General features: G+C 43.6%; 4 protein-coding genes across 21 annotated transcripts; 2 read left to right on the top strand and 2 right to left on the bottom strand.

Annotated features, from left to right (window-relative positions):
• The first annotated feature begins 41,828 nt into the window (after positions 1-41,828).
• On the top strand, positions 41,829-62,622 carry DRG1 (developmentally regulated GTP binding protein 1). The gene is made up of 9 exons (XM_044243878.1): positions 41,829-42,031; positions 42,876-42,999; positions 44,587-44,762; positions 51,328-51,397; positions 53,753-53,922; positions 56,054-56,184; positions 57,523-57,690; positions 57,958-58,080; positions 61,986-62,622. Exons 1-9 carry the CDS (start codon positions 41,990-41,992, stop codon positions 62,083-62,085), a joined length of 1,104 nt encoding a protein of 367 aa, XP_044099813.1. The 5' UTR covers positions 41,829-41,989; the 3' UTR covers positions 62,086-62,622.
• A 4,180-nt stretch (positions 62,623-66,802) lies between these two features.
• EIF4ENIF1 (eukaryotic translation initiation factor 4E nuclear import factor 1) lies at positions 66,803-110,581 on the bottom strand. Of its 5 annotated transcripts, none has more exons than XM_044243874.1 (19): positions 110,526-110,581; positions 109,467-109,589; positions 97,417-97,490; positions 94,064-94,191; positions 91,561-91,847; positions 91,091-91,292; positions 86,532-86,707; positions 80,951-81,086; positions 80,550-80,729; positions 79,760-79,992; positions 77,027-77,098; positions 76,385-76,568; positions 75,406-75,485; positions 74,738-74,880; positions 71,707-71,791; positions 70,289-70,421; positions 68,496-68,840; positions 68,058-68,222; positions 66,803-67,552 (listed from the first exon to the last, which is right to left on the bottom strand). In XM_044243874.1, the coding sequence occupies exons 2-19, from the start codon at positions 109,560-109,562 to the stop codon at positions 67,311-67,313; spliced, it is 2,961 nt and encodes a 986-aa protein (XP_044099809.1). In that variant the 5' UTR covers positions 109,563-109,589; positions 110,526-110,581; the 3' UTR covers positions 66,803-67,310. The 5 variants fall into 5 exon arrangements, with proteins under 5 accessions (XP_044099809.1, XP_044099808.1, XP_044099810.1 ...); XM_044243873.1 differs by lacking the exon at positions 110,526-110,581 and adding an exon at positions 110,229-110,301; XM_044243875.1 differs by lacking the exon at positions 110,526-110,581 and adding an exon at positions 110,229-110,301 and having other exon boundaries at positions 74,738-74,877.
• A 325-nt stretch (positions 110,582-110,906) lies between these two features.
• On the top strand, positions 110,907-216,384 carry SFI1 (SFI1 centrin binding protein). Of its 6 annotated transcripts, none has more exons than XM_044243859.1 (32): positions 110,907-110,929; positions 121,509-121,637; positions 134,272-134,445; positions 136,549-136,620; positions 144,723-144,833; positions 150,399-150,493; positions 163,823-163,940; positions 165,708-165,810; positions 174,756-174,912; positions 176,919-177,080; positions 179,044-179,114; positions 180,563-180,655; positions 183,623-183,720; positions 184,769-184,835; positions 189,023-189,153; positions 203,715-203,796; positions 204,115-204,293; positions 205,291-205,366; positions 205,829-205,924; positions 206,365-206,441; positions 207,455-207,557; positions 208,658-208,754; positions 211,118-211,278; positions 211,674-211,748; positions 212,347-212,421; positions 212,545-212,721; positions 212,792-213,054; positions 213,730-213,834; positions 213,932-214,163; positions 215,413-215,747; positions 215,984-216,095; positions 216,178-216,384. In XM_044243859.1, exons 2-32 carry the CDS (start codon positions 121,615-121,617, stop codon positions 216,280-216,282), a joined length of 3,825 nt encoding a protein of 1,274 aa, XP_044099794.1. In that variant the 5' UTR covers positions 110,907-110,929; positions 121,509-121,614; the 3' UTR covers positions 216,283-216,384. The 6 variants fall into 6 exon arrangements, with proteins under 6 accessions (XP_044099794.1, XP_044099792.1, XP_044099793.1 ...); XM_044243857.1 differs by lacking the exon at positions 110,907-110,929 and adding an exon at positions 111,024-111,256; XM_044243858.1 differs by lacking the exon at positions 110,907-110,929 and adding an exon at positions 115,989-116,109 and having other exon boundaries at positions 121,513-121,637.
• Positions 216,333-259,922, bottom strand: PISD (phosphatidylserine decarboxylase). 9 transcript variants are annotated; one of them, XM_044243866.1, is made up of 9 exons: positions 227,059-227,230; positions 225,500-225,562; positions 222,578-222,802; positions 220,874-221,039; positions 219,290-219,526; positions 218,960-219,098; positions 218,633-218,779; positions 218,243-218,403; positions 216,333-217,629 (listed from the first exon to the last, which is right to left on the bottom strand). In XM_044243866.1, the coding sequence occupies exons 3-9, from the start codon at positions 222,628-222,630 to the stop codon at positions 217,405-217,407; spliced, it is 1,128 nt and encodes a 375-aa protein (XP_044099801.1). In that variant the 5' UTR covers positions 222,631-222,802; positions 225,500-225,562; positions 227,059-227,230; the 3' UTR covers positions 216,333-217,404. The 9 variants fall into 9 exon arrangements, with proteins under 9 accessions (XP_044099801.1, XP_044099800.1, XP_044099802.1 ...); XM_044243865.1 differs by lacking the exons at positions 220,874-221,039; positions 222,578-222,802; positions 225,500-225,562; positions 227,059-227,230 and adding exons at positions 243,889-244,064; positions 247,845-247,924; positions 259,831-259,922; XM_044243867.1 differs by lacking the exon at positions 225,500-225,562.
• Between the last annotated feature and the right edge of the window lie 10,505 nt (positions 259,923-270,427).

Raw genomic sequence — 270,427 nt, 5'->3', positions numbered from 1 at the left:
CTCCCCCAGCTTCCTGCCCCCCCTCCCCATTCCCCAGCTCCGCCAATGCTGGCGCAGACTGAGCCCCCGTCCGGCCCCCGCCTCCCCACCCCGCCCGCGGGGCCGGGGGCTGCAGTCTCAGCCCCCCCGGACCAATGCAAACGAAGCACCAAGCCAGCAAACCAGCTCCCACTGTCCCTCCCTCCCCGCCGAGAGTGGCGGCGAGCGGACGGGAGGGAGGGGTGAGCGACCGAGGGGGGCAGACCTGAGCCCCCCAGCCTTTGCTGTGCGCCCGTAAGTCGAGCGGGCGTCGGTTGCCCTCCGGAGCCCCACTTTGATGCGCGAAATCCCCAGAAGTCGCCTGCGACCGCCTCCCTGCTCGCAACCCCAGCGAGGGCCCGGGGTCCTGGCTGGGGGCAGGCCGAACCGAAGGGGCTGCGTGCCTGGAAGAGCTGGGCAGATGAGGCCATCGTCCAGCCTTTCTCCCAAACCGCCACACGCTGAGCTTTGTGCCCCAGGGAGCGGGAAGTCACTAGCTCAGGGAGGCGACAACATAGAGGCAAGGGCGATGGACAGGAATACAGGGGTCTCCGCGCACCCCAGCAAGCCCCCGGGAACCGGGATATTGGCGGTTCTGGGGAGCGCCGTAAAACCTCCTGGGGCCGGGAGCATCCCTAGCGCCCGCAGCCCAGAGAGTCGCCGCGGAGCGCTCAAGCCACGGGCTCCGCCGGCAGGGCCAGGGTGCTTTGTCCCCGGCGGGCCTGGGGATGCTGCCGCGCGCGACTTGGATACGGAGGTTCGCTGGCTGGGGAAGCGCGGGCGGCAGCCAGCGGCCAGCCCGACTTGGAGCCCGGGGCTGCAGGCACCGCGTGTGCGGGAAGGAAGTTCCCACAGTTGCAAAGAGGGAGCAAAGTATGTGTTCCAAACTTTCCACGGTTCCAAACTGAGCGCTTCCATTAAGAGAAGCGGTGTGCGGGGAAAAGCATTCTGGGTATTAGCATGCAAATGAACGGGCCCGGCTTCCAACTCCGCTCGGGATTCCCACAGCTGCGCTCCGGGACTGCACGGAGCCACGCGCGCCGTGGGGTGCTTCCAGGCGAGGCGCGGTGGCGGGACCCGAGTTCGAATTCGAGACCTCGGCTTTCTGGTTGTGTGTTCTGGTGTCACTTGGCTGCTCTGAAGCTTCTGTTAAACAGAGTCAGTTTCCTAATATAAACACCGGGGACAGCAACACCTGTCTCATGAATTGATGAGGATTCGAAGGTCACGTCTACACAGCACTTAATTCTATGGTGGATCTCTCTCCTTATACTCCTCCGCCCTTTCTTTGGCGTAGCAGTTGCCAAACGCCTGTTGGAGAACTTAGAGGCTTGAGGAAAGTTTCCTTTATCTGGAGGCAGGAGATGTGTGTTCTAAGCCCAAATGAGTTGTGTGACCTTGGACGAGTTGCCTTATCCTCTTTGAGCTACAGCTCAGAGATTCTTGGGCGGATCGCAGGAGCTGGCAGTATTTGTGTTCAAGAGCCATAAAGAGGAGAGGGATCTGATTATTGAGAGCTAACGGTACACACACATCGTCTCTCTGAGGTGGCTGTAAGTACATTCTACTGCTGAAGAAACAGGGAGATGTGTGACTCGCCCAGGGCCCCACAAACCCAACCAGTTAACCCGCGTGTGCTCTTTCCACACGAGTACCTCATGAACCAGGAACTGGCTCTCATTGTACGGGGCTTCAGAGACTGTCCTGTGATTGCCTTCATCTCAGAGGGTTCGCCCAATGAAGATGGAATCAGAGTGCTCTCTGGACCCGCATGCACAGTGCAGTGAGGGTAACTGAAGATGCATCAGCCCTGTTCTGCAGGTAGGAAGCCTAAGACTCAGGGAGCTTGAGTCAGTGACCCAGGATCCCACCGTGGAAGAGTGAGATCCAGATCTCAGTCCTGGCCCCAGCTGCATGTCACCTTGGCAGTATAATTGGGATGGGGGCAAGGCTGCTGTGATGATCTCTCAAATTCATCTCTAACTCGTCCTTCAGTTTTGTTCATCTTTTAGGCTCCCAAGATTTCGTTCTGTAACCAGGCAACAGGGTGTGCTTACAGGGCAATTTTTTTTCCTTTTTTTTTTGTAGTTGAGGCAAAATTCATCTAACAAAAATAAATCACTTTAGAGTGTGTAATTCAGGAGCACATATTATATTCATAATGTTATACGGCAATACCTCTATCAACTTTCAAAAACATGTCATTACACCGAAAGAAAATTGTATATCCATTAGGCAGTCTCTCCCCACTTCCAGCCCCTGTCAATGACCAAGCTACGTTACATCTCTATGGATTTAATATTGTCAATATTTTATTTAATACACATGGGATCATACAACATCTGATCTTTTGAGTTGGGCTTCTTTCACTTAGCATGCTTTTGAGGTTCATCTACGCCAAACCAGTATGTCATAACTTTTAATGGCTGAATTCCATTGTATGGATATACCATCTTTATCCATTCATACACTAGTGGTCTTTTGGCTATTGTGAATAGCACTGCTTTGAATATTCATAGGCAAGTATTTGTTTTAATACCTGTTTTCGATTCTCTTGGGTATTTACCTACTGATAGGCGTGCTGGGTCATATGATAATCCTGTGTTTAACTTTTTGAGAAACCAAACTCTTTCACAGCTGTTGTACCATTTTACATTCTTACCGCACACATCTTTTTATAACTAATTCTAGAGTTGGTCAAACCTATTTTATAAATGAACATGAGGTTCAGAGAGGTTAAGTAAGGTGTCCAAGGTCACGCAGCAGGGTCCAGACTAGAACCAATCTTTCCTGAGTCCCAGCCTTCCACCCACTAAGAGTCTCCCAACCTGTTTCAAAGACCCAAACTACCCATTCATTGATATTTTTGACAGACCTATACAGTGAAGAACTGAGTTAACCATATTTATGAAGCTCCTTCCTTTCCCTCAACATTTGTTGAAAGAGCCCACTGCATGTTCCCAGTTTCCAGGCTGCACCTCTGAAAAGATGCAGAGCTCACAATTCTTGCATCTGCCTCCTGCTGCTGGCCAGCAGCCCCTCTTCTGTTGCCATGGAAACCACGCACCTCAGTTTTGGCAGTGCACCAGCTGGGCAGGGAACTGAGAGCACCCTTGTCTCCTAGGCTAAGTGGAGCTGTTAAAGTTACTCGCTCACCAGATCCGTATTTACTGAGCACCTACTAAGCACCAGGTTTGGGAGTTCTTTGTTTTAGATGCTAGAGATAGGGCAGTGAGCAAGCTAGACCATGGATGGTACCCCTGGGAGCCCACAGCCTAGGGAAGGAAACAGACAAAACACAAAGAAATAAAAAAAATTTTTTTTTCTGGCTCCCGTCCCCAGTTCTTTAAATTCTCCCATCTTTTCAAGGCCGGCTCAAATCCCACTTCCCCTGGGGCATCCTTGCAAGCTCAGATCCAAGTGATAGCTCCTCTCAGCTCTCACAAAGCATTTTTCTTTTTCTTGGATTGCAAATAATATGTGCATTGCAGAAAAATGTAGAGAAGACACGAGAGCACAAAGAAAAATAAAGATCTCCTGTAATTTTACCACCAAGAGTTAAGCACTGTCAACATTTCCTTCTGGCTTTTTCCCCTTTTGACATATATATAATATTTTGGGGTTTTTAAAAATACAATTGGGTCCGATTTTGTAATCTTTGTAATCTTGTCTCATAATAATATATTTTCTTCCCATCACATTTTGAAGTACCCTGAGGGCAGGGATAGGGTGTTGATAATAACAGAGAACATTCATTGTGCCATGGTTCTGAGTGCAATACTGAGTTGACCCTCTGTAATTCTCAAAACACCCTTATGAGGTGACTACTGTGGGATTCCCATTTTACAGATGGAGAACTGAGGACTGGACAGGTAAGGAAGGGAAAGTAATGGCCAAAAGCGCGCATAAGACAGAGTAGCCCCTGGACCTTGGTTTGCTTCTGGGGTCTTCCCCATGTGCCCCTGCTGCCAGGTATTGTTGAATGATTGGCCATGAGCCAGGGACCCTACAGCAGGAGATGATAGAGTCAAGCGCAGAAGAGAGGCACTGTCGTTTCTGCAGGATAACAAGAAACCACCCCACTCTCCTTTAGTTTTTTAAGGTTCTCAATTTTTTTAGTAATCTCTACACCCAAGGTGGGACTCGAACTCACAACCCTGACATCAAGGGTCCCATGCTCTTCCAACTGAGCCAGTTGGGCACTTCCCTAATTGCCTTTATTGGCCTTGCCTAGAAGGTATGCAAGGATAAGCCACCTCTATGCGCTCTTTTCATTGCGGACCTGTATCTGGTTCTCTCCGGTTTTGTTTTTGTTGTTGTTATTGTTTGTTTGTTTGTTTGCTTGCTTTTTAAGGGGGGAAGGAGGAGCAGAGAGAAAGAGACAAGCAGAATGCACGTGCGCTGAGGGCGGAGCCAAACACGGGGCTTGATCCCATGGCCCTGAGATCATGGCGGGTGGCAAAATCAAGTGTCAGACTTTAAACCAACTGAGCCACCCAGGTGCCACTGTGTCCGGCTCTCTAACAATAGCGAGATTATTCGTGGTATAATCACAGTACCTCGTGCAGGGGCAGAGCTCTGGGTTTGGAGCCAAACAGACGAGAGTTCAAGTTCCAGCTCTGCTTCTTGCCCACAGTGTAGCTCTGGGTGAATTGTGCCAGTGTCTCTGTCCTGCCAGCCTCCCTCTGAGGGTAAGATGACTGCCCCCCTTTTAGAGGTCACTGGGAAGTTAGGTGGTTCATCTAAGCCTGTAGCAGTGAGGGATGGGGGCCAAATTGAGTGCAGGCCTCCCTAACTCTAACAGCCAGGCTTTTCCCACTGAACCCTGGGCCTCTTTTCTTTCTCTCGACAGTTAGGGTTTCCTTTGTGACTGGAAGGAGTGTGCGAATCATCTGCCAGTTGTGTTCTTCCTGTTCTCTTTGAGCCTCACCACGGATCCTGCAAGACGTACAGGCTCAGAAGCTCCTGCCTCCTGCCCCCACCGGGGTTATCTAGGGCCCTCTGTGCTGTGGTCTTCGGGGGTGACAGTGCTCTTGTGGGCCATGGCTTATCATCCGCAGTATTTCCTGCCTCTGTGTCACCATCAGGACCTTAACTCTTTTTCAGTTAATCAGGAACAAGAAAGGGGGAAAAATCCTCCTATACAATTGTTCTAGATTTTCTTTCTTTTTTATTTAATTTATTTATTTGAGAGAGAGTGCAAGAGAGAGCAGGAACAGGGAGGAGAGGGAGAAGCAGGCTCCCCAGGGGCAGGGAACCCGAGGTGGGGCTCCATCCCAGGACCCTAAGATCATGACCTGAGCCGAAGGCCAACGCTTAACTGACTGAGCCACCCAAGCGCCCTGTTCTAGATTGTCTATACTCAAATTTATGAAGATTTTCCTTTTTGTCCCTAAAGGAGAGTTAAGGTGCTGTGGGTGACATGGAAAGAGTTAATATCCTAAATGTCAACAGAGCTATTAAAGATGGGTTAAAAAAAATAATCAGGCTATTTCTTTTACTGCTTTTTAGGCATTTTTCAAAATAAATTGTGAAAATTGTGAATGAACAATGAACTTAAATGTCACTGAATTGTTCAGTTTTTTTTTTTTTAAGATTTTATTTATTTATTTGACAGACAGAGATCACAAGTAGGCAGAGAGGCAGAGAGAGGGGGGAAGCAGGCCTCCTGCTGAGCAGAGAGCCCGATGCAGGGGCTCGATCCCAGGACCCTGAGATCATGACCTGAGCTGAAGGCAGAGGCTTTAACCCACTGAGCCACCCAGGTGCCCCAGTTTATTTTTTTTTTAAAGATTTAATTTATTCGTCGAAGAGTGTGCGTGTGCTCGCGCACACCAGTGGGGAGAGAGGAAGAGGGAGAGGGAGAAGCAGGTTCCATACTGAACAGGGAGCCTGATGCAGGGCTCAATTCCAGGACCCTATGTTCATGACCTGAGCTGAAGGCAGCCGCTTAACTACAGAGCCACCCAGGTGCCCTGCTATGCACACATTAAGATGGTTACAATGGTGACTTTTTTTTTTTTTTTTAAGATTTTATTTATTTATTTGACAGGCAGAGAGGCAGGCAGAGAGAGAGGAGGAAGCAGGCTCCCTGAGCAGAGAGCCCGATGCGGAACTCGATCCCAGGACCCTGAGATCATGACCTGAGCCGAAGGCAGTGGCTTAACCCACTGAGCCATCCAGGCACCCCAATGGTGACTTTTTATATGTGCATTTTACTTCAACTTAAAATTTCTTAAAAAAAAAAAAAAAAAAAAAGAATGCCCTAGGGGCGCCAGGGTGCTCAGTCAGTTAAGTGACTACCTTCAGATCAGGTCATGATCTCAGGGTCGTGGGATCAAACTGCACTTGGGGCTCCCTGTTAAGTGGAGTGTCGGCTTCTCCCTAGCCCTCTGCCCCTCCTCCCACTCATGCATGCTCTCTCTCTTTCTCAAATAAATAAAATCTTTTTTTTTTTTTTTAAAGATTTTATTTATTTATTTGAGAGAGAGAGACAGTGAGAGAGAGCACGAGCGAGGAGAAGGTCAGAGAGCGAAGCAGACTCCCCATGGAGCTGGGAGCCCGATGCGGGACTCGATCCCGGGACTCCAGGATCACGCCCTGAGCCGAAGGCAGTCGTCCAACCAACTGAGCCACCCAGGCGTCCCTAAATAAAATCTTTTTTAAAAAGTAAATAAAATCTGGGGCACCTGGGTGGCTCAGTGGGTTAAGCCACTGCCTTCGGCTCAGGTCATGATCTCAGGGTCCTGGGATCGAGTCCCGCATCGGGCTCTCTGCTCAGTGGGGAGCCTGCTTCCCTCTCTCTCTCTCTGCCTGCCTCTCCGTCTACTTGTGATTTCTCTCTGTCAAATAAATAAATAAAATCTTTAAAAAAAAAAAAGTAAATAAAATCTTAAAAAAAAAAAAAGGGATCCCTGGGTGGCTCAGTGGGTTAAGTGGCTGCCTTTGGCCCCGGTCCTGATCCCAGCATTCTGGGATCGAGCCCTGAGGGCTCCTTGCTCAGTGGGAAGCCTGCTTCTCTTTCCCTCTGCCTGCCACTCCCTGTGCAGTCTCTCAGTCAAATAAATAAATAAGATCCTTAAAAAAGAAAGAAAGAAAGCCCTAAAGGAAAAAAAAGTGTGCAAAGGACACCAGTAGACAACTCACAAAAGAGGAAATACAAATGGCCTACAAAAGCTAAATACTATTCCCAACGTACTAATTGGTCTCTGCTTAAATGCGGCTTCCTCAAAGAGGCTGCCCCAGACACACTCCTAGTTAAGTCCTACTGCATTTCCAGCAGGGCCCCGAGCTCCCCCAACACTGACACCACTACTCCTTATAATAATTATAATATATAACATATATTATAATATAAATATAATACATAATAAATAATAATATAATAATAAGCGGTAATAATGACCACTTAAGTTGTGTTCCCTCCCACTAGACTGAGTCTCCAAAGGCAAGGTCTCCTACTATCTTGACCCCATAGCATCTCCATTGCTTAGCACGGTGTGTGCCTCTCATCAGTATTTGTTGCATGAACACAAGAAAAATCATTTTTGGCTGTCAAGGTATCAAATATTTTGCGACCTGTCACTCTGGCTGGCGATGGCCTATTTTAGTATATGTACTGCCGAAGCGAGCACTGGCGATGGCCTAGAAGGAAGGACCCAGTGTTCTCATATCACGCTCCTCGTAGGGTACACTGGGGCAACTTTCTGGAAAGCGGTCTGGAGACGTTTTAGAAGTCTAAGAAATACACTTACCTTTTTTTTTTTTTTTTTTTTTAAGATTTTATTTATTTATTAGAGAGAGAGAGGGAGAGAGAGCAAGCACAGGCAGACAGAATGGCAGGCAAAGGCAGAGGGAGAAGCAGGCTCCCTGCCAAGCAAGGAGCCCGATGTGGGACTCGATCCCAGGACGCCGGGATCATGACCCGAGCTGAAGGCAGCTGCTTAACCAACTGAGCCACCCAGGCGTCCCTACACTTACCTTTTAACCCAGCAATTTCTCTTGTAGGAATCTGATGAAATAAGCACAGTTGTGCTTCACGACGTCGTAGGTTCAAGAGTGTTCACTGGAGCACTGTTTCTACTAATGAAAACTGGAAACCAGGGGTGCCTGGGTGGCTTAGTCATTAAGTGTCTGCCTTTGACTCAGGTCATGATCCCAGAGTCCTGGGATTGAGCCCCGTGTTGGGCTCCCTGCTCAGTGGGGAGTCTGCTTCTTCTCTTTCTTCTCTTTCCCTGCTTGTGCGCGCTCTCTGTCAAATAAATAAAATAAAATAAAATTTAAAAAACCAGAAACCGGGCGCCTGGGTGGCTCAGTGGGTTAAGCCGCTGCCTTCGGCTCAGGTCATGATCTCAGGGTCCTGGGATCGAGTTCCGCATCAGGCTCTCTGCTCAGCAGGGAGCCTGCTTCCTCCTCTCTCTCTCTGCCTGCCTCTCTGCCTACTTGTGATCTCTCTCTGTCAAATAGATAAATAAAAATCTTTAAAAAAATTAAATAAAATAAAAAATAAATAAATAAAAAAACAGAAACCATCTAAATGTCCAAAAGGGCGGGCCATTTGCATCAACAAAGGTGATGGTGCTTGGATTGAGTTAAGCTTTTAAAAAAGCCGAGGATTCAGGTGCTGTGTGATCCAACTAGTGGCTCCTTCTGAGCTCATTGTCTGAGCACAACCACACCATGAAAAGGCAGAATGGTCCCTGGCATAGACTATGGCTTAGGAGTTTGGGGTGTCAATCCAAACCAGTTAACAGTCACCCACCGCAATCCCACGCTGGGACAAGGATAGGTTGGGGATACAAGCAGAAGTTTGTGATTCGTGGTTCACATTTACAAAAATATTGCCAAGCTTTTTGAGGTTTCTTCCTGGGATGACTTCCCAGCCCTGATCTATACAAACCTGACATTTCAAGATTCGCGTGGGGAAACTAGAAAGCCAAGGTAATAGAGTAAACCCACATCCTCAGGATTTCAGGTCTCACTTGGTTCTGAAAATCCATTTCTAGTCACTGAGGGATCGAAAATAGGAAGAGCATCAGTTTCCTGTCAGACAGGAAGGTCTGAACCCACTTCCAGCTGGGGGATTTGGGGTAAATTTACTTTACTTCCCAGAACCTGGGGATTCATGGGGAATTAATGAGAATATTATTATGCACATTGTAACTGTGTAAGCAAATGGTAGCCATCTTGTTGTTACTGCTTGCAATTCAGTGTTAAGTCCTTTGATGAAGGAAACCAGGATTAAAACACGTCAGGTGTGAAAAAACCCAGTCTAGGGGAGCAGGGCAAGCTTCCTACAGGATGCCATTGACACATTCCGAATGGTAAAGGAGAAATCCCAGGATATTTCTTTTCTAAACCATTCTGAGTGAGACTGTAGCATATTCTAATGCCAGGTGATTCCCAAACCTGGGTGGGTTAGGGGTGAGGAGGTGGAGGGGTTGTGGTGGTGGGTTATAGAGGGAACTGTTGTTCCATCCTCTCTGAGGCCCGTGGCATATAGTAGGCTTTTGACCTTCACCTCAAGCCTGAGGAGTCCTGGTTTTCTGGTTCACAGCTTGTTCTCCTAAAGAAACACAGAACTGGGAATTGTACCTCGGAAACTAGCTATAGTCTCCAGTCTTTGTGACCCCAGCTGAATCCCTTCTTGTCTCTAGGATTCAGTTTCCTCATCTTGTAAAACATTGTGGGCAAACTCACATTCCTCCAGGCCCCAAGGGAACCTGGTGAAGTGTATGGGCCCACTGGGGACTCTAGGGCTTAGGAAGGTACCATAGAAAAGGGCAGCCAGAGTCTAGCCAATCATGGGAATGTAGGCCCACTATTGTCAAGTCTTCCTGTTTTTCATGAAAATCTAGAAATCTGAAAATCTCTCATTTTTAAATGTTTGGTAACTAGTCCAAACTTTTCAATAAGCATTGTGCTGGCCAAATGTAACAGGCCTCTTGGCCAAAGTGGGCCTCCAGCTCCCAATTTATCATCCCTGGGATGACTCTTCTCACAGTCCTCTCACTTAGTTTGCCATTTTATGTGCCTGGAAATTGCTCCCGGGATTCCCAGGTGGGCCTTTCTCTGCCAATAGTATGTAATATATGACCTTGGGCAGTGAGGTCAAGTGCCTTGAGCCTGCAGGCTGTACTCCCACCATATATGTGCTCTAAGATGGGGCTTGGGCCTTCAGATAAGTCCCCGGTAGCCTCACACAAACTCAGATCTTTCTTAGAAATTTCTAGAAGTTTCTGCAGAGTCCTTCAGCTTTGGAAGACTTATCTAATCCATTAGATCCAGGTGGCAGACAAACTGTAGGTCAGAACTTGGATTCACGGCTTGGACTGAGCTTGGACTGAGCCTTAGTCAGTCATCTAGTTCAGTGTCACCATTTTGCAGACACAGAGTGGTCTGTAAAGGGATAGTGGTTACTAGTGAGCACTCAGACAGGCCTGGGTTCAAATTCTGGCTTTGTCACTTGCCAACTCCTGATGTTAGCCCTTTTTCAAGATAAATAAATCTGTCCCCTGATCCACTTGTGTTTCTCACCTTTGCCTTGCTTGATTTCCTATAGGAACTCCACTTTCCCTCCATTTTTCTCTTCTTAAAAAAAAAAAAAAATCTTTTTTTTTTTCAATAGTTGGCTCAGATTTCAACTCCACTCCGAAAACATTCCTCCATCTATTCACTTGAATAGGCAAGATATTCACAAACACACTCAAAATTCAAATGCAGTGAAGTCCTTCTTGATCTCTATCTTCTATCCCAGTAGCTTTGACCTCTCCCACCATTAAGCTGCCTCAGTGTCCAGGATGGGGTCCTGCAATGAAAGGCCAATGGTTTTGAAAATAAGATTCAGCTGTGGGAGGAAATCCCGTGCAGCTGTTAAAGATGAAGTAGAAGAATTCTGGAAAATACTTAAAATTGTTGCTGAGCTGAAAGAGTAGGTTACCCTTTCCTTTTTTTTTTTTTTTTCTTAAGATTTTATTTATGTATTTGAGAGTACGAGCAGAGCAGACAGGGGCAGAGGAAGAAGCAGACTCCCCACTGAGCAGGGAGCCAGGTGCTGAAGCTCCAGCCCAGGACCTCTGATCATGATCTGAGCCAAAGGCAGTTGCTTAACAGACTGAGTCACCCAGGTGCCCTTAGGTTACCCCTTCCCACAAAACAGTAGGATTCTAATTTTGTCATGCAAAAAAAAAAAAAAAAAAAAAAAAGACCTAACTTAGGGCATTTAGTCAGGGGCAGAATTACAGGCAAAATTTCTTTTCTACTTCCCCCCCTTTTAAAAAAGATTTTATTTATTTATTGACAGAGGGAGAGAACACAAGCAGGGAGGAAGGGCAGAGGCAGAGGGAGAAGCAGACCCCTCCCTCAGTGAACAGGGAGTTCCACTTGGGCCTTGATCCCAGGACCCTGGGATCATGACTGAGCTGGAGGCAGATGCTTAACAGACTGAGCCACTCAGGTGCCCCTCTACTTCTCTTTTCATATAATTCTTTATTTTCAGAATTTTCTACATAATCATGTATTCATTTTTGGTCATTATAAAATAACTTCTTTATACCATCGAATCGTTAATACTCTGTTATCACCCAACAACTGCTGTGATCAGTAAAGTGAGGACTGTTACTCCCATTTTACAGATGCACAGACTAAGATTAGAAGGGGACCTAGGACTTGCCCAAAACCTAAAGCTAAGAAGAAAACCCAGATCCTCCCGAGTCCTGTTCTTTGCTTTCTTAAGGGAAACCTCTCAGTCACTTCCTGCATTCCCCTAGCCATGCACATGTGGCATTTAAAGATTGTGCAAGGTGCAGAGAGGCCAGTGGAAACAGACGTGAGGCGACATCTTGTAATAGGGCAGGGGGAGTTTTGTCCAAAATTGATTTCCACAAACATATGGGCATATGTCAATACCTACATTGATACAAATGTGCTGTTTTAGTCAAGCTCTTTTGGGAGCAAAGATCTATTTTTTTTTTTAAAAAAATTATTTATTTGTTTGAAAGAGAGAGAGGGATAAAGCAAGAGAGGGAACACAGGCAGGGGGAGTGGGAGAGGGAGAAGCAGGCTCCCCGCTGAGCAGAGAGCCCGATGCGGGTCTTGATCCCAGGACTCTGGGATCATGACCCGAGCCGTAGGCAGACACTTAATGACTGAGCCACCCAGGTGCCCCCAAAGATCTATTTTAAAAAGCTTAAGTGAACAGAATAGGAATTTACTGGAAGGGCACTGTCACGTCTTACCTAACCCAAAAGTAATGGGGCTTCAGAGGGCTGGAATGAGACAGAGGTAGAGCTCTTTTGGGTGCAGGTAACAAAGTCAACTCAAACTTGGTAAATAAAAAACTCTATTGGAAGACTCTATTTGGAAGACACTAGGCCGTTTCCTAGAACAAAATGGAATCTCAGAAAGTCCAGAAGGAAGGACAAGAGCACTCTGGGGACTGAGGTAGTCCTTTCACTCTGGCATTTATCTCCAACATGCTTTTCTCAGGCTGCAGACCAGTTACTCTGCTTTTCTGGTCTCTTTGGGGGAAGAGAGCATGTCTGCCCCCAGCTTCCCAGTGTCACACGTGTAGTTCTAGCACACAGAGAGATGGGACCTCTCACCAAATTCCTAGGGGAAAGACTAACTGGCCAGACTTGGATCTGCTGCCATGTGGGTCCAGTCAACTAAGGTCAAAGGCAGGATGGTACTAACAAAGCTGCCAGGAGCTGGTTCTCGTTTCTTCTTTCCCCTTGAGCATCCTTGCCCTCTAGAGATCGACTTCTCAAAAATTTCCTGGATTTTGCTATGTTCCCCATCCCAGCCACATTAGTAACTGACTAGAACTGCCAAGCCCAATGCTGAATGCCTTGGACAGAGAATTGGATGGGTCCAGCTTAGATCCGTCATGCAGCAGTGGCTAGGAGACATGCATGTGACTAGGAGACAGGAGAAGTATCATGTCCTATCACATATTTGCCCTGGCTCATACGTGGAGAGAGGGCAGTTCTCGGAAAATGTGGATTGTTATGAGCTGGTCAGATGCCTCACAAGATGATAGTTCTTCCTGATGCAATTATATCACGTTGGCACTGCTAAGCCTGAAAGCATCTTCATAAATGAGGTGCTCGCTTCATTATCTTCTCTTGAAGCCCCAGAAAAACCAGGGCGTCTTTTCATTTCAAGGACACCAGGATTAGAAACCTTTGCACACAGCGACTAATTCAATTTGGCCAACATATTGAACATCTACCTTGAGCGAGGCGCTGTGCCAGGGCCTGACCATCCAAAGACGATCAAAGATCATCTCTGCTCAGGAGATCCGCCCCCCTGCCCCCATTATGGTGTTTACATCCGTCAAGCTCATTTAGAAATCTGTTATTTCCGACACAGCTGCTTTGGAACTTCCATCTGACTGCATTAGGAGACTAAATTGCATGAATTCATCTGAGAGGCAAGATCACAGGAACTAATAATGTACTTGATCTCCTTACTCTGAATCATCATTTTTTAAAGCAAAAATCTTACGAAGGCCATTGACAGTGGTGAAATTAATATCCGGTTGGGATTTCCCAAGCAGCCATGGAGACCCGTCATTACGGAGAGGAATCTAGGCCAGACACACTCGTGATGCTCTCCGGGGTCTGTGTTAGCTTGTCGTGGAATTAATGGTTCGGCTGAAGGCATGAGGGGAGCACACACAATACGGGAGACAGACCTCTCTTGATGTAAGTCCTGACTCTTCCCTGTACCAGCTGGATCAGTGTGGACAGCTCACATCCTCTCTCTGAGCCTCAGTCACCCCCTCTCTGGAAAAGGGCCCAGAACCACAGGTTAGCCGCTGATTCTTCTGGGAGGAGTGGGAATTCTAGTGAGCAGCAAAGGGACATTTTCTCATATTCATCAGATATTATCTGAATTAACTACAGAGAGTGTGTGTTTCTGTTCAGATTTTCAAAACACATTTTAAAAACTCAGAGGAAAATAGACAAAGGCAGATTTTAAAAAGTTGCACATCAGCTTTTTTTTTGTTTTCTCATGAATCGGGCAGCATCCCACGTAGCAAGCAAAAAGGTGCTCCCTAACTCTCAGCTTTCATGTCTAGGCACAGGTTGCTGCTAATCTTGGCTTGTACTCAAGCCAGGTAAATGGTGCTGGTGTCTCAGCTCAGTTGTTTGTTTGCTCTGTGTGTGTGTGTTTACCTTGAGCGCCTCACTCAGAGACAGAGATCCTAGGATTTCTTGGATCTTGGCTGCCCCCAGGCCTGGCTATAGAATTTGTGGGATCCCATGCAAAATGAAAATGTGGGTTCCCTTGGACAAAAAGCAGAGAAAAGGATTGTTAAAAGTAGTAACAGGTACAGCTTTTTCCTTTCTTCTGCGGTCTCTCGCCCACTTCTCATTTCTTAGGTGTTTTTTATTTGTTAGTTATGGCCTCCTCAGAAAAGAAAAAATAAAATGTTGTCATTAGCATGAATTTAACCGTTGAAGTTTATCACATGCCTAGCCTGTTTCAAATGCAAAAGATATAAGAGAATTAAAAAAAAAAGATTTTATTTGTTTGTTTGAGAGAGAGCACAAGCAGGGGGATCAGCAGAGAGAGAGGGAGAAGCAGGATCCCTGCTGAGCAGGGAGCCTGACCTGGGGCTCCATCCCAGGACCCTGGGACCCTGGGATCAGGACCCGAGCCAAAGGCAGATGCTTAACCCACTAAGCCACGAAGGCACCCCAATATAAGAGAATTGAACTCATGTGTGGAATCACCAGATTTACACAGTTTGCATTTTGTAACAAGTAGGTGCGTTTGTGTTTTGTTCTTGCTGCTGCCGGGAAATGCTGCACAAATCAAATTCGACTGTTTTTATTTCACTTCTTGATACATGTCCATTTTACCAGTACTCCCAGCTCACCCGTGAGTGGGGACAGACTGAAAGGAAAAGCAGCCATCGGTTATCCTATCTTTCCCTTTTGTTCTGGCATTGGGGCATAAGTAGTTTATTGATGTGGAGAAGGCATGTGAGTAAGAAAGAATACAACAGGGTTCTTTGGTCATTTGTATTGGTCTATTTTTTTTCTTTTAAGATTTTATTTATCTGAGAGAGAGAGAGAGAGTGAGCACGTGAGTGCGAGGAGAGGGAGGGGCAGAGACAGAAGCAGACTCCCTGCCCAGTGGGGAGCCTGAAGTGGAACTCAACCCCAGGATCATGACCTGAGCCAAAGGCAGATGTTTAACCACTGAGCCACCCAGGCGTCCCAGTAATTCATGTTTCTCAGAACACTAGTGACTTCTTTCTGTGTTCTTACGATTCAAATGGAAGTCCTGTCCTCCAGAGCTGTGCCCCCACTTACTCAGTCTGTGAGTAAGCCATCTACCTTGTACTTGCTTTGAGTCTTGCTGAACTCCCATGCTGTGGGGGTGGGGGGCAGTTCACTGGAATTCTATGAATTGATCAATGCAATGACCATTCTTGATATGTAAGTATATATAGTTGTATGTAAGTGCACCCATATTGTACTTACCTCCTTCACTGCATTGTCCCATGCGACCTCACTTACAAAATGTCATTGCCAAGATAAAATTATTAAAAATTTCAAGATGGTGGGGCACCTGGGTAGCTTAGTGGTTAAGCCTCTGCCTTTGGCTCAGGTCATGATCCCAGGATCCTGGGATCGAACCCCACATTGGGCTCTCTGCTCAGCATGGAGCCTGCTTCCTCCTCTCTCTCTCTGCCTGCCTTTCTGCCTACTCTCTCTCTCTCTCTGTTGAATAAATAAAATCTTAAAAAAAAAAAAAGAATTTCAAGATGGTGACAGCAGGGCCTTACGTCTCAAGCTCAAGGCCCTTCTGGATGAGGAGCCCTGGGACTGCATGGGTGGCACACCCATGATGCCAGCCTTGGTTGTCCCTTCCTCAGCACAGCAGAGGCCACAGGCAGAGAGGTCAAAGGCAGAGAGCTTTGGGTGGGGAGTTAGGAGTTATGTTCTGGCTCCAGAGATGCTGCTGCTTTTGGCAGGAACTTGGATTAAATATCTTTACTTCATTGGCTTCCAGATATACCTAGAGAGTTATTCCCTTGCTAGCTCCAAAACCTACCCCTGCCTCCTCTTGGTTTCGGGTCTCAGCTTAAAATTCAAGTCCTTACAAAGCTTCCCTGGACTATCCAAACAAATCGTACCCTGACTATTGTTTTTATCACTGCACCCTCTTTATCTCCTTCAGAACATGTTCTCCAAATTGTGATCATACATTGATTTGTGTGTTTGGTTTTTTCTGTCTCCCCTACCAAAGTGTAAACTCTATTGGGCCAGGTAATATGTTGGGTGGTTTCTGATAATAGCACAGACTAAGTGCTCAGTTAGTAACTGCTTGAATGAGAGTTGAACTCCAGAAGTATTTCCCCACAGGGATTCTAATGAACCAAAATTGTTAATGGAGAGAAAAAGTGTTCATGATGTAATATTGAGTTCAAAGAAATTGGGGTACGAAATTGGTTTTGAAGAATGATTCCGTGGTGGTTGCCAGAGAGAAAGGGGTTAAGAGGTACAAACTTCCAGTTATAAAATAAGTAAGTCATGGTGAAGAAAACTACAGCATAGGGAATATAGTCAGTAATACTGTAATAACTTTGGCAATAGGCGATAATTACAATTCATAATGTATGGAATTGTTGAATTACTGTGTTGTATATCTGCAATGAATATAATATTGTATGTGAACTATATTTTAACTAAAAGTAAAAGTTCCAACCCCCCCCAAAACCCCCAATGATCTCCAATTTGGTGTAGAGAAAAATTAAATGCAGAAGAAAATGTTTGTAGGCTACATATGATCTTCATTTTCTTCTTTTTGTGTATCTGTTTTCTAAAGTTTCTGTAGTGAATATTTATTACTTTTGTAATAAGAAAAAAAATTAAATATAAACTAATACATGTGCATTGAAAGAAGACCCATAAGGAAACAGACAAAAATGATGATAGTGGATGGTGGGGTTGTGGGTGTTTTATGTTGTTTTCCTTATATTTTTTGTTTGTTCCAAACTGTCTACAAGGAGACATTTTTATTTTTTAGTTTAGTTTTGTTATCTTTTTTTTTAAGAGTTTATTTATTTATTTGACAGACAGAGATCAGAAGTAGGCAGAGAGGCAGGCAGAGAGAGAGGAGGAAGCAGGCTCCTTGCTGAGCAGACCCGATGCAGGACTCGATCCCAGGACCCTGGGATCTTGACCTGAGCCGAAGGCAGAGGCTTTAGTCCACTGAGCCACCCAGGCGCCCCTAGTTTTGTTATCTTTTACAATATTTTTTATTTTTAAGTAATCTCTACACCCAACATGGGCCCCGAAATCAAGAGTTGCACGTTCTACCAACTGAGCCAGCCAGACACCCCAAGATATTTTTAGTAATAGTACTGTAAGTATAATTCTAACACTTACAAATAAATACAATTTTTATTTATTTTATTTTAAAGATTTTATTTATTTATTTGACAGAGAGAGAGATCACAAGTAGGCAGAGCAGAGAGATTGGGGAGGGGAGAAGCAGGCTCCCTGCTGAGCAGAGAGACCGATGTAGGGCTCGATCCCAGGACCCTGAGATCATGACCTGAGCAGAGGCTTAACCCACTGAGCCACCCAGGGGCCCCCAAATAAATGCAATTTTTAAAAGCAGACAAAGAACTGAAGAGCCCCACCTTTATAAGGGATGCCTTTCTTTTCCTGACTCTAGGTTCAGTGAAATGTTCTTTTACCGAGATAAATTTCCAAAAGAGAATGGTGAGGTGACTATCATGTGATTTACACATGTGGCACAGAAGGGCAACATGGGAGTATCCATAGAGCCACTGAGACAAAATCCCTCGTTTTAATAGACTTCTTAAGGTGTATACATCATATATATATGATATATTACATGTATGTATGGTATTACTATTTTAAAATATGTATTTCTCAATTTCAGAAGCACTGTTGTACATACTTGTTTTAACAAGTGAAACAAATCTGGGGCAAGTGAGTGACTCAGTCGGTTAAGCGTCCGACTCTTGTTTTCTGCTCAGATCGTGATGTCAGTGTCCTGATATCAAGTCCAGCCTTAGGCTCCATGCTCAGGAGGGACTTTGTCAAAGCTTCTCTTTTCCCCCTCCCTTTGCCCCCTCCGCCGCACACATGCTCTCTCTCTCTCAAATAAATAAATAAATCTCAAAAAAAACCACAAACAAACCAAAAACCCACAAATGAAACGAATCTAAATAATCTCTTCCCACCTGCCTCCATTTCCACCCCCTTGATGTGACCAGGATCCACCTCTTTCTCAATACTCACACACATATCTATGGATAAATATAACTATATGTATACATAGAGGATTTTTGAAAAATAGACTTTAATTTTTAGGACCACTTACTTTTTTTTTTAAAAGTGAGTGCTACACCCCATGTTGGGGCCTGAACTCATGACCTTGAGATAGAGTCACATGTTCTACCAACTGAGCCAACCAGGTGCCCCTATTTATTTTTTTTTCTTTATATTGAAGTATAATTAACATACAGTGTTATGTTAGTTTCAGGTGTACAATATAATGATTGAAAAAGTCTATACATTACTCAAAGCTTATTAGGATAAGTGTACTCAATACTCTTTATCTTTATACTTCACCCCTCCCCCAACATCTCCCTCTCATATCCACAAATTTGTTCTCTGTATTTTAAAGTCTGTTTTCTTCTGTCTCTTTTTCTTTGTTTTGTTTCTTAAATTCCACATATGAGCAAAATTATATGGTATTTGTCTTTTTCTGATTGACTTATTTCCCTTAATATTATACCCTCTAGTTCCATCCATTTGTTACAAATGGCAAGATCTCATTTTTTTAATGGCTAGTATTCCATTACACACACACACATACCCCCCTATCATCTTTATCCATTCATCTATGAACAGAATGGACACTTGGATTGCTTCCATATCTTGGCTATTGTAAATAATTGTAAATAATGCTGCAGTAGGGACGCCTAGGTGGCTCGGTTGGTTAAGCCTCTGCCTCCAGCTCAAGTCATGATCCCAGGATCCTGGGATTGAGCCGCACACCGGGCTCTCTGCCTCAATAGGGAGCCTGCTTCTCCCTCTCCCTCTGCCTGCCACTCCCCCTGCTTGTGTGCTCTCTCCCTCTCTCCATCAAATACATAATTAAAATCTTTTTAAAAATGCTGTAATAAATGTAGGGGTGCACATATCTTTTCAAACTAGCATTTTAGTTTTCTTTGGGTAAATACCCAGTAGTGGAATTACTGAATCAAATGATAGTTCTATTTTTTTTAAATAACCATTTTATAAATTTATTTGACAGAGAGAGAAACAGCGAGAGCAGGAACACAAGCAGAGAGAGAGGCAGAGGGAGAACCAGGCTTCCCGCTGAGCAGGGATTCCCAATGCAGGGCTCGATCCCAGGACTCTGGGAACATGGCCTGAGCTGAAGGCAGACGCTTAGTGGCTGAGCCACCCAGGCACCCCAGTAATTCAAAAAATTTTAAAGGATTTATTTGTTTGTTTGAGAGAGAGAACGGACCCAAGAGTGGCGGGAGGTGGGGGCTTGGGATTGGGGGGAGAGGGCAGAGGAGCAAAGGGAGAGAATCTCAAGCAGACTCCCCACTGAGTATAGAGTCAAACACGGGGTTTGATCCCACGACCCTGAGACCATGACCTGAGCTGAACTCAAGTGTCCGATGCTCAATGGACTGAGCCACCCAGATGCCCCAGTAATTCTATTTTAATTTTTTGAGGAATCTCCATACTGTTTTCCACATTGGCTGCACCAGTTTGCATTTCCCACCAACAGTGCACGAGGGTTCCTTTTTCTCTACATCCTTGCCAATCACTTGTTGTTTCTTGTGTATTTGATTTTAGTCATTCTGACTGAGGTAAGGTGATAGCTCATTGTGGTTTTGATTTGCATTTCCCTGATGGTAAATGATACTGAGCATGTTTTCATGAGTGTATTGGCTGGGACTCATAGATTTACAGAAAATCCAAGGAGATAGTATAGAGAGCTCGCATATATTACACACCCAGTTTCCCCTATTATTAACATCTTACACAGGGAGGCTACATTTATTACAATTAATGAGCAATAGTGATACATTAGCAAAGGTCCATAACTTATTTAAGATTTTCTTGTTTTGTTTTGTTTTTTACCTAATATCCTAGATCCCATCCAGGATACCATGTTACATTTAATTGTCAGGTCTTTTTAGGCTCTTCTTGGCTGTGACAATTTCTCAGACTTCCCATGCTTTTGATAACCTTGACAGTTTTGGGGGTATACTTCTCAGGTGTTTTGTAGAATGTCTCTCTGTTGTGATCTGTCTGATGTTTCCCTCATAATCAGACTGGGGTTATTGGTTTAGGGGAGGAAGACTGCGGAGGTAAAATGTCATTTTCATCACATCCTATCAAGGGCACATATTATCTGCATGACTTACCGCTGATGATATTGACCTCAATCACCCGGCTAAGACAGTGTTTCTCAAGGTTCTCTGCCAAGGTACTCCCACCCACACCCACCCCCATACACACTGTACTCTTCGGAAGAGTCACCATGTAAAGCCCACACCTAAGTATTGGGGACTTATGTTCTTTTTCCTTGTTGATGGAGTGTGTCCTTATAAATCATCTGGAATTCTATGCAGATTTGGCTCTTCTCCCTCATGGATATATTTATTCAATCATTTATATCAGTAAGGACTTGTGGATACTTCTTACTTCTAATTCGGGTTATAATCCAATACTTCTATATTTATCTTGTTGCCCAATTGGTTTCAGCTTTGGCCATTGGGAACTTGTATAGGACTTTATGTGAGGTTTTTTGTTTTATTTTTACAAAAATTAGGTTAGCTGTACATATTACTCTATAAATTGGTTTTATATGCTGTATACCATGTATATAGCTCCTAGGAAAAATAACAAAGACCTTACCCATTCTTTTTTAGTAGCTATGTAACATACCCTATTGTTCATGTATGTAGTGGATTCTACTGTTCCTCTACTGATGGACACTGGATTGTTTCAGGTGTTTTCCTTTTCTTTTGTAACTACAAACAATACAGCCATAAATATTCTTGTGCTTATTCAGGAATTATAGGATAGATTCTCCAAAGTGGGAATGCTGGGTCAACGGGCATGTATGTTTTACATGTTAGTAAATATTACCATTTTTATTTCCTGAAATGATTGCTATCAATTCACCTTTCTAGTAGCAAGGAATGAGAGTGCCCTTTTTTATACATTCTTATTAACACTGGATGTCATTTTTTAAAAAAATGTTTTATTTATTTATTTGACAGAAATCACAAGCAGGTGGAGAGGCAGGCAGAGAGAGAGAGAGAGCAGGAAGCAGGCTCCCCACTGAGCAGAGAGCCCGATGTGGGGCTCGATCCCAGAACTCTGGGATCATGACCTGAGCCGAAGGCAGAGGCTTTAACCCGCTGAGCCACCCAGGCGCCCCTGGATGTCATTTTTTAAAAACATTTTTTAATTAAGTAATTAATTAGTTAATTAATTTATTTTTAAAATATTTTATTTATTTATTTGACAGAGAGAGACAGCAAGAGAGGGAGCACAAGCAGGGGGAGTGGGAAAGGAAGAAGCAGAATTCCTGCTGAGCAGGGAGCCTGATAATGAGCTCCATCCCAGGACCCTGGCATTATGACCTGAGCCGAAAGACAGACACTTAACGACTGAGCCACCCTGGTGCCCCCATAAGATTTTATTTTTTATTTTTATTTTTTTAAAATATTTTATTTATTTATTTGACAGAGAGAGAGAGATCACAAGTAGGCAGAGAGGCAGGCAGAGAGAAGAGGAAGCAGGCTCACTGCTGAGCAGAGAGCCCGATGCGGGGCTCGATCCCAGGAAGCTGGAATTATGACCTGAGCCGAAGGCAGAGGCTTAACCCACTGAGCCAACCAGGCACCCCAAGATTTTCTTTTTTAAAGTAATCTCTGCACCCAATGTGAGGCTCAAACTCATAACCCTGAGATCAAGAATTGCACGTTCCACCGACTGAGCCAGCCAGGTGCCCCTGGATGTCGTTTCTGTGTCTTCATCGATATGGTAGCAGCAGTATGCTCTCTCGTTTCCTTAACTGGAATTTCCCTGGTCAGTAGACAGGGTAAGCAGTTTTTCGTGTTTATTGACCATTTGAGTTTCTTCTTCTGGGAATTGCCTGTTCATATCCTTTGCTCACTTCTCCATTGGAATATTTTATCTTTTTTTGCAACAGTTTATAGAGGTTTTTTTTGAATAGTAGGAATTGTAAACTCTTGTCTTATATGTTGCAAAAAATTTTTTTAACCAATTGGTCATTTATTTTTTACTTTGTTTTGGTGTCTTCTGCAGTCCAAAAATACACATTTTTTTTAAGTTAAATTTGCCAGTCATTTCCTTAGTGACCTCTGGGTTTGCCTTATTTTAGAAAGTTTCTCTCACCCACAGTTTTTTATATGTTTTTGAATAGTTTCTTCTAGTACTTTAAATTGTGGTCATTTTTTAAAAGATTTAATATTGTACCATTTCATGTGAAATGTGAGACTGTTACAGCAATGTACAATTGACCCTCAAACAATGCAAGGGTTAGGGATGTTGACCCCATGAGTGGTCAAAAATCTATGTATAACTTCTGACTCCCTAAGAACTTAACTATTAGCCTATTCTTCATCCGAAGCATTACCAATAACAAGAACACCTGATTAACACATATTTTGTATGTTGTCTATGTATAATATACTGTATTCTTATAATAAAGTAAGCTAGAGAGAAGAAAATGTCATTAAGAAAATTGTAAGACACTATATTCTACACCTGAAACTAATATTAAATGGTATGCTAACTGGAATTTAAATAAAAACTTGGAAATAAAAGGAAAAAAGTGTAACAAAGAGAAAACACATTTACAGTATTATACTGTATTTATTGAAAAAATTCTGTGTATAAATGGACCTGTTCCATTCAAATCTATGTTGCTAAAGGGTCAACTGTAATTCCATTTACACCCCAGTATTATCTTTCATCCCATTAGTCTTATATTTCATGTGTATATACAAACCTTGCAATACAATAGTACTGTTTTTGCTTCAAACAGTTGTCTTTTAAAGAAAATAAGAAGACAGGGGTGCCTGACTGACTCAGTGGGTAAAGCAAACGACTCGGTCTTGGGGTTGTGAGTTCGAACTCCAAGCTGTGTGTAGAGATTACTATTAATAAAATAATAATAATAATAATAATAATAACAACAACAACAAAAACAAGAAATTGCCTGGTTGGCTCCCTTGGTAGAGCCTGCGACTCCTGATCTCTGGGTACTGAGTTCAAGCCCCACGCTGGATTCGGATCCTACTTAAAATAAAAAAGTAGAAAAGGAAACATAAATAACAAATTTTCCAGTTTCACTGAGATGTAATTAACCTATAATTGAGAAAATAATAATATTTAAAGATTTTGTTTATTTGAGGGGCACCTGGGTGGCTCAGTGGGTTAAGCCTCTCCCTTCAGTTCAGGTCATGATCTTAGGGTTTTGGGATTGAGCCCTGCATGGGGCTCTCTGCTGGGCAAGGAGCCTGCTTCCCCTCTCTCTGTGCCTGTCTCTCTGCCTACTTGTGCTCTCTCTCTGTTAAATAAATAAATAAATCTTTAAAAAAAAAAAGATTTTGTTTATTTGAGAGAAAGAGCACAAGCAGAGAGAGGGACAGAGGTCCAGGGAGAAGCAGGCTCCCCACCGAGCAGGGAGCCTGATGTGGGGGTTCAAACCCAGATCCCAGGACACTGGGATCATGACCTGAGCAGAAGGCCGATGCTTCGACTGAGCCACCCACGCACCCTGAGAAGATAATTTTTGAAATATTTATCTACATATTTCTCATTTCCAGTGCTCTTCATTCCTTACTGCAGATCTGAGTTTTATCTGGTACCATTTTCATTCAGCCCAGAGGATTTTTCAGTTCAGATATTGTATTTACCTGTTCTATAGGTCTCCTTTTTTACGTTCCCCATTTCTGTGCTGAGTGGTTCCCTCATTATGTTCATTATCTTTTTTAACCTTTAAATCATTAAAAATGTTTATTATAGTTGTGTTAAATCCTTTTCTAATTCCAACATCTAGGTCCTCTTGGGGTCTTTTTCCACTGACTTTCTCTAGACTATTGATCTCATTTTCCTTCATCTTGCATACGTAGTAACTTGATTGTATGGTAGACATGAATGACATATTCTAGGGAGCTGCATTTTACTAAATTCTTTTCAAGGGCTTTGGGTTTTGTTCTTTTTAAAAAATGTATTTTATTTGTTTATTTGAGAGAGAGTGAGAGTGAGAGCAATCTCAGAGGGGGAGGGAGAAGCAGGCTCCAAGTGGAGCGGAGAGCACAATGCGGGACTCAATCCCAGGACCCTGGGATCATGATCTGAGCTGAAGGCAGATGCTTAACCGACTGAGCCGTCCAGGTGCCCCAGTTTTGAGTTTTGTTCTGGTAAGTGGTTAAATTATTGGTGGAGTTTCTCATACCTATCAGGTTTGGTTTTAAGTTTAGTTTGGTACAGTCTCTTGGTTTTGTCTTTGGTTCTAGGGCATGGTCTTTAGGGTGTAGTCCTTACTTCTGTAGCATGGCCTTTTGGGGTCTCAACTGAATGCCCAAAATGTTCAGCATGTCTACTCTGGTTGGGCTTGAGCTCTAACATGTTCTAGCACTGAGCAAACTCTGGTATTTCTGGTCAGTTCTCAGCCCTGAGAGAGCAGTCATTCTCTGCTAAGCCTCACGAAGTCTCCCTCTGTACATGCACAGCCCACAGCCCAGGCTTCTTTGGCCAAAGACTCAAGTATTCCTGTGTGGACTTCTGCCTCCTCCCACCTCCTGTTGTGTTATTCTCTGCTTTTCTGTATACCCTGACCTGCAAATTCCTGCTGCTTCAGCAGCCCCAAATACTGATTTCTCCCTCTTAAATTCAGGAAGACCACTTTTTTGGGATTCACTGTAGTTAGGAAATTGTCCCCAGTAGAAAGCCAGGACAAACAGGGGACCCAGCTATATTGTTCTTTTCTCAAGAATTATAACGTATGTTGCCCATTTTCCAGTGCCTGAAAACAATCATCTCCAGTTTTATAGTCGTTTAGGATTAGAGGATTAGAGATTAGAGGATTACTGGAAGTGGAAATCCTACTGTCTCTGTCTTTTCATGAATATCTTTTTAGAGGTATCATTGGCATGCAATACATTGTACATATTTAAAGTGTACAATTGATGAGTTTTGATTTATGGGTATACCCATGGAACCATTACCACAATGAAGAAATGAAGATAATGAACATATCTATTACTCCCAAGTTTCCTCTTGTTCTTCAAAATTGAAGATATCTCAGTTGTAAAACCATCTGTACCTGGTGCCTTCTAAGATGATTGATACTTATCTTTTCAGTATCTTTTACAGTTAGTTTACTTAGGCCTTCTTTCTCCTCTTAGAGGAATTATAGGTTGTATTTTTGTTGTTGTTTGGGCTCTTTTTTTTTTTTTTTTGCCAGGAAGTCATTTCCGCAAGATTTTCTAATTATTTGGCAGAGAGTTACAAATAGTAACGTATTTTAATTGCTATTATTGGTGGTTATATTTCCTTTCTTATTCATGATTACTGTTTATTATTATGTTTTCTATACTTTACCCTTTATTAGGCTTGCCAAGATATTTTTCTCTTCTGTCTTATTCGTCCTTTCAAATCCTTTAAAATATTTTTTTAAAGATTTTATTTTTTTATTTGACAGAGAGAGAGCACATGTGAGCACAAGCAGGGGGAGAGGCAGAGTGAGAGGGAGAAGCAGGCTATCCGCTGAGCAGGGAGCCCAACATGAGGCTTGATCCCAGGACCCCGGGATCATCATCTGAGCCAAAGGCAGACACTTAACCAACTGTGTCACCCAGGTGCCCCTCCAATTCTTTGAAATATTTTTGACAAATAGTTATTTTATTTAATTTTAGATTTTAAATTTTTTGACTTTCCTTTTTCTTTTATTTTGGTTTATATGGCTCTTATACTATTTTAGATTTTGAATATTTAATTAATTCATTTTTTTTCAAATAATAAAACCTTTAAGCCTATACAATTTCCTCTGAGTACAGCTTTAGCAGTATTCCTATGTTAGGGATAAAGTGTTTTGCTGTTATTTCATTTTGTTTCATTTTTAAGATTTTATTTATTTATTTATTTATTTATTTATTTGAGAGAGAGAGAGGGAGAGCAAGCAGGGGAAGGAGAAGAGGGAGAGGGACAAACATACTCCATGTTGAGCCTGGAGCCCTATGCAGGGCTTGAGAACTCTGAGATCATGACCAAAGCTGAAACCAGGGGTCAGACTCTTAAGCTACCTGAGTAATTACATATTACCTATGTAATCTCTACTGTTTGGTGTATGTAATCTCTACTACTTGGACTATTTGAAAGATTTTTCAAAATATTCTTACCTTTTTTTTTAACCACGGTGGCTTTTAGTATATTCACAAGTTTATAGCAGCTATCATCACAATCAATTTTATAACACTGTCATCAAACCTTATATCCTTTAGCAGTCATTCCCCCAGCCCTCATTCACCAAAGTCCTAGGCAGCCACTGGTTTACTTCCTGTCACTATAGATTTGCCTATTCTGAACATTTCATACAAGTGGAATCATGTAATATGTGATCTTTTGGGGCACCTGGGTGGCTCAGTTGTTAAGCATCTGCCTTCGGCTTGGGTCGTGATCCAGGGTTCTGGGGTCGAGCCCCGCATAGGGCTTCCTGCTCAGCGGGAAGCCTGCTTCTCCCTCTCCCCCAACCCCTGCTTGTGTTTCCTCCCTTGCTGTGTCTGGCTCTGTCAAATAAATAAACAAAATCTCAAAAAAATTTTTTGTGGGCCTCTGGGTGACTCGGTGGGTTATGCCTTCGGCTCAGGTCATGATCTCAGGGTCCTGGGGTCGAGGCCCGCATTGGGCTCCCTGTTCCACAGGGAGCCTGCTTCCCCACCTCTCTCTGCCTGCCTCCCTTGTGATCTCTCTCTGTCAAATAAATAAATAAAATCTTTAAAAAATGTAATCTTTTGTGGTTGGCTTTTCTCATTCAAAATAATGTTTTTAAGGTTATGCATATTGTAGCATGTATCATACTTCATTCCTTTTTCATTGTTGAAAAATCCATTCATGGATATACTACAGTTTATCCATTCATCTGTTAATACCCATTTGACTTATTTCCACTTTTTACCTATTATGAATAGTGCTGTTTGCCTTTTGTTTGCATTTATTTGGCATATATTTGACCACATATACACCTATTTTCATTTATTCATTTTTTTTAAGATTTTATTTATTTATTTGAGAGACAGATCAGAAGTAGGCAGAGAAGCAGGCAGAGAGAGAGGAGGAAGCAGGCTCCCCGCTGAGCAGAGAGCCTGATGGCGGGGCTCGATCCCAGGACCCTGGGATCATGACCTGAGCCAAAGGCAGAGGCTTTAACCCACTGAGCCACCCAGGCGCCCCTCATTTATTCATTTTTTAAAATAATTTCTACACCCAACATGGGGCTTGAACTGAACAACCCTGAGATCAAGAATCACATGCTCTACTGACTGAACCAGTCAGGCACTCACATTTGTTTATTTTTAACCTTTCCTTGTCACATTGTTTAAATGGGTTTTTTTTTCCTCTCTCTGCATATATATATTTAAAATTTAGCTAGGGGTGCCTGGCTGGCTCAGTTGGTAGAGCATGTGACTCTTGATCTCAAGGTTGTAAGTTCAAGCTCCATGTTGGGTGCAGAGGTCACTTAAAAATAAAAGTCTTAAAAAAATGAAATAAAAAAATAAAATCCAGCTAGATATAAGAAATCCAATTTGCCAATATCTGTTTGAAAGGAGAACTCAGCATGTTTATTGTGTAACAGACGTACTGAATGTTATTCCTTTCATTCTATTTAATTCTATGTATTCTACTTTATTATTTCCCTTTTGTCTTTTTGCTTACTTTTTCTGCCTTAATCATATTTCCTTATGACCCTGTTATTTTAGGAATCTCTACACCCAAAATGGGGCTCAAACTCACGACTTTGAGATCAAGAATCTCATGCTCTTCCAACTGAGCCAGCCAGAAGCCCCCATTCTCCGTTCTTTTATTTTTATTATTTTTTAAATTAACATACAATGTATTATTTGGCCCAGGGGTACAGGTCGTGAATCATCAGACTTATACATTTCACAGCACTCACCATAGCACATACCTTCCCTATTATTTTAGAAGCTCTATTATGCTTTTCAATTCTAACATGGTTACCTTCCTGTTGCTAATCAATGTGTATTTCTTTAATAACATATCACAATTAAATAATCACTAAGACTTTAGGGGACATTTATTTCTCAATTTTTCTCCACTCTCAATGTCTCCATTTTGCTACACTAGATTAACATTTCTAGTCAAGGTTTTTTGTTTACTTTTCATAGTCCAGGGTTTTTTGCCCTTTTTTTTTTTTTTTAAAGATTTTTATTTATTTATTTGATAGACAGAGAGAAATCACAAGTAGGCAGAGAGACAGGGGGAAGCAGGCTCCCTGCTGAGCAGAGAGCCCAATGTGGGCCTCGATCCCAGGACCCTGAGATCATGACCTGAGCCGAAGGCAGAGGCTTAAACCACTGAGCCACCCAGGCGCCCCTTGCCTTTTTTTTTTTTAGGATTTTATTTATTTATTTGACAGAGAGACAGCGAGAGAGGGAACACAAGCGGGGGGGTGGGAGAGGGAGAAGCAGGGTTTCTGCCAAGCATCAGGCTTGATGCGGGGCTTGATCCTAGGACCCTTGGGATCACAACATGAGAGCCAAAGGTAGACACTTAACGACTGAGCCACCCAGGTACCCCAAGTCCAGGGTTTTTATCTTTAGTTCATTTCTTCTTTTTTGAGCATACTTAAGAGCAAATCATTTTTTTACGTTTTTACAACTTTCTCAGAAGGCGGCTATGGAAGGAAGTGAATTATTTTTTTGGCAAAGTAGTATTTTGCTTTTTCCAAAAAAAAAAAAGACTGCCTATGTGACTATATCGACAATCTTAGGTGAGCAAGATATGTGCTGATGTTCAAGAATAATTTTCTGGTGTGCCCAGGTGGCTTAGTCAGTTAATCAACTGGCTCTTGATTTCAGTTTAGGTCACGACCTTAGGGTTGTGAGATCGAGCCCCATGTTGGGCTCCACGCTGAGTGAGGAGTCTGCTTAAGATTCTCCCTCTCCCTCTCCCTCTGGATCCCTCCCCACACGCCACTCTCTGTCTAAAAAATAATAATAATGAAAATAATCTTCTGTTTCAGAAAATCAGCATATACACTCTGACTCAGCCTAGTGACATTTACAGAGAATGCAGATGTGTGCCATGGCTCCCTTGGCCCCACCCTAATTTGTCTACCTGAAATGTTTCCTTTCTACCACTTCCATTTCTATCTTCCAAGGCTAGCCCTTTTCTGACCCAAACCAGATGTGGGCGTTTCTTCCTCTGAACTCAAGATTTACCTTCCTTCCTCTCTCCCTCCTTCTTCTTTCCTTCATTTCCTTCTTTCTTTCCCCCTTCCTTCCTTCCTTCCTTTTCTTTTCTTTTGTTATTTATTTATCCAAGAGAGAGCAAGAGAGATCAAAAGGAGGGGGGAGGGGTAGAGGGAGAAGCAGACTCTGCTGAGCAGGGAGCCTAATGTGGAACTCCATCCCAGAACCTTGGGATCTTGACCCAAGGCAGACACTTAACGGATCGAACCACCCAGAAGTCTTCTTGTTTATATCTCTTCTGACACCTCCCTCACTGGGCCTTGTATTGGGTATCTACATACCTTCACCTTTCCCCTCCACTGTTTCAAGGAGGAAAAACAAAGTATCCTGTCTTTGTATCCCCACTGCCTACCACAGTCCCTGGCACATAATACATACTGAACTGAAATTACCATAACATATTATATGGGTCAAGGAATCACCCACCCACTTGGGGGAAAAAAAAGGAAAAACAAACAGACTTTGATTTAGTGAAGACTTTTTTTGTACTTTTGTTGTTTGCATCTAAGAAACAAAGTGTTTGTAGAGAAGAATTATCTTCATCATGCCCTAAATGACCACATTCTCCAGAAACCTCCTAATAAAAGCAAAACATTTATCACTTACTAATGATATGAATAGCTATCCTTCACCAAGGGCTTCCTACTCTCTACTGCTACAGTATCCTGGCAATTTTGATCTATTTAGAAGCTTGGCTTAAAAACGTGGTAGCATGGGGGCGCCTGGGTGGCTCAGTGGGTTAGGCCGCTGCCTTCGGCTCAGGTCGTGGTCCCGGGGTCCTGGGATCGAGTCCCACATGGGGCTCTCTGCTCAGCGGGGGCCCTCTGCTCAGCGGGGGCCCTGCTTCCCTCTCTCTCTCTCTGCCTGCCTCTCTGTCTACTTGTGATCTCTGTCTGTCAAATAAACAAAATCTTTAAAACGTGGTAGCATGGATTTTTCATGTGTCATCCTGTTACTTCTCACTCTATGAATGAGAACCAGGTGTTTAGCTCTTAATTACTATGGTGTCTGTAATAAGGTTATAAGTGTTCATTTAGGGGGAAAATCATTTAAATACCTCTTCTGCTTCTTAACATTTTTTTCCCTGTCTCTTTGTTTTTATTCCCATTCGTTTAATACATACGTTTCAAGAGCTAGGGAGAGCTGTCTACTGCTGGTGCTGGAGATATATATCGCTTCTCCCTCATGAGAACATGTGTTAGTGCAGAATCAGATAAAATCAAACAAGCAGAGTGATTGTGCTCTGATGGACTGAGCACCTGTGACTGGAGAACCTAGAGATGGACCAAGGATGTTTCTCAAGGACTACAAGTCTCAGAAGGCTGTAAGGTTGAGGATGAGTTAGCCAGACATGGGTGGTAGAAGAAAAAGGTGGGCAAGTAGGATACTGAGCAGAAAAAACAAGTGCCAGAGAACACCTGCATATTGGAAGAAGTGCAATTATTTCAGAATAGTTGGAGTGTCCTGGCAAGAGATGAAGCTTTTTTGTCTGTCTTGTATCATTTTTTTAATTATTATTTTTAAAGAAATACAGTGCCAAGGCACTGGTGGTTTAGCCATATGGCAAAACATTTGCAGTTAGTACAAAGCAGACCTGGGCTAACTATGGCTCTTAGGAGCTGAGCTTCAAGGTCTGGCCTTGGCCTCCTAACCTAGATACTTCCTAAGTGCAGAGACAGTGTCTGATTCACTCGGCTCTGTCCCCAGCCCTGGTACGGTGCCAGCCAGCAGTCAGAGCTCAGTAAATATTCTGACTGGAATGAATAAGATGGTCACCCAGAAAACAAAACAAAACAAACAAACAAAAGATGGTCACCCAGAGAACCCTGGGGGAGATATTACCCTTTGGTACAGCGTGGGGCCCCTGAGGTGGCTTCTGGGGTGTCCTCGAGCAATGAAGTTTTTAACTACAGGCGTCCTATGACAGATTTGCTAAGGAGAACCTACTCGTGGGGTAGTGATGCCCCTCATACTGTCAGCCAATTAATTCCTTAAGTACTTCAAATTAGGAAAGGCCTGCTGATTTGATTTTATCTGTCCTTAAGATTGATCTACCATCATATCCTATTCCAGCTGGACTTCCTCTCCTCTTCTTCCTCCTCCATTACTGATGATACAGGATCTAATTACCTCACCACCCCTTAATTTATTTATGAAAGGCTGAGGTTAAAGACAAGAATGAAACTCCTGGGTCCTATAGGGACCTTCTGTAAAAGCCTTCCTTTCCCCATTCCTTCCCTTATGCCTGATAAAACCACCTTTTCTGTTACTGGCAAGTTGGAATTGTTCCTACTTACAAATTTAAATAAATAAACTTCCCTCCCAGGGCTGAGTGGAGGCCAGCCACATGGGTTAAGCCTAGCCTGCAGACTCCCGGTGGATCAATCAATCTATCAACAAGAATTCATTGATCCCACAGGAAGCAGCTTTCAAAACCAGCACGTAGCTCCTGATGTCCTGGCTTCCTCCTCACAAGACACTTGGGGAAGAGGAGTCTTTTGAAATTTTCAATTTTATTATTACACAAGTAATACAGGGACAACATTCACCTTTTAAAAAATTCAAGACACAGATACCTAGAATAACAAGTGAAAAGTCTTTCTCCTTCTTTCCTTGCATCCCCCTGTTAAGAGATTGAGGGCATATGCTTTTATTCAGACTTTTAAACAATGCACTTTCATACAAGTACACCTATGTAAACAACTCATTTAAAAAATAAAATAAATGGGATCACAACATAGGTGCAGTTATTCTCTCTCTCTCTCTCTCTTTTTTAAAAGATTGGGTGGCTCAGTGGGTTAAGCCGCTGCCTTCAGCTCAGGTCATGATCTCAGGGTCCTGGGATCGAGTCCCACATCCGGCTCTCTGCTCAGCAGGGAGCCTGCTTCCTCCTCTCTCTCTGCCTGCCTCTCTGCCTACTTGTGATCTCTCTCTGTCAAATAAATAAATAAAATCTTAAAAAAAAGATTTTTTAAATTTAATTTTATTTTTTTAAGATTTTATTTATTTATTTGAGAGAGAGAGAGATCACAAGTAGGCTGAGAGTCAGGCAGAGAGAGGGGGAAGTCCCGCAGAGCAGAGAGCCCCATGTGGGGCTCGATCCCAGGACCCTGAAATCATGACCTGAGCCGAAGGCAGAGGCCTAACTCACTGAGCCACCCAGGTGCCCCCAGTTATTCTCTTTTAAACAATATGTCCCGGACATTCTTACAGTCAGACCACACAGATCGATGTGTTAATGGCTGCAACAGTATTTTACAGCATAGAGGTACCCTTATTTATCCATTTCCCTACTGATGGGCCTTAACATGCTTCAGATTTTTCAGTATTACAAGCTATGTTGAGAGCCCTGGTTCTCTGGCAATTATCCAATCAATCACCCATTTACTACAGGCTCACCATGTGCCACACTGTTCTGGGGTTGGGGATAAACAAAACATACACCTAAATATAGTTTTGAGTGATTGAAAGGGGGCATTTTCTTTTTTCAAGTGAGCCAGTGAGGCTGAAGATTAGTCTCTATTCAATCCAGAAGGCTGAGGAATCTGCCAGGGTGTGTCCCCGGCTGTGAAAAGGGGGCCTCAGTGTTGCACAAGTTCTGAGGTGACCGAGAAATTCAAGCAGCAGTGGAGAGCTGGGAGAATACAGCTTTATTTATTTATTTATTGTTTAAAAGATTTTACTTATTTATTTGACAGAGATCACAAGTAGGCAGAGAGGCAGGCAGAGAGAGAGAGGAAGGGAAGTGGGTTCTCCACCTAGCAGGGAGCCCGATGCGGGCTCGATCCCAGGATCCTGGGATCATGCCCTGAGCAGAAGGCAGAGGCTTTAACCCACTGAGCCACCCAGGAGCCCCAAGAACACAGGTTTATTAATGCCAGCAGGCTCAGCAGGATCATTCCCAAAGTCTGAGCACCTGGCTATGATTGGGGCAGATATTTATAGGTAAACTAGGGATTTTTCACTGGGTCTCATAGCTGATTGGCTTGGGGTCACCTGGCAGTTCTTAAAGCTCTGTGGAAGTGACTGGGTGGAGAAGTGCCAAGTCAAATCATCCGCGGGGGTTCCTTATCTCAGTGAGGCGGCCATTTTGGGCTTTTCCGCCTCATGTCTCCCCTCTTTTTATTTTTTTTAAAGATTTTATTTATTTATTTGACAGACAGAGATCACGAGTAGGCAGAGAGGCAGGCAGTGGGGGGGGGAGCAGGCCCCCCGCTGAGCAGACAGCCCGATGTGGGACAAAAATACAAGTATGCATCCAGAGCTGGTGTCATCTTTGTCACAGCACCTAAAGAGAAGATTGTCCTTGCAGGAGAGAAAGATGCTGGGGGGAACGCAGTAAGGAAGGGGAGCTGTATAGTTAAGGCAGCGGTATCTGGGGGTTGAGAAAGGCCTGGGGGTAGGAAGCAAGTAAGACTGGGTGCTGGGGCCAGGGGAATAGGATTGCTCAGAGGTCCGATGGTTACAGAAGAGTTGGTGACATTTGGCAGTGGCCTGCTGGGCAGAATGGGAATCATGGACACAGCTGACTGGGTGAGGGGGAGACAGACCCAACAGGCTTTGTTGATGGGATTCTGAGAAAAATCTAACCATAGTTGATAGCTGGTGTTGATGAGTTGTTTTGTGAGTCTCTAGGTGTCTGGAAGTTGAGTGAGTTGTTGAGTGAGGTCAGGTTGAATCCTCGGTAATGAGGCTGGGGTGCTGGGGTTCGGCTGGCTAGTTCCTTTAGTTGAGTCATACCCTGCTCTCAGAGGACAAGATCTTGGACACCGCCCCCATCCGAAGAACCAGCCTGGGCTAGATAGGTCCAACATACTGGACTTGATTGGATATATTGTACAGGGGCACCAAGAGGTCTGTGTCAAGGTTGCCATCCAGAAAGTCTGGCCGGGAGCATGGGAGGAGGTACAAGTAGTCGGAGTTCTCCCCCAATAACAGGCCTGAGGCATAGTGTGAAGGATTGAAAGTATCAAGACCTTCCAGAGCTTCTCATACAGTTATATTTGGTGTAGGCCCCTGGCAGGAAAAGGCAGGAGAAACTTAATAACCCTAGTATGAGGCCCCAGCTGGGTCAAGGAGGGAGAAGATGTATTTTAACGTTTAGGGGCCCTTCTTTAAAGTGACCTTCAGAGGGTTGGATAGTGACGGATGTGGGGTCCAGGTAGCTTGGTCTGGATTTGTCTTTTTCACTCTCGAGTGGTGGATCCATGGTGTGATGTCGGAGACTTTGAGGGTGGTAAGGGTCATAAGGATTACTGTATGTGAACTGGTCCAGGTCGGGTGCAGGGGTTCGTGTTTCCAATCTTTTACTCAGACTTCATCCCCAGGGTGGAAGGAATGGATGGGAGTTCCTAGAGATATGGGGGCTCTAACAGGTGTGCATGTAGCTTTGTGAGGACTTGTCCTAAGGATTTTAGTTGACTCTGGAAGTATACATCTCCTAGGACATTGAGATTGCCCGGGATGGGCATTAACGGCGGGTGGCGGGTGCTGGTCTTCCATAAAGCACTTCAAATGGAGAGAACCCATGTTTTTGTGGAGTACAGCGGGAGTAGAAGAGGGCTAAGAGGAATAACTCTGTCCACCCCAGAGTCATTTTGGTGTGTAATTTGGAGAGTGTTTCCTTTAGGGTATGGTTCATGTGCTCTACTTTTCCTGAACTGAGGTTGATAGGCCATACGGAGTTTCCAGAAGATGTTAAGGGGCTAAATTAGTCCTCGTAGGACTTCTGAGATAAAAGCAGGGCCGTTGTCACTGTGAATGGTGAGCGGGATCCCATATCAGGGAACAATTTCCCGGAGCAGTATCCTGGTGACCTCTTTGGTTCTCTCAGTTTGGGTGGGAAACACTTTGACCCATCCCGAGAAGGTGCAGATTAAGATCAAAAGATACTTGATACCTCGGTAAAGGTCATCTTGGTAAAGTCCATTTCTTTGTCTTCAAAGGGAATTGCCCCTATGCGTTGTATCCCTGGGGGTGGACCGGGTCCAGTTTTCGGGTTATGTTTTGCACAAGTGACACAACGCTCCCTGACGGACTTATATAGATTTGTGAGTTTGGCAATGTAGAAGTGTTTTGCCAGAAGTTTTTCAAGTCCTGTTTTTCCTAGGTGCGAGACTGAGTGTTGTTCCATGACCACATGAGGGGCGAGGGCCGCCAGAAGGAACAATCACTCGTCAGGTAGGATCCACCACCCTGCGGGTGCTGGGTTGCTCCTTCAGTCTTGGCCCAGCTATTCTCGGCAGCTGTGTACGTGGGATTTTGTAGGGAGGGAGTGACAGGTGCTATGATGGCTAGTTGCCCATTCTGTGCAGCTTCTCTGGCCGCCTGATCAGCCAGGCCATTTCCAGTAGCAGGCTCGTTATCCCCTTTCTGGCGTCCCCGACGGTGAATGATAACTAGGCTCCGGGGCGCCCATACCGCCTCTAGCAATTGGAGAATTCCCCTTTTATTTTTGATGGTCTTTCCATGTTAGGACGTTAGGAGCCCCCTTTCTTTGTAATTGCCCCATGTACATGTTAGGTGGTGAAGGCATACTTGAGTCTGTGTATATGTTGACCTTTTTGTTTCTTGATAACATAAGCGCCCGTACTAAGGTTCAGAGCTCAGCTCTTTTTTTTTTTTTTTAAAGATTTTTATCTATTTATTTGATAGACAGAGAGAGATCACAAGTAGGCAGAAGGCAGGCAGAGAGAGAGGGGGAAGCAGGCTCCCCGCTGAGCAGAGAGCACGATGTGGGGCTCAATCCCAGGACCCTGAGATCATGACCCGAGCTGAAGGCAGAGGCTTAATCCACTGAGCCGGGCGCCTGGGTGGCTCAGTGGGTTAAGCCGCTGCCTTCGGCTCAGGTCATGATCTCAGGGTCCTGGGATCAAGTCCCGCATCGGGCTCTCTGCTCAGCAGGGAGCCTGCTTCCTCCTCTCTCTCTCTGCCTGACTCTCTGCCTACTTGTGATCTCTCTCTGTCAAATAAATAAATAAAAAATCTTTAATCCACTGAGCCACCCAGGTGCCCCCAGAGCTCAGCTCTTTGAGCAGGGAGGGCTTTAGCTTCCAGGACCTCCGTGGCTGTAGTGACCACATAGCCCGCTTTTCTTTTCTTTTTTTTTTTTTTTTAAAGATTTTATTTATTTATTTGACAGAGAGAGCTCACAAGTAGACGGAGAGGCAGGCAGAGAGAGAGAGAGACAGAGAGGGAAGCAGGCCCCCCACTGAGCAGAGAGCCCGATGCGGGACTCGATCCCAGGATCCTGAGATCATGACCTGAGCTGAAGGCAGCGGCTCAACCCACTGAGCCACCCAGGCACCCCATAGCCCGCTTTTCTTGAACCATTACTCAGGAAGCTGCTGCCATCAGTGTATATAGGGTGAGGTTGGCATTTGAGGTCCATCCTTGAGGTCTGGACCCGGTGCATACACTTCAGTAATGATTTCCAGGCAGTTATGTTCTGGTTCTCCTTCTGCCGTCAGAAGGTATGTGGCTGGGTTGAGAACCTGTACAGTCTGCAAGGTAATGTGGGGCTTCTCCAGGAGTAGTCCTTGATATTGAGTGAGCTTGGTGTCTGATAACCATTTTTGACCTTGGCCATTCATTAGAGTTACTACTGAGTGGGGAATCTTTATGGTTAGCTGCTGTCCAAGGGTGAGCTTTTCAGCTTCTTTGATAAGGAGTATGGTGGCTGCCAGGGCTCTCAGGCAAGGGGGCCATCCAGAAGCGACAGGATCTAATTTCTTGGACAGGTACACTATGGGATTTCCCCAGGGGCCTAAAGGTTGAGTTAGAAGCCCTAAAGCTGTCTTATCCTCTTCGTGGACATATAGACAGAAAGGTTTTCTGGTGTCAGGTAGGCCCAGGGCTGGAGCCTTTCCAAGTAGGTCCTTAAGTTGGTTAAAGGCTTTTTCTTGTGTGTCTTTCCAGTGTAAAGATTGTGTCTCCTGTTCCACTAGTAGATCATGTAGGAGCCTGGCTATGACTGAGAACCCTGATATCCAGACCTGGCAGAATCCTGCAGCTCCCAGGAGCTCATGTAGGGCCCTTCTAGTAGTTGGCCATGTAAGGCTATTTATTATAGCCTTCTGTTCTATGCTGAGGGCTCATTTTAAGTTATTATGAACCCCAAATACTTGACTTCTTGTCTGCATAGCTGAGCTTTCTTCCAAGAGACTTGATATCCTCTTTTTGAAAAGTGTTGTAGGAGGTCAAGTGTTGCTCAGTGGCAGGTCTCTGCAGTTGAGCTGACGATGAGGAGGTCATCGATGTACTGGAGGACCATGCATTCAGTCTGGTCCTGGGGAAAGTTGGCTAGGTCAGAGGCTAGGGCTTCACTGAATATTGTGGTAAGTTTTTAAATCCTTGTGGGAGCCAGGTCCAAGTGAGTTGCATTTGGCGTCCTGAGTTGGTGTCTGTCCATTCAAAAGCAAAAAGGGGCTGCCCTACTGGGGCCAAGCAGATGCAGAAAAAGGCGTCCTTCAAGTAGAGGCAGGTGAACCAGGCAGCGCCCAGTGGGATCTGGCTTAAATAGGGGTTGGGCACCCTGGGTTTAGGGTTTCCATCAGGAACAAGGACTTTAAAAGACCCTTTGCCCCCCGGTTGATTCACAGCATGCAAGCCCTGGATGGGTCGGTAGTCACCACTGGGTTTTCTGACTGGGAGCAGCAGGGTGTTCGAGGAGGACTGGCACTCAATTTGGATGCCTGCCTCTTTCAGCCACCCCAGATGAGCCTGTATGCCCAACTGAGCTTCCTGTGAGATCAGATATTGTCTCTGCCACTGAGGTTGAGTTCCAATTTTTAGTTCTATAATTAACTGGGGCTCGCTGGATGTGAGCCTGGGTGGGTTATCTTCTGCCCATACATCGGGAACTGCGGTCTGGAAGGCTTCAGGGTTGGCTTCAGGATGGTCTTGTCCATCCTATAGTTTCCATTCCTCATCTCAGGGTGTGTTTAAGAACATGATAAACATAGGCTCGGTGGGGCTTAGATTCATGGTGGCCCGTCCCGACTGCTCAAAAGAAATCTGTGACCCTAATTTTGAAAGTAAGTCTCTTCCCAATAGCAGTAGTGGGCAGTCATATAGGAATTCATGGGAGACTACCTGTCCTCCCAGTTTATAGGTCTGAGATTGACAGAAGGGTTGACTTGTGGCCCAATCCCCTGTAGTCCCCATGATGATTATGGTGCATCCTGTTAGGGGTGCCACTGGTGTGGTCCCTACTGAGTGTTCTGTTCCGGTGTTGACCATGAAGGTGATCTTTTGGCCCCCAAAGTTCATATCAACTGTGGGCTCCTGGGGGCCTAACATCACAGCCCAGTCCCTGTCAGTCTGGATCTATATTGGCTAGCCCAGTGAAGTCAGGATCTTGGTTTGCCTGAGCCTTGGGTTGGGTGGAGGGCTTGTTTGATCTGGGCTTCCGATTCCAGCATTCATTTTTCCAGTGTCCCATTTCCTTGCAATATGCACATTGATCCTTTTTGAGGGTTCTGCACTGCTGAGGTCATGCCTCTGACCATCCTGTTGTTCCACGTAGTTGGGAGTCTTGTTGGAGGGCCGCAGCTAGCAGATTGACTTTCTGTTTCATTTTCTTTCAGCCTCTGGTTTGGATATGTTGTCTTGGTTGCAATAGACCTTGTTTGCTATTTCTAGTAGTTGGGTGATGTTCATCCTGGTGAAACCCTCAAGTTTTTGGAGTTTGCAGCGGATATCAGCGGCTGACTGAGCCATGAAGGCTGCATTCACCATCCATTGATTCTCTGGTGCCTCTGGATCAAATGGAGTGTATATGTGGAAAGCCTTGCAGAGCTGCTCATAATTACCAGGCATCTCTTCTCCGTCCTGAGTCACATCAGGCATTTTTGACATGTTAGTAGGCCTTTTGGCACCTTGGTGGAGGCCCCACAGGATAGCATCTTGGTAGCGGTTGATGGCATTCCAGCCTTCCTCTGTGTTGAAGTCCCAGCCAGGCCAGTTGTCCAGGGCAGACTCTTGGGACCATCCTTCAGGGTTTAAGGTGCTGACTGGTGCCACCTCTTCGAGCCATTTACGTGCCTCCTGGAGAATTCTTCTTTCCTCAGTGTTGAACAAGGTGCGAAGGAGCTGTTGGCAGTCTTTCCAGGTTGCTCAGTGGATTTGGATGATGAATTCCATGAGGTTGATCATTGCCTGTGGTTTTTCTAAATAGGTGGGAGTATGATTTTTTCAATTTAGGAGGTCTGTGGTGGTGAAGGGCTGGTAGTAGATAATGGGTCTGCCTGGTTGGGGGGGTGCCATCTACTCCAATTTTGTCAGGATCTCGAGTTTCTCAGAGGGGCACCGGTAAGCAGGGATTTCTCGCGTTTGGAGGTGGTGTGTGATGTTCCGTGGCTCGCTTTCTGGGGAGGGGTCCCGCTCAGGAACAGTTGGCAAGGAAACTGGTGCTGGCTGTGGGGTCACCGGCATCTGGGGAGTTGGAGGCGGTGGGGAAATAGCTGTCATTGGCAGGGCTGGGGACACCGGAAGAGCTATTGATGGTATTGGAGTGAGAGGAGGTGGGGAGGATATGTCTGGTGGATATGTCTGGAAACAGAAGGTGGTGGTGTGCCGCGTCCCACCTCAGGTGCAGTCAGGAGGGCCGATGCAGTCGGGAGGGTTGGAGGTCCATAGGGTGGTGGGAGTTCATCGTCTGGGTCCCCTTGCTGTGTGGCCTTACTTCAGACGCCCTTGGTCGGTTGTGTGATGAGAATCCTGCACTGTCCCTTGCCATTGGCAAAAAGCAAGAGTCCTGACTATTTCTAACCAGGAATCAATTTATAGGAACTGGTCTGGATGTCCTGGGTTTCCCGTGACTACACGATAAACTTGCCAGACAGTGGGGAGGTCTAAGGTTTCTTCTCAGGGCCAGCCAACATCAAAAGCTGGTCATTCTAGCTCACATTGAGTCCTCAGTTTTCCCCGGGTCATATGTACCCTGTATTCGGCACTAAAACCTTTCCTTAAGTTTTTAAGCATACAATCTAAGGCAGTGTGGTTTACTGGGTTTCCCACCCATTGTGAACAGTGTTGCAAAGGAAGGGTTGGGTATTTTTGGGTGCTGTCCTGCTCACATCCCTGGCAGGAACTTAGGAGCGTCTTAGCTAAGGTCTACCGGTATAAGGCCCAGACCAGGCTACCCAGTGGAGTAGATGACCATTATGCCCTATAAGGCTCCATGAGACTCAGGGTGCAGCCCACTGAGACTCCCTAGCTGAAGCGGTGGAGCCATACGGACACACTCATACACTCATACGTTCCTCAGATTCAAACAGGCTGGATAACCCCGCTCTGGGTGTACCTGGCTAATGGGAGGTGATCAGTCTCCCCTCCCGTCCTGATGGACGGGTCTGACTCAGACAGTGGCCCTGGGACTTACCTGGTCCAACGGGTGGATCTAGCCAGCTGTCCCCGGTCTCCTATCGCTGGTCCAGCAGGGCGGAGACGAGCCGCAGCTGTCCGGGAGAACCCAGCCACGGGTCCCTCGAAATCAGTGGGGCGCTCGCAAACCCTATGCTAGGCACTCCGCTGCCCTTCATGGCCCATCTCCGGTCCTACACCGGTGGCACAATGGGCTAGCGGGGTTCAGTTTCCCGATCAGGGAACCAAATGTTGCGGAAGTTCTGAGGCGACCGAGAAACTCAAGCGGCACGCAGAGAGGTGGGACACAACACAGCTTTATTAACACCGGCGGGCTCAGCGGGATGGTTCCCAAGTCTGAGCACCCAGCTATGATTGGGGCGGATATTTATAGGCAAACTAGGGATTTTTCGCGGTATCGCATAGCTGATTGGCTCGGGGTCACACAGCAGTTCTTAAAGCTATGCGGAAGTGAATGAGTGGAGAAGTGCCAAGTCATTCTGGGGGGGTTCCTTATCTCAGTGAGGCGGCCATTTTGGGCTTTTCCGCCTCATCAGGACCCGCCGCTGCTAGCGAGGAAGAGGAGTAGATGGCTTGAGAGCGCTTATTCCGCACGCCCTCGGTCCTAGAGCTGCGGGTCTAGCTGGCAGTAGGGAGAAACCACTGCTCACACACCAGGCACTGGGCGCGGAACAGTGCGTGGGCGCAGGTCCGGCGGGGCGAGGCGGGGCCGAGCGGCGCGCGACCCTCCGCGCGCTCAGGGAGTTACAGACCCGGGCGGCCTCTCTGGCCCCCACTCCCGCGGGCTCTATGACACCGCGCTGGCTCGCGGGACGGGGCGGGGTTGGTTGAAGGGGAGGAGACCACTTCAAGCTGTACATCTCGCGGTGAGCCTCGAGCGGAACTATCTCGCGAGACGTAGAAAGTACCGCGCTTGCGCGTTGCAGTAGCGCCTGGTGGCCTTGGCAGGTCTTCCGACGGTTGTGTGAGGAGAGGCAATCTGTTCGGAGGCTACTGCGTTCTCTCCACAAGTCCTTGTGACTCGCTACCATGAGCAGCACCTTAGCCAAGATCGCGGAGATTGAAGCCGAGGTAATGGGCACAGGTGGCGCTTCACTCTCCTTCAGAGTGTTCCTCTTTAGGTAGTGTTGCTCTTACCTATACTCCCTTCAGCGGCGTCAGGACTGGCCCAGCGTTCTTCGACTCCGCTTTTCCCAATCCTGCGTTCCCCGACTCCCCTCAGCCTTCGCTGGATCCCCGCGACTCTCTCAGCCTCGTTCCACACCCCTGCTCCTTGGTTGGTACCCCGTTCCGTGTTCGGCTCCTGTCCGAACATCGATCCTCTCAGTCTTCCTTTTTTGAGAACAACACAGTCTTCTCCGCCCCCCTGTTCCAGCCCTAACCCGCTCACGCACTCAGTATCTTTGATCATCTCCCAAAACCCATCCCCCTTTCCCCAATCTTTGAAGACAGCGTTTCCCAGAGTATTGGTCCCAGGAATGGATCTGGGATAACTATCTGCAGTAGATGTTGATTCAACCTGAATCACTAGGTGATTCTGTTGTTTGAAGTGCTCAGAGCCTTTTAAAAATCCCGAAAAGTGGTGACCTTACATCAGATCGTGCATGCCAGGTACAAGCAGTAGAAGAGGACTTCGCATCTGAGTTTTAGTCTGATCTTTGGGTGCTGATTGCAGTGACCTTGGTCATGTTTCTTCTGTTTGGGCCTCAGCTGTTTGCTTTGTAATGAGGGAAATGGAGTGGGTAATGAAGAGGATGACTTTTCACTCTTTTTTATGTCTGACTAAAATGGGTATATTGGCATCAGGTAGGATCTAGAAAAAAATCTTTCCCAGCTCGGGGGTGGGAGTTCATTCTGGGTATTCTACCCTGTAGGAACTGCTTCTGATTTATGGCTGTGATATCCTTCCTTACAGATGGCTCGGACTCAAAAGAACAAGGCCACAGCACACCACCTAGGGCTGCTTAAGGCTCGCCTTGCTAAGCTTCGTAGAGAGCTCATTACCCCAAAAGGTGGTGGTGGTGGTGGACCAGGAGAAGGTTTGTGTTTTTCTTCAAAAAGAATTTTTTTTGGTATAATTTCTGGCAAAATAATATAGGTGTATCATTTAAGGTAATTTAAAAATTTCTATTATAGTAGATTTGTATTTTATAATCCTTAATTCATGAGTTATGTTTATTTAATTCTGCTGATTTCAAAGGCAAATGAATATTGTCTAAGTGATAAACTAGAGTTTTATGTATATACTGTATTTAAAAAAAATTTTTTTTTTTTTTTAAATAATCTCTGCACCCAAGAGGTGTCCCGAACTCAAGATCTTGAGATCAAGAGTTCCATGGTCTTCCAACTGAGCCAGCTGGGCATCCTTAAGAATATCCTGTATTGATCCAAAATAGGTTTTCATTGGCTTACATGAATACATAGATACATCATCGAGGTAAAAAATAAGTAAAGAAATTGATACAAGGCGAAGTGAAAGTAGGAAGAATAATTTGAAGCCAAGAGAGATAAGGTTAGGACCAAAAATAATGTCATAAAATCTATATACTTCCCAGAAGAGGGCCATGAATTTGGCTTCATTTGCAGACATTTAAAAAGAGAAAAAAAGAAAAAGAAGGAAAATCCAGTCAGTCATACAGTTCCTAGAGTTTGTAAGACAAAAAAAGAAACCCATTTTTATTTTATTTATTTATTTAATTTTATTTTTAAAAAACTTTAACTTCTTTTTTTACTTAAAATTAGTTTTTTAATTCTAGTAACATTAACAAACAGTGTTATATTAATTTCAGGTATACAGTATAGTGATTCATCAATTCTATACTTACTCAGTGAGCATCACAATACATGGGCTCTTAATCCCCTTCACCTATTTCACCCATCCCCCCCACCTCCCTTCTAGTGACCATCTGTTCTCTATGTTTAAGAGTCTAATTTTTTGTTTTGCTTTTTGCATTTGTTTTGTTTGTTATAGTCCACATATGAAGAAACTCATTTTTTAAAGATTTTATTTATTTGAGAGAGAGAACACATATGCATACACGCACAAACGGGGGTGGAGGATAAGGATAAGCAGACTGCACTGAGGGCAGAGCTCTGTGTTGGGCTTGATCTCTTAGCCCTGAGATCATGACCTGAGCCAGAATTAAGAGTTGGCAGGGCGCCCCACCCATCTTTACATGCATTATTATAAAATGTTTGTTAAATACCGTGGGTACCAGAAAGGTGTATAACTGTGGTAGAGGAATAAAGTTTCTAAATAAATACTCCATTAAACAGTGTTAGGGACACCTGGATGGTTTAGTCCGTTAAGCATCTGCCTTTGGCCAGGTCATGATCTCAGGGTCCTGAGATCCAGCCCTGTCTGGCTCCCTGCTTCTCCCTCTACCCCCCGACCCTGAACACTTGTGCACTCCCTCTCTCTGTCTCAAATAAATAGATAAAATCTAAAAATAAATAAGCAATGTTATTGCTATTTTGTGTGCTTAAGCTCTGGAGAGGTAAACTGTAGAAAGTTGGAGAAATATGTTCTAGATGGATAGACTGCCAGAATGTGAAAGGAATTTCATGAATCTCAACACTTCAAGAGATAACTTTCTTCTTCTTTTTGATATTTATTGATGTTTTAGGTTTTGATGTGGCCAAGACAGGTGATGCTCGAATTGGGTTTGTGGGTTTTCCATCAGTGGGGAAGTCAACACTGCTTAGTAACCTGGCAGGGGTATATTCTGAGGTGGCAGCCTATGAGTTCACTACTCTGACCACCGTGCCTGGTGTCATCAGATACAAAGGTGCCAAGATCCAGGTGAGTCAGGCCTCAGGCCACAAACTGAAAGAAATCCATTCTTTCATTCATGTAAAAAGCACTTATTGGAAGCTCTCTGTATGGCAGACCTGATCTTTGATCTACTGAGGCCCTTCCTGTCTAGCAAGGAAGATAGAGCAGTACATAAAGACAGTAATGCAGTGGGATAGTGTTTGTGAAAACACAGAGAAAGAAGGAACTATTTTTTCACCTGAGGATATTGGGGCAAGGTCTGGTAAGAGTTAAAATAAGCTTCATGTAGAAAATAACAGTGCAGGTGGGTCTTGAAATTCAGGCAGAATTTCATCAGCCAGAGAAGGTAAAGGGCAATTTCAGGCAGCCATAATGGTAAATAGCTTGCTGTGGTACAAGCTGAGGCATGGGACAGGAATGGTAGAAACTGAATCTGGATAAGTAGGTTGGAGCTGAATTATGAAGGGCTTTGTGTGCCTGCTAAGACAGTTGAATTTTCTCTAACCTGTAGCTAGGAACCATTAGAAACTTCTTAATAAAAGAAATAACGTAAGATCCTTTTTATTTTTTGTTTTTGTATTTTTTGATGAGATCCTTTTTAGAAGATAACTCTTGTCTGTGAGGCCTAATGAAGTTAAGTCCTGAGAAGTTTTTCTTAGGTGACTGATTTAGGGGTAGCAAATAAAGAGTCCCTCTGGGTATAAAAGAAGGTATATGTAAATGTAAGCTTTAATGGGTCATATTCTTACTGGCTTCATAGCTGAGAAGTCAAGATTCTGAATTCCATACATTTGAATTTAGGCCGGAGGGTCCCAGACTTTCTTGGCTCACAGCACCCTTAGTGTCTTAGCAGTTATTTCCTGACACCTTTTCTTGTCCCAGTAATTTTTTTATCATGCTCCAGGCCAAAAGAAATACCTAATGGGTCTGTTTGTTAGGTCCAAACAGCTTAAGTATTTATGTCCTTACAGCCACAGTTATTTATTTACCAGTGGGGTGTGTGCATTGTTGGGTACCACATAATTTCTCAGACTTTGGAATCAGACTGGATACAATCACATTTGTTAACCTTTTTCACATTGATTTTTGTGTGGTGCTTTTTTACCATAGCAACTAATGAAAAATCTAACTTCTCAAAGATTTGGATATGACAACTGAAAGCAGTGTAGTTGGATGTAATGTTGAAATTGTGAGCTGTGTGGAGCTAGTAGTTCTTCATTGTGTGACATATATCAAGAATTACTGTTTCTCTTGGAAATTTAGAATATCCTGTGCCACCCTTAAGTTCCATGTGGTGCTCCAGAATCCCTTGGCTCATTATTTGGGAACTGTTGGTGTAAGCATTTGTTTTCCCCCCTGCTGAGCTACACAGTGAGTTGTGAGGTACATTTGTGCTTCTTTATTGATCTGAAGTAGGAAGGGACCAATGTCCTGGTGTTCTGTTCTTTTCTTTTTTTTTTTTTAAGATTTTTATTTTTTTATTTGACAGAGAGAAATCACAAGTAGGCAGAGAGGCAGGCAGAGAGAGAGGGGGAAGCAGGCTCCCCGCTGAGCAGAGAGCCCGATGTGTGGCTTGATCCCAGAAATCATGACCTGAGCCGAAGGCAGAGGCTTAACCACTGAGCCACCCAGGCGCCCCCTTGGTGTTATTTTCAATGGCTTTTTTTCCTGGCCATGCAAAGACTGTGGTGGGACATGGACCTTTCAGGGACTCCATGCCCAAATGTATATAACAAGAATGAGGATGCTTGAGCATATCTGTACTACTTCTTGATGCCATCTGGTTTTAGAGTCTTGGTGATAATCACAGTTTTAGCAGCTCAGAGAATAACTTCTTCCTTGATGAGATGTTCTTGACACCTCTTTCAGAGCTTTTGAGTATATCAGAATAAAAAACTATTTAACCCTCTCTTTCCTTTTCTTTCCCACAAAGCATTCCTTTCATTGTTTCCTGACCTGTTAGCCACCCCCCCTTTTTTTTGCATGATGCTTTCTTTTCTGCCTGTGCACTTTCCTTCTCCCCCACCCCCCACCGACTTTAGAAACCAAGTTAAGGTGTGCATGACAGGATGAAAATGAACACCTTTGAATTTTTTTTTTTTTAATGTTTTCTAAATAGCTGTTTTGTGGCAGAGTACTCATTATCTGTGACATGGATGAAGAGGTATACAAAGCTAGAACCATTTAATAAGAATTATAAGGAGGGAAATTTCTGGTTTTTTGTTAGGAAGGATGATGGTTTTAACAGTAAAGTTGCCTAAAAATGGAATGGTACCTCTTGAGGTAATAAATTACTGTGTGTGGAGGTCTTTTAGGTAGTGACTGAACCACCACTTACTGGGGATGTTATAAAGCAAACTGATGTTATCACATAGGCAGATACTAGCCCGCAGAATGGATGTTCAGTTATAAAAATTATGGGGCTTATTTTCACCTTCCTAGGGTCCCTAGGACTCCTCTTGTCCTGTATAAATAATTGACTTGTACATTTAGCTGCTTTAACCGCTAAAGGCATTTGAGTTTGAGTTAGTTTAATATTGAATTCTTAAAATCGTACAGTTTCATGATTTAAAAAAAAAAAACTACTCTTGTCTCTTGGTTGTAATATGAAATTCAGATGTGTAAAGCATGGGTTATTTTTTGAATGAAATTTAGTTTCCATGTCTACAGCCATAGCATCCTGATATTGTCTGAAATTTAGTTGCCATGTTTAAATAGTTTGCTGTGGGGTGCCTGGGTTGCTCAGTCATTAAGTATCTGCCTTTGGCTCAGCCCGCCATCAGGCTCCTTGCTCAGTGGGAAGCCTGCTCCTCCCTTTCCCACTCCCCCGATTGTGTTCCCCCTCTCTCTCTTTCTCTCTGTCAAATAAATAAAATCTTAAAAAAAAAAAGTTTGATGTAACTTTAAAAATAATTTCTGTCAAGAAAAGTTAAATTAGGTTGTATTTTTACTTTTGTAGGGGCTTCAATAAATTTCCCGGTTTTCAGTTATGATAGAAAGCCTGTGCTCTTTTCTCTTAGCTTAATATTCTTTCTTTCTGATGGCCTTTTATAGCCATATTCTAGGTTTCAGAGTTTTAGATTATCCAATAGATTTTCTTTTTTGTGTTTTTGAGAACATTAGCTAGGCTCAGTATACACTTTTGAAGCCTTTTGCTGATATATGTGTGTATATATGTATTTTTTAAGCAGAAGTAATATATATATTTTTTTAGTAGACTGGGATTTACTGAGTGTTAGAAATAGATGGTAGAGGGCGCCTGGGTGGCTCAGTGGGTTAAGCCACTGCCTTCGGCTCAGGTCATGATCTCAGGGTCCTGGGATCGAGTCCCGCATCGGGCTCTCTGCTCGGCAGGGAGCCTGCTTCCTCCTCTCTCTCTCTCTGCCTGCCTCTCTGCCTACTTGTGATCTCTCTCTGTCAAATAAATAAATAAAATCTTTAAAAAAAAAAAAAAGAAATAGATGGTAGAATCTTTGGGAGAGTTGAAGTAGACTCTAGACTTAATTTCTAGGAACAACTGATGGTGATGTTCAAACATCTTTATTGAGGTATAATTCACATACAATAAACTACAGATAAAGCATACAGTTTGCTAAGTTTTGACATAGCTATATACTAGTGAAAACATCATCACAATCAAGATCATAAACACACCATCCCCAAAAGTTTCTGTATGCCGCTTCCCTCCTGATCCCCTTTATCTCCAAGCAATTACTTATCTACATAATTTATCACTACAGATTAGTTTACATGTTGAGTTTTACATAAATAAGACCATGTGTAAATATAAATGTACTCTGTTTTAGGTGGCTTCTTTCATTCAGCATTATTATTTTGAGGTTTATTGTATCATTCATGTTGCTGCCGCTTATGTGAACATCCTACCTAATCACAGGAGAATTAGCAGGAATAGATTAACATTGCTGGAATAGTCACTAAACTACAGACCTTATTCAAATTTTTACCAATTTTCCCACCAATGTCCTTTTCTAAGATTTTATCTGGGATCATCCTGTGTTGTGTTTATTCTTCCGCCATGTGTGATAGTTACTCAGTCCTATCCCTAAGACCTTGACACTTAAAGAGTATTGATTAGTTGTTTTGTAGAATGTCCCTTAGTTTGGGTTTATCAGATGTTTTCTCACAATTAGATTGAGGTATTATGTATTTTGTCAAGAATACAATGAAATGATGGTGTGTCCTCAATGCATCTTACAGGATTCATGATGTTTTATGTCTTAATTGGTGATGTTGACATCCATCAGTTGGTGGTATCTGCAGGATTTCTCTACTGTAAATCTATTATCTTTCTTTTTTAAAAAAGTTATTATCTTTCGGGGCACCTGGGTGGCTCAGTGGGTTGAGGCCTCTGCCTTTGGCTCAGGTCATGATCCCAGGGTCCTGGGACTGAGCCCTGCATCCGACTCTCTTCACGGCGGGGAGCCTGCTTCCTCCTCTCTCACTCTGCTTGTGTCTCTGCCTACTTGTGATCTCTGTCAAGTAAATAAATGAAATCTTTTAAAAAAAATACTATCTTTCTGGGGTGCCTGAGTGGCTCGGTCAGTTAAAGAGGCTGCTTCGGCTTGGATTTTGGTCCCAGGGTCATGGGATCGAGCCCCATATCTTGCTCCCTGCTGAATGGAGAGTCTGTTTCTCCCTCTCCCTCTGTCGCCGCTCTGCCTGTGTGCGCACTTGTTCTCTCTCTCTCTCTGTCAAAATCTTTTTAAAAAATTATTATTTTTCTAGTCAACATAAATTATAAAAGGGTAGTTCAGTTTGGTGTGTTGTATTAGTCTTAGAGGTGTAACATTATTTAGCGAAGAATAGGGAGGAGCTTTGAGTAGAAAGGAAAAGTTGAACTAAGCACCTCCTGAATTAGTTCTTTTTCATTTTGGTTTATTTAGCTATTTTAAAAATTTATTCATTGTAAGTTATCTCTACACCCATCATGGGGCTTATTAAGACTCAGAGAATCAAGAGTCTTAATGCTTCTCAAACTGAGCTAGCCAGGCACCCCCATGTGGTTTATTTAACATGAAATATATTTTTAGAATGTCAGGTAGGCTTATAGAAAAGGCTGGTTTTAAATGTTTTGATAAGCTGCCACTCTGTTTCTGGTCCATTTATGTGGATAATTCAATATTGGCCATATAGAAGACCCTTGATATTTCCAGATCTTTTATATGCTCTTAACTGTTTTCAGTGGACTCTTTAAGGGTTTATAAATAATAGTTTGTAATTTTGCTGAGATGTGCATTTGATTTGTGTGCTATGAAGTTGGCTTTTATGTTCTTACTGTTATGTACATACACTATGACTTCTGTGAAGTTTTACCTTTACTGCATTTTCTGGCAATTACACAGTCATTTTTCAACTGGGACACATCAGAGTCACCTGTGGAACCTTTTGAAGTACAGATCAATATCTGAACCCTATATTGCCCTTCTAAATTAGAATTTGTAAGGATGGGTGCTTGCTTTGGCAGCACATATACTAGAATTTGTAAGGATGGGGCTTGGATATCTTGGATATCTGCATTTTTAATGGTTTTACAGGTGATTATTATGTTCTTGCCTGGTTAAGAATGACTGCAGACCCCTGGGGCTAATAATACATTATATGTTAACAAAAAAAATTTAAAAATTAACAAATTGAAGAACAACAACAAAAAAAGAATGCAGAAATTTTTGTAAATTGGAGGATTTGCAAAGCTCTCAGTATGTATCATGTGAATATCAAGATTCAACTATTATCCGCAGTAAGGAATTGGTGTGGAGGCTCTGAAAAGAAGTGTATATATATATTTAATATATAAAATATATATAAAAAATATACATTATATATATACAATATTATATTTATCTATTTATTTATTTTAGAGAGGTGGTGGGGAGCAGAGGGAGAGAGACACAGTCTTAAGTAGGCTCCACACCCAGCATGGGGCCCAACATGGGGCCCAACATGGGGCTGGATCTCACAACCCTCAGTGACCTGAGTCAAAATCAAGAATCAGACACTTAACTAACTGAGCCACCCAGATGCCCCTAGAAGATAATAATGTAGAATAATGGGTTTGGCCCTCAAAATGTGAGTTATAATCTTACTTGATTTATTAGGATTGCGATTTTGGGCAAATCGCTTAACCTCTGTAAATCTCAGCTAATATCCTTATCTCAGGGTTGTTAGACATTTTATTTTTATTTATTTAAAAAAGATTTTATTATTTATTTTTTTGACAGACAGAGTTCACAAGCAGGCAGAGAGGCAGGCAGAGAGAGAGAGAGGAGGAAGCAGGCTCCCTGCAGAGCAGAGAGCCTGATGTGGGGCTCCTGGGATCATGACCTGAGCCGAAGGCAGAGGCTTTAACCCACTGAGCCACTCAGGTGCCCCTGTTAGGCATTTTAAACTAGGTAAAATACATAAAAAACTTACTAAAAAGTATATAAAAAAACTGACATTTAAGTGCATAGTACACTCCTAAAGAAGGTTGGATTTGGATCTTTTATACTTTGGATACTTGAAATCATTCTGTTTGTTCAGATTTATGACTTCTTTTCCCCTTCTCTTCTTTATCCTGTCCTTAATCTTGCAGCTCCTGGATCTTCCGGGTATCATTGAGGGTGCCAAGGATGGGAAAGGTAGAGGCCGTCAGGTCATTGCAGGTGAGTGGTCCAGAGCCACCATCCTGGGATATCATCCCTTTATTGGGTACTGCTCCTTTAGTTGGGGATTCTTGAACTTAAGAGAGTTTACCACAATGAAGGGCATAGTTTTACCTGACTTCTTACTGGAGTAGGATGTCAGAACTTGAAGGGATTTCAGAAAGTAAGTCCACATCTCCATTTGAGGAGAAACACTAAGGACGGGAGAAGTGAAGTGCTTCAGTCCATTGTTGCCCTAGTTGTGGCCAATTCAGAACTAGAACTTGGGTTTCCTGACTCCCATTCATGCCTTGCCTTCTTTTCTTCTTTTACTTGAAGTAAAATATAAAAGGGTCATCATAAATTGCAACAATCTGCTTTCCACTTTTCCTCACCTCCACAGTCATTCCCCATTGGCAACTATTATCAACTCTTCAACTGTTCCTTTTGTTACTCACTTCATATTTTCATATATTATGCTTATATTGCTATTTCATGTTTAATTAATTTTAGATGTCATTTATTGGTTTCATGTTATGGTGGAGAATTAGCTCTCCTCTATACCTTTTTTCTCATTTCTTTTTTGAAGATTTATTTAATTATTGAGAGAGCATGAGCAGGGGGAGGGGCAGAAGGAGAAGCAGGCTCCCTGCCAAGCAGGGTGTCCAATGCAATGCGGGGCTCTATTCCAGGATCCTGGGTCCATGACCTGAGCCAAAGGCAGTTGTTTGACCAATTGAGACACCCAGGTCCCCCCATTTTTTTTTCCAATTTTAATTTTAAGTAATCTCTGCACCCAATATGAGGCTCAAACTTAGCAACCCCTAGATCAAGAGTCACATGCTCCACTGACTGAGCCAGCTTGCCCCCTCCTTTCAAATAAATTATATCACAGTTTTTAGTTAACTTACCAGTCATAGTTTACATTATCATCTAATGAATATGTAACTTTTGTTCAATGCTAATTCTTTTCTCTTAAAGTCTATTTTTAAAATTTTCATGGAATTAATGATTGTTTCTTTTTTTGTTTAATTTACTTTTCTGTGCTTGCTAATATTTTTCAAATGTCCTAACAGATCAAATGCCTATTAGTCAGTATTTTCCTAGATAGTTAAATATAGCTCCAAATCAGTCTGACTGAGTCCGTTCTTTCCCCAAACCCTGACAGTACCCTTGTATACCCTGTCTTCTTGCTTTAATTTGGATTGGTTGCAGCACTGTCCAGTAGAGGAAATGGTCTAATTCTGTGTTCTCCACAATGGTAGCCCCTCGGCATGTGTGGTTATTGGGAGTGCTTTAAATGAGACTAGTGTGATTGAGAAACTGAATTTCAAATTTTATTTTATTTTAGTTAGTTTAAGTAGCCCCAGGTGGCTAGGGAGTCTGTATTGCACAGTGCAGCTATAGATTTTTTGCATGGCTATCAGTATGAGGCTCTCTTCTATGTCTTTTTGTGGGCTCCCCTATTTCCTGGAGTCAGTGTCTTTTTTGGGGTCATTTTCATCTTTTCCTGAAGCACAATCTTTAGTAAACTTCCAGGAAAAGGATAAATGATAGGTAAATTTTTGTCTTTTCATGTTTGAAAGTATTTTTATTCTATCCTTATATTAAATTATTCATTTAGCTATTTATAGAATTATGTATTAGGGTAATTCATGGATGAATATCAGAAACATTATGCTAAATTAAAAGAGCCAGGCACACAAGACTATATTTTGTATAATTCCATTTATATGAAATTTTTAAAAATGTAAACTAACCTGTGGTGATAGGTGACTGACACAGATCAGTGATTGGGAATCAAGAGGAAGATTGATTTCAGAGGTGATGGAAATGTTCTCATACTTCCCTGTGGTGGTTATATAGGTGTATACATTTGTCTTTAAACCATATGCTTAACGTGGACACAATTTGTTTTTTTGTAAATTACGCTGATAACATATATGTAATATGTATATGATATATATGTTTGTGTATATATATATAATTACGCTGATAATAAGTTGACTGAGAATTTGCCAAGCATACAGTCTTATGTTTTTAGAATCTGTTTTAAATCTTTCTAAACTTTTTCAGGGATTTAGGTTAGTGCTCGGTTCTTACCTTCATTCTGACTTGTTTTTCAGCTAGTGTATCTGGAAGTTAACACATCTAGATATACCAGTGGAAATATGAGGCACATATTGCAAATTGATTTCTGGCATAGACTTTGTAACTTTAAGAACTTCATGTATGTTTTCGTATTTATAAAAAAAAAAAATCCTTTGTCTTAATGGAACTCCACTGCCCCCCACCCTAGCCAGCTTTTGAGTATTTGGCTTAGATAAGTTTTCAGTGAACTTTGCTTGGATATGAATTATTTTTTCCATTCTTCAGTGGCCCGAACATGTAACTTGATCCTGATTGTTCTGGATGTCTTGAAACCCTTGGGACATAAAAAGATAATTGAAAATGAACTGGAAGGTTTTGGCATTCGCTTGAACAGCAAACCCCCCAACATTGGCTTTAAGAAGAAGGATAAAGGAGGCATTAATCTCACGGCCACTGTAAGTGGAGATGATATGGGGCAGGCTGCTGAAGGGACTGGGGTCAAGAGTGAATTGAGGCACAGGGATATTGACCTTTGGAAATTACCTGGCTACTGCCAGCCCTAACAGAGGTAACACAGTGACCTTCTAAGTTTCAGAGTAGGACAAGAATCAGTCTCAGACTTAACTTCATTTCTTCTTTTGGGTTATTTATTTGGTGTGATATGGAAATATAGACCAGTTTTATTTTTATTATTATTTTTTCTTTATAGACCAGTTTTAATGCTTACATGAAGTAGATGGCTGCTAATGTGTTTTCATTCATTCAGTGCAGGTTTATAGGGTGCCCACCATGAGCCAAGCATTGTTTTAGGCTCTTCTTGGACAGAGGGATAGGTTGGAATGGAGAGCAAAATAGGCAGAAATCTTTCCTTATATTCTGTGTGGAAAAGTAGTGAACAAAATTAATGAGTTAATATGATATATTAGATGATGTTAAATCTAAGGCCAAAAATAAACTAGGAAAAGGGATGGAGAGTGTTGGTGGGAGAAGTGATTAGAGAAGTCTTCACCAAGGTGACGTGAAGGGGTGAACAGAAGGTCTATCTAGGGAAAGAGCATTCCATATAGAGGGAATATCCAAGTGCAAAGTCCTGAGGTAGAGCATGCCTTTGGATGTTTGAGGAACAGCAGAGTGAGCAAGTAGGACAGTGGTAGGAGATAAAGTCAGAACATATGTGCTTTTACTTTTTAGGAGATGGTTAATTCTTGGTTGGGTTCCTGTCAATGGAGTGAACATGATTTGATTTAGGTTTTGGTGGAATCAGTCTAGCTGTTTGTTGAGAATAGATTGGATTGGGTTAAGAACAGAAGAACAGAATCAAAGAAGCCATTTAAGAGTTTATTGCAATAAGCCAATCAAGAAGTGATGTTTCTCAGACCAGAGTTGTAATAGTGGGAGAGATGAAAAGTGGTTGATTATCAAAAGATTCTGAAAGTAGCTGGTAGGACTTACAATTACTAAAATGGTAAGACTTTGAATAGGATAAGGTTGGAGGAGCGGGGAAGATAAGGGTATTGAGTTTGTGATGCTAGACACCCAAGTATGATCAGACAGGCATATGAGGAATTATCTAGACTGGAGGTATAAATTTGGTGAATAGCAACTCTAGAGCCATGAACTCATCTGAGATAACTAGGAAATGAGTATAAATAGAAAAAGAAGTTCAAAGATTGAGTCTTATGGTCCCCCTCCAGTGATTATAGGTTGAGAGTTGGGAAGAATCAGCAGATAAGGTTTTTTTAGACGAAGAAGGAGGAAAACCAGGAGAGTTTGGAATCTTGGAAGTCAAGTAAAAAAACTGATTTAGATTGGAGGAGTGATCAACTCTATCCACTTCTGCTTGCTTCTCATTATAGAACATTTAACATTCAGAGGTCCAGGTGAAATGACTAGCACAGAGTTAAGGTGTCCTGCCCAGAAGATCTTTCTCATTATCCTGTTATAATGGTTGAATTTGACCATTTAGTATTCTTTCGTGTGTGTGTGTGTGTGTAAGTAAACATTTAGTATTCTTTATTTGTTTGCTAAGGCTACCATAATAAAGTATCATAGATCGGGTGGCTTAAACAACAGAAATTTAATATGTCTTAATTCTGGAGGCACTAGGTATCTGAGATCAAGGTATGAGCAGAGTTGGTTTCTTTTGAGGCCTCTACTTGGTTTGTAGATGGCTATCTTCTCCCAGAGTCTTCACATAGTCTTCCTTTATGTGTCTGTATCCTAATCTCCCTTTCTTCTAAGGATGTCAGTCACCTGAATTAGGGTTCATCCATATGACCTCACTTTAACTTAGTTGCTTCTTTCAAGATGCTATCTTTAATCCTAACGGTCACATTCTGAGATAACTGGGGTTAGGAGTTCAGCACATGAATTTGGGTGGGAGTGATTCAGCCCACAGCACCTTCACTTGAGTTTGGAAAGATTATTAGTTTTCAGGTATTACTTGATGAAAGTCAGTTACTCTCATCGAGAATAACAGACTTTAGAAATGAATTTGTACTTTAGGATTATCCAGGCATGATGATAGATACTTTTGGGAGATTTTTTTTGCTCTGTGACCACTTACTGTCTTCTGTGCACATGCAGTGCCCTCAGAGTGAGCTGGATGCTGAAACTGTGAAGAGCATTCTGGCCGAATACAAAATTCACAATGCTGATGTGACGCTGCGTAGTGATGCCACAGCGGACGACCTCATCGATGTGGTGGAAGGAAACAGGTGTGATTAAGTGTACAGTCTGGTGCCCAGGTTTGAATTTGAAGTCTTGTAGTGGAAACAGTATTGGATTATTAAGCTGGAAGACATTGATTCTAACTGGCTGTGCTACTATCTCAAATAATAGTGGGCCTTGGTTTTTTAGCTGTAAATCGAAGGGTTGGTTTTGATTTCTAACATTCTTCTTTGGTCTGAAATTTGATTACGGTGGTCAAAATCTCCACTTCTGTTACTTGCTGTGAAGTAGGCCATTCCCTAAGCTGTGTCACATGATGGTGGAGGAGAGCAGTTCTCAGTCTGCTCTCAGAATTAATCCATCTGAGAATTCCTATATGTTATTGTATAGAACTCAGAGTTTGCTGGGCTGTATCTGTTCTTTCTAAGGGTAACCTAAAAGTGTGTAGCTGAAGCCCTATTCCATGAAAAATTATTATTAGTATTTTAAATCAAATAATAATTTAAGCCACTGTTAAAATTTTTTGGCATTTGAGCATAATATTCTTCAGTTGTTTTCCTATTCGTTTGTTCTTTTTTATTTGATAGATTTATTTGATTCTCATTTGAAAACAAACAAAGGCAATTCTTTGTGTTAGGCATCGTATAAGTGGAGGCAATTGAAGCCTGAAAAGTTGTGGCTTGCTATAAATTATTAGTATCCTTAGCTGCTGTATTGATATGGACATTAGGATTGTGACACTGTTAGTTGTTATGTTTTTTATTTTAAAAAAATTTTCATGAAATATATTGTTAAAATATATTTACACTTACGGTATATAAAACAACTTTGTGGGGACGCCTGGGTGGCTCAGTTGGTTGGACGACTGCCTTCGGCGTGATCCTGGAGTCCCGGGATCGAGTCCCACATCAGGCTCCCAGCTCCATGGGGAGTCTGCTTCGCTCTCTGACCTTCTCCTCGCTCATGCTCTCTCTCACTGTCTCTCTCTCTCAAATAAATAAATAAAATCTTTAAAAAAAAAAAAAACAACTTTGTGGAAATTGACTCTCAGACTTGCCCAAGGGATTTAGATCTAGGAAGTGACAGAGCTGGGAGTAGATTGAGTCTGTGATTCCAAAGCTTGTGTTCCTTATGATACTTCTCAGTTAGCTGCATGGCTCAGACTTGGGCCTGAGTTTTGTTACTTTTCAACTCATAGTTCACTTTTTGGATATTCTACCTTACTTTGATAGGAAGCCTTTTTGGGGGTGGGGTTGAGGGGTTGATCTGACTCTTACGTTTTTCAAGTCTATGATTTGGGGTCCTGGGTCAGGGGATGCTGATATTCACAGAGAGTCTTGTCCACAGCTCCAGACTAATGTCCTGTTTTTCTTTTACTTCTGTAGAGTTTATATACCTTGTATCTACGTGTTGAATAAGATAGATCAGATTTCCATTGAGGAATTGGATATCATCTATAAGGTGCCTCACTGTGTACCCATTTCTGCCCATCATCGCTGGAATTTTGATGACCTATTGGAAAAGATCTGGGACTATCTGAAACTAGTGAGGATGTAAGTCTTAGTAGAAAGGGTCATATTGCTGTAGGAATTAAACCAGACTATCCTAAAAGGATACTGTTTGGAGCACATTGACCTAATTTGTCTCTTTTTGGAGATATAAATAAGTAAATTTCTGTTATCTGCTAGGCCATATTGAGGACACTTTCTTCCTTAATTGGAGGTTATCTACGAACTTTTCAGGGGTGATGGAGGGTTGATTGCATTTAATACATGGAACATTCTAAGAAGTAGGCAACCTCTGCTTCCTCTCTGTTCTAGTTACACCAAACCTAAAGGCCAGTTGCCAGATTATACATCTCCAGTGGTGCTGCCTTACTCTAGGACTACAGTGGAAGATTTTTGCATGAAGATTCACAAAAACCTTATCAAAGAATTTAAATAGTAAGTATCATGGACATGTAGTGCCTTCTTTTCCCTATGAGCTCCTGATTCCAATAACTAGCAATTCTTGGGGTACCATTAAAGAAAATGGCTTCAGAGGAGTTGCAAATATGCTTGCTTGGGTAGAATTCTGCAGTGTCTTTCTAAAACCATGCCAAGTTGGAGCAGGAAGTGCTGTAGAAGCCTTGTCAGGTCAGGTGGGCTGACAAGAATGAACGAATGTTAATTCTTCTTGACAGCATCTTACTGGACTCCAGTGGGTACTGAGACCCCTTCTAAACCTTAAGTATGCTTTAATGCCCTTAAATCTCCTTCATATACTTTCATTGCTGATACAGGCTGAAAAAAAAAAAATTTCTGACACCTTATTTTGAACTCATTGAGCTAATTTTATTTACCTTGATTTATTTTTCTGAAGGTTTATCTGTGAGAGAGTGTGCATGTACATATGTGTGGGGACAGGGCAAAGAGAGAGGGAATCTCAGATAGACTCCTTGAGTACGGAGCCTGACATAGGGCTTGATCCCACGACCCTGAGACCATGACCCGAGCCTAAACCAAGAGTTTGATGCTCAAACAGCTGAGCCACCCAGGCACCCCTGAGCTAATTTTAGACTTACAGAAAAGTTGAAAAAAGAGTACAAGGGGTTTCCTTATATCCCTTAACCACTCTTCTGACATTATCAGCTCACGTAACCACTGTAGAACAATTTTTGTCTATCGCTTGGTGAATGGATAGAAAGATGTGGTGTATGTACACACAATAGGGTATTATTCAGCCATAAAAAAGATTGAAATCTTGTTATTTGCAACGACATGGAGGGAGCTAGAGAGTATAATGCTGAGTGAAATCAGTCAGAGAAAGACAAATACCATATGATTTTACTCATATGTGGAATTTAAGAAACAAATGAGCAAACGGGGGGATAACAAGAGGAAATAAGAAACAGACTCTTTAACTATAGAGAACAAACTGATGGTTACCAGAGGGGAGGTGGTTGGGGGAATGGGTGAAAGGGGTGATGGGGATCACAATTGATGTGAACACCGAGTGATATGTGTTGAATCACTATATTGTATACCTGAAACTAGTATAACACTGTTAACTGGAATTAAGATAAAAACTTTAAAAAAATATTTGTTTCTAATCCTAAGAAATACTTGTTTCTGATCCTAAGAAAGAGTGAAGACATTTATCTTACATTCCTTTGATCTAAAACAACTGTATTCCACGTGCAGCTGCTAATTTCCACTAACCTTAGACCTTTCTTTACATTTTGGCATATACTTGAATCAGCGAAGGAGAGTCTTGTGAAGTTAGATAAACTTCATAGATTTTATATAAGTCTTGCCTTCCATGGTGGCAGAACACTTTTCTAAGCCTCTAGAACTGTAAGTTAATGAAGGAATTAAATGAGAAGGGAGAAAAATATTTTTAAGAAAAGGCATTTCAAAGCAAATGGAATTTTATTTGGTAACTATTTTCCTGTTTTTTTTTAAAAATTATGGAACAAATAACATTTTAACCATCTTTTTTTTTTTTAAAGATTTTATTTATTTATTTGACAGACAGAGATCACAAGCAGGCAGAGAAGCAGGCAGAGAGAGAGGAGGAAGCAGGCTCCCTGCTGAGCAGAGAGCCCAACGTGGGGCTCGATCCGAGGACCCCGGGATCATGACCTGAGCTGAAGGCAGAGGCTTTAACCCACTGAGCCACCCAGGCGCCTCACATTTTAACCATCTTAATAGAAAAAAATTTCAGCTTTAGACCTGCTAATTACAACATCTGTCCTTGTTGTATTCCGTTTGTGTCCTTGAATACAGGCACATGTCCTTTGATCATTTACTATGTGTTTTCTATGTTGCAAGATACATCATTTTATAATCCCATTTTTCCTATTTATTGCTACTTTACATAGTTTTCTTGTCTTCACACACAGACCTTTCCCTTTTAATTTCTTTAATCCAGGATTCATGATAATATGGTCTTTGGTATGTTTTGCTGCATTGCTCCAAAAGGGCTGGACCTATTTACATTGCCATCAACAAAATGGGAGGCACTGATGTTACTGCAGGCATTGAATATGATTGCTAAAAACTAGTTTTTTGGGTGCCTGGGTGGCTCAGTAGGTAGTGTCTGCCTTCAGCTTGAGTCATGATCTGAGGGTCCTGGGACTAAGTCCCGAATTGGGCTCCCTGCTCAGCAGGAAGTCTGCTTCTCCCTCTCCCCTCCCCCTGCTCATGTGCTCATGTTCTCTCTCTAGCATGCTCTTTCTTTCTCAAGTAAATAAATAATCTTGGAGTGCCTGGGTGGCTATCTGTTTTCTGTGTTACAAGATTCACATCATTTTGGTTGATTGAGCAATTGCCTTCAGCTCAGGTTATGATCCTGGAGTCCTGGGATTGTGTTCTGCATCAGTCTCCTGGCTCAGCAGGGAGCCTGCTTCTCGCTCTGACCCTCTCCCCTCTCATGCTGTCTCTCTCTCTCTCTCAAATAAATAAAATCTTTAAAAAATAATAATCTTAATAATAAAAAAAAAGACAAAACTAGGGGCGCCTCGGTGGCTCAAATGGTTAAGCGTCTGCCTTTGGCTCAAGTCAAGATCCCAGGGTCCTGGGATCAAGCCCTACATCGGGCTCCCTGGGAGCCTGCTTCTTCCTCTCCTTTTACAACCACCCCTGCTTGTGCTCTCTCGCTCTGTCAAATAAATAAAATCTTTAATAAAAACCAACTAGTTTTCTGGTTTAAGATTATAAAATAGTTACCTTGCATTTACCTTATTAGTGCATTGAAAATTTTATGTCTTATAAATGCTTTTGTATTTGTTCCTGTTACCTATTTTTTGTTTTTGTTTTTTGCAAAGTGAAATCTTGTTCAATGATTTCTTTTTGGAACATAGGTTATTATTATTATTATTATTATTATTTTAGATTTGTTTATTTTAGAGATTGGGGAAGAGAGCACATGGTAGGGGGTGGAGGGGCACGGAGCCCTATGTGGGGCTCTATCCCACATCCCTGAGATCATGACCTGAGCCAAAATCAAGAGTCGGACACTTAACCAACTGTGCCACCCAGATGCCCTAGAGCATAGGTTTTTAAAGATGTTTTGTTGCAAAGGCAACAAATGGTGTGGCCACCATTTTCTATCCCTTGGTACATAGTTCTTAGCCTTTGTGAGGCAGGTCTCAGTGTCCATCACTAACATAACATATTTACAGTATTGGAGGCCTATAGATAAAAAAAAAATTGCTGGTTCAGTCTGCTTCTCCTTCCCCCTGCTGCTGTGTTCTCATTTACTTTCTTTCTCCCTCTCAAATAAATAAAATCTTAAAAAAAATTACTTTCATAAATTCAAAAAAAAAAAAAATCTGGAGAACATACCAGTTATGGTGTCTTGGAAGGGAGAGAGAATCTTCCTAGCAAGGCTAAGGAGGGAGGTCCTATATTTCTGAGTACCCACTGATGGCTTAAATAGATCCAATAAAAATTGGTGTTCTGTAGCAATCTATAATTGACACCATAAGAATTTCTAATCTGAATTATTTCAGAGTATTTTTCTATAATCCATGCTTTCTTTTAATTTTAAGCTAGTCTTGTTATATTTCTCATTTGTGTTTTTTCTCTTTGACTTTCCTAAATTGACTCTGGAACAAGAGGAACCACACAACTTCCAGAAGTCTTTGCTACTTTGTATGTGAAGGCTCCATTGTGCCATACTGCTGGGGAAGCTAATGCCTATGGGCTTTGAATGTAGTCATTGACTGGGGTGAGGGGATGTTGCAAGCCTAGGGTTCTTAAGAGGTGGAATGCTAAATCTAAGCAGAAAGCTGGCACCCTGGTAGCTAGGGTAGAAGCTAGGTGATTATTTACACTGACTTTTTTTTTTTCCCCCTTCCATACAGCGCTCTGGTCTGGGGTCTCTCTGTGAAACACAATCCTCAAAAAGTGGGTAAAGATCATACGTTGGAGGACGAGGATGTCATTCAGATTGTGAAGAAGTGAAACCTTCCCCCTACCCATCTGCTGGGCCAACCATAGCAGCTATTCCCATAACCAAGCTATTCCCTACCCCAAACCCTTTTGAGCTTTGGCAGCCAGTGAATCAGGATTTAGGGGAGGGAGATGAAGGCATCCAAGCTGGAACTTTACTTGTCTTAACTTGGTGTCACCTTGTAAATTAACTGCATAAACGACCTGGTAGGCCAAGCCAGCTATGTGCAGTTCATGTGTCATCAGCATTTGTTTTGGGTTGGACTGAATGAGGACGGGTATGTACTGTGAGGCATCTGCAGAAGGGGTGATTGGGAGCTTGGTCTTAAGTGTGGAATGGATCAAAAATGTGACTACAACATCTTACTTGATGTTTAGTCATGGGAAACCCTTCCAACTGGATGTGGCCTTCACTCCTTTCAAGTGGTCTTTTGCAGGTGATATTGGAAAGAGGAAGGACATGATGTAAGTTAACTGATAATTCCCTGCAAGGCTGGTCAATTTGGGATATAGTGTCATGTGACAGTTGAGTAAAGTATTCTAACCAGATGCATCAAGAGTTTGAATTGCATGGCCACTTCTAATTAGCTGTGAAACCCTGCATAAATTACACAACCTTTATAATTGTCCCATTTCCTTATGTAACACGGAGATGGTGATAGCACTTACCTTTTAGATTGGAGACTGTTAGTATTAAGGGAGAGATGGTAGTTGTAAAATATTTAGTGTAGTATCTGGCACAGAAGTACTTAGTGAATGTTGGCTGTTACCACTGGTCACTTTCCTTTACCTGAACGGAGCAGGTTTGTATATATGTGTATGTATGGAGGTGGGATGTATAAGGGAAGGTGGGGTCGGGACTACTTGAGAGGGTACTCAGGAACATAATGAGAGTTTTTGGGCTGGGAATACAGGGATATAAAGGGATCATCCCGGTACTAGGAAATTCATAGGCAGAAATCTTTGGTAGACTGGGTTGGTGGTAATCATGGCAGAGGGAGGGTGTGCTTATGTAGGTAGTTAAACAGAAGTCTAATCTTGGTAATCGACTGACTTTCTCTTTGGTGAAAAAGAAGTCAAAGATTATTTCAGTATGGATTACAGGGATGATAGAGAAGGGTAGTCCCTGAGAAAATCAGGAATGGAAACAGATTTGCAGGAAGACAGTTTGATTTTTAGATGAAGTGAGCTAGAGCTTCTAGCAGGTTGTGAGGGATGGGGATGTGGGATTATCCACATCAGACTCAGCCTTTTCCAGTACTTGTTATTCATGCTACCTTAGTAACAGTTGTTTCTAGGATCATGTTTCTGGAGCTTGGGGTTAGCATTGTCTCCCTATCCAGGAGATAGGCCTGGTATCCCAGTCACTTTGCAGGATATAAACTTTGATATCACTGTTGCATTCATGATAGGTATCAGACCCAAATCTGGACCTACCCCCAGCTGTTTAGAGAAACATCGGCTTTCTGAGCTATGGGCTTTCCAGCAAGGTTTGCTTTCCAACCAGAGAAAATACTGGGTTTCAGAGAAATCCTCATGTTCAAATTCACATCATTGAGCAAGGATTTAGCACTGCCAGGATTTGGGTAGAAGAGGTTGCTGAAATCTAGTTCATCAAAGACCCCAGGATGTGCTTTGAACAGGCCTTGCTTCCATCATTCAGCATCCTCCTCTCTGCCTGTCAGTGACCCCTTGATGCTTAAGGAGAGCATTACCCTACCATTTTCCTTTCTTTCCCTTTTGGGCTTAGACTTGAGAGTTCTGGGAGAGGAATCCTGGCAGGGGTAGGGCTGCTAAGGAGAGGCATTCCTTTAGTAAAGGCTTTCTCTTCATGGACTCCCAAGATTACAAGGTTTGGCTGTTATAGCATGGCTCGAATTTCCTGTATGGTTACACATTCCATTTCTTTTGTGATTTTTTTAAAAAGTTCGTTTATTTAAGCAATCTCTGCACCCAGTGTGGGCCTCTACCTCATGACCCTGAGATCGAGAGCTACATGTTCTACCCACTGAGCCAGCCATGTGCCCCTTTCCTGATTTTTTTTTAGCACATCATAAAAGACTCACTGTTCTGTGCCATTAGTTAGAATGCCTTTAACTGTGTTTAACAGCAAACACTAACTTAACAAGTTAATGTGGAAGGAAACTTGATCTCTCATCTAAGTTGTAACAGTGCTCAGATGGGCTCACAGTAGCTGTGATGCCATTGAAGATCCAAATTTTTTCATCAGTCAACTCTGTCCACTGCAGTTCGTTGGCTTTGCTGAGCAGCTGGGTCCCCTCACAATCAGAGTGTCTGCTGCAGCCCCAGGCTTTACATCCAGCATCCAGAGGATAATAATTAGGACTGATTCTTACTGTTGTGGGAAGCTATTTGCCAGAAGCTGCCCAGTTTGTCCTTGTGTCTTATGTCCTAAATTGGGCACAAGCCTATGCTTGAATCAGCTGCTGGTGAAGAGAATAGAATTATTGAAGAGTTTACTCCTGTAAGTTATCTTCATTCCTGCATTTTTTTTTTTTTTAAGATTTTATTTATTTGACAGAGATCACAAGTAGGCAGAGAGGCAGGCAGAGAGAGGAGGAAGCAGTCTCCCTGCTAAGCAGAGCAGAGAGCCTGATGCGGAGCTTGATGCCAGGACCCCAAGATCATAACCTGAGCCGAAGACAGAGGCTTAACCCACTGAGCCACCGAGGTGCCCCCATTCCTGGATTTTGTTTGCTCATCTTACTCATTTAAAAGAAGGGCTGGTGACCCTGCTGCTCTTCTTAGTAGAACCTCTTAAAGATACTCAATAGCTGTCTCCTGAAAGAAGGGCTGGCTGTACTAGCCTATTTTTTCCCCACTTCTTATTGGTTACCCTGACTTCTGTGTACCCGCTGCTCAGCTGCTTCCTTTGGGAGGCATTTTCTTTGCTCCTACCTGACCCACCCTCCCTAAAGGCAGGTTTTCCATGAGGCTCTTTGTGGCTTTCCTTTTTTATTTTGAGGCTGCCTTCCACATGCTGATTTAATTGTAGTTGACACACAGTGTTACATTAGTTTCAGGTATACAACACTGATCTGACAAGTCCACATGTTATGCTCACAAGTGTAGCTGTCACCATGCAGTACCATTGCCTGTATTCCCTCTGCTGCCTTTTATTCCCATGATTCTCTTGACCTTTGTGTTGTACATCTTTCTAGTCCTGATTGCGTCTAAACACCTCAGGCCGCTAGACTTCCCAAAGTTTTTACATACATGACCCCTCCTGTTAGCAGAGACATCATTTCCTCCTGCCCGGACCCTTTTATCAGGCTCTTAGCTCCTGAAGACTGCATTAGTTTCCTCTTCTGCTTCCATTCCCTCCCCTGCACCAAAATAATTTTAAAATCTACCTTCTGTGCTAGTGTTTGCAACATTCCCTTACTTCCTTCTGGCTCTATCTCACCAACCACTGGCAAAAATGGCTTTGCCCATTGCTTGGTGCCTACATTGTTCATTTCGGTTGTATCAGCTTCTAGTCTGAAAATTGGCAACTCGAGCCCAATTCTTCCGCCAAACACCTATAACTCTTGGTTCAACATGAAGTGGGGTTAGGAAGTCAAAGAAGACACAGGAAAGATGGAACTGGATTCAGGCATCTGTGTTCTATTGTCTTTAGACTGCTTTCCAGCTTCTGCTTGTGGAAACAAAGCATTTGCAAGAATTCTAAACAAAGGCTTTATTTCTAAAGCTAAGGAATCCCAAGAGCAAATCCCATGAGGGCCTGGGGAGTGGAAGGACTGATGTAGTACAAGGACAAGACAGACCTCGTGCTCAGTCCATAAAGCTAGGTTTTGCTGAAAGGCAATCTAGTTTCTTGTGTCCCTGGAAGTAACGAGTCATGGTGGGCAGCTCCAGGCTCATAGTCAACACTCCTAACACTGAAGACTCAAGGCTGTTTTTTATCCCTGTAATCAGTCACCTTGGCCTTCATCTGTGAATCAGAGAACTACCTCATTATTTGACCCTCTGGCATGAAGTCAGTAGCGTTGATGGCCCTCCATGGACAAGTATTGAGAACTAGGGCAAATGGATTTGAGTTTGAGAAATAAAAGTCACCACTTCAGAGAGTAGGACTGAAAAACCTTCAGTCAGGAAAGGGGGCTCAAGACCATAGCTAAAGTATTCTGGTAGAATACTGTTTTCTAATGCTGTGCATACAGTTAAGGTGAATAATGAAAATAATTATGAGCTGAGGAATGAGACACAAAACACAAAGTCTGTTGACACAGTCTTGAGGGCAGTTTCATATGAAAAAGACTAATTAATGGATTGAGTGAGAACTCTCTGGTCCTTTTCTTCTTTTATAGGGGGCATATGAGCTGGAGAACAGGATGCTGACAGACTATTCACTTTTGCCCGAGTAAACATGGATTTGTTTGGGAGAAGCTACCATATACATGATTACCCAATACATTGTTTTCACTGGGTGGTTTTAATTGAAGACGGGACACATTATAATCTGGTGTTAACTGCAAGGTTTCCTATAGGGTCATTCCAGCCTAAGCTGGCCCATTAGGGTCTTTAAGGCTCAAAAAAGATGGCCAGTGCCTCTTCCTTCTAAATGAGATAAAGAGTTTAATTCTGAATTTTAAGAAAAATTAAACTTCAGATAATTTCCCTTGGGGAACCTACCGAACCTTATAGGTTAGCTGGCTGTAAATGAGAAGGAATGAATTCAGAAAGAAACACAATGTCATTCACTTCATTCACACACTTAGCATATGCAACTTTAATCAACCAAAAGAAAAAGTCCCAAATGTACAAGTGGAAAAAATCAAATTGTTGACACAGGCTTAACTAATATCAGCTACTTTTATGTACAGCTGTATAAGTTCAAAAAAGCTATCCTATATGTATATACAAAAGTTGTTTATACACAAGTCTGTACATAGGGTCTATACATTTATTTCCTCAGAACCCTTAGGTGCCACCTCTTGGTGAAGACACCAACACTTCATTCACATATCTTACAAAAAAAGACTACTTCCAGGATTGACAACAATGTGCATCCTGTATTCAGACCATGTAGGCGCCATTCGATTGGTTAAGATCCTTTCCTCAATGCAGACCACACCAGGTGCCTGGGCTTCCCTAAATAGCTTCACAGAGTGCTCCAAAGTAAAACTCCATAAACCAACCCGCAATGAGGAAGCAGAGTCCTAATCAAGGGGTGCCACTATAGGTCCAGGCACAGGTGAGTCTGCCTGCCCTGTTCATTGACGATACTCCAATTCATCTACACTGATGACTTTGGCAGGCATGGAGGGCAGGGGCTGCTGTAGCACATCTGAGCCAAACCATTTGGCGAGGCCCACCGGGGAGCTGCTCCTCTGGTTGGGGCGATGCTCTAGCTGGGAGTGCACGTGGGGCAGGCCTGACCTGGTGGGCACATTCTGAGGGGTCGTCTGAACGCTGACAGCTGCTGCCTGGGAACCAGAGCCTGGAGGATGAAGAACTATGGGGATAAGAAAGAAGGTTATCATTCAGAACATGTAGGGGAACATAGTTCTGTATCAGGCCTTGCCTCCCTCAAATCCTTACAAAATGCCAGAAGACAGCACCTTGGAAAGCAGAACTATTCAGAAGCCATCATAAATGACATGACCACTACTGCCCATAACAAGCAGCCCTATCACAGAAGTACTAACATTAGCTGGTGAGAGGGCATCTGCTCTGGAGAGCCTCCATGCTAAACCTGTCAGCCTCCTCTCTTTAAGAGGCAGAGGACCAAAAAAATGCCAAAGCATAGTCTGCTCTCTCACTGTCTATGGGAATAGGAGTTCCAGATCCCACAGAGGTTGGTTTACTTCATCCTATTATCTGGTTATCCCCTTATCCTACTCTTGCTAGGATAAGTTAAAGAATGAATCACATAATTCATCCCCTCACTGGAAACTGGTACAAAAGCTTGAAGCCTACTCAGGCCATCCCCAGCTCCCCTGGCCCAATGCTGAGCCTACCTGAGCGCTGTAGCTGCTGCTGCATCATTGCCAGATGCAGAGGTGTCCCAGGGCGAGGGTTCAGGAGAGGGTGACTAGCTGCAGGTAAAGGGTAAAACGGCTGACCCAAGATTGGGCCAGATAATCCCTGTAAATGAGTCAGGTCCATCCCAGGAGGAAGTACACCTGTTGGGCAGGGGAGGAAAAAAAAACCTGGTAAGACGTAATCTGCCTGGAAGTTTTCAAGCTTTGCTGAACTACAGGTTGAACAGTGAGCAATGCTTAAGCTAGCTTCTTCATTTTTCAATAGACTAAGGGATAGTTTGGATTGGACCCACTATCCACCAGTTAGATGGAAAAATCTACCAACATTTTTCTAGGGATAAAAAAAAAAACCTCTCAAAACTGTAATACTTCATCAGTTCTGGCAACTGCTATCATGCAAGGTCAGAAACTCACCAGCTTGGAGCAAACTTGGAAGATGCTGTGGATGTACTCCCTGGGCCAGCATCCTTTGGACCAACCCTGGGTGAAGCTGGTGAGCAGGCCGCACGATCGGGACATGGGGGACAAGGGGAACTTGGTGGACAGGGCGGAGAAAAGGTGTTCCTGGAACTGGGGATGCCAAGGTAGGTGTTTTTCTCCCAGTTGCTTTAGGTCGATAATCTTGCTCTTTGGTGTAACGGTTAGTCTGAGACAGTGGGGTAGAACATGAAGACCGCTGCAACGTTGAAAGTTTGGGATTTGTAGTGGGAGAAGAGTCCCGATCAGCACTGGGCACAGAGTTCGATGACAGCAAGTTCTCTGTAAGGACCCAGAGAATATTTTGGTATTGGCAGACTTCACCCAAACGTGGCCTTCCCAACGATCCAGCAAATCTCATTTCTTAGAAGGTTTACAGTCCTTAATTGATCCCCTCAACAGATTTAGAGGATTGTATCATAAAAACCATCATTTTTGCCTCATGAGTAGGCCTAGTCAAGGTAACAGGAGTAGTTAGGAATAGAGCTGGAACTACACCCCAGGACTGTTAGTCTCCAAATACCTTGCTGGAACAGAGTTTATTTTTCTTACAATCCTCCCAACCCAGGAACAGCTATGGGCAAGTGAAGCTGGGTTGAGGTCTGGTTGTCTAATTTAGGCACCTTGCTCTGCCTGCCCATATGGCTGTGGTTCAGATCTGTGTGGGAACTAGTACTGTCCTAGTCAAGTGCTTGGGATTTACATGCTTTTTTTTAGCCTAAGGGGAAAATCAAATGAAAGTAAAATTATACAAATCCATCACAACAGAAATTAGAGTCTAGTGAAGGAATCTGAACTGCCTTTTAGTAGAACCAATAGGATTTCCTTTTTCCCAGAAGCTTTCTCACAGGCAAAAAGCTTTCAAACCAATACTGTAGACTTGTGTAAATCTAACTAACTAGAATCTATTTCACCACATCCTTGACAGTCCCAACTGTGCAACATTTTCTTTATACCCTTTATTTTTTTAAGATTTTATTTATTTAGTGAGCAAGTGAAAGAGCGTTGCACACAATCAGCGGGAGAGGCAGAATCTCAAGCGGACTTCGAGCTGAGCACACAGCTGGGGCTCCATCTCATGACCCTGAGGGCATGACCTGAGCCAGAATCAAGAGTCAGATGGTTAGCCGACTAAACCACTCAGGCACCCTTTCTACATACTTCTAAAAGGCTCTCCACACCTTATGCTTCACCCATTCCTGGATTATATTGGACACTTAGTCTCCATAGACTAGAGAGAACACTTCAGAAGTAAAATGGGTTGTACCACATTAATTTGCCAAATAAATGTACTAATAATTCAACTTTGAAGCCTCAATAGCATTTGAAACTAGGGGCACCTGGGTGGCTCAGGTCATGATCCTAGAATCCCAGGATGGAGCCCTGCATCCAGCTCCCTGCTCAGCAGGGAGTCTGCTTCTTCCTTTGCTCCTCCCACAAGTTCATGCTCTCTCTCTCAAATAAAGATCTTAAAAAATGATTCTAAACTAAGACTCACTCTTCCTCATACTAGCAATCATACCACTATTAGGTTGGTCAGAATTTCAGATGCCTAAGCAATTGTGAACTGGTACAGTGCTTTTCCCACTGTCAGACACTGAACTATGGTCCAAAGCATGCAGGGGTTTTGTGTAGGGATTTGCTGAGAATCAGACCAGCTGGTGAGCACTCAACCCTGTCCTCCGTCACATACTTTCTTGGGCAGTACATACTCAAAAGCTCTGCATTACCTTCACTGGCCTTCTGAGTGTCGTCTTTACTGTCACCAAGAGCTGCTTTTCCAGATGCTGGCTCCTCCTTGCTTTTCTCTTTGCTCTCATACATTTTACGAATCACTGAGGTAGGGGTGAAGGAAGGAGAAAGCTGCAGAGAAAAACAGTATTAGCGTGTTCTCTAAATGTCTTTCCTAATCAAGCCAGGCTTAACTGGTCAAGCTGCTCAACAAGCTGAAGAGCCAGTCCCCTTATTAGCTACTCGTGGCAGAGACCAACTCCAACCTTCTGGTGTCTAGCTGCTGGAGGAAGAGAAACAGGATAGACCAGACAGGTGGTGCCCCAAGTGCACTATCCCTTGCTCACATCGCATTTTCGTCAAAACCTAGATTTAGCTCTAGCACAAATGTAGTTAAAGCATGGAGCTTCAACCTATCCACCTGTCTGTGTCTGTGGTGATAGAGGCCTAACTATGGTAGCCGAGCTTCAACCATCTCCCTCGCCTGGGATTAGGCTGAGAACAGGGAAGAACATGGCCAGAAGTATACCCTAGAGCAAGAGCTTTACCAGCTGGGGAAGTTCAAAGACCACCTCAGAATCTAAATTTTTCTCTCCTCTTAACATATCCCATCTTAACTTGGCTACCAGAAAATTCACAGTTGTGTTAACAGTCTCCTCACCCCTTAAGATTCATCTTTTGGGTTCATTTGTTCCCATCTCTTCAATATCCATTTTAACTTTCATCATTTTATTGTGCCTGTGCCTTTTCTCATTAACCCTAACTCCTTAATGGCAGGGGACAGGGCATGAATTATGAACAGAGAACCCCTTCTAGACCCTGTCTTCAGAGTGCTTGTGCAAAGACCCACTTGGGGTCCAGAAGCAGAGTAACAGTTTTTCCCCTTCTCTATCAGCTTTGATGGTGATAGAAGTTTCTGGGGGATAAAACTTAAAAAGAAAAGCTAATATATGAATGAGTCAGTTGTAAAACTAGATTTAACAACACAAATAAGCAAATTCCTTTGTCCTAGCTTTAATTCATATCACAGACCTGAATCTGTGAAGTCCCCAACTTGTTTCACTGGATTCCCCATGATCCAACCCATTCACTCCATCCATCTCACCTCCTATCTTTCATTCTATCATCCTCTACTCCCTACTCCAACTGTTCATTTGTTTGAACATATTGTATCACTTGGTATGTTTTAGTCCATACTCCTCCATACCTTCCCCAATGTAGGGGCTTCACTAGAACCCTAAGAGTGAAGACTGCATCTGAAAGGGGAAGATCAAATAAATAAGCAGGTATGATAGACTATTAAGCCAGTTATTCCTATGAAGGCACTTAAGGATATTTTGGGGTACACAGTGGTACAATATAAGCACAATCAAATGGAGAAGCCTTCACATCATTTACAAAGGCAGAGGTCACTGACCATGCTTGTGATGGAGGCAGCGGGGGCAGGGGAAGAGGAATTCCCTCGGTGCACGGGTGCTGGTGACTTGGTCACTCGCTGTTGCCTGTGAACAAACCAAGTATCAGTATGAGCTTCAAGCTGCTTGAACTCCAAATCCTAAAACCAAAGAATACTCAAGACCAGCAGGCCTTGGATATCCCATTTCCCTCATCCATTTCAACTTTCCAAGCATTTATTAAGTGCCTAACATATGCAAAACCACATGCAGAACCACAAGTTCTGAAGGAAGACAAAAGATTAAACATGGTTCTGGGCCTTGCAAGAATTCTTCTTGTCTAGTGGGGAGCCACTAACGAGGGCAAACTAAGGCATGTAGATATTAGATAACAGTAAAGTGAAATGGAATATGAGGTAGAGAAGGAGTGACACAATACTCCTACTGGAAAGACTCTGGGAAAGCATCTCTGGGAAGGAGCTGCATTAAACTGAGTGTGATCAATGAGAAAGCTGTAACATGGAGAAAAACAATTCAAGCAAAAGGATCAGGTACAAGGCGTTGGGAATGTAGGGTTATCCAGGACTGGTGTATAGTTTATTTGTAGGTTATGTCAGTGGGGCAGCTTATGAGTGAGTCTTCATCCTGTGGGCCAGGCTGTGCTCCTGAGAGTAGGGAGCAATACTGACGAGCACAGGGCCTGGTGTAGGACTGCTGCTATGTAAGACACTGCTTCAAATCAGAGCACCAAGAGTTTCAGCTATCTCAAGACCCAGGAACATGCAGCATCCCCCATTACTCCTGGTCCACAGACAAGGCTGAGCCCAGGCCTCCCAAAGTTTAAAAGAAGAGACTTCCCTTTACTCCCATTCTACTCATTCTCCCTTCACTTGGAGAAAACAGGAAACAACTGATGAAGATATACAAAGGCTGAGAGAAGAATGAATTATATGAGCTCCTTGGCTAATGGGAGTTTCACTCACTTCAGCTATCAGACCTTGTACCATGAGGGCCAAAGTCTTAGTGATTCTGGCAGTTCCTAAATCAAACAGAGAAGACTCCTAAACCCATGGCTTCTTTCCAGTCTGTACCAGGTTAAGACACACTGCTGCCACACTGTGAATCTGAGCGTGACAATGAGGGAGAAACAGATTGGTAGTACTCTGGAGTGATCGGGGGAAAACCCCAAGTCTGGTGGTTCTGCACACCTATCATTTATTCCTTCTGATGAACATACTTGAGCATCCGCTATGTGCTAGACACTGGACTGACGTGTGGGAGATACAGCAATAAACGAAACAGACAAAAAAAATCTCTGGCCTCATTACATTCTTTTGGTTGTAGGGTAAAGGGGTTACTATGGGGAGAAAGAGAGACAAAAAACAAAAACAAAAACAAAAAAACAACTCAGAAGGTGGTAAGTACAATAAAAAAAAAAAAATAAAGTCTGTTGGGGGACACAAGTGTATACAGGGTATTCAGGGAGGGCCTGAGAGACTGACATTCGATTCGAACATGAAGGCTCTGTGGACAATGACTTAGGTCTACTTATTAGTTTTGAGGAACTTGCATTTAAAAAAAAAGAATCTAAGTTTCTGTATCTGCAAAATGCAGTTATTTATACCATCTCCCTCACAGGATTGTTACCAAAAGCACATAAAGTTCTGGATATCAAAAGTGCTTTCAAGGTCAATAAATCAAGTCAATGAGTTAATGAGAAACTACATTACAGAGAGAAATACAGTGAGGGGCTCAGTAGACCAGTCCTGAGCTCTCTGTTTAGGCTGAGGGCTACTATGTATAGATAGAATACTTATGTAAGAATACAGGGTGCTTACTGGCTTCAATGTTTTCTGAAAGTATCAACATATAAAACCAGCTGAAGTAAGACAACAAGACACTGATACGACAATTTTAAGAATCACATAAAAATATAAGTACCTTTTTTTTTTTTTAAAAAAAAGATTTTATTTGTTTATTTGACAGTCAGAGATCACAAGTAGGCAGAGAGGCAGGCAGAGAATGAGAGAGGGAAGCGGGTTCCCCGCGGAGCAGAGAGCCCAATGTGGGGCTTGATCCCAGGACTCTGGGATCATGACCTGAGCTGAAGGCAGAGGCTTAACCCACTGGGCCACCCAGGCGACCCAAAATATAAGTACTTTTTCACTACCAAATATGCTGTATGGGCAGGACTTAACGTTCAGGGATAAAAATATTGGTGATAAAACTGAAAAAATTAAAGTGGTATTTACTTTTTTAAAAGTTTATTTATTTATTTTTTTAAGTAATCTGTACACCCAACGTGAGGCGCTTACTTATAACTTGGAAATCAAGAGTTTGCAAGATCTTCTGACTGAGCCAGCCAGACACCCTGGTATTTACTTTTAAAGGCTGGATGGAATCTGAGAGAGGGAAGAGGTATTACCAGGAGAAGACACATAGTGAGCTTCTGGGTAGCAGCTAACAAAGGAGTCTATCCTGTAATAAGCTACACATTTGTTTAGTGCAGTTTTCTGTTTTATTTTGTAACAAAAAGAATGGTATTGCTGCCCCTTTTCCCTAATTTATTGTTCATATTGCTACTTATTGCAATTATTGGAAGAAAGAGGAGGAGACTGAAATCAGTAATCACTCGTTTATAGATTTGGTCAACAAATCCATTACCTCTGATCAACAAATAATGGATCAGCAAACCTGTATCAAGGGACAGTTTGGTAACTCAACAAGGACTCTGTAGGGGAGGAAGCTAGGGGGAGTTTTACTTTTCATCATCTTGTAACAACAAGTAAGAGCTATGCCCACTAACTACATTTATAAAAATGATTCCTTTAAATCAAGAATATAAATAAAATTGTGTAGAATGAAAAGCCTATGCCCCTGCAGAATTCTATCATTTCACTTCCTCTACAGCATATTTGGAGATGGAATTCTCACCATATATTGTACAAACCTATCAGTGTGTACCACAGAATTTCACTGTGGATAACTAATTGCTTATCTGTGGAAAAGTGATTTGCAAATTCCCACAAGGGTAGGATTAGTTAGTAAACTTACCTGTTTCTGAATCCATCTCTGGTTCTGTCCACCTGTGGTTTGCCAAAACCAGGCTGGTAGAAGTTGGCTGCCTGCACTGCAAGGTCATGTGGCAGGGCCAGCCCCTCCAAAGCTGCCTGTTGCAATTCTAGCTGGCTCATCTGCTGAACAAGGTGGTAGAGGAAGATCAGCAGAAAAATGAGGATAGTTCATGCACTTTCTATGGAGGCTCTCTTCACTTTCAGAAAGGTATGTTTAAGCAGCAGCTGAAAAAGGGGGCACTGCAAACCTGACTAAATTGTGCTGCCATCCTCTGAACAGGACTTTATTTTTTATTTTTTTAAGATTGATTTATTTATTTGATAGAGATCACAAGTAGGCAGAGAGGAGGCAGAGAGAGGGGGAAGCAGGCTCCCCACTGAGCAGAGAGCCCAACGTGGGGCTTCATCCCAGGACCCTGAGATCATGACCTGAGCCGAAGGCAGAGGCTTAACCCACTGAGCCATCCAGGCACCCCTGAACAGGATTTTAATGAAGTATGACTATAACTGTTCACCAATCTTCTAGCCTTTACTGAGCTCAAATTGTAGTTCAAAACCACTTCTAGGCATTGCAACGATTCTCCATCCCACAGTCAATAATAAGGTTGAAAAGCAAGCAAGTAACTTAGAGAAAAAGCTCAGACAGACCTGGGCCGTGACGGGGCTCATGGGCTTGCGCATGCCTTGGAATGGATCTCCGAGTAGCTGCTGTGGTCCTGGTGTGAAACCTGATGGGAAAGTTGTGTACCAGTGTCAAGAGAGCACACATCCACGAGAGAAGTATCAGCATGACTGCACATGGCTGCTTGTTTAATGCCATCTCTTTCAGGCAAGTCCTGTGCTGGTCATGTCCCTGTTCTTCTATGCCTCCACACTGGGCTATGTGGACCCTAATCAGAGCACTTAATGACCCAAACTGCTGGTATATTCATCTACCCCACTAAGCTGTCAGCTTTGTCCCTTTCAGAGCCGAGACCTCTATCTGAGAAAGAAGTGCTTTTCTAGTCAGTGATTTGGCTCATTATCACTGAGCCAGCTGGTAAGTAGAGTCCAGGGCTTTGAGGCTTATACTCTTTCTATTCTATCTAACTAATTGGGGAAGAATAGGACAAAAACTTACTCTCAAGGTATGACTGGCAGCAGCCTGAAGTGGTCCAGGGTGACAGAACACTGAGATTTTGCGCAACACTCATGTTAAGACAGCCTTTAGCCACAAGACCTCAGTTGATTATGTACCAACTTCATTAAGTTGGTGGAGAGCCACTACCCCTGACTTCTACTCTAACAAGGAAAAATCAAATTAACTCTAACAAGGAAAAAATCAAATTAACTTCTTTGAATTCCCAAAATAAGGAATAAGACTAAAAATCTGGATCCAATTTATGCAATTTTGATCAGTTTTAAGAGAAAGAACTATGAGTGTATTTATCTAGAAGGGCAGCCAGATAAATTATCTTCTAATTTTGTGCCTCACCATCCCCCTCAAAAGGCATAATAAATTCACTTATTTCTTTGTAAACTCTTCAGGGATGCCCATGAAGAAGACTTTGCAAGTTCTAGGGAACAAGTATAACCTTTGTGGGAGGCTGGGGGAGAATGGGCAGACATCTATGCACAAAGGATTTACCAATTGGTGATGGTATTCTAGGACGAAGGTAGTCTGCCGAGGCTGCTCGTGTCTGAAACACCTGTGACAAGGGAGGAGAGGGTGCTCTTTGCCCCAGTAAAGATGTTGTAGGCTCCAAACTCCCCATAAGGCCACTCAGAAGATTGGAAGAAGCAGGTCTCTGAACTGGCGGACCCAGAAGTTCCTAGGGCAAAAAAAGTCATCCTTGTGAACAAACCTCATTCTTCCTCCTATTCTGAGGCTGTGAATTATGGATTAACTTTTGGAAGCCAACGATGAATCTCCCTCATGCTCCATTGAAGGACTTGGCACGTGTACATGCAACACATTTCTGTCACTGTGCAGCTAGCAACATTTGCTTTAAATTAGTGCACAAATATAGGTGTTAGATACTTCCAATTTCCATAGAAATTGCAAACCTGTAAGCTGGAAATCAAGGGCTTACTTTGTCATATTCAACCACCTCCCCACCCCACAATGAGATTAAAAGCAACACAGAACTATGTCAGGTAGCAACACTGTATCCTCGATTGCCAGGCCACATGGATCCTTCTCTAAGGCCCAAAGCTGGACCACTACACAAAACCAGTTCAAGGGACTAGTGTTCAGGACTTCTTATCTTGGTATAAGATGGTGAAGTACCTGCAGGATGTTCTTAGGGACAGGCTGGCCTGGAATCTCAGCAGGGGACATCAAATGGCTTTCAAGGTTTCGCTAAAAAAGTCAAAGGAAAACTGATTTTAACCTTCTTACACACTTAACTTACATGTTCATTGGGGACCACAAGAAAGCATTAAAAACTCCCCAGGGAGTTAGCACTTAAGCAGAATGATATCTAAGGCACAGAAAACTAACTTAGATCCACTTGCTCATTACATAGTCCCAAAGATCTGGAAAAGGAAAGAATCTTCACATGTACATGCAAAGTCCACTCAGAGACTCTCAGATGGTGTTTCCTCCCTGTGGTAACCCTAGTGCATTTCACTGTTTCTAACACTGACCAAAAGAAGGGAGAAAGAATATAGTGAAATACAGGAGTACTTTGTAAGAAGCCGTAATTTATAGATTTTAATTTTCAAGGCAACCTTTGCTACCCAGTATCTTTGAAACAAGATTTACAGATCACAGATCAGTAGTTTTAAAAAACCTAGTGAACAACATGAAAGTTTGGCTGGAATTGTTATATTTCAGAGTTTCACATTTCAGGAAATTTTATATTTATTTTTAAACGAGCTGTTTCAAAATGGCTCTCATATACAGGGCAAAATTCAGACCCTCCACTCTTTGTTCTTTCAGTGGAGCAGCAGTTATCCCACTGACATCACCACCTGCACTTCAGGACATTCTTGTGCCCATTTAGCTTTGCCTGAAGTGCTTTCTCTGGTACAGCTTCCCTCTACTAGGTGAAGCTGCAGAGGCGTGACAAGAGCCCAAAGATAGCCCAGTCTTTTATTGTTGGTTTTAGCATTGGGACTGCCTTCCCCCCGCCTCCCCACAAGTAGGCTCTGTATCTAGCGTGGAGCCCAACTCCGGGCTTGAACCCAGGACTCTGAGATCAAAAGTCAGATGCTCAAACAACTGAGCCATCCAGGTATCCCATCTCGAGAGTCACTTAATTCCATCTAACAAAAATGGGCAACTTTACACTACACGTGTGGCTTACTATATTTGGAAGACAGAGCCTCTATATTCAGTTTGAAATGGAGTTTAGATTGAAGCTAAAAGATGGCGGCAGATCAGTAGTAGTATACATCACACATACAGCCATAGTAATTGAAGCCTTGATTTTGGAATAGACCATAACCTGACAACATGCAAATTAAGCAATATTTTGGGATAATACCTGGTGTGCTTATTACATTACTTTCCTTGTTGCTTTCTTTCCTAGGTTAGTGTTACTTTTTGTGTAGCAACTTGAGTTATATTATCCATCCCTTTACACAGGTGTTTGAAGCTCCCTCCCTTGTCCAGATACATTTCCGAGCACCGAAACCTCAACATCAAACCAGTTACCTTCATACAACACAGGGTCAACTACATCAATATCAAGCCCTAGCCTCATATCTGAAACAAAATGTTTAAAACATCAGGTAAACTACTGAATCCCCCTGCTCCCACTTTTTAACTCATTCACACTGAAAGAAGCTACTTACAAGACTGGGTGCTTATACATAGCTTGGGTCCAATCACCAAGACCCAAATGAACAGGAAGAAAGGACAGTTTGCAATCTTTTAATCTAGTCCTCATTCGAAAAGATGTATATCTAATAATTCATTGTATGGAAATAACTCTTAAGTAATTTATTATGACAGTGGTTTAAGAGAAACATTCCCCTATAATTGGCATGGTGTGGTCAGATTCAAAGAAATAAGTCTGTCTGAGATGCCTCCTTTCAGAGATAGAGTCAGTTCTGGCGATAAGACGAGGAATAACGGCACCTCTGTTGGAATCTACTCCCAGCTTCTGGTCAGATAAAAAAACACCAGTTTCCTTCCCTTGGTACAAGGCACAGTGAATCATGAAAAACTACTGATATCATGACCAACTTGTAGTTCCTAGAAAGATGATGTCAGGAGAAAACAAGAGGCAAATACAATTTAAATAAATTTGCTGCAACTGAGCAACAAGAAGAGATCTATGTTTATGTTTTTATTATTCAGGTTTGTCCGGCATCCTGTATCACCTTTATTATCATGGGACAGCAATACTAACACAAAGGTCATGGCGGAGAGCCACCACTAATGTGTTACGACAAAGACCAGTATGTGCTACGCACCTGCATTTACTGACCTACAGTCACGACATGCACAACCCAAATTCGTGCCCCAAAATGTTTTTACGAGTCACAGCTTTTTCTATTTAGTAAGTTGACAGAATGCAATGGTCTTGAAAAATCCATCTTGGACATTTTACAAATGATATGTACAACAGCCAACTGCCTAATCAAGAAAGCAGGTAATTCCAGGTATACAGGGGTGATTAAAATATGTGAAAAGAAAAGACTCTCCTATAAAAACGTGGTGAGATATTTTGGCTTAAGTAGCTGAATAAACAAAAAAAGCTCTGGAGTGCATCCAAAAAATATTCTTTCCAACCCCCAACTTTCTTTTTTAGCAGTCACTTAAAGTTATATCCAAATCTTTTAATTGTTACACTGTCACCCCTAAAACATACAGATTAGCCACAAGCCTTCTTTTTCTAGTAACAAATAGCACAGTGATAATTAAAGAACACACAAAAGCATCAAGGACCAAATGACTATTAAAGAACTTCCAACTTACTCAGAATACCATTTTTTAAGTCCATTTATTATAGTGGGAAATGGAATAGAAAGGGAAAAGCAGAAAAGGCTGGGGTTTGTGCCAAATACTTACGCTGACTTTGGGCTGAGAAGGCAAAGTCCCACTTGCCTTCATGGTGCTCACTAGTTTGTTGAATGCAGTCATATCTCCATCTTTCTTGAGCTGTCGATTACTGGCTACAGCATTCAGGGTCTCCTCTAAGTGTTCTGCCATGAAGGGAGTCGAATTCTTCACTGGCTGGTCAACCTTTAAGCCTTTGAGCCCCGCTTCTACCTCTTCCACTGACAGCACAACTCCTGAATGCGCTGAAAGATTCAGAAAATCCAGATCAAGCCAAGCCAGGGTATATGTGTTGGGAATGCTCTTTGGCAACTATGATGGTCAATGTGAAAATAATTTATTTCACAGTTGAACTGAGGTCAGAAAAGGTTGACACCAAAAACAAACAAACTGAAGACTTAAAATCATGGTTGCTCAGTGGAAATAAGGCCATAATTCTGTACTTAGGAAGAGGGCATAAAACTAAGGTCTATGTTGAGGGTGCATAACCTAAGCAAGAACATGGCAGACTGAGGCAAAGGTGTGAGAGGCTGCCAACGTATCCCCAGGAGGACTACAGCATTAACTGGAGTATAATGGTCAAGCTCCAGGTGAGGAGGAGGACTTGGAGGAAAAGCCCATGAACCACCAACTAATAGCTTCTCAAGGAGGTGGTACTGTTTGATAAAAATTTTGAAATACATTAAATAAAAACCACTCGCTATTTGACTTTTGATGAAACAGCAGTATGTTAGAACCAACTGCCCTAAGACTGAAATCCACACTTTTTCAATGCATAAAGGAGACTCTAATAAACACTTACAGCTCTCCTTAAGTTTTTCTTTATTTGCAGAAAGACTGGAAAGAAGAGGTTTTAAATCCACTTTGGCTTTCTGTAGCATTTCTAAAATATCCACTTTATTTTCAGCATGGTCTTCCAGTGGGATAGGAGCAAAATAATTCCCAGAGTTCTGCCCAGGAGAGAGGATGGCTTGTTCCAGACCTAATATTGCAAGTAAATATATTCATTAATCAACTGGTCCCAATAAAGCACAGAAACAGATCTTCAACAGTTATTAAAAGGGGCACAAATTGAAGGTTTTTTTGTATTGTTTTAAGTACCCAGAGACTCTTTAACCCTACTGTACCCTAACGAAGAGAGAATGAACCATGTCAAAAAAGGCTCAAAACCACATTAAAAGTCAGAATCTGAAGCCATTTTACCTGCTAGTCTCTCCAGTTCTTCATGTGGTGTTGACCCAAGACTGCTGGATCGGCTTCCTGACCGGCTTGGGTTAGAGAACCACCTACTGAACCGACTGGCGGAGACTGACCCTTCTCCCAAAACATCTTCTATCATCTAAAAAGAAAGACAGGAGCTAAAATAATGGTTTCCAGGTGAAAAGAACAACAAGGTTCAAATTTTTTAAAAAGTTCACTTACTTTGAAACTTCCTTTGATGTTGCTGACCTGAAGGTAAACACCCTCAGAATTTATGATTTTCAACATCTTTAATTTTTCTTCCCCTCCAGAGTCATTTCTGAGTAACCCAAAGGTAGGCATTACTGACCATGTACTTTCTGATCATACAATGAAAAACCTCTGTGTCACAGAATATGTTTTGGTTTTCTATCCTTTGCCTCTGTAGAAAATTCATGATCTACTTAATAATCTCAGAGGACACAGTTTCAAAATCAAAATCAGCACCACAGTAAAGCATTCCATTGCCAAGCTGCTGGGTGGCCTTCAACTAAATATCAAGGATGGAGAGATGATGAAAGAAAGCCCTTGCTTCAAACTTCAACTTTGTTTCTTTTATGAAGATCATAAAACTCAATGGTGACAATTTCAGAAGCTAAGAAGTAGAGCTCGTAGAGATCATAATTCCAGTCAAAGTTTACAAAGTGTCAGAAAGTAAAAGATGAACTTTTAACGGATTTCTAGTATGTTTGAACTTAATAGGGAGTTTGCAGGTTTTGTTTTCTTTGAAATCCAGCTGCAGTAGTTTGTTCAGTTAACAAGAATAATTGATGTGCTACAATCAGATATAATTTCTCAACACTGTTTCGTAACAGTAATTTCCATTATCAATCCTTAAAAACTAGATGGATGCATTAAAAAAATTTTAATTCTATTCTATCCTAAATCCAGTTAAATATCCAAACTGGTCTTTATGCAGTGTTCTTTCTTATCCATATTTAGAAAAGACAAGGTAAAGCAAATGTCAATCAAAAAAATGAGGCACACCTTGAAAGGCATAAACTTTCATTTCTATACCAATGACAAAGCAAAAACAGGTTTTCCCCCAAACTAGCATGAGGATGGCAAAGCAGTGACACTGTTTTATCTAAAGACAGGAACCCACAATTTCCAGTCAAAATTCAGCGACAACAGTTTAGATTTCTTATTTTATTCTCATCTAGAAGAATTTTCTCATAATGTACCCAAGCTAAGCCATGAAATACTTCTCTTGAACACAGGAATGAGAGATTTTAATTCACGATGCTAAGTTATTATTTGTGGTACTCCTGTTTTCTGGAGTATTATTCAGTTTCAATCACTCACTTGTAGACTAGCGGACTTTAAAGTGTACGAATTTTGCCATAATTAGAATAGAAGAGAAGCATGTAAAAAGTAAGTGTTTCATTGTGGAAAATTGAGAATTGTACCTAAAATATAAGGGATAAAATATAAGGGGTATCCTTAGGAATAAATAGGAATTATTTTAAAACTAAAAGCTATAGCCATTAAAAATGTTTTAATGTTGAAAAGAATGTGAAATTTTACAAGTAGCCAAAAATCTCTTTGCATTTTAATCCTCTTATTTCCTCTGATCATAGTGAATCCGAAAATAGAAAATACACAAGAGCAACATGAAAAAGCAAAGGACATGAATATGAATATCTGGACATTTTTTAAAGCCATGACAGTAAGAAACTCATTTCCATATTTTGATCAGTGACCAACTTTGTTTCTGTTAGAGCTGTTTTATTACAGCTATAACATAAAAAGTAGAAAAAAAGTTACTCTTACACACATTTATTAGAAATGCCAATTTCAAGAAACTAAAGTATTTTAAGCCCAAAAGGAATCCTAACAGTATTTTCTAGTCAGTCATTTTTACCACACAGCAAGCAGGGATGATCTAACAGCAGTGAGATTTCCTGAACCTTGGTACAGGAAATGGAGAGGTGGTACAGGCTAACTTCTTGGTCAAGACGTCCTCTGCTACCCTCTTGTCAGCCATCAGCTGGTCAAGATTAGTCTATGGACTGTAATCTGGCATGTTTAAACTGTTACTCCTGCATTTTTAACAACATTAAAAAAAAAAAGATTTTATCTATTTATTTGACAGAGACAGGTACAGCGAGAGAGGAAACACAAGCAGGGGGAGTGGGGGAGGGAGAAGCAGGTTTCCCACAGAGCAAGGAGCCCGACATTAGGCTAGATCTTTGGGATCACGACCCAAGCTGAAGGCAGGCGTTTAACGACTAAGCCACCCAGGAACCCCTTTAAGTAACATTTTAAGGTAACTTATGACTGTTAGTCTGGCCCTTCAAACAAGGTCCTTTAGACAAATCATTTCTTAAGATCCATATTATTCTGATTGTCAAAAAGACACTGTAAAATATTTTCTCTTTATAAAAAATATTTTCTCTTTGACAATTACTAGGTTTTACTGATCAATGCTCTTCTAGTACTTTCCACTTTTATGGAAATTTCTATCATTTTGAATTTTTTCACTCCAGTATGATTTTTGGGATTTGTAACAAAGATATACATTTTCTTCTGAGTACACTTTCGATTTTAACACTAAGGTTCTTCTATGTCATGATCCTTGTTCATCACTCTAAATAGCTTACTCTTTCCACTCTGAATTTCTTTTTCTTCATTCAACATAAGTAAGCACCTATTATGTGTCATGCGCTGTAGTAAGACTTCTATCATATGTAAAATAAACTTATTTTTAATTATTTAACTGAAATTACTTGCACATGTGATCCAAATTTTCAGTTTGAGTAGATTTTTTATGACTTTCAACTTCCAATGTGTTGTAATGGCAGTAAATATAGCCTACAAATATAGGTATAATTCTGTTTTTATCTATTAATACTTAACACTGGTGGAGCTTACTGAGTGCCATGTACTATTTCATGCACTTTTTATAACATTTCTCAGTTGATACTCAAATCCTACGTAGTTCTTATTTTTCCTAATTGGCCACTTATTGAGCATAATATTAGAATTACATGGCACAATCAGGGCATTTGTTTTTAACTGATCCCAGTTTTGTTTTTAAGTAAACATATTATATATACCTTAATGAGCAGGACCTTTATGAAAAACATGGAGAATTCCTAGCCTAGTAGCAACTACTGCTCAGCTTTAGCCAAATTTTGATTGAGGGTGAGGGCCAAAAGATAAGATATCGTGAAGCTCCCACAGTGCCTTTTATGCTTCAGAGGCAGTACAGTTGTGGGGCATTAAAAACAAAGACCCTTAACTGAAACTGCTAGGAGTCAAAGTTCAGTGTCTACCACTTACTGGATGTGTGACTTTGGGCAAGTTACTTCAGCCTCTGTGCTTGTTTCCTCATCTGTAAAATGGAAATAGTAATCTAATTTACAAAGGCTTATGAGCATTAGATGACTTACTATATGTGAAGGCTAATGAATGTTACCTATAAGTCAAAGTTTAGTTTTGAACTCTTCTGTGCAAGCTCATGGGTTAAGTTTTACAGGTGTTCACATCTGGAGTTAAGAATAAGCCTACAAATTTTGACCTTTTGCGGTGAAAACTTTTTACAGTAAGATTTCCATCTAAGGGGGGAAAGAAAAAGCTACTAATGTCCCCTTAAAAGCTAAGAATTTTCCACCAAGGAAATTAAGCTCCTGTCTGAATGCCATGCTTCTGCTCAGTGAGCCGAAGGACTACTACCAACTAGCTGACTGGAAGTGAGATGTCTGACTGGAGACTTACAGCTACAACTGCTGCTAGAACTTAAGGAACAGAACCAGCCACACAGTTGCCAGCTGATTTAGAGCCACACTCCACAAGCTCCTGAAGGGCGCTCTAGACAAGTGTGCTCTTAGACCACATGGAGAGAAGTTCAGAAAGTCAAAGTAAATGTTTAGATACTTTTATAGCAATAGAGCATTGCTGTGACTTTTGTACTTTATATGAAAGCATGGTCCTCAAGGACTGGAAATACAACTTGACCCCCATCGTGGAGAACTTCAGAAGTCTGCTCTAGAACTCACCTGCAACCCTGTACCTATCAGTGCTATGCAGTGTCTGCTTGCCTATTCTGGGTGGCCATCTTCTGGGGACAGGGGCTGCACATGACAAAGGAAAAGAGCCAATGTTGTCTGTTCCGTCATGCACAGTTCTCTCCACTCATGCAATAATCAAGCAAGGAGCCACTATAGATATGAAGTAGAGTCATTAAACCACCAATTTTAAAGGACAGGTTGAATGTATTTGCTGTATTTGGTGCTATAAATGAGATGTCTAGATCATACAGACACTTTTGGGCAAATGTGGGTTTTGGTTTTAAGAGGGAGAGAGGTCGGGGAGGGACAGAGGGCGAGAGAATCTTAAGCAGGTTCCATGCCCAGCATGAAGCCCGATTCTTCACAATCCTAAAATCAATCTCACAATCCTAAGATCATGACCTGAGCCAAAATCAAGAGTCAGATGCTTAACCAATGGAGCCACCCAGGTGTTCCAAATGTTTAGGATTCTGTTTCCTCATGGAGTGCCCTGGTGGCTCCACTAGCTAAGCATCTGCCTTCAGCTCAGGTCATGATCCCAGGGTTCTGGGATGGAGGCCTGTATTGGGCTCCCTGCTCAGCGGAGAGTCTGCTTTCTCCCTTTCTCTGTCCCTCTGCCCCTCCCCCTACTTGTGCTTACTCTAGCTCTCTCTCAAACAATATATATATTTTAATACTTTATTTCTTTGAGAGAGCTAGTGAGAGATAGCATGAGCAGAAAGGAGGGGGAGAAGCAGAATCCCCACCAAGCAGGGAGCCTGATGCGGGGCTGGATCCCAGGACTCTGGGATAATGACCAGAACTGAAGACAGACACCTACCAACTGAGCCATCCAGGCACCCCTCAAATAAAATTTTTTAAAAAACTGTTTCATGGTGATTCTATACACTCTTTCAATAACCACAGAAGAAACTCATTTCTGTGTGCACAGGTCAGAGTTCTATCTTTTATCCAACTTGGAAGCTACAGTAATCCCTGAAGGACCAAAGACGATAGGAGTGAGGGCCGGTAGCAAGTGAAGATTTGGGATGTCTTACTGCTTCTACTTTGAAAGACAAGAAAGACTGGACCTCAACAGTTTAACATCAACACTGATAATATTTCAAGGTGCCTTTCACCAGGTTTTCAGAACCATCACACCACAAAGTTACCACCTAACTAGTCAACCTTATGCAAGGATACACATCAGCATGATGCTAATCACCAGTTATAAAAATCCACCTCCACAGCAAGTCTATAACAAACACTTAACTATTTAAAAATAAAAGCAGACAATGTTCTTAACATCTGAAGAATTCTTAGTCTAATGCTGCCAGCCTAGAAAAAGAGGTAACGGTACAGAATTCTCACTTGGTCATTTCCACTAGGCCTCTCAAAACAAAGCCATGAAAACTCAAATAATATTTATGAATAAAAGCCTAAATCCCCCAAACATCTAGCAAAACAATACTTTAAAGAGTATCCTAAATATTCAGGTCAAATTTAACCATACAGTTGCTCCATCTTGTTTATAAGTGTGCTGCTACACTCACCGAAGCCAAGCCTGGCACCTTATCAAGGTTAAAGAACTCATTAAAGTCAAATTCTCCTGGGGACTGCTCAGGCAAGACGGCGTCCCTTGGCACTTCCTGATCAGCAGCAGGCTCCTGTGCGAGGATGACCTCCACCTCATCCTCTTCGGCCACTCCTCCATTGCATTCGACTATGCCTGAAAGCAAAACCAGGACAAAAAAATGATCTGATCAAGTGAACCGCTCTAGGCTTAATCTGTGGCCTCAGCCATCAGCACACGTGCAAAAGAGCCACAGATAACTTTAAAGGCAAATCTCGTGTGCTGATACAGCGTTTGTAACAGTAAAACCATTCCTTTCCTATGGGAGCTAGAGAAGAAAAAAGCCTTACTCACAAGCCAGAACACCAACACAATGCAGGAAGGATGACGGTCACTCCGCCATCCATTCTTCAGGTTTTTTTTTAAAGATAGTTTTTGCAAGTCTCTTACTGCTTAAAAATGGAACCACATGAATTTGGCCCTGCCTTCATCCAGGTATCTGCACCACCACTTTAAGTCAGAGTTTGGCAATCTAAGGTGTTCCTGTGAACCTAGCGTGAGGGCAATTTTCACATGCCTACAGGTTGGTTGTATCTCATCCTTCAAGGTGAAGCTCAAATGTTACCTCTTCTGGGAAGCCTGACCTGCCTACCCATTTTTACCATGCCCAGAAACATCAATCACTGCCTTCTCTGTAACCCTTGTGTTGTCTCTCAGAGTACTTATCACACTGTCTAGTGAGATAATTGTTTAGGGAGACCGAGCTCTCTGAAGAGAGGTAATCTGCTTTCCTCAGTTCTGTCTTACTCTGTGGTGCCAAGTAAATTTAAAACTAAGTATTGTTCAGCTGTTGTTAGGATGTGAAGGCAAGGTCTAAGTGAAGCTACCAAGTGTTAAAATTTAAGGAATCTAATACCTTCGTTTTAGCTGGTATATGGGAAAAGGCAAAATCCTTAGGATAAAATGTTTTTTTTCTTTTAAGTAAGACATTCAACTTTATCCAAAGAACAGGACTCCCAAAGGCCTAGCCTGCAAAATCACCTAGTAAGAGTTGCCTACAGTTTCAAGATCTATGGCAGATAGAAGTCCTCCTGGGGTTTGGGGGAAAGAAGCCACCTCCTGGGCCCATCCTTTCTTAAAAGTCCTCAGTAGTTACTTCAGTCTCATTATTAATCAGACCAAGAGACACTAAACGCGATCAGCTGCTTTCATTCTAGTAATGCTTCAGAAGCTAGCCAGCAAAGCAGGGGACTCCAACTGAAGGATTAAGTGGTTTCCTGACCCACAGTTTCAATCCCAGCCAAGTGGCAGAAGCTTCAACCTAAGATGGCCACCAATGCTGTTCCACACCAAGCCGTGTGTATCAAGGTGGCACTGCTCCTCCATAGGGATGACTACCATAGGACTACCCCGAGCTCTCGAGGGCCTAAAGCCATCAATGAGACAGGAAGTTAGCGAGCCACCGGCAAGGCAATCAGCAGTCTCTCCAGTGGGTTGACACACACTTCCTGCCAAACAGAAGCAAATACTTTTCCTCCCAGACTGACAGTTAAACTAAAATGACTGCTTTGGTGGAGGTATTGCCCTCACTCTACAAAGAAAGGGAGCCCTAGAAAAATGACCAACTCAGCCTAATCAATGCCCAGACTAGAACACTAGAGCAGTGCTTCTCCCTGACCCATTTTACCCAGCAGAACCTGCCTGCCCGCCCCTCAGGACTGACCAGTGACATTTTGCTGCAGTTTTGGGTCCCAACTTAAGGATGAAAAGTAGAAACGAGAGTCTGTAATAGGCTCATACATTTACAAAAGAAACTTTAATACTTCTCCTACCCCTCTTATTTTGTGTCAATATGGCAGTATCTCTTAACAGATAAATAGCTTTTGCAGGCAGCAAGAGTGTCTCACGCAATTTTATGCCATTGTCAAGCTCTCTTGAAAGCAGATGGGGTCAACTGAGAGTGGGTATGAGTGGGCAGAGATGTGCACTAGCAGACAAACACAACTGGCCATTTATTATGACAGACTCAAAAGGGAAAGACTTCGGAAAGAGAACTAGGGGGATGTTTTATCACATTCAGAAGGACCAAAAACCTCATTAAAGAGAGTGCAATTTAAAATGTTTTTTTGTTTTGTTTTGTTTGAGAGAGAGCACATGTGAGCTATGCAGGGAAGGGCAGAGGAAGAAAGAGAATCTTAAGCAGGCTCCATGCCCCAGCATGGAGCCCAAAACAGGGTTCGATCTCACGACCCTGAGATCATGCCTAAGCCAAAATCAAGAGTTGGATGCTAAACTGACTGAGCCACCCAGCCATTCCTAAAATGTTCTTTTCTATCAATGGAGGGTTTTGTCCATTTCTAACTTCAACATTTTTTTCAGGTTACAGGTGTAATGCATATTCAAACTGTTCCAATTATTACCATTTACATATCACTTAGGACTGGGACCTGTTTAGAACAACTGCTCATTACACATCAGTCTTAAAATCAAACAGGCAAGGAATAGACTTGTCTTGCTCACTGCTACATTCCCAGCACTATGAGGCCTGCAGAGAACAGCTATATAAAATAATTCTGTGGAGGGACGCCTGGGAGGCTCAGCATGTTAAGCGTCGACTCTGATTTTGGCTCAGGTCACAATCTTGGGGTTGTGACACTGAGAACTGAGTCAGGCTCTGTGTTTAGCGGGAACCCTGCCTGAGTTTCTGTCTCTTACTCTGCCCCTCACCACCCTCCCCCAATTCTCTCTAAACAAACAAAAAATCATGGAAAGCTAGAGTACAGATACAAACATGGACTAAAAGGTACTCACCATCCCTCCCCTCCTTTCATTTCTGCAGCCAAGATGAAATTACAGGGTACCTGTTGATCCTAAATACAGTAGGATTTAAATACAGTAGCTAGGACGGCCTAGGGACCTTCAGCAATTAACTTTTTATTTATTTATTTTTTTAAAGATTTTACTTATTTGACAGAGGGAGATCGAGCAAGAGAGGAAGCACAAACGGGGAATGGGAGAGGGAGAGGCAGGCTTCCCACTGAGCCTGAAGCCCAACTCGGGGCTCAGTCTCACATCCCCAAGATCATGACCTGAGCCAAAGGCGGACACTTAATGACTGAGCCAGGCACCCCTGCAATTAACTATTGGGATGATGAGCTAGGACCCCTGGATTCCACTCAAGGCGCTGCCATGAAATCCATGTGACAGGGTCTTGGGTTGTTCTTTCTTTCCAGACCTGTCTCTCTTTGTATTTTTAAGGTAAGGAGGTGACACTCACGCCTTCTGGCTCATACATTTGTTGATACAAGAACAGGTAAAATTCAGATTGTACCAGTTAAGAAAAACATGTGTTTTTCACTAGAAGCCTTATCTTTATCTTATGTAAAAAAAACCACACTTGGCTGGTGCTGCTTTAGTCTGAGAATGACACAAGGGCATGTCTCAAAGGCTATTTCAGAGCAACGTCTCCCAAGTTACCCATCGATTGCCTGCGCCGCCCCAGGGAACAATGTGTAACAGCGTAAAAATAATGATAATGTCTATTGTATTTCAAAGATATTACAAAAAAAGAGCAAGTGATTTCTCCCTACTTTCCCCTAAATAAATTCCACTAGCTTATTTTCTGTTGAGATTTATCTTAGCCTCAAAATATTAAGATGCTACTGATTAAACACGTATTAAGACAGATTTCTACTTTTGTTAACAGTACCTGCCAAAAGGTGTTTTTCAATTAAGCCTTAAAGCTGAAGAGAACTAGAACTTAATCAAGAAGTGCCCACAAGAGGCTAAGCTCTAATTTCCTCTGATTTTTCACATTTGATCTTTAATGCTAAAAGTAACACTTAAAGTTATGGAGTAAGCAGTGTCTTCACCTTATAAAGAAACAGACCCACTTCAAAAGTTTTATCAAAGATTATCCCTTTGTAAACAGCAGCCTCAGTACTTAAACCCAGGCTAGGCAGCCTGGCTCTTTACCAATTCTCAGGATCATCAGCCCAGGACTGGCCATCTTGGAGCCAGGCTACTGCCCTGAAAATAACTAATGGGCCCCCAACCCTACACCAGGCAATCTCACATTAGCTCTGGCTTCTTCAGTTTAGCAAAGGAGATACCTCACCTCATCTCACAGCTGAGTCTGGGAGAAGCTAAGTCATAAACAACTCCTGTAGGAAGGTCTAACCATGGTGATGAAGGTGGACTCTGAAGCACAAAAGGACTTGTTCAACTCCCAACTTCACTACTTACTTCGTCGGTATCCACAGAGAAGTCCCTCAGCCTCCTGCTCTCCATTCACTCCTTCACTATTTCTACCATGTTTCTGATCTCTAGGGAACCCTTTTGTGTACACAGTGCTCCTACAGGGTAATGTGAGACTTCTGCTTAGCTCTGCATGCAGAACAAGTTGAGGATAGAGTATGATATACACCTAGGAATTCACACTTAGGAAGCAGTGTCAAAATCAGGCTACAACGTTAGAAACTTTCAACTGGTACATCTCATATTAGAACAGTTAGCTTCCCTCTCAAAGTCTTTGCATACCTTCCTTCATGGAGGCTGTCCGTCGCCTTGTTCTTTTTCTCCCCTTGTGATCTTCTTCTAGTATCTTATCATCAAAGCCAGTCAGCTCAATGGTCTCAGACTGACTTGTGGGTCCAGCTGAGAACCATTCTGGTTCTTCTTCTGTGTAGGAATCATTTCTTCTTCGCTCACCAAAGACACGCTTACTATCCCCAAACTCCCTCTGGAAAAATATGTAAGATAAAAAAATAAGGTTCTAGTTAAGGCATTTCTACCTCAGTTAAGGTCCTGATGAATTAAGTAGTGCTCAACACAATGAAGATATGATGCTGCAGACTTGAAGTCCCTCCCTGCCCCCAGCACACTCTCTTCTTCTCTATCTGGCTGAAGAATGGGCTGTGTTCATCCAGCACCTCAAAATAACCTGGTATAAATGAAGAGCATATCATGTTCCTAAGTACACAAAGGGCCAAAGGATCTAGAAAACAAACCCTAAATCGCTTGTCCTTATAGTCCCTCTCTCGATCTCGGTCTCTCAAGTCCCGCAGGTCCTTATCACTAAGGCGGTGATCCTTCTCAAAGGTCCGAGCAGAGATTATCCTCCCACTGCCAATCCTCCGTCCACCAAGCAGGCGAAGCCCATCACTGTCTTTTTCCAGTGGGCTTCCTGAGTGCCGGGAACTAACAGCAGCCGTCACATGGCAGCCCCCTCCAAAGCTTCGTCTCTGTGGGCTGAGAACAACATCTAAGTCATCTTCTTTCACACGCTCCCGTGGATCTGGAAAGACGCCAGAAAGAGAAAGGTAAGCAAACCAGCAGTGTGTTTTCCTTTTTCAGTGGTTATGTCCACAACTAGTGGTGGTGAGGGTATTGGAAAAAAGAGTCACAGGACGCCTGAGTGGCTCAGCTGGTTAAGTGGCTGCCTTCAGCTCAGATCATGATTTTGGGGTCCTGGGACTGAGTCCTGCATCAGTCTCCTTGCTCAACAGAGAGCCTGCTTCTCCCTCCGCCTGCTCAGTCTGCTGCTCCCCTTGCTTGTGCTCTCTCTGACAAATATATAAAATCTTTAAAAGAAAAAAAAAAAAAGGAAAGAGTCACCACTGAAACAGCTACAGAGTGTCATGAACATTACATATTTAAATAAGACTGACTCTTTTGCTCTTTCTCCTTGTAGCAATAAATGTATTTCATAATCAACGATTTTCCATGATCAGTCTCCATAACCCTTTATTATTTTTTTAAGATTTTTATTTGACAGAGAGAGAGATGACGAGAGAGGAACAGAATCGGGGGAGTGGGAGAGGGAGAAGCAGGCTTCCTGCCATGCGGGGAGGCTGATGTGGGGCTCGATCCCAGGACCCTGGGATCATGACCTGAGCTGAAAGCAGACGCCTAACTGTGCTGCAAAACAGGTTGGCAGTTTCTCAAAATGTGGAACATACATTTACTATAGGACTCAGCCATTCTACTCTTAGGTATTTACTCAAGAGAAAAGAAAGCGTATGCCTATATAGAAACTTGTACCTGAATATTCATAGTAGTTTTAGTTAATGGTCAGACTAGAAATAACCCAAATGTCCATCAACAGATAAATGGATAAACTGTGGCAAATTCATACGATGGACTACTAATAGGCAATAAAAAGGAACTATTTATAAGCCCAACATCATGACTGAATCTTAAAACTATTCTAAGTGAGAGAAGCTACCCAAAGAGTGCACACTATAGGATTCCATTTATACTGAATTCTAGAAAATGTAAACTAATCTGTAGTGACAGAAAGCAAATCAGTGCTTGGTGGGGGTTGGTGGGGGGAATGGGGGAGTATGAGGAAGGACTCAGAGGTACCAGGAACTTTTGGGGGTGATGGAAATGCTTGTTACTTTGATCATGGTAATGGGTTCACAGGTATATACACCTGCCAAAACATCAAATGGTATACTTTACGTGCAGTCTATTCTTTGTCAATTATATCTTGATAAAGAGCTGAGGAAACCAAACATGTCACCACACAAAAATTCTTCCTAGAAAAACCAGAAAACTGAAGTCCAAGTGAGAAAAAGTTCCTTTAATCTTCTCACCAGGAACAGTACCTAAAACGTATATACTTTTCCAGAATTTCCATGGGGTGTCTCCATGTCTTCTAAAAACAAGACACAGTATAGACAAGTTTCCAATTTATAGCTGAACAATTTAATACTCCTACCTATAGATGTACCAAAGTTTATGTAACCCATTTCTACCCCTGGACATTTAGGCAGCTTACTAGTTTTTGTCATTTAATACAGTTTCTGTGTAATCTTTAATGATTCTCCTAAAATAAATTTTCTGTTTGAGGGACATTACTGTACTAAGTGTACTGTAAGCAGTGTAGAGGGATCTCATATCTCAAACTAGAGTAACCCCTATTTTCTTTGCCAAGTGCCAAATTTGTTTTATGATGGGTTTTCACTTATCTCAAAAGAAGTCCCTCTTGTAACAAGTTCCTTGACTAGCTTCTCCACTGCCAGCTCTCTACTTCACTCCTCAATCTCTTATTGCATTTAAAGAGTAAAGGTATAGAAAACCAAAAGCCAAACTTTAGTCCAGTCTCAAACTATATCCAAACCCTGTATTCAGACCATAATCCACTATTAAGAATTGCCAGAACCAATTTATACCTGAGGACTAGTTTCATATAGCAGACTAAGAATAAGTGGATTTCCAGCACTGTTTTATGCTCACTAACATTCTGCCCATCACATCTCACTCAGTTATCCCGAATGATGAAGGGTAGCAGTACTTTTAATTCCAAAAGCACACAGTCTAATGCAGTCTACTTGCCACTGCTATATAGAAAAGTTGATTTTTCTCTGCTAATCAGATAAGCCCAGTTAATAAATCAGTTTCCTGAAAATGAAAATTTTCCCTGAATGCATAAAACTCTCGGCTAAGAAACCAGCGGCAAACAAATTTGCTGCTTCAAAATCGGTGCCCTGACTTCTACCCACTCACCTACTATCCTGCGCACAAGGGAAGGCCGGTCTGGATCCAACTCTTTCTTCAGACTTTCCACTGGTGAGTTCCGCCCTGAAGCTGGGTAGAGAGAGGCATGCCACTTTTCCGGGTCCCAGACACCATCACTACAAGTCAAAGGGTACACACAGTTAGCACTTGAACCTGCGGACCACATATGTAGTCTAAATTCTAAATTTCTTCAGGTGGTAAGTTATGAAAACCCCTTTCCAATATAAAACTCCATGGTTGCCATCAGAATGGTTAGCTCTTTTAACATGAAAACGAACAGCTACAGATGGTCCTTGACTTACTATGGTTCAACTCAAGAGGGTTCTACTTGGCAGCAGTGCACATTTAATAGAAACTGTGCTTCAAATTGTAGAAGTTTGATCACTGCCCAGGCTAGCAATGTGTGACATAATGACCTCCTGAGATGCCGTGCAGTGGCAGTGAGCACAGCCACAGCTCCCGGTCGGCAAGTGTAAACCACACCATTTTGTGTTTTACTTTCAATACAGCATTCAATAGGTTATGAGATATTCAACACTGTATTATATAAAAGGCTTCACGTTAGCTGATTTTGCCCAACTATAGGCTAGTAGAAGTGTTCTGAACACTTTAACATAGCTAGGCTAAGCTAAGACGTTCAGCAGGCCAGATGTTTTATATGCATTTTCGACTAACAGTATTTTCAACTTACGATGGGTTTATTGGAACATACCTCATTGTACACTCAGGAAGATCTATATTAATTCAGTAAGTAATATTTTGTTGTTTTTCTTTGTTTTTGTTTTTCATAGAGCACCAACAGTCACTTGAAAACCAGTGGTCTGGGGCACCTGGGAGGCTCAGTGGGTTAAAGCCTCTGCCTTCAGCTCAGGTCATGATCCCAGGGTCCTGGGATCGAGCCCCGCATCGGGCTCTCTGCTCAGCTGGGAGCCTGCGTCCCCCTCTATCCAACTGCCTCACTGCCTACTGTGATCTCTGTCTGTCAAATAAATAAATAAAATCTTTAAAGAAAAAAAAAAAGGAAATCAGTGGTCTGTTATAAATGAAACATCAGACACAAACCTTGTGGTGCGTGGGGATTACAGTAACTATGCTGTCCTACACAAAGAAGATGCTCCATAAATACTTAAGTTTACTGAAGGAGGAAAACACCCATTTGACTGAAGATCAGTATATAGGAGAGAAAAAGCTCTCACTTAAAGTAGTTCTTGGAATGCCTGGTATATCCTTTTCCAGAATTTTGATGCATACTGTTTCAGTTTTTCCCCACAGGCAGGACAGAAAGCTCTTAAGAACATAAAATGCGTGATCTGGGTTCTAGTTTGACACTCCCTCTCTCTTGATAAGGTGGTAGAGTGTGCAGAACAGGAGCTCTGGAGTCCAGCGATCTGGGACAGAATTCTAGTTTTGCCATTACCACCAGGGACATCCTGGATAAGTTAATAAGCTATGCCCTTTACTCTTCTTTTGAAAGGACTTCCCAATCCCTAGATCAGACCAGACTGTGCTAAACACAAGTAGCAGGGTACTCTGCACTTGCCCTTCACTGCCTGTAATGGTGGTAATGATAAACTCCGGAGTACCTCACTGTATCCTTCCACTGACCAATGCTCCATTAAGGCAGTATCTGATAGCACCTGACACAGTATCTGCCACACAGCAGCAGGTACCAACTAAGCATTTCTTGAATAAGTGAGTCAACCTGTCAATCTCAAACTCCTCACACTAAAGAAGATATTACCTATCTTCTGGTGTTGGTGTGAGGATTACCTAAGAATCAAATAAATTTTAACTCTGAGAAGAGAAATACCAGGATGGAAAGGTCTTTACTCTTTCTCCTTATTTTTATTATTATGACTAGCACATTTCCATGTCAGAATAAAAGTATGTGTACCCTGATAATTTTATGCCAAGAACGGTTTTTTGTTTTGTTTTACATTTTTTAATGATTTTATTTCTTTATTTGACAGAGAGAGAGATCACAAGTACGTAGAGCAGCAGGCAGAGAGAGAGGGAAGCAGCACTCCCACTGAGCAGAGTGCCTGATGCGGGGCTTGATCCCAGGACCCTGAGATCATGACCTGAGCCAAAGGCAGAGGTTTAATCCACAGAGCCACCCAGGCGCCCCATGCCAAGAACAGTTTTAACAAGAAAATTCAACTTGAGGCATAAAAAAGATTGACAGCTTTAATGAAAAACAAACAAAAAAACAGCTTATCTGAGACCTACTAAAAAAATCCTAACCAACTAGAACAGCCATTGTTCGAGCACCACCTTCATCAGGGGAAAGTGGTTGAATTGAGGAATTCAGACTAATTGACGAATTGAGACTAAGCAACATTCTGAAGAGCAGACATACAAATAAAAATAGTATGTCCTATTCAACCAATTAAACATAATACACTTTGTACATTAAAACTGAGGGCCAGGGGCGCCTGGGTGGCTCAGTGGGTTGGGCCGCTGCCTTCGGCTCAGGTCATGATCTCAGGGTCCTGGGATCGAGTCCCGCATCGGGCTCTCTGCTCGGCAGGGAGCCTGCTTCCCTCTCTCTCTCTCTCTCTGCCTGCCTCTCCATCTACTTGTGATTTCTGTCAAATAAATAAATAAAATCTTTAAAAATTAAAAAAAAAAAAAAAACTGAGGGCCATATGAACCATCTACCTTGATATTTAAGAAGTGACCTTAAAGTCCTTCAATTAGTGGCCATAATGAGTGCAATGCAGGGTTATTACAAAGATTTTCAGACCATAATTTAGCTCTAGTCTTCTCAGTCCAAAGTCTTCTACCTTTTAGGAAGGAGCCCAAGATGCAAGAGGGCTAACCTAAACAGCTGAATGGTTTTTCTGGCTGGAGGCAAGGAGCGAGGCAGACTAGTACTGCAAGGGTCAGAGTCCTCCTGACCAGCCTCCTCAGGGCAGGCCCTTGAAGGAGCCCCAAAGCACAGGGCAAAAACAACCACCAACAGCAAAAGCCCTGGAGAGGACTCCTGTGTTCAAATCTTAATCCTGCTTTCCGACTATGTGCCTCTGACCAAGTCATTTTCTAACTTTAGTTTCATCATTAGTTCTTTGAAAGGGAATTGGTTTGGTAGTCCTTAGTCCCATGAAGCTCAACTCTGAATAGTTAAAACTAATTAATAATAAAACTGATGAAGACAATGCAGTAAGGTGTTACATTGCCCACAGTTTATCTGTGATGTATATGAGCAGAAGCCCAACATCATTACCCTTGAAATCTCCCCACCCACCATTCTACCAAAAAAACTCTAAAACTTAAATTACCAAGTTTGGTGTAACAAGAAGTTGACTAGAGGGAGCACACCCCTCCCCCTACTGCCATACCTGTCATATTTTTCAGAGAGGCATGATGGCCTTTGTTTGGAATGAGGGCGTTCTTTTATATCCAAGAGTTCCTCCTAGAAAGAGAAACCAAATGGTAATTTTTGAATAATATTTCTCATACCATGTATTTTCAACTTATATTTGTTCTCAGTAATGACTGGAGTGCCTATTTTAAGGATGTCACACAGTTTTTATTTACTTACACCTGGGCTTATTCCAGAAAGGAATGGAGTTAGCTCATCTTACAAGAAGAAGCTCAAGCAGAATTGGCAAATAACTTCATAGTGATCAGTTTCTCGCTAAAAAGACAATTCTCTCACAAACTGCCATTGAAAAATATAGTTGGAGTCTACAACACTGAATGCTTATCGAGGTATGGAAGCTTCAGGCTTAAATAAGACCTCCAGTTAATTAATATTCTTAAATGCATTCGATTTACAAGCAGATAGATTTTGCCATTGTAAAGTTGCAAGAAAACAAAGCACCAAAAACATCCATTTACCATTTCTCTGATTTGCCTGTTAACATTTTCTCCCATTTAATTTAGCATTTGGGCTCTCTATACTTTTTTTTTTTTTAAACCACAGAAGAGTAAATTGGATACTCATGGTCCTTAACCCTCAATACTTCAGTGCTTATTTCCCAAGAATAAGGATATTCTTTCACAGTCTCTTATCCAGTTCCATGAGAGAATGAAGCCCTACAGAAAATAATTTGAGTGACTAGTTTTCCATTCTTCCACGGCCTGTATTTGGCCAGTATCACTGTAGAAGCATAAAAGAGAACCAAACCCATTGCATGTTAACAGATGCCTTAGGGCATAAGGGCTTACCTTCTACAAAACCTGGTTGAGAAGTGCTGCCAGTTTTATACAGTTGTCAATAATACTTTTATTTAACAATCCCTCCCAGATTCCAATTTGTCAACTAATCCAAAATGTCCTTTATATTGTTTTAGCCTCCAAAGCAGGATACAGTCGAGCATCAGATATTGACTGTCATAGTTCTTTGGGACATTTCTACAACTGAAACATCACTATAATTTCTTCTTTTAGGACACTGACATTTCTAAAGAATACAGCCTACTTTCCCTCGCCCCCAAAAGAACATTATTCATTTGAGGTTTATCTAATGTTTCCTTCTGATTACACTCAGGCTAAGAATCCACGGAAGAGAATACTAACATTAGAAATGTTGTGTCCATCTCAGACCATCACCTGTGGATACTGTGATGTCCATCTGCCCCTTAGTAGTAATCCTGATTTTGATCACCTGGTCAAGGTCAAGGTATTCTCCAGTTTTTCCTACAGTTCAGTTACTACTTTCCCACTTAAAACTACTGTGCAGTCTGCGAGAAGACTGCACATATTCTGGTCTTCATCAAAATTTCCCCCTGAACTTAGCATCTATCGATGAATCTTGCCCAAACCAATTCTGATTTCCCAACTCTATGCCTCTGTCCATATCTACCAGTCAGCAGGTGGCATTTCATTGGGAGGGAAAACACAAACCATCGCTCTTCCCCCATGTATTTACCTATTATTGGCATGGACTCATAGATTCCTAGTTTTTCCAATGGGTTTAGAATTCATTCATGTCCTTAATTATTTGGGGCTTTTTGGGAGCATCCTCAAGCTGGTTCCTGTGTCTTCTGACATGTCCCATCATTTTTTAAAAAGCACTTCCTCACTTTGTTTTATCTTGTACCCATCCTAGCCCTCGTGTCAGTCACCTAACTCAGAGAAATCTTGAGTTCCTTTAAGTGAGGAATGGTATCAGAACCCAAGGTCTGGGAATTAGGTATCCTCACCAGCTTCTCAGTCCTTTTGCCAGAGCTAGGTAGTAAGTGCAATTACACATGCAAACGTATACCATGCACATATGCTTTAACATACACATACCTGCTTGTACACATGCAGAGACAAAAAAACCACTGCTTTCTTGTTATTTACATTCCAACATTTTCTTAACAAAGTAAGAAAGGCAATTCCCAACCTTTCACTGCATAAAATGCTACAACTGCCTTGCATAAAACTATACACATACCACTGTGCATGACCTCAGTAATACCCCCATGTCAGGCCTCATAATAGAATGCCTGCTGCTTCTCTGATCACTGCTTCCCATATCCTGGGGTAAACATGGAGGAATAGATTTACTCTCTCAGCCTATAAGGAATCATTGCAAACAAGCATGCCATGAATTCACTATCTTTAGACACTTGAATCATCTAAATATTTTCTTCATGATAGCAAAATGCCCTAGGACCAGATGACATTTTGGTTTTAAAACCAGCATATCAATCATTTGATCATCTGTCTCTTTGATAGAGAGAGTGAGTGAGCAAGTGTGTGCAAGAGCACAAGCAGGTGGAACGGAAGGGAGCGGGAGAAGCAGGTCCCCTACTTAGCAGAAGATCCCAGGAGCTGGGATCATGATCTGAACCAAAGGCAAACATTTAACTGACTGAGCCACCCAGGCACCCCTATCATTTGCATCTCCTTAGGATTTATTAATGTCTTTTTAATTGGGAAGAAATACCTAGAAAAATCTAGAAGTCTGAGGTAAACAAAATTCCAAATAAGAAAATATCTAAAAACTGCCCAAAATTCTGAAAACAAACAAAAAAAACAAAACAAAACCTGTCAAAGCAATGACCTACAACCCAGAAATCACCAGTAAAGACTGGAGTCCAGGGAGATCATTAGGACACTGTGTCAGTGATGCAGGGTGCGTTCAGTGGTGGGTGAAGAGTGGCTCGACCAACAGTAGTTATGATGATAGTAAACATCGTAATACAGAAATCCTGAGGACAGGAAGGCTTAAAACATATTCCAGTAGAAACAGGAAGGACCTTATAATATAGGAAATATTTACACTACAGGAAAAAAATGCTGCAAAGCAACTGTCTGCTATTAGAAGAAACCCACAGATTATTTCCTATTTCCTTACCACCCTCAAATCCAAACATTAAACTAAGAACCCTAGTACACTATTAAACCAAGAGAAACATATCTTATACTTAAATATGTATACTCTCAATATACTAAAGTTTCTATGTAATAAGGCTTTATTTGAAACTTTTAACTGCCAAAGATAATTGGGAGACCAGGTGATAGGTGTTTTCTATTACTACCACACCTGTTGACTGAATCTAATGATTTTACTTATTTATTTAGGAGTCAACTGGAAAAGATTAACATTTTAACATGCCCACAAAACATGCAGGAGGACCAAAAGTTCTATTTGTGGGGATCAAAAAATGTTTTCACCAAGGTAACAATCTTACAAAAAGGGAAATGGGGAGATTAAGGAAATGATGATTCTAATTAATGTGGAATCCCAAATGGGATTCTGGAACAGAAAAAGGACATTAGATAAAGAAAGGAAGGACAGGTGAATAAAGTATGGATTTTAGTTAATAACAATGTATTAACATTGCTAATTGTAACAAGTATACCATACTAACATATTAACAGGGAGAACTCTATGATCCCAGTTTTTCTACAAATCCCACACTATTCTAAAAAATAAAATTTACTTCTACTTCATACCATATACAAAAATAACTCAAAACGTATCAAAGACCTAGACGTAAAAGTTGTAACTATAAAACTCTTAAGAAGAAAATGCAGGTGTAAAAAGTTCATGACCACAGATTAAGCAATGTTTCTTAGCTAGGATATAGAAAAAGCATAAACAACCCAAGGAAAAAAGCAGGTATATTGGACTTTAAGTTTAGGAACTTTTGAGCTTCAAATGACTATCAAAGTGAAAAGGCAATCCACAGAGGAAGAAAAAAATATTTATAAATCAGGTATCTGATAAGGGTCTAGTGTCCAGAATATGGAGAGAATGTGTATAATTCAACAACAAAAAGACACCAAACGATCCAATTTACAAATAGGTAAAAGATTTCAAGAGATTTTTCTCCAAAGAAGATACAAAAATGGCCAACAAGGACATAAAGAATGCTCAAAATCATTAGTCATTAAGGAAATGCAAGTCAAAACCACAGTGAGATGCCACTTCACACGTACTAGGATGGCTATTAAAAAAGGGAAAATAACCAGTAGTGGCAAGGACGTGGAGAAACTAAAACCCTTGTGCATTGCTGATGGGAATGTAAAACGGTACAGTTGCTGTGGAAAAACAGTGGCAGTTTCTCAAAAAGTTAAGCACGGTTACTCTATGACCCAGCAATTCCATGCCTAGGTATTTATCAAAAGGAACTGAAAATATTATATCCCCACAAAAACTTGTACACAAATGCTCAGAGCAGCATTATCCACAAAAGCGAAAAAATGGACAGAACCCCGTATGCCCATCAACTGATGAACAGACAAAATGTGGTAAGCCCATATAATGAATCCATTTTTATTTGGCAATAAAAAGGAATAAAGTATTGAAACATGCTATAACACAGACCTTGAAAAGATTAAAAGAAGCCAGACAAAAAAAGCACATACAGTATGATTCTGTTTACATCCAACGTCTAGAATAGGTAAATCCATGGAGTCAAAAAGAGTAGATTAATGCTTGCCAGGGACTGGGGAAAGAGGATAATGGAGAGACTACTAATGGGTACAGGAGTTTCTGTATGGGGTGATGAAAATACTCAAGAATTAGGTAAAAGTGATGGTTATACAACTTCGTGACTTTACTGAAAACCACTGAATGGTACACCTTTAAAGGGATGAATTTTATTATGTGAATTATATCTCAATAAAAATATTTTTAATAAATCAAACTAAGGTGTTGTTACCAGAGATTAATACTTTAATTTCTTTTCTTACAGACTTACTGCCCTAATCACAGACTGATAAATGCCAACAACCCTCAGATACGAGAGTTGCTCAGGTTGGTAAAAATGTTTTAACTTTCCCTCCCATATTATTCAGGTTGACTTTACTATGCCTGGCTTATATGAGGTGTGAATAAACACTCCGGCAACCGACTACACAACCTGATGGGGCTCTAAGAGCACAGGCAGAGCAGATAGCCAGTTATTACACTGGCATTAACAATGTCGGCCGCACAAACGGTGCTGCTGACCAAGCGGCTAAGACATAGCTCACCTGTCTAGAGAGTACGAAGAGCTATTTTCTTCGGTAGTAGGTTGTTAACTGGGAAATCAAAACAACGGTTCTTGGATAGTAAAAGTTGCTGGCAATAACTTCAAACATCTAGTAAAATTAGACTTACTGTTCTCGAAAGCAGGGCTTCTTAAACCAATTTCATGGCTCCAAGGAAACCATATGCAAAACCGTGCATTTCTGCGATTCCTGTATTGAGTATTCATACCTTCAAAAGATCTCCAATGGACCCCAAAGAAGTTAAGAAGTAGCACTTTAAATGGATGTTTCTGAAAATGTGGTCCAAAGTCCACCTGGATGTTCAGGGACAACGAGAGGCCCTCTTCATGGGGTTTAAAGAGTTAAATCTGTTACCTTCCACCAATGTCTCAAGTTGCAAAAGACAGTATTCCAGCCTACAAGGTCCCCCACATAAGTGGGGAGGGGATAAACCATGAGCTAAGTCAATACAAAAATTGCTGTCTTCATAGCTGTCCAGAGAACATTTCCTGTGTGCCAGGCTGAGTATCCAGCCACACGCAGATGACTCTTGGCCCTGGCCCCATGGCTCTCCAGTCTCTCAAGAGAAGTGTTCTTGAACTTGCCATCTCATCAAGGGCCCTTAAGAATAATATTCCTGAAAAGGCACCCTTTTGGGATATTTTCAAAGAAAATCTTCAACTTTGGCTAAAGGCAAAATACTTGGAAAGTGCCTACTCTAAGCTGGGCATACTCTCTCCGTATGATTATAGGAGGAAATACGAGAGTACCCTTTTGCAGAGTCCTAAGAACCCACAGGAACTTACTAATTATAAACAAATTCACTACAATCACCATCTGGACAGGAAGAGTTAATATCTGAAAACATTTTTGCACAGGTTTTAAAACCTGACTAAGCAAGAATTAAGCTGCTAATGGCCCAAGAGCCATACAGCCAAAATAGTATAAACACATTTTCTTAGTTTTAGCAGCCTTCCTCAGAGAAAATTTGTCAAGCTCCCCAAAACAATCTATTTGGGAATTACTAATACGGTGATCAGTTTTGAAGGAGAAAGCAAATGAATGTGAATATAAGACCAAAACAACAGTGGTTAAAACCCACATCCAGTTTCTTGTTGCAGAAATCCCATGTAGAAGCAGCTATGCATTCTGATGACATTCTGACATTACAAACAAATTTCACAGAAGCCCCTTACGTAGATGAAAAGGAAATATTCTTTACCTTTGTAAGGTAAATTTAATTCTTAAGAGTAAAACCCACAACTTTTTAAAAAACTAACATATATATTTTGTAAAAAGCACAGAGTTTTATTTCATTGTTAGCCGTCAAAAGACTCTAGAAGTGACCCAGTACTTCACCTGTGTGTGTGCCTGGCTCTTCCTAAAGAAGGCAAATGTCCCCAGAGCAGTATTTGGGTTGGCTCATCCGCCTTTGACCTCCTGTCCCAGTCCCCACTCTCCACACAACCAATAGCATTGGGGTTGGTCATCAAGCTCTTAGACAGTTGCTGACTGACCAGATATTCATTCTGCCAAATCAGATGACTTTTCTGAAAGGATTAGAAAGCTGTTAAAAATAGATCACAACAGGGTAATGGTACCCAAAGATGATAGCCAATGTAACAGTGAACTAACAACATAGGGGGTACATGGGATACATTCCACCATTCCCCACTTATGAAGTTTGTTGCTGGAGGCATCATTTCCAACAGTTCTTACAGGCAGGTCAGGATTTCAACAGTCCTGCAGAGCTGTTAAGCAGGACTTCGCACCTGGATTCATCTAAGCATCTAATGGTGGCTGATCTGATGCAAAGACTTTCTTCTACTGAAAGATCTGAAACTAAGGAAATGGGGGGAAACTAAGGGTATGGGGGAAAAAAACCCCAGAAAAGTCTGTTTTCTCTGTTGATCTGGCCAACACAATAAAAATAAACTTTGGCTTCTAAAAGTGTTCATACAACTGATTAAAACAATGTAAAACTTTAAGTAGGTAAAGACTAGAAGGAAGCTTAAAATCATTTTCAGGGTGGTGGCATTATGTATTCAACAGGACTTTCCGGTTTCATATTAAAATGGAAATGGTTACTGTGACATTTAAAAAATAAGCATCTTGATCTAAAGAAGGTACCTTTGAGTATGCCCGTCAGTACATCATAAACAGTTTTCATACCTTGTGTGCCAGCCACTTTTCTAAGCACTTAACATGCATTTTTCTCATTTATTCCCCATAAAAATCCTATCAAGTAGATGCTATTCCACCCATATTTTATGGAGGAAAAGGATGAGAATCGAGAAGCTAAGTATACAGCTGAAGACTGCACAGGGTAAGTAAGTGGTAAAGCAGGGGATCCTAAACCAGGCAGTGGGGCTCAACACCCCAATCCTTCTCTTCTCATCGCTCCTCTTGAGAGAACAAGGGAAGGGGCATGACACCTCCCAGCAGCTGTCACTCAGTGTCAGGTTTGTCCCTGCCCAGTGGACTACTGGGAACTCTGAATCAAACTGCCTCATCCTTAGGCAGGATTCCCTTAAGCCTGCCTCCATTCATAGCACCTTTTCTTGAATCAAAGGCCCTAGCCACAAATTTCTATGTTAAATGACTGGTTCCTTATCTAGCTAGAAGTTCCCTCCATGAGCAAATAGGAGAGGATACTCATGGGGCAACAGCCCTGAATCCCAACTTTTCAAGATGACTGTTCCAAGAATGAGAACAGGTACGAAAGAATAATCAGAAGACAGTGTTGGTGGCGTTGCCAGTTGACGCCCCCTGGCGTTTCTGAACAGCTGAAACTTTAAGATTGTATAATAATTTCTCATACCATAATTTTGCCTTCCCAAAAGACATCCTTATTTTTATATTAGCTTAAGAAGTTTGTAGCAAAACATGTCCCTGAAATACCACCTGTCAGAAGTTACTTCTCAACTCAGTTTTTGGAAAATATCTATGAAGTTACCAAATGAGATCTCTTGTAGAGTTAAACCTGACCATTTGACTACTGACTTCAACCCAAGATTTAAATTCTACTTCCTCTTTTCTCAAGGCTGGACTCCAGTCTTGCAACTGATTCTCTCCAAGAAGTCTAGAAGGACATAAATCAGTCCATTTTAGGTGCTTGTCTATTTTTTTTTTTTTAAGGTTTTTTAAATGGTTTTAAAGCAAAGACACAGGGGCACCTGGGTGGCTCAGCTCAGGTCATGATCTCAGGGTCTTGGGATCAAGCTCCACAGGCTCCCCTCTCAGTGAGGAGACTGCTTCTCCCTCTTCCTCTGCCCCTCCCCCGACTCATGCTCTCGCTCTCAAATAAATCTTAAAAAAAATAAATAAATAAAGCAAAGACATATACATGGCTGTATCACTGTGACTAACTGCCCATCAGCTGCAAATTAGGGTGGACTCCTTTGAAGAGCTGTATAGACACTGATAAAAATGGTGCCAATTTATAACTAATCAAGGCAACACATGAAACTAAGCTCAGATAACCCAATGCCTACTTTTTAGCCGATATATTTAAGGTAGATGATTAACACTGCTCAGTATCAAGCTGAATGTTATGGGTATTCCCTGCTTTTATTTATTTATTTAAAGATTTTATTTATTTGACACAGAGATATCACAAGTAGGCAGAGAGGCGGGGGTGGGGGTGGGGGTGGGGGTGGGGGTGGGGGGGTGCGGTTTGGAAACAGGCTCTCCGCTGAGCAGAGAGCCCAATGCAGGGCTCGATCCCAGGACCCTGAGATCATGACCTGAGCCAAAGGCAGAGGCTTAATCGTCTGAGCCACCCAGGTGCCCCTCCCTGCTTTTATATACTGCTCAACTGGTAGGTGATAATACTTTATAAGTAATCAGTGGCAAGACACAGGAGCAAAGGAGGAACAGCACCAAGTATGTACACTCTAAAATGAGTCCCTCCACTCAAAGAAAAAGAACATGGATCTGAATAGTGGAACAGTCCAAAGCATTTTTACTCTGTATTTGAAGAAGTAAATGGTATCACTAATAGCAAGTACTACACAGAACTGGTAAAACAAGGACCTCTGGGGACGCCTGGGTGGCGCAGTTGGTTGGACGACTGCCTTCGGCTCAGGGCGTGATCCTGGAGTCCCGGGATCGAGTCCCCCATCAGGCTCCCAGCTCCATGGGGAGTCTGCTTCGCTCTCTGACCTTCTCCTCGCTCATTCTCTCTCACTGTCTCTCTCTCTCAAATAAATAAAATAAAATCTTTAAAAAAAAAAAAATCCTTTAAAAAAAAAAAAAAAACAAGGACCTCTGATGAAGGTAAGCTGGTGGATCCCAATAAACATGACCACGTCATCTTGTTTTCTAAACTGATGGTCCTCAAGCTTAAATCAGTCAAAATTCCCTGAAAGACTTAATACATGTGGATGTCTGGGTCCTACCCCTAAAATCTGATTTAATACCACTGAAATGGGACCTGAGATTTTGTAATTCTAACTGGTTACTAGGCGGTACTAAATGCTAGTTTAGGGACTACTCTTTGAGAACCACTGTCTAAAAACATTTTCAATCCATGATTTTGCGCTGAGGTCCCACTCTGTAGCCTCCAAAAGTCCTTCAACATAATTCAATCACTTTATAAATGCCACATTTAAGTATCACCAGAAAGAATTTTTGGTCTTAGCAACTTGGCCTGGCAAAATGAACCTGAGTGGGCTTTTAAATTAAGAGCTCAGACTCTCAGGATAACAGGTGCCTATGATAAATCCACTTACAACCATCCCAACTAATCATCACTAAGGCCTAGGGGTAGGCCTGAAAGTATCTAATGTGATTCTAACTTGACTTCCTGAGACATTCATGGAAACACAACAGATACCAATGGAAACCTAGAGAGTAATTATGCATCTGAGTTGCTTGACAACATCAAGACCATAGACCAAGTTTTCCAAGGAAGACTAAAGCCTTGCTACTCAAAGTATGGTCAGTGGACCAGCAGTATGGGCACCACCTGCAAGCAGGTTAAAAAGCTAGATTTTGAAGCCCACTCATGATCTAACAACCAGAACTCACACTTCACAAGGGTTCATAGATAACCCCCAAACATATCAACATTTAGGAAGCTGGAGTAAAGAATGCCATAACACACAGGACACTTTGATGTTACCTGAAAAGCACTAGGCCAAACTCCTGGATTACTCCACCCTCATGGAAAAAAACCCCTAGAATTCCGAACAGACTATTAATGTTATCTCATAAAACAAATGAGTGCTAAACTAAGAAAGGTCAAAGTTTAAGAAGCCCTCTCATCTGGTGAATGTGTTTTTTTGATCTTGTAGTAAACATCCCATGTTTACCAGTTTTCACAAAGCACGTAACTTATTAAAAAAAAATCACTAAGGACAACTTCCTTCTCTTCTAAACTTTCTAGCCCATGAACTTGAAGCAGCAGAAACACTACTAAATGCCTTTTTTTATGCCAATAGTTTAATCTCAATATGGAGATAAGGAGTAGGATGGCTCAAGTATTATTCCAGTTGTGCAACAGACCATTTATTATAGTTCTCAGAACACAGGGCTGTTTCAAGCTTTCTTCAAAGAGAAAGGCTGTTTGCCTCAAGTACCACATTACTAGAGTATAAAAAACGTATGTCTGAAAGCACCACCCAAACACTGCCTAAACATGATTCTAAAATTGCCATTAACTAAATCTTCTCTAATGGAGTGGACAGTAAACCAACTTCCAACTAAATCTGGTAGAGAAGACCATTAAATCTAAGCTCCACTGTCATTAATTTAAAAGATGCTTTTCTTAATCATTTCTTTGAGGCACATTTATCTAAGTATGACAGAATTCTGAGACTAGATTATCAAAAATGGACAATACTGAGCTTCTTAATCTTTAGACACACGTAAGTTCTAGCCTAAGAAAGACCAGTATTATCTTCCCCCAAAATAACTTAAGCTAAATATGGTTATACAGAAAGATGACATATACATGCCATCCTCTGATCAGTGTGAAAGTGACACAAAAGCCTCTCTGTGTGGACTCTACAAGCAGAATACCAGTAAGAACTTTTATTCAAAAAGTGCTAGGAGAATTAAAATCACAAAAGCTTATGAAAGCAGTTCAAATTAGTTCCCCTCCATTTAATAAGCTTTTCTCCATTCAAAATTCACCTGTCAACATTTTAGACAGTGAATTTAAGTTGTGAAACATTATTCAAGTACCCTCACGTTTGAGAAAAACTGCATTTGTGGAGATCAAATCTGAATAAAATGCCATCTTTTTTTTTTAATGCTAAAAATGAATATTGCTCTGATAGTACAAGACACTTTATCAAGTAGGTCTGAGCAGTGGCACTAGTACACAAACAAGGCCTGACTTCAAATATTAACCAGTCAGTATTCTGGTAAGTCAGAGACAATAACCACATCAGAACCCCCGACTGGGTCCACACTCAGGAAATAGAGATAAGAGACCAACTAGAATATGACTCTTCCCATCAGAAGTCCCAAGCACATTTTTTTGTACTCTGCCCAATACATTTCAAGGAATGAGAAATGAATTCACACCTCAAGGAGTCTGTCAACCCCTTCAGAAACACCCAGAGGCCCACAAGATACTGAAGCAACAACTTCAGGAAGTACAGGACCTTGAGTGATTTGCATGCCAGAACTGGAATCCTTATTCTAGAGCATATAAGTCAGTAACATACCAGTTACACACAGTTGTTACAGAACATGTGTGCTAACATATGCTGATCCACAAATTCATATGCCATATGAGCCAATATTTCCTCTACCCAAAAGCTAATTAAAAGCAAATTCTAGTTTAAACTGCATATTCACACTTGCAGAAAAAATTCAAAGCAATGCTTTATTAAATCTAGTTAATATTTAGTCTATATAGTCAGAACGAGACTTCCACTTTAAATAACACTAATGAAATACCTACACAATGTTACTAATCTCCCCATCTATAAAGAAACACTATTTCATTAGTAACAATACTTACTTTTGTATAGCGATGCGGGGATTTGGAGGCTGGTTGCTTCTTCAGGTCAAGGAAAGCATCTCCATTTTCTGTTTCACCCAAACTTCTCCTATCCATGGCTCCTTGGTCTACAATTCTTTGCACCTGGAAGATCAATCAGCAAAACTGTCAGGGGGAACAATATATTTTGAGAAGTCTTGACCGTTTAAGACACCGAAACTCTTTAATCTCTTAAAATGACTACCTTTAAAAAACAAAGCCTCACCCAACAAAACCAGAACCCATTTGGAAATAGAATGACTGGTTTTTTTAATCTCTTCTAGTAACGTGCTCTAAGAATCAGAAAGGTTAAGGAAAGCCTAAGTGGAAGGTACCCAATCAGGGCACAGCCTTTAAGCAGCTTTAAGACAAAAAGAAACCAAAATTAGTCATTGCCACCCATGAGGACCGTTCAGACAGTAGTGGGGAAGTTTCCCGAGTGGGGGCAGGTAGGAGACTGGTTGGGGATCCGGGAAGTCGGACTGTGGTATAGTGCCTGTCACTTGCCAATGGACGGCGCCAGCTGCCCCTTGTTATCCAGGGGGCAGGGGATGGGGCCCGAGCGCCCCTCACCCGGCCCGCGGCACCTGTGGCCATGTCAGGGGCGCCGGCGGCAAGGAAAGGGCGAATGCCGGCTCTAGCTCGGAAACTCGGCTTTCCCGGGCCGCGACCCCAACCCCCGGCCTCTCGCGCAGGCCCTAGCCCAGCGGCCTCCTTCGGAGGAAGGGCGGGGACTATACTCACGGAGGGGAGGCGGGCCGGAGGGAGCCGGGAGGCCGAATCCCCCAGCCCAGCCGCTCCGAGCTGGAGCCGGCGCAGGCCCGCCGCCGTCCGCCCCGGCCCGGCGGCTCGGGCCCCGCCAGCCCGCCCGCCTGCTGCCCGCCGGCCGCCCCGCTGGCCTCGCGCCCCTGCCCGCCCCCCGCGCGCACCCCGGCGCTCGCGCTCACGCACGCGACCTCAGGAGCAGCGCGCCCGCGCCCCTGCCCTCCCTGCGGCCCTGGGCGCGAGGCACCCGGGCTCCCGCTGTCGCCGGGCCCTTACTCGGTGCCTCCGCCGCTCGGCGGCCCTTCGCCTCGGCCGCCGTCCCCTCCCTGCCGCCGGTGCCGGTCCGAGGGCTGCTCCGCGCGGCCTTCGCTCTCACCCCCCCACCCGTTCAGACTGTCTCTCTTCAGCCGCCGTAACCACGGCCCAGCCCTCAGCCCCTCCTCCCAGACCCCCCTCCCCCTTAATAACTCCCTCCACGCACCCGGGCTCCAGCACCGCCTTCGCCGCTGCGCGCCCGGAAGTGAGGTGACCGCGGCGGTGCCGGGCGGAAAAAAGACACATTGCGGCGCGCTCCCGGGACGCCGGCCCCAGCGTGCGCCCGGCGGCGGCGAGGCGGAGGGGGGAAGGAGACGGCGGCGGCGGAGAGGGGGCTGGGGCGGCGACGGCGGAAGCCTTTCCCGGTGCGCGCAGGCGGTCGTCCCGGGCAGCCCTGGGGAGGACGCAGCGTTCCCACGCGCGCTTCGGGGCGGGGCAGAACAGGGCGGGCGGTGCTGTAGCCTGCTGTACGCGCCTGGCAGCTGTCTGTGGAAGGCGGTGGTACCAGCGAAAGCCGGGGTCCGGGGTCCGGGGTCCCGGTCCGGGTGCGACTTGGGAGCGCGTTGACTGCTGCGTTTGCACGGTTCGGGACGGCGGGAAACGCGAGGCTTCGGCGGTGGCAGTCTGAGGCGAGCCTGGGGGCTTTTGAGCCTGGCGTTTGTGGGCTCGAATCTCAGGTTTTATCATTAATGGTGTGATGTTGGGCAAAGCCCTGACTTGAGTTTTCTCTCTTCTTTCTAAAATGGCCCCTCTTTAAGTGTGTGTGATTCTGTTTTGTTGCATTAACAAATTTGCCACGATTGCTTTAGATTGAGCTAAAAGTGACTGACAAGAGTCATTGAAAGGGTTTTTTTGGTTTTTGTTTTGTTTTTTTTCCCGCCCATAACCGGAAACTTTCCATAGCCTGCACGGGAAGGGCAAGTACGAGTGTATTTGGGTGAAAATGAGACAGCGAATGTGAAGCGCAGAGTACACATTGGCGAGACTGGCAAATGAGAGCATAGCAGTGCAAACATACTTTCCCTACTCGAAGAAATGAGAGTAACTGCCGTGCTGGGGAGGAGCCATCCGTAAAGGTTTGACGAAGATCACCTGTGAGCCCGGTCTGCAGGAATATCCCCAGCCCCAGTTTCCGTCCCGTGCTTCCTCCTGGGGTTGGTGTGAAGTGATACCTGGGTGTAGAGGGAAACGCAATTTTTTTCGCTAAAGGGTAGTGAAGTCTACATTTCTTTGAAGGGGCCTGCTTTCTTTGAGCTTCACTAATAGAATAAGGGGATTGGGCATTGAGTGATCGCTGAGTTCCCTTCTTGTAAGTCTTGGCAACCGAGATAATTAAGAAAACGTTTTTCTTTTTGTCTGTAATATTGAATAAATTTTTTTTAAAAAATGTATTAACTATCTGTGGGCAAGAGGCAGAGGGAAATATTTGCAACCCAGCTCTGCCACATCCTACAGGCTGGGGCAAATTAGGCCAGTTCTTTATCCATAGCCTTGGTTTTCTAATCTGTAAAGTTGGAAACATGATAATCCAACTTGATAACAGAGGCTGTTACCAAGATTAAAAAGGATAAGGTGGGTAAAAAGCCTTATACAACCTTCGTGAAGCTGCTGGTTTTTTGTTTTTGTTTTTGTTCTTGTAAGGCCTATTCAGAGGCACATGGTAGGTAATCACACCATGCTCATCTTAATATTTTAGAAATCAAGCTGCTTTTGGAATCAGGTTCTTCCTAAGGTTGAGGATAATGGTACAATCCTTTCGCTATCAAGTGTAATGAAGAAGGCCCATTGCTTGAAGCTCTTATATTCTGATTCTGCCATTTGGTGTGAAATCTGAGCCAGTCATTTCATTTCTCTGGACCTGTTTACTCCTCTGTCAAAAAGGGATAGCAGTACCTACTTTTCAGGCTTGTAGTGGGAATTAGTCATCTATTGCTGTGTGATAAACCACCCCAAAACTCAATGGTTTAACTCAATATGTATTTTGCACCTAAACTTGCACTTTAGGCCACTTCTAGCTGGGGTACCTCGTTTCTGCTCCATTAAGCTGGGTAGAAGGCTTGCACCTAGGATCATTTAATGGCTTGCTTACTCACATATTTGGTGCTTGATGGCGGCTCTCAGCTGGGTCTCCTGGAGCTGTTGGCTGGGATGTTCATACATGCGCTCTCTCTGGGGCTTGAGCTTTTTCTCACAACATGGTGGCAGGATTCTGCAGCAGCCAGTTGCTGAATTGTCCTTTCCAACCTAGCCTTGGAGTCCGTGTTCTTCCACATGCCATATTCTATTAGAAAAAAGTCACTAAGGGACGCCTGGGTGGATCAGTTGTTAATCGGCTGCCTTCCGCTCAGGTCCTGATCCCAGCTCCTCTGATCAAGTCCTACATTGAGCTCCTTGGTTGGCGGAGAGCCTGCTTCTTCCTCTACTTCTGCCTGCTGCTCCCCTGCTTGTGCTCTCTTTTTCTCTGACAAGTAACTAAAATCTTAAAAAAAAAAAAAGAAAGAGGGGTGCCTGGGTGGCTCAGTGGGTTAAAGCCTCTGCCTTCAGCTCAGGTCATGATCCCAGGGTCCTAGGATCGAGCCCCACATCCAGCTCTCTGCTCCCCGGGGAGCCTGCTTCCTCCTCTCTCTCTACCTACTTGTGATCTCTGTCAAATAAATAAAATATTAAAGAAAGAAGTCACTAAGGCGGAAGGGGAGGTGAACCATGAGAGACTATGGACTCTGAAAAACAGTCTGAGGGGTTTGAAGTGGTGGGGGGGGTGGGAGGTTGGGGTACCAGGTGGTGGGTATTATAGAGGGCACGGCTTGCATGGAGCACTGGGTGTGGTGAAAAAATAATGAATACTGTTTTTCTAAAAATAAATAAATTGGAAAAAGAAAGTCACTAAGGGAAGGAGACTTAGACTGGTTTTATATAAAAGTGTCAAATAATTCGTGGACATATTTTTAAATGACCGCAAGTACACAAAATCTGTTCAAGGCATTGTAGCTACCATGAGAGAGGCCTGGCTTGGAGCTAATTTCCCGGGCCCTCAGGTCTATCCTAGTTGGGATGCACGCTTTCACCAAGGTGTCCTTTAGTGTCGTGTAGAACCATGGTCTCAACTCACTTATCTCTCAGAGACTCAATTTGTCCTGTGAAAGGAGATGCAAATTAGCACCTGAGAATAAAGGTAATAATTTACTAAGGGAAGGTATCTATGTCTTTCTTCTGCGTCATACAAAATTTAGATGCTTGCAAATCCTTGTTTCATTGTAGCTTTTGAGTATTCTCAGTAAGAACGATAATTTGTAATTCTCAATGCCCATTTTGGAGTTAATGAATTTTCAAATACCAGTATAAGAAGCTTCTTTGAGAGAATAAGAGAAATTATTGACTCTTGTTCTTTACTAAATATTTCTCAGATCTTAGTTTAGGTTCAGTTGTTTGTTCATAGTTTGGCATAAGGGGACTCAAAAGTTCAGTCAGTTGAGGAGTCCAAGAGCAGTAGAAAAGCAAATGAAAATATAAGAAACCTAGTAATTCTGAGAGCACCCTCATCTCAGAAAGTTGGGATTACACCTCAACTAGTCAGTGTCTCCCTAAATGGGCTTTTTTCCTATTCATTTTTTCTTGCTCTAAGGGTTATCCCTGGTTCTAAGAAAAGATTTCAGCAGTTTCACAGGTGTGTGGCATCATGTACTCAGTTTAAGGACTAAAGAAATTAAGGGACTTTTAGAAACACACAAATTCTTCAAAGAGCCTCTACCCTTTCTGGTGCTTAACATGCTTGATTTCATTTATGGGAAGTACTTACGACAAAACCAACTGAAATCATTAAGTGCTGCTGCACTAGCTGTTGTTAATCTATACTGTTCTAATCTTTACTGACAGGAATAATTATTTGCATTGTAACTCAAATGAAAATGCCTTTTATCCCTTCCCAAATCAGTCAGAGTTGATAGTAGTAAAGGTACATGACAGGAATAAAGCATCAGCAAATCACCTAGAAAGCATAAAGTACTTATAAGAAAGACTAATTTGACAGTAAATATTAGTGCTAATTAGAGCTTTAAAACTCACTAAATTAGTCATCCCTAAAAGATTGGTTCCCTTGGGGGCGCCTGCGTGGCTCAGTGGATTAAGCCGCTGCCTTCAGCTCAGGTCATGATCTCAGTGTCCTGGGATCGAGCCCCGCATCGGGCTCTTTGCTTGGCGGGAGCCTGCTTCTCTCTCTCTCTCTGCCTGACTCTCCGCCTGCTTGTGATCTCTCTCTCTGTCAAATAAATAAATAAAATCTTTAAATTAAAAAAAAAAAAGATTGGTTCCCTTGTCCTGCTAAAGTGGAACTTTTCCTTATAAACACCTGGTGGTTTTTTTTTTTTTAAACAAAAATTAGCATATGTAGAAAATGGAAAATGCAAACTACCTGTGTCACTTTAATCCTGGGACACCCAACAAATTATTTTACCTCATAATTGTAGTATAAAAATCTTTCGGGGTGCCTGGGTGGCTTAGTTGGTTAAGCGTCTGCCTTAGGTCATGATCCCAGGGTTCTGGGATCCAGTCCCACATTGCGCTCCTTGCTTATTGGGGAGCCTGCTTCTCCGTCTTCCTGCCTTTCCCCCTGCTTGTGTGCGCTTGCTCACTCTCTGACAAATAAGTAAATGAAATCTTTAAAAATAAAAATAAAAAATCGTTCAAACATTTAAGTACATAACGCTTGCCTTTACCCTCTCTACCAGAAGTCTTGTGTGCTTTCAAATGTTTTACAAAGCACAGGAGAAAAGCATATAAAAATGCCTCACCTACCTTCCCTTACCCCTATTTTCTAAAAGATGTTCAGAGATTTTTAAAAATTTATCGACCATTTACTAACAATTAGTGCTTGTTAACTACATTTTTAAGGGGAGGGTTCACAGAAGATCCCAGCCTGGGGTAATTCAAATTCGGGGACACGGAACAACTTCCTTGCCCCTCAGATTGACAGCTTCTCTGGTCCCTGCATGCGCGTGTTCCACGCTTGCACCGGCTGGGAACCATGGAGAACCAAGAGCCAGAGAGGCTCACGTGGGAGCCTGGAAATGGGGCTAAGGAGGACCTTCGTCAGCGTGGGCCTCCAGACGGGAACCTCATCCCTAGTCCTTGCCCGCGAGGTAGTTCGGAAATTCGACTCGAAATGACTCCTATTCCTCTTGTCTAAGAGTGGCTGTAGGAAGCTAAGCTCTAGTGGGCCAAGGAAGCCGAGAGCCCTCCTCGGGGTTGTCCAGTTCGTCCGCGGACTTTGGGGCCAACTCAGCTTCGCCAACCCCCTCGGCTGCCGGAGGGAGGCGTGTCACCTATCGGACAGAGGCTGCGCGAACTCTAGAGTCCGGGGAGGGGCGTCTCACACGCTCCCCGAGTTGCCGTGGAGACGGGGGCGGGGCCGGCGCGAGACTTGTGCGCAGAGACGCTGGAAGTGCTGAGGCAGGTGTGGGTCCCGCGAGTCAGAGGACCGCTGGCGGCGCGTGTGCCTACTCCCGCTGGGACTTCGCGAGGCGGGAGGCCAGTGTGTTCGGCTTGTCAGGTATGAGACCCAGTATATTGTTTCCAGCCTGTAAGTGGCTCGGCCTCTTCGGTTTGGAGTCTAGCGGCGAGCGGACGTCCCTCGAGCTGGACCCCGTGACTCTTTTCTCCAAGCCTTCGCTTCCTTGTCCAGGAGTGCAGGCGAAGCTGCCTATCCACAGACTGTGATCTGGGAGTGGAAGAGGTGTGAAGAGAGTGCGGAGAACTTTCGGAGCCCTTCTTCCTCGACTGGCGCGGTGCTTCAGTCCTTGCCGGGTGCTGCTTCCCTTCAGCATCTAGTCGCCTGGGGGCCACCGGGCACCGCTTACTCCCGCGCGTCTGGTGCTGCAGGCGGGTACCGGTGCCTGCATCGATGCAAGGCTCGTGCGCGGATCCGAATCAGGAGTTTCTGGATCTCTCCGGCGTGGCAAGCTAGGGGCGAGTGTGCACAAATCTCGAGGGCCTCATCTGAACCCAGAGGGCCAACAAGGCAACAACAGCGAAGCCTCCCCAGCAGCGGGAGATAAATGCTTCGTTTTTATCTCATGGGTGGCCGTTCAGGTTTCTTGTCAGCCTGTACAGATGCATAGTAAATATTTGTTGAATGAATGGTGTTAGGGACCTGCGTACCGGTCCCAACCCTACCACTTAGCTAATGACCTCAAATAGATAAACTTCCTCTGTCTGAAAACCCTGTTCAGGTGTTTGTTAAAAGGCAGCTTATTAATGAAAAATGCATAGTACTATGTATACCTGACACAGAGTAGTACCCTCTCCATAAGTAGTTTTTTGTTTTTTTTAATCTATTCGTTATAGATTTCATGGTACCAGCCTAAATGCCATGAAAGTATGAGGCTTGGAGGTGTCAGAGAAGGATTCCTGGAAGAAGTAGTTGAAACTGTTTGGGGGCTTAAAGATATCAATTTAGGTCTTTCCTTCCTTTTCTTTACTATGATCGTTGATTTCTCAGTCATTGTTAGCAGCTGCAAAATGCTGTAGAAACTTATTTAATTTTCCAAGTTACCATACATGATTTTAAAAGCCAGTATTAAAAGCTTATAATAGAAAATAGCCACATGCCCCAGTTATAATTTACATTATGCCAGCTGTTTCTCCTGATCTTTATAAGTTGGAAGGAAATATCCTTATGGGCAATATCTCCTGATTTTTTGTTTTACACATAAAATGCCCACTGTTATTCATGGAAGATAAATACTTAGCTTACAGTTTTCCTTCCATCCTCTCACCAGTGTGATTATGTATTCATTTATTTTTAAATTAGTGGCCAGTGTTTTATAAGATTTCACAGCTATACCAAGCAGAGTAAAACAACTGTTTTTTCTTATACATCCTATTATTCTATTATTTTCTCATTTGCCTAGTATTCAGGCCCAGATTAAATTTTCTTCCTTAATGTAACAGCATTTCTCATATGCCCGCCTAATTTTTTTTTTTTTGCAAAATTACTCTCAAAACTGTCCATTTCATCTTTTTCTTGGAGATCCTTCTCTGCTCTAAAATGATCTGGTGGCTCTATGCCTGCTGTCCTCAGTTCTAATCCTGAAACTTCTTTTCCCATCTATCATGGGATTTGCTTCTTTTTGCTATTCCCTTATGTTGAATTCGCTTTTGCCCGGGTTCCTTTCCCCTCTCCCTCAATTTGCTTCCTTGGTTTCTGGGATACATTTTCCTTTAATAACTACTGCTTCTACTTTTTCATCTCTTCCTTTTCTTCTTTTAACAGTTTTATTGCAAAATAATTCACATAGAATACAATTCACCAATTTAAAGTGTTCATTGCTTTTTAATCAGTTTTGCAACCATCACCATAATCAATTTTAGAACATTTTCTTCACCCTGAAAAGAAACCCTTAATGTTAGGAGTCACTTGCCATTTCCCTTCAATCCTTCCAGGCCCTAGGCAGCCAGAAATTTACTTTATGACTCTGTAGATTTATCTGTTCTGGACATTTCATATAAGTGGAATCATATGCTATATGGTCTTTGTGAATGGCTTCTTTCCCTTAGCATGTGCCAGAATGCATCCATGTTTTAACATGTAATAGTACTGCATTTCTTTTTATGGTTGTGTGATATTTAATTGTATGGATTGTATGGATATGCATATTTTGTTCATCCATGAGTTAGTGAACATTTGGGCTTTCACTTTTTTGGGCTATTATTAATAGCCAAATTAATATTATTATTAATAATGTTGCTGTTAACATTCATATACAAATTTTTTTAAAGATTTTATTTATTTGACAGAGCGACTGAGTGAGAGACAGAACACAAGTAGGGCAAGTGGGAGAGAGAGGAGCAGGCTTCCGGCCAAGCAGGGAGCCTGATGGCAGGGCTTGATCCCAGGACCCTGAGATCATGACCTGAGCTGAAGGGAGCTGAAGGCAGATGCTTAATGACTGAGACACCCAGGTGTCCCCATATACAAATTTTGTATAGACATTTGTTTTAAGTTCTCTTGGCTCAGTTGTGGGTATCCTTGATCTCAGTTCAGGTCTTGATCCCAGGGTTGTGAGATTGAGCCCTGTCTTGGGCAACGAACTCAGCGTGGAGTCTGCTCGAAATTCTCTCTCTCTCTCTCCCCATCCCCTGAGCTGAGATCAAAAGTCTGACACCCAACCAACTGAGCCACCCATGCAACCCCCAAAGTATGAATTCTTTAATAACTCATTAAAATATTTTTTATTTATATTTTTAAAGATTTGTTTATTTATTTGACAGGCAGAGATCACAAGTAGGCAGAGAGGCAGGCAGAGAGAGAGGAGGAAGCAGGCTCCCTGCGGAGCAGAGAGCCTGATGCAGGGCTCCATCCCAGAACCCTGGGATCATGACCTGAGCCAAAGGCAGAGGCTTAACCAACTGAGCCACCCAGACACCCCTAAAATATTTTTTAGATTAGAAAAATTTTTAAGTTTAAGTTTCCCTGATTGTTTAGCATTTTTTGTTTTTTTGTTTGAGAGTTGGTTTGTAGTTAGTTAAAATGAAGATCCAAGGTCCATACATAGCCTTTGATTAATCTACATCTTAAGAGTCTTTTAATGTGTAAGTTTCCCCCTCTTTCTTTTGCTGTTTATTTTTTGAGGGAACTGGGTTATTAGTCCTGTGACATTTCCTACATCATTGATTTTGCTGATTGCAGAACCATTTTTATTTGTTCCCTGTATTTTTTACAAGTTGATACTTAGTTGTGGATGAGGTCTGAAGATATTTAGATTCAAGTTCTTGGTAGGAGTACATTACAGGTCGTGGATTTCCTCAGATTTCTTTGTTTGCTTTGGTCTCTTTCTTGCTGGAGGTCACATCCAAATGTCTTGTGAGTCTTGATTATCCATTCATACTTAAGTGCCAGCAACTGAGAAATTAGTTAGAAGCTCCCAGTGTCGGAGCAGGACTTGTAGATTTGTGAGCTTCTCTTTAGGGACAAGCCTGCTTTTTCATTGAGGGAGATGGCGCACAGATGTGAGAATCTTGAGGCTTTTAGTTCTTAGCTTCTTCTGCAAAGATACTTCCAGTCCCCTGACGGAGATACCAGTCAAGCTGCCAGAATTCTGGAAGCAGGGTGTGGAGAAGGATCTGGATACCCTGCCTAGCAGGGTTGGGAAGGAGACTGGGGGCCCTAAATGTTCACTATGTAGACTTCCATTCAGTCCCCTCATCTGTGGCCTGTGGCTACAATTCTAGGAGCCATTCCTTGTTCCTTCTAGTTCTGAGCTCTCCTGCAATTCTATGGGCCTGCTTCTCATTCGTATCCCACTCTAGGTATCCCACAGAATCACTATAACAAGACATAAATCCAAGACAGTGACCCATTTATTATAGCAGTATTTAATCAAAAACCCCAGTTTGATTATCCTTTAATTTATTTACCGAAATAGTCACTAATGGCGACCTTTGTTACTTAGAGTGTGATACCAGAAAGAGGAGGAGAACAAATGTTTGATCTCAATAAGGATTATTCATTTTGTATGGATTAACTCTCTTTTCTGGCTAATTCCTTCTCTGATTGTCATTGAAATATGTGACCTTAGTTATGAAGGGTGATTTCATTCTTTTAGAATAAATGTCTTACTATAAATGCCTCACAGTTACTCACAATTACACATAGGACAAGTCCACCCTTCTTCTACCATGTACTTATTACTCCTTTTTCTTTCTACTAGAATTTGTTTCCAAAGACTGCTCTGTCAAAGTAGTATACACTTGGTGGCTTATAAACAACAGAAATGTATTGTCTTATAGCTCTGGAAATAGAAATCTGACATCAAGATGTCAACAGGGCCATCCTCTTTCTGGAGGCTCTGGAGGAGGATCTGTTCTGTGCGTTTCTCTTAGCTTCTGGTGTTGCCAGCAGTCCTTGGTGTTCCTTGGCCTGTGGACACATCATTCTAGTCTCTGCTTTCATTATCACATGCTGTTTTACCTGTATGTCTGTCTTCACATGGCATTCTCCTTTCTGTGTGTATCTGTCCCTGTGTTTCATCTCTTCTTTTTTTTTTTAAGATTTTATTTATTGTAAAGAGAGAGAGAGCCCACAGAAGAAGAATGAGAGGTAGAAGCAGACTCCCTGCTGAGCAGGGATCCTGATGTGGGTCTTGATCCCAGGACACCTGCAGCAAGACATCGTTGCCCAACCACATTGCGCAGTCCCTCTTCAACAGAATCTTCATGAACTTGTGCTTCCTAGGCTTCATGGCATTCACGTACTGCATGACCCAAGCAGAAGGCAGCCCTTAACCGACTGAGCCACCCAGGCGGCCCTCATCTCCTCTTTTTATAAAGATGCCAATCATATTGGATTAAGGGCCCACTTTACTCCAATGTGACCTCTTCTTAATTACATCTTCAAAGAATTTCCAAGTCAGGTCAATTAATAGGTACTTGGGGTTGGGGGACACAATTCAACCCACAACATTGCTATCCAACCCACAACATTGCTATTCTTTGCACTAAGAAATAAATAAAAACTATGTTGCTTATTTGGTTCATGATGAGAATTACTGGTAGAAATTATCACCAAATGCAAATGGAAGCTGTACACAGTAATTTACTATTGACCAAAACTGCCCAGAGATTCATAGAGGTAACACTGACAACCAAAAAAATTAATCTAGGCAAAAAATAGGAAATCTAGGCCTCTCCTAGTGTTCTTACAAAGGGAAGTTGGAGGTCTTGAGCATCACTGGGACAAGAAAAATGAGCCAGTTATAGCCTTTTGAGTGTCATCCTCTTTCCTCCCAGTTTCCTTTCTTATAAAATAACTTTTTAAAAATGCATTAAAAAATTTCAGAGACTTGCCATGTTCATCTAGTGTTGAATTAAGAGGAAATTGGGAGCTAGCATGTAGCTATTCGGAAATATGGCTCAGATAATTTACTCCCCTTTTCCCTCTTTCTCTTATAGTTAGAAGGGGAAGATAAAAGACTTTTTGATTCATGAAGAACCTGCTCACTAAGAAGTGTGTATCAAGCTGCTGCTGAATTTCCATCAGAAAAGAAGTAAGCAGAGAATGCAGAGGAAGATAGACTCCAGGTGAGTGATAGGACTTGATAAAAAAAAAGGTAACTGAGGGCGCCTGGGTGGCTCAGTGGGTTAAGCTGCTGCCTTCGGCTCAGGTCATGATCTCAGGGTCCTGGGATCGAGTCCCATATTGGGCTTTCTGCTCAGCAGGGAGCCTGCTTCCTCCTCTCTCTCTCTCTGCTTGCCTCTCTGCCTACTTGTATCTCTCTCTGTCAAATAAATAAATAAAATTTAAAAAAAAAAAAAGGTAACTGAAATTGTGGCCCATATAAAAACCTGTAAACATTTTGGGTGTAAAAATGATAATAAAAAAAGTAGTTTCTGCCTCAGTCGTGAGTGGTGAGAAAGGAACTTTGGGTAAGGATTCTTTCGTTGATATTTTGGGTTTCTCATCTAGAGTATAATGTACATTTCATACCTAATGTTACAGTTCAAAACTATTTTGTTCCATTTTGAGAGTTTGGGAATATCCATCATTAAAATTATGATTTTGAGCAAGAATGGGGGTGATTTTGCTGAGATTGAAAGTTCCTTTTTTTTCCCTACCCACAAATGCTTTATTGAATTCAGTTGCAGATGTGTATGTAAAATGCTGTGAAAGGAGTGACAGCCTCAAACCATGGGCAGCTGCTAATAGCTTCCATAATATTTTATGTTCTCTGAAATTGCTTAGAAAATTATAAGTGAGCCAGTGGCAAAAATAGTAATGAATGTCAGGCTCCCTTCTTAGTGGGGAGTCTGCTTCTCACTGTCCCTACCCCCTGCTCACTCACTCTCTGTCATAAATAAATAAAATCTTTATTTTTTATTTTTTAAAAGATTTTATTTATTTGTCAGAGAGAGAGAGAGAGTACATAAACAGGGGGAGCAACAGGCAGAGGGAGAAGCAGGTTCCCCGCTGAGCAGGGAGCTGGATATGGGACTTGATCCCAGAACCCTGGGGTCATGGATGACATAAGCCTAAGGCAGACGCCTAACTGACCGAGCCACTCGGGCATCCCTACATAAAATCTTTAAAAAAGAAATACTGATGGGGTGACTGGGTGGCTCAGTGGGTTAAACCACTGCCTTCGGCTCAGGTCATGATCTCAGGTCCTGGGATCAAGTCCCGCATCGGGCTCTCTGCTCAGCAGGGAGCCTGCTTCTCTTTCTCTCTCTGCCTGCCTCTCCATCTACTTGTGATTTCTCTCTGTCAAATAAATAAATAAAATCTTAAAAAAAAATACTGATGAACATAATGATCAGAAGGGGGCCCAAGACCATGGCCCAGATGTTCAGGCACTTGGTGATGGAGGCATAGGTCTGGGTCCCAGTCACATCACCTACCGTCTTCTGGTCATTAGACTTCATGGAGTAGGTACATGCCATGAAGCCCAGAAAGCACAAGTTCATGAAGATTCTGTTGAAGAGGGACTGGGCAGTGTGGTTGGGCAATGACATCTTGCTGTGGGTGTTGATCATGGTGGTTGCCATGGGAGCTGATCTCTAGGACTCCCGGAGTACAGCCACCTTATGTTCCTCCTTGAGCATCTCATAGGTTGTGGGGATGCCAGTGTGGCGCCACGAAAGAAGCACTGGGAATTGTGGTTTGTGGTGCGCCAAAGAAGCACTGGGAATTGTGGTTTGTGGTGCATGATAGAGCAGTTGTCGGCCTTCCATTTCCCCAGTAATTTTGATTTCTCCAAAGAGTCCTTTTTTGGTGTTTGGGACATCCTGAGGTTGGAAGTTCTAACACCAAAGGCTGACTGGATTTTGGATCTTTCTCCTGCTTTTGACCATGGTTACTTTTAGCCTAGATGAAGGTTCTTTTGATTCCAAATAGCAGAATCCAACTCTAGGTAGCCTTGACAGAGGGAAGGAATTTAGAAGAAAGAGTGCAGTTTACTAACAGACCTCAGACTCACAGGGGTGGGTATATGGCTTGTTGCTGGCCAGTCATGAGTGTCCCACTGCCCTGGGCATGGTGATTGGTTCAGGGGTGGGCACGTGACTGCAGAGGCTAATCAGGGTTTATTTGTTTGTTTGTTTGTTTGCCCCCCTACCCCTGAAAGCTGAGACAGCCATTTAAAGTGAGGGTTGCTCTCTATTGCTGAGGTTGCTGGGGCAGCTGTTATAGCATCCACCAAGCAGAGGCAACAGAACCTTGTGCTGGTAAGCAGGTCAGCACATTGAGAGAAGCAGGAAGATCTAACAATGCTGAGACACCAGTTCTCACCAGTTCTGCAGAATTCTTCCAGAGTGCAAGAGCTAGGGAATTACCTCTTTGTGCTGGATATCTAATCTCCACTCACTGCAAGAAATTAGCCAAAGAGGAGCTCAGCAGGAGGTATGAGGGAGGGAGAAGAATGAGGCCAGAGTATTTATTCCCTTGGCTCCCACCTTGGAAGATATTTTGGGTTGGCTGTGTCCCTCCCCTGAAGCTCACAGAGCACCTTGTAAAGCAACAGACTCTGACTCTCCTTCTGTGTTCTGGTAGTTATTTCCTTTTCTTATCCCTTTGGGCCTAGAGATGGCACCAGCTTAGCCTCTACTAGCTTCAGTTTCCTGCACTTTCCATTGTGGTTCCTCTATACCCACACCTTTGTAAATATGCCATCCTCAGATTATCCTGTTTTTAGTATATCATCAGTTTTCTTTGGGAATCTTGGGAATTTTTATCATGACCAGTGTTAGATTTTGTCAAATGGTGTTTCTGCATCTCAAAATGATCTTATGGTTTTTGTCCTTTATTAATAGGGTATATTACATTGATTTTCAGATGTTAAACTAACCTTGCATTCCTAGGATAAATCCAGCTAGTGCGTGGTGTTTTTTGTATGGTTCTTCTACGTTGGATTTGGTTTACTAATATATTTTGAGGAATTTTGTGCTTACAGTTCTGTTTATTAGCTATTGGTGTGTGTGTGTGATTTTTTTTTTTTAAGATTTATTTGAGAGAGAACACCAGTGGGGAGGAGCAGAGGGAGAGGGAGAAGCAGACTCCCCGGTGAGCAGGAGCCTGGCATGGAGCTTGATCCCGGGACTCCAGGATCATGACCTGAGGCTGAAGGCAGACAGTTAACCGACTGAGCCACCCATGTGCCCCATTGTGTGTGTATTTTTGTCTGTCTTTGGTATCAGGGTCTGATACTGGCTCAAAGAATGAATTTGTGGAAGTGTTCCTTTCACCTTTTTTTCTGGAAGAATTTATAGAATGTTGTCATCATTTATTTTTAAAATATTTGGTAGAGGGACACCTGGGTGGCTCAGTGGGTTAAGTGGCTGCCTTCAGCTCAGGTCATGATCCCAGCATCCTGGGATCGAGTCCTGTATCGGGCTTCTTGCTCAGCAGGGAGCCTGCTTCTCCCTTTGCCTCTGCTGCCCCTCTGCCTGCCTGTGCGCTGTCTCTCTCTCTCTCTCTCTCTGACAAGTAAATAAATAAATAAAATCTTTAAAATATTTGCTAGAATTCATCAGTGAAGCCATCTGGACCTGGGCTTTTCTTTCTAGGAAACATTTTAATTACTAACTCAATTTCTTCACTTGTTTTAGGTCTGTTCGGAGTTTTTACTTCTTTTTGAGCCAATTTTGGTAATTTGTGTTTTTCTGAGAATGTGTTTATTTCATCTCAGTTATTTAATTTGTTGGCAGAGAGTTCATAGTATTCCTTTATATATTTTTTCTAATAAAATAGACTTTATTTCAACTTACGAAAAATTGGTGGTAATGTCCTCTCTTTCATTCCTATTGTTAGTAACTTGCTAAAGTGTTGTCAGTTTTGTTGAATGACCCTTACTGTTGTTACACTCTTTTTTCCTTATTCCAATTTGAATTGGATTCTTATTGCTTACAATAAGAATTTATTGAATTATTCCAATTAAGAATTATTATAATATATAAGAATTATATTATTATACATGTAATACATTTTAATATTATATTATTATATTATCATATATAAGAATTATTCCAATTTGAATTGGATTCTTATTGCTTGCAACCTATGATACTAACACAGAAATTTTTTGTGGCACTCCTTGGGCAAGGTAGAAGCCAGGGTATAGTGGGAGGGACCTATCTAGCAGTTGTTTGGACCCTTCCTTCTGAGTGATGCCATATTGGTGCTTCAGACCAACTCCTGTTCAGTCTGTGTCTCAGCTCCAAATTCAGTCCTGGGTGGATGAATCTGGTTGGTCTAGCATGAGTCAGATTTCTTCTCCTGCTCTAATCCATCAGGACTTGGAGAAAGGTCATGGAGTTCCAGCATGGCTGCTGAGGTCTGCCCCAGCTGATCCCGTGGAAAAGGGATCCTTGAAAGCTGAATCAGCACCCTGACGGTGTTTCCAGTGTGATCTGTAAAGTACCCTTCAGGCCTGCCTCATTATATCCTCCAAAGCAAATTAACTATGGCTTAAAATGAAGCTCTGTAGCCTCTAACTCTGATTTATTTTCCCCAATTGCTTTATAGCTTTAGATGTGGGACCTTGAGAAGAGAATGTATTTGCTTAAAAAAAAATTTAAACTGTTAGCACAGTTTAGATTCAGAAAGGTACATAAAATATACTGTTTATTATATCATTTTGAAACAAACATGGAACCATCACACCGTAAAGAAATAGTGTATTGTCAACACCTCAGAAATCCCTTTTTCTGTATTCTTTCCTAATCACATCCACTTCTTCTTCTCTAGAGTAAACCAGTGTCCTACCTTAATAGTAATCACTTTTGCAAATTTCTTTATATTTTTACCAGTTAAGTGTGCATTTTATTATTTATTTATTTATTTATTTTTAAAAGATTTTATTCATTTATTTGACAGACAGAGATTACAAGTAGCAGAGAGGCAGGCAGAGAGAGAGGGGAAAGCAGGCTCCCAGCTGAGCAGAGAGCCTGATGCGGGGCTCGATCCCAGGACCCTGGGATCATGACCTGAGCTCAAGGCAGAGGCTTTAACCCACTGAGCCACCCAGGCGCCCCTAAGTGTGGATTTTAAAACAATATAGTTTAGTTTTTCCTCTTTGCCTTTATATAAATGGAATCATATTGTATGTGTGTCTTGATCCTTTCTCTCAAGATTTTAAGATTTCTTCACATGATAGTCCATAGTTGTGGTTTGCTCATTTTCCTTGCTCTGTGATACATTCTAAGAATATTACACAGTTTATCGGGGCGCCTGGGTGGCTCAGAGGGTTAAAGCCTCTGCCTTCAGCTCAGGTCATGATCCCAGAGTCCTGGGATTGAGCCCCGCATCAGGCTCTCTGCTCCGCAGGGAGCCTGCTTCCCCCTCTCTCTCTGCCTGCCTCTCTGCCTACTTGTGATCTCTGTCTGTCAAATAAATAAATAAAATCTTAAAAAAAAAGAATATTACACAGTTTATCAATTCTGTTGTTGAGCATTTGGGTTGTTTCCAGTTTTTGAATGTGATGGACATTCTCATATGCATAGTTTGGCACACATTGGTTCTCAATTTGAGCCTGCAGCAGAATGCCCTGGATGGTTTGGTAAACACAGATTGCTGGACTCCACCATCGGAGTTCTGATTCAGTAGATCTGGGGTCACACCCAATGATTTGTATTTCTAGTAAGTTCTCAGTCAATCCTGATGCCGTTTTGGGAATCACACTTTGATAACCACTATTTGGGGCATATAATTGGGAATAGGTTGCAGGGCCCAAAGAGAAGAGAATCTTCAATTTTGCTAGGAAACAGTTTTCTAAATTGGTTGTACCAGCTGTGCTCTCATTGGCCATGGGTGGGCTGTTGGGTTTTAATTGGCATTAAACAAAAACCATTGGGGTTTTGTTTTTTTTTTTAAAGATTTTATTTATTTATTTGACAGAGAGAGATCACAAGCAGGCAGAGAGGCAGGCAGAGAGAGAGAAGGAAGCAGGCCCCCTGCTGAGCAGAGAGCCCGATGCGGGACTCGATCCCAGGACTCTGAGATCATGACCTGAGCCGAAGGCAGCGGCTTAACCCACTGAGCCACCCAGGCGCCCCACCATTGGGGTTTTAATTGGGATTACTTTGAAGCTATAGATCAGGTTGGAAAAAATAACAATTTTGGTGAGTCCTAAAATTTTCCCTATAAAAATGTTTACAGGGGCACCTGGGTGGCTCAATAGGTTGGGCCTCTGCCTTTGGCTTGGGTCATGGTCTTGGGGTCCTGGGATCGAGCCCCGTGTCGGGCTCTCTGCTTGGTGGGGAGCCTGCTTCTCCCTCTCCCTCTGCCTACCTCTCTGCCTACTTGTGATCTCTCTGTCGAATAAATCCTAAATGATCCTCATTCGTAGATTCTGAATTTGTGAATTCACATAATTTCTGCCCCAATTTCCAGAATTTATTTTATTTATTTATTTATTTTTTTTAAGGATTTTATTTATTTGACAGACAGAGATCACAAGCAGGCAGAGAGACAGGCAGAGAGAGAGGAGGAAGCAGGCTCCCCATTGAGCAGAGAGCCCGACGTGGGGCTTGATCCCAAGACTCTGGGATCATGACCTGAGCCGAAGGCAGAGGCTTTAACCCACTGAGCCACCCAGGCGCCCCTCCAGAATTTATTTTAACCCCCAGATCTCTTAGCTCTCAGGGTCATTCTCAGACATGTGTAGAGCCTCAGAAAATTTGAGTTTCTTAACAGGCACATTCTCAGCTGAGATGAAACAAGGAATGCTAGGCCCTTTTTTTTTCTTAAGTTTTTATTGTGGTATAATTGAAGTACGACGTTATGTTAGTTTCCGGTGTACAGCATAATGACTCTGTATTTGTGTGTATCAGGAACTGCTCACCACTATAAGTCTAGTTAACATTTTTCACCATACATAGTTACAGAATTTTTTTCTTGTGATGTGAACTTTTAAGATTTACTTTCCTAGCAGCTTTTAAATATGCAGTACAATTATTAACTATATCATCACATGACCTACTTCTTTTATAAATGGCAGTTTGTAGCATTTGACTCCTTCACCCACTTTGATCACCCACCCCCACCCCTGCCTTTGGCAACTGCCAGTCTGTTCTCTGTGCCTGTAAGCTTGTTATTTTGTTCTGTTTTAAACTTCTACATATAAGGGAGAACATATGATATTTGTCTTTCTCTGTCTGACTTGTTTCATTTAGCACAGTGCCCTCAAGGTCATTCATGTTGTTGCAAATGGCAGGATTTCATTCCTTTTTATGGCTGAAGAATATGCTATTGTACATATATACCACATTTTCTTTATCCATTCACTTCTCAGCAGACACTTAGGTTGTTTGTCTTGGCTATTGTAAATAATGCCGCAGTGAACATGGGCATGTGTATATCTTAGAGTTAGTATTTTTTGTTTTCTTCTTCAGGTAAATCCCCAGAAGTGTGGATCATATGGTAGGTCTCTTTTTAATTTTTGAGAAGCCTTCTTATTATTTTCCACAGTGCCTACATCAGTTTGCATTCCCATGAATAGTGTATAAGGGCTCTCTTTTCCCCACATCCTTGCCAACAGTTGTTATTGTTTGTGTTTTTTATATAGTCATTCTCACAGGTGTGAGGTGGCATCTCCTTGTGGTTTTGATGTGCATTTCTCTGATGATTAGGGATAGTGAGCATCTTTTCATGTACGTACCTGTTCACCATGTGTATGTCTTCTTTGGAAACATGTCTATTCAGATGTTCTGCCCATTTTTAAATTGAATTATTTGTGTTTTTTTGTTATTAAGTTGTAGGAATTCTTTATATTGTTTGGATATTAACCCCTTATCAGAATGATTTGCAAATATTTTCTTTCACTCAGTAGATGGCTTTTTCATTTTGTTGATTGTTTCCTTCACTGTGCAGAAGCTTTTTAGTTTTAGCTCCCTGTGTTGATTTTTGCTTTTGTTGTCTTTGCTTTAGTGTCAAATCCCAAAAAATCAGCACTGAGACCAATGTCCAGGAGCTTACTATCTACGTTTTCTTCTAGGAGTTTTATGGTTCCAGGTCTTACATTCAAGTCTTTAATTTCTTTTGAGTTAATTTTTGTTTATGATGTTAGATAGAGGTCCAATGTTATTCTGTTGCATGTGGCTGTCCAGTTTTCTCAATACCATTTATTGAAGAGACTGTCCTTTCCCCACTGTGTATATTCTTGGTTCCTTTATTATAAATTAATTGACTACAAACTTGAGTTGATTTCTAGGCTCTCTATTCTGTTCCATTGGTCTGTGTATCTTTTTATGCCAATGCCATACTGTTTTGATAACTATAGCTTTGTAATATAGTTTGAAATCAGGGAAAATGGTGCCTCCAGCTTTGTTTTTTCAAGATTGCTTTGGCTCTCCAGGGTCTTGGTTCTACACATACTTTAGGATTATTTGTTCTATTTCTGTGAAAAATACCACTGCAATTTTGATAAGGGTTACATTGAATCTATAGATGGCTTTGGGTAGTTTGGATATTTTAACATTATTGATTCTTCTAATCCATGACATGGAATATTTGAGGTGACTTTATAGAATATAACCTGTGAATAACAAGAATCAACTGTATATATGTATTTTTAAATTTTTTTTAATTTTTAGTAATTTATTTGACAGACAGAGATCACAAGTATGCAGAGAGGCAGGCAGAGAGAGGAAGGGAAGCAGGCTCCCTGCTGAGCAGAGTCCGATGTGGGGCTCGATCCCAGGACCCTGGGATCATGACCTGAGCCGAAGGCAGAGGCTTTAACCCACTGAACCACCCAGGCACCCTGTATATATATTTTTGATACTGCTTTTGTATAGAATAGTCTTGCTAGATTCTTACAAATTTTGATAACTTACCTGTAGATTCTTTGGGATTTTTCACATGCATAATCATGTCATATGCAAAATGACACTTTATTCCCCCTTTGCCAATCTTTAGGACTATAATTTCTCTTTTTTGCTTTGCTCTGCCAGCCAGGACCTTCAGTACATTGTATAGAAGTGGTCTTACATGTCCTCTTCATAATCTCAAAGGAGAAAGCTATGAGTTTCAGTTGGTACCTGCATATTCATATATTGATTCATATGAATATATTTATATTCACATTTTCAGTGAATGGATATTGAATTTTTTTTAATATTTTATTTGTTTATTTGACAGAGATCTCAAGTAGGCAGAGAGGCAGGCAGAGAGAGGAAGGGAAGCAGGCTCCCTGTTGAGCAGAGAGCCCAATGCGGGGCTCGATCCCAGGATCTTGGGATCATGACCTGAGCTGAAGGCAGAGGCTTTAACCCACTGAACCACCCACGCGCCCCAAATATTGAATATTTTTTAATCAACTATCTTTTCTGCATCTATTGAAATGATTATTTGTCTTTATGGTTGATTTTTCTAATGGTAACCTTCCCTTTCTGGAACTAAACCTCCATTATATTGTATTATACTTTTTCTGTGTTGCTGACTTGAGTTAGCTAATATTTTGTTTAGATTTTTACATCTGTATTCATTAGTGAGATGTTAACTTTTCTTTCTTAAAATTTCCTGGTTAGGTTTTGTATTAAGGTTATGGCTAGTCTCCTAAAACCATGTGGTTTTATACAGATCTGGGTGGGTAGTGTTCTTTTTTAAAAAAGAAATCTGAGGGGGGTGCCTTAGTTGTTTGAGTGTCTGACTCTTGATTTTGGCTCAGGTCTTGATCTGAGGGTTGTGAGATTAAGTCCCATATCAGGCTCCATGCTGAGTGCCATGTGCAGAGCCTGCTTGAGGTTCTCTCTCCCTCTTCTCTGCTCCTCCCCTGTTCTCTCTGTGTCTCTTTCTCTCAAATAGAATAGAACAGAATAGAAAAAGAATTCCTTCGATAGTTTATGTGAGATTGGCATGAATTTTTCCTATCATTTTGGTGGAACTTGACAGGAGGACCATCCAGGCCTGCATATTTCATTGCAAGAAGGTTTTTACTACTGTTTATTTTAGCTAATGGTTACTGAACTGTTCACATTTTATACTTCTTGTGCAGTTTTTGATAAGTTTTGTTTTTCTAGCTACTTATCCATTTTATCTATATCTTCAAATTTATTTTTATCGAGTTATTTACAATATCTCTTTGCATTTCTAATGATGTGTTTTCTTTTCCCCCCTAATATTGGTTTTTGGCCTTCTTTTTTTTTTTTTTTTTTTTTGGTTTTTGGCCTTCTTTTTAAGAAGAGATTCTTGATCAGTTTCATTGACTATTTGTCAGCTTTATTAGTGTTTTTAAACATTTTTTTAAAAGATTTTATTTATTTATTATTTGAGAGAGAGAGATAGTGAGAGAGAGCATGAGCGAGGAGAAGGTCAGAGAGCGAAGCAGACTCCCCATGGAGCTGGGAGCCCGATGTGGGACTCGATCCCGGGACTCCAGGATCACGCCCTGAGCCGAAGGCAGTCGTCCAACCAACTGAGCCACCCAGGCGTCCCTTATTAGTGTTTTTAAAAAACTCACTTTCCTTTTTGCTCTTCTCTGCTATGTTTTCCATTCATGTGAAAAAGAATCAATATTGCAGGCCTGAGACTGCTATTCTTAGAAAGTCCTGCTTACAAGGTAGGTCCTTGACTGGTGTCTAGAGACTTAGATTTCAGAACGGTTCTCACTGTTCCCACTGATCAGGGTAGTTAACTGTGCTAACAATGTAGTTTATACTGAGCACCAGCTTTCTTTCTAGGAGTCTAGAATTTTTGTATGTGATAGGAAGAGGGTGCCAATAGGACCAGCCCCCATAAGAACTTTGGCCACTGAGTCTCTGATAAACTTCCCTGGTAGATGACATTTCACATGTGTTCACATAATTGAGTGCTGGGGGAATTAAGGGTATTCTTTTTTTTTTTTTTTTTTAACGTTTGTTCCTGCATTTTATTTTTTTTCCTTTTTAAAAAATTTTTTAATTTTTTATTAACATATAATGTATTATTAGCCCCAGGGGTACAGGTCTGTGAATCGCCAGGTTTACACACTTCACAGCACTCACCGTAGCACATACCCTCCCCATTGTCCATAACCCCACCCCCCTCTCCCTACTCCCATACCCCCCGGCCCCCCTCAGTTTGTTTTGTGACATTAAGAGTCTCTTATGGTTTGTCTCCCTCCTTATCCCATCTTGTTTCATTTATCCTACCCCCCAAGCCTCCCAAGTTGCCTCTCAACTTCCTCATATCAGGGAGATCATATGATAATTGTCTTTCTCTGATTGAATTATTTCGCTAAGTATAATGCCCTCTAGTTCCATCCACGTTGTTGCAAATGGCAAGATTTCATTTCTTTTGATAGCTGCATAGTATTCTATTGTATATATATACCACATCTTCTTTATCCATTCATCTGTTGATGGACATCTAGGTTCTTTCCATAGTTTGGCTATTGTGGACATTGCTGCTATAAACATTTGGTTGCACGTGCCCCTTCGGATCACTATGTTTGTATCTTTAGGGTAAATACCCAGTAGTGCAATTGCTGGGTTGTAAGGTAGCTCTATTTTCAACTTTTTGAGGAACTTCCATGCTGTTTTCCAGAGTGGCTGCACCAGCTTGCATTCCCACCAACAGTGTAGGAGGGTTCCCCTTTCTCCACATCCTTGCCAGCATCTGTCATTTCCTGACTTGTTAATTTTAGCCATTCTGACTGGTGTGAGGTGATACCTCATTGTGGTTTTGATTTGTATTTCCCTGATGCCGAGTGATGTGGAGCACTTTTTCATGTGTCTGTTGGCCATCTGGATGTCTTCTTTGCAAGAAATGTCTGTTCATGTCCTCTGCCCATTTCTTGATTGGATTATTTGTTCTTTAGATGTTGAGTTTGCTAAGCTCTTTATAGATTTCGAATACTAGCCCTTTATCTGATATGTCCTTTGCAAATATCTTCTCCCATTCTGTCAGTTGTCTTTTGGTTTTGTTAACTGTTTGCTTTGCTGTGCAAAAGCTTTTGATCTTGATGAAGTCCCAATAGTTCATTTTTGCCCTTGCTTCCCTTTGCGTCTGACGATGTTCCTAGGAAGAAGTTGCTGCGGCTGAGGTCGAAGAGGTTGCTGCCTGTGTTCTCAAGGATTTTGATGGATTCCTTTCTCACATTGAGGTCCTTCATCCATTTTGAGTCTGTTTTCATGTAAAGAAATGGTCCAATTTTATTTTTCTGCATGTGGCTGTCCAATTTTCCTAACACCATTTGTTGAAGAGGCTGTCTTTTTTCCATCGGACATTCTTTCCTGCTTTGTCGAAGATTAGTTGACCATAGAGTTGAGGGTCTCTTTCTGGGCTCTCTATTCTGTTCCGTTTATCTACGTATCTGTTTTTGTGCCAGTACCATGCAGTCTTGATGATGAATTAAGGGTATTCTATGTGGCTTCACTGGGAGAGGACTCTTGGAAGTATGCACCTGATTTGTCCCCTCCCCCTTTTCTCTTTACTGAATTTGCTTTGTGCCCTCTTGCTGTGATAAATCATAGCTGCAAGGGCAACTATATGCTGAGTTCTCTGAGTCCTTCTATCTAATCATCACTGAATCTAGGGGGTAGCCTTGGGAATGTTTGGCTTACCATTGTGAATGGGAGGTATTTTTGTCAGAGATCGGGCTGCTTATTGTTCTTGAAGCATAGTTACTCTCAGTCAGTCTCATTTTGCTTATCTATTTAATTTCCCTTGTGCATCAAGAGATATTTGCATCACATGCAGAGATAATCTGATTCTCTCCTTTCCCCATTGCTTCTCAAATTTAAGGTCTCTTAAGGATGGTGCAGTTAAGAAAACTTATCCTCCAAAGGTACTGGCCAACCAGAAGTCTTCTGCCCTCTCTGGGATCCGGAGTGAGAAACCTTGTGCCACTCATCCAGTTCAGTATCCTGCCTCACATGGTTGGACCCGAAGGAACCGGTTACGAGAATTGCGTATCAGGTGAGCTTGCAAGTTGTCACCTGCCTGCAGTGGATTTTCCACTGTTCACTATTCTTGGTTAAAATGAGGGGGTGATTCTTATTCTCCTATCTCAATTTGTCGGAGACTTTGATGCCTACTCTTTGTGGCAGAATGTTCAGAAGAGAAGGATATTTAGGAATCTACAGACTTAAAGTCTGTCATTCTGTGTTTTCATTCCCATTCTCTAGTTGTACCCACAATGTATAAGCTATAAAGAGTCTTCCAGAAGAAGTCTAAACATAGTCTAAGAAAAATTATCATTTTCCACTCCTCTTGATTAGGTCTATCAAAGGCATTTATTCATTCAGCGAAAAATTTTTTAAAAGATTTTTATTTATTTGAGGGGGAGAGAGAGAAGGAGAGCAAGAAAGCAGGGGCAAGGGGGAAGGGATGGAGGGAGAGGGAGAAGCAGACTCCTCACTGAGCAGGGAGCCCAATTTGGGGCTCGATCCCAGGACTCTGGGATCATAACCTGAGCCAAAGGCAGACACTTAACCAACTGAGCCACTCAGGTGCCCTCAAAAAAATTTATCAGGCTTTCTCTTCCTGAGTACCTGACAACCATCTCCTATTCAGCATCATGGCCTTCCTCTGACCTCTGGTGAAGCCCAAGATTGTTACAAAGAGGACCAAGAAATTTATCTGGCATCAGATATGTCAAAATTAAATACAAATGGAAGAAACCCCGAGGAATTGACGGTGGGGTGCACAGAAGATTCAAGGGCCAGATCTTGAGGCCCAGCATATGATAGAGGAACAACAGGAATACCAAGCACTTGCTTCCCATTGGTTTCTGGAAGTTCCTAGCCCACAGTGTCAGCTCTGTGATGTGCAATAAATCTTACTGTGTAGAGATTACTCACAGTGTCTCCTCTAAGAAGCACAAAGCCACTGTGGAAAGAGCAGTCTAGCTGGCCATCAGAGCCACCGATCCCAATACCAAGCTTCACAGTGAAGAAAATGAATAGATAGCTTATGTGCATATTTGTGTTAATAAAACCATCAAACTACCAAAAAAATTTATCAGGTGCCTACTTGGCCAGGTGTTGTGCTAGATGATGAGCATATAAGGTGAATAAGACATTTGTAGTCCATGACCTCCCAAAGGCTTAAAATCATGTAGGCTTGACTGAGTGTTGAGTCCCACCAAGAAAGCAGGATAAATGCTAGAAGATGAGAGGATGTGGTGCTGCAGGCCCATGTGGGTAGAACAGCCCCGCTAGTGTAGCCAGAGGAACTTCTTGGAGGAAGTGGGGTTTAAGATGAGCCTTAAAGGGTAATGTATGAATAAGCCACATAAAGAGTAGGAAGAAGAAGAGTGTTCCAAGCTGAACCTGGAAACTAACTGGCCAAGACAAGCCACCTTTTTTGTATGTGTACCAGGCGCTGTGCTAGGTACTTGAGATAATATAAGACTTGGTCCCCATTCTCAAGGGCTTACAGTGCAGAGGGAACAACAGGTCCCCTGTGAGCCGATTACTGTGATTTGGTGTCATAACATTATATTATACTAAGGGTTGAATCAGGGTGTTAAGGGTACAAGGCTACTCACCGTGTTTGGATTGGGGAAGGTCCAGGAAGGCTTCACTTAGGAGCAGGCATTGAAGGTGAGCCTTGATAGGTAAGTGGGCATTTGCTAGGTGTTTTAGGCAGTAAAAATAATGTGAATAAAAGCATTTTCATGTACTTGCTTCCTTTTCCTCGACTCTGAAGTCTTCATTGACAAAAGACTTTATATTGAAAGTATTTTTCAAAAATAATCGGCTTGGGGGTCACCTGGCTGGCTCAGTTGGTAAAGCATATGACTCTTGATCTCAGGGTTGTGAGTTAGAGCCCCACAATGAGGGTAGAGATTACTTATAAAAATAAAAATAATAAAACAATCCGCTTGATCTTGGCTTTATAAATCTGTCCATCCTATGCTCTATTTGATGCAAGAATAGCTGTGATTCACCTTTTGACTCATGCTAGCGTATCTCCCCGTGGGACATTAATTTCCCCCTGCTTTCCAGAAAATTGATGAAATAAGTCAAATGGAATTTTAAAATGTGTATGTATATATCCTTTCTTTCCTTCTTTCAGATGCGTGACCAGAAAGTTCTTATATTTGTGGATTCGAATGACTTTTGGAAGAGTATTACCCTCTAAAGCCAGGTAGTATTAGCTCAGAAAACCAAATTCCTCTGAGTTTATTCTAGGTTTTTGTTTTGTAGTAAGCCCATATGAAACCTTTGTTATGGCATGTGTTACATTCTCCTCTCCTCTCCCCGAGCCTCTAGCAGGCATATGATATAATGGTAACCTAACACGCCCTAGTTTGACCCAATGAGTGTATGAAGGAATCCTAAGTAAATCAGGGTAGCTAAGACCCTCTCTGAAAAAAAGGATTTGCCCAGAAGTAAATAATCTCTTTCACGGACTGAAACATTGACTTGATCTAGGACACAACCTGGGGGGAAAAGTTGGCATTGGCAAGGGGAGTGAAATTTTAGTATAGAAAGTCCCTGTGCTTCCACTTCACTTTGTATGGGCCACTGCCCCCTGCTGCGGGTTTGGTTAAAACTGCTTCAGCTGCAGCACAGAGAGCAAAGAGTGGATTGCACTGGGGGCCACCAGGGTCAGGGACCCATGCAGGAGCCGGTGGGGTTGGAGACAAGGGGCCAGTGTAGGGTATATTGCAGAGGAAAAATTGACAGCCATTGAGATGTAAGGATTTTTTTAAAAACAGAAATGTTGTGGGCTCTTAACCCCTCTACTCTTCCCTTATTACAACTTTTCTTGTTTCATTTTTCTGACATTGTGGCTTTCCTAATTTGGAACATCATCCAAGTCTCTTAAGCAAATTTGGCCTGTGGGTGTCCTCTGAAGTCTTTGCATATACCCTGTGGGGAGCCATGCTCTTCCCATCTCCTTTGTGTGTCCAGTCCCAGCCTCACAGGTTAGGCAGGGTTCACCTCTGCTTTTTCTTCTTCTTCTGGACCTTGGCCCTGTCCTTTTTCACTTGCTTGGTAGCTTTTTAGTACCTTCAAATAAAGTTGTTGTTTTTAATTCAGTTGAATATTTTATTTATTACCCCACCCAAACTTTTATTCTTCTTTTAGTGACTGTCCTAATGCATAAAATATATATGTTTAATTTATCAGTGTCTAATGTTAATAGGCTCTTTTGCCCTCTTCCCAAACAAGGCAAGGTCCTTAAAGCAACCTTTAACTCTGTCTATCTCCTCTCCTGACTTTTATACCCTTTCTGTGAGGTATTTTAGTTCTGTTTATATTTGAAATTCTGTAAAACATTATTTTTTCTTGTTTTATACAGCTAATATTCACTTAGATTTATTCACATATTTATCCTTCCTGTTTTTTCCCCTGTGTCTCCAATTTTCTGTGATTATTTTCCTTATGTCATTGGAACAGCCTGATCATTTGCTTCAGAATAGATCTGCTTGTAGTGAATTCTCTCAGATTTTGTCTAAAAATGTTTTTATTTCACTTTCGTTTTTGAGGGATATTTCACTGCATAGAGAAATCTAGGTTGCCAGTTTCTTCCCCAGCATTTTGAAGATAGTTCATTGTCTTATGACTTCCATTTTTAAGTTGTTAGTCTAACTATTGCTAGTCTAACTATATCTTATTTTTCAGAGTTTTTATATGATATGCCTAGGTGTGGATGTATTTTCTTAAAGTCTTTTAGTTCATTCTGAGATAATAGCTGACAGGGTTTTGTATTTTTGCTTTGTTTTGTGGATACATCTTTCTGGCATGTTTTCTTTGTCTATAGGCATGTTATTCTCCTTTTGCTTTCCCATAAAATAACTTTGTGGAGGATTTGACCTCATATTTTGTTGCTCCTTTTTATGTGGAATTGATCTTTCTGGCCTTTTTAGAATGAGGCAAGATCAGTTAACTTTCCTACTTCACAGAGCTCCCACTTCTGTCTCATTTGTAGTATTGAAAGATATGACAGCTTGCTCTATGGGATATCCTGGTTCTATTCCACTAAAACACTTGGTCTGATCCTCTCTTTCTTCATCTCTCATGCATCTCCTGCTCAATTTCTATTCTGCTTCCAGCAGATTTTCCTCATTCTGAAGCTCTGGCCCAAAAGGGAGCCTGGCATGTTGGTTCTGAGACTAAGGGCAGGACTGCTCCAACTGTTTCAGTTCTGTCTACGTGAGCCTGGTAGTGGAGTGGAGAAAACTCCTCTCAGGTTCAGCTGCGAGTCTCAGATGGAGCCTTTACAATTTGCAGTGACCACTTAATGGCTGTTTTGGTTTTTTTTCCCCCCATTCTCAGGTTCCTTAGATGCCAACCTCCTTGTTCCTTCTTTCTCCTGTAGAAATGTTAAAACCATGCAGGTCTTTTGACTATGGATGGTTTGTCTTCATCTGCTTGCATTTTGATTTTATGGGGATAACTTGTCCCATGGTTTTGTTGTAATTGGTACGTGAATTTTTGGTTTTGCTACATGGTTGCTGTTTGTGTTTTATGGGGATTTAGAGACTGGAAACCTCTGTTGTCCCCTCCACTGTCTTCCCCAAGTTCTTTTCCTCTTCACTTTTATTTAACTTATTATTTGACCCATATTTAACTAGAAATGTTTGTTTAAGTAATGCCCATTTATAGTCCCAGTACTTGGGAAATGCTGGTTATATTAGAAATGCATTCAGGGGTGCCTGGGTGGCTCAGTGGGTTAAGCCTCTGCCTTTGGCTCCGGTCGTGATCTCAGGGTCCTGGGATGGGCCCGTATCAGGCTCTCCACTCGCTGGGGAGCCTGTTCTCCCCACCCCCCGCCTACTTGTGATCTCTGTCTGTCAAATAAATAAATAAAATCTTAAAAAAAAAAAGAAAAGAAATGCATTCAACTCTAAGTAATAGAAAGTCTGATAGTGTCTTTAACAAATTGGGATTTGCTTTTTCTTGTAAGCGGTCTGGAGGTTGGTGTTCATTTAGCTGCTCAGGGAGCCCATCGGAGACTCAGGCTCTTAGTACCTTTTGAGTTCACCATTTTTAACGTATTGGCCCTTTTCCTCAGAGATGACACTGCATTGTTGCAAAATGACTGTTCTGTTTTACACAGGAAGGAGTAAGGAAGGGTTAACGTCAGATCTCTCTTTTACTCCGGAAAATAAAACTTTCCTGGAAACCTTCAGTTGCATTCTGCTTTTTTTTTTTTTAAAGATTTTATTTATTTATTTGATAGACAGAGATTGCAAGTAGGCAGAGAGGCAGGCAGAGAGAGAGGAAGAGAAACAGGCTCCCTGCTCAGCAGGGAGGCTCAATTGATGCCCCCTCCTCCCCACCGCCGCAGATGCAGGGCTCAGTTCCAGGACCCTGGGATCATGACCTGAGCCGAAGGCAGAGGCTTTAACCCACTGAGTCCCCCAGGTACTCCTCTGCTTCTGCCTCATTGTCTGAGCTATGTCACTGACTGCCTTTTGCTATAGAGGAGGCTGGGAAAGAAACCTTTCCAGCTTCTGCACCAGATGACTGTGAGGAGGCAGAGGCTTGACAGTGGGTGTTGTGTTAGCCAGTGACTGATGTCTGTTATACTGCTTTAAAATTATCCTGTTACGGTGCCTGAGTGGCTCAGTGGGTTAAAGCCTCTGCCTTTGGCTCAGGTCTTGATCTCAGGGTCCTGGGATCAGGTCCCAAATCCGGTTCTCTGCTCAGCAGGGAGCCTGATTCTCTCTCTCTCTCTGCCTGCCTCTTTGCCTACTTGTAATCTCTGTGTCAAATAAAAAAATAAAATCTTTTTTAAAAATAAAATCATCCTATTACACTCTTTACTTTCTTTGCTCATGAGTGGTAGCAGGGCCTGGAGGGATGATACTGGACTGGAATTTGGGAGACCTGAGTTTGGAGCCTAGTCCAGGGCCTAGCTAATTATTTGACCTGGGGAAAAGTTATGGCTCTGGGGCCTTAGTTTCTCAGATTGTAGAATGAGAGAGTAAGAATACTGCTTGTTCTCTAACATCTACCAGAATTAGAATTCTGATACTGTGTTGACTTAGAAATTTAGGGTGGGATGTTTTTGTTTTTTTCTTTAAGTTATAATCTCTTGTTATTTTTTTATTATTATTATTATTTTTCATTTTGTAATCTCTTTTTAAATCAAGTGAGTTGTTTGTTACTTTGGGGAAGATTGGACATATTGATGTTTGCTTTTTTGTTTGTTTTCATCTTTCTTCATGTTTTTCCTCACTTTTAAGAATATTAGAGGAGAATTAATTCATACCAGAAAATGCAGAATAATGCCTTTATGTTCTTGGAGATTGTTTTAACTTTTATTAACTGGCATTGTTTTATTATTAATAAACTGAACCAAAATGACCAAAAATAATGCAGTATATGTCCATATATAAGGTAGTCTTAAATGTGAGGTAGTCACTTACTTTCCCGAAGAGAAGATATGAACAGTTTATTTATTTGATAGAGAAAGATCAGAAGTAGGCAGAGAGGCAGGCAGAGAGAAGGGATGGGAAACAGGCTCCCCACTGAGCAGAGAGCCTAATGAGGGGCTCGATCCCAGGACCCTGGGATCATGACCTGAGCAGAAGGCAGAAGCTTTAATCCACTGAGCCACCCAGGTGCCCCCTGAACAGTTTTTTTGACTAACTTGAGAATTAGGTAGCACAGTCATGTCCTTCTATGGTATTTAATTCATAAAGCTTTCTTCCTAAGATTTTTTAGCTAATGGCCTTGCTTCCTACTTTCTTGATAGAAACAACAGAAGAGGGGCACCTGGGTGGCTCAGTGGGTTAAGGCTCTGCCTTCAGCTCAGGTCATGATCCCGGGGTCCTGGGATTGAGCTCTGCATTGGGCTCCCTACTTAGCAGGGAGTCTGCTTCTCCCTCTTCCTCTACCACTGCTCATGTGCTTTCTGTCTCACTCACTCTTTCTCTTAAATAAATAAATAAAATCTTGAAAGAAAGAAAGAAAAGACACAGAGGAGACCAGCACAAGCTCCCTCCACCATATCTATCCACCGCCAACATCTTTCACTGTGCAAGCTGCTTTCCCGACCGTTAGGCAGGTGAATTGTCCTTGCTCTCATCTGTGGCAAAATCCTTGGCTTTTGCACCGTTTTCTTTGTGCCTACTCAAGGCCATTACCCAAGCAGTTTTTTTCTCTTTTCTGCATCGTTTTTTGCCATTTACTGGGTCATTTGCACCAGCATATACCCTTATTTCTCTCAACCTGAAAAAAAAATCTCTTTGACCATACGTCCTCCTGCAGCTAGCACCTCCGTTTCTTTGCTCCCCTTTACCTCAACTCCCCTGGCCTTACTCTGTCTCCAGCACAGAGTATGGATTTGTAGTCTCTCTCAAATCCATCCCACTAGGCTTTAGACTGGCCCTCCACCAGAACTGTTTCCGTTAAGGTCACTACATCATCTTTGCACTGCTTCCGTGGAACCTCACAACCGTGACCGTCTCATCAGCTCTCAGGATGATTCCCAGATATATACAGCCCACCCAGACCTCCCCCCTTGTCCAGACTGCTACATATGTAACAATCTATTGTGTCTAATAGATGTCACAACTTAGTATGTTCAAATCCAAAATCTAGATCATCCCCACAAACATCTCTCCCAAGTTTTCTCCTTCTGTTAATGGAAACTCCCATCTTTCCAGGAGCTCAGGTCAGAAGCCAGGGAGTCACCTCTGACCTCTCTTACTCTCTCACACCCCAGTCCGCAATGCCAGTGCCGATATTGTGGTGACTAAGTTTTCAAAATGTGTTCAAACTCCACCTCTGTTCAGAACCTCCAGTTATCATTGTGTCTCCCCTGAATGACCCCGGTGACCGCACTGGTCTCCTGCTTCCAGCCCTGCTCCAGTCAGTCTCTTCACGACAGGTATTCTGAATAGATCAAGTCCTGTCTCTCCTGTGCTCATGTGGCAGGTGGCTTCCCTACAGGCTGAGAGAGCGTAAAACTGTAGTCCTTACTTGGTGTATAAGGCCAATCACCTTTTTGTTTTACACATCTGTGGATTTTTTTTTTTAATTTCTGCTGTCCTGTTTTAAATTTCCTGCATCTCGTTTTGTTCCCTGAATATTTTTAAAAACATAGCACCCTGAAGGTTCTTAATTTTTTTAGGTTAATGTAGCAATTTGTTTTTAAGATTTTTGTTTATATTGTCTGTTTCTCCTGAGCCCCTTTTTCTCTGTTCTTTTGGTCACTGTCTCATATGGGAGCTTTTCCCTAAATGTCAAAAGACCCTTTTGTTGTCTGTTCATATATAAGAGTTAAGCACTAAAATATTAATTTTGGAGGCTTTTCTGTGTATGCACAGGGACTTGTAAATTGAAAGCTTTGCTTTAGGTTTTTGAGGCAGAGACAAGACAGTTTCACTGGGGAGCCTCCAGCTGTCAATATCTAAAAGCCTTTTCCCTGGGAGCACCTGGGGGGCTCAATCGGTTAAGTGTCTGCCTTTGGCTCATGTCCGGGGATCAAGCCCCAAAGTGGGCTCCCTGCTCTGCGGTGAGCCTTTTCTGTCTCCCTCCACTGCTCCCCTTGCTTGTGTGCATTCGCTCGCTCTCTCTCTCGCTCAAATAAATAAGTGAAATCTTAAAAAATAATAATAATAAAAGCCTTTCCCTTAAATTGATCAATTTTCCCCAGAGGAGAGGAATCCTCCAAACTCCTTTTGGGTTGAGTGGCTTGGAGGCGGGTCTTGGTGGTTATAAGTTTGGCTCTAGGCAGAGGAGAGGGAATGGGGGTCTCACTATTGTGTATGTGGACTCTGTTGAAGACCCTCTCCAGAGCTCTGCCTGGTATTCTGCAGTCCAGTGGCCCTCTTTTCAGCCTCTCCAGAGAGAAACCTCAGTCTCTGCTTGGGTAAAGAACAGGACCTGGGGCCTAACTGATTATGCCTGCCAACCATCCTATGTTTCCATCTCCAGCCAGGCTCCCCTGTTCCTGATGCCTCATGTTCCCTGCTTTACTGTCTATGCCACCAGCTGGGTGTGCCTCGATTCCTCTGCTTGCTCCGATCTGTTGATTCAGTTGCCCCTTGCCTGCCTGCTCTCTATCATCTAAAATTTGTTGACATCTCTTGTCTATCATCGTTGCTCCTATTCTCTGTCATCGTGGGCTTACCCCTCAAAATATATGGGCTGTTATTTTATAAGGTTTGGGGAAGGAGGGAGGTAGGTGGACAGTAGTAGCTGATAGAAGGAAGTACATATACAAATGCAAGTGGTTCATTTCCATTAAAATTTTTCTAAATCCGGGACGCCTGGGTGGCTCAGTTGGTTAAGCTGCTGCCTTCGGCTCCAGTCATGATCCCAGCGTCCTGGGATCAAGTCCCACATCGGGCTCCTTGCTCCTCGGGGAGCCTGCTTCTCCCTCTGCCTCTGCCTACCACTCTGCCTGTGCTCATGCGCTCTCTCTCTCTCTAACAAATAAATAAATAAAATCTTAAAAAAAATTTTTTTTTCTAAATCATGAACAGAGTTGTTGTTTTAAAAATTTTCAAATATAGACATGTGTAATAGGAAATAGTGGTCTCCTGTAATCAGTCTCTCCCTGAGAGATAAACACTGGTAATAGTTCGGTATACTGGAAACCTTTTCAGGCTTTTAATATGTATAATATAATCTTTATATATGTACACACAATGCATGCATGTACACATAGATGTTTTTATGTATGTATGCAAATATGTGTGCATACATTATATTTTTATGTAGATATATGTCAATTTAGTACGTATTCCAACATATGGGTAGTGGAAGTAAAGAAATTAATTTTTAAAAATGGTGTCATACATACTTTATGAGGTAGCTTTATCTTTTCACCTAACACCTTTCCTGGAACATCTCTCCATTTCAGTTATACTAATATGCTGTGTTCCTGTAAGTACTAGGAATACCATTAGGCATTTGCTTATAATTTGTAATCTCCTGTATATGTTAATGGGAAGTGTAGCTACACCTTTTTACTAATAAAAAATATTTTTTAGTCTGATGAAGGAAAATAAAAACTGGAGAATAATTCTTAACTTGGAAACTCAGAAAGTCACATTTTTATTTTACTTTAACCTCTCTAATTGGTAAGATCTGTAGTATAACATTTTTTTGTTTTCTTTCTGATTTAAATAGTTCAAAGATTTTGGTCTAAAAAATGTGTTTTTATTCTATTCTGGTGTTGTCAAATAATGAGCCACACTTTTCTATACTAAAGGCAATATGAAACTAATTTGGAAATAAATATCATAATCATGGATCTCTGATTTTCGTTTATTGCTGAAGGTTTTACTATGAGCAAAGAATACTTCGGAAGGCCTTTGAAGAATGGAAAGAAGAGTGGTGGGTTTTCCAGCGAGAGTGGAAACTCTGTGTTCGAGCAGACTGTCACTACAGGTCAGGTTTCATGTTATATTAAATTTTATTGTTACACATTATTAAGTAGTTAATTGTTAGCATGTTTCTGGTCAAAAGGTGAGAGGTTTTTGGTGTTTGTTTTCCAAAGATTCACTTATTTATTTGAGAGAGAGAGAGAAAAAGTGTGAGCAGAGAGAGAGGGGGAGAGAATCTCAGGCAGATTCCCCATTGAGCAGGGAGCCTGACATAGGACCCGATCCCATGACCTGAGTCAAAGTCAAGAGTCGGACACTCAGCCGATTTCCCCAAGAGGAAAAAGATTTTTGCCCCCAGTATTATAACATATAATTGACATATTATCACTGTATGAGTTTTAGATGTACAGTGTAAAGGTTTGACTTATGCAGTGATTACCAGAGTGTTTAATTAACATCCATCATCTCATACAGACACAATAAAAAGAAATGGGAAAAAAAGAAAAGAGCTGGGTGGCTCATTCTGTTAGGCATCTGACTTTAGCTCAGGTCATGATCTCAGGGTCATGGGATCCCACTTGCACTGGGCTCCCTGTTCAGCAGGGAGTCTGTTTGTCCTTCTCCCTCTGCCCCTGCCCCCACTCGTTTTTTTCTCTCTCTCTCTCTCTCAAATAAATAAATACAGGTTTTTTAATAAAACTTTTTTAGTTATAATAGAAAATCTTAGGGTTTATTATTTATTTTAAAAATATTATTTATTTATTTATTGGAGAGAGAGAGAGAGAATGAGAGTGAGCACAAGCAGGTAGAAGAGCAGAGGGAGAGAGAGAAGCAGTCTTCCTGCCGAGCAGGGAGCCAAACACGGGGCCTGAGCCCAACGCAGGGCCCGATCCCAGGACCTTGGGACCATGACCCGAGCCAAACGCAGACACCCAACCAACTGAGCCACCCAGGCATCCCAGGAGTTTTTCTCTTAACAACTTTCATACATATCATACAGCAGTGGTAACTATAGGCATCATGTTGTACATTTCATCTCCAGTACTTCTCTATTTTATAATTAGAAGTTTATGCCTTTGACCACTTTCCTCCAGTTCCCTCTCCCACCCCTGCCTGTGGTACTACAAATAAGATCTTCTTCTATAAGTTTTTTGTGTTTGCTTTTAGACTCCACATGTAAGTGAGATCATAGAGTATTTGTCTTTATCTGACTTAGTCACTCAGTATCATGCCTTCAGGGTTCATCCATGTTGTCAAAAATGGCAGGATTTCTTTGCTTTTTATTTCATTGTATGTACATATATATATACCACAACTGCATCCATTCACCCCTCCATGGACACTTAGGTACTTATGTTGTTTCCATGTCTTGGCTGTAAATAATGCTGCTGTGAACATGGGAGTACAGATACCTTTTCAAGTTAGTGTCTTCATTTATATCAAATGTATTCCCAGAAGTGAAATTGCCAGATCATATGGTAGTTCTACTTTTAAATCAATACTTCTTTTTTTAATTTTTGATTGACATATAATGTATTATTAGCCGCAGGGGTACAGGTCTGTGAATCGCTAGGTTTATAGACTTGGTAGTTCTACTTTTAATTTTTTGTGGATCCTCCATACTGTTTTCCATAGTAGCTACAGCAATTTACAGTCCCACCAACAGTGCACAAGGCTCCCTTTTCTCTGCATTCATGCCAGAATTTGTTATCTCTTGTCTTTTTGATGATGTGACAGGTGTGAGGTGTGAGGTGATAATTCGTTCTAACAAGTACGAGGTGATAGCTCCTTGTGGTTTTGATTTGCATTTCCCCTATGACAGGTGATGTTGAGCATCTTTTCATGAACCTGTTGGTCTTTCACATATCCTGTTTGGAAAAATGTCTATATTCAGTTTCTTTGCCTATTTTTTAAAAATACTTTATTTATTTATTTGACAGACAGAGATCACAAGTAGGCAGAGAGGCAGGCAGAGAGAGAGGGAATCAGGCTCTCTGCTGAGCAGAGAGCCAATGCAGGACCCGATCCCAGGACCCTGGAATCATGACCTGAGCCAAAGGCAGAGGCTTTAACCCACTGAGCCACCCAGGTGCCCCTCTTTGCCTATTTTTTAATTGGAGTATTTGGGGGGTTTTTTGCTCTCAAGTTGTATGAGTTCTTTATATATTTTGGATATTAATCCTTTATCAAATCTTATGGTTTGCAAATATTTTTTCCCCATTCCATAGGTTATCTTATTCACTTTGTTGATTTGTTTTGCTGTGCAGAAGTTTTTTTTGGTTTGGTGGAATCCCATTTGTTTATGTTCGATTTGATTGTTTGTGCTTTGGGTGTCATATCAAAAAAAAATTGGGCGCCTGGGTGGCTCAGTGGGTTAAGCCGCTGCCTTCGGCTCAGGTCATGATTCCAGGGTCCTGGGATCGAGTCCCGCATCGGGCTCTCTGCTCAGCAGAAAGCCTGCTTCCCTCTCTCTCTCTGTCTCTGCCTGCCTCTCTGTCTACTTGTGATCTCTCTCTGTCAAATAAATAAATAAAATCTTTAAAAAAAAAAATTGTTGCTAAGACCCATGTGAAGGAGCTCTTTTCCTGTATTTTCTTTTAGGGGTTTCATGGTTTCAGGTTATATTTAAGTCTTTAATCCCCTGTGAGTTAATTTTTATGAGTGGTTTAAGATGGGGTCTAGTATCATTCTTTTATACGTGCATATTGAATTTTCACAGCACCATTTTTCAAAAAGATTGTCATTTTTCCATTGAGTAGTCTTTGCTCCTTTGTCTAATATTAGTTGACCATTTATACTTGGGTTTATTTCTGGGCTTTTGATTCTGTTCCATTGGTTTGTTTTTATGCCAGTACCATACTGCTTTGATTACTGTAGCTTTATAGTATAGCTTTAAATCAGGAATTGTGATGCTTCCTGCTTTGTTCTTCTTTCTCAGAATTGCTTTGGATATTTTGGGTCTTTTGTGGGTCCGTGGAAATTTTTGGATTGTTCTACTTTTGTAGAAAATGCTACTGGAATTTGATAGGATTTACATTGAATCTATAGATGGATTTTGTTAGTATCATTTTAATAATATTTTAATAATAATTATGTAATTAAATTACATAATTTAATAACATTTTAATAATATTAATTCTTCCTATCCATAAGTATGGGATACCTTTCCATTTATTTGTGTCTTTGATTTCTTTCATCAGTGTTGTATAGTTTTCAGAATAGAGATCTTTCACCTCCTTGGTTAAATTTATTACAGAGTATTTTATTGTTTTTGATGTTATTATAAATGGAATTGATTTGTTAGATAGTTCACTGTTCGTGTATGGAATGATACTGATTTCTGTGTGTTAATATTCTATCCTGCCAAGTTTACTGAATTTTTTACTAAATAGTTTTAGGTCTGAGTCTTTAGGATTTTCTGTATATAAAATCATGTCGCCTACAAATAGAGATAATTTCACTTCTTCCTTTCCAATTCTGATGCCTTTTATTTGTTTTTCTTTCCTGATTGCTTTGACTGGAACTTCAAATACCATGTTGAATAGGAGTGGTGAGAGAGGACACTTTTGTCTTGTTCCTCATCTTAGAAGAAAAACTCTCATCCTTTCTCCTTTGAGTATGATGTTAGCTGTGGGCTTGTCATATATGGCCTTTATTATATTGAGTTATGTCTGGTCTGTCCATAATTTGTTAAATATCTTTATCATTAATGGTTATTGAGTTTTGTCAAATGCTTTTTCTGTGTCTGTTGAGGTTACCCTATGATTCTTTTTTTTTCATTTTGTTAATGTGATGGGTCACATTGGTTGGAGAAATGTTTTGAATCCTATTTCTGTTTTTCTTCAAACTCTTTTTAGAATAAGATCAAAGTCCTAAATTAAACCCAAGCACATGTGCATGTGGGCACACACACACAGAAATACCTCTTTAAGTAGCCATTATGTGTTGCTCTTGTTAATGATTTGAATAGGGTTTTCTCATTGACTCTCACGTATAATTTCTAATTCTGAGAGTGTTCCATGTTTTTAAAATAATAAGTTGTTTTAAATTTTATTGATTATAGGAGAAAATATGTGTCCAATATGGGACATTAAGAAAGTAGAAATAGAAAGAAAAAACTAAATCTTGACATTGATACTCCCAGGGATAAGTAGAGGAAAAAGTAAAAATTAGAATTCTGTCAAATACACACTTTATACCTTTTTTATGCAATAAAAAATTAATGTATCTTACACATTGCATCTTTTAAAAATAGTACTTACTCTCATAATCACTTCTTTATTTAGGTTCTTTGGATCAGGGTTTCTGATTTGTGAATATTTCAGATAAAATAAAGACAATGTTGAATCATTCTAATAAGCTTGTAGAGTACGAAATCAAGTCTTACGGGGCGACTGCCTTTGGCTTAAGTCATGATCCCAGAGTCCTGGGATTGAGGCCTGGATCAGGCTTCCTGCTCAGTGGGAAGCCTACTTCTCCCTCTCCCACTCCCTTTGCATGTGTTTGCTCTCTTGCTGTGCTGGTCTCAAATAAATAAGTAAAATCTTAAGAAAAAAGAAATCAAGTCTTAGGAAGTGGGATAGAAAATACGGAGGGACTGACAGCCTTAATATGTATAGTGTATGTATTGAGAAGGAAAAGACAAAGGAAGAGTGTCATTGACCATGTTTAGAGCAGAAGAGAGGTAATGTTTTATATTAATAATGTGAATGATTAAGGTGATAAAGGTATGACTGTCACTCCAAATGTCACAGCTTTGTGATGCTGAAGATGAAGTTATTCTCATATAATTCAAAGCCTATTTTTTTTCTTAGTGATACTTTTTTTTTAAAAGATTTTTATTTATTTATTTGACAGACAGAGATCACAAATAGGCAGAGAGGCAGGAAGAGAGAGAGGAGGAAACAGGCCCCCTGCTGAGCAGAGAGCCCGATGTGGGGCTTGATCCCAGGGCCCTGGGATCATGACCCGAGCCGAAGGCAGAGGCTTTAACCCACTGAGCCACCCAGGTGCCCCGATACTTTTTTTTTTTTAAAGATTTTATTTATTTATTTATTTGACAGAGAGAGATCACAAGTAGATGGAGAGGCAGACAGAGAGAGAGAGAGGGAGGGAGGGAAGCAGGCTCCCTGCTGAGCAGAGAGCCCGATGTGGGACTCAATCTCAGGACCCTGAGATTATGACCTGAGCCCAAGGCAGAGGCTTTAACCCACTGAGCCACCCAGGCGCCCCTCTTAGTGATACTTTAAGTAAGGTAAGGAGAATGTGAAGTTATTCACGTATAATTCAAAGTCTATTTTTCCTTAGTGATACTGTAAGGTGAGGAGAACGACTCTCCATCAAGGAGAATAAGTTTCACTGTGACTATGGGAAATAAAATTTTAGCTTAAGTTACAGATATGTGGGATGCCTGGGCTTAACCAACTAAGCCACCCAGGCGTCCCAAGAGTTTTTTTGGTTTAAAGAAATGCCACTTGGGGCACCTGAGTAGCTCATGTGTGAGCATGCGACTCTTGATCTCAGGGTGGTGAGTTCAAGCCCCATATTGGGTATAGAGATTATAAATAAATAAACAAATAAATAAATAAACATTTTTTTAAATGTTTTACTTTTTTTTTCCCCTTCTCAGATATTACTTGTACAACCTGATGTTCCAGACCTGGAGGACCTACGTGCATCAGCAGCACGAGATGAGGATCAAGTACATTAGAGCTAAGAATCATGGTGAGAAAAGGAAGTACATGTTTAAAGAAAATGCCTTCATTTATATGATTTTCTTATATGAAGACTTAATTTTTTGAGAGCAGTTTTACTTAGGTTCATAGCACAAAATTAAGGGGCAGATAGAGTGATTACCCATATACCTCTTCCGCCAAACATTCCTAGTCTCTCCCACTATCAACATCACTCACCAAGCGGTACGTTTGTTACAGTGAACCCACATCAACACATCATAATCACTCAAAGTCCGTAGTTTATACTAGGGCTCACTCTTAGTGTTGTCCCCTCCCTTTTTTTAAAAAAAGATTTTATTTATTTATTTGACAGATAGAGATCACAGGTAGGCAGAGAGGCAGGCAGGCAGAGAGAGAGGAGGAGGCAGGCTCCCTGCCAAGCAGAGAGCCCGATGGGGGGCTCGATCCCAGGACCCAGGGGTCATGACCTGAGCTGAAGGTAGAGACTTAACCCACTGAGCCACCCAGGCACCCCAGTGTTGTCCCTTTTATACACATGTATTGATCATTATGGTATCATGCATCATTATGGTATCATGGTATCTGTGCTCTACCTGTTTAGCTCATCTCCTCCCCTTGGCAACTTTTTTTTTTTAAATTTATTTATTTGGGCGCCTGGGTGGCTCAGTGGGGTAAGCCTCTGCCTTCGGCTCAGATCATGATCTCAGGGTCTTGGGATCGAGGCCCGCATCGGGCTCTCTGCTCAGCGGGGAGCCTGCTTTCTCCTCTATGCCTGCCTCTGCCTCTCTGCATACTTGTGATCTCTCTTTCTCTGTTTCAAATAAATAAAAATAAAATCTTAAAAAAAAAAAGATTTGGGGCGCCTGGGTGGCTCAGTGGGTTAAGCCTCTGCCTTCGGCTCAGGTCATGATCTCAGGGTCCTGGGATCGAGCCCCGCATCGGGCTCTCTGCTCAGCAGGGAGCCTGCTTCTCTCTCTCTCTCTCTCTGCCTGCCTCTCCATCTACGTGATTTCTCTCTGTCAAATAAATAAATAAAATCTTTAAAAAAAAAAAAAAGATTTATTTATTTGAGAGAGAGAACATGAATGGGAGGGGCAGAAGAAGAGGGAGAGAGAATCTCAAGCAGACTCCGTGCAAAGCGTGGAGCCCAATATGGGGCTCGATCCCACAACCCCGAGATCATGGCCTGAGCCAAAACCAAGAGTTGGATGATCATCTGACATACCATCTAGGTGCCCATCCAAGCACCCATCTTCCCTGTGCCCAGCAACTTTTTACTGTCTTCATAGTTTTGCCTTTTCCAGAATATCATATGATTGAAATCATATAGTATATAGCCCTTTCAGATTGGCTTCTTTTACTTAGTAATTGCACTTAAGGTTCCTCCTTACCTTTTATGGTTTGATAGTTCATTTCTTTTTAGTGCTGAATAATATTCCCTTGTCTGGATGTACCACAAACTCTTTATCCATTTCTGAAAAGGACATCTTGGTTGCTTCTAAATTTTAGCAGTTACAAATAAAACTTTCCATGTGCAGGTTTTTGTATGGACATAAGTTTTCATCTCATTTGGATAAATACCAAGGATTGCAATTGCTGGGTCATATGATAAGAGTATGTTTAGTATTGTAAGAAACTGCCGAACTGTCTACCAGTGTGGCTGTGCTATTGTGCATTCCCACTAGCAGTAAATATGAGTGTCTGTTACTCCATATCTTCACCAGCATTTGGTGTTGACAGTGTTACGGATTTTGGCCATTCTAATAGGTGTGTAGTGGTATCTTGTTTTTAATTTTTATTTTCTGATGACATATGACCTGGAGCATCTTTTCAAAATGTGCTTATTTGCCAGCTGTATACTTTTGCTGAGGTATCTTTTGTCCATTTTTTAAGTTGGATTATTTTCTTGTTGCGTTTTTAGAAATCTTTGTATATTTTGTAACAATCTTTATCAAATGTGTCTTTTGCAAATATTTTCTCCCAGTCTCTGGCTTGTCTTCTCATTCTCTTTACATTGTCTTTTGCAAAACATTTTTAATTTTTTTTCAAAGATTTTATTTATTTTTTTGTCAGAGAGACACACACAGTGAGAGAGGAAACATAAGCAGGGGGTGTGGGAGAGGGAGAGGCAGACTTCCCACGCAGCAGGGAGCCTGATGCAGGGCTTGAATCCCAGGACCCTGAGATCATGACCTGAGCTGAAGATAGACGCTTAATGACTGAGCTACCCAGGCACCCCAAAACGATTTCATTAAAATCCAGCTCATCAAATTTTTCTTTCATGGATCATGCTTTTTGTGTTGTATCACTCCCAAGGTCATCTGAGTTTGCAACCTTTGTTATTGTCAAGGAGTTTTATTACATTTAGGTTAGTAATCCATTTGAGTTAATTTTTCTGAAGAATGTAAGATCTGTGTCTAGATTCTTTTTTTTTTTTTTGCATGTCTAAGTCCATTTGTTTTTGCACTATTTGTTGAAAAGACTTTTTGCTCCATTGTATTGCCCCAATCTTCTGTCAAAGATAAGTTGTCAATAACCTGGTATTTACATGCGTCTGCTTCTGGGCCCTCTCTTATGTTCCATTGATCAGTTTGTCAGTTTCTTCACCAATATCATTTTGTTTTGATTACTGTAGCTTTATAATAAGTCTTGAGGTCCGATAATATCATTCCTTCAACCTTGTTCTTCTTTAATATTGTGTTGGCTTGGGGTGCCTGTGTGGCTCATTGGGTTAAAGCCTCTGCCTTTGGCTCAGGTCATGATCCCACGGTCCTGGGATCGGGTCCCACATCAGGCTCTCTGCTCAGCGGGGGGGCCTACTTCTCCCCCATCCCCCACCCCGCCTGCCTCTCTGCCTGCTTGTGATCTCTGTCAAATAAATAAATAAAATCTTATTAAAAAATTACTGTGTTGACTATTCTAGGTCTTCTGTCTCTCCATGTAAACTTTTAATCAGTTTGTTGATACCCACAAAACAACCTGCTGGGATTTTGTTTAGGATTGCTTTGACTCTATAGATCACGTTGGGAAGAACTGACATTTTGATACTATTGAGTCTGCCTATCCATGAAAATGGAATATTCCTCCATTTATGTAGTTCTTCGATTTTGTTTGTCAGAGTTTTGCAGTTTTCCTCATATTGACATTGTATATATTTTGTTAGATTTATACTTGATGATTTCATTTTTGAGGGTGCTAATGTAAATGTTATTGTGCTTTCAATTCCAAATTCCATTTGTTCATTGCTGGTACATAGGAAAGCAGTTAACTTTTTTATATTAACTTTGTATCTCAGCCTTGCTATGAATTGCTTATTAGTTCCAGGAATTTTGTTTGTTTGTCAGTTCTTTTGGATTCTCTATACAGACAATTTTACTGTGAACAAAGACAATTTTACTTCTTTCTTCCCAATCTTTATACTTTTATTGCTTTTTCTTGTTGCATTAGCTAGAACTTTTAGTATGATGTTGGAAAGCAGTAGTTGAGGGGACCTGGGTGGCACAGTCAGTTAAGTGTCCCAACTCTTGGTTTCATCTTAGGTCTGATCTCACCGTTGGTCTTGAGATTGAGCCCTGTATTGGGCTCTGCACTCAGTACAGAGTCTGCTTGTGTTTCTCTCTTCCTCTCCATCTGCGCCTTTACCTCCCCCACCCCCCCCACCATGCCCCTCTCTTTCTCTAAAATAAGTAAAATAAGTAAAATAAATCTTTGAAAAAAAGAAAGGTAGTTGAGAGGGTCATTTCTGCCTTGTACCTGATCTTAGTGGGAAAATTTTGAGTTTCTTATCATTAAGTATGATATAGGTTTTTTATAGATATTCTTTATCAAGTTGAGGAAGGCCCCTTTCTTTTTCCTAGTTTCTGGAGAGCCCACATTTACTTTTAAAGAAGCTCTTGGGGAAGACAAGTACATTACCTCTGAGAGAAAATAACTCCAGGTCAAAGGGAACATTTGTTTGATCCCCTTTCCTATTATCTAGAATCTTTATCTCTGAGCAAGAACTCCTGTATGGTCATATCCCTCTGGTTTTCTCCGTATGGCATGGCTTTGGCACCTACAACTCATTTAAGCATGCTTTCTGTGAACTGGCTCTTCTTGCCCTCCCACAGCACCTGAGGTGGTCGTCTGTCTAGCTGTCATGTGTCAAGTTGCAGTGCTCACTTCTAGTCTTCTTTGTCCAGGTTGCCCTTTAGTGATCTTGTGGCCAATTTAGCTCTGGCCAGTATCTGGTTCCTCTGTGAGTGGAGTCCAGAGACCCATATTGGGAGTCTAAGAGAAAAAGGCACTGAGTTTCAGAATGATAGTTTCGCCTGCATTAGCAGTTGTCTCACACCCATTTCACGTGAATGCTTTGCAGCCACCTCAAACTCAGCAAGTTACAAATAAAACTTAACTGCCCCACATTTAGATCTGCTTTTCCTCCTACTTTTCCTAGCTAAGCGAGAAACCTTACTGAGGCATGGCCTCATGGCCTATCCATTCCTCATGCCTCATGTCATTCATTTATCTGTGTTTATAATACGGCTCTCTGACGTGTCACTTGCATTCATCTTTTCTTCACTACTGTCTGATTCATCCTCTCCTTTCCCCCAAAGTTTTTTTTTTAAAGATTTTATTTATTTAATCTTTAAATAAGAGAGAAATCACAAGTAGATGGAGAGGCAGGCAGAGAGAGAGAGAGGGAAGCAGGCTCCCTGCTGAACAGAGAGCCCAATGCGGGACTCAATCCCAGGACCCTGAGATCATGACCTGAGCCGAAGGCAGCGGCTTAACCCACTGAGCCACCCAGGCGCCCCACCCCCAAAGTTTTATAAGTTCCTCTTCCTTCATCTCTCTGCATTTATTTTCTTCCCCTTCTCATTGTCCACATGGCTATAATAGTGGTAAGACATAAGTAAGATCATGTCACTCCTGGGCATATAAATTCGTTTGACTCCTCTTTGCTAATAAAGTCAGCACTCTTTGGTATAGCATACAAGGTATTCAACTTTTCTTTTCTTTACCTTCCATACACCATATGCTCTTGCCACATTGGATACGTACTTTGATACCTTTCCGTGTTTGCCCCTGCAGTTCTTCCAGCGGGCCCATTTCAAGTATCATCTTCCCCATGTAGTGTTCCCTTCTCTCCCATGGGTTCTTCCTTCCCTTGTCTATTTTCCCAAAATGTGAGAAGCTGTTCCTGAGGTAGGTGCATTGTTTCAGTATTTAGCTGGTAAGTTGCTTATGTTGTGTTGTGTCCTTTTTAATTTATTCAAAGTAAGAATCACTCTTTTTGGTATGCAGTTCTTTGAGTTTTGAGGAATGCATAGCTCTGTAGCCACCGCCACAATCAAGTGACAGAAAATTCCATTACTCCTGACCTTGTGCTAACCTTCTGTGACACCTTACCTCCTCACTTGATTCCTGGAAACCACTGATCAGTTATCACCATAGGCTTTCCTTTTCTAGAAGGCCATATAAAGGGAAACATTTAGTAGGTAGTATTTTGACGCTGCTTTCTTTCAACTTAGCATAATGCATTGGACATTCATCTGAGTTGTTGCATGTTTCAGTAGTTAGTTTCTTTTTTTTTTTTTAATTTTATTTATTTATTTGTCAGAGAGAGAGAGAGGGATAGAGAGTGAGCACAGGCAGACAGAATGGCAGGCAGAGGCAGAGGGAGAAGCAGGCTCCCTGCTGAGCAAGGAGCCCGATGTGGGACTCGATCCCAGGACACTGGGATCATGACCTGAGCCAAAGGCAGCTGCTTAAACAACTGAGCCACCCAGGCGTCCCAGTAGTTAGTTCCTTTATATTGCTGAGTAGTATTCTGTATACTGCATAGTAGGTGTGTAAGAAAGTTTGTTTATCCATTCCCTGATTGAGGGACATCTGAGTTGTTTCCATTTTAGACAACTATGAATTATAAATCATAAGTATTTGTGTATAGTTTCATATGTGAATACTTTTCTTGGGTAGATTATCTAGGCATAATTATCTAGTGTGATTAGTGTAAGATTGCTGGGATCTTACAGTAGGTGTATATTTAACTTTATAAGAAGCTGCCAAACTGTTTCCCAAATGGTACTGATTGTACCATTTTGCATTCCTATCAGCAATTTAGGAGAGTTCTACTTATTTTGCATCTTACCAGCACTTGGTATTAACATTTTTTTTAAAGATTTTATTTATTTATTTGACAGAGATCTCAAGTAGGCAGAGAGGCAGGCAGAGAGAGGAGAAAGCAGGCTCCTTGTTGAGCAGAGAACCCAATGCGGGGCTTGATCCCAGGACCCTGAGACCATGACCTGAGCCGAAGGCAGAGGCTTAACCCACTGAGCCACCCAGGCGCCTCTGGTATTAACATTTAAAATAAAATTTTAACTATACAGATAGGTGTGTGGAAATATTTCATTTAGGCTGTAATTTGTGTTTAATGATTAATGATGTTGAGTATCTTTTCCTATGCTTACTTGCTTTTTATATCTCTTTTTGGTGAAGAGTCTGTTCAAGATCTTTTGTCCTTTTAAATTGGTTTCTTGTCCCTTTAAATTGGTTTCTTTTTAAATTGTTTTCTTGTTGAGTTTTGTTAAAAACATGTTCTGATTACTACAAGTCTTTTGTGAAAAGCATGATTGGCAAATACTTTCTTCCAGAATGTGGCTTGTTTTTTCATTCTCTCTCTCTCTTTGTCTTTTCATTCTCTTAACAGTGTCTTTGCAGATCAAAAATTTTAAATTTTAATAAAACCCAATTTTTTTATGGATTGTTTTTGATACTATAGGAACTCCACCTGCTTCAAAATCACAAAGATTTTTTCCAATGTTTTCCAACCTTGCTAAGTTCATTAGTTATAGAAGCTTTTTTGTAGAGTCCATGGGATTTTTTTAAAAAGATTTTATTTATTTATTTGACAAAGAGAGATCACAAGTAGGCAGAGAGGCAGGCAGAGAGAGAAAGAGAGGGAAGCAGGCTCCCTGCTGAGCAGAGAGCCCGATGCGGGACTCAGTCCCAGGACCCTAAGATTGTGACCTGAGCCCCAGGCAGTGGCTTAACCCACTGAGTGACCCAGGCGCCTGTCCATGGGATTTTTTAAAAAAGATTTTATTTATTTATTTGAGGAGAGTGAGCACAAGAAAGCACAGGCTGGGAGATGGGCAGAGGGAGACTCCCTGTAGGACCTTGGGATCATGACCTGAGCCAAAGGTAGACACTTAACTCACGCTGTGGGATTTTCTGTGCAGATAGTTAAGTGATATATGAACAGAGATAGTTTTTTCCTTCCTTTGCATATTATTTTTATTACATTGGCTAGAGCTTCTAATAAAATATATATTATATATATTTATAATATATGTATATTTATTATATATATTAAATATATATATATTTGTTATATATATATAATAATAAAATAGGAGTGGTCAGAATGGACATCCTTGCCTTGTTCCTGATCTTAAGGGAAAAGCATTCAGTGTTTAATCATTAAATATGTTGTTAGCTGTATGTTTTGTATAGATGTCCTTTTGTCAGGTTATGTTCTATTCCTGGTTTTCTGAGTATTTTTATCAGTAAGAGGCATTAAATTTTGTCAAATGATTTTTTCCAGTATCTATTGAGATGATCCACTGCTCTTCCTTTTTAGTCCATTAATACGGTGAAACAGAGCAATTTTCAGATTTTTGAACCAGCCTTATATTCCTCAGATTAATGCCATTCTTCATATATTGCTGGGTTCAATTTGCTAACTTTTTTGTTTAGGATTTTTACATCTGTGTTCTTGAGGATATTGGCCTGTACTTTTCTCTTGTTATAATGTCTTTGTCTGATTTTGGTTTGGGGTAATACTGGCTTCATAGAATGAGTTAGGGAGTGTTTCATTGTCTTCTATTTTCTAAAAAGGATTTGTAGAATTCATAGTATTTCTTTCTTAAATATTTGGTAAAATTCTCTAGTGAATTCATCTGGGTCTGGAGTTTTCTTTTGTTGAAGAAGTTTGAACTTTGAATTCAAGTTTTTTTTATAAATAATTTTTTTTGTTATTGTTGTTAAGGATTTTTATTTATTTGACAGACAGAGATCACAAGCAGGCAGAGAGGCAAGCAGAGAGAGAGAGGAGGAAGCGGGCTCCCTGCTTGAGCAGAGAGCCCGATGCGGGGCTCGATCCCAGGACCCTGAAATCATGACCTGAGCCGAAGGCAGAGGCTTTAACCCACTGAGCCACCCAGGCGCCCCTGAATTCAAGTTTTTGAGTAGATGTAAGACTGATTAGGTTACCTGTTCTTTCTTGAATGGGTTTTGGTAATTTGTTTTTCAAGGAATTGGTCCATTCTATTTTATTTTATTTCATTTTTTAAAAAGATTTTGTTTATTTAGTTGACAGAAATCACAAGTAGGCAGAAAGGCAGACAGAGAGTGGGGGGAATCAGGCTCCCTGCTGAGCAGAGAGCCCAATGCAGTGCTTGATCCTAGGACCCTGAGATCATGACCTGAGCTGAGGGCAGAGACTTAACCCACTGAGCCACCCAAGCACCCCGGAATTGGTCCATTTTAAATATGTTGTTGGAGGGGCACCTGGGTGGCTCAGTGGGTTAAGCTGCTGCCTTCGGCTCAGGTCATGATCTCAGGGTCCTGGGATCGAGTCCCACATCGGGCTCCCTGCTCGGCAGGGAGCCTGCTTCCCTCTCTCTCTCTCTCTCTGCCTGCCTCTCTGTCTATTGTGATCTCTCTCTGTCAAATAAATAAATAAAATCTTAAAAAAATATATGTTGTTGGATTTATGGTATAGAGTCATTTGAAGTATTTATTCCATTATTATAATGTTAATGTTTGCAGGATTTGTAGTGACAGCTCCTCTCATTCACAATATTGATCATTTATGTCTTTAGCCTTCAGTTTTTGTAAGTGTGGCTAGAGCTTTATCAGTTTTATCTACCTTGTCAAATAACCAGATTCTATATTCATTTTCTGTTGATCTTCTATTTTCAAGTTCCTTGATTTTTGTTCCTGTTTTTATATTCTCTCACTTCTGCAAGGTTTGGTTTTAATTTGCTCTTTTCTTTTCTAGTTTCTTAAGATGCAAGCTGAGATTGATTTGAGGCCTTTCCTTTGTTCTAACACAAACATTTACTGTAATTAAGTTGCCTTTAAGCACAGCTTTAACTGCACGCCTCTGATTTTAATATTTACAATTCTGTTTCATTCAGTGAGAAATGTTTTCTTTCCTTTTTTTTTTTAAGATTTTATTTATTTATTGGCCAGAGAGAGAAGGAGGGAGAGAGCAAGAGAGCACACAAGTAGGGGGAGTGGCAGGTAGAGGGAGAATCAGACTCCTGCTGAGCAGGGAGCCTGATGTGGGACTCAATCCAGGACCCTGAGCCAAAGGGAGATGCATAACTGACTGAACCACCAGGCATCCCTGAGAAATGTTTTCTAATTTCCATTGCTTTTTGACCCACAGATTATCTAGAAGTGTGTTTAGTCCTATATTGGGGACTTTGTAATATCTATCTATGTTTATAGTAATAGTTCAAAATATTTTTATTAATTTTCTAGTTTACCCCAATAGGAATGAGAGAACAGACTTAGTATGATTTCAGTTCTATTAAATTTGTTAAGGTTTTTTTTATTTATTTCAGGAATAGGCATTTTGCTATCTTATATTACTATTTTCAGTTATAATAAATAAAGCTATATTATGGAGTAGAAAGAAAAATCATTTGAATTCTTCAGGTAAAAAGAGTTCTTTCTGGGGGTGCCTGGGTGGTGCAGTCTGTTAAGTGTCCAACTCTTCATTGTGGCTCAGGTTGGGATCTCAGGGTCATGAGAGGGTCGAGTCTGCTTAAGACTGTCCACCCCGCCCCCCCCAATGCTTGTGTGTGTGTGCATGCGTGGGCACTCTCTTTCTCTCTCAAATAAATATTTTTTAAAAAGAAGAGTTCTTTCTGATGTATGACAGTTGTCTCAGGCCGTACCCACTGACCTCAGGGAGCGTCAGTTCATTCTTGCACTGTTTTTTTCAATTTAAATTTTTTAAATTCAGTTAATTAATACAGTGTATTATTAGTTTCAGAGGTAGAGTTCAGTGATTCATCAGCTGTATATAACACCTAGTGCTCATTATATCACATGCCCTCCTTAATGCCCATCACCCACTTACCCCATCACCCCACTCATCTCCTCTCCAGCAACCCTCAGTTTGTTTCCTATGGTTAAGAGTCTCTTCCAGTTTGTCTCCCTCTCTGATTTCGTCTTGTTTTACGCCCCCCTTCCTCTGTGTTCCTCTGTTTTGTTTCTTAAATTCTACATATGAGTGAAATTATATCATAATTGTCTTTCTCTATTAACTCATTTCCTTAGCACAATACCCTCTGGTTCCATCTACATCATTGCAAATGACAAGATTTCATTTTTTGATGGCTGAATAATATTCCATTGTATATATAAACACCACATTTTCTTTTTTTTTTTTTTAAGATTTTATTTATTTATTTGACAGAGATCACAAGCAGGCAGAGAGGCAGGCAGAGAGAGAGAGAGGAGGAAACAGGCATCCTGCAGAGCAGAGAGCCCGATGCGGGGCTCGATCCCAGGACCCTGGGATCATGACCCGAGCCGAAGGCAGAGGCTTTAACCCACTGAGCCACCCAGTCGCCCCTATATATACCACATTTTCTTTAGCCATTCATCTGTCAATGGACATCTGGACTCTTTCCAGCTATTATGGACACTGCTGCTTTAACATTGAGGTGCAGGTGCTCCTTTGGATCACTACATTTGTATCTTTGGGATAAATACCTAGTAGTGCAGTTGTTGGGTCATAGGGTAGCTCTATTTTTAACTTTTTAAGGAACCTCAATACTGTTTTCCAGAGTGGCTGCAATAGCTTGCATTCCTACCAGCAGTATAAGAGGTTTCTCCTTCCTCCACATCCTTGCCAGCATCTGTCATTTCCTGACTTGTTAATTTTAGCCATTCTGACTGGTGTGAGGTGATATCTCATTGTGGTTTTGATTTTTACTTATTCCCTAATGCTGAGTGATGTGGAGCATTTTTTCATGTGTCTGCTGGCCAGTTGTATGTCTTCTTTGGAGAAATGTCTGTTCTTATCTTTTGCCCATTTCTTTATTGGATTACTTGTTCTTTGGGTGTTCAGTTTGGTAAGTTCTTTATAGATTCTGGATACTAACCCTTTATCTGAAACATATGCAAATATCTTTTCCCATTGTGTAAGTTGTCTTTTGGTTTTGTTGACTATTTCCTGTGCTGTGCAAACGCTTTTTATCTTGATGAAGTCCTGATAGCCCATTTTTGCCTTTATTTCCTTTGCCTTTGGAGACATATCTAGCTAGAAGTTGCTGCGGCCGTGGTCAAAGAGATTGCTGCTTGTGTTCTCTTCCAGGATTTTGTTGGATTACTGACTCATGTTTAGGTTTTCCATCCATTTTGAGTATATTTTTGTGTATGATGTAAGAAAATGGTCCGGTTTCATTCTTCTACGTGTGGCTGCCCATTTTCCCCAACACCATTTATTGAAAAGACTGTTTTTTCCATTGGATAGTCTTTCCTGCTTTGTTGAAGATTAGTTGATCATAGAGCTGAGGATCCATTTCTTATTTCTTTGTTTTGTTCCTTTGATCTATATGTATGTTTTTGTGCCAGCACAAAGCTAGATTACAGCTTTGTAATAGAGCTTGAAGTCTGGGATTGTGATGCTTCCAACATTGGTTTTCTTTTTCAACTTTCCTTTGGCTATTCAGGGTCTTTCTGGTTCCATACAAATTTTAGGATTATTTGTTCCAGCTCTGTGAAAAATGTTGATGGTATTTTGATAGGGATTGCATTGAATGTATATATTGCTCTGGGAAGCATAGACAGTTTAACAATATTTGTTCTTCTAATCCATGACCATGAAATGTTTTTCCATTTCTTTGTGTCTTCCTCAGTTTCTTTCATGAGTGTTGTATAGTTTTCAGTCACTCTTGTACTGTTAGATAAAAAAGTAGCAAGTACTTTCAGGCCTTAGGGAAGTGTGGTTCTCAGATTGTCCAGAATCAGGGCAGAGAACATTAATGCAGATTCTTGGGTACCGTCCTCAGAAAAATAACAGCTTATATTTATTGGAGACACTTTTTATCAATGACCTCATTTACTCTTGGCAAATACACCTTTAAGGAAGGTGCCATTTTGGAGATATGGAACTTCTGTGAGGTTACTGAGCTCAGTGACAAGTTCATATTAAAACCTGGTTTGTCTCGGGCGCCTGGGTGGCTCAGTGGGTTAAGCCGCTGCCTTCAGCTCAGGTCATGATCTCAGGGTCCTGGGATTGAGTCCCGCGTCGGGCTCTCTGCTCAGTGGGGAGCCTGCTTCTTCCTCCTCTCTCTCTCTCTGCCTGCCTCTCTGCCTACTTGTGATCTGTCTCTGTCAAATAAATAAATAAATAAATCTTTAAAAAAAAAAACACAAAAAAAACCTGGTTTGTCTCACTCAGGAACCCAAATTCTAAACCACAACAGCATTGCCCAAGGGGCCTGAGGAAGCTACATCTTAAGTTCTCCATGTTTTGACTTGACTTGTCAATTGCTATGAAATATAAATATAGTTCTTATCCTGCTAATCACATTTTGGAGAATCTCCTGAAAATCGTTGACATAATTTTCCTTTCTCCTTTTTGTTGTAAAAAGAACAGAAATTTATTTCATTAGTGAAATCTTTGATAATGAAAATGGGATTTACTGTAAAGAGAGACCTATGGACCTTTGCAGTTCCCATATCTAGTAAAGTCTCTGTTCTCCAGGATAATTACTGGTCCCTTTTACTCTGTTTTTCAAGCAGATATAGATGGTATCGCGTTCTTTAGTCTTGCTTACTCTACTTTACAGTTATCGTTTCAAACAGTAAGTTTTATGACATGATTTCTTCTTCTCCTTTAACTTCGTACTGTGTAAAATCTCAAATATCTACAAAATTTAAAAATGGAGTAATGAACCTCCATGTACCTGTCATCTTCAGCAGTTACCAACTCAGACCAGTCTCACTTCTCTGCTTTTTGTTATTCACATTATTTTATCTGTAATTATTATAGAACATAACTCTAAAAATAAGGGCTTTAAAACAAAAGATTTCTGAACAGTGCAGTATATTGATTTTCCTGTTTTATAAATGTTATCCCTCATAGAGCCATTCTTCACGTGTGTTTACATCCTTATTTATTTTGTAGAGCTTCAGAACTTTTCCACCAGGGGGCACTTGAAGTCCGGAGGAATTTAGATCTTCGGAAGGAGGGATGAATACAGAATGCCCATGAGCTTTTATCATAACCCAGAGTAATGTATCTCTCCCTACCCCTTTTTAAAAATCTTTTTGGTGTATCTAGATGCAAGGCAAAAGATGCGGCAGGCCTGGAAGTCGTGGCTGATCTACGTGGTTTTTCGTAGAACCAAACTTCAGATGCAGACCACCGCCCGTGAGTTTAGGCAGCGGAGTATTTTGTGGTGAGTGCGCTCCTTCGCCCTACGGATTAGTAGCCATCATCTTACCTTAGCCTTGTCTCACGAAACATAAAAACCCACCTTAAAAACAGTGCTTCAGACATAATTGATGCTTAAGAAGTATTTATTGACAACTTGTTCAACTGTACAATCAGAAGTAACACTAATTGAGTACTCGCTGTGTTCTAAACCTGTGTTGAGTTTGTGTGTGTTAATTTTTCTAATGTAAATTCTCATATAATCGTCACCATAAACTAAACTAAATACTGTTTTTTTGAAGATGAAGATACATACGAGTCTCAGAAAGGTTGAGTAACTTGCCCAAGCTCATATAAGCTGTATTCGGCAAAATAGGGCTCACCTACCCATCTATCTGATGCCAGAGCCCATGTCCCTAACTGCCCTGCCCAGCCTTTCATCAGCTCTGTGCACACTTCGGAGGGACATGAGTTAGAGGACTTCGAAAGCCAGACATGTGTAACAATGAGCTACTTTACAATGGGACTGATCCCGCTGCGCGTTACCTCTGGTGGTCCTTTGGTGTTCTCATTGGCAGCATATTAAAATCTCAAAAGAGCTAGATCCTCTATGTAGTATGGAAAAGTGCAGAAACTTTGAAGTTTAAACTTTGACGTTAGACTGACACGGTCAAATCCATGTCAATGCAGTGTTGGGTCCTTTCACCTCTCCACAGTTCAGGTGTGAGACAGGCTAACCAGTAAGTGTCTTTCAGGATTGTCATGGGAAATAAATATGGTAATATCTAAAGTATTTAACACAGTGTCCAGAACATCAGTACACCTAAAAATCTTTATTTTAAATAACTTATTTAAAATTTATTTGGCAAATTTTTAAAAAGATGTTTATTAGAGGGAGCGTGAACATGAGTTGGGGAGAGGGGCAGAGAAGAGAGGAAGGAACAGATTCTCCACTGAACAGGGAGCCCAACTTGTGGGGCCTCGATCCCAGGATCCTGAGATCATGACTTGAGCTGAAATCAAGAGTCACAGGCTTAACCGACCAAACCATCCAGGCATCCTGGCAAATATTTTTAAATGCTTAGTAAGTATGCATTTCTATTAGAGCCTGTGGGAGATATTTTTACACAATTTTATTTATTCAATGTGTATTTATTGGGAGCTTAAAATTTCCTAGTACTATGCTGGGTGCTGGGGCTGCATCCAGGGAACTTGTAATTCTCTAAATGCTTAAAAAAATAAGTAGTAATGCAAGATTGTTTGAGATTTTGAAGTGAGTGATGCAGCTATGCCTGGCCCAGATTAGGAGGACTGGAAGATTTTCCTAGGTTAGAGTAACTGAGCAAAGTGAGTGTTTCTGTGGGGAAAAGAAAAAGTTGCAAACTCTCATTTCCTCACTACTATTTTCCTACAGCTAATTAGAAAATAAGCAGAAAAGAAGCCAAGATTGGAAATCTAAAAGCCATGTTTTTTGCAGATTATTCTGCAAAATCTCCTGTTTTTTTAATGTTGGCAGTAATTTATAAATACATTTTTCAAACCTGTTCCAAATAGAGCATGTCTGTAGTTTCTAAGGCTGGAACCTTAGGAACCATCAGTTTCCAACCCTTAACTGGCTATTCTAGATCTACTTCTCTTTTTTTTTTTCCCCCCAACAGTGGTTCCAGCAGATGTCAGTCAAGATGACTGGCACAGAGAGGGATAGGGACTTGAGCTGAGGGTCCTTTGCTGCCCTTCTGTTTTCTGGGTGGCTTATTTTGACTGGTTCCATCTTTGATTTGCTCTTTGGCAGGCTGTGGTGGAGCCAGTGGAGGCAACAACTGGGACAGGTGCGTGTGGGCCACGCCCTGCTCGCGTCAGCTGTGAAGCACAGGGCCCTGAGCCTCCAGCTGCAGGTGAGTGCGGCCGACTGCGGTTTTGGTATATTCTGTCCATGTTGTCAAGCCCTACACCCACGGAGGGTGGGGTTGGACTCCCAAGCAGAGGGGTGGCCGTCATGCTGCTGCCTCTGTCCTGGGCCCTCCCTGCAGCAAAGGGAGCGCGCTGGGCAGGGGATGGAGGGCAGAAGCAACACAAAAGGCTGGGGTTCAACGGAAAGAAGCTGCTAATAGGAAGATACTGAATGGGATTCCAGTTGGTTTGCACAGTGTCTGTTGATCATGGTGCTGGGAAGGGATTTATGAGTTAGTTATAAATATGGTTAAAGAAAGAGCAGCATATTCTTTATTTCCTTGTTACTGTTTTCCTGCAGCAAGTTGGAAAATAATAGGGCAGAAAAGAAACTAAGACAATAAAGAAAACCTGGCTGCTAAATATAATTTTGCTTATATTAGAGGAAGCCACTAGCTTTTGGTCAGTAATAAAGGCCTAACATCTGTACCAAGATGATGCTGTAGTGCTTATGACCTTTGATAGACTGAGTTTCTGTCACTTTTGGGATCTTCTGGATATTCTGGATCTGCCAAGTCATTTATAGAGAATATAACAGGAAATAGGAAAAAAAAAGGAAGTGTCTGTTACTATACTAAGAGTAAATCTCTTTTTAATCTGATAACATGTTGCATAGGCTATGTGAACGTATGCAGTATGTAGAAATCACATGCAATTCACATATGCAATCATCTAGGCTAGGGGTCCACAGACTGGCCCGCAGGTCATATTTGGCGTGCTCTCTGTTGTTATAAATAAAATTTTATTGGTATACAGTTGTACCTGTTCATTTATGTATTGTCCAATGCGGCTTTTAGGCTACAAGGGCAGAGTTGAATAGTTCCCACAGAGAGACCATGCTGTGTGCAAAGGCTAAAATGTTATTATCTAACTTTTAAGAAAAGAAGTTGCTGACCTCTGAACTCATGAGGTCTTCAGAGGTAATAAGAGGCAAGGAAATAAGATATTTTTTGACAGTGATAATAATAGTAACAAGAACAGCAGCAGTGGCAAATAGCATTTGTGGTGGTCTAACTTAACCCTAGGTGTTAGACTAAGTGCTTTACATGCATTATCTCAATTAGTTTTCATAATTCTTTTTTTTTCTTTAGTTTTTGTTTTTTGTTTTTTTTTTTAGTAATCTCTACACCCAATGTGGGGCTCAAACTCATGACCCTGAGCTCAAGGGTTGCATGCTCTTCTGACTGGGCCAGCCAGATGCCTCTCAGTTATTTTTTAAAGTCCCATATTATTATTATGGAGACTGAGGAGGTTAAATAACTTGAATGCAAGTCAGATACCTGGCAAAGGTCAGATCCAGGGTTTAAATCCAAGCAGCCTGACAGCTGCAGAACCATTCTTTTATCCATCCTGCTGGATTGTCCTTAATAGACTTGTGATCTCAGGAAGGAGAGGAAACTGACAAATGTGAAAATGCCATCAACGTGGAAACATAGTGAGACTGATTTTCTGTTCCTGGGGGACTACAACTGTGTGAGTGTTCTTTCTTTCAAAGAGCCACTCTGAGGGCCTGTAAATTCATTCTGTTTGTGCTACTATAGCTTAGAACGCTTTCAGAATTCCCTTTGGACTGTTGTTTTCAAAGCTTGCTACAGATTTGATTGAATATTTTTAGTGATAGCAGGTTTTCACGGTTAGCAGTTGGATTTAACATATAAAACAGCCAGGAGTCACTTAGAATCAAAACCAGTGAAAAATGTGAGTGATCAAGATCATACTGATGTGGACCAAAAGCTGTGCGAGACTCTAAGATCAAATTTTATTGTGTGGATTATGAGCAATAATGCCTTGTGTCTAATAAGTACCATACAGCTTACCAAGAAGGTCCGCTTAAGGCATTTCTTTGAACCCTCAAAACATCTCTGAACTAGACAGGGCAGAGCATCCTGAGATACAGGAAATTTTTATAAATGTACTTAAAACATAGAAAACTAAATATAAGGCATTGATAAAAACATGAACAGATACCCAAGTACCCACCACCTAGACTAAAAGGTGTTAGCCTGCTCCACACCTGCCCAGACATGGCTCAAACCCTACCTTTCCCCCTTTCTGCCACCGTTCCACCTCATAGGTGGGCCCTGCACGGATACAAGGTCATCATTCTCTGGTGGTCTTTTGAACTTGTAGAAATACGCGCATACGTAACCACAAAGAAGAAATGTTCCGGTTTCATGTCTTTAGGAGATCTATGAATGATGTCATTCCGTACATTTCCTCTGGAGTTTCCTTTTTAGAAGCAGCAGTGTGTTTGTGAGGCTTACCCTTGTAGGGACGTAGATACCTATTAACCGTGTGTGCTATCCCGTTGTATGGGTAGGCGCAGTTGATCTCGTTCAGTAGTGGTACCACTACTAATGATGAACTATGGATTACTTCTGCATTTTTGCAATTACAAACGCTGCTGTGGAGAGCATTTTTAAACATAGATCCTTGTGCAAGAATCTGAGAGATTCTCCAGTCTGGTTCCTAGAAGTGACATGGTTGGGTCATTGGTTATTCATCTCTCCATCCTTACTACAGATTGTCCAGTGCTTTCCAGTGACAGTTTACGTGGTTATGTTTCAGTTCCCCTTTCTTTCAGTCTCCTCAGCACTTTGCATGGTCAGACTTGGTCCTCCTCAGCAGTGGGATGTTTGTGGAGTGGTAACTTCATTGTTGCTTTAACTTGTATCTCACTGATTCCCAGTGAGGGGCATCTTTACGGATGCTTGTTTGCATTCGAGTTACAGAAGGGCTGGTTTACATTCCTCCATCATTTTTCTGTTGGGTTATTTGGCTTTTTCTTTTTGAACACTGATTTGTGGACATTGTTGTAGACTCTGCTTACTCATCTTTTGAGTGTTCTGTACTTTACAGGAGCTTTCTTCCAGTCTGCAGCTTGTTTTTTTGCTTTGCTTATGGTACCCTTTTTTTTTTTCATGCAGATATTATTAATCTCAATCTATTATTAATCTCAATCTAGCCTAATTTATTCTTGAATCAGTTTGGTCTTTAATATATCTTGGGTTTAATTTTACAAATTGTGTGAAAAAGGTCTCAGTTGGTCATCTTCCATATGGGTAATTAATTGCTGTAGCACTGTTTGCTGATTCATCCATCCTTTATCTTTTTTATACTGGTTATTAATCTACCTTCATTATAGAGCCAGGATCTCATTTCTTCATGGGTCTGTTTTGGGCTCTCCATTCCATTCCACAACCACACTGTTTTAGTTGTGATTTAATGAAGCAGGTATTTATTTAAGCAATCTCCATACCCAACATGGGGCTGAAACTCACGATCAAGAGTCCCATGCTCCTCTGACTGAGCCAGCTGGGCACCCTTATTTCTTAAGTTTTTGTATATGGAAAAGGATGATCTTTTTTATTTTTGTTCTTTTTCAAATTCTTTTGGCTATTCTTCTTTACTCTTTCTCATTAATTTTGGGATCAACTTTCAAGTTCCACATCAAAGCCTACTAGGATTTTTATTATAATGCACCAACTTTTTACATTAGATCGGGGAAAATTGTCATGTTTATGATACTGTGAGTCATCCCGTCCACAAACTTGATAATCTTGTGACATGTTGACGAGCATGAGAGAGAGAAGAAGAAGGATTAGGTCATGAGGTAACAACACAGGAGACCCCTGCGCCCATAAAGGCTTTACGTTCTCGTTCCAGTGGAGGTGAGAAGCTGCTGGCTTTGAGTAAGGGTGATACGATCACACCTCCTTCTTAATGGGATCCCTCTGGTTCATTGTGTGCTGCCTTTGGGGAGGAAAGGAGGTATATGTTTATGTGTGTGGGTGTGTTTGTGTGTGTGCACTTCTATTTTAAAGAAGTAATGGGAAAAATAAATCCAAAACTAACAAAATTTGGTTACCCATAGTGGGATGGAGGGAACAAAATATTTTTGTGAATTTACTTTGTTATACAGTTTTAACTTTGAAACCATATAAACATTTTGTATAATTTTAAAAATACACACAAGCAAGTCAAAAAGGCGAGAAATCAATCCCCAGAATTTTAAAACACACTGAAACAAACCTAAGCTCGTAGCCATGACTACACAGAGAAAATAATTACTTCAGGTAACTTTAAAATGCAATATTTTGGCTCTTCATCCCTGGTGGAATGCATTCTAAGGACACAAAGAATTAGGAAATCTGAAACCTACATTCAGTAGTCTTATTGTTAGTGGCAAGTTTAGAATTGTCATGTTGAAACTATTATAGCTACATTGTGAGTTAAAACAAGTAACTTACGGCAGTGTCATTAGGAATAATGATTTTCAGTGTCAAGGAAAAGATTACAAATATAAAAGAAAGGAAATAAAAGCCCTATAATCTGAGATTGGAAATGTAAATATTGGTAGGAACTTAAGATTTTTTTTTTTAAAGATTTTATTTATTTATTTGAGAGAGAGACAGTGAGAGAGAGCATGAGCGAGGAGAAGGTCAGAGAGCGAAGCAGACTCCCCATGGAGCTGGGAGCCTGATGCGGGACTCAATCCCGGGACTCTGGGATCACGACCCGAGCCGAAGGCAGTCGTCCAACCAACTGAGCCACCCAGGCGTCCCAAGATGTTTTTTAAACTTAAGAAATGTATTTCTCATTTTATTTATGGAAAAGTTAGGAGTGAGCAGCAAAGAATATATGGCATTTAGTATTCCCAGTGCCCAAGTCGTGGGCTGTTATTTTGTGGCTAAAAGGAACAGAGGCTTTTTGGAGAAATGGCTGATTCCTGGTCTGCAGCAAGATATGCATATCACCCACGTCATAGGCCTAGGATACACTTTGCTGGAGTGTGAGGAAATGAACAAAGGTTAATGGGCTTGTGTCAGAAGGACTCAGGAGCCAAAGGACTTTCCTAGTCCTAAAGGACATTCCTAATGATAAATCAGTTGGGACATCCAGAAGAATAATGACTGCAGTGAATTGAAAGCACATCAAATATATAAAAATTCATGCATGTATAATGAGGGGAGAGGAAGGAACTCACTGGCACATATTGGGATTGTTAGAGCATTAACTCGGTTTGAAAATTAGTGAAGGCAAAAATCAAGCATTTATCCTGCCTTTCCTATATAAACTTTATCTTTCAAAACCTGAGGGTTAATGAGAGTAGACTTCTTTATAGAATTCTAGTGAGTAGCTACAGGAGTACTGGAATGAGAAAATTGCCGTTTTGCTACCCCTAATGAGAAAATGGATCTAAGCAGCAACCACAGAGTGGGAGGACAGTGGGGAAATAAAATGGAGGGATCAGGTTGACATCTGAAGCCACGGATCGTCTTGACATTGTTAAAACTGTGGCAGCCAGCTGTGATGTGCCTCATGATGGCGAGGTAATGGGCAGTCCCCAGCACCATGTGAGAAGTGTTTTTGCCTAGAAATTTGAACATGATTCCAACAAGCCTAACATGAATCTTTCTGTCAGTTTCCAGGAAATACAGGAATCAGGGGAACGAGGCAAAGACACCTTGAGACAATTGGCCGGACCTGAAGTGTGGGACATTTTATAGGATAAATGACCTAGTTTCTCAAAGAAATTGGTGGCATGAAAGAGGAAAAGGGCAGGGAGGAAAATTGTCCTATAAAAAGGAGAGATTGAAGTGACATAACCAAAACAAACCAAAAAGGATTGCTGTGGCTTTGTAGCAAACCACACAAGAGTTCATGCGTCCAGTGCGCCACAAGCCAGTAACAACTGACACAGGCTTTTGCAGGGAAGAAAGATAGACTATTTGCTGGTGTGGTGCCACCCAAGAGAACAGGGAGTTAATGCTCAAGAGTCCCAGACTCCCTTATGGTTCACAGGCAGGGGTGGGGGTTTTAAAGGGTGAAATTCAGAGTAAGGGTCTCAGGGTTGTGCAGATTGATTAGGGTTAGGTCAGCTGTAACATTTCCCTTCTTGTTCATCTTCTCCCTTCTGGCATGTCCCTGTCTGGTTTCATTGTGATTATAGTGAGGTGGTTGTTCTGTTTCAAGGACCCGCTTGTTCCACTTTAGGGGCCTAGAACTGTAAAACATTCTTAGCAGAAGACATTAGCAGTATCCTCTCTAGAGTATAAAGGCAAAAGTTCCACATCCTGTGATTATCACTAACCTGCACACTATTACTATTTTTTCATGCAAACACAGCACATTGTGTCTGTTATCTCAGGTGGAACAGCATCCCACAGACCTTTCAAAAGGCAAGTTTCTGTTATTCCCGAAGGCATTTTTACAGGTTTTTTTGTTTTGTTTTGTTTTGTTTTAAACAATAAGTAAGGGCTCTGTGACTCTGGTCGGTGGTAGTTAGGAGCCATATGGCTAAATTGTGGGGTCTAAGAGGGGCTTGCATTCCTGGTTTTGGCTGTTGTGTTAGGAATAGACCATAGAAGATCAAGGATGAAAGCAGGAAGAACAGTCAAAAACCTATTAGAAAATCCCAAGTGAGGCGCACCTGGGTGGCTCAGTGGGTTAAGCCTCTGCCTTCGGCTCAGGTCATGATCTTGGGGTCCTGGGATCGAGCTCGGCATCAGGCTCTCTGCTCAGGAGGGAGCCTGTTTCCCTTCTCTCTCTGCCTGCCTCTCTGCCTACTTGTGATCCCTGTCTGTCAAATAAATAAATAAATAATCTTTTAAAAAAAAAAAAAGGAAGAAAAGAGAAAAAGCGGGCGCCTAGGTGGCTCAGTGGGTTAAAGCCTCTGCCTTCGGCTCAGGTCATGATCCCAGGGATCAAGCCCCTCATCTGGCTCCCTGCTCAGCAGGGAGCCTACTTTCCCCTTTCTCTCTGCCTGCCTCTCTGCCTACTTGTGATCTGTCTGTCAAGTAAATAAATAAAATCTTTTAAAAAAAGAAAAAGAAAGAAAGAAAATCCCAAGTGAGATTCTACACAAGGATGATAGCAAGATGGTGTTGGATTCTGGGTGTACATTGAAGGTAGTGCTGACAAGACTTGCTAATAGATAGTTAAGACCTGAAGTTTTGGAGAAAGAATCCAAGGTGACTCCCAAGTTTCTGGCCTGAGTAACTGGAACAGTGGAATGGCCATTTAGTAAAATGGGGAAGATGGAGGGAGAAGCAGTTTTGTCCGGAAAGATGAGCTCCATTCTGAGTGCCACATCTTCAGCCTGACAGGCCTTTTGAATATCCCCCAAGGAACTGTACAGGAAGCAGTTGGATATTTGGGGAGTATGGAGGATGGGTCGAGACCCGAACTGTAAATGCGGGAGTCCTGAGCTTGCAGTTGGTATTTAAAGTCATGAGACTGCATGAAAGCACACAGGGAGTAAGCATAGCTAGAAGAGGGGTTGCAGGACCCAGCCTGGGAGGAATAAAGGTGAGACGGCAGGGAGCCTGGAGAATCCACAGGCATGACTGGCCTCATCACATGCTTCTGGCAGGTCAGGGAGGGTGAGGAGTGGGATTTGACCTTTGGATTGAACAATGTGGAGATCGTTGATGGGCTTGGGAAGAATAGTTTCAGTAGGCCTGAAGGGGAGAGGGTTCATGAGAGCCTGCCTGGGGGAAGAGAAATTAGAAAATAGACCACTCTTTTGAGGAGTCTGGAAAGGAAAGAACTTGAGAATTAGCTGGATGCCAAAGTGGTCTAGTGGTGGCTTGCTCAAAAATCTGATTTATTCTTTTCCGAAAGTATTTCTGTGACCCTAATCTTTTCCACCCAACTTTTTATTTTTGACAAATACCAAATGACGGAAAAGGTAGATACTTTAGTCACTAGTTTAACCCATTGCTAACATCTTGCCACATTTGCTTTCTCTAAGTATAACAATACATTTCTCACATTTCCTGAGTGGCTTTAAAGTTGCAGACATAAATGTTAACTCTAAACACTTAAGCTTCTGTCTCCTAAAATTAAGGCGTTCTCCTACATAATCACAATATCATCTTATCCATGACATTGAATATTGATATAATATCTAAAGTACAGGTCATATTCTAACCATAGATTATTGCTATTTTATGGGCAGGTCTAGGGTCCAATCAGAGGTTATATCCCTGAAGAGATATGCTTTTGAGGATGGGAGAAATAGTAGCACATTCATATGCTGCTTTAGAAAAACCTAGTAGAGGGTGAGAATCTATGATGCAGAAGGGGGAATTTGCCAGTGATAAGCTTGAGAAGGTCAGAGACGATGGGATGTGTCCATAGTTGGGAGTGACTTCTGATTGAAGAGAGCATAGACACTTTATTCAAAGTAGCCAGAGAGAAGGCAGAGCCTGTGGGCAGGTGGGTGGGTAGATGGTGAAGGAGCTTGTGAAAATTCTCTTTTGATCACTTTTATTTTCTTGGTGAAATAGGAAGAATGGTATTCAGCTGAGAGGAAGGAAAGGAGAAGAGGTGTTACAGGTTTAAGGAGAGAAGATAATGAGGTCATCATCTGAGACTTTCCACTTCAGACTGGGGATGCATAATGCCAAGCACACACAAAGACTTTGCTAAGGGTGCACATTTATAGATTGTCTTGAGGGAATCCTTCTGTAGGCCCTCAGCTTCCATAGCTAACTCTTCGCAGAAACAAATGTGCTTGAGACAGTAGGCTTCCTCCCACTTGGAAGGAAAAGGCAGACCCTCCCCTGTCCCAGGTCAGATTTAAGTATATCACCCCTTAGATTGTCCCTGCCTCTTGTCTACTAGTTGATTTTATTATTCCTCTTCCCCTTGTTGCTCTTTCATTCATTGTTCTTTCATCCATTCTACTTCTGGAAGTAAATGCCCTTCTTAAAAAGCCCTTCACTGCAAATTCCCATAGATCACGATCCTCCTTGAACATTGCCACGTCTTTGTTTCCAGTTTTAGCTTCTCCAGTGTGTCTCTGTTTCTCTTTTCCCTCACCCATACCTCCCATCTGTTTTCCTGCCTCTTCTCTAATTGTCTCCTTTTCTCTGGTTTTCAGGCTTGGTCACGGTGGTGGGAACAGCTCCTGCAGGTCCAGAAGGAGAGACGGAAAATGGTCTTGGCAGTGAAACACCATCAGCACTGGCAAAAGTGTAAATCCCTGAAGGCCTGGCTCAAATACTTGGGGGCCCGAAGAGAGAAGAGACAGCAGAGAGGTGAGCAGAAGGTCCCAGGCTCTAGAGACAGAGGGGCATGTCACAATTTCCACTCTTGCACTGCCAGTGCTGCAAATTTATTTAGAAGAGATATAATCATATTATGCCACAAATTTTGGGTGGGGGGAAGAGATCAAGGAGAAACATACATCATCCTCAATTCACATTTAAGTTATTTCCTTCTGGCCTTCTCTTCCACACATATTTTTTTCCTTTTTGTTTTGTTTTTAAGATTTTATTTACTTATTTATTTATTTGAGAGGTAGAGAGGGGGAGGGAGGGAGCAGGGAGCAGGAGCCAGAGGAAAGGCAGAAGGACAGGGTGGGGGGCAGGGGGAAGGTGGGGGGGAAGCAGTCTCACCTCCCCCCTGAGCTGAGAGCCTGATGCAGGGCTCCATCCCAGGACCTTGAGATCATGACCTGAGCCAAAAACAGACATGAAACTGACTGAGCCACCCAGGCACCCCCCCCTTTTTTTTTAAAGATTTTATTTATTTATTTGACAGAGAGAAATCACAAGTAGATGGAGAGGCAGGCAGAGAGAGAGAGAGGGAAGCAGGCTCCCTGCTGAGCAGAGAGCCTGATGCGGGACTTGATCCCAGGACCCTGAGATCACGACCCGAGCCGAAGGCAGAGGCTTAACCCACTGAGCCACCCAGGCACCCCCCCTCCTTTTTTAAAAGATTTTATTTATTACATATATTTTCTCAATAGGATTTAGTCCTCCTATAAGTAGTGTGATTATTATGATTAGTATGATACTTAAAACTTTGTATCTAGATTTTTTCCTCCACAACTAACAATATTTCCTATATTTTTAAGTAGTCTTCATAGATTTTTTTTTTTGTCTGCATTTTGTGGAATGGTCTACCTTAATATACTATCTAGCCATCCTTCTGTCGACATTTGGATTGTTTCTCTGTCTCTTCAGTGTTAAAATCCATGTGGTTTATGATGTTGATTTTTTTTTTTTTAAGATTTCATTTATTTGTCAGTGAGAGCAAGCACAGCAGAGGGAGAAGCAGACTTCCTGCTGACCAAGGAGCCCACTGGAACTTAATCCCAGGACCCTGGGTTCATGACCCGAACCCAAGGCAGAGGTTTAACCAACTGAGCCATCAAAACATCCCTGATTTTTTTTTTAACACTATTCTTATAGCTTAGTTTCCCAGTTAGTGTTCATAAGTGATAATACATAGGTCACAATTGTTGGTACTTTTTGTACTTTGGTTTCTGGAGCCCACACAGAAGTGAGTCAAGCAGTGTTCTAGACGCTGGCTGGCTTTCACCTCGGCCTCCCTGCAGAAAACTCCTGGGTTGCCAGGCCAGCACTGTCTCTTGGGAGAGTTTGAATGTGTCTGTCTGACGATAACGGCCAAAGACCCACTTTCTGATTGCCCAAGCCTAGAAGCTGAAGACATTAAGCTCTTTAGTGTGATAAGCTGCAGACCAATGTGCCTCTCATTTCAGCATCGAATTCCAGGACCAATTCCCTCCCACTTCCTGGACTTGAGTTAGTTCATCAGACCATTGGCTAATTAGTGTTAAAAGCAGGGGACCCTGGCAGCCAGGATCAGCCTGGCTGAAAGCTAGCAAACACCTTTGCCAGCATGATGACCAAGTTGTGTCATTGACCTCACTTCCCAAAGTCCTACCCCAGAGACAAAGAGTAAGAGTCAAAAGTAAGAGTCATTTGAGTCTTTGAAAGCAGCAGGTGCCATTCCGGCTCCTCAGTAGCTAACTAGAAGCCTCAACTCTTTGCTATAACTGATTTTATAGCATCTCCTCCCTAAAATAACAGACCTCTTCTCTTGGAAAGAAAAGGTATAACTAAGGGCTTCCAAATAGCCCTCCCATGCCTAAACAGACTCTGATTTTAGGATGCTTTGTAAGAACAGCCTTGAATCCCTGCTGTCCGCAGGTAGTAGGGTACAGCTTATCTGAAAGATGCTTCCAACTCCTCTCAACCTTGCAGGGGGCAGCACGTGGTGATTTTCTTTGTTGCAGAGATGGCTGAGCGATTCCACCGGGTCACTGTGCTCCAGACACGCTTCTGTGACTGGCAATGGGCCTGGGAGCGGAAGGAGAGCTTGTACGCCCAGCAAGCCAGGGTGGAGGGGCTGGCCCGGAGGATGGCTCTGAGGCGGGCATTCACTCACTGGAAACACTGTATCCTTTTCATCTGTCCCTCCCCCCACCCCCCAACCTCCTCTACCACCACAGCAGGGCCTCCCTGGAGCTCAGCAGCCTGTAAGACAAAGGGCTGGGGATATGTAGGAAACCATTACTGAACAATAGAAGGTGGTCCTGATGTCTGTTGATTTCTTTTCTTTTCTTTTTTTTTTTAAAGATTTTATTTATTTATTTGTCAGAGAGTGAGCGAGAGCGAGCACAGGCAGACAGAGTGGAAGGCAGAGTCAGAGGGAGAAGCAGGCTCCCCGCAGAGCAAGGAGCCCGATGCGGGACTCGACGCTGGGATCATGACCTGAGCCGAAGGCAGCTGCTTAACCAACTGAGCCACCCAGGCGTCCCATGTTGATTTCTTTTTAAAATGTTTCTGTTTAACTGGAAGTATACTTACAAAACAGTATGTATAACGTACATTACAGTTTAATGAATAGTAATGAAATGAACACCCATATACTTACCACCCAACTTAAAAATTAGAACATTGCTAGTACCCTATCTGCTCATCCCTGATTGCATTCCCTTTTCTCCCCTTCAGAGAGGTAATTCCACTGTCTTTAATTTTACATTGTCATTTCGTTACTTTTCTCTACCCTCTAGGTGGTCTTTTTTTTTTTTCAGCCCTAACATTATGACCATAGGTTCCATTGTCTTTTACCACATGCAGACGTTCTGCATTATCTCTATAATCCTCAAAATAACCCAGTGGAGTAGATGTCACTATCCCCATTTTACAGATAAAGAAACAGAGATTCAGGGGTTTAAATGATTGTCAGAGTCATGGGTGATCATTGGCTGAGCTGGGAGTTTTGGACCTGGGCCTCTGGTACTAGACACGTGCTACACTAGGTGCCCAGCTATGCAGATTTGGACCACCCTCAATGTCCATCCACACGTTATCTGTTCCGCAGACTCTTACTTTGTTTTAGCCTCCTGCCTAAGTTCTGGAATATAGGGAAGCTCAGAGGTGAATAGTAGTTGGTTGTCTGTGGGGTAAAGAGACATGAAAACAGGGCTTTACAATGTGGTACAGAAAGTGCTGTCATAAAGGTCCATATCACATTCTGTGGGAGCTACTGTGCAGATTCGAGCTTTGTCCTAGAGGGTGAGAAGGTCACCTAGCAGAGAAGTTGGGGAGGGTGTTGCAGATGGAAGGAATGGCATTTACACAGGTAGAGGTGAGGAAAAGACCCAGGGAGAGCGAGGGGGGTCTGTCGTGAGTCGAGGGGTGTAGATGGCGGTAGGGCAGCACGGGTGGAGGTGGGCTGGGGCCAGCTTGTAGCGCCCTGCGTACGGTGGTTGGAAGCTTGGGCTTTCTCCTGATGGCACTGGGGAACCCCTGGAGGTGTGTAAGAAGAGAAGTGATGTGGCAGGTTTGTATGTGAGGGGACGGACTGGGTTACAGGGGCAAAGCCAGCTCAGGGGGAGCAGTTACACAAGGCTCTCACCAGTCTGTGTGAGGGGCAAGTCGGATGTCATGCGGGGCATTGGGCGCGGGAACAGAAGAGCCCGAGATACCTCAGAGGGGAGCAGATGGACTTGGCAGCCCAGATGGAAGGAGTGGGAGGAGAAGGTTTGAAAATAACTCCAAGGTTTTTACCTGAAACATTGGACTAGGTTGTGGCACCCAACAGAGGCTGCAGGAAGACAGGAATGCTTTAGATGGCATGGTTTGGAAATGTTTACTGTAATCTGTGGCAATTTATCTTAACTGTTTTTGCCTGTCATCAAATGGGCATCAGAGGGGAGAAAGGCAAGGCCAACTGTTCGATAAGCAACTCAATTTCCCTTTGCTTCCTCTTCTCTGGGTCATCAGGAGGAGACAGAGGTGGACGGCAGCCCACCTGTTATCCCCCACAGCCCAGACCCTTCTGCTGGGTCCCTAGGATTGCAGTGTGCGGGGGTGGGGACATTTTTGAGATGAGGGGCCTTCACTCCCTGCCAGACATGCTGCTGTGTGCTGAAGAAGCAGCCCAGTGGAAGATGGCGGAAGAACACAGGAGGCACAACTTGCTGGTAAGTATGTGGAAGCCTCCTGAGGCTCTTTTTTTTTTTCTTTGCCGAACTGCCAAAATTTGAGTGGTTAATATTTAACAGCACAACGGCCAAAGTCCTAAGATGTGGAGGTACCATGTTCAAGAAACTGGGGGGAGAAATCACTCTATAAAATGTAAAGTATATGATAAGGAGGATGCAACCTTTTAATAGAAAGCCTGTCTACACAGAGTAGCCATACTTAGCAGCCTTGCTCAGGCCTTCACGTTTGGAGGACCCAGGCACACAGCAGACTGTTCAGGTGTATCTAGTTGTGGGATTAGCTTTACTCATGAAACCTGTTCTATTCTAAGTGTCCCTGTTTTCATTTTGGATCAGAAAAGTTCATGGATGAGATCAGAAGGTTCTGGAAATAAAAGGGAATCTTGGAGATGATCTAGTCCTGCATTTTTTTTTTTAATCCACATGGTCAGCCTCCTTTTTATTTATTTATTTATTTATTTATTTGGAAGATTTTATGTTTAATTTATCTCTACACCCAACATGGGACTTGAACTCACAACTCTCAGATCAAGGGTCACGTGCTTTACTGACTGAGCCAGCCAGGTCCCCCTTCATTTTTTTTTTTTTCTTTTAAGTAACCTCTGCCCACAACATGGAGCTCGAACTCATGACCCCCAGGGCGGACTCCCTTTTTAATGTTGGGAGCCTCATCTGTAAAACCGATCAAAGCAGATGCTGTGGGTGAAGCATCTACTGCTGCTTTTCCCGACCCTCACCACATGAGGAGGTTTTCAGACACATTCAGGGGCCTTGGGTTCTATAAAGCACAATATGAAAACCCCTGATCACTTCACTTCTGTCTCAGAGGACTGGAACCCAGGGCATTGGATAAAAGGCTTTACTTAGGTCACATGCGAGGCAGTGTAGATGGAGCTGGAGCCAGTCCCACACGTCTTGCCACTGCCCCAAACCCCTCTACTCACTCAACACCCCCTACTCACCACTTCCTTCTCTTCCTTCTATTCTGCTCGTGCAAAACTACATTTGGAATTGCATAAGTGTGCACACTAGACACCCCCACCCCACCGCCAACATGGCTTTAAAAAGAAAACAAACAAAACCCCATCATAATCTAAGTCTTTTCCTGAGAGGCAGAGTTGATGTCTTTAACCTTTGTCTGTCGTGTTCTTGTCTGGGCCACGGGGATCTCTCCTGGTCAGAGGCGATGGTGTGTTTGTTCCAGGGAAGTATTGGTGGATATCCAGGGAGCAGTTCAACAGCTACTTATTAAGTGCCTACTGTGTATCAGACTCCCGGGTGAATCCTAAAGCAGAGAAACACTCCGGGATCCGGGAGCAGCTGGGAATATCCGTGCCCGGGCCTCTCCCTACTGTACTCAGGTGCTGCTTTTACTGGTACACGCGCTGCTGATTTGTAACTGCTTGTGTCCTTCCTTCTATTCACAGCACTTCTGTTTTCGAGCCCTGAAAGACAATGTGACGCATGCCCATCTCCAGCAAATAAGAAAGAACCTTGCTCACCAGCAGCATGACATCATGGTGAGGGTCATCTGTGTGGAGGAAGCTCTTGTCCCTGATCTTCTCTTTTAACCTTTGTGCCTCGAGATTTGCCCAAACCTTTCATACCCCAAAACCTTAGTGCCCATTTTCTCTGGCTACCCCTACCAGCTGATAGAGGAGCCCTTGGTTTTTCCTAGTTTAATCTGTTTTTTTGATCTGTTTGCTAAGAAATTTGATAGTTGACTCAGGGGTCAGGGACTGTGGATTCCAACCCTGACCTGGGGAGTACACTTTGAATTTTGCATTCCAGGCGGCTTTGGTTGTATTTGCACTGTAAGTCTCTTGTCTTCAGTGGTTGGTTTACCTGAGGGCAACAAACATTCTATCTCTACTTATAGATCATGTTTTGGGGTGTAGGAGGATTTTTGTTTTGTTTTGTTGTTTTTCATTATGAAAATGTTCAAACGTATGGAAAAATTTAAGAATAGTAGAATAAACACCTTATACTTACCATCTCAATTAAAATATTAGCCAGTTGTTAATATTTACTCCTTTTTTTTTTTGCTGAATCATTTCAAAGTAAGTAACAGACATCGTGACACATTATGCCTAAACATCTCAGCCTGCATTGTCCAAAAATCACATTTTCCTTCATAACCACAGTATCATTACCATCCCTAACAAAATGAACAGTAATTCCCTAATCTTATCCAATACCCAGCCCATATCCAAATTTTCACAGTTGCCCCTGAAATGTTCCAGTTTTTTTGTTTGTTTATTTGTTTGTTTTAAAGATTTTTATTTATTTTTTTAATTTTTTTAAAGATTTTTATTTATTTATTTGACAGAGAGAGATCACAAGCAGGCAGAGAGGCAGGCAGAGAGAGAGAGAGGAGGAAGCAGGCTCCCCGCTGAGCAGAGAGCCCGATGCGGGACTCGATCCCAGGACCCTGAGATCATGACCTGAGCCGAAGGCAGAGGCTTAACCCACTGAGGCACCCAGGCGCCCAGATTTTATTTATTTGACAGAGATCACAAGCAGGCAGAGAGAGAGGGGGAAGCAGGCTCCCCGCTAAACAGAGAGCCCAACGCGGGGCTCGATCCCAGGACCCTGGGATCATGACCTGAGCTGACGGCAGAGGCTTTAACCCACTGAGCCACTCAGGCGCCCCAAAATGTTCCGTTTTAAACCAGGACTCAACCGGGGCGCCTGGGTGGCTCAGTGGGTTAAGCTGCTGCCTTCGGCTCAGGTCATGATCTCAGGGTCCTGGGATCGAGTCCCGCATCGGGCTCTCTGCTCAGTGGGGAGCCTGCTTCCCTCTCTCTCTCTGCCTGCCTCTCCATCTACTTGTGATTTCTCTCTGTCAAATAAATAAATAAAATCTTTAAAAAAAAAAAAAAAACCAGGACTCAACCAAGGGCTGATTACTTACTGTATCTGGTATGTCTTATGAGGCTCTTAATAATAGTGTCCCCTCTCCACTTCTTTTGTTTAATATGTTTATTCTTTAATTGTGGTAAAATACACATAACAATTTATCATCTTAACCATCGTTAAGAGAACAGTTTGGTGACACAAAGTGCATGCACATTGTGCAATCCTCACCACCATCCATCTCCAGAACCTGTTTCATCTTGCAAAACTGTAACTCTGTCCCCATTAAACAATAACTTCCCATTCTCCTCCTCTCCCCTGCCCCCCAGCAGCTGGCAGCCACCTTTCTTCTTTCTGACTCTGTGAACCTGACCACTTTAGGGATCTCATATTTACATGCCCTTTTATGCCTGGCTTATTCCACTTAGTGTAATGTATACTTCTTTTTTTCAGTGACACTGATTTTTGGAAAAGGAAGGCCAGCTATTTGGTGTTATACAATATTCCATATTCTCAGTTTATCTGTTTCCATTTGATGTCATTTGATTTTTCCTTTTTTAAATGTCATTCCTATAAATTAGAAGTTTGATCTAAGGGCTTGTTAGATTGAAGTTAAGCACTTTTTTTGGCAAGACTACATCAGGAGCAGTCAGAGGTGATAAGATCAGTTTTAACTTTTAAAATGGCATCATTGGGGTGCCTGGGTGGCTCAGTCGTTGGGCGTCTGTCTTCGGCTCAGGTTGTGATCCCGGGGTCCTGCAATCGAGCCCCACATCAGGCTTCTTGCTCCTCGGGGGGCCTGCTTCTCCCTCTCCCACTCCCCCTGCTTGTGTTCCCTCTCTTGGTATGTCTTTCTCTGTCAAATGAATAAATAACATCTTTTAAAAATAAAAATAAAAATAAAATGGCATTGTCGGGGTGCCTGAGTGGCTCAGTGGGTTAAAGCCTCTGCCTTTGGCTCGGGTCATGATCCCAGGGTCCTGGGATCAACCTGCGTTGGGCTCTCTGGAGCCTGCTTCACCTCCTCTCTCTGCCTGCCTCTCTGCCTACTTGTGATCTCTCTCGCTGAGTGTCAAATGAATAAATAAAATCTTAAAAAAAAAAAATTTAAAAGGGGTGCCTGGGTGACTAAGTGGGTTAAAGCCTCTGCCTTCGGTTCAGGTCATGGTCTCAGGGTCCTGGGATCAAGCCCGCATCAGGCTCTCTGCTCAGCGGGGAGTCTGCTTCCCCACTCTCTCTGCCTGCCTCTCTGCCTACTTGTGCTCTCTCTGTGTGTCAAATAAATAAATAAAATCTTTACCAAAAAAAAAGTAAAAAATTAAAAATAATGAAACTGGCATTGTCTTCTATGAGGCCCAGATGAGGAATAGCTTCAGCGTCTTGATTCTGATTTCCGTAGACGGGGAAATTCATCTTTTTGCCTTTTATGTTGGCCTAGAATAGCTCTGTATAACTTAGCCACAATTATTTTGTAAGCCTGTTATATGTCGGCTACTCCAAATTGAGGTATAATTCCTCCTCTGTGGGAGCTGATAGTCTCTCGGGGCACGGATTTGCTAATAGGTTAGGAGAGATCATTTCAACTTTTTCCTTAATAATTAAACTTCCATTTCTTTTCTGTCTTGCTTCAGCTGCTGCACAGATTCTGGAACCTCTGGCAGTCTCGGATTGAGCAGAGGGAAGAGAGAGCACAGCTTCCCTCACTGTGTGCTGCCCAGGACCACTGCAGGTAGGGGCTTGGCCTTCTCCTTGTGCTCTCCAGGGACTGACTGACTGTTCTCTAGGAGAGAGCACTTACCCTTCCGTGCAGTGCTGGCCAGCTTCAGAAAGGCCCTGCTATAAATCAGTGGTTCCTAAGCTTGTGTTTCCCTTTTGGCTGATTAGATGAGAGGTAGAATAGATGTTTGTACTGGTTCTTGGTCACCATAGTTCGGAATATGTGCCAGCTAGCTCCCTGCCTCAGTCCTTCATGCTTTAGTGACATTCACATCTTAAAATTCAAGCGCTGATAGTGTTAAAAAGCAGGCTCAGGCAAGTGTCTTATTCTGGAAGAGTGGAGAGTGTCCCAAATTTTAAATAAAAGCATCACATGTCTATAAGGAAAACTCAATGTATAGGAAGGTAGGTATAAAGTGAAAAATAAAAGTTGCTTGGATCCCTCCCTCTGATCCCTTAGTCTTACTCTTCAGAGGTAACTACTCTTCACTTTCTCCCTGCCGGATATATTCAATATACCCTCCCTGCAGCCAATAAGCCAATCAATTGAATTCACATAGAGGTCCCATTTTGGAGCATTTTTTTAATGAGTCGGTGAGAATCTCAATATTTAACTATATTTGGAGTTACTAGGGTCAATCATTATTTTAAATCCTGGTTTACAGAATTGAAGGCAGTTCTCACCCTGGGTATCACTTTGGTGGAAGGAACTTGTCACAGACCCAGGTGGTCCCAACACAAGCCCCAGAAAGTTCATGATAGGGGATTTCGTACATATTACCTAGGTTCCAGAGACACTGTGCTTGGTGGTCTAATTAGGTTTATAAGAAAATTGTCAAAATTTGGGGGCAAGCCGTAGTCCGAAATCAGTGGCTGACAGATGTTGTGTCGAATGATAGGTTCTTTTTCCCCCTGTCCTAGAATGAAACTGACAGGTTGCCTTCAACGCTGAAGTTGTAACTACACCCAGATATTTTGGCCTTAAAAACAAACAACATTTTTAAAACCCAAACCTGGACATGCAGTAGGCAGTATGTGTTATGTTATGTGTTTTATTTCAGAATAACATTGCTACGCAAGTGTATCAAATCATGGTCACAGTATATTCAGAAGAGGCGATATAAGCAGGTATGGAGTAAGTTCATAGTGAGTAACTCCAAAGGCTTACATTGTCGGACTCATTTACTTTGGAAAGATTCTTGGAAAAGACCTTTGCTAAGAGGTCTTGCTGCTGCTTTGAAAACCTCAAAGATATTTCCCCCAATTCCTTCTAGTGATACTGGAAAGTCTGCATCAGCTCCCTACCTTCACGTGCTGTGAATACACAGCCATTCCATTCACATCGTTACTCATTTACTCTATTAGTTAGCCAGCCTTTAGGAAATACTGGGGAAAGTGTAGAACATAGTGCCGCGTTCTCAGTGCTGGATGGTGTGAGGCAGGTACCCATAGCAGGCGGGAGGACATGGGGATCAGGCTCGAGAGTTAGGAAAGGCAGATTGAGGAAGGATGCGGTTCCATTTTTCAGAAAAGCTTTATTTAAGTGATGTCTACATCTGACATGGGGCTCCAGCTCAGAACCCTGAGATCAGGAGTCACATCCTCTTCTGACTGAGCCAGCCAGGAGCCCTGGCTTCAGTTCCGTTTAAGACTCACTGAGGAGCGCCTGGGTGGCTCAGTCGGTTAAGCATCTATCTTTGGCTCAGGACGTGATCCTGGGGAGCCCCCGTATCTAGCTCCCTGCTCCGCAGGGAGTCTGCTTCTCCCTCTGCCTGCTGCTCCCCCTGCTTGTGCTCTTTCTCTCTCTCTCTCTGACAAATAAAAAAATAAAGAAAAGAAAAAAAGAAGGAAAGACTCACTGAGCAGCCGCTGTGCCTCAGACACTGTGCTAAGCACTGGGGCTTAGCTGTGATCGAAAGCAGACAAAATTCTTCCTCCCACAGGCCTTGTAATTTAGCCCCAGGATGGCAATTAAGTGCAATATTGCAGGCCGGCTCAAATGATGGCCGAAGCTGTCTAGAGTGCTGAACTGAGAAGGGTTTGAAGGCCACCTTTAGGCTTGGGGGCATTTGTGTTCAACTGGTATTGTCTGCACGGGCCTTTCAGGGGTTAGCGTGCTGCCTGGGCCTGGTTTTGGCCCTCCTTGGTGAAACAGGGAAACAAAAGCCAAACTCCTGCCTCCCCCACCCCCACCTCCATCTGTCGCTAGAGTCTAACATGAGAATCTAAAGAATTTGACTGTTTACTCATAGCGTTGAGAGAGAATCTGAATTTTCTAGTAAGGTGTATAAAATCCTGTGGGAGCCAGCCTCTGGTTAATGTCTGTACCCTTTCCTGTTACCTACTTCTTCGTTCCTTCACAGCTGTGCTCTGGCCAGTTAAGCTGCCAGTCCTTCCCTGAATGTGCTTCTCACTGTACATGCAGTTCTCTGTCCCTCTGAACCTTTTGGCTCTGGTGTTACCCATCCCCCTGCCCCCTGTGTGGCTTTGTCAGTGTATTCTGTGCCTAGGTGTTTCCCAGCCCTTTCCCTGCCAGTCTGTGAGCTACTTGAGGGTAGACCCTGTCTCTCTCTTCTCCTTAGCACTGTGTGGACAAAGGGTAGGTGCCACTAATATTTACATGAGTGAATGAACGAACAAGTGAACAGCCAGATAAACTGCCATGGGCTGCTGCAGAGTTTTTCTGTTTCTCTGTTCTTGGCATCTGGGCCGTGCCAGCCCAGGGCATGGTTTGCCTTCCACACTTGGAAAATGGTTAGAATTGCTGCATTCTTTGACATTTCTTTGGATGATGTGACTCTTTCTGAAAGGACGTTGCCACTTGGTTTCTTAAACCCATTTAATGTAAGCTCAACAGAAGGTAGAGACCATTTAGAAAAGGAAACTGAGTGCCAGGGTCAAAAGATTGTGTTTATTCAAGATGGAAAAAAAGCAGAGTCTCTTATTTTCCCCCTGGAAAAAGAGCCCCTGACCCTGGGGCCCAGCAGTGGTGGAAGGTCAAAGGTCAGTGTTCTTATCTCTCTGCACTGCTTTTGCACGGCCTGCGTCATATAGAAGGTCTGAAAAATAGTAAGAGCCCTGCTTAGTTCTGGGGGTTTTTTTTGTTTTTTTTTTTTTCCCAGATCTTTTGCTAACCATCTGACTGTCATCTAAGGAGATGACATCAGAGAACATCAAGTTCGTTAAAGAGAACATCAGTTCTTTCTATTTCGGGAAAAGATAAAGATATTTTTTATTGTGGGTTTCTTTCTTTTTAAAAAGTAATACGTAGAGAATGGCAAAACGTTTGCCAGTTATTGAAGCTGAATGTTAAGTTCATGGGGATTCGTTATACTGTTGCTTCTACTTTCATTTACATTTGAAAATGTAAATGCCCAAAAGCAATATATAGACATTGTAATTTGAGATGTGTAGGAAGAGATAAAAGAAAAAAATTAAAACACCCGTAATCTTAAATTACATTTGGTGAGTAAATTTGGTATCTTTTTTCCTCCATGTGCGTGGGAGTATGTATACCATATGTTCACACACACACATATGCTTACTGTTCAGTTGTCTGTTGCTATGTAAAAAAATCACCCCGAACTCAGTAGCTTAAAACAACAACTGTGTTATTATACTTATGGGTTCTGGGGTGCCTGGGTGGCTCAGGGGGTTAAAGCCTCTGCCTTTGGCTCAGGTCATGATCCCAGGGTCCTGGGATCAAGCCCCACATCAGGCTCTTTGCTCAGGAGGGAGCCTGCTTCCCCCTCTCTCTCTCCCTGCCTCTCTGCTGACTTGTGATTGGTGTCTGTCAAATAAAAAAAATCTTAAAAAAAAAAAATAAAATAAATAAAAACAGATGACCCTTTATACTTATGGGTTCTGCAGGTCAGAAATTAAAACAAGACATCACAATAATGGCTGGTCTCTGCTCCATGATTATTGGGCCCTCAGCTGGGAAGATTCTAATGGCAGGAGGTTAGCATTCTCTAGAAGTTTCTTCACTCACATGGCTGGTTCCTGGACTGGAATAACTCACAAAGACTGGGCACATCTGGGACTATTAACCAGAGAACCTACATTGGGTCTCCCCAGGAGGCTTGGATTGCCTTTGAGCATAGTGGCCTCCGGGGAGTCAGACTTCCTGTGTTGCTGCTCACTCCAAAAGTGTCTCAGTGAACAACACAGAGCTGTATGGCCCTTTATGACCCACTAGCTCATATGGTCACTTTCACCATTCTTTACTGGTCAAAGCAATCACTGTCCCGCCCAGATTCAAGGGGAGGGGACTTCTCAGGGAGGGAGGAAATCCAAAGAATTTGAGGTCCTATTTTAAAAAGCACCGCCGTGGTGGCACCTGGGTGGCTCAGTGGGCTAAGCCACTGCCTTCGGCTCAGGTCATGATCTCAGGGTCCTGGGATCGAGCCCCGCATCGGGCTCTCTGCTCAGCGGGGAGCCTACTTCCTCCTCTCTCTCTCTGCCTGCCTCTCTGCCTGCTTGTCATCTCTCTCTGTCAAATAAATAAATAAAATCTTTAATAATAATAATAATAATAAATAAATAAATAAATAAAAAGCACCGCTGTATATATATGCTTTTATCCCCACAAAGTTTTGGATCATGGAGGCATGTATATATTTTTATGTCAGTTGTCTATCTTCCTGCTGATAAACAGTAAAATAGTAGTAGCCTTTCGTAATTACAGTAAAATCAAAAGATATATTACAGCATGGGAAGAATGTTGATAATACACATGACAAAGGATTGGTAAATTTCTTAAGATTCAAAAAGCCCATGTATATCACTGAGTCAAACACTAGCAGTCAGAGAGTGAAACAGGCAGTGGGTATGAACACTTAGTACATAGGACAAAACATTTAGACTTATCCACGTATATACACATGTGTATACAGACACACAAATAGGTAGAGATGCTTAAACTTTTTAATTAGAGTAAAAATTTCTTACCCATCATATTTCATTTTTCACCTATCATGTAGATTTTAATTTTCTCAGTTTAGTGTAGAAAGCAACCTTCCCTCTAGAATGTGACCCTGAAAGGTCTTTTTTTTTTTTTTTTTTAAGATTTTATTTATTTATTTGACAGATCGCAAGTAAGCAGAGAGGCAGGCGGGGGGGTGGGGGAAGCAGGCTCCTCACTGAGCAGAGAGCCTGATGTGGGGCTCAATCCCAGGACTCTGCAATCATGACCTGAGCCGAAGGCAGAGGCTTAACCCACTGAGCCACCCAGGGCCGCCACCCTCCCCTCTGCCCTTTTTTTTTTTTTTTTAAATAATGTAAAGTACAAATAAAGGTCATTCTGTTCACTGTAGTGGCTGCGGTCCAGAGCAGACAGTCACTTCCAGCAGAGAGCCCTTCCTGCAGCCTTCCACGCATGGAGAAGATTCTGGCGATGGCACCATCAGGAAAGTGTTCTCAATGCGAGAGCAGCACGCTTTCACAGGTATGCGGTGCCTCTCCTGTCTGGGCAGGCTTCTCAGGCTTCTGCTCCCCACACAGCCATTGGTGGTGGTGTTCAGCCTCCCAGCCTCCCAGGCCCTGGTTCTTCCTGGTTTGTCAATTATGTGGGCTCATTGATTTCATCTAGCAGGAAAAGCCAGCCAGTATTTCCCCTGGGAAATCTTTTGCTCAACTTTATTGCAAATGCTTTCAGAACAGCCTGAGTTCTGTGTCCCTGTCCTCAGTGCAAGCCAGTGTGAGCTCCGTGAATGCTGCCCGTTAGCTTTCTGGATCAGAGCGTGGTTGGACCTTGCATTGCCCTGGCAGGCATTCTTGAGTGTGATTTCCCTGAAATTCTTGCTTCCTGTCCTGCTAGACCTGGCTTTTTGAAGTCTTGAAATACAGTTGTCAACAAAATTAAGATGGGCAAGGAGCAGAGCTACGTCTTTTTAGCTCCCACAGAACCAAACTTGCCCATAGCAGGTCCTTGCTGTGTGTTGGCAGAAAGCAACAAAGAAATTATTCATCGCCGACTGTATGTCTGTCTGCCCCTGTGGTGGGCATGCTGTGATGGGAGACGGGAAACAAATACATAAGCTCATTCGCCTATGACGTCAGCAACTTCATTAATAATTTCCTTCTCATAGCAGTCCCGAGAAAACAGGCTCAAGATGACTAATGACTCCCCCATGTAAGTGGCAGTAAGTGGCAGAGCCAGAGTTTAAATTCAGATCTCCTTGACACCAGGGACTTTCTCCTAGATGAAAAGGAAGATCTTTTTGATGACTCTGTAGAAACTTTGAATCTTTGTGAGGAAGTAAAACTGATACACAAGAAACAATTGAAGGACACTTCCAGAGAAGAGATCTGCATGTCCTCACTTAGGTCGGCCCTGAGTTCTTCTAGAGCTACTGAGGAAAGTCCCTGGAGGAAGGCATGCTGTGAGCCTGGGGATGAGGATGGATGGCAGGAGGGGGGGGCAGGATGAGGAGGGCCAGGCTGAGGGTATTGCCTGAGCCTATAAAAAAGATAACAGATAGGGCGCCTGGGTGGCTCAGTGTGTTAAGCCGCTGCCTTCGGCTCGGGTCGTGATCTCAGAGTCCTGGGATCGAGTCCCGCATCAGGCTCTCTGCTCAGCAGGGAGCCTGCTTCCTCCTCTCTCTCTCTCTGCCTGCCTCTCTGCCTACTTGTGATCTCTCTCTGTCAAATAAATAAATAAAATCTTAAAAAAAATAACAGATAAATGCTTGAGCAGGTGCACGTAAGTAGTAAAGTGATGGTTTTGGAAATTGCCTGAGAAGAGTTCCCATCAATTTAGGACAGAGACGAGAGGGAGGGACGTGGGAGGCATGCTGGGAGAAGTTGCAGTGGTCCTGACTTTGAAAGAGTGTGAATGCTAATCTGAGGGGATCGGCCAGAACTCTGAAAGTCCTTCACCCAAAATCCAAGGAGAAGCATTTACGGGGTAGCTGTGGGGAATTGGAGGCTGGCAAGGGGATAGCATTTACCTCTTCCCCTTCTGCAAAGAGAGTGACTTCACCTTTACCTACTTTCTGAACTGAGGTCTGGTTTAAGATTCCATTGGGAAAATGGCTTTACTACTTAATACACACACACTCCTTCATTTCTTCTGCAAAGTCATGATTGACTGTTACTTCTTTTGTATTTTGGCATGCCATAGGGATGGTTGAGGATTCTCATAAAAGACTCAATCTTAGAACACAAACTGAGGGTTGCTGGAGGGGAAGGGAGGGGAGGGGAAGGGTGGGTAGGAGGGAGAGGGTGGCTGGGTGATGGCCATTGGGGAGGGTATGTGCTATGGTGAGAGCTGTGAATTGTGTATGAATCACAGACCTGTACCCCTGAAACAAATAATGTATTATATGTTAAAAAAATATTGAGGGCTCTTTCAAAATAGCCAAGAGGAGTTTCCAAAAGGATTTTTGTTGGGGACCATTCTTGAGACAAAAGGTTGGTGGGTAGGATACGGGTGGCTCAGGGGTTGAGCCTCTGCCTTTGGCTCAGGTCATGATCTCAGGGTCCTAGGATGGAGCCTCACATTGGGCTCCCTGCTCAGAGGGGAGCCTGCTCCCCCCTACTTGTGATCTCTGCCTACTTGTGATCTCTGTCAAATAAATAAATAAAATCTTTAAAAAAAAGGGGGGGGTGTGGTGGGTGAATTGGAGACAGGATGTAACCAGGAAGTTTGAGGGAGAACCAGGGCCTGATCTGGATTTGGCCTGATGTGGATTTTATCTTGTTTTGGTTGAGTCGGCTCTTTTTAGAAAACTGAAGTTTTTTAGGTTTCTGCCTTTAGCTCTTGAGGGAGCAAAGTGATGGGGAGCCTGGCTTGGAAGCTGGAGAGCCCTGAGTTCAGGCCCTTGCTCCACTGCTTGCTGGCTCCCTAACCCTGCGCAGGCCACTTGGTCTCTCTGAGCCTGTTTCCTCAGATGTAAAATGGAGATGGGTTGATATAATAGTCGTGTTTCATAAGGTTGTCATGAAAAGTGAAATAATGCCTGTGGAATACAAGCAGAATGGCAGTACAGAATATCAGCCTTCCCCGCCAATCCCTAGTGATTTGTGACTCTTACAGTAAATGAATATTCATAGGTTCGGTTTGGAGTTTAGCAAATCAGAGTTCCCCCAAAATATATATGTTCTATCTTTCCATAATTCTTAGGGTATTTGTTTAATATTTTAGGAATATGGACAGAATTTGTAGTGAGGTCTCATGAATTATTACTAAAAATGGTAGTTTCTTAACCTACCAGTGAAATAGTATACTGATAATGTCTTTTAGTATGCTGATTTGTTTTTTGTTTTTTTTTAATTGAGCTTAAGTTCATAGTGAAAGGCACAGAAGTTAAGTAAAGAGTTTGGTGAGTTTTTTTTTTAAAAAAAAAAAAAAAAGAGTTTGGTGAGTTTTCACAAATTGTATACCCGGATAATCAACAGCCCAGTCAAGGTCTAGAACATTTCCATCACCCCAGAAAGTTCCCTCATGCCCCCTTCCAGTCTATTTGCACCTCCCCCCATCCACCACCATAGGTAACCACTGCTTTGATTACTGTCATCCCAGGTTAATTTTGCCTGTTTTTGAACTTGAAGTGATGGGATCATACAGTAGGTGTTCTATTGTGTCTGACATCTTCTGAAGTTCAGCATAATGTTTTTGAGATTGACCCTTGTTGTTTGGTAGGAATTCAGTCTTCGCTGAGGGATATTGGATGAATATAAGGCAATATTTTCACCCCTTTTAACATGGGTTGTTTCCAGTTTGAGGCCATTTTGAGTAAATCTGCTATGAACATTTAAGCGGGTTATGTTTTCATTTCTCTTGGGTGGATACCTAAAAGCGGACTCTGGCTCTCACGTGGGGACATGCTTCCTCTAACAGGGGGTCCCATCATTTTACACCCACCAGCAGATAGAATGCTGGTTGTTCCACCTCCTCATCAACATCTGGTTTTGACTCTTTTTTTAAAAATTATTTTTATTTTTATTAACATATAATGTATTATTTTCTCCAGGATACTGGTTTATGAATCATCAGTCTTACACAGTTCACAGCACTCACCATGGCACATACCCTCCCCAATGTCCACAACCCAGCCACCCTCTCCCTACCCCACCCCCAGCAGCCCTCAGTTTGTTTTGTGAGATTAAGAGTCTCTTATGGTTGATTTTTTTTTTAAGATTTTATTTATTTATTTGACACAGAAAGAGAGCACAAGTAGGCAGAGCAGCAGGAAGAGAGAAAAAAGGGGAAGCAGGCTCCCTGCTGAGCAGAGAACCTGATGTGGGGCTTGATCCCAAGACCCTGAGATCATGACCTGAGCGGAAGGCAGAGGCTTAACCCACTGAGCCACCCAGGTGCCCCGAGTCTCTTAAGGTTTTTGACCATCTTTTTTTTATTATTATTATCTTTTATTATTTTTTAAAAGATTTTATTTATTTATTTGACAGACAGAGATCACAAGTGGTCAGAGAGGCAGGCAGAGAGAGAGGAGGAAGCAAGCTCAGTGCAGAGCAGAGAGCCTGATACGGGGCTCGATCCTAGGACTCTGGGATCATGACCTGAGCTGAAGGCAGAGGCTTTAACCCACTGAGCCATCCAGGCGCCCCTTTGACCATCTTTTTAACCGAGCCATTCTAGTGGATGTGGAGTTCCATCTCATTTCCCTGCTGACTAATAATATGGAGCATTTTTTAAGGCCTAATCAGCCAGGATCAAAATCCTGTAGTTGGCAGTACCAAGTCACATTGATTGCCTTGAAGGAAGGAATTCCAGAGGAATTCTGGAATGGTGCTGTTCCTGAGGGAAAGGAATTTGTAGGGTTTGAATCCTATGAAAGGATTCTGAAGGGGGGAAAGAGATTGGTTTTGGATTGGTTTTGGATTGCTTGCTATTTTTGAGGCAAAGGTAGGAGAGATGAGAAGTGGGGTTCACTAGGGAATACAGTTATGTGTACTGTACTCAGGAATAAGTGAATAAGTGAAAACAGCAAAGCTTGGCTGGGGCATCGTTGGTAAAGAAGCAGTAACTACTCTGAAGAGGCCCTTGTGGCATTTTACAGCTGCTGCCTGGCCTTTGGAGAAACCATGTTTCCTTGTAGCTGGCTTTATCAGTGTCTGTCCTGATCTGACTAATGGTTAGGCTGCTTTTCCTCTTTTCTGAGTGAAATCAGTCTGAGCTCATTTTCTTTCTGTGAATTCCAGACAGAGTTTGACTGATTCAACCTTTACCATGTGCTTATTGACCATTTGTATATCTTCTTTTGTGAAGTGTCTATTCAGTTCTTTCCCCTACCTTTTAAAAAAATTGGGTTTTGTGTCTTTTTTAAAAATTATTGATTTTTCAAAGTTCTTTATATATTCTTTGTTAGATATATGTATTGAAAATATTTTCTTCCAGGGTCACCTGGGTGGCTCAGTGAGTTAAGCCTCTGACTCTTGGTTTTGGCTCAGATCATCATCTCAGGGTCCTGAGATCAAGTCCAGTGTTGTGCTCTGAGCTCAGCTGGGAGTCTGCTTGAGATTCTCTCTTCCTCCCCCACTTCCCCTCCCCATGTTAGCATGCTCTTTCTGTCTCTCTCTCTCTCAAATAATAAATCTTTTAAAAAAGAAAAAAGAAGAACATTTTCTTTTGGTAATGTGGCTTACATTTTTATTTTCTCACAGTATTTTTTTCATTGAGAGCAAAGTGGTTATATATATATATAGATATATAGATATATAGATATATATGGAAATGATCACAGGGTGGGGATCTATATATTAGCTAATATATATTGAAATAACGGTATTTTTTGGTGAGCAGAAATGTTTAATTTTGTTACAGTCCAGTTCATCAAATTTTTTTCTAATCATAAAAGATCAGTGATTTGGGGGTTTTCTCTAAAAAATATTTGCCTACAGCCAGGATCTTGAAAGATATTTTCCAATATTTTCTCTGGAAGCTTTATATTAAGTTTTACCATTTACATTTAGGTCTGTGATCATCCTGAATTTTTTCCATATATGGTATGAGTTAAGAGTCAAGGATTGTTTTTTTCTGTTTTTCAGATTTTTCCAGCACTCTTTGTTGAAAAGACTTTTCATCCCCCCATTGAGTTGCCTTGGCACCTTTACTGAAAATCAGTTGTCCTTATAAGTTTGTATCTATGTTTGGACTTTCTCTTCTGTTTCATTTATCTGTTTGTTTATCCTTATGCCATTATCATACTCTCCTGATTTTTGTATCTTGATAGCAAGTTTTGAAATTGGTTCTTCAACTTTATTCCTCCTGGAATTTTCTTTTATTTGTTTGGGATTGCACTTTCTGTATAGACATTTAGGGGAGATCGGACATCTCAAACTTACTGAGTCTTCCATAAATGAACATACACTTCTCCATTTATGCAGTTTTTCTTCCATTTTTCTCAGTGTTTTATAACTTTGCATAGAAGTTTTGTATATATAGTGTTCAATTTATTCCTAAAGACCTTTTTTTAAAATATTCTTGTGAATAGAACTATTTTTTAAATCCATTCACTGTTTGTCCTAGTATATAGAAATACAGCTGAAACTTTTTGTTCTGTGACCTTTCTAAATTTACTTAATGGTTTGAGTCTTTTTTTAAATTACATAGTTTTCTGCATAAATAATCCTGTTATATGCAAATAAGGACAACTTACTTTATCCTTTCCAGTCTGTAGGCTTTTATTTCTGTCTTCATTAGCTAGCATCTCTAATGAAGTATTGAATAGAGGTAATGAGAGGATACATACTTGTCTTTTTTCCAATCTTAGGGGGAAAACAAAAGCAGTCAGTATTTCACATTATTTTTGTAGATACCCTTTATCAGATTGAGAATGTTGCCCTCTATTCATAGTTATTGAGAATTTTTATTATGAAGGGTGGTTAAATTTTGCCAGATGCTTTTTCTGCATTTATTAAGATGATCATATGGTTTTCCTGATTTCACATATTAGATCAGCCCTATATTCCTGAGATAAACCCCACTTGGTCATGATATATTATCTTTTTCACGTGTTGTTGATTTTTAAGATTTTATTTATTTATTTGACAGAGAGAGAGATCACAAGTAGGCAGAGAGGCAGACAGAGAGGAGGAAGCAGGATCCCGGCCCAGCAGAGAGCCCGATGTGGGCTTGATTCCAGGACCCTGAGACCACGACCTGAGCCGAAGGCAGAGGCTTAACCCTCTGAGCCATGCAGGCACCCCAAGTGTTGCTGATTTTGATCTGTTAATGTTTTCTTAAAAATACTTACATGTATTTTCATGAGGGATCGTGGTTTTAGTTTTCTGGTATTTAAATTTGTTATGGAATTTGCTAGTGAAATTATCTGGACCTAGAGTTTCCTTTATGGAAAGGTTTTTTATTACAGATATAATATTGAAAATAGATACAGAGGGGGCGCCTGGGTGGCTCAGTGGGTGAGGCCTCTGCCTTCAGCTCAGGCCTTGATCTCAGGGTCCTGGGATCGAGCCCCGCATCAGGCTCTCCGCTCCACTTGGAGCCTGCTTACCCTCCCTCTCTCTCTGCCTGCTGTTCTACATAATGGTGATCTCTTTCTCTGTCAAATAAATTAATAAAATCTTAAAAAAAAAAAAAAAGAAAATAGATACAGAGCTACCAAGAGTTTCTTTTCATGTTAAGTTTTAGTAAGCTCTGTTTTTCAAGGAATTTTTCATTCTATCCAAGGTGTTAAATATATTGGCAAAAAGCTTTCATAAAAGTGCCTTAATATACTTTTAATGTCTGTAGAATCTCTGATGATACCTCCTTGTACATTCCTGATTTTGGTAATTTGTATTTTTTTCTCTTTATTCTTTAAATTTTATTTATTTATTTCCCAGAGAGAGAGGAGGGAGTGAGAGAGGGTACACAAGCAGGGGTAGCAGGAAGGAGAAACAGGCTTCCTGCCAAGCAGGGAGCCCGATGTGGGGCTCGATCCCAGGACCCTGGAATTATGACCTGAGACTGAGCCACCCAGGCGCCCTTTTCTCTTTATGCTTGATCAGTCTTGCAAGGAGTTATCATGGGTTATTTTTTTTAACTTTTGCTTTGCTAATTTTCTTATTGTATATTTTTTTTACATTGATTCTAGCTCTTTATTTTGTATCTTTCTACTTAATTTGGATTTAATATGCCTTCCTTTTTTTTTTTTTAAACATTAAGACGGAAGCACAAGGGCACCTGGGTGGCTCAGTTGGTTAAGCCTCTGCCTTCAGCTCAGGTCTTGATCCCAGGGTCCTGGGATCGAGTCTCACATTGGGCTCTCTGCTCATCGGGGAGCCTGCTTCCCCCCCAACCCTGTCTGTCTCTCTGCCTACTTGTGAATGCTCTATCTGTCAAAAAAAAAAAAAAGATGGATGCACAAATCACCCATTTTTTTTAGAGTTTATTTTATTTTATTTTGAGCAATCTTTACACCCAACATGTGGCATGAACTCACAACCCTGAGATCAAGAGATTCATGCTCCTACAGCTGAGCCAACCAGGCATGCCCACCCATTTTTTTGTTATTGGCAGTAAATTATAAATTTTAAATCTTTCTCTTGTGAAAATTTTAAGCTGTAAGGTTTCCCTCTGCTTTAGCTTTATCCCACAAATCCTGACATGCTGTATTTTTATTATCATCCAACTAAAAATATATTCTGATTTCCTTTGTGACTTCTTTCTTGACCTGTGGTTTATTTAGAAATATGTTATTTGAGGGGCACCTGGGTGGCTCAGTGGGTTAAGCCTCTGCCTTCAGCTTAGGTCATGATCTCAGGGTTCTGGGATTGAGCCCCACATCGGGCTCTCTGCTCAGTGGGGAGCCTGCTTCACCCCCCCTACCTGCCTCTCTGCCTGCTTGTGATCTCTCTCTCTGTCAAATAAATAAATAAAATCTTTTAAAAAAACAAATTTGGGTAAATTGGAAGGGGAGGTGAACCATGAGAGACTATGGACTCTGAAAAACAGTCTGAGGGGTTTGAAGTGGCGGGGGGGGTGGGAGGTAGGGGTACCAGGTGGTGGGCATTATAGAGGGCAAGGCTTGCATGGAGCACTGGGTGTGGTGAAAAAATAATGAATAATGTTTTTCTGAAAATAAATAAATTGGAAAAAAAAAGAAATCTGTTATTTAATATTCAAATAGGAATTCTCTTGATACATTATTGTTTTTAATTATTATATATCCATTGTGGCTAGAAAACACCTTATATAACTTCAGTTTTTGAAATGTATTAATATGTTTTACAGCCGAATATATGTGGTCTGTTTTGGTGCACCTTCCATGTGTACTTTATTTTTTCCTGTGTGTACCTTAAAAGGATATTTATACTATACTTGTTGGATACAGTGTTCTATAAATGTCTGTTAGGACAAGCTGGTTGGTAGTCATCTTCAAATTTTCTGTATCCTTACAGCTTTTTGTTGTTGGGTTTTGTTTGTTTTTTTCATGGTTATTTCATATTTTATTGGACTGATTACATTTCACCATTTGAGACATAAAGCTAACATAGGACTAAGAATGTAGAATAGGAAAGTGGGAGAAACCATCCACAAATTTGAGTCAACTTGAAAGGTCCATAAATCTTTGTGTTTGAATTGAAGGAAAAATCTGCTCAGAGCTGAAGAGAGGTCCTTGGTTTTTAACAAAAATCTCCTAAAGCCTTTATTAATACAAGAGTTAATTTATGGGAAAGCTCCGAATTGCACAAAATCCCATTAGGCAGGAGAAATGGGCAGGATAGAAGGACATGGGCAGTGGGGGCAGCCAGTCTGCAGGCAGGATGCCTGGGCTGGAGGCCACGCCTCAGGTCCAGGACCTGTAGGTAGAACCAGGCTGGAAGAGAACTGTAGAGGCAGAGGTTAGTGTGTTCACTCAGTCAAAGCCCTGGCTTTCCAGTCATTCTCCAGGATGCAGATGCTTTCCTCAGGCAAGGTATTTGTTTGTTTTTTAAATATTTTATTTATTTGAGAGAGAGAGTTAGCAAGAGTGAGCATAAAGCAGAGTGGGAGAGGGAGAAGCAGGCTCCCCCACTGAGCAGGGATCCCTCTTTGGGCCTCGATCCCAGGACCCCAGGATCATGACCTGAGCTGAAGGCCGACAGTCAACCAACTGAACCACCCCCCACCTTAGTTTTTTTGTTTGTCTATTTTTTCTATCGATTACTAGAGAGAAGTGTTAAAATTCTCTAGCTATGATTATGGATTTTCTATTTTTCCTGGTAATACTACCAGTTTTACTTCATGTGTTTGGAATCTCTGCTATTTGGTCCATGTACAGTTTAGATTGTTATGTTTTCCTTATGAACTGTCCCTTTTTATCATTTTGAAATGAACCTCCTTATTTTTGGTAATACTGCTTTTCTCAAAGCCTGCTTTGACTTTTATTAAAATATCCTCAGCAGCTTTTTCTGTATTTATAGTTTATGTGGTTTACCTTTCCCTCTATTTGTCTTCATATTTAATAAAGCTTTCCTCCTCTGTCTTTTTTTTTTAATCTAGTCTGACAATCTCTGCTTTTTTCTTTTTATTTATTTATTTATTTATTTATTTGAGAAAGAGTGAGAAAGTGAGCATGAAGGGGTTGGGATGGGGAGAGGGAAAGGGAGAGTCTCCCAGGCAGTCTCCACACCAAGCATGGAGCCCAGCTTGGGGCCTGATCCCATAACACTGAGCTCACAACCCAAACCAAAGCTGAGTCAGATGCTCAACTGACTGCACTACCTCGGCATTCCTGACATCTCTGCTTTTTTTTTTTTTAAGATTTTATTTATTTACTTGACAGACAGAGATCACAAGAAGGCAAAGAGGCAGGCAGAGAGAGAGGAGGAAGCAGACTCCCTGCGGAGCAGAGAGCCCAATGTGGGGCTCGATCCCAGGACCCTGGGATCACGACCCGAGCCGAAGGCAAAGGCTTTAACTCACTGAGCCACCCAGGCACCCCACATCTCTGCTTTTTAATTAAAGTGTGTGGTTCATTTACATTTAATGTAATTGGTGTGGTTGGGCCGAAGCCTACATCTGTTTTTTGTTTCTCTGTTTCCCTTTTCTGCGCTGTTCATTTAGAATTCTTTAATATTACATTTTATTTCCTGCATTGGCTTTTTATACCTTTTGTATTTTGTATTTATCATTATTTTATTTTATTTTTAAATGTTTTATTTATTTGATAGAGCAGGGAGAGAGAGAGAGGGCACAAGCAGGGGGAGCAACAGGCAGAGAGAGGAGGAAGCAGACTCCCCACTGAGCAGGGAGCCTGATGCAGGGCTTGATCCCAGGACCCTGGGATCATGACCTCAGCTGAAGGCAGGCGCTTAGCTGACTGAATCACCCAGGTGCCCCTCTTTTGTATTTTTTTTTAAAGATTTTACTTATTTATTTGACACAGAGAGAGATCACAAGTAGACAGAGGGAGAAGGAGAAGCAGGCTCCCTACTGAGCAGAGCCTGATGTGGGGCTTGGTCCCAGGACTCTGGAATCATAACATGAGCTGCAGGCAGACACTTAACCAACTAAGCCACCCAGGCACCCCTCTTTTGTATAGGAATTAACAATACACATTGTTAGACTTACTACATTTCTATTCAGTTCTGTTGTACCACTTCATGTTAAATATAAGAACTTAAAAACAATAGAATTCCTTTCCTCCCCATCATGTTTCTTTTTTTTAAGATTTTATTTATTTATTTGACAGAGATCATAAGCAGACAGAGAGGCAGGCAGAGAGAGAGAAAAGCAGGCTCCCTGCTGAGCAGAGAGCCTGATGCGGGGCTCAATCCCAAGACCCTGAGATCATGACCTGAGCCAAAGGCAGAGGCTTTAACCCACTGAGCCAACCAGGCGCCCCCCTCTCCATTACTGATAGTATTTCTTGTCATATATTTTGCCCCCGTAATTTTTGCTTTAGACAGAATTCTTTTTTAAAAATTAAGAGATTAAAAAAAACAATTTTTATATTTACCCACATATTTTCCATATCTAATATGGAAAATTGTTTCTTCAATTTGTGAGTTTTCATCTATATGCTTTTGTCCTTTAGCATCTTTTTTAAAGATTTTATTTATTTGACAGAGAGAGATCACAAGTAGGCAGAGGCAGACAGAGAGAGAGAGAGAGGAGGAAGCAGGCTCCCCGCTGAGCAGAGAGCCTGATGCGGGCCTGGATCCCAGGACCCTGAGACCATGACCTGAGCCAAAGGCAGAGGTTTAACCCACTGAGCCACCCAGGTGCCCTGTCTTTTAGCATTTTTATACTATAAATCAGCTGGAGAGAAATTATCTCAGCTTTTGTTCATGGTTATTTCACTCTTGGTCTCATTTTTAAAGGACCTTTTCCTGGATATAAAACAATGAGTTTCTCTACCCCTCACTCCTGAATCAATCAGTCTATCTATCTATCTTTATTTATTTTTATTTATTTATTTATTTATTTATTAAAGATTTCATTCAGGAGAGAGAAAGTGAATGAGCATAGGAGGGGGCAGAAGGAGAGGTAGAAGCAGACTCCCCAGTAAACAGAGATCCGATGTGGGCCTTGATCCCAAGACTCTGAATCAAAGGCAGACCCTTAACCATCTGAACCACCCAGAAGCCCTCCCAAGTCTTTTAAAGACATTCTTCCCTTGTCTTCTGGCCTCCATTATTTCTGGTATAAAGGCACCCATCATTTGTATCATTCTTCCCCTAAATGTAATCTGTCTCTCTTACTTTGCTTTTAAGATGTTTTTATTTATCTTTGGGGTTTTGTTTTGTTTTATTTTAAAGATTTTATTTACTTAGGAGCACCTGGGTGACTCAATGGGTTAAGCCTCTGCCTTCAGCTCAGGTCATGATCCTGTGGTCCTGGGATTGAGTCCTGCATCGGGCTCTCTGCTCAGCGGGGAGCCTGCTTCCTCCTCTCTCTCTGCCTGCCTCTCTGCCTACTTGTAATCTCTCTCTCCTTGTCAAATAAATAATTAATATCTTTTTAAAAAAAGAGATGGGGAGAGGGAACACAAGCAGGGGGAGTGCATTTCCAGAACTTTTTCATCATCCCAAACAGAAATTCCATACCCATTAAACACTAACTTTCTATTTCCATCTATTCCCAGCCATGGGAACCTCTAAACTACTTTCTGTCTCTGAATTTGGCTATTCTAGATGTCTCATATATGTGGAATTGTGTAATATTAGACCTTTTGTGTCTGGCTTATTTTACTTGGCATAATGTTTTCAAGGTTTATCCATATCATAGCATGTATCAGAATTTCATTCTTTTTATGGATGAATAATATTCCATTGTATGGATATACCACAGTTTGTTCATCTGTATGTTGATGGACATGTGAGTTTTTACCTTTTGGCTATTGTGAATAATGCTGCTGTGAACACTGGTGTACATACATCTGTCTAAGTCTCTGTTTTTCATTCTTTTGGTTGTATACCTAGAAGTAGAATTACTGAATCAAATAATTCTGTGTTTACTTTTTGAGAAGCCACCAAATCATTTGGTTCTTTTTTGCTTTTGGTTCTATTTCTCTGCCAAGATTCCCTGTCTGGTAACTAATTTTGTTCATCCTTCATTTAAGTACACACACTTTAATAACTCTTTCTAAGTGTTTGCTGATTCCAACATTTGGGTCATTGTTTTTGTAGACAGCTGTTTTTCCTTTAAAGGGTTTTGCCTTTTATTCTGGTAGACAGTGATTGCTCTTTATTCTTGTGATTCCTGTTGATCCTATCAAGTGTGGTTCTGTTCATTCTTTGTGTGGTTTGTGTGTGTGTATGTCTGTGTTTTAAGATATTTTTTAAGTAATCTCTACACCAAGTGCAGTGCTTCAGCTTACAACCCTGATAACAAGAGCTGCACGCTGCACCATGTGCCCCATGTGTGGGTCTTTTTGATTTTTGTCTTCAGAGTTAGGGCATGGCGATTATTCCTGAGGCCATCCTTTCTGAATTCTGGGGTTCCCAGAAAAGTCTCTTCATTCAGACTGGGCCAGAACTCCCATCTCCCAGCCCTTTCCAGCTTCTGGTAATCTCCATCCAGCAGTCAGCCCTGAAGAGGCCACTCTGCTAGGTCTCACAGAGCCTGCTTGTATAGCCTTACTTGTGGACTGGGCAGACTCACAGAGAAAGTGAGGTACACACTTGCAGTGTGCAGGGTGTGTGTGAGCGTGCCTCTGAGGTCTCTACAGGTTCTAGAAAGCCACAGATGCATACGTTCCTTCCCCTGCAGTCTTGAACTCTATTCTCTGCCCCAACTGAGTGAGACTGTCCTGTTTTGCTTGGACTCGGTGGCCCTGCCCCTGGTGTTCAGAACGTGCCCTCAAGGCAGAAAGCCTGGGCAGCCACAGGGCTCACCTTACTTGCTTCTCAACTCTAAGGATCACAGTCTATATTGCCTCTTGTCCAGGGCCTGAAAACAGTTGCCTCGTGTATTTTGTCCCATGCTTTTGCCAGCGCACGGCTCCTAGTGGCTGTTGACCAGTTGTCCCAGTGCTGCGTTTGCGGGCCTTCACATCACTGCGCTGAGTGGGGAGGCCAAGGCAGAGGTGACAGAGCGGTGGTTCTCAAACCTGTCTCCCTGTCTACCTCACATGGAATGCTTCTTTTAAATATTCTTTCCTGTGGCCCACTTCAGACTTGCTTGGTCAGCCCTGAAGACCTGGCCTCTGTTTTTAACCACTTCCCCTAAGTATTTGTGTAACAGCAACCAGGCCGGTCAGCCCGGACTAGAAAGGATTTCACTACTGACCATTGAGCACTGTTGGTATTTCAGTGTGGAACTGAACTAATGAAGAGCCAGCATCTCGAAGTCAGTCTTATTCATACTGTGCAAATGCTTGGCTGACACCGGAAACAACTTGGAGAGGACTGGGTCGTTCATGGGGCTTTTTGGCCACTGCTGTCTGCTTTCCTTCTCTTTCTCTTTCCTTCCTCTCCCATCTCAACTTACTCACCTTTTAATAGCCTAAGGAAAAATAAACCCCAATTATTTGGAACTTCTCATTCTTTTTCATAGTGTTTTTGTTTGATCTTCAGTGCTTTGGTTCCCATTATTGTTATTATTTATCTTTTTAGGGAGACGTTGGAGAAGCAAGTATTTGCTATTTGGTGGCAGAAGATGTTTCAGCATCGAGAAAACCGCTTGGCGGAGAGGATGGTAAGTGGCCGTCCCTGAGGAGGTGCCTGGAATGGGCAGGACTTGCTTCAGACTTTGCGCTGTCTCCTCTGCTCGGGACGTCACCCAGACCCACATTGCGGGGCGTCCTGCCTGTGACCAGGACTCACAAGGCAGGGCAGGGCCTGGGGCATCTGTTGCCCTTGTGAGTGGAGTTTACATATGACTTCTGGGCCAAGGCAGCTCGTTAATGCCCATCTCTTTTGACTTGGTCAGTAATTGTGGCCTATAGACTCTTCCTGGCTTCTATGCCCCCAGCTGCTGGACCGACTCTATTCTCTCCCTGCCCTCCTGCCCCAGGCCATCCTTCACTCAGAGCGGCAGCTCCTGCAGAGGTCCTGGTCCACGTGGCACCAGCGGGCAGCAGCACAGCACCGGGAGCGGCAGCGGACAGCAGCAGCCTGGGCCCACCACCGCCACCGCCAGCTCAGGAGGGCTTTCTGCATCTGGAGAGACAGTGCCCGAGGGCTCAGAACAGAGTGAGGGGCCGCTTCTGCCCCTGAAGCTCTTTCCCTCTCAGGCCAGCTTTGACCACAGTGATAGACTCTCAGCTCTGAGTGCCTGTTGGAGGGTTGTGTTAGCCTAGATCCTGGTTTTAAGTTCCAGAAATTTTGCCTGATATTGTCTATACAGAACCAGGGCTGTAGTGGGAGGATCCTGGGGAACTTCATGGAGCTCCCAGCCTCAGGAACTCGACTAGGGACAGACATGCTCCATGGATCTGAGGTCCTACCCACTGGATGCATCCCACTCACTGGGTGGGGTCCAGTGTGACCACGTCCAGAAAATAGACTGATGAGCCTGTTTCAGGATAGCTGAGCACCAGGACCAGCAGCTGTGGCCTAGGGGCAGATGGTGGCAGTTTTTACCACACCATATGGTTGGAGACAGGGCGGGACAGACAGCCCACATGGACCCAGCAGACACTGTCCCACTTTAATGCTGTTCTGCATCCACTTTGTGCTGTGAGGATCTCCCCACTCAGATTCTGGCCACATTTAATCTCCTGAGTCGCCAGCACATGAGTGTACTTCAGTGTACTTGAACCCTGTCAGGTTGGCTCCGAGAATTTGAGTAGATGCTCACTTTCCTGAGGGGAGAGCCCAAATCCTTTGGCAGCTCTTCAGAGGTCTTTTTTTTTTTTTTTTAAGATTTTATTTATTTATTTATTTATTTGAGAGCATGAGTGAGAGAGCATGCACACAAGCAGGGGCAAAGAGAGAGGGAGAATCAGGCTCCTTGCTGAGTAGGGAGCCCAACCCAGGGCTTAATCCCAGGACCCTGCGATCATGACCTTTAGCCAAAGGCAGACACTTAACTAAATGAGCCATCCAGGCGCCCCCAGAGAAGGTCTTAATTCCTCCCTCCCCACTAATTTAAGAACCACTAGACAGGGGCCCGGGACTGTGAGGGGTGTGGGTGGAAAGAGCCCTGGCCGGGTCCAGGCTGCAGTGCTGACTCCAGCCCTCCCCACAGGAAGACGGGCCTAGTGCTGGCTGCAGAGTTCCACTCCGCACGGCTCCTGCACCAGGCCTGGAACAGGTGGAAGGAGGTGAGGCTTTGGCACAGATGCCACCACGTGTGGTTGTGGACAGGTGGAGCTGGGTGTCAGCGTGACTCGGAATGGGCATGTGGGCTTGTCTTCCGCCCCTCGGCAGCCACCTGCCTCTGAGCACGGGAGACAGGCTGGGCAGCAGAGGGGCAAGCACTAACCTGGTTTCCTGAGGTGATTGGCTCAAACTCCCATGTTCTTCGGTTTTGGTCTGAACTCACTGAACCTAAAATTCTTGGTTTAACCATTTGCAGGCATCCTACTCAAGGTAAAAAGTGTGTCAACTGCCACATGGCTTGAGCGTTTACCCTGAGTCAGGCTCTTGCCCCATCTGATCCCCACAAAGCCCCTGAGAGATACCTAGTCATAGAGGCCTTGGCGGGGTGGGTGGGGCAGGTGAGAACCCCACGGGTGAAGATGGCGGCATGGCTGAGCCCCTCCTGGCCCCCACTCTGTCCGCAGGGCCTGGCTCTGTGCATTGCCGAGCGGTGGAAGCTGACGCGCGCCCGCCTGCGCCACCGGCACACCTTGCTGCGGGGGGCGCTGCGCTCCTGGGTGGTAGGGTCTTCTGCTGGTCCCTCGGTCACCCCTTGCCTCGGGTGGGATGGGGGGTGGGGATTTTGTGTCCCTCCCTCGGTCTCCCTGCCCCTCCCAGAGGAGTCCCATAAGCCTCCGCATGCCCACAATGGTGGGTCTCTCGGCCACAGGGCTGAGCTCTGGCATCCTTGCTTGGCAAAGTAAAAATGAGTGCCCTCTGGGGGGCCAGCCTCCACATCAAAGTGACCCCTTGTCCAGGAGGCCAGTGGCCTGACTTGCTAGGTGAGGACTTCGCAAGACCATCTTCTCTGTTATCCGGGTGCTCTACTGGTGTGGGACTCGGAGCTCTAGGCCAGTGCCCACCTCCAGCATCGCACCCCCTGGGAAGAGGGCCCCGGTTGAGGGAGGGACAAAGGAGGGAACTGGGCCCTGCGCCCGCCAGTCCTCTCGGTCTCCCACAGACTTATCAGAGCCAGGTTCGGAGCATCCTCCAGGAGGTGGCAACCAGGGAGAGGCAGCACAAGGGTCGGCTACTGCGGTGAGTCTCCCTGGCATCTCCCACAGGGCCTCAGGATCAGGCACCCGCTCCAGCCCCAGGCAGGGCCAGGCTGGTGTGGAGGGAGGGCAGCCCAGCTTCTTGCACTGCTCACAGCGTTGCTGGGCTTTGCCACAGCAAGCACTCCATTCATTGGGTCACCCCGTGTCTGGAAGCTGCTGTGTGCAGACTGGGGCCTTGAGGAGGCAGCTGTCAACCTGGGCATCTGCGAGAGCCCCCCTTGTCTTGCTCCTGTCGACACTCTTCCCTCCTCTACAAGATTCTGTATCTCCCCCTCCAGAGCTGCAGGGACCCCCTGTGCCTCAGCCTCCAGTCAGTTGCCTCCCTGCTTGGCTCTCCAGGCCTTCCATGGATTCCAGAGGCATCTCTCACAGCCTTGGAGGTCACTCGCTCTCTCTGTTCCAGCTCCTGCTAAACCAGCCTCTCACGCTCTCCTTCCCGGCAGGCCTCCCTCATTCTGCTCTTTTCCTCCCTCCATATTTGTTCAGCACACGGTATTCCAGGCCGCCTGTGGGAGGTGGGCCTTGTGGACTTACCACTTCTACCCTCCTTCAGGGAGGTCCCCATCCAGCCCCTCAGGCAGAGGGAGTGAGAAGGATGGAGTCGCTGAGCGAACTCTGCAGCAACTGTAGGGCTGGGGCCGATGGCCCTCCGCCACCTCCCGTCTCTGTGCCTTACTGTGGTGTGACTCACCTGTACTGTCACTGCCTGGTCACCACTGTGTGTCACGTACATGCACGAGGACATAGTATTTGGTCTTGTTCACCGTGGTGCCCCTGGGGCTCCCCCAGTGCCTGGCACAGAGCAGAGGCTCACCAGCCCTGTGTCGAGTGTGTCACCGTAAATATGGCTGTTGGTGAGACTGATATTCTTAGGTACAAGGAGTCTGTCCTCAATTGAGGAGTGGGCTGAAGAAGCGGGAATGACTCACAGGAACCTCCCCCATCTCATACGCACTGGTGACACCCTCATCTCCCCGGCCTGTGTTCCTGCAGGAGTGTGTTCCGTTGTTGGAGAGAGAACACCCTGGCCCGTGTGCACGAAGCCCAGCAAAGCTCCCAAGCATGCGCTCACTACCAGCGAACCTTGTGTTCCAAGGTGAGGCCTGGGGAGACCAGCTGGTCGCCCAGGAGGGTTTGGGACCTCGCTCCTGCGAGGGGGTCACCCCGAAGCTAGGCACTGAACAAGGAACCCAGGACATGGGCTCACTCACCCTCCTCCATGCAGGGTTTTTTGTTTTTTTTTTTTTGCTGGATTATGAACCAATATCCGTTAAAACAAAAACACAGTGAGCACACTGATTCTTATCAGAACCAGTACTTCCTACACATGTGGAATTTTCCACTGGGACAAATCATGTCAGTGTGGCCCTCCTTCTCTTCATCTGTCAGAGGATGTTCATTGTGGCTGATTTTATGGCTGCAGAGGCTTTCTCAAAAGTGTAGAGCACCCCGGGAATGTGAGATTGTTGGTCATCGTCTGTGGGACGTGGCCCCAAAATGCCACCCGGTGGGGCCTGTCCTATGTGCTGCAAGAGGGAGGGCGTGCCAGCTCACGACCCTGGGAGGAAGGCGTATTACGCAACAGGGTAGTTCAGAAATGAAGGGACAGCCGTGGTCCCGGCACTGGGGGCTGTTTTAGAGAGAAGGATTTTTGCCAGGAGCTCTGAACAGCAGTGGTTCTCCCACTGGAAGGCTGGGGAAGACTGGTCCTGACAACTCGGAAGCCTCCAGAGGGTGAAGAACTGTGACAAAGTCAAGGCCTAGTCTGCTGTCAGACTTGCTTGGCTTCCGGCTGGGAAGGGAGGCCTTTTTTGCAGTGAATGGAATTTGTACCTAAGGAGCCAGGGAGCAGGCAACCCGGCTGCTTGACTTCTTTGTAAAGTGCTCTGCTAGTGTGATTTCATGTGTCTCAGTTTGCTTTAAAATGTGCAGCTTCGTTCAACACCTAATAATGGAACAAATGCCCATGGGACGCCTTGACTTCTTGATGGCGTGCTTGGAAGTTGAACTCCTATAGAACAGTCCATTGCCTGGGATACTTTGCTTCCTGTGGGGACTGGGGGCTTTGGTCCATGGCCTGGGGTCTGTGCTGCTGGCCGGTGTTTTCCGGAACGTGTGTGGGTGCCATGTCCCTGCTCAGTCCCACAGTGCTGGGCGTCCCGGGAAGTCAGGCTCTGCTCTTCATCTGTCCGTTAGGTCCTGGTGCAGTGGCGGGAAGCTGCATCCGTGCAGATATACTACCGACAGCAGGAGGACTGTGCCATTAAGGAGGCCCAGAAGGTGCTGGATAGGGGTGAGTGGAGTTCCTGGCAACTGGGGAGAGGGCTCTGAAGGACATAGAACTGTCTTGTGTTCCATCTCTTCCCCCTCAGTCTTTGTATTCTTCTACCCTGTGTGAGTTTCCTGTTGCTGAGATAACAGTACTGCAGACTGGGAGGTTTCCACCAGCAGAAGATTGTTCTCTTGACCTTCTGGAGGCCATGTCTGAAACTGGGGTGTCAGCGGGGCCATGATTCCTGTGAAGGCTGGAGGGGAGAATCCTTCCTTGCCTCTTCCAGCCTCTGACAGCCCCAGCAGTCCTTGGTGTTTATTGGCTCGCAGACCCATCCCTCCAGCCTCGGCCTCTGCAGGCACAGGGCTATCTGTTCTGCGACCGCGTCTCTCAGAAGGACGCTGGTCCTCCTGGGTTAAGGGCCACCCTGCTCCAGGGTGGTGTCAGCTGACCACACTGACCGTCTTGCCGAGTCACAGCAGTTTGGAGGTTCAGGATGAGGTTCCGGGTTTGGGAGGAGGGGTAACCATTCAACCCAGCGCGTCACAGCATTCTCTTCCCAGCCAGTTGCCAACCAGTTGATGTTCAGGCGTAAGACCGAGGCTTAGTATCTGATTCTCATGAAGGAATCAAGGGGAGGGAGTCTGCTTCCTTGTGTCGCTGGGTCCTTGTGTGTTCAGGGAGTAGTAGCCTTGGGCAGCCTGACTCCCTGCTGTACCGAGAGCCTGGGGAAGACCGTCAGATAGGAGCACAGGTGAGATGCAGGGAAACTGAGGCCCATGGCCCTGCAGTAGGGACATGAGCAGTGGTTAGAATAAATGACAATACAACTGGAAATGAAAACAAATTTTTTAAATCGGACTGTAGGGAAGACAGGTCAAGTTGTTGGTTTGCTCCAGGACAAAAACTGATAAACTGGTTTGGTTCTGACTGCACTATTTATGTGGCTAAACACACATCTCTGCTTTCCTTTGGACAGAGCCCTGGGGGTCAAACCTCCTGCACCTACTCCACCCTAGTGTGCTTCTCTGTGTCCTTAAGCTGCCCCCCCCACCCCAGAAACCAGTGCTGTGTTTCCAGGTGTCTCCCAAGAAAGAAGCTGAGGGGTTTGGCCCATTCTGGGGCCTCTGTTTGGGCAGAGCTTTGGCATCAGCGCTGCAGAGGCCTTGCCAGTGGGGGTTAGGTGGCCATAGCAGGTGTTAGAGGGGACAGGCACAGGCTGCACCCTGGACTGCAGGACCGAGGGGCAAGCAGCTTTCCGTGGAAGGTGTTGGGTGGCACACGGTGGACCCTGGGATTGCTGTGTCCTTTATAGGTGGTACAAGGATTTGGGAGAACACAAGACAAGACACTGTGTTCTCGGCTCATAGTAGATGCACACTCAGTGCCTGCGGAACCATTTCTGGGCTTAGTTAAGGCCTCGAGTCTCAGGCACACCTTGGCAGCCCGAGGGCGGGGCTGAGTGCTGGAGGAGGATGAGTTCAGAGTAATGTGTCCTAAGACACATTCAACAACACAGTGTCTGATACGGGCAGGGTCAGGTGCTGGCTGTGTGGCCCCATTAAGGCCTCTCTGAGCCTCAGTTTCCCCATCTGCAAAATGGAATAATAGTAGCTGCCTCGTGGGGTTGTCGTAAGGAACCAGTGAGAGGTACACCCTGGAAGCATTTATGCAGGAAGTATCAGCACTTGGTCCTAAGGCCTCGTCTCCAGGCCTGCAAACCTGCCCTCCCTGCCCCCTCCAGCAGTTCCCAGAGGACACCCCCATCTTGGCATCAGTGCCTTAGTATCTGTTGTCTATAAAAGAAACTTGTCTCAGGGCTTAAGAAAGGGAAAAACCTAAAAGAAAAAAAAAAAAAGAAAGAAAGTGCTTGCTCCTCCTTGAGAATCTGGTGACACAGAAACAAAATGCATGCAGTAGCCTCCGCCTGCCTGCAGCACCCAGAATAGCAGACGCTGTGCCTCCTCCAAGGCCTGGTTGGAGCAGCTTAGACTCTCTGAGCCTGGGTTTCCTCCCAGGCCAATAGGGCCATGGCCCCCCATTCCTTCAGACACAGGGTCTTGTCCTCCACGTGTCCAGTGGCCTTCCGTGGGCTGCTCCATGGGGGTACATGTGACACCATCGACAGGCGGGTGGTTCTGGCTGACCCTTTGGGGGCACAATAGTAAATGGCACACTAGGTTCCGGTCCCCAGGGTGCTCATGGCCAGTGAAGGTGGCCACAGCTGTCAACACACAGCGGCCACCGTCCCCATGTGGCGGTTTCACCGAGTGGGGGCTGACACCCCAGCTCTACCCCGACACAACCTTTTCAGCTCTCTGAAGCTTGCAGATTGGTTTGTAGAAACCTCCAAAAAAGTAAACTCTGACTTGGATCTGCCTTAGGTTGTCTCAGGACGTGGTTTCGGCGCTGGCGGGACCGAGGCAAGAGGGCGGCCCAGCAGAGAGCCCAGCTCAGGAGGGCGGCTGCACACCACGGCCGGCGGCTGCTGCTGCGAGCTCTGGCCCAGTGGAAGGTGCACCATCTGGGCTGCATCAGGAAGCGGGTGAGGCATGCGGCAGCTCCCGGCTCAGGAGACCACCACTTCGGGAAGAGGAGGGCTCTGTAGCAGAACCCACGACCGCCAGGATGGTTGCTGGGTGGTTGGGGTCCTGCAGGCACAAGGCTGCAGGGCCCTTTCTGGGAAGGCTGAGGGAAGCCAGCCTCTGGGTCGGGTCTCCCCCAGACACCAGATGGCCCAGGAGGGAAACCTAGCTCGTCCTGAAGCGTGGCGTGTCAGAGCTCGATGCTCCTGGCTGGTACAGGAAGCCTTGGCTTCATCCAGGACTCTTCTTGGAGATGGGAGGACAGTTCTCTTGGGCCAAGAGCCTCTCACCACAAGGCTGTGCCCAGATGATTGGGATGCAGGGCCCTGACTGCTTTTAGCTGCTCTCTCCCCAGCTCCTGCAAAGACAGGGTGCCCAGTTCCTGGCCCAGACCCGCAGCCGGGCCTGCTTCCGCCAGTGGAAACAACAGGTGGGAGCCAACGAGAAGCCCCTTCCCCCTCCCACTGCCTCCTGAACCCACATTTATTATTTTTATTTATTTAATCTCTATACCCAACATGGGGCTCAAACTCACAACTCCGAGATCAAGAGTCACATACTCCATGGCACCCCCACATTTAAAATTTTAAATTCCACCCTTGTCTGAGGGCTCCCCCAACCCTGGTCATTTCTCGGCACTGCCCAGTTCCTTCCACCTGTGACCTATACAAGCCCACCACTTCAGGGCCCTGTTTCCACAGTGTCACATTAGGGTATTATCCAAAAATTTAATATGAATGCATTTTAAGTCTTCACCAAGGACGTGCTAAAACACCAGGCAGGGTTGCATCATGCCCAGACGACCTTCCTGTGCCCAGCACTCTGCCCCCACTCGCTCCCTTTCCCCAGAGTTCTGCCTTTGTTCTTCCCAGAGGATCACTCCTTGGTCCACCAACTCAGGGCCAGGCAGCACTGGGCCCTTCCCAGTGGAGGGAGGGCAGCCTTACTAGAAAAGGGTCTGAGTGACCAGGTCCCTGTGGTCAGAGTGGCCTCCCTGACTTCCATAATCTTCTTTTTCTGGCACATAGTTGGCGAACAGGAGGCGGGAACAGCAGGGCACAGCCCGGGCCCTGTGGTTCTGGTCCTTCTCACTACAGGCAAAGGTAATAGGGGCTCCACACCCAGCTGTCCCTGTACGCCTCAGGGGAGGCCAGGGTGGGTCATGGGCACAGCCCTGGGGGGAGCCTTAAGCAGGGAGAACTGGGCCTCCTCTCCTCTCTCCGGAGGTGTGGGCCTCGTGGCTGGGCTTTGTGCTGGAGAGGAGAAGAAAGAAGGCGCGTCAGGAGCAGGCCATACAGGCCTACCACCAGCAGCTCCTCCGGGAGGGTGCCACACGCCTTTTACAGTTCGCGGGTGGCATGAAGGCCCTCCGGCAGCAGCTGCATGCCCAGCAGCAGGTGCAGGTGAGGGTCCCCCGCCTTCTCACGGGGAGCGGGTCAGACACGGCACGACTTGACCAGACGCCTGTTGCAGGCGGCTCACAGTCTCCACCGTGCGGTCCATCGCTGTGCCATGCTCTGGAAACAGAAGGTTCTGGGCCAGGACAGGGAGACTCATCCCCCCACGTCCACCATGCCCAGGAGGAGAGTGACATTTGACAGTCCCCTTTCCAGCTATGTTGCAGCTGGGGCTGGGGATGCTGCTCCGGAGACCAAGAAGCCACCAGTTCCTCATGGGCCCTGGGGGGCTCGGGGCAGCCTGTCCCTGGCTGCTGGGGACCCCCACCTCCTAGAGCTGTGAGTAGCCCATCCCTCGCCTCTTCCTCCTTGCTTTTTGCCTGGAGCAGAAATTTGCACTACACAAGGAGGGAGGTCCCAGCTGAACCGTGTGGACCCCTTTCTCTAGCAGGATCCTGTCCCTCCTATTCCATCAGCCCCAAATAAAGGGACTGCAGCCTCTGTTCCTGCAGAACGTGGGGGAGAGAACATGTAGTTTTTAAAAAAGGAATCGGCTGTCGGGCAGCCCCGCCCTTACACCCCCAGACCTGCCAGTCACCCTGCTTCTCCCCTTCCGACCAGGAAACCCCACTGTTTGTAACCTGGCCCATCCCTGCACACGGGGCTGACCCAGCTGTTGGCTCCCAGAGTGACCGGCACTGCCTGAGCCTCAGTCTGCTTCCCTTGGCACCAGATCCCAACAGGGCCTGACCCAGAAGAGTGTGCTCCTCCTCTGATGTGGGAGGGGCACCTGTGTCACTGGGTAGCTGCAGAGGTCAAATGAAATGAGGCGGGTGAGGCACCCCCACGACATCAGGCTCACTTCATTGGAATTACTGAAAGTAGTCGGTGGCCCAGGTCCACTCCCCGTCACCTGCGGACTTAGGCCAGCAGTTTCCGTTTCCCTATAAGATTGGAGGGGTGGGACTGGATGCCCTAGGTAGGCGAGAGGACTAGGCCTGTTTTTCTTCCCAGCAACGATGCCCGCTTGGCAAGAAAGCAGCCTCGACGCCCACATTTCCTGCTGGAGCCGGAGCTGAGCCAGAGGCCCCTGGGGTGTGGCACCCTTGGGGGGAAAGGGTATATGGTGTGGTCCTAGGGTGGGTGGCTTCCTTTCCTTCCTGCTTCTCAGGCCAGGTACCGGGGCCTGACCAGCTCCTGTCGTCCCTCTGCTTAGGCCCAAGGCACCAGAGGAATGTGACTCAGGCATGGCCCAGCCAGCAGGCCCTGCCCTGATGAGGCCTTTCCTGCCAGCGGCCTGGACAGCCCTGGTCCCAAGCAGCCCCCTGCCCCAGCCCAAGGCCATGCTGAGTCACCCTGGCCCAAAGCTGCCCCCCGCGTTGGATACAGGCCCAGAGCTACTGCCCCCTTCATCCTTCATGCCATGTGTGGTGGAAATCCCTGCCAGGGTAAGTGCTCCTGGTCACCTGGGGTCTTGTTCCTTGGTCTGGCCTTCAGTGCTCTTCTCACACTCAGTGCTGTAGCCACAGCAGTACTCACTGCTTCCAGAGCACTACCGGCTCAGGGAGATGGAGGGAGGCCCATGCCTTTACCAAGTAGAGGTGCCCCTGCCCTAGGGACACAGTAGGGAAAGGCTGCTGGGCCCCTGCTTGTGAAGCTCATGTCGCAGAGGTGGGGACCAAAGAAGAGCCCTGGACGTGGATAAAGACACTGCAGATCACAAGGGTCCTGCAGGCCCAGGGGAAATACCTGGATTTTCAGTAGAAAGCGATGGGGGCTGGTTGGCAGCCGTGATCCCATGAGCCAGCACAGGGTGCCAGGAGCCCAGATTAGGTGGTGCCTGTGGCTGTGGGCAGAGCCCATCGTGGGAGGCAGGCTAGGCAGGACCTGCTCCGATGGGTTTGATAAGGGTGAGGAAGGAATCCAGGATGGCTTTTGGACTTCTGGCTTGAATAACTTCAGGAATAATGAGTTCCTTACTGAAAGAGGGAAAATGGGGCGGGGGGGTGGGGGGTGGGGAGGCCTGCTTGGGATAAAGCCTGAACAGTCTGTCGTGAACCTGTTAAATTTGAGATAAAGCAACAAGATTCTGAGTGTGGCCCTTGGGAAGGTGGTGAGGGCGGAGGAGCAAAACTGAGAGTCTGCAATGTAGTTGTTGAAGGTAAATCCCTGGGAACCAAAGAGGTCACCTTGGAGAAGGTGGCGGCTCCCTGCAGCATATGACAGCCAGATAGAGGAGTCTGGGCAGGGGCAGCAAGCGGGTGCGAGAAGGCACAAGTGCTCAGTAATAGAGGAGACAGCGGCAGAGTTGGTGTCCAGAGAGCTGGTCGAAGGTCACCAGTAGAGGAGAGGAGGGTTGGGGATGTGTGGTCTGACCAAGACAATTGCCCTGGACCACTTTTCCTCACTGAACTGCAGGAGCACAGCTCAGAATGAGGTGGGGGGTCAAACAGCTGCTCAGGATGGGCTGAACCAGGCCCCAGGGTAGTGGTGGGAGTGGACTGCACAGGTGTGGGGTGTTCCTTGCGCTGCTTGTGCAACTTCCTCAGGTCTTAAGAAAGGGGCAGGGCCAGGCCCGGCCTGGGTGAACTGGTCAAGTCCAAGACCTCACCCCCCCAGACCCCTGCAGTGGGCGACCTGGTGTCTCTCCCCCAGTCTTCCTCCCTGCTTCTATGTTCATCTGTTCTCCCTTTACAGGTGTCTGCACAACCCACCACCCCTGGGCTGACACACCAGGCCTCACCATCCCCAGCCAGCGTTCCTCACTCCCACCTCCTGCTTCCTGGGGACTTCACAGGCACGGGGCCTGGGGCTGGCTCCACAGCCAAGTGGGTGCACCTGAAGCCTGACAGCACTTTAAGTGCTCAGGTCACTCCCAGTACCTGGGATCCCTCCACTCAGCCTTGGCCTAGCCGCAAGGGTGGTCAAGATCCAGCATGTTCTGTCACCAAGAGCCACATGGACCTGGAGGCTGAGCTTGAGAGCATCCAGAAGCAACTGCAGGATTACCAGACCATGAAGCAAAACCTCTCGTAAGACCCAGAACCCGCCCCCTCCAGCTGTTTCCCCAGATCTGGCTGTGAGGGTCCTTGGGCCCACCCAAGGTGCTTGCACAGCTGGGTGGGGGAGGGTGGGGAAGGCTGGCAAGGGAACAGCACCGCCCTCCTCGAGCCTCCCCACCCCCAGAAGTAGCAGATAGGCTGCTTCCCTACCTGGAGGCAAAGCCAAGGGCCTGGACAGGCTGGCAGCTTATGTCTCCCTCCGGCAGGTCCTGCCAGCGACAAGCAAAAAGCCTGCGCCGGTGGCTGGAGCTGAGCCAGGAGGAGCCCAGGCCTGAGGACCAGGAAGCAGAGCGGCAGGTGCAGGAAGAACTACAGGAGGTGAGGCCCCAGGCAGCCCTGGCACAGTTTCCCCCTCCCCTCCCCTGGTCCCCCACACAGCCTCCCCGCCCCCTCTCCCCAGGTGGAGCGGCAGATCCAGCAGCTGGCCTCTGAGCTCCAGGCCCAACGCCAACCCATCCGTGCCTGCATCGCCCGGGTCCAGACCCTGCGGCAGGCTCTGTGCTAGTCATTGCCCCAGGGAGGCCTCAGCCCACCTCCAGGAACAGAACGCAAAGCTGCAATGAGTTTTTTTATTTCAAAAGGTTGCAATTAAATGAATTACTGTTCAGAAGTCTCCCACTTTTCATACAAAAATACTGTGCTACTGATACAGTTGAAAGAGTTCAAATGGCTTCTCCTGCAGGAGAAATTCACAGCGTCCCCGGGAAACCTGAACCGTGGTCCCCCCCCCGTCAGTGGCTCCCTAAGAACTATGTACCTGTTACCTGGGGACAGGTGTTGTAGGCACTGACACACACCCCCCCGCCAATACACCAAGGCTCTTCTGCTGCCAACACAAGCTCCTGAATCAATAGCAGCAACTTACCATGTTTCTGTGGGTCTGGATATGTGGGGGGGCATCCCTCCCACACCAGGCCACCACTACCTGCCTGTCCATTCACTCTGGACCTGTTTGGGGGGGTGGGGGTTCAATAACTGGTCTTGCCTACTAGAACGATGTCTCACCAGCTCTGGAAGGTCACTCACTGGGGCGTGTAGAGCGCCACCCCCTCGGTCCCCCTCAGAAGATGCTGGCGGAGTCAAAGATGATGTGTTCACAGCCACAAATGCGAGGAGAAGGCTCTTCCCAAACAAGTGGGGGGTGAATTGGGAACAGAAAGCGGTTGTGTTAAAGGCCACATGGCGCTGCTCTGGGGGCAGCACAGCCTGGTCAGTGCAGGGGAGGCAGAGGGGGAGGCTGAGAAGCAATGATGAGAGCAGCAAGAACAGATATAACCACTTCTGTCTTACAACAGAAATCAAGACCAACTGAACACCCAGCCAGGAGACGTAGGGTCTCCAGTTTATACAATAGGTTAAAAAGAGTCTCCAAAAGGGAATCTGAGATCATCTTGACCTGCATGTTCTCTTTAGATGGGAAGAGGGACGATATAGGTCCAGGGCCAATAAGGGCTCTGACCTCACCCACACCTCAGGACGGTAGGAACTAGTCACCCAGGTCCTGCCTGGTTGGGCCCCATAGCCTTGAGACTGTCCCCTCCCTATACAGCCATGGAGGCTCCCCAAAAAGACCTTCCCGTTTCTGTTGAGAAAGCTCCTTCAGCAGCCGACGGTCAGGAAGAAGGCTCTAGAGAGAGCCCAGAGCCTCTCCGAACCGGATCTTCTGTCCCGCTTTCAGCTTAAAGTTGAAGTCCTTGGGGGCCTCAAAGATGAGCACGATGGTGGAGCCCAGGTTGAACTCGCCCAGGTGCTCGCCCTTGCGCATAGGGATGCCCTCCTTGTTGGTGTGTGTCACGAAGCTGAAGTCATTGTAGGAGCCCTTGCTGTAGCGTGGGCTGTTCGTGTGCAGGTCCTGCAGGAGGCCGGGGGTAGAGCATGTGGAGTCTGCTCCTGAACCCAGAACACCTCTGTGCTGCCTGTCCCTAACCCAGCCTGGAAAGGGAGCTGGGCACAGCGACTTGGCCCATAAGCCTAACCAGAGAGTCGCCAGTAGAAGCTGTGAACTGGGACCCGGGGCTGGGGGGGGACACAGGGGATTCAGACCCCACCCTTCTCTAGCACCCAGAACAGGCAAGGGGCAGCCATAAGCTGGTACCAAGAAAGGCAGCCCTGCCGCCCACTTCTCAGGGGAGGATGGCGACTAGCCACCCCCCTCAGACACTAGCTTCTGATCAGCATGCTCCACTCTGAGCTCCATATTCCCCTTGGGTTCCCAGCAGAAGCAAAGTACAGACTGGGAGGTGAACCCCCTCCCTGTCCAGCCATTTCCAGATAAGCAATGATAGCATATAGGGGTGGGGGCTGGCAGAGCAGGGCCAAGCCCCTCCTGGGGGCAGCTGTTCCACAGAGCCAGGCCTGGCCAGGGACACGCTCTTCTAGAACTTAGTCTTAACGGATCTGGCTCCATGGGAGAAGGGGTGGGGGAGACACCAAGTGGCCCAGCCCTTGGGCCTGACTCTGCTTACCCTGTCAAAGTAGATGCGTATGGAGCCCACGTTGGTAGCCCCCACAGCCGTCAGCGAGAAGAAGCCGTGTTTCCAGTCCCCAGTGAGGACCACCCGCTCGTTGTGGCAGAAGAGCTCTTTGATCCAGCGGGCCATACCAGGGTTCACAGACATCAGGGAGCCTGTGGGAGCAGAGACACTGCCATTCCCCACCCAGCAAGACCAGCCTCCCAAAGCCCCCTGTCCACCTATATCCTTCCAAATGCAGAGTGGGCAGACTGTCCCCTGCTGCCCTCATGCAGCCAGACTAAAGCAGTCACCTCAAAGCCTCAGCACTCCCATGTGTGGAGCCTCAGTCCCTTGACACCAAAAAGCTTAGGACACCAAAAAAATTGTAAGGTTCTGGCCAACCTGGGAAATGGCGCCGGTGGGAAACAGTCCAGTCAGTGGGGGAGTGGAAGCAGTGGTAGTCCCCGGGGGCCAGGTAGATGACACAGTGGTAGAGCTCATTCCCTTCTCTAGTGACCAGCTGGTTCCTGAAGGAGCCGCAGGGGGGCGCTGCAGGAGGCAGACATGAGGGCCAGCTGTCAGACAAGCACCTGAGCCTGTGCAGTCTGGACAATGGGCTTCAGGGAGGCCCCAAAGCTCCACAAAGCGATCTGTAGCCCTTCCCTCCCTGACGACCAGCCCAGCCACACAGCCACAGGGTCTCAAGGCTGCCACCAGGCAACAACCCACCTGGTGGAAAGGACAGATCATCTGTGGAAGTTCGTGGACCCAAGAACGACTCCAGCGAGTAGGTGACCCCCTTCACCTGCTCCACCTCGCAGTTCTTCACCTGCCCGAAGTTCAGGATCTTCCCATCTGAGGGGCTGATCTGAAGGGCCAAGAGAGGCTTGCTACCAGGGAAGCAGGGGGACTTGGGGCAGGGTCTCCACCTCCCTGGGGGGCCCCAGCCTGGGAGGAGTACCCATGGGCCACCTGCGGGGACTGCTGGGACTGGTTGCCAAAGGCAAGGGCAAGAGTCCCATTTCCGGGGGAGGGATGGAGGACAGGGCCAGGCCTCACCACACTGTGCAAGCCACAGACAGGCCGGGCCTGTGGCTTCAGCTTGCGCCGGAAGAACTCGCTAAGGTTGCGGTAGTGGTGCAGGTCCTCCACGGCAGCCTCCTTCATGTTCACCCCAAAGGTCCAGATGTACAGGCTATAGACAGGCCGGCGCAGCCAGTGCGGCAGCTCCACCTGGTTGAGGCGGCCCCAGGCCCGCGACAGCAGGCGCGTGGGCACCGACTTGTACAGGGCCACCTGTGGGCCACAGGCAGGCAGATGAGCAGATGGCCCCGCGTGCCCCCCAGTCAGCCACCCACCACCCCCGGAGACGTGGGCACCCTGCCACGGCTTTGTGATGTGGTTGTTGCCCACTAGGAACCAGACTGAGCTTCCCAAACACTCCCACAAACTGAGTACTGGCCAAGACTGACACAGTGACTTAAACCCAGCGGTTTCAGTCACTTAATACACCAGTAGCAACTGCCCCCATCCCCAAGAACAGACTGGCCAGCGCAGTCTGGTCTTCCCTCTTTAGGAAAGGTGGGGGGTGAACAGCTCTGCTACCTGCACCAAGAGGCTGTGGCAGAAAGGGGCAGGAGGCCCCGGGGGCATGGGAAGGTCTACAGCCCAAAGCACTTGTTCTAATCTGAAGAGGAGGCAGAGGAACCCCCCCCACAGCAGGTGCTCTGGACCACGGTCACCAGGGGCGGGCTGCTAGGGCGCTGAGGCACTTTACTGTGAGGGCACCAGGGGGCTGCTTCCTGGAGGCAGAGGGGACTGGGCCCGGCCTCCCCCAGCACCCCCGCTATCTGCTGGCACCCCCAGCCAAACCCTCAGGGCCAGGCAACCTGGAAGGGGATGCCTTTCAAGCCTCAGGTGCGGCCACCACAGCAGAACCCGCCTCTAACTGGCAGCTGCTGCTTGTCAGCCCAACTCAGACACCAAGTCCCTAGGGTGTAAAGGCAATTTCATTCCAACTTTAAACACCTCTACAGTCACTGAGTGAGTGGTGGCCCAAACTCATCCCAGCTGACGCCCGTTGAGAGTCCAAGGTCCCCTGCCTGGGGTCAGCCTGCCCAGAGAGCCCAGGGCGAGGAAGCCAGGCAGCCAGACAGCCCTCAAGGGTGCGGTGGCCAGGTCGCTCAGTCACCCAGCACTGCCTGGGGCTCCCAAGTCCATCCATACCCTAAGGGGCCCAAACCGGCATCAGTCCTCCTCATCACCCTCTGGCACCCAGGAATTAATTTGCATTCTTCTAAAAATCACCTCTAAGCTCTCCTCTGCCCAAATACAGGAAATCTCCCAAACACAGGAAACCATTTTCTGAATTCCCAGTATAGGTTTCTTCCAGAAGCAGAGCCCCCAAATGGCACAGTGCAGGCAAGAAAAGGCAGTGCAGAGCAGGCCATCAGGGCCACCAGCCTGCCTGGACTTCCCAACCAACTTGCCTGTCAAAATGACCATCCCCGAGGGCTCAGCACCCACATCATCAGCTCTAATCTGACAAATGTCTCCTGCATTTCTGTGGGCCGGGTCCCAACCTTAGGCCTACCCCTGGAGGGTGGGGAGGGGGAGCTGGGCCAGCAGCCTGTGCACACTTACCCTGCTCACGGGCCTCCATCCCACCCGGCTGAGCGGTCTGAGGGCACCGAAGGGCAGGAGGTAGTAGAGGACCGTCAGGGGCCAGGAGCGCAGTTTCAGGGCAGGTCTGGACATACAGCTCAGCTGTCCCAGCCTCCGCCTCAGAGCCAGCTGGGGGAAGTGCAACCTGCAGAGCAGATGTCCATGCACGGCCAGGTCAGCCGGCAGGGTCTGGGAGGCCCCATCCCGCCCTCAGCAAGCCTGCCTTGAGGTCCGTCAACCCAACCCCAGGCTGAGGTGGGGGCTCATCTGCCTTTGTTCGGCAGACTCTCATCCCAGTCTCACCCACCTGCCTACCAGCTAAGGGGGACTAGGAATCGGGGGCAGCACAGGGAAGACGGGGTGCACAGCCTGCATGCCAGCCCCCCACTCCTGGGGCCGGCTGTGGCCACAGGGTCCCTAGGGGGACACAGCTGGAGTCAGAAACCCGGCGGTGCAGCAGCACACAGCAGCGGGGCGCGACTGCAACCGCTGCACGGTAGCATCTTGGAGAATCTCTTCCTGGCGCTATGCCTCGTTTCCTCATCTGATAAATGAAGGGATTGGGCCTGACAAGATCCCAAAGGAAAAGCCTAGGAACATGCACCTGCACACACAGCATATCCTGAACAGCTAAAGCTCCATCCACCTGCCTGGTCTTTCTACATCAGATCAGGTTCTCCAAAGGAGACGCAGAAGCTGGTGGGGGGAACCCCCTACCAGCTCTCAGAACACCTTCCAGGTCTGCTGGGGCCACACACCTGAGCCAGCCCCCTCCTTTTGGCAAAGGTCCCCACCAGCCAAATTCAGTGCATCCTGCACAGGCTCAGCCTCGTGGGGATCTTAGAGGTGGGGTGAGCATTTCCACCAGAACCCTGGCTTCCTGAGACACAGCAGACCCAAGTCCCCCGGTCTCATGCCTAAGCACTAGAAAATGCTCCTGAGGTCCAGTGTAGCCACCAGGCAACCACATTCCCATCCACTCTGGGAAGGTTCCCAGGCCTCAGTTTCCTCATCTGCGCAAAGACTGCATTCAACTGGATAATCTAAGGCTCCCATCTGCGCCTTTGTGCTCTCAGAGAAGCGTGTCCTGTGCCCCCAGTTGCTGAACAAAGCAAGGAACAAAGAGGCATCTCAGCTGATACTAAAAAGAAAAAATGGGAGAACCAAGCTGATGGCTGGGATGGCAATGGAAGATGCTTCTTCCCACAGCTCACCAGGCTCCCTGTGTTCCTCTTCTCCCAGCCGACCCCACCCCACCCCACCCCACCACCGCATTTTCAAAAGGTCTTTTAAGGGGGTGGGGACCAAGCAAAGCTGAATAAATCCCTGCTGTCCCCAGGACTTCCCCCACCCGCCCTGATCACTGCAGAAGCCCAGGGACCAATCCCAGAAGAGCAGCCCCTCTCCCGGAGGTGGGGGGATGGGGGACAACCGGGGTGGGGGGGCCTGGGAGCAGCAATTAGGGTGCAGCAGACACAAGGCCACCAGCCCACTCCGCCTCCCCAGGTACCTGAAGCGGGCTCTCCGACTCAGGCCCCCCGGGCCGGGCCCCTCCAGCCTCGGGGGCTGATCCCCTGGCCCCCCGCTGCCACCTCCACCACGGGGCCGCTGGACATGAACTCTGACCTTCCGGAGGTTGTGGCGGGGCACAGAGGGGTTAGGACGGGGCCGGCAGCATCTCACCATTTCGCCGCTGCTCGGAGCTCAGGTCCTCGCCGTGCCTCTGACTGACACATGGTGGGCGGCGCCAGGCACACTCGCCTTTGTTTCTCCTCCTTCCTCCCTTCCCCCCAGCCAGGAGCTCCTGTGCTGTCACCACTCCTCTGGCTGGCCGCCTGGTGGCTGGTGGGCCTCTTCCCAGTTTGGTTGGGTCCCGCTGGCTCACGGGGCGCAAGTTAGAGGTCGGGGCTATTGCAAAGACAGGCACTGGTCACACCAGCTCAGGAAGCGGCAGAGGCCTACCGCCTGGGACACAAGCTCCTGCCTTCCGCCCACTCTGTCCCTAGGCTTGGCCACCTGCCTGCTCCAGTGAGCTGATGGCAGGGAAGGGACCAGACACTTATGAGCCCAAGAAGTACAAGTGGGAATCTGAGAGCCCTGTGCTCCAGGCGGGCGCCCAGCGTCGGCCTGTCTGCAGCTTGGGCAGCCCCTCCCTCCCCAGGACCTGACCCATTTTCCATTCAGGTGACGAAGTAACATCTGAGGAATGAGAGAGCAGGAAGGCAGGAGAGGCACAGTGGGTGAGACGATGGACATCTGACCTGCTACAGCTCTCTCTTTGCTGCCCCCCAGGCCTCAGAGCCTCCCATCCCTGATACCAACCCCCACAAGCCCTCCTCAGCAGATGAGCACACACATGACCTGACCTGAAGGAAAACCAACCAGCACTGAAGCCCGAACCAGCTCCCCCACAATCTTTGCTTTGGACAGCACTTTGACTCTGCCTGGCGATCTGGAAGGACACGCCCAGCCTCCACAAGGCCCTCACAGATAACAGGGAAGGAGAACAAACATTCCACAGTTGTTGCTGTCTAAACCCAAGGGGAGTCAAGGCCCCACCCAGCCTGGCCTCCAATCCCAACGGCAGGCTACAGGGGACAGTGCTCGCCACCATCGTTAGATGCAGAGATGCGGGCCCCAAGAGAAGCTCCCAAGGCAGAGAACTGACCCGGCCGTGGATGCAATCCCAGGCCAGTGCTGATCACCCCCGCCACAGCCAACGGACTCACAGAGCAAGAGGCCCCACTTAGACATGGCTCCACCCACACTAGTGTGAAATGTCTGATGCCCCAGCAAAGCCACCTCAGCCAGAGGTGAAAAGGCTAGGCCCTGGAGGTTAGCGTTGAATCCCTGGAGCGCAGTGTGCAGAGGGAGACTGCACTGGGTCAAGAGACTGACGGAGGTCCGAAAGCAAAGCATGGATTTCCAGTCCCGACCAAGGAAGTGGCAACGCCTGAGCAACCCCAGGCCCAGACCCCTCCAACAGAGATCATCTTCCCAGGCCACTTGCCTGGGTGGGCAGAACAGCTCACTGAGGGTGAGCCAGGTGGGATGGTGCCCACCACCCAGTCTCACCAAAAAGCGGACATGGACATAAGCCTCCTCTGCCCCAAGGGCCAGGCCCAGGGACCCATGGACACCCCCGTGTCTATGCCCCACCAAGGCTCAGCCTCCTAACTTTCCCATCCATAACAGTCAGATCACTTCAACTATACTACCCACATACTGAGTACACACCCCGCCCCTCCAGGACCCACCAGGCCATGGGGGTCCCACACTAGTCCCTGTCAGCTCCCCAGGAAAACAGGCCCCAAGGGGTGTCAGGCAGGTTGGGTTGGGCACAATGCTTGGCTTCCCAGCACTCTTTCCCCGACTCTAGAAAGCTCGAAATGAATGCACACCTGGGATTCACAGTGAGGCCTTGTGGGAGAGGACAGGAGCCCCCATCTCCTCTTACCCATTTTCCTCACCATCCTATCACACCAGGCAGCAGCCACTGCAGCAGGCGGCTAGAAAGGCACCTGCCAGGACCAAACACAAACCTAGCTCTGCCCCAAACCTCCAGTCCTCAAAGCAGATTCCTGTCTGTGCCTCTCCCATTTCATTCACTCCAGAGCCTCCGGCCTAGGGACTTGGCTAGGCCACACAGCCCGTCACAGCAGTGCAGGGTGTTCAAGGGGGCCAGCCCAAGTTGTTGCTATCCTAGAGACTCTAGAAACTGCCCCGAAGGTCCGGCAGAATGTCTTCTGCCCTCCATCCTGCCTCCATTACCACTCTACTTACTCTCTAGAAATGGGACAGGGACCAGACTGTCAGGCTTCTTCCAAATCACCATGCATGGGCCAGAAAAGTTCCCCAGAAAACAGACATGAATTCACCTGTCCCCCAGGGAACAGGCCTGGCACCCTCTGTTCAGTTCAAAGCTGCAGGATGGAGGGAAGGGGCTCCCTAAGGGTCATTCCTTCCTTCCTGATTTCCAAAGGCTAAGCGCCACTTCCTAGGCCAACAGTGCTCCTACCCTCCCCGTTTCAGTGCCCGACTTCCCCCCACACCTGCAATGACCTTGGAGCCCAAGCCAGAACTTTGTTGCTCTCCCGCTTGCTCTCTGGCTCCCTGGAGTGGGACGAGGGGCTCAGGCCCAGATGAGGAATCTTCCAGGAGCGTACCCTGAGGTGAGGAAGTACAGACAACCTCCCTCACTCCCTAGTCTCAAGAACACTCTGTGGAGAAGAGTTGTGAGCTGTGACCAGTAAGAGTTTAAAGTTATCATAAGGCCTAAGGGCTGGCCACAATGAGCAGGAGAACTCAGAGGCTTTGGTAGGTATGGCGACAACTCAATTACTGCAACCCTGGCTGTCCAGCTGGCCCTGAGCTGGGAGAAGCCTTGCAAGTCACAGGTGCTCTGAGGCTATCAGTTTCCTCATCTGGGAAATGGGAAGGGTCACTCCTCCTGCTCACCGCCTACAGGCTCAGATCATAGCAGCGACCCTGGTCCAGAACTCTGCTCTGTTCAGAAACACCACACCTCACTTCCACCCAAGACCTTGGTGCAGCCTCATCCCCTGGACCTGAATCCCAACCCCTCACCTCTGTTTCCAAACTCACACTCTGGAGGAAGGAGGTTCACTCCCACTGACGAGATGAAGGCACAGGGTAGAGGTGGCAGTTCTGAAAGAGCCCAAACCACAGTAACAGTGGCTGCCCCTCTGAGGAGAAGCAACGGCTGAACAGGACCAGGTTGAGGGAGGGGTCACCTTTGTCTGGATGTCCCATTCTGGGGGTTCAACTCAAGCAATGCTCAATGTCCCCATCTACCCCTCACAGCCTGTGATGAAGGCAACACTACCCCCTCAGTGGAATGGAACATTCCAACTGAAGTCAGATGGACAGACCCAGGCCAGTTACCCTTGCTAGAGGAGTGGGGGCAGGGGACTACGGGAGGCAGGCTCCTGCCTGGTTCCCTTGGACTTTGGTGGATTCAGGTTTGAGTTTTGGCAAGTCCAGGAAGGCAGGGACAGAGTTGGGACTGTCTGCCCCCAACAAGCACTCCCTGAGCACCAAAGGCCTTGCAGCTAGGCACAGGTCCTGCCAGAGACACTGAGAAATTTGCTCTTGCTCCCTGAGTGGAACTCTCACTGGGTGCCAGGGTCACTCCTCCTGAAGTCTCAGCAGATAGCGAGCCTCAGAGGCCTCAAGTCCTAGATCTACCTGCCTGCCTTTCTGAGCCCACTTTCACCCCAGAAGGCAGGTCAGGGTGGCTTTCCTCCTGCATCTCACCTGAAGCACACATAGACAGATGTGTCCAGGGGGGGCACCAACCCTTCCTCCCTGTGTTCCAGGGCTAGAAGCAGACAAAACTTCAAGAACTGAAAACAGGGAAAATGGATTCTTGCCAGGTGAAATGGGCGAGCCATCTTGGGGAAGCTTTGGGCAAGAGAAGAGGAAGCAAAGAAAAGGACCCAGAGGGGCGCCTGGGTGGCTCAGTGGGTTAAGCCGCTGTCTTCGGCTCAGGTCATGATCTCAGGGTCCTGGGATCGAGTCCCACATGGGGTTCTCTGCTCAGCAGGGGGCCTGCTTCCCTTCCTCTCTCTCTGCCTGCCTGCCTCTCTGCCTACTTGTGATCTCTCTCTGTCAAATAAATAAATAAAAATCTTTAAAAAAAAAAAAAAAAAGAAAAGGACCCAGAGATGCTTCTTTAAAGCCAGAGGCCAGGGAAGGGGGAGGGATGGGAAGGTACTTCCCACAGCAGTGGGGCTTCCTTAAATCTCCCAAATGAAAGGAACCCTGACACGGGGATGGGGCTCTGCGAAGGGCAGCATGTCACCCCCTCTCCGCCCCTTGGGTGAGGAACTGAGAACACCTCCGGTCCCACCCAGGAATAGGGCCGCACTGAGGAAATCACCCGGAGCTCCCCGCGCGGAAGGGGACACAGAGCTCCAGCCCAGCGTTTCCCCTTTCGGCTGGAGGGCCAGGAGATGCTACCAGACGCGGCGGAAATGAGCTCATCCCGCGCGGCCCGTGACCCACCATGTGGGGCAGGAGAAACCCACAACGGGATGGAGACTGTGGGGTGGGCTCTCCGGCCCAGGGTCCCGCAGTTCCATGGGGCGACGGGCACCCATGATGCCCGCTCCAGGGAGCCCACTGCTCTCTGGCTCACTCACCCGCAGGTAGTCCCGTCCGGCGGGGCTTCAGGGACCGACTCTCAGGGAGGTGCCGCTCCGCGGAGGAAGCCTCCGCGGGCGGGGACTCGGGTCCAGCACTGAGGCCTCCGGGGGCGGGGACAGAGGGCGGACACTGGACAACGGCAGACAGACGGCTCCTCCCTCCCACCGGGCGGCGCAGCCACCGCGCCCAGGGCCCCTTTAAGGGGAGGGGCTGCGGCCCAGGGACCAACCCCGCCGGTCACGGGATTTCCCAGGCAACACCTCCTGGGCCCGGCTGAGGGCCTTCCTCCCTGCCCACCCCCATCTGGGTAGTCTCAGGTCTCCACGTGCGTCTCACCTCACCCAGGGCCAGCTTTCCAAGACTGAGAATGCCACCCCCAGCCACCTTTTCTGGCCCTTGAAGCACACACAAGGCATCTAAGTCTGGCTCTTTCTCACACCCCATCCTGAAGGTACAAGCTGCCCCTACTCCCACCCCTGCCCCCTCTTCTCCACTATCATACAAAACCCCTGCCACACAAAATCTGGCATAGACCATGGAACCAGACCCAGTAAGCAAGGTCCCCTCTGGCCTCGGGCTGTTTAGAACCTGTGCTGCCGGCAGGGACACAGGGGGACGGGGGGTGGGGGTGGGGGTGGGGGGGGTGGGGTGATATTCCTACAGTTGCCTTTCTACCCCACTAGATAGCAGGGCCCAGCCTGGGGAGGTCAACACCTTATACCCATGACCACCAAGCATTTGCTCCACAAGGGATGGAGAGAAGGAACCAGCTTAACATTTTCTAGGCGAGACACAGTGTCTGACAGGAACACCAAAGAAAGGGTATGGCATTCAGGAGCCAGATCAGTATCTGGTAGGTCAGCACCCCCTTCAATGGTGAGACTGCCTCTGAAGGCTCAGTCTTGCCACTCTAGGGTACTGATCAAAGGTACATCCCCCTAGAGGTGCCTGGGTGGCTCAGTGGGTTGTCTTCGGCTCAGGTCACGATCCCAGGGTCCTGGGATCAAGCCCCGGCTCCGCGGGGAACCTGCTTCCTCCTCTCTCTCTGCCTGCTTCTCTGCCTACTTGTGATCTCTGTCTGTCAAATAAATAAAAAATCTTTACAAAAATTGTAAAATAAAAAGGTACATCCCTAGCTTCTTATGACCACGGAGAATCTGGTTTCTTTCTTTTTTTTTTTTTAAGATTTTTCATTTTTATTTACTTATTTGACAGACAGAGATCACAAGTAGGCAGAGAAGCAGGCAGAGAGAGAGGAGGAAGCAGGCCCCCCACCGAGCAGAGAACCCGACTCAGGGCTCCATCCCAGGACCCTGGGAACACGACCAGAGGCGAAGACAGAGGCCTCAACCCACTGAGCCACCCAGGCGCCCTCAGAGGATTTTGTTTCTAAAGCAATATTTGGAACAGGAAGAAAGAGCCTTCTGGCTTGTAAAGAGATGGGCAGCTGGGCCCAGGCAGCCTGGAAAAGGACATGGTACTGGGCAGACAAAGACCCACACACCTGTCCTCCTCATCTGGCTCTATCCCAGCAAGTGCTCTGTGAAAAGCTACAGGCCTGGAATGCTGCAGTGGGGAGGCCAGAAGACAGTTAGGGTCCCTCCTCATGGACTTCCACAACATTGGATACCACAATGCAGAGCAGGAACAGGCCAGCAGGGATGCCCTATGTCTAGTTTCAGCACCCTGGGGTTCAGGTTCCAGCACAAGGCTGGTGAATACCCAACATGGGCTGTACCTGGCAGCTCCTAGTCTGGGCCCACAGCTTTCTCTGAGACTCAGTGAGACTTAAGAGACCCCATTCTCGGGCGCCTGGGTGGCTCAGTGGGTTAAGCCGCTGCCTTCGGCTCAGGTCATGATCTCAGCGTCCTGGGATCGAGTCCCGCATCGGGCTCTCTGATCAGCAGAGAGCCTGCTTCCCTCTCTCTCTCTCTGCCTGCCTCTCCACCTACTTGTGATTTCTCTCTGTCAAATAAATAAATAAAATCTTAAAAAAAAGAGAGACCCCATTCTCACCCCAGAACTCTAAGCAAACACACCATGCAGCCTGGATAAAAAGCAGTTAAAGCACGAGAGGATAACACAGAATCCTGGCAACACTAAATTCCAGAACCAGAAAGATCCTGGAGGACCATTCTGACTTCCCCAAAGCTGCCACTACTTCCAGACCAGGTCTAGTCCAAGTTACACTCGGGGGAGGAAAACAAAAGCCCGGGTTCTCATTTGCTGAGCAGCCTTTGGAGCACCAATGCTCTCCCTGTAAAATGAGGAACACTGCTACTCCATGTCTACCAGAGCTCCTTTATAACCATTCTACGCCTCTTGGGCAGACTGGTATTTAGAACTCATAAACCAGCCCACAGGTCTGTCCTGAGATCAGCCTTCTAGCATGACTTCCACCTCATACGTTTCAGTAAGGAAATGCCTTCTAGATTCCAGACAATAGTTAATAATGATTTCTGGGAAAAACAAAAACCCTTTGGTAAGTTTACGTTCCCACCCCGAAAGAGGTCCCTTCCAACCACCCTGCTGGGACTCCCCTGTGTGAGAGTGCCACCTAGTGCCACTTCAAGGCTCAGCAGGCCTTGGGCCATTTGGCCATGAGCACCTGAGGACAGGCGTCCCAGGTGAGTCAAGCCACTAGAGCTCCCTACAGACTGAACTTCATGCACTGCTGTGCCAGGCGAAGAGTAATGGTGGGATGAGGGTGCCAGGTGTTCTTGCTAATTCTCATTTCCTGGGGACCAGGAGAGGCCTCCTGAGGAAGACCACTAATGGCTGGTGTCTCAAGGCTGGCACAAGAAGTCATGAGCAAGTAACCGCCCTCACAAAAGTCTGGCCAAGGAGCCAGGACAAGCATGAGGTGCCCTAGGAGATCTCTTCATCTGAAAGCTTCTCCCAGCCCTGCCAAACCCCCCCTCAAACGTGAACATGTTTCTTAGCAGTCCCGCCAGCAGCTCCTAGAAGAGGAGGCCCAGAAGACCGGTGGTCTGCAGCATGATAAAGGAAACAAAGTGATTTGTGGAAGAACAGCCTAGCAGGAAGCTCCACACAGGGCCCTGAAGATGTCTGAGTCAGCCGCCCTGGACTCCTTCCAGTTCCAAAGCTCAGCTTTGTCTTGTTCCTCATCTTCTTCAGGCAGAGTCCTGGGCTCTTCCACATACTGGCTGCTCAAAGCCTCAGGAGCCAGGCAGTTCCCAAATGGTGAATGGTACAGGAACAGAGCTGTCCCAGAGGTGGAGGAGGCAGGAAGAGGCAAAGGCTGGAAGAGGGGAGGGCTGGAGCTGGCAACACTCTGTCACAGCCTGAGCGGCCTGGGGGAGAGGCTGCCACAGTCCCTCCCAGGTAGGGGCCCTGAAGCCACTGATACACCCTCCTGCCCTTGAATGAGCCCAAGATTCTCTGAGGACAGAGCTGGGCTGTAAAGTAAACTCTACTTGAGTGGGCAAGGGGGATCTACTTCCCTGCCAACTTGACTGTTTGCCCACTTCAACATCCACATTTCCTCAACACCCATTAGGCAAGAAGTATAACAGTCTAGGCATACCTCAGAGATGGTTTGGTTCCAGGCTACTGCAACAAAACAAGTAGCACAATAAAGCAACTCAAATGAGTTTTTTATTTCCCAGTGCATATAAAAGTTGTTTATGCTATACTATATATTAGTATATTAAATACGCAATAGTATTATATTTAAAAAAGCAATGTACATGGGGTGCCCGGATGGCTCAGCTGTCTAAACGTCTGCTTTGGGATCAGGTCATGATCTGGGGGTCCTGGGATCAAGCCCCACACTGGGCTCCCTGCTCAGTGGGGAGTCTGCTTCTCCCTCTCCCTCTGCCTCTACCCCTGACCCCAGCTCGTGCCCTCGCTCTCTCTAATCTTTTTTTTTTTTTAAAAAGCAATGTATTTAATTTAGAAATACTGCTAAAAAATGTTAGCTATCATGTGTGCTTTCAGCAAGTTGTAGTCCCTGATCATAGATCACCATAACACATATAATAATGAAAACGTTTGAAATATTGCGAGAATTACCAAAATATGACACTGGGACACAAACTTAGCAAATGCTGTTGGAAAAATGGCACTGACGGACTTCCTGGACATAGGGTTGCCACCAACCTTCTATTTGTAAAATGAACGCAATTATCTCTGGAGCACAATAAAGCAAAACACAATAAAATAGGAGTGCCCAGATGTACTGACTCTACTCCCTGCCGGCATGGGGCAAGGTATTTACACATACATCCTTCTCATTTAACAACCTCATGAGGAACTTAATAGCAGCCTGTTTACAGAAGATAAGAATAAAGCTATAGTGACTACATAAAGTTGTAAAAAGTGCAGATTGTGCTCAATACTGTCCAGGGTCACAGACACCACAGCACAGCCAATGGGGCTCTGGGCGGGTGGGCAGGAGCAAGGACACAGGGCAATTGTATGGGCACAGGCTGCTCTGTCCTCATTCCTTTTCACAAACTGGAATGCTGTACGATACATTTTTTAAGGTTCTGAACTAAGGCTGGAAATCAGAAAGCAGTGCTAACACAGGAAGTGAGCGTGGATGCAGCTCCAGCTGCTCCTGACTGCGGCCTATTGTCTACGTTGCTGGTCCCTGTACGCCTCAACCTTGCCACAAGCCACCATGGCCAGGCCAAAACTGAACAACAAAACCAAGTTGTTGTTATGCTCAGATATGAACTGAAGTATTTAGAGTTGAAGTTTCACAATGACTGTAATGTACTTTCAAATGGTTCAGAGAAAAATAAAATATATGTGTATGTGTATATATATATATTTAGAGAGAGATAAAGCAGATATGATAAAACATTAACTGTTCCATCAAGAGGTGTGTATGTGGGTATAAGTCTATTCTCTCAACTTTTCTACTCTGTTAAAAAATGTTCACATTTTGGAGTTGGAACAGTTTGCTTTAAACCACAGAAAATTCTGGGAAGCCTGGGTGGCTCAGTTTGTTAAGCGGCTGCCTTCAGCTCAGGTTGTGATCCCAGGGTCCTGGGATCGAGTCCCACATCTGGCTCCAGGCTCAGCAGAGAGCTTGCTTCTCCCTCCCACTTTGCCTGCTGCTCTTCCTGCTTGTACTCTCCCTCTTCATTAAGTGAATAAATAAAACCTTAAAAAAAATTCTTTAAAAAAAGGGGGGAGGGGCGTCTGGGTGGCTCAGTGGGTTAAAGCCTCTGCCTTTGGCTCAGGTCATGATCCCAGGGTCCTGGGATCGAGCCCCACATCGGACTCTCTGCTCAGCAGGGAGCCTGCTTCCTCCTCTCTCTCTGCCTGCTTCTCTGCCTACTTGTGATCTCTGTCTGTCAAATAAATAAATAAAATCTTTTAAAAAAAAAAAAAACCACAGAAAATTCTCTAAATTCTGTTACTGGGGAGAAAAACCCAAGACCACATTCCACCTGCAGAGCTGCTCCTGCTCTTCAGTGAGGCAGGACAGCCAGGCCTGCCCTCAGCACCCACTGCTGCCACTTCATAGGGAGGGCCTCAGGACCGAACCACTTATTTGCTGTCCACACAGCCCGGGTATATTCACACCCACAAAGCTGGGCTCCAGGCTGGAGACAGCCCTTCGCACCTGATAGGATATGTCAGGTGCCAATCACATAGGCCCAGCCCTCTCTGTGGAGTCACATCAGAGGCCGGCAGGAAGAGGGACAGGATGACTACTTCCTCCCTAAAGAGCCCACCATGTCCACCAGGCCAGTTTTTCCACCACACGGATTTCTGTCCTCAGGTCCACTGGTCAAGGAAGAGAGGACAGCTGGAAACGCTGGAGACTGAGAGGAGTCTGTCACTGGATGTCATCCTGCATGGAGCTCGAATCACCGAGGTGTTCACAGGAAACCCTGGAGTCAGCAGGCTGCAGAGCTATGTGCACGACCAACTTCCACCCCTTCCTGTTAAGAAGTGCCCATGAAGGTTTTGGTTCCCTTATTGACAACAAGGACAAAAGGACAACGAGGACACAAAAACAGAGTATCTGGAATCACAAATGCCACGCAAACTCAGAACATGTGACAGCTCCAGGCACACCTGGTTGCCTTCTATCCCCTGTGCTGTTCACTCAAAGCCAGCTCTCTGCAGAGACCCATGTCAACCCCTCTCCTTTCTAAGGCCAAACACCAAGGCCTAGGCAGCCTAACTGAAGAGGCACTTTGACCACAAACCCAGAGCTTTTCCATCATCGTGGATTTCTGAAAAGAAACTCCTGGAAGCAGCCATACTACCAGCACCCTGACTGCCTTGGCTCCTGCTCTAAGGGCAGGGCGTCTTCATGGCTTGACAAGGCTGGGAACCCTGTTTTTGGAGGAGCATGGATTCCTTGCTCCATCCCATTCAGTGTAAATGTAAAAATTACAAATACTCTGAGCCAGTATAAACAGAACAAATGTGAAAAATGCTCATTTTTAAATGCTCACATTTAAAGAAAAGCTTAAGTTACAACTTGAATTAACATACCAGAGTCTAGCTGTTCCCTATTTTTCCCACAGCTCTATGTGAAGAGCTACTCCACCCCTCCATCTGCTCAAGTCAAAAATCCTGAATCCCTTCCCACCTACCTGCATCCAAATCCTTCATTACATCCTGTCCACTCTCCCCTCAAAACACACCCAGAATTGAGCCCTTCCCCACCTCAAGCTCCCACTCTGACCCAAGTACCCCCCGTTTGCACTTTCTCTCTCTCCCTCTAAAATAAAATGATATAAAATAAAATAGGAGATAGATGTCCACAAGGGTGCTATGACCATCCAATGGGAAAAGGACAGTCTTTCCAACTAATGGTTCAGGGAAAACTGATAACCACATTCAAAAGAATAAAGTTAGACACTTACCTTACCCATTAAAAAAGAAACCCTTAACTAGGGGCCACTGGGTGGCTCAGTTGGTTAAGCATTTGCTTTCGGCTCAGGTCATGATCCCGGGTCCTGGGATCAAGCCCCATAAATGTATCAAAAAACTAAACATAAGACCTAAAACTTTTTAAATATTTTGCTTATTTATTTGACAGAAAGAGACACAGTGAGAGAGGGAACACAAGCAGGGGGAGTGGGAGAGGGAGAAGCAGGCTTCCTATCAAGCAGGGAGCCTGATGCAGGGCTTGATCCCAGGACCTCAAGATTATGACCTGAGCCGAAGGCAGACGCTTAACAAATGAGCCACCCAGGTGCCCCAGGACCTAAAATTTTTCCTTCTTTTTTCTTTTTTTAAAGATTTTATTTATTTGACAGACAGAGACACAGTGAGAGAGGGAACACAAACAGGGGGAGTGGGAGAGCGAAAAGCAGGCTTCCTGCCATGCAGGGAACCCAATGTGGGGGATCGATCCCAGAACCCTGGGATCATGACCTAAGCCGAAGGCAGACACCTAATGACTGAGCCACCCAGGCGCCCTAAAATTTTTCTTAAAGAAAAAAAAAAAAAGACCTAAAAATTCCTTAGAAGAAAACAGGAAAAAAATCTTCACAATATTGGATTCCGCAATGACTTCTGGGATAGGACACCAAAAACAAAGGCAATAAATGTAAAAACAAATAAAATAGACTTCATCAAAATTAAAAACTTTTGTATATCAAAACATACTATTAAGAGAGTGAAAGTACAATTTATGGGAAAAAATATCTGCAAACACATATATCTGGTAAGGGTCTAACATCCAGAATATACAAAGAACTCCTACAACTCAACAACAAAAATCCAACCACCTAATGTAAAAATGAGCAAAGGAGTTGAAGAAACAAACATTTCTTCAAAGAAGCTATATAAATAGCCAATAAGCACGTGAAAAAGATGAACAACATCATTACTCATTAGAGAAGGCAAATCAAAACCACACTGAGATGCCACCTCACAGCCACTAAAACAGCTATCAACAAAGTGAGTAAGTGTCGGCAGGGATATGGAGAAAATGGAATCCTTCGCACTGCTGCTAGTGGAAACGTAAAATGGCATGGCCGCTGTGGGAAAGTCCAGCAATCCTTCTAAAAGTTAAACACTTATGACCATGTGATCCAGCAATTCCACTCCTAGGTACACACCCAAAAGAGCTGAGAGCAATGAGAGTGTTCTTGTACATGCAGTGTTCACAGCAGCGCTATTCACAATAGCCAACAACCCAGTAGAAACAAGCCAATATCTATCAACAGAGGACTGGATAAATGAAATGTGGTATACATCCATACAATGGAATATTACTCAACCTTAAAAAGAAGTGAAACCCCAATAGATGCTACAACATGTATACCTCTTGAAAAATCTAGAGCAAACGCTGTCTGATTCCACTTATATGAAGTACCTAGAATAGGCAAATTCACAGAGACAGAACTGGTGGTGACTAAGGGTGGCAGAAGCCGGGGGCAGAAAAAAAAAAAAAAAACCAGTATTGTTTAATGAGTACAAAGTTTCTGTTTGGGACAATGAAAATGTTCTAGAAAGACAGTAGTAATGGAAAGTACTATGAATTTACTTACTACCACTGAATTGTGTACACTCAGAAGTGGTTAAAATGGTGAATTTTAACCACCCAAATTCATATGTTGAAGTCCTAATTCTTAAAGTAAAGGCATCTGGAGATGGGGCCTTTGGGAGATAATGAGGTCATGAGGGTAGTTTATCAAAGAGTGAAAAAAGAGAATGAAGAGACCAAGACTGCGGGTAAGCACACAACACCAAAATATTCTGGGAGGAGAGGAAGAGAGTTGCTGTTAGAACAAAGAGCAAAATGACTTAGAGAAGGTGAGGAGAAGGGAAAGATGCAGGAGGGGTTTGGGGAGAGCACACCAATGAACACAAAGCCAGAGACAGAGAGAATGTAGAGACGATGAGAACAGAGTGTACAAGAGAAGCGAGGCGAGAAAGGGTGTCTCCACGTCCCTCTCCTCATTCCTCTCCTTGTCCCTTTCCTCGGGCTGTACCCCCCAGAGATTATGGATCAACAGTTTCCTGTTAATGTGACCTGTGACCTCTCCTTTCCTCCCAAACACTTCTCTCAGCCAGTGAGGAAAGTGAAATCACTGGTTAACACCTGTAAAGGACATGCAGGATGACTGCAGCATACAGAGGGGGCTCTGGCTGAACTCAAAGCACAGGGGCAAAAGGGCAGCCAGTGCCTTACCACTGTAACAAAGGGTAGAAGAGTCTTAAATGGTGGTGACAGCTTCTATAAGCAGTCATTCTTGATATACAACTGTAATATTGTGGTTTGTAAAAAATATGTATTTGGTCATTCATTTGAGCAGAGCGCATTTCTCATAAATAATTGGTCACTGTTCCTTGCTCTCAGTTCCCAAAACCCTTGGAATTTCCTGAGTGACAAGAGCAATGGAAGCATCTTTTGTTATACTGTGTGGTTTTTTTGTCTTCAGCTCCTAAAATCATTTGACAGCCATAAAGCTGAAATGGGTGTTTTGTTAATGATAACAACTCTCTCTCCATCACTACTGGATTTATGTTAATGAGTTGACTTCTCGAAATCCTGTAAGGATAGGAAACTGACCACAAAAGAGAGGGGGAACTTTCAGACCCACCCTCTGTCCTCAGGGGAGGGGAGAGGGACTAGAGGCTGAATCAATCACCACTGACCAGTGGCTTAATTAATCATTCATGCCTATGTAATGAAACCTCCATAAAAAACAAAAAAGATGGGTTCAAAGTGCTTCCAGGCTGGGGAACCAGAAGAAGGCTTTTATGTGCCACCGTACAGAGCCCCATACTCCATGAGAACAGAAGTTCCTTCTTTCAGGACCTCACCCTAGGTATCTCTATCTGGCCGTTGATCAGTATCCTTCAATATCCTTTGTAATATACTGGTGATCTAGCAAGGAAAATGTTTCTCTGAGCCCTGGGAGCTGCTCTAGCAAATTAGCTGAACCTAAGAAAAAGGTTATGGAGACCTGCAATCTATAGCCATTCAATCAGAAGCACCTGGACTTGCAACTGGCATCTGAAGAGAGTTAGGAAGGCAGTCTCGTAGGACTGAGTTCTTAACCAGTAACTCAAAGGGGGGAGGAGGAGGTGGTGGAACCTCCAACCTATAGCTAGTCAGTCAGAAGCACAAGTAACAACTTCTGAAAGCATCTGGAGGGGAGGGACAGTCTTGTGGGACTTGAGCCCTTAATCTGTAAAATAGGATGCGATCTCTGGGCAGATAGTGTCAGAACGGAGCTGAACTGTAGGATACCCAGTTGGTGTCAAGGGCCCTGCTTATTGGTGTAGTGAAACACAACCTCCCCCGCCCAGTAAGCACATACATTGGAACTGGTTCTAGAACCTTTAAGGATAAAACAGACCCTTCAAGTGTCCCTGCTGAAATGAGTTCTGCTTGTTTGTATTGAAACCCAAATGACTACATCAATAAAGAGCTGGTTCTCGAAGGTGGAGAACCAGAAAGGTGGGAGCTATGCAGAGAACTCCATAAGGGATGCCTGGGTGGTTGATTTGGGTAAGCATCTGCCTTTGGCTCAAGGTCATGATCTCAGGGTCCTGGGATAGAGGCCTGCATTCTCCCTTTTCTGCTCCCCCTGCTTGTACGTGCTAACTCTCTGACAAATAAATTTTTTCAAAAATCTATGAATAAACAAATAAGTATATCCCATTTGTTAGAATCTCTTAAAAGACAAATCTAATTCATAGTGACAGAAAGCAGATCAGTGATTGCCTTGGAGCCATAGGTGGATACTGACTATAAAGGGGCACATGTTCCCCTATCTTGAGTGTGGTACTGATTACACAGGTATATATGTATTTACCCAAAAAACCCCAAAGAAATGATACACAGATGAATGGAACAGAATAGAGTCCAGAAATAAATCCACACTTACAATCTGTAATAAAGGAGGTGAGAACAGACAATGGAGAAAATGCCAACTCTTTAAATAGTTCTGGGAAAACTCAATAGCCACGTGAAAAAGAATGAAATTGGTCCACTTTATTACACCATATACAAAAATAAACTCAAAATGAATTAAAGTCCTAAAAGTAAGACCTGAAACCATAAAACTCCTAAAAGAAAGCACAGGCATAAACTCTAAGGTGATGATCTTGGCAATATTCTTTTGAATCTGTCTCCTCAGGCCAGGGCAACAAAAACAAAATTAAACAACTGGGACTACATCAAACTAAAAAGTTTTTGCACAGCAAAGGAAAACCATCAACAAAAAAGAAAAGGCAACCTACTGAATGGGAGAAGACAGTTGCAAATGATACATCTGTTAAGGGGTTAATATCCAAAATACATAAAGAATTTCTACAACTTGACACCAAAAGAAGTCAGTCAATTAAAAAATGGGCAGAAATTAACATCATTAATCATCAGGGACATGCAAATCAAAACCACAACTCGTTATCACCTCACACCTATCAAAATGGCTAATATCAAAAAGATAAGAAATAATAAGTGTTGGCAAGGATGTGGAAAAAAAGGGAACCCTCATGCACTATTGGTAGAAATATAAATTGTTGCAGTCACTGTGGAAAACAATCTGAGAATTCCTCAAAAAATTAAAACTAGAACTGTCATACAATCCAGCAATTCCACTCCTGGGTATTTATCTGAAGAAAATGAAAATACTAATTCAAAAAGATACATGCACCCCTATATTCACTGCAACAGTATTTACAATAGCCAAAATATGGAAGCCACCTAAATGCCCACAGATAAATGAATGGATAAAGAAAATGTAGTATATACACATAGTGGAATATTATTCAGCCACAAGAAGAATGAAATCTTGCCATTTGTGACAACATGGATGTACATGCAAGGTACTACGCTAAGTAAAATAAAGACAAATACAGTATGATTTCACTTATATGTAGAATCTAAAAAGCAAAACAGAAACAGACTGGGGCACCTGGATGGCTCAGCTGGTTGAGTGTCTGACTTCCAGGTCATGAACTCGAGGTCCTGGGATCAAGCCCCAAGTCAGGCTACCTGCTCAGCGGGTAGTCTGCTTCTCCCTCTGCCCCTCCCCCTACTCTCCCCCCCCACATCAAATAAAAATCTTTAAAAGAAGTTTTTTAAATAAAAAAAATAAAATTAAATTAAAAAGCAACAATGAGCTATATGCTTAAAAAGGGTATGTTTTACTATATGGAAATGATACCTCAGTAAAGTTAACTTAAAAAATTAAATCATCGGGGTGCCTGGGTGGCTGGCTCAGTCAGTTAAGCATCTGCCTTCCACTCGGGTTAAGATCCCAGGGTCCTCCCTGCTTAGTGGGGAGCCTGCTTCTCCCCCTCCCACTCCCCCTGCTTATGCTCTCTGTCAAATAAAAATGTTTTTAAAAATTTAAATCATCATACCAACATTATTTACAATGGCCAAGACATGGAAATAACCTAAGTGTCCAACAGATAACACACACACACACACACACACACACAATGTATATATGTACATACATACAATAGAATATATTATTCAGCCAGAAAAAATGAGGAAATCCTATACTTGCAACAACATGGATGAACCCTGCAAGCATTATGCTAAGTGAATTAAGTCAGAAAAAGAAAGACAAATACTCCATGATTTCATTTATATGTGGAATCTAAAAAAACAAATAAAAGGTTAAAAAAAAAAAAAGAAAGAAAGAAAAAAAGAAAAAGAAAAAAAACAGACTTGGAGGAAAAGAAATTGGACTCCAGGGAGTGGAAGGACACAGGGAATTAGAAGAAGGTCAAAAAGTACAAACTTCCAGTTACAAGAGAAATTTAAGTACTAGTGATGGAACGTACAACCTGACGCCTAGAGCCAACACTGCTATCACAGAGGAAAGTACAGCGAGGTAATCCTAAGAGTTTGGGAGAAGTTTTTTCTTTTTTCCTTTCTTCTTTTTTTAAAATTATATCTAGAGAGATGATGGATGTTTGCTGAATCTATTCTGACAATCATTTCACAATATATGTAAATCAAACCATCATGCTATATACTTTAAACTTACATAGCGATGCATGTCAAAATTAAATCACCTTTGAATAGCCAAAAAATATGTAAGTAGAAACATTCTGTAAAGGTACGCTAATGTTAAAAATGCTTGCCTGCTTCTGAAGAGTGGAGATGAAATTAGTAGGGGCAGAGAGTGGAAGATAGCTTTATATGTAACCCTTCATTAGTATGTGAATTTGTACATGATTGTGTTTTACTTAAAAATTTTAAAACTATCTCATTTAAAATAAAAATTAACAATACGTATTCCTAAATACCCCAAACCCCAGAAGGGCTAAGTTCCCCAAAATGTGAACTGTGGTTTCCTGTGAGTTGTACAATCCTGGGTCATCACTGTTTCGTCTTCACATTTTATAATGCTTTCTAATTTTAAAAAAAGTGAGCTATTTCCCCACTGAGGAAAGTGATGCCATATATATATAAAGAAAGAGCGGAGCTGCTGGAACCTGGATGCTTCGGAATACTCTCAACAGGCTACTACTCACTTTGCTGCTAGTTACAGAGTTTCCTTCATCCCATCAAGCAAACACATAGGCTTCATTTCCACTCAGCCAACTGCATGAGCTTTTTTTGTGTACATGACTCTTAGAGCAAGCAAAGATTTTCTTAGACCTATAAAAACAGAACCTCGTGGGCACCTGGGTCATTCAGTTGGTTAAGCACCTGCCTTTGGTCCTGGGATCAAGTCCCACATCAGGATCCCTGCTCAGTGGGGAACCTGCTTCTCTCTCTACCCTTCCCTTATGCTCATGATCTCACTCTCAAACAAATAAAATCTTTTAAAAAAATGAAGGAAGGTGGGTCAGTCGTAAAGCTTCTGCCTTCAGCTCAGGTCATGATCCCAGGGTCCTGGGATTGAGTCCCATGTCAGGATCCCTGCTCAGTGCAAAGCCTGCTTCTCCCTCTCCCACTCCCCCTGCTTGTGTTCCCTCTCTCACAGTGTCTCTCTCTGTCAAATAAATAAATAAAGTCTTAAAAAAATAAAAAAAAGAACGAACGAACCCAGGAAGATGAAACAGCATGCCAAGGCTACAGCTGAGCTCAAATCTTCAACTGTGTCTGACACCTGCCTCCCCGCCGCCCTTCTCCAAGAGCTGTGCCCTCTCCCCACACCCCCGAGTGGAGTTTGCAGTAAATGAGGCGGTACAGAGTTTGGGGTTATGGTTTCTTCTATACTGTTGGAAAGGGAAGTGAAGAGAGAAGGGAGGACAAGGGAGGGAGGGAGGAAGGAAGGGAGGCAGGAAGGAAGGACAGACAGACTTAAATTGAAATAAAGGAAAGATATGGGGGGGGGAGATATGGGTATAAATCCTTAAAGAGTCCCAGGGGCTCATCTCGGCATAAGTACCAGCCAGTCCTCTTTCAAGCTCTAGAGATGCCACACTTGACCCAAGGATATGAAGAGACTATATTCCAGCAAAATTAGCAGCTGCAGTTTTCATCTGCCACTCAAAAAAAGAGCCCTGAAGGGAACCTTACAGCTCATATGCCCATGATTCCTCAATCTGGCTTATCATCAGAATCACTGAAGGGACTTTTTAAAAACAAAGATCTTGAGCTTGCCCAAACTTTCTAAATCTCCAGGGGTGAGATCAAAGAATCCGTAGTTTTTAAAGCTCCCCAACAATCCTTATGATTGACCAGATTAGGGTACTCTCATTTTTCATGAGATGACAGTGATCAGGTGGGGCAGGGGCAGAACTAGAATCCAGTTTGCGACTGCCAGTCAGCAATCTCCCTTCTCACAACCTACTGTCTCTCCTGAAATCCTACAATGTCTACTCAGAGTCCAGACCATTTCCCCTTCATGAAGTGAAATGCCGGCATCCTGCCTGTAAACCCAACAGTCCTGTGGCCATTTTACTCCACCAGAAGAACCGTATCTAACTGAAACCCAGCTCTTAACCAATAGGGGCTTCAGATCTCACGCTCCACGGGGCCACTCGGATCCAGTGTTCTGTTACTGTCCAGGCCCCAGAACTTATAAGCCAATCAAACCTGTCCTCCCTACAAATGGTTGTCTTTCAGGTATTGGCTCCTACATGGCAGTAATACTAATTATGCAAATGGTGAATGCTAAAAAAAATACTACTGACATTAGTCTTTATGATTTTGGAAGTCACAGATTTCTTACAAATGTAGATTCTCTTGGAAGAGCTTTGAAATGGGTGGGAATTTGCTGAACAAGCATGCAAAGCTTGTCACAGCGTGACTCAGCCTGCAAACACATGGGGTCAGAGAGAAGCTACCTTGGGCCGAACACTTGAGCGGCATCATATGATCACAGTCTAACAAGTAGTTTATTAGCGTAAAGGAAAAGGTATATTTACAGAGGAAACCACCAATGTCATGGGAAATAGAGTACAGCAAATTTTAAAAGTGTGACTCACATACTACACAATTATCCTTTGCCAAAAGGATTTTGTCATATACTTCCAGAAGACAAAAAACCTTTTTTTCTTTTTTGGTCTGAGATAGGCTACTATAAAGTCCAAGATGTACGAACAGGCCAAAAAAAGGGTAGAGATACATGGGCAAGCAAAAAGGTACCTCTTGAGGTAATATCCACATCTGGATCTGTAGGGCCGGCTGACTAAGTCACAGTTTTACAGGACGTCGGAAACCAGAGGAAATCTTTACACTGTATTCTACTGGAGAAAGAGGGTCTAAACCAAAATTCAAAATAGGATTGTGGGAGGAAGCCTGTAATGTAGCATGTAATGCCAATGCCAACAAATATTCCTAGATAAACTCTGCAAGAGCTAGAAGGAATCTCAGAGGGGTTCCAATCCAGCCTGCCTTATAGTTGTTTATACTACTTATAGCATAGTCACACAGAGGACCGGACGGCAAGTGACATGTTCACACAGCTATTGAGGGACATGGTTAGGACTCGCCTTCAGAACCCATATGCCCTGGCCACTGGATTCAAACAAGCTAAATTACCAATATAGAGAGGTTCATGAAGAAACCCAAATGCATCATTCCAAATGCCATAAAGTCTCTACTTTCGCTCCCCCCACTTTTGCCCAGGCTCCTCATCTACTGATGTTTCAGATTTTTCATTTATTACACTATGGCTAAAAAGAAGGCATTTTTAAATTTACACCTTAACGTTCAATTTCAACATTTACTGAACGGCTATTAGGTATCATCCTGGGCCACAAGAGCGCAAATGAATAAGACAGTTCATTGTAGGGCGCCTGGGTGGCTCAGTGGTTTAAGCCTCTGCCTTCAGCTCGGGTCATGATCTCAGGGTCCTGAGATTGAGCCCCGCATCGGGCTCTCTGCTTAGCGGGGAGCCTGCTTCCCCCCCTCTCTCTGCCTGCCTCTCTGCCTACTTGTGATCTCTGTCTATCAAATAAATAAATAAAAATCTTTAAAAAAAAAGACAGTTCATTGTACTTCACACATGGCTCAACAACATCAAAGCCTGCCCTGTTGTGGGGGAAGCATTTCAAGCAGTAACAACAAAGGAATTTGATTATTTCAGTCTGGTTCCTGGTAAGAACTTATCCACATCACAAAAGTCCCACCATTTCAGCTTATCCTCAGACAGAGCAGAGCATAAACGACTAGGATGTCAGGCCCCACACAAGGCATGAACTCTGAGGATTGCAATTGCAGGTAATTGCTACTCAGAGCCCTTGGGGAGACCAGATGTAGGTGTGGACGCAGAAAAGAAGCCCAACATGACGTGAAAGGCATAACGTCTGTGTCTGGCCAAAAGCCCAGTGGAGACATGAGCTCCAAAGAAGCACATTTCATTTTTTCAAACATTTCAACTTTGAGGTAATTTTAAAAGTGATAGACAGTTGTGCTAAATGAGAACTCAAGGTGGTTCCACCTTTATTCCTACCTCCCAGTGACCAGCAAGTTTGGGTGGAATCTCCAACCCCAGCTTCTCCAGCTCTCGCTCCCTGTATTTCTCATATTGCCGGTAACCTGCATACCCGCCGCCTGTCACCAACAGAATGGGCAGGGGACGGAGCAGAAACAAGGTACGAGCAGGGGCAGTGTGGACTCTTCTGGCATCTGTAACAAAAAAAAAAAAAAAAAGGAAAATTTTGAGACTGGGAGAAGGGACAAGGATGAGTCATGCAAACGGCCCTAAAATGAGGTCCAGGAAACACCAGTGCATCTTAGATAGGCAGGTGCGACCTTGAGTCACTATTAAGACCCTTCTGGGGCTGCCTGTGTGGCTCAGTTGGTTAGGCAGCTGCCTTTGACTCAGGTCATGATCCCAGGGTCCTGGGATTGAGCCCCACATCTCTGCTCAGTGGGAAGCCTGCTTCCCCACTCTCCTTCTGCCCCTCCTCCAACTTGTGCTCTCTCTCGCTCACTCTTTTTCTCAAATAAGTAAAATTTAAAAAATAAATAAATAAAAAGAATTTTAAAAAAGACCTTCTGTCTCCAAATTCTATCAAAATGTAAGGGACAAACATCTTTGTGCGTGTGTGTGTGTGTGTGTGTGTGTTTTATTTTTTAGATTTTAGATCTTATTTATTTGACAGAGAGAAAGAGAGAGAGAAAACAAGCAGGGGGAGCAGCAGAGGGAAAAGGAGAAGCAGACTATCCACCAAGCAGGGAGCCCAATGCAGGGCTCAATTCTAGGACCCTGGGATCATGACCTGAGCAGAAGACAGACACTTAAGCGACTGAGCTACCCAAGTGCCCAAGGGACAAGCATCTTTCCTATGAAACTATAATGTACCTCAATTGCCACCACAGCCAGAGAATGTAAGATGAAAACACTGTACAATGAGGTCAAGAAACTAATCAAGGTTGCCAGGCTAGCTACCACCAGATCCAGAACTGGGAATCGGGTACCATTTCTCACCCAGGACTCTCTGACCTTACTTCTACAATCTAGACCCAAATCTGACCAGACACAAGTATTCTCAAATGCAAACTCCCATAAGATCTTATGATTCAATAATAAAAAAAGACAATCCATTTAAAAACATACACAGGATCTAAATAGGCATTTCTCCAAAGAGGATACACAGATGGCCAATAAACACATGAAAAGATGCTCAACATCTACTATTGGTTGAATTGTATCCCACCCCAGAATTCACATGCTGAGTCCTAATTCCCAGTACCCAGAATGTGACCTTACTTGGATACAGGGTCTCTAGAGAAGTAAACAAGATAAAATACGGCCATCATGGTGGGCCCTAACCGGGTAACGACTGATGTACTAATATAAAGGGAAAACTTGGAGACAGACATGCTTATAAAGAGAATGCTGTGTGAAGATGAAGGCAGAGGTCAGGATGATGCTTCTGTGAGCCAAAGAAGCCAGCAAACCATGAGAAGCCAGACCAGAGGCATGGAACAGGTTTCCCCTCACAACCCTTAGAAGGAAGCAGCCCTGTGACACCTTGATCTCAGACCTCTGGTCTTCAACTTGAGTAAGTTTCTACTATATAAACCACTCAGTTTGCAGTACTTTGCTAGCACAGCCGTAGCAAACCAACACATCATTAGTAAACAGGAAAATGCAAATCAAAACCATGGTGAGATACCACTTAACACCCTCTAGGATGGTTATAATCAAAAAGACAATTAGAGGGGACGCCTGGGTGGCTCAGTTGATTACGTGGCTGCCTTCGGCTCGGGTCATGATTCCGGCATCCTGGGATGGAGTCCCACATCGAGCTCCTTGCTTGGCAGGAGCCTGCTTCCCCCTCTGCCTCTGCCTGCCACTCTGTCTGCCTGTGCTTGCTCTTGCTTCTCTCTCTATGACAAATAAATAAAATAAAAATCTTTAAAAAAAAAAAAAAAAAGACAATTAGAGGGCACCTGGGTGGCTCAGTGGGTTAAGCCTCTGCCTTCAGATCAGGTCATGATCCCAGGGTCCTGGGATTGAGCCCCACATGAGGCTCTCTGCTCAGCAGGGAACCTGCTTCCCCCTCTCTCTCTGCCTGCCTCTCTGCCTACTTGTGATCTCTCTCTCTCTGTCAAATAAACAAATAAAATCTTAAAAAAAAAAAAGACAATTAAGTGCTCGCAAAGATGCAGAGAAAGTAGAACACTCATACACTGCTGGTGGGATTTCAAAATGGGCCAGCCACCTTGAAAAACAGTTTGTCAGTTCCTCAAAATGTTAAACATAAAATTACCATTGTGACCCAGCAATTCTGTTATTAGGGATATTTCTGAAAGAAATGAAATCGACATCTACACAAAAACTTATATAAAAATGTTCAGCAGCAGCCAAAAAGTAGAAACAACCCAAATGTCCATCAACTGGTAAATGAATTAAAATGTGGTGCATCCATACAAAGGAGTATTATTTCATAACACAAAGGAATAAAGTACCAACACATGATATAACATGAACCTTAAAAACCTTATGTGAAAGAAATGGGGAGTGATAGTTTAAAGAGTCAAGTGCTGTTACTGGCTTGGGGAAAATGGGGGGGAATGAAATTCTAAAATTAATAGTGGTGATGGTTGCACAATTCTGAATATACTCAAAGCCACCGAACTGCACTTTAAAAAAAGATGAATTTTATGGTATATGGATTATACCTCAATAATACTGTTATTAAAACAAAATCTCAAGAGCTGAATCACCAGGAGCCTACACAAAACCAGAGAATACCCTTCTTACTACCTGTGACTTCCAACAGGAGGAAGCCCTCCTGCTCCCGACATCACCAGCTCCCCCCACGTTTTGGGTGTTGCTGTTTCTTCTTTTAATGAGCAAGTGTGGGTGTCATTAATCTCTTCCATCTTCTAATTATTCCTAATAAACCCTTACTAGTTCACAACTAAATATTCTGCCTCTGACCAAGAAAGACTGACCATAAAGCAACTTTTTTCTCTCTTTCTGAAATAACTGGTGAAAAGCGAAGTGCTGTTCCCTCCTCACTGCAGTGAGCCCTCACCCTAGATGGACTAGTCACGTTCCACTGAATGCTGCCTGCTACACTAGCCCTTTGACTACATGTCTTGCCTTCTTAGAGGCTTACTTTGCCTCCCCAAAAAGAAGTTGTTAAGTAGAGACAGCCCTCCACTACTGACCACCTCTCTGCTGGACTTGTCACTTTATAAAAGCACAGCTTCTCTGCAGATCCAAGATTATGGCTCAGGTACTGTGGCTCCCGTTCTATCCTTCTCGTGATTCCCACGTGGTCCAGCTTGCAAGTCTTAACTAAATAAGGAACACCCAGATGTGGGGCTATCTACCGTTATAAACGTTTTGTTTTCATTCTTTTTAACAAATTTGTTTTATTCCCAAGGTCCTCTCATGGTCAGTTCAAAATGGCTTCTGGTATGATCGAATAAAAAGAATATCTTACAGAATCAAGCTCCGTACAAAATCAAAAAAGCCCATAATCTAGTTTTTATGAGGGTGTGGGAAACTGAGGTACTCATGAGCACCTCGTGCTCATATGCACACAAGCTGGAACAACCCTCCTCGAAGAACAATTTGGCTTAAATGCCATCTTGTAAAATACACAAATCTTCTGCTCCAGCAATTCTAGCTCTACAGATTTATCCTGAAGCTACACCAAAATATGTTACCTCAGAAATGTCTATAATAGAAAAAGCCTAGAAACAACCTAAAGGTCCAACACCAAATGGTAGTCTTCAACAGAATACTATGCAGCCAGTAAAAATGATGAGGTAATGATCACTAGGGCTCCAGTGATGACTATCTACAAGACACTCTAAGCACCCCACAGATATAAGGTCAGTTAATTCCACTAACAATGCAATGAAATAGGAGCTGTTTATCCCAGTGTACTGATAAGCAAACTGAAGCACAGAGGCCAGCACCACCTCTAACTGTCCACTTACTTGTGTAGAAGGCTCTGACAGGCAGCTTTCTTAAGGACTGCAGGACGTGGCTTACAGCAGTGTTCTCACAGTGAAGAAGGCTATAATCAAGCAAAAATGAACCATTAAACATTTATTTTAAAAAAATTTCTTTTTTTAAAGATTTTATTTATTTATTTGACAGAGAGAGATTACAAGTAGGCAGAAAGGCAGGCAGAGAGAGCGAGGGAAGCAGGATCCCTGCTGAGCAGAGAGCCCAATGCGGGACTTGATCCCAGGACCCTGAGATCATGACCTGAGCCAAAGGCAGTGGCTTAACCCACTGAGCCACCCAGGCACCCTATTTTAAAAAAAATTTTTTTTTAAATTTTTTTAAGAAGGCTCCTTGCCCAGCATAGAGCGCAACATGGGGCTTAAACTCACAACCCTGAGGATCAAGACCTGAGCAGAGATCAAGAGTCAGCTGCTTAACTGACCGAGCCACGTAGGAGCCCCTATTTAAAAAAAAAAAAATTAAGATTTTATTTATTTATTTGAGAGAGAATGAGAGAGTACAGGGATGCCTGGGTAGCTTGGTGGATTAAGCGTCTACCTTTCCTTAGGTCATGATCCCAGGGTCCTGGGATCAAGTCCCACGTCAGGCTCCCAGGGAGCCCATTTCTCCCTCTATCTGCTGCTCCCTCTGCCTACTGCTCCCCTTGCTTGTGTTCTATCTCTGACAAATAAATATTTTTTTTTAATTACTTTAAAAAATGTTGGAGCACCTGGGTGGCTCAGTCGGTTAAGTGACTGACTCATGTCATGATCCCAGGGTCCTGAAAATGAGCCCCACGTCAAGCTCACCATTCAGCAGGAAATCTATTTCTCCCTCTCCTTCTATCCCTTCCCCCCGCTCATGCTCACTGGCTCCCTGGTGCATGCGTGCTCTCTCTCTCAAATAAATAAATAAAATCTTTTAAAAAGTTTTTTTAAACGTGGATCAATTGGCAAAACTTGAATACAATGTATAGATTCAGTAAGTCTTTGACAGAGAGAGATGACAAGCAGGCAGAGAGGCAGGCAGAGAGAGAGGAGGAAGCAGACTCCCCGCTGAGCAGAGAGCCCGATGCGGGGCTCGATCCCAGGACCCTGAGATCATGACCTGAGCCAAAGGCAGCGGTTTAACCCACTGAGCCACCCAGGTGCCCCTAGATTCAATGTCTTATATCAATCTTAATTTCTTAGTTTTGACCACTGTACAGTGGTTGTGTGAGAAGATGATTTTGTAGGAAAAAAACCTGAAAAGTTCATAGTAAAGGAGTACTAAATCTGTAATTTTCTCTCAAGCCTTTTACAAAAAATATAAATATATATATTTATAACATATATATTTATAACATATATATTATATATTTAATAATAAATAATAAAATATTGCATATTATATATTATATATAATAATATTTTATATATATATGCACACACACATACACGTGTATACAGAGAGAAGAGGAAGGGAGAATAGTAAAGCAAATGCAGTTGACATTTGGGAAATCTGGGTGAATGGTTTTCAGGAATTCTATTCATTATTTTTATAACTTTTCTGTTAAGTTGAAACTATTTCAAAATAGTTAATTTTTTCTTAATTAACATACGATCATAATAGACAATAAACCCAGCACTCTTACAAAAGCCTTATGTTTCCATACCACAAAAGAACAATTGTACTTGTAAACATATAACTCTCTTACTCACTAAGGAATCTAATACTGGTAGCTGAAACTTTAAATTTTAAATGTCTGGCCTGGAAAAAAAATGACACAAATAACCACGTGAACTATTCTAATATACTTCAAGTCTAGAAGGCTCACTTAATTTAGAATTTTTGAATTCTTTTTGTGGCTACTTTGCTATTTTGTCAAGCTAGTTTGACAGAATGAAAAAAATTACCAACAACTTTTCACAGCTTTCCACTCTAAGGAAACATTATTTCTTTTTTTTTTTTTAAGATTTTATTTATTTATTTGACAGACAGATCACAAGTAGGCAGAGAGGCAGGCAGAGAGAGAGAGAGGAGGAAGCAGGCTCCACGCTGAGCAGAGAGCCCAATGTGGGGCTCGATCCCAGGACCCTGGGATCATGACCCAAGCCGAAGGCAGAGGCTTCAACCCACTGAGCCACCCAGGTGCCCCATAAGTAAAATCTTTTAAAAAAAAAAAAAAAAAAAAGGAAAGCATTCATCAACTTTTAGTTAAAAATTGGATCTCCCCTAATCAAAAAGGAAATATTTCCCTTTCAATTCAGATAGCACTTCGGTTTCCCCCTAATTTGACCTGAAATCTGAAGGAAAGAAACTCCTTGCCAGTAGCACTTCTTTCTCTGATGGAGCCCTTTATGATAGAAGCAGTAATTTAATAAACGTCTACATTGTCACTTTTGTGGAAAACAGAACTCTGTGTATGGTCTTCCTACAATCATGTTTACTTTCATGGATATTTAGTATTTACATCTTATATAGACAGTCTGCAAACATGATCAGAATTGACTTAAAAACACCCTCACTGCATGGTGCTAATATGGCTAATGTGATGAACCTGATGCTCCAATAGGTGAGTCAGGTTTGTATGGAGATAAAATATGGGACCATGATAATCACCACCACAAAGGCCAGAGAGACATACAGCTACTAACACAAAGAAGGGTGATGTTTCAGTATATGAATGTTCTTTCAGCACTGAACAATGCTCATTTCTTAAGACTAAAAACTCCCACTACAAAAGCTAAAAGCCTCAAACCCTGCTCTCCAAAAAGAATTAGAACAAGAAGTATAAATCTGACTAAAGGTACATTGTTGTCTTCTATACACTGCTGTGTTATGTGTCCCAGAATGAATGCTGAATCCCCCAACTAAAAGAATGTTTGTAGACTGTTGAATAAGGCTTCTTTTTTCCCTCCCTTAGCTGGGGGAGGTATGAATCAGAGACAATCATCTATCCACTGGAACCAGACACACGGCACACAGGTAGTTTCTCTTGCATGTAGGTCTTCCCCCTTGGCAGCCCTACTCCAGAACACAGAGCTCAGCTCTCTTGTATACCACCTTAGCCAGAGCTCCTGGAAAAAATGCCCAGCAAATGTGCCATTACATCAATTTGTCCTTTATTACTGGACTGTTTCTATCCTCATATAAACCCTATACTTTCTCTAATCTTACATAAACACTGTCCACCATGCATCCTTGCCTAGCTTCCACCCCACTTTTCTTCTCTCCTTTGTAACAAGCTCTTAAAAAGAGCGAGGTTCACTCTTCTCAACCATAAAAATCCTAGAAGAGAATACAGACAATAATTTCTCTGACATCAGCTGTAGCAACTTTGTTCTAGATAGGCCAAATGCAAAAATAAACTACTGGGATTATGTCAAAATAAAAAGCTTCTGTACACGGGTGCATGGGTGGCACGACCTGAGCCTCTGCCTTTGGCTCAGGTCGTGATCTCAGGGTCCTGGAATTGAGCCCCACATTGGGCTCTCTGCTCAACAGGGAGTCTGCCTCTCCCTCTGTCTACCTCTCTGTCTACTTGTGATCTCTCTATCAAATAAATAAATAAAATCTAAAAAAAAAAAAAAAAGCTTCTGCACAGTGAAGGAAACAGTCAACAAAACTAAAAGGCAGGGGGTAGGAGGATGGGGTGGCTGGGTGATGGACACTGGGAGGATATGTGCTATGGTGAGTACTGTGAATTGTGTTAAGACTGATGAATTACAGACATGTACCCCTGAAACAAATAATACATTATATGTTAATTTAAAAAAAAAACTAAAAGGCAACCTATGGAATGAGTTGGGAGAAGATATTTGCAAATGATACACCCAATAAAGGGTTAGTATCTAAAATATATAAAGAACTTATAAAACTCAACACCCAAATAATAAATAATCCAAAAAAAAATTGGCAGAAGACATGAGCAGACATTTCTCTAAAGACATTCAGATGGCCAACAGTCATATGAAAAGGTGCTCATCATCTGTCATCAGGAAATACAAATCAAAGCTACAATACAAAAAATATACAAATACAAAAGAAATACAATACAAAAAAATACAAATCACCTCACACCTGTCAAAATGGCTAAAATCAACATAAGAAACAACAGGTTTCTTCTGATAAGGTTGTTAAGAAAAAGGAACCCTCTTGCACTGTTGGTGGGAATGCAAACTGGTGCAGCTACTGGGGAAAACAGTATGGAGGTTCCTCAAAAAGTTAAAAACTTATGATCCAGTAATCACACTACTGGATATTTACTCAAAAAATACAGAAACACTGGGGCACCTGGGTGGCTCAGTGGGTTAAGCCTCTGCCTTCAGCTCAGGTCATGATCTCGGGGTCTTGGGATCAAAGCCCATGTCAGGCTCCCTTCCCTCCCTCTCTGCCTGCCTCTCTGCCTAATTGTGATCTGTCAAATAAATAAATAAAATCTTAAAAAAAATACAAAAACACTAATTCAAAGTAATACTTGTACCCCTCTTTATAAGAGGATTATTTACAATAGCCAAGATATGGAAGCAGCTCAAGTATCCAACTGATGAATGGCTAAAGAAGATGTGGTGTGTGTATAAATATACGTATATATACACACATGTATGTATATATGTGTGTATATACATATATCTATACATATAGATACATATAGATATATGTATATCTATATGTATAGATATATGTATATACACACACATATATACATATATATATGTATATATACACACACACCACATACAATACATATACACAGGCAATGGAAAATTATTCAGCCCTAAAAAAGAATGAATCTTGCCATTTGCAATGACATGGACAGAGCTAGAGAGTATATGCTAAGCGAGATAGGTCAGAGAAGGACAAATAACAAATGATTTAACTCATACATGGAATTTAAGAATCAAAAAAAATGAACAGAGGGCAAAAAAGAAAAAACGGGAGAGACAAAACAACAAACAGACTCTTTATAACTACAGAGAACAAACTGATAGGTACCAGAGGGGAGGGGAGTAGAGGGATGAGTTAAACAGGTGGTGGGGATTAATGAACACACTTGAGATGAGCATTGTGTGTCGTATGGAATTGCTGAATCACTATATTGTTGAAACTAATATAACACTGTAACACTGAAACTAATGTAATACTGTATGTTAACTAACTGGAATTAAAATAAAAGCTTAAAAAGGGCACCCGGGTGGCTCAGTCAGCTAAGCGTCTGCCTTTGGCTCAGGTCATGATCCTAGAGCCCTGGGATGGAGTCCCACATCTGCTCCCTGCTCAGTGGGAATATGCTTCTCTGCCCTTTCCCTGGCTCACACACATTCTCTCTCTCACTCTCACTTAATAAGTAACATCTTGAAGTAAAATAAAATAAAAAATAAAAACTTAACCAAAAAAAGACCTAGGTTCACTTCCCACCCTCTCTTAATCCTGCTCAACCAGGCTTTTGTTCCTATCCTGTCACCTCTTGTCAAGGTCACCAACAACCTCTGTGTTGCCAGCACACAATGCATGTTTCTTGGGTCTCATTATTTGACCTCTCACAGCAGCATCTGCCACAACTAATCCCTTTCTCTCTCTTTTTTTTTAATTGAGGTATGACTGTCATATAACATTGTTAGTCTCAGGTGTACAACATGAGTCAGTATTTGTATACATTGCAGGGCGCCTGAGTGGCTCCGTAGTTAGGGGTCTGCCTTTGCCTTGGGTCATGGTCCCAGCATCCTGTGCCAGTCCCAAATTAGGCTCCCTGCTCAGCGGAAAGCCTGTTCCTCCTTTTCTAGCTCTGCTGTTTGTGTTCCCTCTCTTGCTATCTCTCTCTCGTAAATAATAAAATCTTTTAAAAATTTTGCATATATTGGTGCGCCTGGGTGGATCAGTGGGTTAAGCCTCTGCCTTCGGCTCAAGTCATGATCCCAGAGGCCTGGGATCAAGTCCCGCATCGGGCTCTCTGCTCAGCAGGGAGCCTGCTTCTCCTCATCATCTCTCTCTGTCTGTCTCTCTGCCTACTTGTGATCTCTCTCTCTGTCAAATAAATAAATAAAATCTTTAAAAAAAATTTTTTTGCATATATTGCAAAATGATCACCACAGTAAGTCTAGTTAACATACGTCGCCATACAGCTACAAAACTTTTTTATGATTAACTACACATCCCCATGACTTATTTATTTTACAACTAGAAGTTTGGACCTCTTGACCTCTTCACCCTTTCTCCTTCCTGAAACACAACTCTCACATGACTCTAGGACGCTGATTTTCCTCCTACCTTTCTGGCCTCTCCCTGCCTTCAAACTGTTGCCATACCCACATTCAGATCTCATCTCCATCTACACTCTTCCTAGAGTTGCTCATCCAGTCCCCTGCCTTTACTTTTTTTAATTTTAATTCCACTATAATTAACATACAGTATTATATTAGTTTCAGGAGTATAATACAGTGATTCAACAATTCCATACGTCACTCAATACACATCACAACAAATGCATGGCTTAATCCCCATCACCTATTTCACCCAGGCCCTCAGGCACCTGTCTTTAGAAGTTTTTTTATAATATTTTTTTAAAGATTTTATTTATTTATTTGACAGAGAGAGATCACAAGTAGGCATAGAGGCAGGCAGAGAGAGAGAGAGGAGGAAGCAGGCTCCCTGCTGAGCAGAGTGCTCAGGCACCTGTCTTTAAATAGCCAGACACTGGGCGCCTGGGTGGCTCAGTGGGTTACGCCGCTGCCTTCGGCTCAGGTCATGATCTCAGGGTCCTGGGATCGAGTCCTGCATCGGGCTCTCTGCTTGGCAGGGAGCCTGCTTCCCTTCCTCTCTCTCTGCCTGCCTCTCTGCTTACTTGTGATCTCTCTGTCAAATAAATACATAAAATCTTAAAAAAAAAAATGTTTTAAACAGCCAGACACTAATGATTCCCTCACTGCTCCTTCAGAGATGTCCAGACCCATTTTTTTTCAACTGGCTACCCAATATCCCCACTCTTCATCATCTCAAATTGAGTTTGTCCAAAACACAACTCTTAACCCTCCCTAACTCCCCTTCAACCTGCTCCCCCCCATCCCCAGAGGTGTCCACCTGTGGTGTGACTAGTCTGTGTTTATCAAATCCATGTCTTCTTCTCCCTGGACACCAAAAACATGGAGTTTGCCAGCTTCCTCTGCAGTAGGGTGTGACCACAAAACTGTGTTCTAACCAATGTGAAGACCATTCAGGTTTTCCAGGAATCCACATCCAGGCTTTCCCCTTCAGCTGGCTCACTGCAGAAAAAAGTGAAGAACTTGGGGAGCCATGTGCTAAAGACAGCAGGAGCATCTTTGAATTACTGTTGTCCAACTGATCAGAAGGACCCACTGGGACTTTATTAAGATCAAGACATAAACTTACTATGTTAAGTTAGAGATCCTGGGGTTTACCTGCTACTATAGCAACATTTCTATTAATACACAATCTCAGCAAAAGGTATCACCCCTCACACAGCTACACAAATCAAGACCCTAAGACTCAGTCTTATAGAGGTCCTTTCTTTCTCACTATCCATATTCAGTACACTGGCAAGACAGGAAAACTTCCTTTAAAATATATTTATCTGGGGGGGCGCCTGGGTGGCTCAGTGGGTTGAGCCGCTGCCTTCGGCTCAGGTCATGATCTCAGGGTCCTGGGACTGAGTCCCACATCGGGCTCTCTGCTCAGCAGGGAGCCTGCTTCCTCCTCTCTCTCTGCCTGCCTCTCTGCCTACTTGTGATCTCTCTCTGTCAAATAAATAAAATCTTAAAATATATATATATATATATTTATCTGGGGCGCTTGGGTGGCTCAGTTGTTAAGCATATGCCTTCGGCTCAGGTCATGATCCCGGGGTACTGGGATCAAGCCCTGCATCAGGCTTCTTGCTCAGTGGGGAGTCTACTTCTCCCTCTCCCTCTGCCTTCTTGTGCTCTATCTCTGTCGAGTAAATAATTTTTTAAAAAAATAAAAAAATAAATTAAATAAATAAAATATATCTTTATCTGCCAAGGAGCACTTGGCTGGCTCAGCTGGAAGAACATGCAACTTGTTCCCAGTCTTAAGTTCAAGACCCACGTTGAGTGTAGAGACTACTTAAAAAATAAACTTAAAATGTGTGTGTGTTTGTGTGTGTATCTTTACCTGCAGATTTTTCACTGCCACCACTACTCACACTCCAGCCCAAGACACCTGATTCTCTTATCAGATGACTATGAAGGCCTGTTCTCCAGTCTCCCGTTTTCATTCTTGGCCCTCTACATACTATTCATCCCAAAACAGCCAGAACGATTTTTTCAAAACAGAAAATAAAACCAGACCCCATATACTAATTCCTTGCTGGATTCTCCGATATCCTGCTGCTTTCCATCTTCTCCTTACTCATTCCTGTTGCTACTCCTAGTACGAACCACACCTTGGCCTCTTCCCACAACCTGCATTTGCTGTTTGTTCTACTGGGCACACGCTTCTATGTGACTCACTCCCTCATTAGTCAGTTCTCCGTGAAAAGGTGTTCTACTGAGCTTGGCTTTCCTGACCACCATATGCCCAAGAGTTGTCCCCATGAAGCATTAACCCTTTAATCGCTTTCCTTTATTTTTTTTTCCCTTTTTCTTTTTTTTAAGATTTTATTTATTTATTTGACAGAGAGAGAGAGATCACAGAGAGCAGGCAGAGAGAGAGAGGGAAGCAGGCCCCCCCGCTAAGCAGAGAGCCCGATGCTGGGCTCGATCCCAGGACCCTAGGATCATGACCTGAGCTGAAGGCAGAGGCTTAACCCACTGAGCCACCCAGGCACCCCCATAAACCTTTTTTTAAAAGATTTTTTTTTTAAAGATTTTTATTTATTTATTTGACAGACAGAGATCACAAGTAGGCAGAGAAGCAGGCAGATAGAGAGGAAGGGAAGCAGGCCCCCAGCTGAACAGAGAGCCCGATGTGGGACTCGATCCCAAAACCCTGAGATCATGACCTGAGCTGAAGGCAGCGGCTTAACCCACTGAGTCACCCAGGCGCCCAAAAGATTTTATTTTTTTGACAGGAGAGAGCGAGAGAGAGCACAGGCGGGGGCGGGGGGGGAGCAGTAGGCAGAGGGAAAGGGAGAAGTAGGCTCCCCGTTGAGCAAGGAGCCTGATGCAGAACTTGATCCCAGAACTCTGGGATCATCACCTGAGCCAAAAGCAGACACTTAACTGTCTGAGCCACCTAGGCGCCCCAACTGTCCATATTCCTTGATGAACATAGGGGTCTGCCTTCTTACTGAACTCCAATCTCAGTGGTGAGATTAAGTCCAGAGGGATGAATGGATAAGTTTAATCAGATGTCTCTTCTCAAGCTGGTTACTCATGTGTGTATCCTGCAAACAGGTGATTAAAGCCCATGACTGAGCATACAAGTCTAACTGTATGGCTCACTGCCACTCACTAGCAGTGTGACTTTAAAAACGTAATTAATTCTAAGCCTCAATTTCTCTATCTGTTAAAACAGGACCTACCTCAATAAGATTACCTGAGACAATCATGAAAAACTGGCACCTAGTTACATATTACTATTATTCAAAGTAACAGAGTTTAGGGGCTCCTGGGTGGTTCAGTTGGTTAAGCACCTGCCTTCAGCTCAGGTCATGGTCCTGGGGTCCTGGTATGGAACCCTGGGTTGGCCTCCCTGCTCAGCAGGGAACTAGCTTCTCCTTCTCCTCCCCATTCGTGCGAACACGCTCGCTCTCGCTCCCTCTCTCAAATGGATGGGTAAAGCCTTTAAAAATAAATAAATAAATAAATAAATAAAATAGCAGTTTATATTCATTACCAATTGTCTATGACCAGGGGCTCAGTCAGTGGAACATGTGACTTACGACCTCAGAGTTGCAAATTCATGCCCCACGTTGGGAGTAAAGATTACTTAAAAAAAAAAAAAAAAAATTGCCTATGACCAATGTCCATGCTGATTGGTTTGTGCCCATACAGTCACAGTTATAAAATTCTTTAACATCATCTATGGTGGTGATGCTTGAACTGTAGTCTTTTTTTTTTTTTTTAAGATTTTTTTTATTTATTTATTTGACAGAGAGAGAGATCATAAGTAGACAGAGAGGCAGGCAGAAAGAGAGAGGGGGAAGCAGGCTCCCTGCTGAGCAGAGAGCCCGATGCGGGGCTCCATCCCAGGACCCTGAGATCATGATCCGAGCCTAAGGCAGCGGCCTAACCCACTGAGCCACCCAGGCGCCCCAAGAATATCATAAATATTTCTGAATCAAAGTCTTGCATAAGCAACCACTACCTAGTTACTAAGTCCATACTTAACCTGAACCTGAGAATCATCTGAAGCACTTGCAGCCCCAAGCCACTACACCTACTGAATCTGAATTTGGCAGCAAGGTGGGGATATATCTGGGAATCTCAATTTCTAATAAACATCTACCCTATTATTTTATCAAACAAGTTTGGAAAACACGGCCATTAATTATCATCCAAGATGTTGCTTTCTCTTTGTTCTATCACCTGCCACACATCACCCAGTTACCAAAAACTCCCCTGCAATACGAGGCTTTCATCTATATGTCTCACAGACATACTTTACTTAAAACCTAAGAAAATACTGTCTTTTTGTTTTTTATGTGTATTAATATATAATACATTTGAAAATTAAAAATTCGTATTGTGTCCAAATCCTCATCCCTTCCAACCCTCGCACCTAAATCCAGTCTCATTTAATCTCCATTGATACTAAAGTATGACTCCACGCCTCCAACCCTTTTTTTTTTTTAATGATGGTGAGTAATGCTCCCCATCAGCATTTTTTTTTAAATATCTGAAGAGTGTCATTTTTAGCTAACTCATGACATAGTTTAGCTGAATTCATGGCTGGTATCAACATCAAATCAGCACAGCTGGTATCAATATCAAATCAGAGACCCTCAGTCCAAATCCCAACAGTTACCCCACACTGCAGAGCCTTCTCCTAAGAGAACTACACCATTTCTGAACAGTCAGTGATAGTAGAGTAAAGCTTTCATGGTAAAGCCAATGACAGTTTCTGTTCCCTCTCAGTCCAAATCCAGTGTCCTTTTACTTGCCAAATCACAATGACAGGTCACCACCTCTGGTCACAGAGCAAGTTTTGGTTAACGCTGACAAAATTAACCCTGCTAGAAAAACAAAAATCACTGTGCATCTCTCATACCCTCGCTCTCTGAAATGACACCAAGCAGACAACTCTGAGTCATAGCTACTAACATTTTAATCCATTTTCCGGGAGTCCAAATGCTCCCAAGCTATTTCTGAATAATAACTGCCCTCATGGTGGGCAGTCTGGGGGAAAGGTCCATGCATGAGGCTGGTCAGGGGCCTGGCTCTGCTACTAACTGGCTGGGTAAAACTGAACAGGTCTCTCCCACACTCAAGGCCTCAATTTTGCCAATTCGAAAAACAGCTGGATTCAGATGATCCCTCAGATCTCTTCCAATTCTAAGAACCTAAGAGGTGGGAGTTAGTCCCCAGACTAACCAAGACCCTAATTCCTTACAGACTATTTGGGATCACCCAATCAACCTCTTTGCTTCAAAGACCAAGAATTCGAGATGAAAGTCCCCGACTTCCAATCCAAAGCTCTTCCCACATCGTACTGCCCTCCAGGAACACAAACCCCGAAAGAGATGTCCAGCCTATAGTGGACGGCACGCAGCCTATTCCATCTGTTTTGTTTGTTTGTTTGTTTTGTCCCTTCTGCATTTTCACTTAGCTGGAAAAGGCAAAGCGAGAGCGCTCAGGCCAGACCCAAATAAATCCGCCAGACCAGACCCTAAATAAATCCGGACCTCCCTAAGAACCGGCAGTCGCACCTGCTCCCGAGCTGAAGGTGGATGGCTCAGTCTTTACCCGACCCTTTCTTAGGGAGCCCGCAAAAAAGAAACGGTTTCTCCCTCCCGACACTCCGGCTCGGACCAGGCCGCCTCCCACCCGAGACAGCCTCTCCAGGCAACTGTACCTGCTCCGCCACGGTGCGACCACGCGTAGCAACCTCAGGAACCTCGACCTCACGGACGTCGCCATCTTGTGTCCTCCTTCTTGGTGGGCCACGCCCCCTTTCCACACTTGTGGCGCATGCGTGTGACGTTACGCACATAGAGCTCACGGGACCAATGAAGAACGCGGTGCGCTGTGGGCGGAGACAGCTAAGCTCCACCCTATGGCTGCTCCTCAGCCCCAGCCCGGCTCTTTGGGCACCTCCAGAACCAGGTTGGGTAGGTTCCTGCTGTGCTATATTGGGGCCTGGGTGCAAAGTCCGCAGTCTTTCTTCCTGCTGGCGTGCGATTCCTCGTGCACCTGGAGGTTGAGTCACCCAAGCGAGATCTGAGAATGTATCAGTAATGTATCAGTTTAGCCAATTCCCTTAATTACAAGTGGAGAAGCTAAGAGCACCCACCACTCCCTTTATTCCGGGCTTCCTAAGTACCATGCCCTGTTCTGAGCACTTTGCGTGCACGGTATCTCGTTCTTACTTTCCCAAACTGAAGAAACACAGCTCTACTTTTTCCTCCCCCAGCCTGCTAATCACAGTTGTCTTCACCGGACATTTGACAGAAGAGTATATATTGCCTGATGTCTGCAATTATTTCTGTGCGGTTATTTAAGCACAGACCAACTAGTGCCCAACCAGCCCTTCCAGGGAGCCTAACAGGCATCAGGTTTCCTGTTGGAAATAAAACACCTCCTTCCATATTAGAATATTAGAATATTCTAATATTAGAATATGAGACGGGAAAAAGAAGTATAGAATTGGTTTTACTATTCAACTGAGACAACTCAAAAGGAGACGCTTAACGACTGAGCCACCCAGGCGCCCCTAAAATTAAAACTTTAGTGAACCAAAGGACACTGTCAAGAGAATTCAAAGACAACCCACAGAAAGAAACTATTCGTAAATCCTGTATCTGATAAATATCTAATATCCAGGATACATAAAGAACTTCTAAAACTCGGGGTGCCTGGGTGGCTCAGTGGGTTAAGCCTCTGCGGTCAGCTCAGGTCATGATCTCAGGGTCCGGAGATTGAGCCCCATATGGGGCCTCTCTGCTCAGCGGGGAGCCTGCTCCCCGCCCACCTGCCTCTCTGCCTACTTGTGATCTCTTTTAAAATATTTTTTTAGGGGCGCCTGGGTGGCTCAGTGGATTAGGCCGCTGCCTTCGGCTCAGGTCATGATCCCAGTGTCCTGGAATCGAGCCCCGCATCGGGCTCTCTGCTCGGCAGGGAGCCTGCTTCCCCCTCTGTCTCTGCCTGCCTCTCTGCCTACTTGTGATCTCTCTCTCTGTCAAATAAAATAAATAAAATCTTTAAAAAAAAAAATATATATATATATATATTTAAAAAGAACTTCTAAAACTCAATTAAAAAAAATTAAAAACTGGGCAAAAAATGACCAGTCATTTCTCAAAAAAAAAAAAAAATCATTCAAATGGCTAATAAGATGCTCAACATCACTAGTCATTAGGGAAATGCACATCAAAACCACAATTAGATACCAACTTCACATCCATTAGAATGATTATAAATTTTTTTTTAAATGGAAAGTAACAAGTATTGGTAAGGATGTGGAAAACCTAGAATCCTTGTGCATTGCTAGTGGTAAGGTAAAATGGTACAGCCACTAGGGAAACCAATTTGATAATTCCTCAGAAAGTTAAACACAGCTATGATATGATCCGGCAATTTCACTCCTACATATACACCCAAAGGATCTGAAAGCAGAGACTCAGATATTTGTACACCAATGTTTATAGCAGCAGTATTCACAATAGCCAGAAAGTGTATTTATAGAAGAATGGATAAACAAAAGGTGATCCATCCATATAGTGGAATATTATTCAGCTATGTAAAGGGGTGACGTATAGATACATGGTTACATCATGTATAAACTTTAAAAACATTATGATAGGGGCGCCTGGGTGGTTCAGTGGGTTAAAGCCTCTGCCTTTGGCTCAGGTCATGATCCCAGGGTCCTGGGATCAAGCCCCGCATCGAGCTCTCTGCTCAGTGGGGAGCCTGCTTCCCCTTCTCTCTCTCTCTGCCTGCCTCTCTACCTACTTGTGATCTCTGTCTGTCAAATAAATAAATAAAATCTTTAAAAAAACTTACTTACTTATGATAAGTAAATTACCCAGACACAAAAGGACAAATATTGTATGATGCCATATGAAGTACCTAGAATGGCAAATTTATAAACAGAAAGTAGAATAGAGGCTACCAGAAGCCGGGAGGAGGGGAGATTGGGGGAGTTGATGGATACAAAGTTTCTGTTCCGGATGATGAAAAAGTTCTGGAAATAGTGGCAACTGTTGTTTAACATTGGGAATATACTTGATGTCACTGAATTATACACTTAAAAATGTTATGTATTTTTTAATCACAATTTTTGAAAACAAAGTCAGTTCTCCCTCTCCCTCCTCCCCTCTCCATCACTTGCACTTTCTCTTCTCAAATAAATAAAATCTGAAAAATACATAAAAAATTAAAAGTTAGTTGATAACAAATATTGAGAAGAATATGTGTGGAGAAATCACAACCTTCATACTCTGCTGGTGGGAATGTAAAAAGATGCACCTTCTTTGGAAAAAAATCTGGCAGTCTCTCAACAATTAACCATGGACTTACCACCATATATCCCAGCACTTCTACTTGTAGGCATATAACCAAGAGAAATGAAAGTGTATGTCCACACAAAAACCTGTACACAAGTGCTTATAGCATCATTGTTCATAAAATCCAAAAGGCACAAATGTCCATCAAATGACAAAGACATGGTATGGATAAGCAAAATATGGTGCATCTGTACAATGGAATACTATTTGGCTATAAAAAGGAATGAAGTACTCATTCATGTTACAACACTGGTGAACCTTGGAAACTTTATGCTAAGTGAAAGAGCCCACTCACAAAAGATCACATATTGTATTATTCTAGTCATAAGAAATATCCAGTACAGAGAAATCTGCAGAGACAGGAAACAGATTAGTAATTGCCTAGGGCTGGGAAAGAGGGAATGAGGGGATGGGGATAACTAAAGGGATGAGATTTTTCAGGGGTTGATGAAAATGTTCGAAACTTGGCTGTGGTGATGATATACATATCTGTGAATATACTAAAAACCACTGAAGTGTCACCTTAAAATGTGTGAATTTGGGGGTGTCTGGCTGGCTCAATCGGTAGAGCATCTGACTCTTGATCTCAGCTCAAGTCTTGATCTCAGGGTTGTGAGTTCAAGCCTCACACTGGGTTCTACACCCAGCATGGCGCCTACTTAAAAAATAATAATAAAATAAAATGGGTGAATTAAATGGTACATGAATATCTCAATAAAGCTGTTTAAAATTTTTTATTTCTATTTATTGCTAGAATATAGAAATATACTTTATAAATACTTTATTTATACTTTATAAATGAGCTTGTATCTAGTAGGATGTTTGGTTGTAGGTATTTATAATAGATATTTTTCTGATTAAAAGTCTTCCCTTCTAGGGGTGCCTGGGTGGCTCAGTGGGTTAAGCTTCTGCCTTCGGCTCAGGTCATGATCCCAGGGTCCTGGGATCGAGCCCTGCATTGGGCTCTCTGCTCAACGGGGAGCCTGCTTCCCTCTCTCCCTGCCTGCCTCTCTGCCTGCTTGTGATCTCTCTCTCACATCAAATAAATAAATAATCTTTTTTAAAACGTCTTCCCTTCTATTCCTACTATTGTGCAAAATTTTTATCATAAGTGAGAGTATATAAATGTACATTTTGGCATATATTAAGATGAGCACATATTAGCTTTTTTCTTCCTCAATTCTGTTTATTTTTTAAGACAAATATATTGAGATACAGTTCACATACCATACAATTCACTCATTTTAAGTGCACAACTCTATGGCTTTTAATATATCTACAAGGATTGTGCAACCATCACCATAATGAATTACATTTCATCACCCCAAAGAGAAACCCCACACCCTTTAGCTATCACCTCTATGTCCCCCATTTCTACTTCCCTAGACGTAAGTAAAGAGTACTCTACTCGGGCGCCTGGGTGGCTCAGTGGGTTAAGCCGCTGCCTTCGGCTCAGGTCATGATCTCAGGGTCCTGGGATCGAGTCCCGCATCGGGCTCTCTGCTCAGCAGGGGGCCTGCTTCCTCCTCTCTCTCTCTCTGCCTGCCTCTCTGCCTACTTGTGATCTCTCTCTGTCAAATAAATAAATAAATAAAATTAAAAAAAAAAAAAAAGAGTACTCTACTTTCTACCTCAATAGAATTCTCTATTCTGGATTTTCCTATAAAAGGAATCAAAATAATATGTAGACTTTTTTAAAGAATTTATTTATTTATTTGAGAGAGAGGGCAAGAGAGAACACAAACAGGGTGAGTGGAGAGAGAGAAGGAGAAGCAGGCTTCCCACTGAACAGAGTCCAATGCAGAGCTTGATCCCAGGACTCTGGGATCATGACTTGAGCCAAAGGCAGATGCCTAATCAATTGAACCATGGAGATGTCCATAGACCTTTCTTTTTTTAAGATTTTTATTTATTTATTTGAGAGAGAGACAGAGAAAGCAAAAGCCGGGGAGGGGCAGAAGGAAATGGAAAAGTAGACTTCTCACTGAGCAGGGAGCCTGAAGCAGGGCTGGATCCCAGGAACCCAAGATTGTGACCTGAGACAAAGCCAAACATTTAAGCGATGGAGCCACCGAGGCACCCCTAATGTGTGGATTTTTGTAACTGGCTCTTCCACTTAGCATAATGTTTTCAAGATTCAACCATGTTGTAATCTATTGATACTTCATTTCTTTTTATTTTATTTTAGGAGTGGAATTCCTGGCTTGTATGTTGACTGAATTGTTAATTGTTTGACGAACTGCCAGATTGTTTCCCAAGATGGCTGTACCGTTTTAGGTTCCCACCAGCAGTGCATGAGGGTTTTGATCTCTTCATATCTCATCAACACTGGTTATTTTCTGTTTTTTTTTTTTAATTATCATTATTACATCCATCCTAATGCCTATAAAGTGGTATCTCATTTAGCTTTGATTTGTATTTCTCTGATGACTAATAATGTTCAGCATCTTTTCCTGTGTTTATTAGCTATTTGAATATCTCCCTTGAAGAAGTGTCTATTCAGATCCATTTTTATTTTTTAATTTTTAAAGATTTTATTTATTTACTTGACAGAGAGAGATACAGTGAGAGAGGAAATATAAGCATGGGGAGTGGGAGAGGGAGAAGCAGGCTTCCCGCTAGAGACAGGAGCCCTATGCGGGGCTCCGTCCCAGGACCCTGGGATCATGACCTGAGCCAAGGGCAGATGCCTAATGACTGAGCCACCTGGCGCCCCAGATCTTTTCCATTTTTAAATTGCATTGTCTTTTTATTAAGTTGTAAGAGTTCTTTATATATATTCTAATATAATTCCTTAATCAAACATGTGATTTCTCCCCTTCTGTGAGTTATCGTTTCATTTTTTTATGGTGTCCTTTGAAATATGAACGTTCTTAATTTTGATGAAGGTTAATTTATCTAATTTTTATTTTGTTGCTTATGTTTTTGATGTCATATCTAATAATCATTCGCCAAAATCAAGGTCATGAAGATTTACACCTATGCTTTCTTCTAAGAGTTTTATAGTTTAAGACTCATTTTAAGTTTAAAGTTTAAGGTTCATTTTCTTAAGATTTATTTTTATTTATTTATTAGAAAGAAATCACAAGTAGGCAGAGAGGCAGGCAGAGAGAGAAGGGAAGCAGGCTCCCCACTGAGCAGAGAGCCTGATGCAGGGCTCAATCCTAGGACTCTGGGATCATGACCTGAGCTGAAGGCAGATGCTTAACCTACTGAGCCACCCAGGTGCCCCCTAACATTATTTTGTATTTTTTCTCATGTTTATAGGATTTTTAGTGATGTACTCATGTTCTTTCCTGACATAGGTGAATTTATGAGGAGTCTCTTTTGTTTTTCTTCTCTTGGTCAATCTTGCTAGAGGTTTATTAATATATTTTTCAAAGGACTCATTTAACTTTGACTATTTGATCAATTATACATTTATTTTCTTATTTTATTAGTACCTACTTAACTGTATTATTTTTTTCTACTTTCTTTGGGTTCAATGTGCTGTCCTTTTCTAAATTTCTCAGAATACTTAGAGGATTTGTTTTTCACCAATCTTTTCTAATATATGCATTTTAGGCTATAACTTATTTCGAAGTAGAGCCTTAGCTATACATTCTATTTTGAGCTACCATGTTTTCAATATTACTCAGTTCAAAATACTTTTTTGAAAAACGATTTTATCTGTAAGTAATCTCTACACCCAATGTGGGGCTTGAACTTACAACCCTAAGATCAAGAATCACATGCTCCACCCACCGAGCCAGTGAGGCACCTCCAAAATACTTTTTATTTTAAAAAATTTATTTAAAAAATAATTGTTTTAAATTGAAGAATGATTCACACATTACATTAGTTTCAGGAGTACAACACAGTGATTCAACAAGTCTATATGTATTCATCTCAATGTATTAAAGTACATTATGGGGGCTCCCGGCTGGCTCAGGAAAAGAAAGAAAGAAATGAATAACTGAATGGTTTGAGTAAAAGATAGTCCCAAACTTTAAAACATGCTCCCTGCCCATCAGCACTTGAATTTGCTGGCCCTTCTTCAGCAAGGAAAAACAGCTGCTTCTATATCTGGAGGGGGAGAGGCACCCAGTGCCTTTCTTTCAGAGACGCTGACGATGTATAAATAGATGTCATTCCAAAGAGAGGTGAATGAGGCAGCCAAGCCAAATCTCTTCTCTACCAGGAAAATGCAACCTCCTGAGGTCCCTAAGTGGCTCAGTTGGTTAAGCAATTGCCTGGGATCAAGTCCCACATTGGGCACTGGGCTCAGCTGGGAGCCTGCTTCTTCCTCTCCCTTTGCTGCTCCCCCTGCTTGTGTGCTCCAGCTCTCTCTCTCTGTCAAATAAATAAATAAAATCTTAAAAAAGAAAGAAAGGAAGGAAGAAAATGCAGCCTCCTTAGAAGACTCATATTAACTTAAATTGCATTCAGCGATGATCCCCATCACAGCCTTAAGCACAGTGTCTGGCTCTAAGTAAATGCAGACAGCACGAAAGATGCTGGCCGTACAAAACTCTCCAAAAGTTCTGTTCTGTCTCCAAACTGGGAAACCTAGAGCAGTACTGTAATTCTCACTGCTGGAGTCCCCCAACCCAACAACGGGAAATCTGGATAAACGGGGTTCTCCATAGTGTTGGGCCATGGCTGGAAACCAACTGTCCAACTAGTCATGTGACCCTGGCTAAAGGTCTTAAGCACCTTGAGTCTCGGTGACTTATCTGGACATTGAATATCTCTAAGTGCATGGGATTGGGAGGATGAAACGATATAGGACAATTTCAAAGCACCTGGTAGGTGTGAATTATCCAACAGCTACTGCACATTCATTTCTTCTGAAATTTCTCTACTACCACTAGGGGGCAGAGGTGGCCTAGGATTTAAGAACGAATTTGCAATCCCCTGAGATTTAATTTTTTCTTTCTTTTTCTTTTCTTTCTTTCCTTCTCTCTCTCTCTCTCTCTCTCTTTCTTTTTTAAGATTTTATTTTTAAGGTGCATCTGCGTGGCTCAGTCCTTAAGCGTCTGCCTTCAGCTCAGGTCATGATCCCAGGGTCCTGAGATGGAGCCCCACATCCAGCTCCCTGCTCAATGGAGAGTCTGGTTCTCCCTCTCCCTCTCTGGCTCCCCCGCTTGTGCTGTCTCTCTGTGTCAAATAAATAAATTAAATCTTTTTTTAAGATTGTTTGTTTGTTTTTTAAGATTTTATTTGTCAGAGAGAGAGAGGGAAAGAGAGCGAGCACAGGCAGACAGAATGGCAGGCAGAGACAGAGGGAGAAGCAGTTTCCCTGCCGAGCAAGGAGCCCAATGTGGGACTCGATCCCAGGACACTGGGATCATGACCTGAGCCGAAGGCAGCTGCCCAACCAACTGAGCCACCCAGGCGTCCCGAATTAAATCTTTTTTTTTAAAAAAATTCTATTTTTAAGTAATCTCTGCACCCAATATGGGGCTCAAACTCACAACCCCTGGATCAAGAGTCACATGTTCCCCCAACTGAGCTAGCCAGCTAGGCACCCCTCGTTTTTCAACTTTTAAAGATGTTTTGCAAACTGTGGATGGTGGTGGCTATAGTGCATTATAGCTTTTGTGAGTCCTAAACACTTCTGCCTTAATGGAACCCTTCCTCCATAAAAAATAAATAAATAAAAATAAAAAATAAAAATTGCATTTTACAATTGTATTTATAGAAATACAAAGGAATCCAGGCCTGGTTCGTTACTATAATTATATATCTTCCCCTATTTTAATAAATTAAAATTAGAACATTGCTGTGGGCCCCTAGCAACATCACAGTGCCTACATTTTTTTCTATTTTTGTGCCTAGTGATCAAGTTGGCCTAGGGTGGTAATGGAGAGGGTATGCCATCACTCCTGCTAAAATGAGCAAAGCTTGGGCTTTGAGAATGTCAGAGTCCTCACTGGGCTTCCTATAAGTGATGTGTACCAGCCAGCTAATGCTGACATAACAAAATACCACAGATGTGCTGGCTTAAACAACATAAACTAATTTTTTCCTAGTTCTGGAGGCCAGCAGTCCAAGATCACGTTATCAGTAGGTTTGACTTCTTCTGCTGCTTCTCTCCTTGGCTTATACAGATGGCTGCCTTCTCACAGTGTCCTCACATGGTCTTCTTTCCTCTGTGTGTGCAAATTCTTGGCATCCCTTTGTGTGTTTTTATAAGAAGAGATTCTTATAAAACACCTCTCAGATGGGATTAGAGCCCACCCTAACATCTCATTTTACCTTTCATGTTTTTTTTTCTTTTTTTCTTTTTTAGTAACCTCTATACCCAACATGGGGCTCCAATTCATAACCCAAGACTGAGTCGTATGCTCTACCCACTGAGCCAGCCCTAATAGTCTCATTTTAACTGAGTCACCTCTTTAAAGTTTCATTTTAGGGGCGCCTGGGTGGCTCAGTGGGTTAAAGCCCCTGCTTTCAGGTCGGGTCATGATCCCAGGGTCCTGGGATCAAGTCCTGAGTAGGGTTCTCTGCTCGGTGGGAAGCCTGCTTCTTCCTCGCTCTTGGCCTGCCTCTCTGCCTACTTGTGATCTCTGTCTGTCAAATAAATAAATAATCTTTTTAAAAAAATAAAGTTTCATTTTATTTTTTAAAAAATTTCTTTATTTATTTGAGAGTAAGAGAGAGATATAACAAAAGAGAGAGCTGAGCAGGAGGGAGAGGAAGAAGCAGGCTCCCTGCTGACTTTATCCCGGGACCCTGGGATCATGATCTGACCTGAAGGCAGGTGCTTAACTGACTGAGCCACCCAGGTGACCCTAAAGTCTAATTTTACCTGAGTCACCTCTTTAAATACAGTCACACCCTGAAGGCCCTGGGGGTTAGGACTTCAACATATGTACTCTGTGGGGAAGAGGCACGACTCAGTCCATAACACAGTGTGACCTTGAGCAGTTGGTTAATGTCTCAAAGTGTATCCCTCCATCTATTAAAAATGGGGCCACATCAGTAACTGCTTATGCACATTATTATATTCTGGAGTGATGAAAATATTCCTGAATTAGGTAGAGATGACGGTCGTACAACATTGTGAATATACTAAATGCCACTGAATTGTTCACTTCAAATGGCTGGGTTTAACAACCAAAAAAACCAAACAATCCAATTTAAAAAGAGACAAAGCGGGTGCCTAGGTGTATCTGTGGGTTAAGTGTTGGCCTTTGGCTCAGGTCATGATCCCAGGCTTCTGGGATTGAGCCCCATATCTGGTTCCCTGCTCAGCAGAGAGCCTGCCTCTCCCTCTCCCTCTGCCAGCCACTCTGCCTATTTGTGCTCTCTGTTTCTCTGTCAAAATAATAAATAAAATCTTTTAAAAAATTAAAAAATAAAAATGGACAAAGAATACCATCACTTTTAGGGGTTAGTACTTCAACATATGAATTTTGGGGGACGCGTTCAGACCATAGCAGAAATGCATTGTTTTGCAAGATGTTACATTGGGAAACTGGCTTCCTCTGTATTATTTCTTGCAGAATGTGCATGTGAATCTACAATTATCTCAAAATCGAAATGTTTTATTTAAAAAATCTCAATCCAGGGTGCCTGGCTGGCTCAGTCTCTTCATCTTAGGGTTGTGAGTTCGAGCCCCAAGCTGGGCGTAGAGATCACTTAAAAAAATAATAAAAATAAAGATTTTAAAAAAATCTTTAAAGATTTCATTATTTATTAAAAAAAAAATAGGGGCGCCTGGGTAGCTCAGTGGGTTAAACCTCTGTCTTCCGCTCAGGTCATGATCTCAGGGTCCTGGGATCTAGCTCCGCATCGCATCGGGCTCTCTGCTCAGCAGGGAGCTTGGCTCCCTCTCTCTCTCTGCCTCTTTCTCTGCCTACTTGTGATCTCTCTGTGTCAAATAAATAAAATCTTTTAATAAATAAATAAATAAATAAATCTCATTCCGGACAGATTTGAGCCAGACTTCTGTCCCCTCAT

The sequence above is a fragment of the Neovison vison genome, chromosome 3 (genome assembly GCF_020171115.1).
Source record: "Neovison vison isolate M4711 chromosome 3, ASM_NN_V1, whole genome shotgun sequence".
In the NCBI taxonomy this organism is placed as follows: Eukaryota; Metazoa; Chordata; class Mammalia; order Carnivora; family Mustelidae; genus Neogale; species Neogale vison.
The sequence above is the reverse complement of the archived record's forward strand: the minus strand, read 5'-3'. Positions and strand labels throughout refer to the sequence as shown.

What these genes read in the sequence shown, in the direction of transcription:
- DRG1 (XM_044243878.1), top strand. Translation starts at nt 41,990, where the DNA reads ATGAGCAGCACCTTAGCCAAGATCGCGGAGATTGAAGCCGAG. An exon ending in ACAAAGGTGCCAAGATCCAG is followed by an intron (nt 44,763 to 51,327) that starts GTGAGTCAGGCC and finishes TTAATCTTGCAG; the next exon opens with CTCCTGGATCTTCCGGGTAT. An exon ending in TATCTGAAACTAGTGAGGAT is followed by an intron (nt 57,691 to 57,957) that starts GTAAGTCTTAGT and finishes TCTCTGTTCTAG; the next exon opens with TTACACCAAACCTAAAGGCC.
- EIF4ENIF1 (XM_044243874.1), bottom strand. Translation starts at nt 109,562, where the DNA reads ATGGATAGGAGAAGTTTGGGTGAAACAGAAAATGGAGATGCTTTCCTT. An exon ending in TCCCTAAGAACATCCTGCAG is followed by an intron (nt 76,569 to 77,026) that starts GTACTTCACCAT and finishes TTTTTGCCCTAG; the next exon opens with GAACTTCTGGGTCCGCCAGT. An exon ending in TAGAATACCATCACCAATTG is followed by an intron (nt 75,486 to 76,384) that starts GTAAATCCTTTG and finishes CTTTCCCATCAG; the next exon opens with GTTTCACACCAGGACCACAG.
- PISD (XM_044243863.1), bottom strand. Translation starts at nt 222,580, where the DNA reads ATGGTGAGATGCTGCCGGCCCCGTCCTAACCCCTCTGTGCCCCGCCAC. An exon ending in GATGGAGGCCCGTGAGCAGG is followed by an intron (nt 219,527 to 220,873) that starts GTAAGTGTGCAC and finishes TGTGGCCCACAG; the next exon opens with GTGGCCCTGTACAAGTCGGT. An exon ending in TGATCTGTCCTTTCCACCAG is followed by an intron (nt 218,780 to 218,959) that starts GTGGGTTGTTGC and finishes TGCCTCCTGCAG; the next exon opens with CGCCCCCCTGCGGCTCCTTC.
- SFI1 (XM_044243859.1), top strand. Translation starts at nt 121,615, where the DNA reads ATGCAGAGGAAGATAGACTCCAG. An exon ending in AGAGAAGAGACAGCAGAGAG is followed by an intron (nt 174,913 to 176,918) that starts GTGAGCAGAAGG and finishes TCTTTGTTGCAG; the next exon opens with AGATGGCTGAGCGATTCCAC. An exon ending in ATTCACTCACTGGAAACACT is followed by an intron (nt 177,081 to 179,043) that starts GTATCCTTTTCA and finishes ACTCCCTGCCAG; the next exon opens with ACATGCTGCTGTGTGCTGAA.